The sequence below is a fragment of the Pseudonaja textilis genome, chromosome Z (genome assembly GCF_049901715.1).
Source record: "Pseudonaja textilis isolate UNSWEBS1 chromosome Z, rPseTex1.2, whole genome shotgun sequence".
NCBI lineage: Eukaryota > Metazoa > Chordata > Lepidosauria > Squamata > Elapidae > Pseudonaja > Pseudonaja textilis.
In genome coordinates this window covers 8,940,998-9,194,288 of record NC_142008.1, presented here as the reverse complement: position 1 = coordinate 9,194,288, position 253,291 = coordinate 8,940,998, and the positions used below count along the sequence as shown (strand labels likewise).

The 253,291-nt window shown below is 38.4% G+C and overlaps 2 protein-coding genes, 1 long non-coding RNA gene and 1 pseudogene across 10 annotated transcripts; 2 read left to right on the top strand and 2 right to left on the bottom strand.

The window, feature by feature from the left end:
• The first annotated feature begins 11,623 nt into the window (after nt 1-11,623).
• On the top strand, nt 11,624-75,858 carry LMBR1 (limb development membrane protein 1). 7 transcript variants are annotated; one of them, XM_026718318.2, is made up of 17 exons: nt 11,624-11,941; nt 25,992-26,064; nt 36,527-36,566; nt 43,031-43,170; nt 45,647-45,750; nt 50,786-50,912; nt 51,419-51,487; nt 54,856-54,920; nt 55,352-55,424; nt 57,935-58,015; nt 60,836-60,912; nt 61,148-61,225; nt 62,117-62,190; nt 62,445-62,535; nt 65,320-65,386; nt 67,832-67,993; nt 72,883-75,858. In XM_026718318.2, exons 1-17 carry the CDS (start codon nt 11,879-11,881, stop codon nt 72,966-72,968), a joined length of 1,470 nt encoding a protein of 489 aa, XP_026574103.1. In that variant the 5' UTR covers nt 11,624-11,878; the 3' UTR covers nt 72,969-75,858. The 7 variants fall into 7 exon arrangements, with proteins under 7 accessions (XP_026574103.1, XP_087772989.1, XP_087772986.1 ...); XM_087916863.1 differs by lacking the exon at nt 25,992-26,064; XM_087916860.1 differs by lacking the exon at nt 61,148-61,225.
• A 1,598-nt stretch (nt 75,859-77,456) lies between these two features.
• Nucleotides 77,457-99,778, bottom strand: RNF32 (ring finger protein 32). The gene is made up of 9 exons (XM_026718324.2): nt 99,633-99,778; nt 98,007-98,107; nt 97,177-97,462; nt 93,411-93,553; nt 92,321-92,353; nt 88,159-88,283; nt 86,164-86,272; nt 78,677-78,844; nt 77,457-77,827 (listed from the first exon to the last, which is right to left on the bottom strand). Exons 2-9 carry the CDS (start codon nt 98,028-98,030, stop codon nt 77,588-77,590), a joined length of 1,128 nt encoding a protein of 375 aa, XP_026574109.1. The 5' UTR covers nt 98,031-98,107; nt 99,633-99,778; the 3' UTR covers nt 77,457-77,587.
• Nucleotides 99,779-99,941: 163 nt separating this feature from the next.
• On the top strand, nt 99,942-183,175 carry LOC148123901 (uncharacterized). Of its 2 annotated transcripts, none has more exons than XR_015740402.1 (3): nt 99,942-100,170; nt 143,397-143,530; nt 183,002-183,175. It is a non-coding gene; the product is annotated as an uncharacterized LOC148123901 (long non-coding RNA). The 2 variants fall into 2 exon arrangements; XR_015740403.1 differs by having other exon boundaries at nt 99,945-99,980.
• Nucleotides 114,492-117,599, bottom strand: LOC113447885 (3'-5' RNA nuclease TATDN2-like; annotated as a pseudogene).
• Nucleotides 183,176-253,291: the final 70,116 nt, after the last annotated feature.

Below are 253,291 nucleotides of genomic sequence, written 5' to 3'. Positions count from 1 at the left end.
CCACTGGTTGCACAGTTTAGCTTTCCATAATTATAAAAACTAATAACAAAAACTAACTGGAAAATTATTCAAGCTGAATACTTTCCACAATTGTTCATACTAAACAAATTTCGTATGTCAACATTAAACATGTGTTTCAATACATGCCAAGTTATAAAGTGTTAGTCAAATGTTTCAATTGCTCTGCATGGGAATTTATTTTATTTTTTATTTATTTGATTTGTCAATTGCTTACAAGATAATAAGTATAAGTATATACATAGTTATGAATACATGAAATGGGTACATATAAGAAAAATATAAGAAACAATAGGACAGGGACGGTAGGCACGTTGGTGCGCTTATGCACGCCCCCTACAGACCTCTTAGGAAAGGGGTGAGGTCAATAATAGACAGTCTAAGGTTAAAGTTTTTGGGGTTTGGGGAAGAAACTACACAGTCAGGTAGAGTATTCCAGACATTGACCACTCTGTTGCTGAAGTCGTATTTCCTGCAATCAAGTTTGGTGTGGTTAACCTTGAGTTTGTATCTATTGTGTGCTCTTGTGTTGTTATGGTTGAAGCTGAAGTATTCATTGACAGGTAGGACATTGCAATGTATGATTGTACATACCATACTTAGATCAGACTAAAGACGGCGTAATTCAAGGTTTTCTAGTTCTAGAATTTCAAGTCTGGTGGCATAAGGTATTCTACAATGAGTAGAGAAGTGGAGAACTCTTCTTGTGAAATATTTCTGGACTTTCTCAACTGTGCTAATATCAGATACGTAATGTGGGTTCCAGACTGATGAGCTGTATTTGAGTATTGGTCTAGCAAATGTTTTGTATGCTCTAGTTCAGGCTTGTCCAACCCGCGGCCCAGGGGCCGCATGCGGCCCAGGTCACCTCGTAATGCGGCCCAGTGCCCACCCCAACCTTCGTGCCAGAGCCAGCAAGGAGGAGGAGGAGAGGCAGGTGCGGGGCGGGGCGAGGCGAGCACCAGGCCAAGCAGCAACAGCAAAGGCGGGTGCCGTCAGAGCGCCACCTCCTGCTGTTGCTGCCGCTGCCCCACCACCGCTTCTGCCCCCGCCGCCGCCGCCACTTCTGCTGCCACTGCTTCTGCCCCCCGCCACCGCCGCTTCTGCTGCCGCTTCTGCCCCCGCCGCCGCTTCTGCCCCGCTGCCACTTCTGCCCCGCCACCGCTTCTGCCCCTGTTGCTTCTCCCCCGCTGCCGCTTCTTCCCCAGCCCCGCCGCCGCTTCTGCCTTCCAGTCCTGCCTCATCCAGCAGGGCCATTTGCAGGAGGAGAGGTAGGTGCGAGGCGGGCGAGCTTCCCCGCAAAATTTGGCTGGAAAATAAACCGTGATAAAAAAACCGTGATAAAAAAACATGATAAAAATAAATAATTTTTAATAAATAATAAATAATAAAAACATCTCACTAACTTCATTTCCAAATAAATTTAATATGTTAACTATGTTTTCTATGTTTTTTTTGGATGATCAGGTATCGTTACTGTTATTTTATTTTATGTGTGGCCCAAACCAAATTTTCATCTTCTAATGTGGCCCAGGGAAGGTGAAAGGTTGGACACCCCTGCTCTAGTTAGTAGTGTGATATTACCAGAGAAAAAGCTACGTAGGATTAGGTTAACAACTCTTAATGCCTTTTTGGCTATGTAGTTACAGTGGGCTCTAGTACTTAGATCATTAGAGATGAGTATTCCAAGGTCCTTTACAGAGCTTGGATCATCAACAAGATCTTGACTATTCAGCTTGTATTGTATTTTCTGACTTTTTTTTGCCACTATGTAAGACAGAGCATTTATTTGTTGAGATTTGAAGTTGCCATTTGTTTGACCATTCTGTTACATAGTCAAGATCTTTTTGAAGGGTAGCAGTATTGTCTGTGGTATTGAACAGCTTTACATCATCAGCGAAAAAGAACGTAGTTGCTCTTAATATGATCACAGGGGTCATTTATGTAGAGTATGAAGAGAGTTGGTCCCAGAACAGTGCCTTGGGGGACACCACTGTTGACAGGTACAGAATTTGATAGGACGCTCCCAATTTTGACCATTTGTTGTCTGTTTGACAGGAATGCTTCTATCCAGTTATGCAGTTATCCAGAGATACCATAAGATTTTATTTTTAGGACTAGTTTGTCGTGTACCACTGAATCAAAGGCTTTACAGAAGTCTATGTGGATTGTGTCTATTGCTTTGCCCTGATCAATTTGTGTTGTCCATATGTTTTTGCAGTGTAAGAGTTGAAGATTACATGATAATTTTTTCCTGAAACCAAATTGTTTATTGGAGAGTAGGTTGTTTGTCTCTAAGTGGAGGATAATGGACTGGTTAATAATTGATTCCATGACTTTACAGGTGATGCAGCATAAGGAGATTGGTCTGTAATTCTCAACTAGGCTGGGGTCTCCCTTTTTGAAGATGGGGATGACCGTGGCTTGTGACCATAGTTTTGGCAAGGAGCTGGTCCTGAAAGATTTTTCAAAGATTATGCTTAGAGGTTTGGCTATGGCAGTGGATAGCTTTTTAAAGAAATAGGCACATATTCCATTTCATCTCTATCCAATAGATAGAGATGGTTTTAGATTGTGTAGTGCATTTTCAACATTGTCTTCTGTAAAATTGATATGTATTAGATCATTGTAGTTATCTGTGGTTTGGCTAGGAAATACTGGGCATGATCCATTGCTGTTTACAAATACTGAGCCAAAGAATGTGTTAAAGAGGTTGGCTTTAATGGTTTCGTTGTTGCAGTCTTTACCATTAGGTCCTATCAGGGATAGGATGGACCTTGAGTCTTTTAGTTTGTTGTTTACAAAATTGTAAAAAGCATGGGTGGAATTGGTGCATAGAAGGATTTCCTCTTGTTTAATGTGATAATTGGTGCATTCAGTCTTTATCTGGTGGCATAAATTTTTGTATTGGCTTTTGAAATTGGCAACATGACCAGATTTGTTTTTCCACCAGAGTGATCTCTTTTTGGATTGAAGTTTCCTTATTGTTATGGGTAATCTGTTTTTTTGTTTTGTTTTGGGAGTTGTTGTTGGTACATATAGTTTGATGACTCTTTTGACTTCAAGTAAAAATATGTTGTAATGGTCTTCAACAGTATTGCATCCAGTGAATAGAGATTGCCAATCAAGGGATGAGAGATCGTTGTCTATAACAGTGGTCCCCAACCTTTTTTGTACCAGGGACCAGTTTCACGCAGAAACACTTTTTCAAGGACCGGGTAGGGGCATGAAGTTTCCAATAACAAAAACCTTAATCATTATATTTAATATGTCACCGTATATTACACAGAGTGGGTGTGGGGCTTGTGAATCACCTGTTCGATGAACCCGTAGTTCAGGTACGAATCTTGGTATTTTCTTTTAAATGCAGCTTTCTTTTTGCAGGCAGTCTGTGACCCTTCTGCTGTCTCATCGTCTCGTTCCTTTCCAAAAAACCTCTCTGTTTCTGGCTCATTTTGCGAGGGCTAGCTTGCATTGCTGATGCAGGATAAATACGCACCAAAGTGTCAAGCGCGGAAGTTAGGCGAGGGCGGAAGTGGTTGTCTTTCAAAATAAGACACCTAGAAGCAAAAACATATTTTTATATATATTTTAATCACAATTATTCATTCTTTGCAGCCCGGTACAAAATGATCCACGGACCGGTACCGGTCCAGGGCCCGGTGGTTGGGGACCCCTGGTCTATAAGATCATAGTTGCCTTTTTTGAAGTTATAATTGGGGATTACATCATTGTGATGATTTTTTGTGTGGGTGTATGTTGAGACAAAAGTCAATCATATTGTGGTCACTGCTGGAAAAGGGTTCTTTAGTTTGTATTCCGTAAATTAAATTCACACTATTGCAGAAGATGAGATCGAGGATAGTTCACAGATGATGGTCTCAGAAAGAGCAAGCTCCTGGGTAACTTGGATATTTTTTAGATGTAAGGACTTTTTATAGAAGATAGCAACACCACCTCCTCTACGGATTTCACGATCTGATCGGTAAACATGATAGTCTCTTACTGTGGTAATGGAGTCAGGGAGAGATGTGTTGAGCCATGAATTCACAATGACTACAATTCTTAAGATTACCCTCTTTGCACTTTTAAAAGGTTGTCATTTTAAATTTATAGTTTTTTAGTACAATTGTTATTGATGGGGAACTGATGCATTTCCCATGCAATGGAAATTCAGTGGGGGGAAAAACATGGAAAGGGCCATTTTGCTTCAGGAAATGTACTATAAATCTCATTTTTTATGATATTTGAAGCTCTTACCCTGATGACTTCAGGGTCAATTTCCAAAAGCTTGCGCATCATGGGAAGGATTAAAAAAGAAAAGAAACACAAGATGAATCTCATTTAGAGACTTGGCATTTTAAAATAAATATATTAAAAACACAAATTTAATTTATGTAAAAATTTTAATCCAGCATACTTGGGAAAAGGACATTGTTTTTTTTTTAAAGAAAAGACTGACATAAGAGATTCTAATGTAGTGAAGGCAGATTGTATACAGTATAGTAAAAAAAATAGCCTTTGAATGTTTAGTGTGGGGAGTACAGGGAGTCCTTAGTGGTGGGATTCAAATAATTTAACCACTGGTTCTCTGCCCTAATGACTGGCTGGGTGGTCATGTGACTGGGTGGTCATGGCCTGGTGGTCATGTGACTGGGTGGTTATGGCCTACTCGACATCAGTCACGTCAAGGGCAGCCTCGCCCAGCCCCTCCCCTCCCAGCCACTCTTTGTCACATCTGGCCTCAACGTATCTGTGAGTTCTGTAAAAATGCTCACCCTTTTTCGGCTTTATTATCTGCATCTACATACTATAGATGTACTTTCATGGACCACTGGAGGGAGGAAATGGCTCACATGCTTTGTCTAAGAGTGTGATAAGCAGGTCACAAAACAGGCTTTTGAGGGGCTGCCACAAAGAAGTGGGGGAGCAATGTACTTTCCAAAGCACCAGGAGGCAAACAAGAAGCAATGGAAGGAAACTGAACAAAAAGAGAAGCAACCTAAAACTAAGAAGAAACTTCCTGACAGCGAGAACGATTAACCAGTGGAACTGCTTGTCTCCAGAAGTTCTGGGTGCTCAAACACTGGAAGTTTTTTTTTTAAAAAAGTGTCCATTCAATATTCAACAGCATTGAAAAAAAAAGCGACTTATGACCATGTGGATTGCCATGGTCATGTGACCAAAGTTCAGTTGCTTGGCAACTGGCATGTATTTACGATGTTTGCAGTGTCCCAAGGTCACTTGATCACATTTAGTGACCTGCTGACAAGCAAAGTCAATGGGGAAGCCAGAGTCATTTAACAACTGTGTTACTAATTTGGGTCATAACTCACTTAACAACTGCCTTGCTTAACAATGGAAATTTGGGGCTCAGTTGTGGTTGTAAGGCGAGGACTACCTGCACACATCTCTGGGTGCCAAGCTACACAATCAATTCATATTTTAAGGTTACGACCTTCATCTTGCAGCGTTCGTGGCTGAAACATGGGACCAAATTTTTAGATTTCCTTCTTTTTTTGTCCACCTTTTTTTAACAGCATCACACCATATGACAAAGCTCCAAAGTAATTTTTGAGCCTATAGATTAGACTAAGAAATTAAAAAAAAAACCTTTAACAGTCCCTCCCAATATTTTGGAAGAAAACAATAGTAAATCTTCTATATTGCTGCCAATAAAGTTTTTTGAGTGTACCTGTGTTTGGTTTTGCATTTTTTTCAATGACATGAAGCAATGCACAATTTATTCTATGTGATAGAATATGGTAATGATCTTTTATATAACTTCTGCCCCATAAACAGAAGTAAAATGTCCAAAGAGAAGAGCCTCTTCTACCTGATGTGTTATTTTTTATATTCTATTTAGAGTGGTTTGTTTTAATACAGGTACCGTAGTTCTCAACTTATAACCATTCATTTAGTGACCATTTGAAGTTACAATAGTACTGAAAAAAGTGACTTATGATCACTTTATACACATTATGACCATAGCATCATCTCCATGGTTATGTGATCAAAATTCGGGCACTTAACAGCTGGCATGTATTTATATCAGTTGCACCATCCTGGGGTTATGAGACCACCATTTGTAACCTTCCCAGTTGGCTTCTGACTAGCATTCAACAGGTGAAGGAAGATTCATTTAACAACTGTATGATTTACTTAACAATTGAAGTGATTCTCTTAACAACTGTGGCAAAAATGTCATAAAGTGAGGCATAACTCAGTTAATAATTGTCATGCTTACCAGTGGAAAGGTTGAGTTCCATTGTGGTCGTAAATTGAAAACCTCGTTTAAGCAATAGACGAACATCCTGTGATAATACAATACAGTGAATAAATCAGCAGCCACTATATCAAAGATGCTAAGCTTTTTATTAAGGAGCAAATTCCCCCCTAAAAATAATTGGGAGGGGCCTGATAACTTACAGATAGGCCAAATTAAAATAGAGGCACATTACAATCTTAAAATGAATGTTCATATAGAAAATTCAGAGCGTTATTCGCTAGGTTTTCTTTGCTACAGTAACTTCTGTCATGCCCTGTCAGAATCTGTTTCAGAGGGGGAGGCCAATCAGCTGACAGGGAGTGGGAGTGTGGCTCCATTGGTTGTGGAAGAAACTGGGGAAGGGCAAAGTGCAACTGGGCAGAGCAGGGGAGAGGTAGAGCAAGGCGGAGAGCATTCAGAGGAAGACCCAGGCCCACCCCCTCCTCATCCTAGGGCACGCAAGGAAGAATGGAGAAGGGAGCAACTTGAGTTGCGTGGCTTACTGGGAAGGAAAGGGCCCTGATTTCCTTCATTAGATGCAGCTGGGAACACAGTGTTTAAAAAGGGGAGTTGCGCACAGCAAAGTGTTGAGAGCAAATCATGAATTATCTGGTATTATTGAGGCTTATCTGGGTTCCTGGCATCTTCCCAACTGTGTGTGTTTTGTTGGCCTTTCAAGTCTGCAATTCCTTCTCCTACCCTGTCAAGTTAATTACTGCAGCGTGGTTTGTGTGAATTTTTATTTACAGTTTGTATGTAATTTGTTTTTGGACTGAATTTCCTCCACTTAAAGACTGTTCTTGGGAGAGTTTTTTCTCCAGCCGAAGGTAACCTGGACATTGGGAGCTAAACTGGAGGTACTAAAGGGACATTTCTTGCTTATGTTACTGTGTTGCCTTTGTGCCACGCCCTGGGTCAACACACTTCAATATTTTGAATATATCAAGGTGCAATTATATATTTGTGGTACAATTCAAAACAGTACAATTAAAAATTTTGGTTTGTGTATATTGTTTGGTTGGTTCTGTTTAGTATTTAGATCAGGGACCATCTGGACAATCCAAGGTTGAACACCATACTGAAAAGTCAGGAAAAGGCAGGAATGTATCCTTAAAGGAGTCAGTTTGCTGCAGTGGCTAAAGGTGCTACTAGATAGAAACTGGAACACTGAGTTCTAACCCTTCACTGGTTGACTTTGAAAAGATTAACCCATGGTAATTGGACCAAAGTTTATTATATAATTGGAATAAATCATACTTCTGTCATACTCTCTAACTCTCTGCCTACTCAAAATTTTCATTTGACTGAAAAAGTTACTTGATGAGTAATGAAACATCTCAGTTTTAATAAACTTCGGTCCAGATGCCATGATTTAGATACTTTTGGTCTGGATGATCGAGTCTTCAGTTACATGGTTGACGCTGAACTCAACCCATATCATAAAGTTTTTGTGGTAAAGGAAATAGGTGGACATTGCCTTGAGTTCTTCAAAAAATAAAAATAAATAAACTGAAGATGGCATTTAATTTCGTTGTCCGAGGTGCAATGACAATAAACTAAACTAAAATAGGATACAACAGATAACCGATAATCAGAGTTGGAAGGGACCTTGTAGGTCATCTAGTCCAACCCCCCACCCAAGCGGGAGACCCAACACCATTTCTGACAAATGGCAGTCCAATCTCTTCTTTTTTTCTTCTAAAATAAAGTTTTATTTGGGTTTTCAAACATACAAAATACAAGTAAAACATTTTTGTTGAAAATAGCATGGTCCCGGGTTGAACTTCTTTATACAGACACAAAACTCAATTTCATGCTCCTTTTTGTGTTCTATTCCATATTTTATACTATTCTACATTTTCTATATAGTTTTTCCCCTCTTTTAATTTTCTCAATTTTATTTTGATTATCTCATCTCAATTCAAATCATTATATTCATACTTTTGTCTGTTCTGTTTCAATTTCGTATTATCTTTTCTCATTAAACAAGTTTTCTCCTGTGGTTACTAATTGGAGTATGACACCTTTATATCTTTTAATTACATCCATTCAACTCTTATTTAAACTTCAATATATACCTTAAGGTTATGACCTTCAATATAATACATAATACATAACTTCCAATCAAATTCTGCTTGGTACGTTCTTATAATACACACTATATTCTTTAAAAAAAGGATTATAAATATATGCAATTATAAACCCTCATTCCATTCCAGGTCAGTTCTATCATTAATAATCATTAAAATCTTAGCATCTTTAACATTTCTTTTCAATTAAATATCATACTTCCTTAAAAACACGTATAATCTCCATAATTAATTTTTCGCTTATTTCTCTTCACATATGTTTTGTAAATCATTAAATATTCATTTTGTTACATTTATTTATTGACAAGCATTCCACTGAATTACAATAGCTATTTTATCAAATATTTTAATCATACATTGTTGCATATTTTCTAAAATTATTTCTATTTCTAATATAACAATAGTATCTTATGTACCTTTGCAGAATCCCTTTTTCCATTAAATTTTCACCCATTATCTCTAAATACGCCCTGTTTCTCTATAGTTTGTTTCTGTCCTTTATAACTTCTTTTCCTTTCGTTCTTCCCTCTCATCTTCTCCCTCCCCCTTTTACCCCCTTTCTACCCCCTTGTCTCTCTACTTCTAATTCTCTCTTCTGCATTTCCCTCTTCTGTTGCTTTCTGATTTTATACTTATTTTTCACTCTATTCTTGGGGGGGGGGGGGTTGTTTTTCCCAATCTTAAACTTTCCATTCTCTTTCCCCCTCTTTCCTTCCCCCCCCCACCTAAGATTACTTGTTCATTAAAGACGGCTTCTTCTTTGTTGCAATCTTCTTGTTCTGCAGGCATTTCTTGTTTCTCATAGTTCCAAATCTCCATTTTTAAGAACTGAAATATGAAGCCAAAAGAACCTCTCCCTTCTTCTGTATCTTCTTTGTACTTTTTAAGTTCCATTTTCAGTTCTTCTAAAAGTGGAGCCATTTAAATAGTTTTAAACAGCCACCCGATTGATTTTAGTCATTCAAATACAACAACCAAAAATCCAGAGATCATCAAGTAGTCCCAAGCTGTTTCTTCTTATTTCTTCTTCCATTTTCTCTTCCTGAGGTTTTTGTTGCGATGTTTCAGTTAAAATGTATCTTTTGGAAGTCTTGTTGAGATTTTGCTGTAAATTCTTTTTAATTCCAGGCAGTCTCCTCCCTTCCAGATCCTGCCCTTTTATTCTTTTTCTCTCTTTTCCTGTTTTCAAAAGCTTTTGATTATCCAGAAATCTTTATTATCCCTTTGACCTTTTATTTTCAGCATTAAATGCCTATTGATGTCAAAGTGGATTTTTTTTCCAATTTCTTGCTTAAGTCTATTAACTGTCAGTATAAGAAAAGGAGAAAAAAAACCCAAATCTTTTCCCTTTTCTCTCTCCCTCACAGCTTAAAAATCTTCTTTGGGAACAACGTTATTTTTTTTTAATACTTTCAATTCCAGGATACTTTATTTGTTGCTTTTGCTGTTTGACCTGGTCAACCAAACTTTCTCTTCTTATCTTCCTCCTGCACATTCTTTTCCGGTTGAGTTCTTCTTTGTGGTGGCCATTTCTGACCACCGCTACAACCGCCTTCGGGAAAGGGAGTAATGGCCAGCTGGGGAGGAGAGATGCAGCTCTCCTCAACCCTGCAGGCAGTCTCCCCCTTCTTCACCACCTCTATGGGGTGGCTTAGCCCCAAAACCAGCCGTCTCAGGGCGCTCCAGCGGTTAGCACGGATCGAAACCTCGCAGAGACGAGGCTTCGGTATGTTGCCGAAAAAGCTCAAACCGGAAATCCGGCAGTCCAATCTCTTCTTGAAAGTCTCAAGTGATGGCGCTCCCACAACTTCCGAGGGCAACTTCTGTTCCATTGGTTGATTGTTCTCACTGTCAGAAAGTTTCTCCTGGTTTCCAGGTTAAATCTCTCCTTGTTCAGTTTCCATCCATTATTCCTTGTCTGGCCTACAGGTGCTTTAGAAAATAGCTTGACCCCTTCCTCTCTGTGACAGCCCCTCAGATATTGGAAGACCGCTATCGTGTGTCCCCTGGCCCTTCTTTTTACTAGACTAGCCAGGCCCAGTTTCTGCAACCGTTCGTTGTATGTTTTAGCCTCCAGTCCCCTACAAACATAGTGTTTTGTGTGTATTGTCCACAAAACTGCACCTCATCATTACCAAAGACGACTCCTAGCTGAGGAACAATTTTACAGGCTGTGCATGGTACAAATCAACCTACGCATATTATAATGAGCAATACCACAAATACAGCCAACTCGCAACCACAACTGAGCCCCAAATTAATATTGCCGAGTGAGAAATTGATGGAGTTTTGCTCCACTTTATGATATTTTTTGTCACATTGTTAAACGAATCATTGTCGTTGTTAAATTAAAACACAGTTGTTAAATCCCACTGACATTGCTTGTCAGCAGGTTTCAAAAGATGGTTACATTATATGACCCCGGGACTCGGCAACCCTCATAAATATGAGTCCCTTGTTAAGCATCTGAATTTTGATCATGTGATCATGGTGCCACAGTCATAAGTGTGAAAAATGGCCATGTCACTTTTTTTCAGGACAGCTGAAACTACAAATGGTTACTAAATGAACTGTTGTAAGTCAAGGAGTAAACAATTAACATTAGTTCCCTGTGTCTGGATTTGCACAGCTCCTGGTAAGCAGAGTCCACACGCAACCTGTGCTTTTTTTATGCTGCAGTACTCTATGCTACTTTTGGCATTGTCTACAGTTGTTGCTCTTTGTTGGTCCACTTCAGAGCAGCCTTGACTGAAGAGGCTTATAAATTCACAAATAGATAACAAATGTTGTCTGCTTTTGGCTTATCCCAATCCCCAACTCATAAATTTTATCTTCAATATACCACAAGGCTCTTTAAACTTGACAGCTTTAAGACTTGTGGACTTCAACTCCCAGAATTCCTTCTCCATTCATGTTAGCTCAGGAATTCTGGGAGTTGAAGTATCAGGTATTTTTTCCCTACAGCCAGCAGGGCGGACTTTCCTTCCTACTGGCTCATCCAAAAAAAAGAAAAAAAGAAAGCCAGAATGGACTTTAAGAGAGCGATTTTCGGTGCCCCGCCGAGCACTGAAGCCCCGCCTCTGGTTTATCCCAGCCCCGCCCACAACGAACATCGATTCCTCCCCGCCTTCGAGCGTGCCGAGCCCTCGCACCGCCGACACCACTAACGCTTATCAAGATTTGCGCAGGCGCACTCCCCCCCGTCAGGCCGCTCTTCTTAAGAGGCTGACTGACACGCCCCGCGCGAGGAGAAGGGGGCGGGGTGGGACGTGAGGACCCGTGCTGCTGCTGCTGCTGCTGCCGCCACGGTTGTTGTCGTTGCCGGCGCCGCGAGTGGCGCGTTGCGCCCGAGCTTTCCCCACCCTCCCCGGCCTGAGGAGGGTCCCGAGCGCCAGGCGTTGCCCACCGGCCATGGTCCTTCGCTTGCCGCCTGGGAGGCAGGAGGCGCGGGGGCAGCGGCGGCCATTACTGGAGGAGGCTTCCCGGCGGGGGCTATGACAGGATGGACGCGGACGAAGTGACTATCCGCGAGCAGAACTTCCACAGCCAAGTGCGGGAATACACGGTGCGTAGCCGCCCGGTACGGCGGGCCGCTTTCTGCTTCACGGCTGATGCTGCTCCAGATACCCGTTCCGCCGCTTGTCCCCGGCTGAGGCGGGGGCTGCGGTCCACCTGAAGCCACGGCCTGCTCGCGTGGGGTGGGTGGGCGAGCGGGCGCCTCAGGAGCCCCTTTCTTGCAAATCACACGGGGCTCTTTTTTTTTTTTTTTTGGTTTTGGGTCTTCCCGCCTCTAAAGGCACTTTCTTTCCTTTTCCCCTCCCCGCCCTTTAAGAAAACAGGTTCACCACTTGTGCAAAACGTTTATGGCTTCTTTTTGTTTTTACCCTGGCAGTTAATAATGCAATGTTTTTTCCCCCCTGGTGTGTTGGTTATGAAGGCAAACGCAAAGGAATAGGTATTGTGTACAAAATTGTACGTGGCAATGTTTTTACCTGTAGGTAAAAACAATAAGGTGGGCGAACAATCATTTTAAACTCCATGTGAATCGTTCTAAACTTGATGGTAAAACAAAAACAAAAACGATTTTTGTAATAGAGTTGCCAAGGTCTGGAATGCTCCATCCGATTCAATTGTTTCAGCTACAAATTTTCACAGTTTTAGTCACAAATGGACTTCCGAGGACCTCACTTCTTATTTGATAAGTGCATAAGTGCCCTGAAAACGTGCCTAATATCCCTGTCATTGTTTTTTTTTTTTTGTATTTCTGTTTTTGTTTCTGCTTGACAATAAAATAAATGTGATTACAAGTTGCCACTTCTACCTTCTGCAGGTCAAGAAATTCATTTCCATGCTCTTTTTGAGTCCCAGGAAACGTGGTTTTTGGGGAAGAGAAGCAATCAAAACAATATAGAGTTCAGTAGTTTCACACCTTCGCAATTGAAGCAGGTAGAATTTAGAGTGGAGGATTGCAATCCTCCCAACCCAGTTAGCATCGTACAGCTATTCCTTCGAATTATAACTGCAAGTGAGCGCAACGTTTCTGTTGTGAAGCAAAACAGTTGTTAAGCAGGTTTTGTCCCATTTTATGACTTTTCACAGCACAGTTAAGGAATCATTGGGTGGTGAATAACAGGGTTAAGTGAAACTGGCTTATCCATTGACTATGCTTATCAGAAGATCACAAACGATTACATGACCTCGGTCATAGATACATGCCAGTTGCCAGGCATCCAAATTTTGATAAAGTAAAATGGATGCTGCACAGGTGGTAAGTATGAAAAATGGCCATAAGTCATTTTTTTCAATGCCATTGTAACTTTGAGTGGTCACTAAATGAATGGTTGTAAGTTGAATACTTAATGTATTTCCACTAGATGTAAGACAACAGGCACCATGGGAAATGAATTTCAGTTAATTTTACTATTGATAAACAATTTGGCTCACAAACATAAATGTAATTATACTTTTGCCTCAAGTGACATACTTAGATATGTTTGTTGTACATATCAAATGTGATAGATATAATGGAGTCCTTTGAACTCTTACATCAAAATTATGTGGTGCATGCTATATGTTTGCAGCCTTAAATTACTTATAAAGTAATAAAGGTGGGATAAACATCTTTAAAAAATTGTAAACATGGGAAATCTATATAGTACCAGGAATGGGGAATAAAGATTACCAGATATTATATTGCCGTGTTATGCCAGATTAAAAAATTATATATGTGTAACTGTTTATTTTTATTTTGTTTATCAAATTTAGTGACAGCCCATCGCACCAAGCAACTCTGGATAGTGTACAATGAAAAGCTGAAAATCATATAAAGACCATACTTTTGTAGGGGACAGTTAAAATAGGAGTGTAATAATTAAAATGAAAAAAGCGAAGGAAGGGCTTCTAGGCACCGGCCAACCCAAAGGTAGCCTACTTCTCTGTGAGCCCCAAACAATTAATCAAAGCCAGGTATTCAAACTTCTGAAGGACCTCATTTTTGGAAAGGGCATTCCAAAGGGCAGGACAATTGCAGATAAGACACTCTTCCTGTACCTTGTTAGTTAAAATTTGTTCCTGAAAAGCTTGGCTTGAATTCTGGCTTAATTTAATAGCTGTTTTTTTTTCATCTTGGTGTTAAACTGCTTTATAACATTAAGTCATACTGATTTGATGAATTTCAGACAATCATTTAACTTAATTCTATCGAAGTAATAGTCCACTCATTCTCCTACTGGCACAATGATTAAATGTGACTTTTTGTTTCCATATTATGTATTTCATTAGTTTCATAGCATTATAAGAGCTGTGGTGGCGCAGTGGTTAGAATGCAGTATTGCAGCCTACTTCTGCTGACGACCAACTGCCAGCAGTTTGGCAGTTCAAGTCCCACCGGCTCAAGGTTGACTCAGACTTTCATCCTTCTAAGGTCGCACCCAGATTGCTGAGGGCAATATGCTGATTCTAAACTGCTTAAAGGGCTTTAAAAGCACTGTGAAGCGGTATATAAGTCTAAGTGCTATTGCTATTATATTATCTTTCATATTTCACTTTTTATCCAAAAGAGAAATATAGATGAAATCCACTTTTCTTTTTATTATAGTTATTTGTAAAAGTATATGTTACCTGTAACATTGTACATTAGCTTTTACTAGCTTCCTGAATTTTAATAATCCCATATGTTAATCATTACAAGCAGTTCTCACTTAACAATGGTAATTAGGGATGACAACTCTGTTGCTAAGTAACACAATGATAAAATTCTATGTTGTGACTACACCAACGTACAGTTGCAACAGTTTCAGCTGCTGTCATTAGGTGAATCTTGTATCTGGCAGCATCCTGCGGTCATTTGCTACTTCCTTTTAGCTTCCCCATTGACTTTGCTTGTCAAAATTTTTCAGTGAAGGTCAAATAGGATGATTATGTGATAATGGTATATTGCAACTGTCCAAATTGTGAGCTATTTGCCAAGTGCCCAAAACATAATAATGTGATTGTGGGAGAGTGCACTGTCCACAACTGTGAGGACCTGTCCTAAGTCCCCCTCATTTAGCATCATAACAACTTTGAACGTTTGTTGAGAGTGTTCATTCAATGAGGACTACTTTTATACTACACTCAATGATATGACCATCAATTGCAAATGTGCATAATTTGTCCGATCTTCCTGGTACAATATATGCTGTAAATCAGTCTCTTAATTCCTATGTATATTGAGTTTTTCCTTGTAATGTTATAGTGAATTATTCTGACTGGTTTGTGTTATCCAACTTTGCATTGTTTCACAGTGCATACAGTACATAGTGGATTATATAAGCTTTTAAACAGCTATTTGAGATTTTTCTAATTCATGTTCATGTCTTTTTTGGCCATATCTTATTAAGTCAAAAGGATGAACCTACTGCTTTCTAGTGGACAAGTCAGTATATAGCCTGTATTCAGCTGTAGCTATGCATCTCCCATTAGGTGAAACACCAAGTGAGGAAAAAAGAGGAAGTATGAACAAATAGTACTTTCACTTTTTATTTACCTTAATATATAAAGTCACTGTGATTTTGTATTTAGTAGACTGTGCTACTGCTCCTATTAGGTAGTTCCTTTAAATGTATTCTTTACTTATTACCTGCTATAATCTCCAGAATGATCTGACTCCAACCTAGCTTTTAGGTATTCTTCCAATAGTGTACCCTTTGCTGTTGCACTTGAGTCCACCCTCTTTACTGTTGGTTGGTCTCCTGTTCTCTTTCCTTCTATTTTAGCATTCTAGACTTCTCTGGAGCTGGATAACTTTGTATTATATGTCCTCAAGATGCAAACTTGAACACAATCATTTGTGGCATGAATGGTAACTCTGAATTGATTTTTTTCACTGATCCGCTTGTCAGTTTTCATGATATTTTCAGGGGCCTTCTCCACAACCAAAATCAAAAAGTGTCAATATTGTTTCTATCTTGCGTCTTTAAAATCTAACTTTCACTTTTTTACAGTGTCAGAAGATAAACTTCCTTGCACAATTTTGATCTTTGTAGATTTGGACACACATGAATATCTTTTCCAAGGCCTTTGAGGCTAAAGTGCTAGTCTGCAGTGCATTTCTTGATTGCTGGTTCCTTTACTGTTGGTAAATCAATTCTAAAAGGCAAAAGCTACCTGCCATTTCACTGTCTTCACTGTCAATTTCAAGGCTGGGTTGCTCTACCTGTTATCATTGGTTTGATCTTTTTATTTAATTGCAGTCCAATTTTTTTCCCCCCCCGACTTATTACTAGAGCTTGCAGTTCATTTGCAAGTTATCAGAATAGCATCATCACTACAGCAGAAATTACTATGTGTTTGTTCCTCAGTTTTAAAAACACAGTCATTTTGTTCTAATCTGGCTTCCCTCAATATATTCCGAATAAATTTGGGGAGAGTTAGGCAACCATATTTATAGCTATGTCTCACTTCTTAGCCAAGCTGGAGCCAGTCTGTTTCACCATGATCTGCCCAGACTATGATTTCCTTGTATCTGTATAGATTTTGCATGAGATGTTCCAGGATTCCTATATTGTATGGCTTGATATGGTTGATGCAATCAAAGGCCTTTTCATAATAATAAAACAGACATTCACTTCTTTTGAGTATTCTTTGACTTTCTCAATCATCCATTGTGCTTCTGCAATAATATATTTTGTTCCTTGGCCTTTCCTAAAACCAGCTTTAACATCTGGCATCTTCCTTTCCGCACAGAGCTTTAATTTATGTAAATTGATCTTAGGCATCATTCTATTATCTAGTGAAATTAAGGATATTGCACAGTATTGTTGTTTGCATATTCTGTAGTGTCTTCTTTCTTTGGTGCTAATATATATGGACTGATTTCTTTCAATCTGTTGAGGACTGTTATTCTTCAGATAGTCTGGTATAGTTGGTTTAAAATCTTTATAGATTATTCTGCTGCTTACCATTTTTCTGTGGATATGCCATCAATTCCAATAACTTTCCAATTGGTAATGGAGTGCTGAAATTGACATACCTGCTATAGAGAATTTCAGAATACTCTTTCCATATTTGTTGAATTGTTTTAGAATCGGTTACTATTGGCCTAGTAGTTTCTTATAGCCAAACAATTTGAGGTAGGAATTGAGTTTTTAGATCTTTTGGAAGACTTTTTTTAAATTAAAGTTTGTTTCCAACATCAGTGCTACTATAGATATTGTAATCTTCTCTAACAGCTGTCTGAAATTTGTTAAGTTCCTTCCTGAGATCTTTATTTTTGTTGGCTTTTGTTTCTCTTCTCAGCAATTTCCACTCTTGTTCTGGCATATAAGTTTGTTTTCTGTTTCTTAGTCTTTGGCAAGTTTTTCTACAGATTCATCCTTAACAACTTTGATTTCACTCCACTATTCCTCTAGTCCATTGACCATGAAGTTCCTGAGCAATTCCTGATGCTATAGTCGAAAATCCTTCCTATAGCACAGCTGCCCAATTTTGGAGCCTATTCATTTTAACTGGGCAGATAGTATTTATTTTTATTTGTTTATTTCTACCTTGCCTTTATTAATTTTTTTACAAACAACTCAAGGTGGGGAATCGTATCTCATACTCTTTCCTCTTCTTATTTTCCCCAGAACATCAACCCTGTCAGAGGGTTTGAGCTGAGAGAGAAGGAGTGACTGGCCCAAAGGTGACTGCTGAGTTATAGTGTTATCATGCATTCCCAACATTCTTCCCTCATCCCTCCTATGGTCACTCCCTTCCCCAATCATGAGGTAACATAGGTCAGAAGTCTCCAACCTCAGCAACTTTAAGACTTGTGGACTTCATTCAACTCCCAGAGTTTTTCAGTCAGATCTCTGGGAGTTGAAGTCCACAAGTCTTAAAGTTGCCAAGGTTGGAGACCCCTGACATAGTAGGACTTTCTTAAAATTCTTAAAAGTGAATATAGAAAGAAAAATAGAGACTTTTCTTTTGGGTTTAATGGAGAACAGACTTGGAAAAAAATTTGGAACTCTCACATTATCTATGTTGACGGCAGCAAGTTTACCTTATGTACTTTATGCATAGAAATGGAAGGTCACCTCAATCCCCACAATGGATGAATGGCTGCAAAAACTGATGGCATTAGCAGAGATGGCTAGATTGACTGTTTTGATTAAAGAAAAAAAATGCAAATTCCTTTATTTCTACCTGGAAACTGCTTCTGGACCTTGTGCTTGAGGTGGAAAAAATGAACCATTGATTTTGGGTTTTATCCACTAGATAAATTTGTTATAGAAATGGCTAGTTTTATTGTGTAAAAGTAAAAAGTTGAGTTAGATGTTAATGCCTTATTTTACTGCACCAAAGGAATCTGAAGTCAATGCCTTTTTTTCTTTTCTCCTTACTTTCCCCCACTGTCCATTTCCTTTTTCTCTTCTCTAGCTTCCCTAATATTTACTTTTGTATTCTCTTTGTATGCCATATTATAAAGTAACAAAAAACTATAAAAATAAAAAATGAGATAACATATCAGGACTTGTGGAAGATCAACGTTTTGCCATTTCATAAATCCCATTGCCAGGGTTGATGCAGTTCTGTTGTGCAGACTAGATATCCAAATCAACGTATAAGTTATTAACAACTAGCCATTTTCTTCTAAGACTGAATCTGAACTGAAGAGCGTTTTGTTGTCGTTAATATTTTCTTACTAGAAATATGAAGCATGATAAAATGAAGGAGTTTTGTGATTATTACCCCAGCTTCATACAACTGCATCATTTTCATTCCACAATGATTTGGGAAATTAATTTTATTGTTCATGTGACTTGGTTAAACGCTCTCTTAACTGGAAAGAAATATATAGCACATTTCTTATAATCTTACAACACTTTTATTGTTTTTAAGTTATTGATTGATAACAAGTTTTCCAGCCATGTCCAATCATTTTTTTATTTATATTTCAAGCTTACCTTTCAGGCTAGAAGCCAGGGGTGGTATTCAGCAGGTTCTGACTAGTTCTGGAGAATCGGTAGCGGACATTTGAATAGTTCAGAGAACCGGCAAATCCGACCTCTGACTGGCCCCGCCCCCATCTATTCTCTGCCTCCCATCGAGTCACAGCTGATCGGCTGGGTCTTCTTTGGTTGCCCTGCACAGGAGAATGGAGCTGGAAAGCAGGTTAGTGAGGTGGGGAGGGAATGGGATTTTGCAATATCCTACCCCCAGGAGTGAGGAGGCAATGGGGTTTTTGCAGTAATCTTCCCCCAGGAGTGAGGAGGGAATGGAGATTTTACAGTATCCTTCCCCTGCCACGCCCACCAAGCCACGCCCACAGAACTGGTAGGAAAAATTGTGGAATCTCACCACTGCTAGAAGCACATGAAATATATTTGTAAGGTCTGTGGTTTCATATAGCAAATCTTGTTATTTGTTTATTTGTTTACCCATGTAAAATATTGAAGAGTAGAAATACAGAAGGCAGAATAAAAATATAGAATAAGATAAAACATTTGTTTGATGATTATGAAAAGGGGGTCGATCTGAGGCAGGACAAGAAGCAATGGATGGAAACTAGTCAAGGAGTGAAGCAAACTATAGAACTAAGGAGAAATTTCCTGACAGTGAGAACAATTAATTAGTGGAACAACCTGCCTCCAGAAGTCGTGAATGCTCCAACACTGGAAGTTTTTAAAGAAGAGATTGGACAACCTTTGTCTAAAATAGTTTGGGTTTTCCTATCTGAGCAGGGGGTTGGACTAGAAGACCTCCAAGGTCCCTTCCAACTCTGTTATTCTGTTATTCTTTTAAATGTTAATTCTTTTTGATGGTTTGCTTTGAAGAGTTTTTCTTCTTCTTAAGATAGCCTTGAATTGCCTTGCATTTCCTGCCATTTAGAGATTAAAATATCTTTCAAGTCAAGCTTCATTTCTGGTTATACATAAATATTATCATGTAATATTTGGCAGCAATACACAAGTGATCTGTCACTGTTTATTTTTCTGGAATTGTTTTATTTCTCAATCTAGCCTGTAGTCCTGAGATTTTCTGTGGTCTCCCATCCAAGGCTAATCAGATCCAGCTGTGCATAGTTTTTTAGTGAATAGTCAAAGTCTGCTAATCACTTCCTGTTATATTAATTAATAGGAGCTGAGAATATGTCCGTTTTTATTTCTGAGGACCTTATTTCTAGCAAGACTTTTTTCTGAAAACATTTTTTTCTTCAAATGAAAGCTAAGGAATTTAGAAAACTGAACTTTGGACTTTGGGGGGATTGACTAGTCTATACCTTATTCGATACGTTTTTTTATAGAATGTATGTGAAATCAGTTTCCTCTTCACTATTTACATCACTGTCTTATTATGAGGATTAAATCACACTAAAATAGTTGATTGACTAATTAACTAATTAGCTGATTAACTAACCAGAACAACTAGACAGAAGGACAGTTTTTCCCTGAACGCCATCACTCTGCTAAACAAAGAATTCCCTCAACACACTTTTCTGTTCTGTTCTGTTCTGTTCTATTCTATTCTATTCTATTCTATTCTATTCTATTCTATTCTATTCTATATAATTGCCCTTTTGGCTGCTTCCCCCGCTTTCTCATGCTAAAGGCACATAGGGACATTATGATTAAAATCCTTATTCTACTTTGCAGAATATTTGTCTATTTTTATACAGGATTTAAGAATGTTAAAACGAATAATTTCTTTTTTAATACTCTTAGATCTTATAATATAAATTGTAATGCAGTAGATGGAGACAGGAAATTTTAGGCTTTTGTAATGATGTCATTTGTCTTGATGTACTTATGTTCCCATTAAAAAATTGAAAGGGCACTTTGATATTGCATCTTTTATGTATTCTATAATTAATCTTCAGTCTTACTATTTTATGGCTATGTGTGGCTAATTCTTATCTGTGAGTTTAGTTTATGTGATATTGTACTAATACTGTAGCTTTTAGTTTTTCAATGAAACATAAAAGCAGAAATTCATATGTACATTTTGTTACCAAATACAACTTTTATTACTGTATATCCCCTTCTGTTTTTATATTTATATACATGAAGAGTCAGCTAAATAATTAGTTCATAAGTTATTATAATCATATGTCATCATGTTACTAGATTCAATTTTATGACTTTTGGCAAAAATAGCAAAATGTGATCACATGACCATTGAACGTTGCAACCAGTTGTAAATGTGAGTCAGTTGCTAAGTATCTGAAATGGGATCGTATGACTGCAGAGGTGATATAGCAATTGTAACTTCAAGGATGGGTTGTAAATAACTTTATTTGAGTTGTTGTAACTGGTTGTAAATCTAGAACTACCTCTACAAACATTAAAAAGTAAAAATACAGAATGCAGAATATTGTGAAGGAGAATTTGATGAGATATTTATTTTATTTATTTATTGGAATTTGTCAAACAAAAAGAAAACAAGAATAAGAGAATAAAAATACAATAGGGACGATAGGCTCATTATGCCTCCCCCCCTCTACTGACCACTTAAGGATAAAGTAAGGGCCACGGAAGTCAATTTGTGACTGAAACTGTGAAAACTGAATCATGTAGGACATTCTAGACTTCGACAACTCTATTACATTCTCTCCTTTTCCATTCTTCTTTTCACAATTACTAACCAATACTTAAACATTTATGCTGTGCTTTTAATATTTAATATTAAACATAGGAAATCTTTGTTTATATGTATTTAAATGATTTCACTATTGTTTTTAATTAGTCTGTTAACTCTTCATAGAAATTGTATTTCAATTGTATAAATCTACTTTGCTATGTAATGTTTTCTATAAAGGGGAATCATTCCTGCTTGAATTTAGTCAAACTTCTATTATGAGTATACACTGTCAGTTTTGCCGTGGTGAAATATTCATCAATTTTGGTCTCTCGATCTTGTATCTTCAACAGTTTTACTTTTCTAATATTTTTCCAGATTCATTCTTTTGCTATCAGTGTTGAACATATTTAATACTCGTTTCTCCCCCCCACGACAACAGCTCTGTGAGGTGGGTTGGGCTGAAAGAGAGTGACTGGCCAAAACTCACTAAGCTGTCGTCTTTCATACCTACGGTGGGCCTAGTGCTCTTAGTCTCCTGGTTTCTAGCCTGTTGCCTTAACTACTAGACCAAACTGTCTTTGAAGCTATAATACTTTCCATTTATTCTTTCTAGAATTGTTCTCAATATTTGTGGTTTCAGTTAAAATTTTATTTTCAACATTTTATGAATTTCCTTTTAATATATTTATTTATTTCTTAAATTCATATGGCCACCCATCTCACAGGAAGCTACTCTGGAGAGAGTATAACAGAAAATAAAACATGTCAGAAACAATAGTGTTGAACTAAAAACACGTAAGAGATTAGACCAGCAAAGGAGCCACCTCAAGACCTCTAGGCCTGATGATGTAGCTAGGTCTTGAGGGAGTTCTGGAAAATAAGTAGGAATTGAGAAGTTAACACTTCACAAGGGATAATATTCCATAAAGGGATACCTTGCTAGAAAAGGTCTATTCCTTGGGCTCATTGTGTTTTTACCTGGCAGGTGGGACCCACAGCATGCCTGTCATGCCAGATAAGATGGGATGAGTAGATGTAGTTGGGATAAGGTGATTCTTCAGATAACCTAGTCCTATGCCATGAAGAGTTTTAAAGGTTAAAACCCGCACCTTGAATTGGACTCAGAAGCAAACTGGCAATCAATTGAACTCTTGGGGTGGAGGCGTAACATAGTTTGTTCTAGAACTACACATAGCTGTCCATGCCACTGCATTTTGTACCAGGTGAAGTTTCTGAATATTCTTCAAGGGCTCCCCATATTGAGCACATTACAATAATCCAGTCAGGTAGTGACTAGGGCATGAGTGTGTCTTTGTTTTGAATGACTGCATGTGATAAAATATTCCTTTTTATTGGGGCATTTTCAACATCTATTGGTACATTATTTGCCCATCTTGGTAATAATTGGTGGTTTTACATACCATCTGTAAAATATTTTATATCAAATTTCCATCAGATTATTCCTTTTGAGTGAATTTTTTCCCCATAACTTTTCCCATTATTCCACTATTTTTTTGAAATTTTGCATCCAATTTATCATCTAGTTTTTAATTTGTTCCATCTCTGTTCATGTCTCAATAGCAATTTATAAATGCTTCCCAATAGAAGAACATGATTCTATATAAGAGTTTTATTAATGATAGAGATTATCTTATCTTTCAGCAAAATAGCTCGATAAACTGGAAGACATACTTCATACTTCCCTCATGATTCCAGGAGTAGGGCCAGTGGTGAAGAAACTTAGCTTTATTTCCTATTTGTGTCTAGAATAGGCTTTCTGTTTAGGTAGCCCAAGAACCAGTTATGTGTAATGATGCTAAGGCAGTGGTAGTTGTCAGAACTAGTTTTAGGGGAAAGTTGTAGTCTTTGTTGAGTTCACATGTATCTCCAAATCAATAACTGCAAGGGGCATTGAGTTAAAGAGAATGTGCAGCTTGGCATCCAACTTCCAATTCAAACCTTTAGTTTGAATAATTGTTCCTGAAATTTTGTTGGGTTGAGATTGTCCTTTACTTTCAAAATGGAAGAAACATTTCTTTTGAGTCTTGTTGTTCTGCCTCTTGCACAGCTAGATTCATAGTTGTGCAGATGCAGATAGATAACTCAACAAAGCTTCCATAACAAAGTTCATTTATTGGTACATCAGGTATCTTCATAACTCACATTTATAACGAAGTTCTTTAATGACCAATCCTTTGTATATCTGCCTTGTATGTGAAATATGGTTATCTCCTAACCTATCTCGTAGCGATAGAAGGAAGATGCCATGTGGTAGAGAGTTCAGACAAAGAATAGGAAAACTCAACCCATCAAGGATCAGTTCAGTGACCGATCAGGATTACAGATGTGGCCACGTGAGATGAACTACATTTCCCAGAATACCTTTAACTACATTTACCATGATGCATTCCCTTAAGGGGACAGCTCACAATTCTTAAGCAACTATCCAATTCCCATAGACTGGCTGGGACAGCACACTTGTCAGCTCTCCTTCCTAACAGTAATATATTCCATGGTACAAAACAGGATGCAGATAACATTTTTTTTAACCTCCCCTTTCTTGAATTTAGCAATTTTTTCTTCAAAATAAATAAAGTGTTATGCATTGGACATGCTGCAAACTTTTAAACTCACTTGGTTTAATCACTGTCTACTAGGATGGAACAGAGCAAACAGACATGGAATAAATTAAAATCACTGTCTTGCCCTGGTTTACACAATTTGGTTTACAAACATTAAAGCTGAGAAGCAAATAGCAGAAACTAAGCAAAGTACATTATGGCTTAAGATGCTGTATAAATCCAATTAATATGCAATTTTTTTTTTGCAATTGTAGAATTACTTTTATTATAACTATAGTTATTACATTAAATTACATGCATTACACTATTACGTACTAAAACAATACGATTAATCCTAGTTAAGCCACTTTTATGACAATTTTTAAATGAATTCCCAAGTATAGTTGGGGCTTCTATAGTATTATGTGTATAGTATTAGTGCATGTAATGTTACAGCAAATCCAGCTTTTATTAAAACATTTAAACTGCCTAATATCTGAACCTCTCTGGATGATTTATAATAAAATACATTTAAAAATACAATCTGAATGTAAACATAGAATAAAAGCATATAAAATACAAAATTAAAAAACTATAAACTAGCAATATGGTGGCATTTAATTTGCTAAGAATATCAAATTAAAAATCAATAAAAAGGCAATTATGTACATTTTGAATATATCTCATGCTATTTGTCATCATATCTTCTTTGTTTAGATTCATAGAACCCAGACCTTGTCTGCATGATGGATGAGTCAATCCAACTTATAATATGGATTAATATGAAACAACTGGCTAACATGTTCTTGTCTGCAAAGCATGTAGTAAAGTACATAGAAATGTATATCTAGAGAAACATCTCGTACCTCTTTTAATGGAATTATACAATTCAAATAGAGAGCTAGTTTTTATATATCAGATATTAAGTTATTCATGAAACAATTTGGACTATTTCAGCAGTGAAAGCCAGTGCATTTTAAAATAATTTTTTATCATGTCAAGATGCAGTTGCCTTAGCAAAGCTAGAATATAAAGGATAACTCTTCTGAACCTGATAATCATTCAGTGGTTCTGAAACTGAAACTAATTCTCAGCCAGCATGAAAAGCATTAATGAAAAAAATAATACTTTTAAAGTAATACTATTAAATGTCCATGCAGAAAAAGTAATGCATTTTTACTGGAAGAGCCCACTCACACTCAGAATTGAAACCATTGAAACCTGTCTTTGGTGTTACTTGGTTGTACTGAGATGCGTCTATAACAGATTGTGCTGCTGTATTTCCGATTGCTTGTAACTTCTTTATGTGCACTTCCATGTAAAGTTAATTGGAATAGTTTAAAAGTAAGGTGGTTAAAGTATCAGTGGTTGTGCCTCCTCATCCGTCACAAACGAGGCAAGCGCCAAAGATGACCAGGGGCAGCCCCACACCTGCCTCGCACAGTTGGTAAGAGAGCCGTACATAGGCCCAAGTCCTTTCTGCAGAATGTTAAATCTGTCACTTTAATCAACTGGACAGCAAACAAGATCAGATAAACAAATTCTACTTCATTGTACAGGAAGTCCTCGACTTACAATAGTTCATTAAGCGATCGTTCAAAGTTATAATTACGATTACAAAAGTGATTTATGACCATTTTTCACACTTAAGATCATTGCAGCATCCCAATGACCTTGTGATCAAACTTATTTATGATGGTTACAGTGTCCTGGGGTCATGTGATCACCTATTCTGACTTTCTCACAAGTAAAGTCAATGGGGAAGCCATATTCACTTAATAACCATGTTCTTACCTTAATAGTTACAGTAGTTCACTTGACAACTGTTGCAAGAAAGGTAACGGAGTAAAATTCACTTAACAAATGTCTCACTTAGCAACATAAATTCTGGCTCAATTGTGGTCATAAGTCGAGGACTACCTTTATTTTATAAAGGCATTTTTTTAAAAAAAATTGTTCCATTCTAACAATTTTCAGAAATCGTTGTTTCAACTGTGAAACTTTCTCTTTCAGATCTGTTTTCTCTTGTTTGCGATATTGTATATTGTTTCCTACTTCATTATTAGAAGATACAAGAGGAAAGCAGGTAACGTGTCATATTTGTATATTTTCTATAATTATCATAAGCTTGAAAGTGTTCTGGAAAGGATGCACATCTATTTATGAAATAAATATTTTGCTATAATTGCATGTAACTGAAAACTTCATCAAACAAATTCCATCACCATGTTCTTATCTTTTTCCAATTTATTATAAGCCTTTTTAGTTTATTTACTTTAAAAAAAAAATATTTTTCCTAAAATACATTTGCTGAGAGACCACAGTGGGGAAATGCTGTTGTGTTTATATCTTGCTTGTATGTAGAGTTAGACACTGCCTATTTTTCTTAAGTAATTCATTTGTATGTTTTAACTTGCATAATTTCATTTATATACTTTAGTTTAAGTAATAACTTTAGGCATGGCTTATGAATCCCACCACTGTTCCTGAAACTTCCTATTAACTTACAAATTCCTGTCTGCTATGGGGGACAAATTCTGTATACTTTTTTTTATACCTTTAAGAGAAAAAGTGGAAGCAAAAAAACTTTGTGGGAGATATTCAGTCTTTCCAGCCTTCCCATTTTTCAGCCTATACATGCAGTTTCTACATATGGCCATAATGAAACCTACCTATTACGATTGTATATTGTAACAGTGGTAAATTGGTCACAATCAATTTTATGACTTTTTTGTGGTGTTTGTTAAATGAGCCAATGGTTCGTTATGGGTGTGATTTTCCTGAAAACCAGAAGCACTGGGTTTTGGCAAAATGATCATAAAACACAATCAATCACGTGGCCAGGGAATGCTGCAAATCACCTTAAATGTGGCCATATTGCCAAGGGCCCAAAATTAAATCACGTGACTACAGAGGGGGCTCAAGCATCAAGACTTTAAATCTGGGTTATCCCTTTATGGGTCAGTCATAACTGTCAAAGACTATCTGTATTGGAAAATTGAACTAGGATAGCCATTGCCTATTTAAACTAAAACTTTTTTTGCATATATGCTTACTGTTGAAAAATTGTTTATAACTCTGTTAGCACCCTATTGTGGTTGGGTGGAATCAAATAATTTGTTCCAGTGTTTGAGGAGTTTAAGAAGTCCTTATTGTCAGTTCTATGAGTAAAACAGGAAATTGAAGTAGTATTCCATAGGAATATTAGAACCACACTTAATTGCTATAGGCTGCAGTAATAGAATATTGCACATTTACCTGTGTTTTCTCTTCTCTTCTTGTAAACACCCAGGGAGTTATAGTGAGTCAGTCTTTCTTACTTTCTTCTGCCCTAGACTTAATGCATGCTTCTTCTGGACCTGTAGTTCTCCCATGAGCTGTTCAGAGCATCCAGAAGTGGGAGGTGCTTCAGTCTCTTCTGGAAAGGCTGGGCTTAAAACTCCAGGACACTCCTCCTCCTCCACGGGACACCTCCTCAGCATCCCCCAGTTTTAGCTCAGCCTTCGTGGTAAGAGGTTGTGCACTCCCTGACTGGAAGAGTTTCTGATTCAGCTAGTCAAGATTCAGGTTTGCTCTTAGGTTAATTCGGCTTGCAAATTTCCCCCCCTATTAATCTGGTGATTTCAAGGCTTGTGGCTCTATTAGGTTATCACCCAGATCAGTTGAGAGCAGCTCTTTGTGACTGGTGGAACCTGCCACTTCACAGGCAGTCTGAGACTGCCGCTTCAGGCAATTAGCCTATCTAATTCCCCAATCATCTTATCTTTGCGATCTTGCCGGAACTCTCGCAGCCGCTGCTCAATTCTTACAGGATCATTTGTCTGACATTTTGGAGAGTCAGCAGCAAGTGGCTCGTTAAACTGCTCAGGCATTTAACATCGGAGTTTCTGCCTTCCTGCCTTTTTAAACAGCTGGCTTCAAGTTCGTGCCTAAATATTACAGGCACCATTCCCTGCTGGTTTCCCTTGTTGGGGACCAGGGATCCTGAATATTTCTTGCTTGGAGTGCTTGGGGGATTTCCCTTGCTGGGGACCCTTAGATACTGTTTCCCATATATACAGGCTTACATATAGATATAGGCATGTGTGTGTGTATATATATATATGTGTGTGTGTGTGTGTTTGTATATAGAGATATATATATAGACTTACACTCCTGGAGAAGCGCCCTACTTTCAACCACGGGTAGGCACCACCCCCAAGTACAAATAATAACAACAACAACAACAATAATAATAACAATAATAACAACAATAATAATAACAATAATAATAATACAATGGAAGGTGACAACATCTTCCGCTCCAAGACAAATAAGTCCCGAGATAAGTCAGTGGGCCCCAAAAAGGCCTCTAAGGCGGCAGATAAGAATGCCCATAGATGGCATCAAGCCTTGGAAAGGCAGTTGCAGAAATGGGCCAGAGAAGCGGACAAGATGGCTATGACACAACAATCGGATCAGGGCCCAAGTACATTGTTGGGGCCCTTGGACTTAACCACCCAGCCCAGACAGGCTATTTCTGGACAGCCTCCCATAGGCATATCTCCTCCAATGAGCACTGCCCGGCGAATCCCAGAGGCAACCTTCATCCCTACGGCCGCCGGTTTAAGACAGGAGGAGGGATTATCTGAGACTTCCCATCGAAATGAGGCAATAGATGGAGATGGCCATACAAAGGGGCATTGCGGCTGGAGTTCAGCAATCCATCTGGACCAGACACTTTTTGGCTACTTCGGAAGCGGGATACCTGTCTGCTCGATCCTTTGCGCATATGGGACATCATCAAACTCAGGTATTCCCCAATATCCGTGACATACCAGCCCATGGTCTTTGGGAGGAGGTGGAATTAGATGACCAGGATGTTCCCATGGAGGTGGGGTCGATCCATCAGATGGACTTGGGGTTGTCAAAGGCTGACCCACAAGAATGAGGAATGTCGGATGACGAAGGCCTCATTCCAGACCAACCTACCTTTTCTGGCCTTTTTCGTCTGCACCTCTTTAAATCTTTGCTGTTCAAAGCGAAGGACACTGCTAAACTAGGCACATCAAGCCCTCATGCATTGTCAACAGGGTCTCAGGACGAATCCGAGGATCTAATATTCTCACAACCGGCTAATGAGGCAGAAACTATTCCCGTCCCTTGGATGTTTGCTGAATTAGTACAAAATCAATGGGCATCAGTAGCATCCTACCCAGCCCCAACAGGGTACGATAAACGATATTATAATTTGGCACCAAAGTTTTCAAATTTTCTCAAAACGCCAGAGGTAGATGAGCTCATTGTGGCACTGGCCTCTTCTTCAACCTTTCCCAACGAGGCCAAGAAGCCCTGAGACCGGAGGAAAAGAGAGCAGAGTTGGCACTCCGTAGGGCGCATATTTCTGATGCCTGGGCCATTAGGGCAGCTACAGCGGCATCCTTTTTTACATGGTCCTCCCTACGATGGCTCTTCCACTTGAGGGATATATTGCCGGTGTCAAATGTCAGAGCCCACCAGGACATTGCTAAGATTATTGCAGCGGCAGAATTCTCCGCCGACGCCACATTTAACGCAGTCAAATTATTGTCTAGAGCCATAGCATCTCACGTATCAGCACGGAGACTGCTATGGCTCAGACATTGGCAGGCGGATACCAAGCATAAATGCAAGCTGGCATCAGCCCCAATATCGGAGGATAAATTATTTGGCAGTGTCTTGGAGCCCCTGCTTATTGAGAATAGAAACAAGAAAAAGTGCTTCCCCTCTTTTCGGAGGTCTGAAAACAGAATGCCCCAGTTGTTTCAAAGGGGTTCCTTTCGGACCTACTATCAAGGCCCATACGTTCCCAGATCTCAGAGGACATCTGGCTAAAGACCCAGTTTTAGACAGGATAGGTCGGAATCTTCCAACAGAGGTCAGCGGGGAGGCCAGAACAGAAGAAACCCCAGAGGTACCGGAGGCCAATTTTTCGTCGCCCCAAGTAAGTCCTTGACAGCTGCTCCCATTGGAGGGCGGCTAAAATTGTTTGCTGATCAACGGGACAGCTCCACCTCTGATGCGTGGGTCAGGGACTCTGTTAGGTTTGGTTTGGCTCTAGAGTTTCAATCCTCCCCTCCAAACTTTTTCATTAGGAGCCCTAGGTCCACGAATCCCATTAAGAGAGCATTGATGCAGGAGGCTATCAATCATCTTCTGCATATTCGGGCCATTAGAGAGGTCCCATCTGAACAATGGGGTCAAGGCTGTTACTCTCTATTGTTTGTGGTCCCAAAGAGTTCGGGGGGCAATTCTGGACCTCAAACGTCAGAACAGATCATTGGTTTATCGAAAATTCAAAATGACTACTCTCCAGTCCATTCTGCTCAGCATCAGAGAGAACGATGTCCTCACCTCTATAGATCTGACAGAGACTTATCTACATATCCCAGTTAGACCTGCTCATTACAAATACCTTAGATTTTGCTATTGTGATTGGCACTACAAATATATCGCCCTACCATTCAGTCTGGCTTTGACCCCTAGGACTTTTACCAAGTCCTAGCGGCTTTGGCTTCCTCCCTCAGGATCAAATCTATTCATTTACAATGTTATCTGGATCATATTTTAATTTTGTCATCTTCCAGACATCAAGCAAATTTGGATACCAAGATTACTCTGGAGATCCTTCAAGGTCACGGCTTTTCCATAAATTAGGATAAAAGCCATTTGATCCCTTCAACTAGGTTAGTTCATTTAGGGGCAGTGATAGATACTGTGGAGGGCAAGGTTTTTCTCTCAGGACAGGTTGAATAATATCCAGTCTTTGGCCAGAGAGATCAGAATCTTAAAGAGGGTTTCCCTGGCAGTTCTGTCTCAACTGTTAGGGAAACTGATTTCTTGTATTTCCATTGTGCCTTAGGCTCGATTCCATTCTAGAGATCTGCAAGGTTCCTGCTACCTTTCCAGCGATCTGGAAGAGCCATTTCCAACGTCCGGATAAAGGTACCACACAATGTTCTCCGATCGCTCCGCTGGTGGTTGGAAAACACGATAAACAAGGGGTGTCCTTTCAAGGAACCTTGCAGGGCAATGATCACAACCGACGCCAGCCTGGTAGGATGGGGAGCTCACTTCCAATCCCACACTGCACAGGGAAGTTGGACTATTTCTGAACAATCACAAAGCATCAACCTGTTGGAGCTGCGAGCAGTTCATCTAGCGTTACACAGTTTTCTACCCCTTTTCCAATCATGCCACATTCTGATCTTGACAGACAATATCACAACCAAGGCCCACGTAAACAGATGGGGGGTACCCACTCCAAACTTCTGATGCTGGAGACGGCCAGGTTGTTCAAGTGGGACGAAGCCAATCTGTTGTCGCTCAAGGCAGAGCACATAGCAGGGGCCTTAAACACACAAGCGGACTGGCTAAGCAGGGCCTCTATAGATCAGGCAGAGTGGCGCCTACACCCGTCTCTCTTCCAGGAAGCAGTGTGGAGGTTTGGGCAACCAGTGACCGATCTATTTGCCTCTCCCTGCAACGCCCAATTTCCCTGGTATATTTCAAGGTACCCGACTCGGGGAGGGGAGGCCGTCAACGCTCTGCGATGTCATTGGCCTCCCGGACTTCTATATGTGTTTCCTCCACTCCCTGTAATACCCAGGTTGATCCAGAAGTTACTGGAGGAATGAGCAAAACTGATATTGGTCGCCCCTTACTGGCCCAGGCAAACATGGTTCGCAGACTTACAGGACTTGTCAAGAGAACAACCTTGGAAAACTCCACTGTCGAGGGTTTCCCTCTCGCAAGGGCCGGTACTTCATCCGGACCCACAATGGCTCAGCCTAGCCATATGGAGGTTGAGCGGAACCATTTAAGGACCCAACAGATTTCAGAGGATGTCATTGCCATCATACAAGCATCCAGACGGTCCTCTACAAATTGTATATACGAGGCCATGTGGCCCGCTTTCTGTGTCTGGTGCCGGGGGCCTAAGATCGACCCAACTGCCCCATCAATAGGACAATTATTGGACTTTTTAGAGGAGGGCTTGACCAAAGGCCTATCTCCAAATACTTTACACAGACAAGTGGCGGCCTTAGTCTCGGTGATATCCTGGGGTGACTTTCGTTCCATAGCATATCCGCAGCTTTCTTAAGGGTGCTGCAAACTTACAACCTCCTGTAATTCACCGCTATCCCACTTGGGACCTCAACAAGGTGTTAACTGCACTTACAACTGGCCTGTTCGAGCCTTTAAGAACCGCTAGTCTCAAATTCCTGACATATAAGGTGGTCTTAATTGCGATCACATCAGCAGGGAGGATTTCCGAGTTGGCAGCATTGTCGATGAGAAAGGACCTGTGCGTGTTTCATGCGGACAGGGTGGTTCTCAGATTGGATCCATCGTTCATCCCTAAAGTAAATTCAGCCTTCCACAGAGCGTAGGAGTTGGTGCTTCTAAATTTTTGTCCGAAACCATCTCACAGACTGGAGCATCAATGTGATCGACTGGACGTTCAAAGGGCGTTAAGCATCTATCTAGACGGCACGGCGGCATTTCGAAAATCTGAGGCTCTAATCCTATCCTTCAATCCATCCACTTTAAGGACATAGGGTGTCATCAACGACCATTGGTAGATGGTTGAGAGCCACCATAGCTAAAAGTTACGAATGCCAGTCCACCTCAGTTCCTAAGGGCATTACAGCCCACTCGACAAGGAGTGCGGCAACATCAGCAGCATGGACCACTCGGGCTTCCATAGACGAAATCTGCAGAGCGGCGACTTGGGCTTCACCATCGCCCTTTGTGAGAAATTATAAAATTGATGTCTATGCCTCAGTGGACACTTCATTTGGCAGAAGAGTCCTGCAGAGGGTCCATAGAGTTTAGGAGTGCATTTCGATCCAGACGGAGTCCCTCTCTAAGGACAGGCCAAGCTTTGGTCTGTCCCACTTCTGGATGCTCTGAACAGCTCATGGGAGAAAGGGCGTTGGTACTTACCTGATATGCCCGTTCTCTGTGAGCTGTGAAGAGCATCCAGCCCCACCCATTTCTTTCCGTCTGGTGGGGTTCCATTCCGGTCAGGGATCTTGATTAGGTGATGAGTCCCGGACTTTGGCACTCAGTCTTCGCAAAACTGGGGGACGCTGAGGAGGTGTCCCATGGAGGAGGAGGAGCCTCCCAGAGTTTTAAGCCCAGCCTTTCCAGAAGAGACTGAAGCACCTCCCACTTCTGGATGTTCTTCACAGCTCACAGAGAAAGGGCGTATCAGGTAAGTACCAATGCCCTTTCTAATGTCTTTTGGCTGTATTCTTTGAACTCTTTTCATTAGCTTGCTACATGTACATCTTCTGCTTAAATTATTCAGTTTACCCTTTAAAAAAATCCCTTGATCTCCTAAAATTAAGTTAGTTTTCTCCATGGGGGTGGGGGTGGGGGGAGGAACCTTTTGTCTTGCTGGGTCTCAATGTATGAAGAGCAATTGTTTTGGACCACATGTAAAATATATAAGCTCATTGCACAGTCAGCCAGACGTATAAACTGGATTTGGCATTTTATCCACCTATTGTGTCCTTCTTGATGACCTGGGATAGGCAGAGATGGATGTTTTATGGTATTGGAGGTATCACCACAGGATATATGCAGTCAGCCTTTTGCAACTGACTGATGGTGAATTTATCAATCCTGATGGTGTTCAAGTGGTGCTCCAGTTGTATTTAAATTGCACCCCAAGTGCCTATTACTATTGGTTCTACTTTTGCTTTCTTTTGCCACAGTCTTTCAATTTTTATTTGCAGGTTTTTGTGTTTAATTATCTTCTTCACTTCCTTCTCTTCTCTTCTGCTGTTTTCAGGTACTGCCACATTCACTATCCAGACTTTTTTTTTTTGTCTTTGTTATTGACAAGTTTGGTGTGTTAAGTGACAAATGCCTATCTGTTCGAACTCTAAAGTCTCAGGTACTTCACCTTACTTGTTTTCTATTACTTTTTCTATTTCATGGTCCCACTAATCCTTGCTTGCAGGCAAATGGTATTTCTTTCAGCTATTCCAATGCATCATTGTTGCTACTTTGTCATGTTGTTATTTGTAGTCAGTCTGTACAGTCTTCTTGCATCAACATAACCAGATAGTCCATTTCTTCAACTTCTTTGCAGGGGTGACACTTGCTATCTTATGCTGTCTTCTCAATTATTCTATGCATTTGTTTGTAAGGGTTGTTTTGTGCAATCAGAATTAGCCCCTTTGTCTCTTTTTGTAACTTTCTTGCCCTTAGCCATTGCCAAGTCTTGTTATTATCTACTTTACCTGTTTTTTTTTAATATACTAGCCATGTAATACACTATCTTCCCATGCCTTTTTTCTGTCCTTCATTTGGTCCTTCTTGTAGGCCATTTCCAGTATTCAGTAAGCCTTCCTGGTCTACAAGCATCAGTGCATCTTTTTCACTCTCCAACAGATATTCTTCTGTCACCCCTTCTTCTTCAACCATCTGAACATACTTGCAACATTCCACCTATTTTCCTAGAAGTAGAGTTTGTCAGTGTTGCTCTGGGGATCCAGGACATGATTTATTGTCATTATTTTCCTTCTCTTCCTATCTAGGGCTTTTAGTTCTGCTTGAGTCCAGTCCACTATTCCAGCTGTGTATCTAATGACTGAAATTGCCCAGGTGTTAATTGCCTTGATGGTATTTCCTCCATTGAATTGGAACTTCTTCACTCTCTTGATATATTTACTTTTAATCTTTTCTCTTGGCTTCACTTGTGCTTGATGTTGTCAGCTTGAAAGGTATTTGGGGTGATCATCTTCTTCCAGATTCTTGATATTATTTCCATCTTGATTCCTTCAGTTTTCACTTATTTTTTCTGTGTTTGATGGCAGTTATAGTTCATGTATTGTCCAATGCTGAGCAGAGATTCTATTTCAGATGATGTTTTTCCACGCAGCTTCAGACCATCCCTGTAAGAGGTAGGATAGCCTGGCGGATATTTTTGATATTTGATGGTCATGGCCTGAGTTATTCAGTATTATTGACAGAAAGATAACGTTCCTTTATTTTTTATATATATATTTTATTACAGTCTTGTGAAGCCACGTTTCTAACTATTCATGGTTGCATGCTCTTTGATGCTATGTTGTATGAAAAGAAGGACTATTGCATCTCTCTTACACTTTAGCTGACTGCTTGAGAGTCCCTTGCAGGAATAATCTTTCATTGGAGGTTAAAATGTGCATCTCTAAGAGATTCTTTTTAGATGTTGCAAATTACTTTTCACAGGAAAGACTGATAAGAAATAAGCTGGATTACCAAATTATTACTTTAGGTATTTTATGGTTGTTTGCAATTGGTTATCTTATAGATACAGTATTCATATATTCTAAGGAGTAAATTAGCTTTCTCTTTCTGGTCACTAAAGATAGGATTTTTTTTATTCTATTGAATAATTAGTCTATGAAATGAATACAAGTTGATCAGGAAAGCATCCTAATCAATGATTTCTTTAGATCTGGATCCATGAACAGTCCAGAAATGTTCCTTTTGAACTCTGTAGGACATGGTATAAAAAAAACAATATCCAAGAACCAATTTATAGAATTTAATTTTAACTAATATGTTCTTTGATTTGTTAAATGGAGAGTTTGTGTTATATTTTCTCTGGCCACTGTATGTTCAAAGGAAAATCAAGATTTTTGTGTTATACTGCCACCTAGCTACCAAATTACTTCCAAGTGCTTTATAGTTCATGAATAGTTGTGTGAGTATGATGCTGCTAGTAAAATAATTATTCAAAATAGCCAATGTAATTTATAGCTATGTTACATGAATAAATCAATATATTCTAAAGAATTTAATATTAAATTCTATTCGTGATTATCAAAATGTAATTTTCCTTCTTCATGGTATTAGAGGCATGCTTTATCTTCTAAGTGTCATTGCAGTATATATGCTTTTCTCCCGCGTGGGATATAAGATTTGCAAACCAGAAGTCGGATTTTGAATAGTGACCATTGAATATTGAATATTTCAAATTTATGGATTAAAATCAACAAGAATAAATCAGGATATACTTGAGCATTATCTGTCTATTCTTTCAGTTGGATGTGAATTGCCATTCTCATTTTATTGCATCTAATGTCATTGAATTGCTGCTCTGTGATGATGAACATTTCTAAGTCTTGATAATAGCATCTTTTAATTTACTGTATGATAGAGTATTATGCAATATTATATGATTGACCAAGGACATCTAAATAATTCTCAAGTACTTAAGGTTAAACAGCTTGCAGTTCCATTGCTAAACCTTTTAGCAAAGAACATTTTAATGCAAACATTGGTGGAACATCACGTTAGTGAAGACTGCAGAGTCTTTTAAAAGATGACAGTATCCCCCCTACCCACAGACCCTCATGAATTTGAAATTTGTGAAAGTACAGCCAAATATTAGAATGAAAGATAAGTGCATTTTAAACTTTGATCATGCTACATATTCTCTTTGCCAATTGTTATTAGACAAGAAGTAAAACACTTAACAATGGCCATGGTACCAAATGTAATCTAAAATGTGCATTTTTTTTCAGATGAGCAAGAGGATGAAGATGCTATCGTCAATAGAATTTCGTATGTATATCTTTACTTTCTCTGTAGATTTCAGAACTATGCAAATATAGCAACTCAAGAAAGAATTTCCCTGTTTATGGTTCAGGATGAAAAGCATTGCTGATTGTAGTAGTGCTGAATGTTTACATTGTTTGGAAAGCATTTCTAAGTAAAATATAATACCAGCATCTATTTTGCATAGCTATTCTGCTCACATTTGTCATCATCTCGTTTTAATGACCCGATAATCCCTTGCGATGTGGAGTCTGGGCAACTGAATGGAGTTGAGTGTTTACTGGCCGGATGCCCTTCCTGTTGCCAATGTGGAGTTATATTTAACAAATATATTTTCGTTGTGCCCAGAGAGAGAAATATCTGCTTCTCCCTAGGATCAAACTCACTCACTTCTGATCGTGAAGTGAGAGCTCCACCTCTAGGACACCGCACCATTCTATTTTGCTCACATTTATGTGTGAACAAAATAGGTATATGAGGAGCACATGTGAAGATAGCTTGTTCTTTCCAGATTTAGTTTTATTTAAGACAAATCTGTTGAAAACAATGTGACTTAGGTACAAAAGTTTTAATGAGTGAGTTCTAAATTTGATGCAGACTATCTTCTTAGAAAATCAAAAGGCTTAGAATATGGAATGCACTTCTAAAATTATTAGCCATTTATTGATTTCTGTGTAAAAAAATATTTATCCTTTTAGTGCTTATACATTAATGAAAGTAGATGTTCCAATTAAATTAATAATAGTTAAAAGAAAAATAATTCAGCTATCAAAATAGGACATGAAATAAATTGAAATAAATAAAAAGATATGTACAAAATAGTGAAAGTTCATCAGATGCCAGTCTTGTCTTTTGGAAACATATTCAGCCCTTAGCTGAAAATTCACTTTTGATCCATATTCTCTTTGGTCCATATCCAAGGTTTGATGGATTTTTTGAAATAGAGTGTTGAACTATGCAGGTTCTTTTGGAAATTACATATACATCATTACTAATGTAATACATAGATGATGATGTTTAGGTTTTTTTTAAAGTAAATCAGTAATGTGCAGATTATATTTAGTTATTTGTTTTTAATTATTTTTTAAAACGCTGAGATTGCATTTTTATACAAACGTTTTTTGGTGATTGGATAAAGAATTGTAATTCCTATTTAGAAATAATGACTGGGATTATGTTGCTATACCTGTCAAAATAACCCTCTGGGTTAAGACCTTAGGCCTGCAATTATTTCCCTGTTGTTTGCATAGTGATACCTTCCATCAGAATGTGAGAAACGTGTGGATGGCTATTTAGTTAAATGTAATATGATCATGCATTATCCTATTGGATGATTAATGATCAGCATCTCCTTTTGGAAGATTTGCCTGAACTACATTGCATAAGGTTATGGTTCTGATATATATTTAAATTTGCCAGCTTTTATACACTAACTATAGCAAAAACACTAATTTATATTGATTAAATACCTTTTCTGAAAATGTGTAACTTATTTTGGTAATATACAGAAACAAAAATATAACATGACATCCATATTTGGAGCTCTTTTCTATTTTATCAAAATGAAATTATTGGTCTAATTGCTTTATTCAAACTTCAGGTAGTGAACAAGACATTATAAATCAAAGCTATTAGCAAATTAGTGAAAATAGCTACTTCCTCCTGTGCCATTTCTGACAGCTGTTTGTCATGATCATTACCATTCATCCTGCCAATTATGAGAATTGGCTTTTTTTCCTTTTCATGTGACTAAGCTTTTAAATTTTGTTATTACCCTAAACCCCAAACGCATGTAGAAATTTAAAAAAACCTACTTCTTTTTTATAATCAGTTTTTCATAATGGAATATTTAATAACTGAGATTTTTTATTTTTTGTATTTCATTATTCCTCGATCTGAAACTTTTATGAGATGTCTTGATTGTCACTACCATGTATAAGCTAGGTGACCAATAAATTTAATCAATCAATCAATCAATCAGTTTTTATCATCTGCTCCATTTCAGGTGAGGATGTTATATAGAGCAGCAGTCACCAACCAGTGGGCCGCGAGAAAATTTTGGTGGGCCGCAGAGAAATCTCACCCCCAGAGCACCCCCACAAAGCAATTAATCCAGGCTGTGCAGAAACACAAGGCTGCTCAGCCCACATGGCCTGCAGGAACCCTCCCTGTCCACTCACTCCTTAGCCGTCAAACTTGTCTGTTAAGTTGCTATTTTTCCTTTTTCAGACCATCATTTGTTCTGCTGTGCTGGGACATTTAGATTAGCTAGGAAGCAGGAAATGGTTGGATTTCTTGCTTTCTAGCTAAGCACAGCCGAACCTCCCTTAGGACTGAAGGTTTGCTTGCAAGCAAATTCAGTGCAGACTTCACGGCAAGCAAATTTGAGAGACTGAGCTAGCCGATGGCAGATCGATCGATCACTGAATGATTCTGTGAGCAACTCAATCTGCCTGATTTGCCTGATTTTGGGTAAAAGTTGTTCTTTTTTTATAAAAAAACCAATATTTACATGCATGGTATGTTGTGAGTTAATTTTGTGAGTTTGCTTGCAAGCAAATTTTATGTGACAGACTGAGCTAGCTAATGGCAGATCGATCTATCTCTGAATGAATCTGTGATTCTGTGAGCAACTCAATCTGCCTGCCTGCTTTGCCTGATTTTGGGTAAAAGTTGCTCTTTTTTAATAAAAAAATTCAAAATTCAGAACCAGTTAGTGGTCCCTGGGATCTAAAATTATGAGTTTGGTGGTCCCTGAGGTCCAAAAGGTTGGCGACACCTTATACAGAGTACAGAGATAGTAAGCTAAAGAATTAAAGGTATAAGAAAAGAAGAGATGGTTAAAGCATGCCATCTGCCCAAACTATTCAGTACATCCCTTCATATCTTTCTGTCCTTTCGAACCATCCGTTTTTCCACCACATCGACATACTCCTTCAGATATGGTCTTTTGTCCTTCCAACGTCCCTTTCATCAGCTCTCTTCAACCATAACTTTCTCAGGCTTCCCCTTCCTCTTGACTCATTGATTCTTCTTTTATGTATTTGTTTTGCAATCTGATCCACATTCGTTCTCTCTATTTGACCACACCACTTCAGTGTATTTCTTTCATCCCCGCCCCACATTTTTGTATTCACCTCACATTCAGTCAGCACCTAATAATTTCAACTCTTTATCAACTTTTGTTAACACAGATTTAAGTACTCAACTGCCACTGAATTATTCAGTTGATTTTATGTTTTTCCTGAAAAACACATCTCTCACTTCCATGTAGTAAAAAGAGGCAGGATATAGGCATGGTCCTATATACCAAACCCCCCCAACAAGTATTCATTTTTTGTAACCATCAATGCACTGTCCACTACTTATCTGCCAACCTTTGCACATCTTAACATTTGTCCATCATCCTGCCTTTAAAAAATGTTCTACCAAGATACATTAACTTTTCTATTTGCTCTGGTTTTTGTTTTTAATAAATCAGTGGCAATCCTCAATTCCTCTGATACCCATCAAATGGTAACAGTCAGTTTGATTTTTAGTGGAAAACGTACACCAAACTTTCCAAATTTTGCTTATGATCTTTTTTACCTTTTTGATAATTCTGTGAAACACCACCCCAAGCACACATTAAATCAACCTCTTTGTAATTTTTGCATTTGGTGTTGTGCCTTTCCCATTGTATAGGAAAATAGAACAGTATTCTTTAAATTATCTGGCCCAATATAGTCTTTACATATATATTAAATGTACACAATCATTCCATAAGCAAATCCCATTTAACAGTTTCTATACGTGATCTGAATTACAATCTTATTATTTTTTAACAATGATATCCAGTATTTGGGCAACATGAATGGTAACATGGTGTTTAATTCAGTTCCATTCCATGAGATATCACTATCATTCCCATATAAATTTCTAAAATATTCCTTCAATCATTCCAACTTTAATTTCTTTAAATAAATAAACTGACAAGGAAGGCCCAGGAGCCATCTCTTCCAAAGTTACGGTGATATAGATCAACTTTCTTCCAAGGGGATCAGAGGAATGGCCAAGTATCTATTGATTTGGGAAGGAAATCAACTCAGAAAAAAATCTAGAATTTTAAACATACGCTCTGATTTCTGTATGCCATTTTCTGCCTCGATATGACACCCTCCCTGGGTATAAGAAAGATACACACGTTATTTAACCATTGTGAGCCTTTTGTTGAGTAAGTTCAAAGCTTGAATATGGGACTAAGGTGTTCCCATATTCACAAAGTGCTGTGATTTACATCTGGACCTAGGAAGAAGTATGATTTCTGGATTTGCCCATCCTTAACTTTTAATGGAAGGATATCTATACTAGACTAAACATTACATTGTGGCTACAAATATTTTGCAACCCATGTTAGTTATGATACTAGTGTCCTGCTCCAGTATCAGAGCCAGGCCAAATGAAGCCCTCAGCCAGATATGGAACTCACTAGAATAGGAGTTCCTATTCTACAGTAGAATAGAATCTATTATAGCCAGTATCTCCAGTATCTTATCTGATCAATTATGGTTGAAGCAATTTTCTGTAATTATGGTTGAAGCAGCTGCAATATCTACTGCTCTCTGTCTCAAAATACCAGTCTTTTGGCCTGATGACATTTTTGGGGAATTGGAAGCAAATCTACATTTTCAATATGAATATACATGAGTCCAGAAGCCTTCCCCACCCACAGATTGAGGCACCCAACTTTCAGTGGTAAAAGTATCGGGCACTTCTCAGCTGACAAGAATAGATTTCTAAGAGCATAGATTCTCAGATATCTTTATTATAGAAAAGCCATTTAGCCATTATGGAAGAACCCTCTGGCCACTGCTGTGTATGAAAAGTTTGCAGTCAAAAATCAGTGTTTAAGTTATTCCATCTCTTTCCTTCAGAAGCTTTTCAAAATGAGTAAGTAGAAGAAGTGTCCTCAGACTTCTTTGATCAAACAGCTTTCTGATAGTTGTTAAGGGCTTTTAATTCCTTAAAGAATTGAATCCTTTTTTCTTTTCTTACAAAAGCCTAAGGACTCTTACACATATAAAATGCGCTGCTTGTACAGGTTCTCCTTAAACATTTTTGAACTGTGCATAGCTCTAGAAAATGCACTTGGATGTTTACCCCCTTATATAGAAAACAAACCATTAGATTTTAATCCTGTCAAGTTCTTGAAGCAAAGTCGATAACTGCAAAGCTAGGTACATTCAGTTGTTCGAGTTCCTGCAGTTCTTCTGGTTATCTTCCAGAAGACAGTTACAATTCCTGGAGAATTTGCAGAAACTCTAAAATATCTGAATCGGGAAGAGGGGTTAGAAGTTTCATGTACGTAACTGGGACTTTTCAGTTATCAACTTTGCTCTAAGAGCTTGATAGGATCAAAATATATTGGATTGTTTTCTATTTGGATTATATTAAGGAAAAAAACATCCTAAGCAAATATCAGTTGCTTTACTTAAAATTTGATTTTTAATGAGTTAATTTCTCCCCCAATAAAATCTGTGGCTGATATCAAAAAAGCTTTTATATGCACTGCTTATAGATACGCTTACTGAGAAGTTGCTTTTTTCTTTTTTATCAATTGTTCATCATCATTATCTCTGAGAAACTTGTTTAAATTTTCCTTAAATTCACTGTTGGGCTTCCCATGAATGGCTTAGATTTAAATTTAGAATAACGTTATTGTCACTTTAAATGGACACTTGGCATACTTTAAAATGAAATGTTGTTGCATGCAGCTCTCAAAGGGTTACCACTTCCAATATACACTACGTAAACATGACAAAATAGATAGATAGATAGATAGATAAACAGATGGATGATAGATAGATAATTATGCATATACCCACATACCCACAAATATATGACAGAGAGAAACAACCCAGTAGTTCGGATATGTACATGTCTATGGCAAAAACCCAAATATTGCGAGTTTATCAGATGGATGGCATAGGGAACAAAGCTATTACAGAGTGATGAATAGATATCTGAAAGAGATTAGCATCCATTTGCCTACAAAATAAGCTGTTGCAGTCCTTGACTTTTGAGATAATATGTCTGCTTTTTGGTGGGGGGATTGATAAGCCCAGTTCTGGTCTTCTCCAGTAGAGGGAGTGCTTTCATTAACTCTGGACATATGTTGCTTGCTTGAGCTGGCCTAGTTGGGAAGTACACATTTTAAAATTTTTTTAAACCTGTAGGTGAAATATAGACGACTATATGGTGAATCAGCATCGAGAAATTTACTAGAGTATCGGCCTCATAGGATTTTATTTTTAACATAGGTTCACTTATATTTGCAGAAAAATTTCTTCAATTGATGAAAATTATATGGCATTTATTCCACTTGAAGCATGGTAGCTTATTTATGCTTTTAAATAAAATATTTGCTTAAGTTTCTGTTGGTTTTAAAAGTGTTTGAAAGAAACTAAAAATACTACCTCTTTGTGTTTCAGGCTGTTCCTAAGCACTTTTACTCTTGCAGTTTCAGCAGGCGCTGTGCTCCTCTTACCTTTTTCAATAATTAGCAATGAGATTCTGCTTTCTTTTCCACAAAGTTACTATATCCAGTGGTTGAATGGTTCTCTAATTCATGGTTAGTATGACATCATGTAATATTGCTACTTGAATTTGTAATATGTTATAGCTTGTCATTGCCTTTAAAGGTAGCATATAGGTAGCCCTCAATTTACAACCATCTAAAGTTACAGCGGCACTGAAAAAGCGATTTATGACCAGTCCTCGCATTTATGACCATTGCAGCACCCTCCCCCCCATGATCAAAATTTGGGCACATGGCACCAGAATGCATTTCTGAGAGTTGCAAGGTTATATGATCACCATATAGGGCCTTCTTGCCTGCCTTCCAACATGCAAATCAAGGGGGGAAGTCAGATTTTCTTAACGACAATATGATTCACTTAACAACTGCAACTATTCCCTTAAGAGCTGTGGCAAAAAAGTCATAAAATTTGGGGCAGCTCATTTAACAATCTTTCTTAATTCTAGTACCATTTGTCATTGTAAATTGTGGACTACCTGTATATGCCTCTTATCAGAATTATACAGGTATGGAAGACGGTTGTGGGAATAAAGTGGACTAGAAACATATGGTACTTGGAGGATGTTTAATAAATTAATGATGTGTGGGATCTGATTATTTTAATAGAATTTGGAAGCCAGATAAGGAGATTGTGTGTGAATTTTCTTAATAGGCAGTAATATAATCAACATCTTCAAATACTGGAAGTGAACATTATGTAAAGTTAGAATACAGGGGTACCTTGGTACTCATTGTTAACTGGTTCCTGGAGGCGTGATCAGGACAAAACAAACCATGTGACTTAACACATGACCCTTTGTTTCATCTGGAAAGGGTAGTATGTCAGAGGCAGCTTACACCAACAAATTCTAGCTTGTGTGTCAAGTACCAAACAAATGACAGGTGCCAAATTTTTCATCCATCCAAATGTTTTGAGCCACAAATTTGATGAGTCGAATTCCGAGGTATGATTGCATATGTTTCCCTGGTGGTCTTCAGTCATTATGACATGGATTATTTTTACAATTATTTCTTACTCATATTTCCATGGAAGATATTTTTAAAGGAGTTTCGCAACCAGTATGAAATAATTGATATAGCTATTTTTCTAATCAGAATTTATTTTCAAAATCTTAAGAAATGTTTAAACCTAGTGTTTGTGTGTTTGAATTTGTATTTGTATGAATTTGTAATGATTGTGCCATTTTTATATAATTATTTTGACAAACCCAATATGTATGTTGTTTTAAAGTAAGGACAAAATGGAAAGACCTCACACCAGATAAATGTGTTCAGCTTTAAATCTCAGAATACAAAACAAAGGAAAAAATGGGTGGGGTGGGGGGGTGGTAAGAAGCCCTGAAATTCTAAAAATACATTTGCCAAATATTAATGTTTCTTTTTCTATTTCATATGTGTCCAGCAGATGGAGATAGAATATAGTACAAATTGCTCACAGATACAGAGGCGTGTATATTTTCATTCCTCAAAGGATTGTAGGCAAGCCTGAGGCTTTATCAGAGCTGGTGAAATGCTTAATTTCACTTTTTTTAAATAATAAATACTTTAATGTGATATTGCATCAGACAGAAGCTGGCAATAATTTTGTGCTTATTGATAAAATTTCTGATATACTGTAGTTTTCTCATTAGACAGACGTATATTTTTCTCTTAATACATTCAGCAACCTGTATGTCACCTTGTGTTACACATTCTTTTGATGTTAAAGAATTATCTTCAGAGGATTGTTATGATGGTTCAAAGATAGGTGTGTAAATCTGTGTCTTGTAATAGTAGTAGCAGTATATCAGCAGTATATCTAAAACAGATTATGCATGCAGAATATTCTGTGAAGGATTTTTTTTCATGCAGGTTTTGCCTGAACTGCTTGGGTCATAGTCTTATTTAGAACTTTAAATGAATCAGTTGTGCTACCAGTAGTAACTTTCAAAGAATCAGGCAATGTTTGGTAGCTAATAGAAGGGTTAACATTTGCATTTGGTATTCAGTGTGATACATAATACATAATATGCTTTAAGAATTATTTGGAGGTGGGAGCATGGGAATGTAAAAGGCAGCTGCTTTGCCTTCAATGTGACTCCTTAAAATAGCTGCATTTACTTTTAAAAACCTGAAAAGACTTTTCACTGATTTTGAAACACCTTGAAACACCTCATGAAACATACAGAGCTCTAATATCTACTGTAGAATCTTAAATCTTCAGAGCCGTGAATATATCAGGATAAATTCTGTGATTCTGCTGCTAACATATGAAAGCTAGTAATCACCAAGCATGTCTGGTCAGCATTTGAGAATGCATTTTAATTTGTGGACAAATACTTTGCATGAAAAAAATACAGCTTACAGAACCAGAAACGTTTTCAAGACCATCTAAAATTGCTGTGTTTACATCTTAAAAGATTGCCAAGAGGGGAAAAAGTTTAAAGTATTTTTTTTCTGTGATATGTTTAAAATTCTGCTGTCTTTGAGAAACAATATATTGATATATTTCTTTTCTTGTTTTGTTTAGGTTTATGGAATCTTGCTTCTCTCTTTTCTAATCTTTGTTTGTTCATATTGATGCCCTTTGCTTTCTTCTTCCTGGAGTCGGAAGGCTTTGCTGGCTTAAAAAAGGTGCGTAGCTATTATATATTCAGCGAACGGGATAACAGAAATAGCATGTGATGTGGGCGGATACTTGCTGCTTTCTGAGCTTGGTTGTTTTCTTACAGATGTTTTGTCAGAGTACTAGGTAACATCATCATCATGTCAATATCTATGGAGATTCTCAATCATCCAGGTCATGGTTGTGTCAAAGGTGCTTTTTCAGAAGGCAACTGGACTTTTTGAAGGTTTGCTTCTCATCGAGGAAGCTCTGACTTGGATTGTGTGGAACGGAAGGATTTATATTCCTTGCTGGTCATTTGCATTATTTTAGAAAGTCATTGAGACCACTTGGAGATTTGTCCATGCCTTCAGGGTCACGTGAGTAGTGCAAATGGGCGTGGAGCCTTCTTGGAACTGCTGAAAGAGCAGTGTTGTGGAGCTGCGCTTTCTGCACTATTGAGCACAGGTGCCGGTTGTTGGGGATGAGACTGTGTTGTTTGCATCTCAGCCCGAAGCATCCTGCAGAAAGCACAGCTCCACAACATAGTACTTTCAGCAGTTCCAAGACTCCTCAATAGCTCAACCAAAGAACCTTTTTCACTAATACTGACATGTGTTAACACTGACACCAGAATATCAACTGACACAAACCTCACTCCTAATTGGTATTGATGATGTTACCTAATTTGGGCAATTAAACATCTGCAAGAAAACGAAGTTCAGAGAGCACCCAGGGACCCCCCTCCCCAATTTCAACCCTGAGCTACAAATATTTTCCTTTACTGATACCATGTGATCACTGGCAAAGTTTTATCTAAAAAAGGGCAAGCTGTAAAAATCAATGGTAAAGGTGTTATGTTTGAGCTAAATCTAATAGAATTTGACTTGTACAATAGAGGAAGTCCTCAACGTACGACCACAATTGGGACCAGAATTTCTGTTGCTAAGAAAGACAGTCGGTAAGTGAGGTGCCAAATTTTATGACTTTTTCTTGCCGTGGTTATTAAGTGAGGTACTGCAGTTGTTAAATGAATCCCACAGTTCCTAAGTATATTTGGCTTCTCCCATTGACTTTGCTTGTGGGAAGCTTAAGTGGGAAGATCACATGTAGCTATTATATATATGACCCTGAGATGCTGCAGCCATAAAAAAAACACACCAATATTTGACTATGGGGAATGCTGCATTGTAAATACAAGTACTGGTTGTAAGTCACTTTTTTTAGTGCCATTAAATTGTTGCTAAATGAATGATTGAAAGTCGAGGATTTACCTATAGTTTTTTTTTTAACATATAGTAGTAAAAATGAAGTAAAAATTCCCCATTGTTTACATTAGAGTTATGAACAAATTGCAAATATTTAACTATTTTTAGTATGGTTTCTACTATTGAATAAGTATAATACGATATGATGTAACATTTTGAACGAGAAGTGCAGGTGTAAGCACAGATCATTAAATACAGACAGCACTTAGATTTTCATATACATTAACGTGAATAATAAATTCATAATACATTTGTGACTATTACATGTCACTTTATTCAAAATTCAATCAGACTGAATTTGATCCTATTTTCCTTTTTACAGCATTCATTTAACCTTGTCAATTAGAGTTCCCTGTTCCATTTTGATAATATTTCAGATGGTCTGGTTTATCCTAGTTCACTGCAAATGAACAGTCTGCTGAGGCAGTACTTTGTTTGCCTCTTACCTCTGTTCTCCATGCAAGTAGATAAAATCAATCAAGAAGTCTTACTTTATAATTTCCAAACCAAGATTTCTGATTTGGGTTGCTAAACAGCGTGGTACTCATAAAGCAACAATAAATCTTATCAGTATACATTTATTCTACTGTTTTGGGAATGTTTGACTTTCTGTAGAAGTTTGCAGTTACATTAAGAAATCAAACAATTTGGCAACCAACCTGAAAAAAAAAACTGGGAGAAATCTAACGTGGACTCAAATTCTCTATACTGTTAAAGGATTAATCATAGCAAAAACAGTAGGAGATATGAATGGGAAGTCTTCAGATATGTTTTCTTCCTTATCTATTCTTTATCCTTGCCTATAGAATTGATTTTTATTCCTTTCATGAAAGGGTTTCTCAAAAAGAACATGAGGGCCATGCTGAATATATTTTAAAACACATTTAGTTCAGTATAGCATTCCGATCGCTATTATACTGAAGCCTACAAATAGGACATGAATTGAATGTAATCTTCCTACTCATATTCTCCCAACAACTGGGAGACAGGCAGTTGATAGTGCAGGAAATATAAGGAGACTTTGGTAGTGAATTTAGTTGATGGTAAGGTAGATGCAAATCCTTATATCTGAAGTTGACCCCGGGGATAAGTTGGAGGTACTAATTGGTATTCAGATAATCCTTGACTTATGACCACAATTGAGCCCAAAATCTCCTGGTTTAACTTACATAAAAGTGACTGCACTATATTTATGACCAGATGACTTTAATCCCCTTCTATAGCTAATGTCAGGCCTTCAGTATTAAAGAGACAGAAAAACAAGTAGGAAGTAAAAAGAAATATGTCTCAATGACGCTTCTTTGCATTCCTTCATTAGGGTTGCTTAATGTCTATGGAGATTCTCAGTCATTCAGGTCATGGTTGTCCCAAAAGTGCTTTTTCAGTGGCAACAGGACTTTGTTTTTTCTTCGAAGACGTTTTGCTTCTCATCCAAGAAGCTGCAATTTTTTGCCATTGACAATCCATAAATTGCTGGAAATAAAGGATTAAGGAAATGCTGCTTAGGGTTAGTGGCACATAGATGTTCTTGGTAGAGCATCTGTGAATGAAAGGAAATTAGATATTGGAGAAACAAAAGGAAGAATCCTGCTGGGAGTTTTTCAAGGAAATTTAGCCTGAGTAATATTTTGATCATAATGTTTGTTACAAAAAGATACAGCATTCATTTGTTACAAAATGAAACAGGTGCTGTATGTCAATTGTAACCCTATCACTGCTATCTTTTCTACATTGAATTCTGAAAATATTTTCTGTTTAAAAATGAAACTGGTTGGCCTTATGTTTTAATATGCAAGTGACAGACTGTTGCTGAATATATACATTTATGAATGCATAACAGTGCATAAAATTAGGCTAGCATTTTAACAAACCTGGTGACAACACTACTTCACAATATGCAAAAATACATTTTAAAACCTGCTGTTAACACTGTAAATTGCCTGCTTCATAACTGTGACAATTTTGATCAATACCCATTGCTGGCTTGCTAGAAACACTGTCCTAGAGTGTAAATGATCTCCAAAAATTTCCTATTATTTGAGCCATGGACAGCAAATATATAATGTTTGCTCCTACTGTTAGTTTTCTCAATGTAGGTACTGTGCTTGATTTTAAATTATGGTACAGGTAATCTTTGACTTATAATTCATTTAGTCACTATTCAAAGTTACAATGGCACTGAAAAAAGTGACTTATGACTAGTTTTTACACTTGTGAGCATTTCAGCATTTCCCCAAGGTCACATGATCAAAATTCAGTTGCTTGGCAATTGGTTCATATATATGCCTGTTGCAGTCCCGGAGTCATATGATCTGCTTTTGCGACCTTCTGACAAGTAAGTGGGGAATCCAGATTCATTTAACAAGCTTGTTATTAACTTAACAAATGCAATGATTCATTTAACAACTGTGGCAAGAAATATCATATAATGAGGCATATAATGAAATATCATATAATGAAAACTCATTAAACAAATGTTGCACTTAGCAACATTGAACTGTGATGGCACAGTGGTTAGAATGCAGTACTGCAGTCTACTTCTGCTGATTGCCGGCTGCCAGCAATTTGGCAGTTTGAATGTCGCCAGGCTCAAGGTTGACTAAGCCTTCTATCCTTCTGAGGTCGTTAAAATGGGGAACCAGATTATTGGGGCAATATGCTGACTCTGTAAAACCGCTTAGAGGCAGAGGTGGGATGCTACCGGTTCAGCCCGGTTCTATAGAACCAGTAGCTCTGAAGAGCAGCAGACACCGAACTGGTTCACTGCTACGACCTTTTGTTCATCTGTTTGGCCCACCCGTCTGCCCGGGCTCTTGGCTGTCCTTTATTTCCTGCTTTTTCAACATCAGCTGCTTTGTGCGGCACAGCTGAGGTTGAAAATGGAGGAAAGAAGAGGATTGTAAGCTGTCCAGGAGGCACAGCTGATGTTTTTTTTTGAAAAGCTCTACACCCGCGCGCAAATCACACACTCACCGAACCGGTAGTAACACCAGTTGAATCCCACCCCTGCTCAGAGAGACCTAGAAAGCACTGTGAAGTGGTATGTAAGTCTAAGTGCTATTGCTATTGCTCTAAATTTGGTCTCAATTATGGTCGTAACTTGAGGACCACCTGCACTTAACAGGCAATTTGGAGCCCTTCTGTTAGCATCTTGGCACCGTAAACTTTGGACTGGAAGTTCTAATGTGAGTTGGTTGTCACATATGCTCTATAACAACACATCTCTTCAACTAATTTCAACTCATCTCTTCAGATTTAGGAGCAGTGTTACATTGGCATCATTTATGCACCAGTACTAACGTACAGTGGGAATAGAAGTTGAAGTTATTTGAGTGATATTTTTAAAAATTATTTTCTAGATTTCATAATGGCTTTTTGTTTGACGCTATTATATGGAGAAGATAGTATTGTTGTAAGAAAATTTGTAACTGAATTTGCCATAATGTACATATTAATTTCTCAGAGTGATTTGCTGTGATAGGAAACCAATCTTTATTATTATTATTATTATTTGTTTGAAACTCAAAGCATTGCTTGCTGACATAGCTACCAAATTGAATGTCTTAATGCAAAAAGCCTTTGTGAAACTAATATGATTAACTTTAAAGAAAATAAAGTTAAAATAGTACATTAAGGATTGTAATTTTTTCTATATTTCTATATTTTTTCTATATATTTTTTCTCCAAGGTATTTCAGTTTTAGTTTGGCTCCGCAAAAAGCACATTTTAAGTGAGTGTCAATATATCTATGTTTGTATCTATTTCTTGTTTACTATGTGCATTTTTTTAAAAATAGGGAATCAAAGCACGTATTTTGGAAACCCTTGTTATGCTCATTCTTCTTGCGTTGCTTATTCTTGGAATTGTATGGGTAGCTTCAGCTCTCATTGACAATGATGTTGCAAGTATGGAGTCATTGTATGGTAAGAAAATCTTTTCTATGTTCTGATTTTCTAAAGAAAGGTAATTGAGTAGCCATTAGACAAAACCCTCTGTTTTTGTTATAGGCTAACTTAAATTCTAAGCTTTTAAAATATTTTTATTTCTTCCCATCTTATGTTTCACTTGGGATTGAATTTGAGCTAACCGTTGCGTGGGATAACAGTGACTATTTATTTGTTTCTTAGTATCAGAACTGCAAAATATCATAAATTGAAAAATGCAGGAAATACTAATGAAAAGATTGTAATTGAGGGCAAGAAAAAGTATTTTGGTTTTGGCCGGAAATTGAGACTGAGTCTTCTAGATGATATGTGCTTCTCAGAGAGATTAGTTTTCCGATTTTAAAAAAAATCATTTGAAGTGACAGTGATTGCCTTTAATCAACAATATTTTTATTAACAAGAATGTTGCACAAAAACATTCTTTTTCATACTTTCTTGTATATTGGATGAGATAATGTACTAAATAAAGTATTCTTTAATTTCAGATCTTTGGGAATTCTACCTCCCTTATTTATATTCCTGTATATCTTTGATGGGGTGTTTATTACTTCTGCGTAAGTTTTCCATACATATATATTAGAAATAATATTTAGTAAGGCTTTTTGGCATTCCATGATACTTGCTATTTTGTGAGTATGCTGTATTCAGCCTTAGCATTGTGCAAAGCACTTGCTTTTTAAAGATTAGCACGATGAAAACATATCTCTACAACTTGCTGAAAAAACTCTGTCCTTTGGTAGAATTAACTGGTTTGAAGACATCTCCTAGTTATTTGCATGTCTGCTTGCATGCAGAGCCATTTTGTTGGTGGTTGGGCATACAAATTGGTCAAGATGCAAAAACATGCTTTTGAGGAAGTTCTAAGGATGTGGCTGTTTTAAGATTTCAAAGTGAGACTCTTCGCACAAACTGCCATATTTTTAAGTATTTGGCATGGTCTTGTAAAATGTGGGTTTTCTAAAATGTATTGCTTTAGCTGTCATTGATAAAATAACTTATATTCTTTTAAAATAGTTAACTCATTATTTCCAGGGTTTCAAAAATTCCTTGGAACATAATGGTGTGAAGCAGCTAATAATTCTACTAATTCATAATAATTCATATGATTCATGGTGAGTTTAAACATTCATATGCTTCCTTCAGGACTTGGTACCTAACAATAAATCATAAAATAAATTACAAACACACACACACAATATAGTTGCTTAAAAAAACCTAAATGAACCCATAGATAAATAAGTAATAAATAAATCAAATAAGAATAGGAGGAGTAATACTTAAAATTGCTATTCAACCCGAATGTATGCTAGACCAGTAATAATGAAATCTTAAACAATAAAGAAAGCAAAATAAATCACCTCGGACAAAGCCTATGTAGCCTTGAGCTGAAGGCCTCTAGTAAAGTGGAGCCTAACATTTCACTGGGTCATTGGTTCCAATTTTGAACCACTGTTAATCATTCTTATATATTATAGAAATTATTTGGAATGTTTCTTTGTGCAGTTTAAATCCATTTATTCTGTCATCTGGAACAAGAAAGAATAGATTTTAAACTGTGTAGCAATGTTTCTTAAAATATAACCTCCAAGACCCTCTCCAAGTTCTGCAAAGTTAAAATTATTTGCCATATATCTATCTTCTGTATATATATAAAAGCAAAATACCACTCACGCATCATCACAAAATCTCCAGAACTGTAAAGCCTACAAACTTGACATTTGGCATGTTTACTCCTCTGGTTTCTAGGTGCTCACTGAGAAAGGATTTTTCAAAATGACCATCAGAGCATTAGTATTTCATATATTATTATAAATATGCTCTGATGCTAAGGAGTTCTACTCCCCCTCCCCACCTGAAAAGAAATCTGTTCCAAATGCAAAACACAAATGGAGGAGAGGAGTTTCAGTTTCAGTTTTAGTTTCATAGTACCAAGCAGCTTTAGTACTGAACAGTTGAGCTAAGCCACACCACGGCTCCTTGCTGTCTCCTTCTTGCTCACACAGCAAATATTGTTTCCGTTTCCAAACAGCCTTCAACTCTCACACTGACAGGACACTAGCCAGATTAATACCGATGGATCTGGTAGGCAGAGACAGAATTTTCTTTTTCTTATTTTCCTCCCAAAAAACTAAGCCTGACCACATAGTTTCATAGCGAAGCATGGGTATTGAGCTAGTTGAATATATTTGCAAAAATCTAAAACAATGTCTCTTCTCATTATTACATTTTATTTCTTTAAAAAATAGAGTTTTTTATGAACAATATTCACATTAATATCTATTTAATTTTGATATTTTTACATAATTCAACAGGCTTCTGTGAAAGAATTTTAAAATGGTGAATCTCAATAAATATAATACATATAAATAAAAGCTTTTGGTGGTTCTCCATAGATTTTAAAAGTAGGAAGGAAAAGAAAATATTTAAGAAACACTAGCATAATTTCAGATTTTGGAAAACAGCTTATCCCCTCTCAATCCCCTCTTCTCGAGCCTAATCATTCCCGTCTCTTTCCATATTTTTAATCATGTATATTAAGCATCAGACACCAAAATGTAACATTACAATAGAATGTATAGAAATACAGAAATTCTGACAACACTAAACTACAAAAAGCATGAAATAAGAAATACAGAATATGTATGTATGTATGTATGTATGTATGTATGTATGTATGTATGTATGTATGTATGGCATTCAGCTTTGTTTGGGTATTTTCCCACGTCATTGTAGTTGTGCTTTTAAAGTTGTAGCAACGTTTCGGCAGAATCTCATCTGCCATCATCAGGCTTCTGTATGATGCCAGACAAACACAATACAGAAGCCTGATGATGGCAGATGAGATTCTGCCAAAGCGTTGCTACAACTTTAAAAGCACAACTATAATGATGTGGGAAAATACCTGAACAAAGCTGAATACCATACATGTAAACCTACGAAAACTTAAGAAAACATATGTATGTGTGTGTGTGTGTGTGTGTGTGTGTGTGTGTGTGTGTGTGTATATATATATATATATATATATATATATATATATATATATATATATATATATAAAATACAAATATGGAAATTTTCTCTTGTAAGTTATCAGCTCCAGATGGACCTTACACACTACATCACAATAACAGTAACTTCTTATAATATGCTAGGATGAATAACTAGACATAAGTTTGATTGGTGTAAAGTGCCAACATTTTCAGTACAAGGAAAAGAAGAACACTTTACATATCTCTTGCAAAATGAACACGGAAGAATTATATGTTTGATAGAGTTAACTTGCCCAGGTCCATCATCTGGCAAAAATTGAAGAAAATAAAATTTAAAAACCCTCAAAGGGCAGACTTGACACAGCTAGGTCTTTTTCAGTTTTATATGTTTCTATATATTTCAGAGTTTTCAGGTACGAGTTGTTTAAAATCTCCAAGATTTTTTATATTATATCTTTCAGAGGTACTTTTTCTATTTTTATTTAATTCAAATATTTTTATTCAAATAAAGCTTCAAATACAAATGCAAAACTTTAATTTTATTCTTTCAAACACAGATTTTTTTAAAAGTGCATAAAAATTAACCACATATTATCTCCTCCAGTGGAATACTGATTAATACATTATAACAGTATTTTTGTGAGCCACTTTTTAATTAAAAATCCAGAGAATTGACCTGATATATATCAACTGATCAAACTACTATGTTGCAAACACTGTGTGGCAAATTTAAAATGGATCCTTCCATTTTCAAGAGGATTAAAAATTTCAATAAAGAAATGAAGCTAGTTGTGTATTTAAGATGCTAACTCAACTTCTTCAAGAAGATCTGAAGTATTTGGCTTGTTTTTTTAAAAAAGCTTCTTGATAAGGATATTGTAATTTTGGATAATGAATCAAAGATGATAGATAATATGTGTGTTCGTCTACAGTTTGTACTCCAGTAGGACTTTCCCGTATGTTTACAGTAATGGGACAATTGCTTGTAAAGCCAACAGTAAGTATTGTTAATATTAAATTATTATCTAAAAGATGGTCAGTAGTCCCCAACCTTTTTGGTTCCAACAGTAGCAGTGGACGGGGTGTGGGGCTGGGAAGAGGATGGTTTTGTATGTGCAACCTAGCTCCTGGGCACAAATGAAGCTTTGCATGCTTGCCCACCACTTACTTATGTGGCCCAGTTTAGGCAACATACAAAGTGAAATTGCAGATATTACAGCAAAGTTTTTTTTTTAAATTCCTTCCTGTTTAGTTGGATTGTTTCAGCTTTGAATGAGTATTTTTAAAGATGGAAGCTTGAAACTTTACACAAATGATCTTATATATACACCCAGGTTTTTTTTAAAGACTCTAGTTCTTTTTCTCTCTTATAATAAATTGTATGCAATCTCCAAATATTTTATCTGATATGTTATCTGTATATCATAGATTCTTGAAGACTTGGATGAGCAGATATATATTATTACTCTAGAAGAAGAAGCTATAATGAGAAAGTTAAATGGTAAATATGTTTAATACAGCCTGGCTTTTATATTATTGCATTTAGGTATGATGAGAATTGTGTTCCAACATTAACAGAGGAAGCTAGTTTCAGAAATCCTGAACACCATAAAGTTTGGTATACATTTGAAGCCAGTTTGGCATGCTGATGAAGGTGCCGGCCTAAAAATTAGGAGAATATGAGTTCTAGTCCCACCTTAGCCATGAAAGCCCGCTGGGTGACCTTGCCCCCCCCCTCTACACACACACACACACACACACACACACACACACAAAACTCACCTCACTGTTCTTGTGAGGAAAATACGAGGAAGGTGTCTTGGATTATGTTGGCCATCTCGAGATATTTATAAAGTAAAAAATGTGGGATAAAAAATATTCCAGGTAAATAAATAAATAAATAAATAAGAAAAAATATTTTCAGCATGCGTGTAATGACTGATTGTGGTCCAGGAGCATTGTATTATGTCAGTTCCTTTATAATTAAATATTACAATCAATTATAAACTAATATGAAATGAATAGCAAATTAACATGAAAAAAATTGGTTGTACAAAAATTATAAGTAATGCTAGTTATATGTTAACTTTTACTAGGACTTTTTGCAAGTCTTAGTGGAAAATAAATGTAATATTGAATCATAACCAATTGGGAAAAGATTTACTCTGTAACTTGCTTAAATGCAGTCAAATCATTTGATTTAATTAGCTAAAAACAGAATTCTGCAAATGGTAAAAAATTATTATTTTTTCATGCATTTTGACATTTGATCCCCTGGTAAAATTTAAAATTATTCTGTGGCAACTTTTGGAGGTGCTCTGGAAACCAGAGTCTATGCAGAATGATGCCATAGGGCATAATATCTTTTGTTTATATGTCCTGAGAATTTAAAAAAAAAATAAGATCAAACTGAAAACATATCACAGATGTCAAATCACACTTTGGCAGAAATTCAGATTTTCCTATAAATAAAGGATTGCAGTACCCCCTTGAGAAGAAGGAATGTTGGAAGTAATTTTAATAGTTTTCTAGCCGATAAATTAGAATCCAGTCTCACTCAGTATTGTGTTAATAGGAATCAAACTGCAGAATCTTGAAATACAATTAATTATATGTTTTAAAATTCTCACTTTTTAAACATAGTGTAAGGAATTAGGAAAGTACATACTTTTGAACTTCAAATTTCATATAATTTTATTAGCACAGGAAGTTTGGGGAAGAAAAATGATCCCTGCAGTGGTTAGTCTGCATAAATTGTTTTGTTATTAAAGAAATCGGAGAGAAAATGTGTTTCTTCTGTATTGTATTTCAATACCCACATCATTTGTGCACAAAAAGAATAAAGCTCAAACTTTCTTTATATTAAAAAGGAAAAGTTGCTTTTAGCTATTAGTTTTCCTGAATCCCAGGAGACGGGTGGAGCAGGATCAAAAATTCTTATTTGATCAAAGTTATTAGCTCTGAAGGTATTCTAACCTATGTAAGAAAGATGAAAGGTGTTGTTTTTATTGCACACTAGTAACAGTGTAATTTTGAACTAATTGGAGTTGAACTGCCAATCACCTACAGGGAATGCAAATAGATACTCCTACAATTTCCTTTGAGGTACTGAAATATTATGTTGGGACCGAAGAAAAAACAAAATAATACTGTTAAATTGACCTTAAATGAGCTGCTTTGTGGTTTTCTTGGAGAATCCCTTCTAATTTTTCATGACTAGTCTGAACAAGTTCTGTCTACCAGTTTGATTTATTGGCCAGACAATGCAGTCATTAAACTTTTGAGCTTGTTTGAAATAAAGTTGAGAGCCCATGATGCTTTGAATAGCTTGCATTCAGTAGTTTGCTCCATCTTCCAGAGATGTGATTTGATTGCTCTAAAATGTTGCTTCATTCCTTGGAACTTTACCAGGATTAGTTATATGCTGCTATCATTTTTTGGGGTGTGTGTGTATGTGTGTAAGGGTTATCATTTTTTTTAAAGTTAGGATGAATCTTAAGAATCTGATGCATTTCTCATATAAGTGGTGAATATGTAAATTTAAGGCAGAGGCTCACAGTTGTTAGCATCCAGATATTTGACATATAAAAGAATTAATTTAGTTATGATATTGAAAAGTGATTTTTGTTTAGGTTTGTTTGAGATTTCAAGGAAATCGGGTTTTTTAAAGCAAAATTCAATTAATTACAAAAAACACCGAGCCATACCTTCTGGCAATTTAGAAATGGCTACTAGAGGGTGTGGCCCAGTTCTTTTTTTTCTTTTTTTTAGTTAAATGAATTTTGCTTATTTGTCTCCACACATCAGAACCACTTATTTTATTTAGCCCATAATTTTGTTTCATTTAAGAAATTGTATTGTAATAGGAGTGAAAACTGTCATTAGAGCACAAGATTTATACTTTACAGGGACATTTTCGTTATCTTAATCTATTTTTCTGCTTCCAGTTAGCAAAATGGTTTTGTACTACTGATGGAATATTTTAATAGAGGCATTTTTGTTTTGGCACAGGAGGATTTTCCGCAGTAGAATATAATACAGAACAACTTGAGCAGGAGTTGAATAATGTGAAGAGCATGAAAACAAAATTAGGTAATTGCCTCATATATATTTTTTTTTGGGGGGGGGGGGAGGTTTGGTGACTACTGTGCTTTAGCTTGAAGTAAATATCAGAAAAAAATTCTGCTGTTCTTACAAAAAATACTTAAGCATATATTTGGGGTGTGTGTCTTTTTTAGTGTAATACTTAGATATTCCAGAATGTCAGCCCTTCAGGTGGACCAGATCTGGAAACAGATTCCACAAAAAAACTAGAACTTTGCTATATTAACAAATCTTGCAAAACTGTGTCTCCTCTTCTTATACCTGAGGGAATCAAGTATATTTTTTTCCTCTAATGGCCACTGGATTTCTTTGCCAAAGATGGTCTGGATTCCTTCTCCATTGTTCTTTACACCAGTATATTATTCTTATTTTGAGTACTGTTTCCTTATTTTTTTTAAATTGGAATCATTTCTAACAGTAATAAGGAAAGGTAAAGGAATTCCTGTAGATTTTATTCCGCTAGTCATTTCTGACTATAGAGGGGTGTGCCCATCTCCGTTTGAAGGCCATTGAGCCAGTGCTGTCTGAAGACATGTGGTCAGCATGATGTCATGGAGAGCTGTTACCTTCCCACTGAAGTGATACCTATTTCTCTACTTGCATTTGTATGTTTTTGAGGCTCGAGTGGTGGCACCACCAGCAGGTAGAGGCATGGTGGGATGGTGGAGGCAGGCGATCCCGACACCCCATGTGCGTGCTTGTTTGGCATGACCAAGGGTAAGCCAAGAGAGGATGGGATAGAATGAGCAGCGCGTTGGGATCGCCTCTCCTCCACCTGGGTCTGCTGCATACTTTTTGCCCAGAGAGAGACGAAGCTTTGCTTGCGAAAGGGATGCTTTGAAACGGACCTAATCGCTTCTTTTCAAACCATCCCCTTTGCAAGCACATGAAGCTTTGAGTCTCTGTCATTTCTCTGTCCAGGCGAAAAGTGTTTGGTTGAGTGAAAGAGGAACAAAGGACCAAGCGAAAGCAGTGGGTGCCTTCCCTTCTTTGCCCCCACTTCCCCACCCGGGCTTTGCCTCCCCCCCCACCTCCCTCGAATTCTTGACAGCCATCAGGAGTGGAATGGGGCAGGAAGGAGACCAAAGTAATTGGGAAATGAGGGCAATCCACAGTTGCTCATAGATTGATCAGCTTGAGTGGGAAGGGGTGAGTGAATTGTGGTGTCCTGCCCCACTGCTGGTGAGCCAACACCAGGGAATTCTTGACACTTGCCCAGAATGCTGGGGAGGGGAGTAAAAGGGTGCCACAACGAAGATTTGGGGTGTCGGGCGAGAGGGGCAGATGGGGATAATCCATCCCAGCAGTCACTGGTGTTTTTTTTTAAGGGGATGCTTCAGGAGAGAGAATAACTGCTCAATATACCGGTTGAATGTGTAGAATGTATAAGTGGGGAGTGGAGCTTTTCCTGAGTCTTCTGTCGATGCTGCTGCACAAGCCTCCCACAAGCTTCCCGTGAGTCAGGCAGCCATTGCCTGTCTTCTTTCCCCCCACCTCTGCCTCCACGCTTGGAATTAACAGTATTTGCACTGTGCCAAGGAGGCCGAGGCATGTTGAGCGCTTGGCCCATTGCAGTTGCGGGCAAGCAGACAGTGGGGTGAAAAGGGCAGGGCCAGCAGTAGCTGTGCTCCCACTCCCGTTGGCCCTCGCGCTTGTCACCTCCTGCATTTAAAGAAAAAAAAAAGACCTCCCCCAAAATAAGCCCAATAAAAACCAATAAAAATTTATTTAAAAAATAAAATAAAATAAGCCCAAGTGCTTATTTTTCAAGCCTCAAAGAAAACAAGACCAGGTCTTATTTTGGGGGAAGCACTGGTATTATTAAATACTTATCTCGTGATTTGAGGGGACTCAGTTTTTAGCTGATTTTGCGAGGAAAAATCCTTATGAAAAGATAGATTAAAAAATAAATACCGTTGGGATATTAGATTTGTTTATACTGTCCATGGAGATTCTCAGTCATCTAGGTCATGGTTGTCCCCAGGGTGCTTTTTCAAGAGGCAACTGGACTTTCTGATTTTTCTTTGAAGACGTTTTGCTTTCATCCATTTCATTCCCCAAGATCCAGTCAGAGCTGAAAAAGCTTCTTGGATGAAAAGTGAAAACGTAAAAGAAAAACCAAAAACTCCAGTTGCCTCTTGAAAAAGCACCTTGGAGACTTTCTTCTTATTGCCTTCTGCTATTACTTACCTCCGTTTGTAAATAAGTCAGATTAGAATAAATTCAATTTCTTGCTGAAGTATCCCATTTTTGATTCCAGTCCAGGGGACCAGATCTTTGAAAGCTGTTAAAGTATTCACCTTTTTAAAAAAATGGTGGAACTTTACTAGTGGAACCCTATTCCACTAATAAGAACTTTATTTAGAAAAAGAACCTTACTCCCCTTTGGGGAGCAAATCCTTTCAGAATGATTTAAGCCTTTACTACAGTGTTTTTCAATCTTGGCAACTTTAAGACATGTGATTTTCAACTCCCAGGATTTCCTAACTAGCATGACTGTCTGGGGGATTTTAGGAGTCGAAATTCACACGTCTTAAAATCACCAAGGTTGAGAAACACGGCTTTACTACTTACACTGGGGAGAGGGAAGACTGTAGCATGTAGAGGATCAGGTGCTTGCAGGACAGGATGTTTGAGCTGAAAGTGCATAAGTAGGCTAATTTGCTTTTGAAGTTTTAGTAGTCCATCTCACAGAATGCATGGACTGCTTTTGGTTGTTTGGCTAAGATTATGGCTACAGAGCTTCTAATTTTAAAAGGATTGTATGCAGTTGTCTCAAGCCACCATAACATTTTCTTCTGTTTAAAGAGCGACGGAAAAAGGCTTCGGCCTGGGAAAGGAACCTTGTGTATCCAGCTGTAATGATACTACTGCTAATTGAAACGGTAAGCTCTAATTTCTTTACATTGCTTAAGACCCACCTGGCCTCTTGAAGATAGTAATTTATTCTAGGCACGTGTCTGAATTGAGTCTCATTTTTTAAAAAAGGAATTGCAATTTGTCTCTTTTACGATTTCTGTTAAATCTCAGAAGTGTTCAAGCCAATTGCACCAAAACGGAGCAAAAGGCTTTTGCACAAAACTGCACCCATGCTTGGATTTTTTGCTTCTTCTTTTTCAGGCAATCTCAGTGCTCTTAGTGGCTTGCAATATTCTGTGTCTCTTGGTGGATGAAACCGCAATGCCAAAGGGATCAAGGGTAAAGTCTTTTCCTTTTGCAATATCACTAATGGCAAGTTTGATCACACAATCTAGTTTGCCATACATTTCCCCAAAGAAATTTAGCTTGGGTGAGGAGAAGATACAGATTTGCACCCTGAAAACCTTTAAACGGACATGTGAATACTATTTTGGTGTTGTGGTTAAACTTAGACTGGAAACCAGGAAACTATGAGATCTAATCCATCTTTAGGGACAGAAGTCACTTGGGCCACTCTAAGCCATTCCCTCTCTCTCAGCCCTGGGAAACAGGCAGTGACAAAACATTCTGTCAATCTTTGCAAAGAAGATTGCATGGACTTGCCAGGCCGTTGCCAGTGTCAAGATTGATGAAAATGAACAAACACAACAAAAACAGAATATAATTAGTTACCTGTCTGTGGAGATTCTCAGCCATTCAGGTCATAGTTGTCCCAAAAGTGCTTTTTCAGGAGGCAACTGGACTTTCTGGTTTTTCTTTGAAGATGCTTTGCTTCTCATCCAAGAAGCTTCTTCAGAAAGTCCAGTTGCCTCTTGAAAAAGCACCTTTGGGACTTAATTAGCTACTAAAATCCTGCCAAAAAGCATTTGTGGCAGGATTCTAGTATCTAATTAGGCAACCGCTTTTAAAATTTCTCTAGTTCCCTTACAGGATTTTTAATCATCAAATTATTTGAATTTTTGTATTTGTTTCGAATCGCCCCAAAACAGTATTCTGATGTAGCTCCTAATCCTGAAGTTTGCAGTGATGATTATTGCCTCAATATTAGCTAATAAAAAACATACAAATGATATACAATTGAATTGCCCGAGGTCATTCAGTCTTTAAAAAAATAAGTAAAAGAATGGCATCCTCTGTCTAATACCTTTTTTTTTTTTTAAATTCTTGCAGGGGCCTGGCATAGGAAGTGCCTCTCTGTCCACATTTGGTTTCGTGGGAGCAGCACTTGAGATCATTTTGATTTTGTATCCTTTCTTTCATGAGGCGTGCTTGTCTGTTAACAAGTATTCTGTCTAATTTTCTGGGAGGCTGCTAATTTACTAAGATGCCTGCTTAGTACAGAGAAAACAATAGGCCAGCTATTCCCAGGCACTCAAAGTGGATGTTCTTTCTCTCTTCCCCCTCCTCCTGCATACTTTGCCAGGCTTAAAAGACCTTTAGGACTCTGCAACTTGCATTCTTTAGGAATTCTCTTTTTTTTTTTCTTTAATTCTCACAGCTATCTTATGGTTTCCTCTGTTGTTGGCTTTTATAGCCTACGTATTTTTGGAGATTTTACCCCCAGGAAGGATGACACAACTATGACAAAGGTGGGTGAAAAAGCCTGAGATCCCGTCTTCTTCTCCCTCTTTTCACATTTTATTCTACCAAAGCAAACCTGGTTCTATTAGAGAGTAATTGCATTCTGAACAGCAATTAGTTGTTTAAACGTTGATCAACAAACTTTTTGCTTAGTTGGGGCAGCTCAGAGTCGTTTGGAAAAGGCCTGAAACTGCAGTGTTAGGTAGCCATAGAAAATCTGATGAGTCATTCTCCCACGCCCTTTTTTTTCAGTGTGAGTGTGTGAGACACTCTCTTTTGGTTGCTACAAATAATATCAATAAGATTCCTTTAATTTGAATGAATTAAGTGATTCTATTCAGCAATTCTCAGTCTGAGGCAGCTTTGACTTTCAGGAACTTATACAATTGCAACCAACAGTTGCATACATGTTAAAAAGAGAGATCTTAAAAGTAGCTTTTCATAAATAGGGGGACATTACAAACAAGATGAATAGGAGCCAATTTCTTTTCCTTTTATTTTTTTTTTCTGTTTAAAAAAGGCATTCGAAGTAGCGGGGAGGGTGAGATTTGCTTTAATCTTTCCAGGAATTCTCAGAAATGGGAAAGTAAACAACCGTACAGAAGGCCCTTGATTAAACCAGTTGAGCAGTGCCATTATGCTTGCTTAGCCCTTTTATAATACAGCGTTTTGAACAAGAGAAATGGTAAGCCACATATCCTTCAGATTTTTCAACCTCTTTGTATTTAGAACTCCTCTTGAAGAGAGACCTCAGCATTTTCTGATTCTTCGAAAGAATAATGTTATATCAGCTCCTGTTTGTTTATTATAATTCTTTACATCCTTTAAGGCAACACATTCTTTTACTAACCTCAAGGTTGCACTTTGGAAAACAAGAGTAACTGGCAAATTACTGCCTAGCTATAGCAAGGATCTGCCTCACTTCCTTATTCTCCATCATTATATTAATATAATGTTCCTTGTATAAGCACCTGCACGAACTCAAATTTGGGCCAGGTAAGGGCAGCTGTAGATTAAGTTTTGAAGACTGGAGCCCTAAAGTTCAATCGTTATCTGTGAACATTATTAATTTACACTTGCCTGTTTAGTTTTGAACATGCAAGTGAATGGTTTCTGGAGTGATGTTCGTGTGTTAGACTTCGTGCTTGCAGGCAGGAAGTATCCTGTAGCTTGATTTCAGTGGCTTGCTTGGCGTATTTTAGGTTTTATCCCCTGATTTTCATTTGCTCAGAATTTATTTTGAATCTGCTCAAACATTTTAAAGGCAACCCTTAGATCTTGCACAATAACCAGTAAGCAATTTGAGGAATATATATTAATGTAAGTAGCAAAATTTCAGTTCAATTTCTAAAGGTTTAGAAATTGCCTGTCTGCAGAATGAATGTAGACAGCTTATACTTAAAATAGCAAAATAATTTTTAAAAATCCTGTTAAGTGTTCTGACAACCTACACTACAACCAATCTATCCAGGGCACCACAAATATCCCAAGACCTGGGAGAATATCTAGTTTTTTTTAATCTTTAAAAAAAACACCTTTGAAACTTCATCGGGGTTGGAGCTAAGTGGCTGCTGTCTGAAATAACGTAATTCCAGAAGGCAAGTGCTATGATAGAGAAGGCAAACTTCTTGGATCTTTATAGATCTTGATGTTTAATCAAATGTATCCAGAAGGTGCCTTCTGCCAGCTCTTCTCTCATGGGCAGAAATCATGGAGATGAGGAGATCTCTCAAGCTACCTGACCCTATGCCACATAGGGCTTTAGAGCTGATACCCTGATACTTACTACCAAACTCATGAAGCAGTCATGTCACATGGGTATATCAAGGCATGCCCATCATTTTTTATGTTTCTGCAATCTGCAAGGTCTTTACGGGCAGCTCCATATAGATTGGACATTATAATAATCCAATTGTGAGGTGACTAGGACGTAAGCAACCATCTAAAATGTTTCTCCATTGGGAAATAGATAGAACTGGTGCCCCATATGAAGGTGTGAAAATACTTTCCTGGTCACAACTGGCACTGGCTCTTTCACTGTAAGTCCAATATTATCTCATCTGTTTCATCCCACTGGGGTTGGCTTACCCCACCTGTGATAGCAGAGGAGGCCTGCAGTGGAAACCATCAGCCAGGGAATTCTGGCTGGCAGGGTCCAGGAAAAGGGCCTTCTCTGCTGTTGCACCTGCCCTCTGGAACATCCCCCCCCCCATGTCCACAACAACCCTCTTGACCTTTCATAAGAACCTAAACACCTGGCTCTGCCAGTGGGCTTGGGGCTCCAAAGGAGGGGCTTCATGTTGAAGATGATTGATAGATTAATAACAAATCCCACCTCCCTCGTGCTAACCCCACTCTCTCCTTCCCCATGATTTAGGTATTGTATTTTATATATACATATACATATACATATACATATACATATACATATACATATACATATACATATACATATACATACATACATACATACATACATATATATGTAGTATTTTATTTAGATAATTTTATCTTTTAATATTGTAAGCCACCAAGAGTTACCTTGTAGTAAATTGAGCAGCCAATAAATTTGATAAATAAAATAACATCAAAAGTTATCCTGTTGCGAATTTTTAGAAAAATTGATATACCTAGGTTTACAATATTACTAGTAGAATGCTGCATAAGCCTGAGAATGGTGGGCAGAATGAGAAGTATTACTTTACATGCTCCAGTTAAACATTGCAATTGTTATTTGGCAATTAGGAACTTCATTTGTTTTAACTGAAATAATATCTTTTTTGTCTCAACAGATAATTGGGAATTGTGTATCTATCTTAGTCCTCAGTTCAGCATTGCCAGTTATGTCAAGGACACTGGGTAAGTTTAAAACCAGTCTTTTCACAGAATCTTAAACAAATTTAGATGCCCCTTTTAAAGAAAGTTCAGCTATACTTTTAGAAAACAGAATACTAATAATGAAGAGTGTACTTAATTATGCAATTATGTTGTAGTTTCTAAAAAAAAAGGTTTCAAACTCAGTAATTTAAGTCTATGAATCTGTCACCATGGAATTACAGATATATGGACAGTGAAGTTTTAAGTTTTCTGATCTTGGTCTTGATAAGTCTGTTGAACTAATGGCAAGTTAGTTTGGCCTTGTGGTTAGGGTATTAAAATATGAGTGGATAAGCCTGAATGTTAGTTCTGATTCGTGGAACACGATGCCCAAATCGTTAAGCTGGGTTTGACACCCAAATGCCGTATTACAGGATGAGCTCCTGTTATTCACCCCTGCTCCTGCCAACTTAGTAGTTTAAAAGCAGGCAAATGCGAGTAGATAAACAGGTACCACTTTGGCAGGAAGGTTACTGTGTTCCGTAGTTTCATGTTGGCCACATGATGATGGAAACATCTCTCAGACAACGCAGGCTTCCTCGGCTGAGAATCAGAGAGGAGCACTGCCTCCTTGAGTGGGTCACACAATCCGACAGAGGTGATTTTCAAAACCTTTTAGTTCTCTCTTAGGCATGGAAGTCATTTGTGTATGACTTCAGGCCAGCGGAGAATAAGCATTATTGTTACATCTGAATTATGGGTTGTTATCTTGTTAAATGTTAGCTATATTGCTGTCTCCCTTGAAATCCTACAGATTAATGGAAGTCTTGTTAAGTTTTTAGTAAAATTTGTTTTACATTATTTTTTTGTGCCGAACAAAATATCAACAATAAAGTAGGAAGTAAAAGCAGAAGAAAACAGCAATTGGAAAATAGCAAAGTTTTTGTGCTATAGTTGGAACTAGCAGACAAGAGAAGACAAAAATTTCATTTCTATACCCCCTAATCCACCATAGAGAAAAAACATCTGAGATGGATTTAGTCTACTTCTGGAAAATTCTTTGCTTCTGGAGCTCTCAGCTATTCCTTCTTTACTTCTTCTTTTTAATCATTTTTGCATTCTTCTCTTCATTGTTTTACATCTTTGGCCACTGGATGAAACAGAAGGAAATCTTGCCTTACATTGATGTCCATTTCTCAAATATTACCCTTTTTGCAAGTAAACTTCAAACCCAGGCTGATATCCAATACATTAAAATACTTAGTCTTGTCGCTGATTTCGGTCCAATTTGGACTAACCATTCCAAGAGCGATCAGATTTTTATCTCAAGAGAACCAAGGTCTGGGCTGATTAGTTATCTCCTCACATACCTTAGCAAGCCTCTGTTGGCTTTTGTTGCCAGTTGAATAAAAATTTACATAGCCACAGCTGCAAAGCCTGTACCTTGCTGCTCTGATAGCAGCATAGAAATCACAGTTGCCTTTTTACAAATGCTTATTGGATGTCATGCACATGGTGGTATCTTGGTCCTCAGTCTCTTCCTTGGTGAGGTACTAAAAAGCTTAACATGCTAGCCTCACTTAAGCTTTGTTTTCCAGATGTGTCTTTAAGCAAAATAGTGCCTTCTTCATACGTCTGTTCCCACCCTATTGAGGACTTCCGCGATAAGCGCTGGCTAAAGATATTCTGTGTGTATTGTAGGAAAAGAAACATTGGACTTACTGTGAAATGAGTGCCTGAATATTCCCTGTCTTAGCAAAGAAGAAGATTTTTTGTTTTGTTTTCGGACAGAGAATCATCTCTATAGTGTCTTTCATATCTGCATCTCTTCTCAGTCCTTGAACTAGTGGAAAGGCTGCTCTCTTGCGCCACCTAGGGATTGCAAAAGAAAATTATCGGTCCTGCCTGTCAGAGGAATGTAAAGAGCAATTTCTGACCCTTCCTTCCTTCCTTCCTTCCTTCCTTCCTTCCTTCCTTCCTTCCTTCCTTCCTTCCTTCCTCCCTTCCTTCCTTCCTTCCTTCCTCCCTCCCTCCCTCCCTCCCTCCCTCCCTCCCTCCTTTCTTCTCACTGCCAATTCATTTATAAACCTAGGTAAAGATTCCGCTCTTCTATTCTTGATCAAGTGGGAAAGGCTGGTGAAGTTGAATCTGTATTGTAAATCCATTTCACTTGGTGGCTTATGTAGAGACTTAAAATGCTTGGAAGGTCTTGTATGCAGAATGCCACAGAACTATGCAACTTTCCTAAACTTGTCTCTGAGTTAAAACAGCTTTTGGATATTGGTTCTCCCCCCTAATTTAGTAGGCAATATCTTTGAAGTGCTAAATAGTGTTGAAAAGGAAAATGAGAAAGTATAAATATCTGAAGTTTAAATTTGCTTTATCAAATTTTATGTGAAGAGTTATGTTCAATGTATTAGATTGTTTTAAAATTCCCAAGTATCTGTACAAACTTTATGACAATATTCTCCCCTCACCTTTTATTAGGCATCACCAGGTTTGATCTCCTTGGGGACTTTGGAAGGTTTAACTGGTTAGGAAACTTCTACATAGTATTGTCCTACAATCTTCTTTTTGCTATCATGACAACCCTGTGCCTGGTGAGAAAGTTCACCTCTGCAGTTAGAGAAGAACTCCTCAAAGCATTAGGTAACCCACTTTCTCTTCCTTTTATAATAGTACTTTTTTTTACATTTACACACTTGAAATTGTGCTAGAGGTTAGTGATATGGTTATGCTAGGGAGAATGATCAATTATTATGTGATTTTCTGTTCCCTGTATAAAGCTTCATTTCATAACTGTTTACTGTCTACTTGATAGGGAAATTCATAGCATATGTTGCTCGAGTGTGTGTGTATGCATACCCTTGAACATGCACTGGTATACACACGCACAATTTCTTTCTCTTTACTTTTCAAAAACAAATGATGTTTCTATTAACCTTTATATCCTTCTTTCCATCAGGTAGAAATTGCTCAAAGCAGATAGTAATAAAATACTAAATAATAAAAATACAAGCAAGGCAGATAAACCACATCAATAAAACTAGTAAAGGTAGCAAATTGATTGTAGTATGTACTATTCATAGCCTTAAAATATTGAAAGTCTTGGTTAATTAAGGTTTTAGCCCCACAGTTCTAATGAAATTCGATGTCAGTTTGTTCCACCATTGACTCTGATATTGAGATTGAAGAATAAACTGAAGATAATAAATGTATCCTCAGTCCCATTTACAGTTTTAAGAATCCAGAGTCTTCTGTGAGCAAGTTGGGGGTATTTCTTCACTTTATCTTGGAGACAGGCTGTTCTACAATGCAGGAGCAACTGCACGGAAGGCTCTCTTCCTAGACCCCTCCAATCGGTCATTATCAGTTGAAGCAGATAAGAGTGTCCTCCATCTGACTGATATTTTGTGATTACCAATGTCAGCACTCAGCTTTAGGGTTTCCAGTGTCACGTTTTAGACCAATTGTCAACTCAGAGGATTCTGCCAGCGAGTGGAATGTCACCCTCCCCCCATATCAATCAATCATCATCTAAATACATGCTGCCTGACTCCAAGTGATATCAGGTGCTTCAGCAAAACCATTGTCCTCCCTTGACCATTCAGAACAAAGTTCATGGTCTTGAAACTGGGTCATACCCAAATAACAAGCTAAAAAGGTGGATGTTACAGGCCATCCCAATACTGTCTTCTCAACCTTTAGGCCTGGATCATTACCATATCCTAGCTATTTCTTGCTGTGTCTCTGCATACTGGTTAGCCACACTGATGCCTTATGAGATCTTAGATCATACACTTTTTGTGAGAAATTAATTTAGTCCAAGTATGGTGAAATTTGTAACCAAACTCCTATTCAAAGGAAATCAACTAGTGATACCTCCTTGAATGTGAGTGTTTTGCTGGTAGAATAAATCATATTTGGGACAAAACCCAACTCCAAAAGGATTCCTTAAGGCGTTTGGCATAATATAAAATATGGCCTTTCCTGAGGTCTTGAAACTTCAGTTGGTTCAAAATGGTTTTTAGATAACTTGGTCTTGAAATTGACCAATAGCCAATTTAGCTGTTGCAGTGCAAGGTCTCCGTAACACACTCTCTAGAGCAGGGGTGTCAAACTCAATTTCACTGAGGGCCACATCAGGGCTGTAGTTGACCTCGGGGGGGGGGGGCAGAAGGTAGCGGACTGGGTGGGTGTGGCCAACTGGGTGGGCATGGTCAGCTTGACACCACTCCCCAAGCTGCTGGCATGTTTCCTCTTCACATTGGGTAGACCGGGCTGAAGCAATGCAGGCTGTCCATTTACGTTTTCCAGGATGTCCCGTGGACCGGATCTGACCATATTGCAGGCCAGGACCTTGTGTTTGACACTCCTGCTCTAGAGGCCGCATTCAGATATTTTTAAAAATAGCTAATACAGAACATGCTATAACATACAAACACGCCTGCTATTATGTTTCTTGGTAATATTGACAATATTACACAAAACAGGACCATGAAATAAAAAGTCAGAGAAATAAAAGCTAAGAAAATGTTGGCATTTAAGAGCGTGCTGCATGCATGTCTTTTATTACTTATTCGTCTGATTATATATTTTTCCACATTTTTGAACCATCCATCTCCCCTCAGACAGGGAGTCTGGTTGGTGTACAATAAAGTGTTAAAATATAAAAACAGTATCTAGAAATTTAAAAAATAGAATTTAAAAAGGGCAAATAATGTATAATGTATTCCATATACAATTAATAAATGTATATGGAAGTGAGAACTGCATGTGAAAGAAACTTCAATCAGAATTCAATGTGAATGAGGTATGGGGTGGAAAAAGAAGCGAACAGATGAAGAATGAGGTGGGAAGAGAATGTTAGCAGATTGAACAGAAAAGCAAGTACAGGTAGTCTTCAACTTACAACCATTTGTTTAGAGACCATTCTAATTTACAGCAGCACTGAAAAAAAATGACTTGTGAGCAATTTTCACACTTACGACCATTGCAACATCCACAAAATTCAGGCACTTGGCAACTGGCATGTACGCATGACGGTTGCACTATCCCAGGGTCATGTGATCCCTATTTGTAACTTTTCCATCTGGCTTTCAATCAGCAACGTCAGTGAGGGAAATCAATAACACTTAATGTAAAAATCCCCAAATGTATGTATCTATCTTGCTCAGCAATGGAAACTTCGGATCAATTTGGTATGTAAGTTAAGGACTACCTATAACACAGATATCCTGGGGTGGGGGATTGGTGACATAATGACAACAAGCAATGATTAAATTGGAAAACAAACATAAAAGAATGGGTCAAAACGAAGGCAAAGAAAAATCACAGCTGGAGGTTTTTTGGTGAGATTCTGAAAAAAAAAAGGTGAGAATTTGTCCTTGGAAGTTATTTTATACTACAGTATTATAAAGATATAAAAATGAAGAGGAATAGAAGGAGGAATAACAGGGTCAATATCTCCCTCCCTCCCTCTCCCTCTCTTGACTTTTCTCGATTCTCTCTGTGTAGATAGATAGATCTATATCTATTATATCCATATATCTATCTCTGTCTCTGTCTACATATACATATGCCTACATATGCATACACACACATACATATAAATGCAATGAAAACACAGGAGGAGAAAACAGAAAAATGTAGAGACGTACAGGTAATCCTCGATTTACAACTATTTATTTAATGACTTATTTACAACCGAAAAAAGGGACTTATCTCCGTTTTCCACACTTCCACAATTGCATCATTCCTATGGCCATGGGATTCAAATTCAGATGCTTGGCAATTGGCTCGTATTTATGACAGTTGCAGTGTCCTTTGGTCAAGTGGTCACCTTCCGTGACCTGGCAGGCAAAGTCAATGATGAAGCCAGATTCACTTAATAACTGTGTTACAAATGTAGCAACTGCAGTGATTTACTTAACGTGGCCAAAAAGGTCATAAAATGGGGCAAAACACTTGACAATTATCTCAGCAATGGAAATATTGGGCTCCATTGTGGTCATCAAGTCAACAATTTCTACAGTGAATCTCACCCATGTAAACTAGTTTTAGCTGCATGTCTTTTTATTTTTCTTTTATGTCTAAATTTTCTTTAACCATTTCCCCATCTTTAATAGTTTTTCTACAAAGGTACATTAAGTCATCTACAGTATTTACTGTAGTTTTTTTAAATTCATGTATACAAGTAGTCCTCAACTTACAATCACAATTGAGCCCAAAATTTATGTTGCTAAGTGAGAAATTTTTAAGTGAGTTTTGTCTCTTTTTACGATTTTCCTTGCCACATTTGTTAATTGAATCACTGCAGTTGTTAAATTAGTCACACAGTTGTTAAGTGAACCTGGCTTCCCCATTGCCTTGGCTTATCAGAAGGTTGCAACAGAGGATCACGTGACCCCCGGGACACTGCAACCGTCATAAGTGTGAGTAAGTTGTCAAGCATTTGAATGTAAATCATACGATCCTGCAGATGCTGCAACAGTCATAAGTGAAAAATGGTTGTAAATAATTTTTTTCAGTGTTGTAACTTCGAACAGTTGCTAAGTGAACTGTTGTAAGTCAAGGACTACCTCTATATAACTCGGAGATGGGATTATAGCTTGTTTCACATTCATAGCTGTTCATTACACCATTCTCTCATTTTTTTTGTTATAATAAATCAATGTTTTTAGATTTATATTAATTCCTTTGCCACCTATATATGTGTGTGTGCAAATACTGTAGACCTGGTCTTACTTACTTGAAATAAGCAGATTCTTTCCTAAGCAGATACTCTTCAGTGCCATTCTCTCACCTCATTCCCAACCATCCATTCTGTCCACCTAATAAAACAACCCCTTTTCAGTCCCAGAGGAAAAGGCAGTTTCCAGTTTATTTAGGCAGTTGTAGTTTATTCCAAAGCATATTTCCAGTTCTTCTACCAATACTACTCCTCATCTTATCACCAACCTATGGATTTCATGCACTCTTTACAGCAATCTAGAAAATACCATTTCATACTTTGAGACACATTTTAGCTTCTCATTTATAATTAATAGAGAAACAGAGTTGGAAGGGACTTGGAAATCTTCTAGTCCGTCCCATTTCTTCAGACAGGAAATCCTATACATCTTATACTTCCTTCCCTGCACATATTTTAAATTTAACTTAATTCTGATAATTCATCTTATACTTCCTTGCCTGCATGTATTTATTACCATCAGAGGATTTGAGAAACACACACACACACACACACACACACACACACACACACACACACACACACACTGTCTTCTTTACTCCACCATAGTCAATGGATGGACTTATTGATGTTGATTTCTCTTGACCATCATGCATTTATAGTCAATTGAGGCTTTCACCTAATGCTTTTTAATAAGACGGATAATTAACTACGTTAATCATGCCTGTGCCGTGCGCAGAGATTTTGCTCTTGATAAGGATTGTACTATGTTCAAGCTATTACTTTGGTTTTATAACATGCAGTGCCAGTTAGGAATGAAACATAAACTTTACTCTTTATTTTGTAGGTTTACATAAACTGCATCTCTCGCACAATGCAAGAGACCCCGAGACAACAAAGCCTTCTGTAAATGGGCATCAGAAAACACTGTGAATCACAGTCGGTAGAAAGGAGTATTTCAGCTTCCTGACATTCCTCTCACTTCATTGTACTTGCTTTCTACTGCTCTTACTTGTTTATACCTTGGATCCAGGTCGATGCAGAAGAAATCTGGTTGCATTACTCTTGCTTGGATTGATCTACTTTAAATTTTTCTGTCAACTGGAGATGTCTCTTGAACATTCCTCTTTGAACAGATCTTCATACTGATTTCTGAATCCAAGGAGAAGAATCTTATGCATGTAAATATATTGTTGAATATTAATTTGGGAGATGAGCTTGCTATCTGAAAATGGCAAACCTCTACTCAAGATGTTGACTGTTCCAGTAAGATGCGTTTTGAAAACTTGTGAGAGCACAATAAGGCTCAGGATCAATACATTAATTACCCATCAAATCAGTTTGCACTATGATTGTATCTAAGATAACAGGAGTTCTTAGTTCTAAATGGTAAACTGCCCCATGTTTTTGCTAGGGAAAATTTCCTTTGCAAACCGTGATTATGCAATAACATAATCTCATAACTAAAGTGCTAAATCTGAGCCGGGGAAACAGTAATTGTAGATTTCTGATCATTGTATGCATAATCATGCCTAAAAACGTGATTGTCATACTCAGCTAAACAATACGAACAAAAATGTGTGTAAAATATACATATGTATAAACTCTGAGATTGCACCCAATCTTCACAAAGTTGTCTTTAAATGATGCCCATTCCTATGACTGATAAGTGTATTTTTTTCACTGAACAAGGTATTTTCTTCGTTAGTTCTTCTAGTTGTTCATGCGTGTACATATGTCTACTTTTTTATGAACACAGAATTGAGCTAGCATTTTGCTTAGTTTATAATATGAAAACTTAAGATTCTTGTTCAGGGTTTTAGATATGATATGGTTGACACAGCATGTACTTGGATATTGCTACCATTTTGAGGTTTACAAAATCCTGCGAAGTTATAAAAAGGCAGAAGGAAGTTAAACTGCATTTGTTTACTAATGTACTGTGAGTGGAGGCAGGCAGAGAGATAGTAAAGACCACTCTGATGATTTAGTCCAATGGAGTTGATCCTATTCTCTGTATAATCATTTGATCAAGGATAGGTTATTGGGATTTTGTAAGTTCAAGTATTTCTCTTTGTGGAAAATCTGTTGCTGTTAATCTGTTACTGTTAACTTCTGTAAATATCTGTAAACCCAAAGCCTCAAAATAATTTTAATACATTGCACAATGTCCGGCTATTTACGATGGATTACAATGTTGCTAATTTCATTGGATTCATAAACATGTTTTCTATTAATTCTGTTGATTTACCAGTATGGAGTTCTTGGACATAAAAAAACTTGTTTCTTAACTTTTATACTGTTTCTTCTATTAATGAATTTTGCATTATTTGGAAGGTAAGAATTGTAGCACATATATAATAGGAATAAAATACTCAAAAAAGATTCTCAGAATTTGGAATGAATTGCAGTGGTAGGTTATTCACTATAGTGAATGCTACAGCAAAATTAGCTCACTGAAATTATTTCAAATATTGAACTATCACAAGTTGAAATGATAACAATCACTTTAGATCAGCTTGATTCCTTTTTCATGATAATGTAATTCAAATATGTTTAATATGATGAGCTACTATGATAAATATTTTATCTAAGTAAGCTGAATTCTTAGAAATCTTGGCTTTAGGGCAGTATTCATGAAAAATATACTGAATTTAGTCATGGGTGTGATTTAGGATCTTGTTTCCTTGTGAATTTATCTCTAGATGGGGAACACAGTTGAAACTATGTGAACTTTCAATTTTGAGCAAGTTCGTAGACTAATTTTTAACAACACATAAAGAACAATTGTAATTCTCAATGGAAGAAGCATCTCCTATATGTACACTGATTAAAGGCTTAATCCATTGCAACTCATTTGAGTACAAATCCCTATTCAAATATAAGGACATATGCTGAAAAGGAAATACTGGATTAGTTTATATTATTGATATTTAAATTGAAAGAGATTCCCCTTTAAAAAAGCTTTTACTACTGAGAATGTAATCTACTTGGATGTTTTGTGATCAGTTCAATTTTTCAGCCCATGCATTTGAATATTCTGCCTTTGTCTTAGAAGCACTTCATATCTTAATGTGGTCCTAGTGTCAGCATCACACCTGTTTTCTAGTATAGAAATATTGCATAGAATCTTTTCAAAATGCTATTCATCTTTTATCCCCACACAGATTTATGGCAACGTTATTTTGAAAATGGATGTTAGATAAGTGGCATCAGAAAGATACTAATCTATGAGCTCCTCTGTTTCTTGGCTTTGTCTGTGTGAAATGACCTATTGTAGATTACTTTGGAAATGACATTTTTACTTGCAACTGTTTTAAAAAATACTCAAATATTTTATAAAGTCAGAAAAGATGTTATTTTGCTTCATAATTCATTGAATATAGATAGTGCATTCCTAGTGTTTGACAGTTAAGTAACCTGTACTTCTTGAGATATATATAAAAAAACTTATCTTCGGGTATCAACCTTTGCCTCATTTATTATGAGGCTTAAGCACAAACATGCTTTCCTTAAATGCACTAGGCATCTATCAAAGCAGACGAAAATGTGCAAAGCCAAGTGTTTCAAGTAAGCCTTTGTTTGGCTTTCTCCATGATAGAATTATAGTACAGTGTGGACACATTATGACAGATCTGTTGATATGACTTGAGCACATCTTTGCTTCTTCACCTTTTAAAGCTAAGTTTAAGTGAACATGGGTTAATTCAGAAGTACAGATTAACTGGGACATTTGGTTTAACTGGGTGTAATGTGGTGACCCTTTTTTATTCACACTTCTATACCTTTGCCTGTTTAGTGTTGATTAAAATATTTGACAAGACTTTTCTCTGTGATTTGATTCGAAGGAGTTTTATTTGAAAGCAAGCTTTATAATTGCATATGGGGAGTATAAAGCTTAGAGTGCATTATATTTGCATACTTAATAAAGTGTCCCAATTCACAGATATTCTATTTATATTAAAGCAGTATTTTTCTTTGATCTACAGCATTTGCTAATGTTCTTGAAAGAAACTTGGGTTACTGGTTTTGTAAAATATCGATTTTTTTTTTTGCATAAGTGAGGTTTCTGGATACATTAACAATGTCCCTAAAACCTTACTATTTCTAAAACTCTGTTTAAATTAGAGATAAGTAATAATGTCCAATCACAAGGTCATATGCATATCTCTTTCCTAATTTCCCAAGTTTAATAAATACATTTTTCTACAATCAAACCTGGGCCTCAGGAAACAGTAATCTATCTCCTTTTGCTGACAGAGAAGAATGTGGGGTGGGGAGGAGATGCAAGAGTGTGCGGAGAAGCAGATACCAAAGAGAGAAAAGGGTTCGGGTGGGGTGGGGAAGTAGGCAATCCCATTCAGCTTCAGCTTCATTCACCAGTGGCATGCAGCTTCTAACAGATTATCCTCAAGCCCCTGATCAAAGAAAGCATATTGCCTATCTCAGGCATAAATGGACTGAACAAAACCCATGTGAGAACGGGGGATATTTTGAGACATTTTGTGAGGAGAGTTCTTCAGCTGTACTAATGCAATTCTTGCCTTAGCCCGAACAAGTATCAGGATTATAGAATCTTGCAAGTATTGTCAAAAAAACAACAAAAAACAAAAAACAAAACAACAAAAACAATTGAGCTCCAGGCAAAGCATCTCCACCCAATAAGTTAGTGGTTTTTTCAGTTCATTAATCCTACCCCATCTCTTGAAATATAATCTCACTGTTCTCCCATTAGATAGGTCTACAAGAACTTTTTAAAAAAGCAATTCCTGACATTGTCCAGGAAGAGAATCCTATTTTTCAGTTCCAAAATAAGGGTTTTTTTTTGTCCGTTACCAGCTGTGTTCTTTGACTGTTGCATAGAATTAAGAGAATTAGAATTAACCTCTTCCCACTCCCTAAAACTGCATTAAAATGTACGGCGAGCAGAGTGGACTGTGATACAGTCAAGAACTTTACAGAAAAATCTCACCCCTGGCTCGTAGAGACACATTCTATATCCTTAGCTACAAATACCTAGATGAATATTGGTCACCCAAAAATTATTTCCCATCAGGAAACTAGCCAGAATTACAAAACTTTGCAAAGCAGCATACAATGCATCAATTATTCTTTCGGTTGCCTTTGGCTAAGAGGTATCTACATAATCCTTGTTTTGGTTGACAGAAGCCTAACAAACTGAGAAGGGAATTTTAGATGTTCAGCTTGGCTTAGAATTTTCTGAAGAAATGTTTTGTTGCAGTTGCTTCTCCAAGCTTTTCCAAGGATTTGGAGCTTTTCTCTCTTTCCGACAATCCATTGGCACACATGGGACTGCCTATGCATGTATGCAACCGTTCAGTTGACACAGAAGGGAACTGGAATCCCACCTGAATGGCTGGAATATCTCTAGAGATACTACTTCCTAGGTTTACACACATGTGTATTCATTAGAAAAAAAATAATTTGTATACCCCCCCTCGCTGAAATGCAATTTAAACACGTTTAGATAAATTATTTCTACTAAGGTATCTTACAAATATATTCATAATTTTATGTTAAATGGTTAAATGTTAGCTGATAATTTTCTTCTGATAGCAGGAACGGCATAAAGGACAGATAGGTCTTTCTCGTAAAGAAAACTCTTCAAATGCTTGAAGACAGGTGCTATGGAACACGTGAGAACAGGAGAGCAGTGCTGTCTGACGTGGACGTGACTGATAGCCATCCAGGGAAAGCCCATCCTGAAGTTGAGCTGGCTGCATCAGTGGCATAATGCAAATAGGACAATCGGCAATATCTTGGCGGAATGCCTAAAACAAAAAAGGATGGGAAGGTCAGAGAATACAGTGCGTGTGAAGCACCAAAGCTGCTTCTACGAATTTATTACGTCTTTTATACTTTGGGATGATTGATCCTGATTGCAGTAATTCAAAGGCTTCGTTTGTTCAAAAACTAAAAAATATTTTAAATACAAATACAGGTTTACAGCTTTAATTCTTGGCGATTAAAGTACTAATGCTGAACAACAAAGATAACATAGCAAGTAAGGTAAAATCACATCTATGCTGCTGATGCTAAATTGGGGTATATGGCAAGAATCAACAACTGCTTAAGCAAGCAGAATATCCAGCATTATATACAGTACAAATGGGATTTAATGGAAGGAGTGGTAGACTTGAATCAGAAACAGCATTAGTCTAGCTCTAATTATGTTAGTGACTGTTTGTGGGTCTTCAAACCACAGACTCGTTGTAAGAGCAAAGTGGGCCTATACCGTGCATATATACAGTAAAGTACAGGTAGTCCTTGCTTATCAAAATGCTCATTCACCAATTGCTCAAAGTTAGTATGGTGGTAGCCTTACAATCAGTCCTGGAAATTGTGGCCATAACTATCTGTGTATCACAATTTGGGAGTTTGGCAACTGATGCATGTTTATGTTGGTTGCAGCATCCACGGACACATGATCATGATTTGCAATCTCCACAGCCCCTTTCCAACAAAAAAAGCCAGTGGAGAAGCTATCAAGAAGTTGCAAGTTGTAGTCACACAACACTGTACTTAACAACTACAGCTAGAATCAACATAAGATGATGTGATCACAACACTTTACTTGGTGCTCTCTGAGAGCTTGGTTATTTGCTTACTCAGAAACCAACCTGAAGCTGAATTTTTTCCCATTCAACTTCGTTTATCTCTGGCCCCAACTTTTCCTCTAGTTGCTGAAATACTTCGTGACTTGCAGCTACAGTGGAATCTATTTCACAGAAGAATTCGTCAATACAAGTATCGTAGGATTTCAGTAGTCGTTGGCAAATCTCAGTCAGCTGGAAGATGAAACAAACATTTTTACTATTAATGAGTTAAAAAAGGAGACAGATGGGGTCAGAGAGATGGTATCCAGCAGGTTCTGACCAGTTCTGGAGAACTGGTAGCGGAAATTTTGAGTAGTTCAGAGAACTGGGAAATGCCACCTCTGACTGGCCCCGCCCCCATCTATTCTCTGCCTCCTGATTCCCAGCTGATCGGCTGGGTCTCCTTTGTTTGCCCTGCACAGGAGAATGGAGCTGGAAAGCAGGTTAGTGGGGTGGGGGGGGGAAATAGGATTTTGCAGTATTCTTCCCCTGTTACGCCTGCCACACCATGCCCACCAAGCCATGCCATGCCCACCATGCAGAACCAGTAGTAAAATTTTTTGAATCCTATCACTGGAAGGGGTCCATGTAACATTTTATCAAAATATATAATTTTTCTGGAGTTTAAAGATTTTTGTGGCTCAAGTGAAACACAAACTCTAATAAGAATCCTGTCTCTTTTTGATAGTCACTAGACTGATTGGAAAGAAAATTATTTACTGCATCTGCTGTTAGAGATTGTAAAGCAAGACTGGAAAACTGTACAGTGATTGCTTTCATTTCTGCATCAAACCCAGGAGAACAATGAACCGAGGAGTACAATGAACAAATAACCCTTTTCCAAGTTCTAAATTAAGTATCTAATTAAATTGTATTAATAGCTTAGCAAGTGGAGCTCTGTAACAGATTATAATTCATGCTTTTTTACTCTTAAATATTCCTCTCATCTGCTGGGTAGTGAAGGATACTTTTGGGGTACTTGATATAGGCTGCTTCAATACTAATTTCTCCATTTTATCCCCCCCAAGTATCTTCAGGCCTATTGAACTAGCTCACTATTTCTTTGGCCTGCAGGTGGTCCTCAAATTACCACAATTGACCCCAAAATTTCTATTGCTAAGTGAGATATTTGTTAAGTGAGTTTTTCCCCATTTTACAAGCTTCTTGCAACAGTTGTTAAGTGAATCAGTGTAGCTGTTAAGTTAGTAACATGGATTGTTAGGTTAATCTGGCTTTCTCTCTTTCATTTCTGGTTATTCCATTCCACATTTTTTCCCTAGCTCTTATCAATTTCTCCCTGCAGGTCACATGAAAGCAGAAATTTTGTGAGGTTGTTTCAAAATGCACGTTCTATGGTTTAATCTTAAGCATATTTTCAATATTTGGAAATGTGGTTTTCATGAGTCTCCTACATATTTTCTGTGTTTAGCACAGAAGTACTGAATTGAGATTAAAATAAATAGATTGTGTTAGATTCCTAAATATTTTGCATGAGCACAAAGATAATACTGGTCATACACTGTACCCATCTATTCAGTTGGCTGATTCCTACTCTTTGTCCTATAGGGTCGAATTCTTGGAGTATATGCAAATAAGACCTAAATCCGCACCATGAAAAGAATGCCAACTCTCATTTTTTTTGATCCATCAAATTATTCAAAATTATTACCAAGTATCTCATTTTTAAAAGTATCTCATTTCTAAAATTATTACCAAGTATCCCATTTTTAAAAAAGATCATTTTTAATTACCTTGTTTAAGATCAGTCGTTTCACTTAAATGGTATAGATTACATGTAAACAGCACAGCATGTATTATGCAGCTCTACAGAGGCCATAAATGCTAAGTGCAGCTATAGGCGTCTTCTCGAGAGAAAGAATGTGTAATTTAAATTTAGAGATTAAATAACTTAAAAAGTCGCTGCAAGAGTTCAGCACAATTTGAACAGGAATTTCTTTAATGAGAACATTAAATCAGATTAATTGTATGATCTCTGTAAGATAAATTGCTAGAATTTCTACTATGTGGCTTTGTTTATTTCCATGTAGATAAACTAAAAGTACTGCTGACTAGGTCCACCAGGTTAAGTTAAGGTGCACAAAACTGCCATGTATATGGATGATAATCAGTTTTTATATTTATATATGAATTATGTAAATTTCAATATAAAGGAAAGGATGAAGTATATGGGTTTTCAGATTTAACAGGTTGCCAAGAACAAGTATTCTCAGAGATGCATGCATTAGTCCAACTTCCTCCATATAATTTTTAAAAAATAAAAATATGAAAAATTGATTTTGCATTGAGAGTTGGATCACCCCAGTTATTCTATTTCTTATTTTCTCAATTTTTTTTGCAAGGGATACTAAAAATGGAATCCAGCATGCAAAGTATTTCACTGCAACTGACCTTTGGCCCTTCCTTAATCAGGAAACAAATGTATGCATGCACACATACATACAAATATTCACTCACAGACAACTGCACACTGGAATCTCCTGCAGTAGTTTTTCTACTTGATATTGTGCAGTCGTTGGTACTCTGAGAGTCTGGTTGCTTGTGCAGATGCTTTTATTATTATGCTTTTTATTTTATTTTTTATTACCTTCCGAGGTAACCTCAATGTGCCCATTCAATCCTGAGCTGTGTGCATTCTCTTTTATTGTAAACACGATTGTCCAGTTTCAGCTATAAATTTTAAACCACAAGCCAAATTAACCATATTATGGTTTAGTGCACTATGAGAATTAGGTCATTATGATGCTTTTATCACTCAAGTAAAGCCTTGGTTGGCTTTAATGTGTATTGTACATATTGCATGCACTCAAAAAGGGGGTGCAGCTTCAATGCTTCATCGTGCACACTGTTTTGAAACCAATAATTGTTTCTGTACTGAATATTTTATTAGCATCCCTTTCAAATATCTGCACATTGTATATGTATCAAGAATGAGCTGTACAATGGCCTCAATCTTACACAAAAATATCTCAACCAATTGTTGTGATGGGTAACTTTTTCTTAGTTACCTTAAGCTCTTGATGGAAGTTGCGATATAAATGGAAGATAATGGTCTAGGAGTTTGTTTAGCCATTTGACTTGATTATGTTCTGATCTAGGAAAGATTTATTTAATTTGGACCTTCCATACCAACTTTGGAAGGGGTCCTGAATTTAATATTTTTTCCAAGTTTTGCAACCCCATGTAGTTTGTCTACAGGCCGTCCTTTAAAGTTGTTAAGTAAATTTGCTCCGTTTTATGACCTTTCTTGCCTCTTTTGTTAAGTGAATCACTGCAGTTCTTAAATTACACAGTTGTTAAGTGAATCTGGCTTCCCCATTGACTTTGCTTGTCAGAAAGTCACAAAATGGGATCGCATGACCCTGGACCCTGCAACCACCATAAATGTGAATCAACTGTCAATCATCCAAATGTAAATCATGTGACCCTGGGGATGCTGCAAAGGTCATAAGTGTGAAAAATAGTTCTAAGTCACCTTTTTTCAGTGCCATTGTAACTTTGAACGTTTATTAATTAAACTGTTGTAAGTCAAGGACTACCTCAGTGGTGGGATTCAATTTTTTTTTACTACCGGCTTGGTGCGCATGGCAGTGGAAGATTACTGCAAAATCCTCCCCACACCACTAACCTGCTTCCTAGCTCCATTCTCCTGTGCAGGGCAACATAAAAAACCCCCAGCCAATTAGCTGTGGGATTTGGGAGGCAGAGAATAGATGGACACGGGGCCAGTCAGAAGTGGTATTTTCCGGTTCTCCAAAATACTCAAAATTTCCACTACCAGTTCTCCAGAAATGGTCAGAACCTGCTGAATGCCACCTCTGGACTACCTGTATTTGGTATTATCTGACTCATTTGGATGGCATAGGCTATGCAGCTTACCCCCTTCTAAAGCTATTTCTTCATCAGGGAAACACTCCAGAGTTCTTTAATGACTTTTATTGTTGTTTATCATTTCCAAGCAGTACTGAATTACATGTGTTTTGATCTACTGATACTGTGTCTTGCCTTAGTAATAGGAAGTCTATGTTTAAAGTAGGGGAACTGGCTTTGCCGCATTCTCCTTTTCTTTTTTACTTTTCAGGTGAGATAAAGAAATGAAGACATTTGCAGAAAGCAAAGTTAGAGTAATCCTTAATTTTTTTCTCCTCTGACTTGTTTTTTTTTTTTTTGCTTAAATTCTAGACATGGGCGTGTGTTGTATAGTTAAGAATAAGTACACCATGCTTTTTGTTTTAAAACTTTTTAAGATTCATATGCACATTGTTTTCTACCTGTATCTTCTTCCCCACACCAATGTGAAGGAGAGGCAACAGACATTAAAACCATTTATTTTTTCTTAAAAAAATATCAAGTGTAAAGAGCACTTGCAATTTTAAAAAGGAGAAATTTTACTTTCCATTAAAATGTCTACTCTGAAACAATTCCCTATCCAAATTCTGGGCTTTCCTTTGTCACCTCTGTGCTTTTCAACATAAACCATATGACAGTGGAGGCATTCTAAATATTTTTAGCTGTATGTAAAGCACCATCAGTCACAGGTTTTAGGTGACGCCCAAGAACATGATTAAATAAAGATGCAAACAAAAGCATCAAAATGAACTTTGTCTGCCAAGGGGAGCTGTTTTAAAGCAATCCATCTTGATGTCAGCAAATTGCTTACTAATGTGTTGACTTAAAAGTAAAATGAAAAGCCTGGAATTTACAGCGTATCAATGAATCAGTTGATAAGCTTTTACTAGTTTAATATCCTCTTAGCTTGCTGCCTGGAGCCACATCAAGTTAGCAACAGAATGTTTGCCATCTCGATGTGATAAAGGAAGTCAAATGGCTAAACAAACTCCTGGACCATTATGTTGTTTGATGAGATTTAAATTAAAAACTTTGGGTAAGAGTCACATGGCAAGGAAAGGGTGAGCACTGCATTTTATAAATAATATACCTTGTTTCAAGCAACAATAGTTGCCTTTTTTAGCTGCAGTGAAGATAATGGAATGCATTTGAAAAGATTTAATTATAGCAATAAATTTTTGGGCTCAATTAGATGACATATGCAAGCACTGTTTATAGCTAACAATCAAAGAGGTTTGTTATCTAATCCAGGGAAATTCAGCAGCATTTCATTCTCTGTGGACGTTAGTGTTAAAAATTAGCATGGATTGCTAAGAATAACTTTTCCTATTTCCTTTGATCTAAATTAGCAAGAGTCTAATTGATTTATGTAATAAAGCAATTTAGTGATTCAACTCACAGGATCTAACTTAGGAATGTATCTGTCCTAAAACTTGACCCTTGCTATATATGTTCTTATCAATGAATACTTAAAAAAAACAACTTGGCAACCCTGAGTACTTCGTGTTGTCCTTTAAGAAAATAAACGTATGTTTCAGAAACCTTGGGGGTTTTCTTACAATCTATAAACAAGGTGGACCAATGCATGTTTACTCAAAACTTAATCACAAATTAATGGCTTTTGCTCCCAAGATCAGCTCACACTGGTTTGTAGCTCAGAGGCTTTTAGAATAGCACTGACTGTAACAATTAGGAACAAGTTGTTTTATCTAGAAAACGCTGCTAATGATTTCCCATATTAGGGAGATGATGGTGGCTAAGACTTGGCAGTGGTGTATTTTTAGCAGCAGTTCCATTTTTTTGGAATAGCTTCCCAATGGGTATCTGAGGGGTCTGAGGAAACAGAGCAAAACAGGACTTTTCCAGAGGATGTTTGGGTCAGGATACAATCTTGGTTGGGTTATAAATGAGTTTTGGAATTTAATTAGTATTCTACTCTTATTCATCAGCTTACCTATCTTTTAACTTGGTACGCTAATTGTATATTGGGTTTTGGGTATTTTATCTTGTAAACCGATGAACTTGCAATGGTCTACCAAAGTGACAAATATTAAGGCAAAACTGGTGAGACTGGTGTCTACTAACACGCAAACAGCAATATCTCATCCAGCTGGATTTAGGCTTGACCATCTGTGGAAAAATTAAAGAAATTGGTTCGAAAATGACAAGTCACATGATTAACAGAGATGGTCTTTGAGACTGAGCAAGTGTTTTTTTCTGGAGACATAGTGAGAGGTAATAATAAACCTTATACATCTATCTGGAAGGAAGGCACACTTTGAGCTTTTAAGCTTCCTTCCCAATCTCCCCCTTTTTAGGACTCTTATCGTTTCAGGTTCTCTTCTCACGTGCATTTTGTGCATTTCACTCTTCTTCCAGGAGCTCAAGGAGGCTCCCCCTGCATTTTCCCTTCATTTACAAAGGCCTTGCATAGGAGATTGGACTGTGTGTATGTGTGTGTGTGTGTGTGTGTGTGTGTGTATGCCACAAGTCTTCCAGTGAGTTTCCACTGTAGAAGATAGACTTGAACCTGGATCGCTTTGGTTGCGCTGTATTTTATAACTTGCCATAGTTGTTAAGCAAATAGCTGCGGCTGTTAAATGAATCACATGGTTAAGTGAAACTGGCTTCCTCCATTGATTTTGCTTGCCAGAAGCTGGCTGGGAAGGTCACAAGTGGTGATTACGTGACCCTGAGACACTGCAACTATTAAAAATACATTTTTTGATCCTATGACCATGACAGGTGGTCATCCATACAAAAACTGGTTGTAAGTCACTTTTTCAGTGTGGTGACTTTGAACAGTCAATAAATAAATGGTATAAGTTGAGAACTACTTGTATTTCCTTGGTATTTTCAAGGCTCTAAAAACTTAATAATCTGTTTCCCTAAAAATATGACCTCCCTGAAAGTAAGTCCTAGTTTGATTTTTATACGTGCACACAATCGCAAAATAAGCCCTAATTAAGATCTCACCCACTCCAGAGTGGGCAGGTAAAAATTAAGCTAGGGTGGGGATGAGGGCATGGAGCTGCCCTACTACTTACCTTTGCACAGTTGTAGCCAGGCTCGCACACTGTGACACCTGCCTTGCCAACCCATTTCTTCTGCAGCCGGCAAGGCTTTCCTGAAGGCCTCTGTAGCTGATAACAAAACTCTGGATCAATCCGGAGCTCTGTTATCGGCTGCAGAGGCCTTCAGGAAACCCTTGCCGGTCGCAGAAGAAGTAGCTCCTGAAGGCTTCTGACAGCAAAAAGGAGGCCGGGGGCCGATGTGTGCAAGTGAGGTTAGTCAGTGGATGACATCCCCCGAAAATAAGACCTGCTGCCTTCTGTGGTGGCAAAAAAATATAAGACAGGGTCTTATTTTTGGGGAAATAGGGTAGATCCTGTTGCTTTAGTGTAAGGATGGGGGTGGAGGAAGAAGGAAACAAGCCTTTTTTCTGGAGACACAGTCAACCATGCTTATTCGTGGAACTAACGTTTTAGGGTAGACCACTGCCAAACTGAAACATGGATGCTTAGATGTTTGGATCCACATGTGACCAAAGTCAGACCATTTTGTTCTGAATGCGGATTTGATCAGGGCTGAATTTGCTTGATGTTTAGCATTGTAATATATTTTGAAATGTGAATATTTCCTACCTTTTCTTCAAAGAACTTTTTTCTTAATCTCACATCTTTGGGGGGTACTGTTTTTCTCAGATTTTTGTACCACTTTCTAACAATATGTCCCCTCCAAAAAGCTTGAATTCTGTGGTATGAAAAAGAGTATTTGAATATAATATAATATATATAAAAATATAATATAATACTGAACCTAGAATGTAAACAGTTTCAGAACTAGAAGATTGTTTTTATGGCTGTTTCCAGTTTGGGCAAGCAAGAATGAAGGAGAAAGCTTGTTCTCTTTCAGCAGAATTTGCCTCAAAGAGTAAGTATTCAGTAAATTTGCTCTGCACAATTGGTGCTATATAATTTGGCCACTATCTAGCTGAATACAAATAGTCCTTGACTTACTATCACAATTGAGCTTCAAATTTCCATTGCTAAGCAAGATAGTTAGGTGAGTTTTGCCTCATTTTATGATCTTTCTTGCCACAGTTGTTATGTGAATCATTGCACTTATTAAGTTAGTCACACAGTTGTTAAGTGAATCTGGCTTTCCCATTGACTGCATGTAGAAGAAGGTTGATCATATGACTCTGGGACACTGCCACCATCATAAATACACGCTAGTTGCAAAGCGCCTGAATTTTGACCACATGACCATGGGAATCTGTAATGGTCATAATAAGTCACTTTTCATAAATATGAAAATGGTCAGAATTCACTTTTTTCAGTGTCATAACTTTGAATGGTAACTAAATGAATCACTGTAAGTCAAGGACCATCTGCATATGAGAAACATAGCATGTTTACCTGTTACTAGAATAGATGGTCCAATGCTGATGTACATATTTTATTTCAACAAGTCTTTACACTAATTAAACATATCTACAGTTCGGTATTTCCTAGATACATGAAATCCTACAAACTTGTTAATTACTCTAGCCCGAATCACCTTGAAAAATAAGGTTTTTGTGGATCTCTAGTTTGAAATTCAGGACTGAATTTTTTGTTTAAAATAATGTTAGATTTGAAGTTGCACTGGGCAATCAAATAATATGGAGTTTAGAAAAAAAATCAAGAGGCAAAGGCTCAAAAAAATAAATAAAAATAGAGGAGTCAGTTTAAGGCACCTGAAGATAGAACAAGAAGCAATGGATGGAAACTAATCAAGGAGAGATCTAACCTAGAGATAAGATATTTCCTGTCAGTGAGCACAATTAATCAGTAGAACAAATTGCCTGTAGAAGTTGTGGGTGTTCCAACACTGGAGGTTTTTAAGAAAAGATTGGATAACCATTCGTCTGAAATGGTATAGGGCTGTCTGAGCAGGGGGTTGGACTATAAGACCTCCAAGGTCCCTTCCGACTCTGTGACTTTGTTATTTTGTTAAATAACAGGTGCTGACTTGGCAGAAGGAGGCCTTGCATTTCTTTGTCTAATTGGGAAAAAATGGCTGAAACAATTATACGAGGTCTTCCAAGCTACAATGGAGGGAAAGCAGTGGATTTTAAACATCATATTTCATTCTTTAAAATCATACATTCAAAATGTATGCAGAATGATATAGTGATGGGCTGCTTATTTTGTGGTATCACAGGACCGGGAGCAGTTAAGCAGTAGTAACAGAGCAAAGCTTCATAATCCATGTACAATGTGTAAAATATAGGGGGAAGAAACATAATTTCCAGTGATTAAATAGTTTGAATCCTGGGAAACTTATTCCCTCCCTTATCGTCTCAGTGCTATTAAACCAAAAGCAGGAACCACATAATTTGGAGTAGGTCTAACAAAGCTTTACATATAAAGAGGCCAAAATATTATCTTCATCTCCAGTTCAAACTGAACATTTGCATGAAAGGATTACATTATGATATTCAAATTATTGCATGTGCTGAGTTTTTTTTTAAGCTTTAAAACCTAGCAGTCACTTACATTGCTCCATCACTATACAGGACTTTTGTGTGCATATAAAAAATTCAACAGATTCTTCTTGGGGATTGGGCTTTGTTATTTGCCAGACTTTCTTACCTCGTAGCGCATTTTATTTTAAAAAGGCGGGCTCCATCGTGAATTACTCGTGTTTGATACTGGGTCTTTCTACACATTGGACAGCTCTTTTTAGCTGCAAATCTTTCGAAAGCTTTCAGGCATGCCTGAAAAAAAAAAAAATGGTTCTAGCTGTAAACCTGTTTGAACTTAGTTTGCTTCTCTCCAAGATTTATGGATATGAATGCAAAGGTATGTGTCCAGAGTTTGTAAGTTCAGGAAAGACAATAGCATCATGGAAAGCATCTTGGAGGTCATCTAGTACTATCTCATACACAGTGCACAAAGTGTCACTGGTGGATGATCATCCGGTCATTATTTGAAAAACTCTAGCAAAGAAAAATTCAATATTTCCCCTTGGCAACCTGTTCCACTGGCTGACTCTGTGTGTGTGTGTGTGTGTGTGTGTGTGTGTGTGTGTGTGTGTATACATGTATGGAGAGATGAACTTCACAAACAAGTAATGCAGTAAGTCTGTTCTGAGACTTCATTTCTATGCTAAAAGGAAGATAGCAGGCTTAACATCTTTATCTATCTTTACATGCATAGATACACAGAAGTTAGTTTAACAATTATGAAGCTATTTGGGGATATAATTATTTATTTTAGAAAATTTAGAAAATGTAAATGGCTATCTTATCTTACATATAAACTCTGGACAGATAACAGATATTTATAATAGTAATATAATAGAGCATATAAAAAGAAAACAAAAAAAATCATAATTAAAGCACTCATAATACAATAATCAAGGCACTTTGTAACAAGCTTGGTGTTCAGAGTATTGTAGTGTAAATTCAGCACCAGAAAAGTAAACACAGGTGGCTGAGGTTTCATTTAACTTCTTTATAAACATATAAAGTAATTTTACAATACCAGTTGAAGATTTCTCCAACATGGAACAAACTCAAACAAAAGCAGATATGTTTCAGGTTCAGAGCTTAACAGCAACTCAGGAGCTCAGAAACAGACATCAGTTTCACTTTAGTTCAGCAGGCAAGCAAGACACACAGTAGAGGTGAGAAGCAGTTTCATTTTCAATAGACAGACTCAGAGCTTAAAATAGCTTCAGTGCTGCAGAGCTTAATATAGAGCCATGCCTAGGCTACTTCTAATTTCAGTTTCTAAACTGTCCTCATTGGCTGATTTAGTTGCTATGCCTATTCATTGGCTGACCTTGTTATCATGCTCTATTCCAGTTCATGAGTATACTCTGACACTCAGTTGTAAAAACTATGCTATATGGGGCTCATAAGATGGATCATTTGAGCAAAAGGTCCTCCTGGCCAGAGCTGCCATCAGTTCTTAAAAAGAACTTTTACCACCTCATGGTTTCAAACACATGCTACCTCTCAGGAAGCCTTGATCAATCAGGGAACATTTGAATCCAGAATCCAGATGACAAAGCTCACTAATCTAAGGACCACTCCACTTCTCTGTACTCACAGGTGAAGCTCTTTCCAGATAACCAGGAACATTGTGGCTTAGTCACTTCTACAAGATCTGCCCAGCCACAGCAACTCACAGTAGATCCAAGCAACTTTAGTATAATACAGGGTTCTTCAAACTTGACAGCTTTAAGACTTGTGGACTTCAACTCCCAGAATTCCTCCTCCAGTCATGTTAGCTCAGGAATTCTGGGAGTTGAAGTCCACAAGTCTTAGACTTGCCAAGTTTGAAGACCCTGGTATAATAAATGCCTAGCATTGAATGTCTGAAACAACCTAATGTCCCCTAATGTCCCCTTGATACCATTATATGCATTGTGTGAATAGATCCACACTTAACTTTGCACGCTGTTTATTCTGATTCATTATAAAATTACAGATTTCAGTGCTAAGTCTGGGTACAAAATGTCTAGGGAGATCCTCAGTCATCCAGGTCATGGTTGTCCCAAAGGTACTTTTTCAGGAAGCAACTGGACTTTTTGTTTTTTTCTTTGAAGACATCAGAGGTGAAGAAGCTTCTTGGATGAGAAGTGAAACATTTTCAAGGAAATATAATAAAGTACAGTTACCTCTTGAAAAAGAAACACCTGGTTACAAAAGCTTAGTGGCCATCACTGTAACTGAATCTTTGGGCACATATTTATATTAAGTGATTATTTCTACTTTTGTCCTTTCATATGCAGGCCTGCATTTGAAAGGATAGCTGCCACTCAAAAGACAGACTAACACACTAAATCTAAGACGCAATCTAAAACCATCTCTATCTATTGGACCGGACCAAATATGTGCCTACTTATTAAAAAAACTATCCATGCCATAGCCGAACCTCTAAGCATAATCTTTGAAAAATCTTTCAGGACCAGCTCCTTGCCAAAACTATGGTCACAAGCCACGGTCATCCCCATCTTCAAAAAGGGAGACCCCAGCCTAGTTGAAAATTATAGACCAATCTCTTTATGCTGTGTCACCTGTAAAGTCATGGAATCAATTATTAACCAATCCATAATCCTCCACTTAGAGACAAACAACCTATTCTCTAATAAACAATTTGGCTTCAGAAAAAAACTATCCTGTAATCTGCAACTCCTACACTGCAAAAACATATGGACTACACAACTCGATCAGGGCAAAGCAATAGACGCAATCTACATAGACTTCTGTAAAACCTTTGATTCAGTGGTACACGACAAACTACTCCTAAAACTAAAATCTTATGGTATCTCTGGACACCTACATAACTGGATAGAAGCATTCCTGTCAAACAGACAACAAATGGTCAAAATTGGGAGCATCCTATCAAATTCTGTACCTGTCAACAGTGGTGTCTCCAAAGGCAGTGTTCTAGGACCAACTCTCTTCATACTCTACATAAATGACCTCTGTGATCATATTAAGAGCAACTGCGTTCTCTTCACTGATGATGTAAAGCTATTCAACACTACAGACAATACTGCTACCCTTCAAAAAGACCTCAACTATGTATCATAATGGTCAAATGGCAACTTCAAATCTCAACAAATAAATGCTCTGTCTTATATATTGGCAAAAAAAATCAGAAAATAAAATACAGGCTGAATAGTCAAGACCTTGTTGATGATCCAAACTCTGTCAAGGATCTTGGAGTACTCATCTCCAATGATCTAAGTGCTAGAGCCCACTGTAACTACATAGCCAAAAAGGCATTAAGAGTTGTTAACCTAATCTTACGTAGCTTTTTTTCTGGTAATATTACACTACTAACTACAGCATACAAAACATTTGCTAGACCAATACTTGAATACAGCTCATCAGTCTGGAATCTGCATTATGTATCTGATATTAACACAGTTGAGAAAGTCCAGAAATATTTCACAAGAAGAGTTCTCCATTCCTGTACTCATGCAGAATACCTTATACCACAAGACTTGAAATTCTAGACCTAGAAAACCTAGAACTATGCTGCCTTCGGTCCGATATAAGTATAGTATATAAAATCATACAATGTCCTACCTTCAGCTTCAACCATAACAATACAAGAGCAAAGAATAGATACAAACTCAAGGTTAATTGCACCAAACTTGATTGCAGGAAATACGACTTCAGCAACAGAGTGGTCAGTGTCTGGAATACTCTACCTGACTCTGTGGTTTCTTCCCCAAACCCCCAAAACTTTAACCTCAGACTTTCTACTATTGACCTCACCCCTTTCCTAAGAGGTCTGTAGTGGGCATGCATAAGCGCACCAACATGCCTACCGTCCCTGTCCTATTGTTTCTTTTATTTTTTAAAATTTTTCTTATATGTATCCATGTATTCATAACTGTTTTTACTTATACCTATTATCTTGTAAGCAACTGACAAACCAAATAAAATAAAATAAAATAAAATAAAATAAACATCTCCAACGCTTCTAGGCCTCATCAACATTATCAGCCAAAGAGTTGATTGACATATCAGATATTTTTTGTGATATATGCTTATTTTTAATTTATCTATTGAACCATTTTTCTCTATGAGTTTGTTCCATATGCAATCATACTGTTTAAGATAAAATCTAGTCTCCATGCAATATCCTAAATTTACATTTTTAATTACACAATTAAAAGCAACAACAGGTTTAAAAATTTCACATTATAATTAGTTCCATAATGTACAACTTAGAAGACAGACAGGATACATATTTGCCATTAATTGATAAAGAGGTATGGTTTACTTACTCTGTGAAATACATGAGAACAAGAGAGCAACACCTGTTCAGAAAAAAATAAAATCATTTTGAGATTTCAATTTATTTAAGAATCCCCTAAATTTGAACTGTAATTACCAAATGCACAATAAATAAATCATAGTTTTCATTGCAGAAAGAACATATTAGTATTAATTACATTATCTACGTTTTTATTACATTTTATACTTAAGCACTGCATGATTTTTCCCCCATTGATTTTTAAAGTGCTTTGGGAAAAGACACAAGGTAGCATCCTTAATGCCAAGGGCATAAGGTGAATCATGAGTTCCTGAATATTAGGAATATCTTGAGACAATCTTCTTCCTAGATAGACCTTGAAGTCCTTGTCTAATCTTTAAAAAATGGAAAGAAGGCTGTTGATTATTTGCTTTTTGAAGAAATTATGTCATATTCATGGTCAAGGAAAGTCCAGTTTTCTTTGAACATTAGCAACTCACACAACAAACTACCCTCCCTTCCAACTCCATATAACTAAACACAAGTTAATTTATTTCATTTTTCCTAATGATAATTTTTGCATATGTTTCACCAGATTCCAGGACAATGAGGGGCTTGGGCTTAATCTGAAATTTTGTGGCTTTGATGAAGAAACTAGAAACTGACTGGAAACAGCAGCAGCTGCTTTAACGTCTCGCAGACAGGCGCTACATAGGTGCCCTTATACACCTGAAAACATCTTTTCAAAGTTGAAAATTGCAGCGTTCCCAGTTCCATCAAATATCCAAGAGGTCCCCAACTTACAATTGTAACTGAATTAAGGTTGTAAGTCATGATGGTTGTTAAGTGGGTGAGTGGTGAGGTTACTAAATGAATACTAGGGTGGTTAAGCAAACATGAGGAAACCGATTGCTTACTATGCAATTTCACCAGAAACAGAAGTAAATTCCAACTCTATTAAAAATTTTGTAAATGGCAGACACATGACAGCAGAAGCTATCAAGATGTGGTGAAATGATTGGAGGAGGATTCTTGGCCATCTTGGAATTGGTGGTTAAGCAGCTAGTCATAAGTTGAGTGCTATCGCTATTCCATAATATTAAAGGAGGCAGGTAAAATACCTGTGGCTGAAGGGCAAATTCTTCTTTGCATATAGCACAGGGTTGAACAGAATCTCCTTGCTTTATGGATCGTTGCTTCACATATTCCCAATCGTCTAGAGTTAGTGGCATGGCAGGAAGCTCCACCAATCCAAATTTCTGAGCTGCAGGTAAAGTCCAGCAAATAAAATTGACTCTTTAATTTATTTCAATATAGAATCTTCCATGTTGCAGTGCATATTTAATATTTCTATGGAAACATAAGCATGTTTATGGCTAATAATGTTCTTTGGGGATAAACATTAATCAATACTTTCTAGTTCACATTTAATTATAAATCTAAATGTAATAAGTTCAATGAAAGTAACTTAATAACAATAATGTCATTAACTACAGCTTTTGGGGGATAGTTTATTATGGATAGGATGAAACCTGATGGGAGTGTTCTTAGAGCAATTATTTATTTTTGTAAATAATTGTCAAGAATCTCTCCTGACAGAAAAAGAACTAGACATAACTAAAACATATAAAAATGCAAAGAAATATCCATATTTCATACATGCATAGTATATTAACGTAACCTTCTGTTTCATCGAAGTGAAATCATCTGCATATCTGCTTAGGAAGATATTTCATAGTGTAAAACGGATACTCCCAGGTACGAATGCACAATATGCTGCACAAAATTGGAACTACATTTGCTTAAGCTCCCCCTTGTTCAAGTAAGCAGATGTGCCATATGACAGAGGAATTTGACAGGTATGTCAGATTTTTCTCGGGCAACCAAGACTTCTGGATTCCACACTGGGGTTTCTATCTGAAAGAATGTTTGCAGGGCTGAGTGATAATGAGCAAAACCCAAAACAAACAAACAAAACCTCAACTAAAATTAAACAAGCCACCCTAATATTTTATTCTCTAGATTTCAAACCCTATTTTGTTCCTTATTTTTTTTTTATTTGCCTACTTCAGCACAGAAATTACTTCATAATATGGTATTTTTAAGGCAAATACTAATTTGGTCATTTTAATTTTCCCAGAAACCAAGAGTTTATCTATCTGAATAGATGTGATTTAGATTTAAAATAATCACTCAATAAACAAGTAGATTTATTATAAAAATGGTTAAACAAAGCATTTTTAAAGCACGTACACAATTTTTTCTTAAGATTGAGTAGATTTTAATAGTTCTTAAATGTCCTGCAATGATGTATTCTAACAGGGCAAAGCTGGGAAACTTGTGAATATTTGAATATGGTTGAACTACAACTCCCAGCAGCTCCATCCTGTTCTCTTCAGTGCATATTAAATATTCCAGTTTGTGGATAAAGGCGGACATCATCAAATAACATACCAACGTGCATTAGCACATATATACAGAAACATATCTTCTATATCTGTCTAACTATTTATAGGACTGCAGAGCTGGGCTTTCAAATTGAATGATCTTGAAATAGAAACACTCTGCTTTTTAAAAAAAAAGAATGGATGGGAAGCAAAACAGGTAGAAGGGGTTTATTTATTTATTAAATTTATATGCCACCCAGCTCACTATCAAATAACCCTGAGAGCCTTACAATGTTATAAAAGAAGGGTCTTCAAACTTGGCAAGTTTAAGACTTGTGGACTTCAACTCCCAGAATTGCTGACCCAACATATCTGGAGAAGGAATTGGGAGTTGAAGTCCACAAGTCTTAAAGCTGTCAAGTTTGAAGACCCGTTATAAAACAACAATATAAAACAATTAAATCATTAGAAACATTAAGCATTTAAATTAAAACTTTAAAATTAACAAAACAACAACAACAGGATAACAAGGGACCATTATGTAAATTGGGTAGAGATGGGATTCTAATTTCCTAACCAAGTCCAGAGTGAGATGCCCTCATCAGGGGCCCAAGGCAGGTGGCAGAGACAGATTTTCTGGCCAAGAGGATGGGGAGCAGATAACAGATAATCAGAGTTGGAAGGGACCTTGTAGGTTATCTAATCCAACCCCGTCCAAGCGGGAGACTCTATGCCATTTCTGACTAATGGCAGTCCAATCTCTTCTTGAAAGTCTCAAGTGATGGCGCTCCCACAACTTCCAAGGGCAACTTCTGTTCCATTGGTTGATTGTTCTCACGGTCAGAATATCATCTCAAGGGGCATGTTGTTCCAAAGGGCAGGGGCCATGGCAAAAAAGGCTCATCTCCTGGACCTTGCCAGTCGAAACTCTTTGGTGGACCCAGTGTGCTGCTTCTTTTGGAGTAACTGGCAGGCCAATCACATTGGGATGAGATGGTAGCCTTGAGCATGCCATAAAGTGTTGGCTAACTCAATTCATTTCTTTTTGTGTTTGTTTGCCTTCAAATCAATCTTTACTCCTGTTTTGGGGGGGAATGTTTTGCATAAATGATTTGCCCTTGCTTCTTCTTAAGGCTGAGAGAGGGGTATTGGCCCAAGGGGGAGTGGGGTAGCCTTAAGCAGATGGCTTATGGTAATACATTATCTTCTAGTTTCCATCCCGTGTCTCAATCACGACATCAAACTAGCTCCCAAGAGATCTTTACTAGTGATTTTAAAGGATGAAAACTCTTGTAAACAAAAATTTAAAAAGTGTAAAAGTAGCAGCTCGGTAGTTCTTCCTAGTTATTAGTCAGACCATGTAATGTTATTATCTCATGACAGTATAATAAGTTGCCGCTGCACCTCCTGTTTCCCCAGGCAGGAAGCTTATGCATCCATCTCCTTTATTATTATAATATAATACAGCAAGTCTCTTGTTTCTTGATTTAAAGCTGGGTGTTTAGCTACAGGCATTATTCATGGATTTGCCCCCAAATCATTACAAAAACACAACTTGTAAATTTTTGAGCAAAGGGTAGTTAAAGGTGAAGGGTTTTTTTTAATAAAAGCAAACTATGCTCAATCTAGTAAATTATTTTGTAAAAGCAACAGCTGCCCAAGTACTTCTCCCAATTATAGTAGAAGGCAACTCTAGATGGTGCTAATGTAGTTTCACTGGGTGGTAGGCTCGCTTCTTTCTGTGTGAAGACTTCCCTTCCTAATGGCAAAAATATTTGTGCTGGCACTACAGTAAAATCTTTTGCTATTGATCACAGAGAAAATCAATTGAACATACATATCAAAAGATATCAGGGCAAAGAAAAGATTCATTCCTTAAGTAATTCTCCTTAATTTGGTGGCATTACCTTTTATTTAAGATAGATTCAGTAGATTTTGATAGTTTCAAGGGCTTATTTAATGTAATATATTCCTATAGTTTCTCAGATCTCTCTTTATGTATGCAAAGAGAGAATGTGATTTCAATGACACAGTCAGCAGCAGTCTGCAATGTTAATGATGTTAATGTTATTTTTTTCTAATCACTTAAAATTAGTTAGTGATTCTTCACCCAGTTCACACATGTGTCCTCATCCCAAATAAGTTATACTGAGTTGCTTTTATGTCACAGACAGAAAAGCTCTGAATCCAAAATGTTTAGGCAAAGAAGAAATACAATAACTGCTGTTTTTTCCCTGCTGCTTTTAACGTTCCAAGAAATATCTATTGGCTGCAAATGGAAGCTGAAAAGTAAGAAAACTACTTGTAAGAACAAGCAGCTCTTCAAACAGCTCTTCTTGTATTGTGATGCTATTGTGCTATATGGGAAAAAAGTATCTATTTATTATAATACAAATAATTATTTACTTATTAAATTTATATGCCACCAAAACTTTCCATACCTAAGAGGCATTAAACATTTATTAAAATCAAAGAAGAACAGGCTGAAAAAATAAATTACCTAAAGTCAGAGGCTGAGGATTTGGATCAAGAACATATTCTTTTTCTGGATCTTCATTTTGTGGGTTATTTTGGTTGTTTGGCTGTTTGTTTGTTTGTTTTAATCCAGTATCTATAACTGCTCTGATTTTCTCTTTGTTCACAGGTCTGTATTTATTTTTTTTACTCCATGTTTTTGACTTTAAAGGATCTGCTAATGAAAGATTTTGCAGTTGAAGATCATGTAAAATATGATCTTGTAATGCCACAGCAGTAAGTGCTACAGACTCTGGTTTGTAGGAACTCCCCTAAAATAAAGTTTCATAATTATTTTTATAAATTACTGTTATGTATGAATGATATGTACAGCACATTAAACAACAAAAGAAATTCAGCCTTTAGCCAATGATTTTTTTAGCCTGACAGAACCTTTATGCCCATACAACTCCCATGTTTGAAGTCTTACTAATATACAATTACCACAATATGAAACATAAGATTGATATTTGACACATCCCACTTCAACTTATATAAAGGCAAAAAGAAATCTTTGATTTATCATTTATATTAAATAAAATAGCAGCAGTTTTAAACTTTTAATTACTGAACCCATAATTATTGTGTGCAATAAACTCATTATGAATTATAAAAGTTTGACATGCCTAAACATATTTTGTTTCAGTGTAATTAAAAATAAAACCTAAGGCTACTTCTCCCTTCCAAAGCAACTGCACATTAAAACAATTATAGCAGTAGATAATATTTTATATGCATTAAATCGGCCTATTTATAAAGCTTTTATTTTCAAAGCTCCTTCTTAGCATGTGTTTTACAACGATAAGATCCATACACCTTGAAATATTTCTTTTGCATCATGGAACAGGAGGCAGTGATAATTTCTTTATCTTCAATATACAAAGAGGTCCTGCATGCACTACTAAATTAGTACAATCCTAGAAACAAGCAAACAAAAGAACATTAAATAAAAACATTGAATATTATAAACAGCATGGCAATCAAAATATATGTTTGCCGTTTGCAAATAGCCCTTGACTTACGGCCACAATTGAGACCCAAATTTCTATTGCTAAGCAAGGCAGTTGTTAAGTGACTTTTGTCCCATTTTAAGATCTTTTTTTTTTTTTGCCCCAGTTGTTAAGAGAATCATGTGGCAATTGAATCTAGGCTTCTTCCATTGACTTTGCTTGTTGGAAGCTGGTTGAGGTCACAAATGGTGATCACATGACCCCGGGACAGTACAACTGTTATGAATACATACCAATTGCCAAAGGCTCAAATTTTGATCATATGATCATGGGGATATTGCAATGGTCCTAAATATGAACACCGGTCATATGTCACTTTTTTCAGAGTTGTTGTAAATTCAAATGGTCTCTAAACAAATAGTTGTAAGTTAAAGACAATCTGTTGTCACTTTTATATTCAATCTGATAACAGTCAGCAAAAAGTGGTTGCAAGTTGAGGATCTTAGACTTCGACACATGTTCTTAGTGACTGTAAACTTTTTTGTGAGAGAGTTCCAACTCTGAGTTTATACTTGCTATTGATTTGGGCAAGAAAAAAAGGACAGGTGGTCTTCAACTTACAACAGTTCATTTACAACAGACCATTCAAAGTTACAACATCACTGAAAAGAGTGACTCATGGTAATTTTTTATACTTATGACCATTGCAGCATCCCATAGTTACATGATCAAAATTCAGATAGTTGGCAACTGACTCCCATTTATGATGTGGTAAGAAAGTTTATAAAATGGGGCAAAACTCAGTTAGCCAATGTCTCATTTAGCAACATAAATTTTGGCCTCAATTGTGGTTGTAAGTCGACTATCTGTATAAGGCAGGGGTCTTCAAGCTTGACAGCTTTAAGACTTGTGGACTTCAACTCCCAGAATTCCTCCTCCAGTCATGTTAGCTCAGGAATTCTGGGAGTTGAAGTCCACAAGTCTTAAACTTGCCAAGTTTGAAGACCCTTGGTATAAGGAAATAGGCTTTTCTTTATTAGAGATACTATAGTTTGTCACAGTCGGCCAGATGTTTAGACTGGATTTCACATTTTTTGCCTACCTATTGAGTCCTAGGAACTCAAATATTGGGGATTGCAACTTCAACACCAACCATTGTTAGTGGAGGATTTGAAGAACATGAGGGCATCCCCCTGCCCCCAATTTTTACTGCCTTAGATATGAAAATTCCCCAATCCTACCCCTGAAAGCACCATGTTGAGATACTGGCCTCATCGACACCGATAATGGCACCCTATAATACTCAAATATGCCCACTTTAAGATGTGTGGAGTTCAACTCCCGAAATTTCCCTGCTGAGGAATTCTGGGAGTTGAAGTTCACGTATCCCCAAATGGCCAAGTTTGAATAGGTATATAATAGGGATCTCCCTTGCATTTCTTCCGCTTTCTTAGCGCTCCCGCCCTACTGCCCCCAAAGCACTTGCCGCTACCTCAGGCGCTTCGGGAGCTTATATTATTCTGTAGGCGTCCTTCTCTCCCTTCGGGAGCCAGAAACACTCGGTTCCTTTCGCTGCAGATGGACGCCTTCTTTCCCTCTTGCTGTTGCTGCTGCTGCTGCTGCCCGGCTCGAGCGCTCCCCAGGTTGCTAAGCGACCAGATTCACACCAGCCTGGGAAGGCCGGACGAGTCTCTTCGGAGGTCGCGGGCACGCGCGCGAGCACGCGCAGGCGCTTTGCCTGTCCTCTCACTGCCTCGCGCACTCCCTCCCTGGGGGGCGGGCGGGGAGGGGTCACTTGGGCGGGGCTGCTCCTGGAGGCCTCACGCACGAAGACTGCCAGGTACAGTAGCACCTGAGGGAATCCAGGCAGAATTCTGGTGCCTCTTTGCAGCCACCTAGTGGTCGTCTGGGTGTTTGCAGCCCAGATTTGATAGTTTGCAACTGAGGAGGGATGCTCGGACACCTGATGGGTGAGATTTGCCCCCTAAGGCTGTCTCCCAGTTTTGGTGGCTTTGAGACCTGACATAAAGGTGAGTTTTACCTGAGGTAAAGGTCCCCATTCAGCTGCCAGGTGCTGTTTTCCCAACCTTCACGGTGCTCTAATTAATTCCTATTACCTTAGATTTTGAGCACTCCCTGGCTGCCGCCTAGTTAGTATGATGTCTTTATTTTCCATTTTATTTGATTTTATTGGTTATGTTTAAACTCAAATTGGATTAAAAATTTTATTTTGTTATGTTTATTGTAAACTCCAAACAAGGTGCAGCAATGGGGTAGTATAATTAACAGAAACAAAATTTTTAATAAAAAGCTTTTCCTTTGGATTGAACCTATTTTGAGCCGATATAGAATCAGTTTTAAATATAAGGAACTATAAAATAGCATCTCTCAAATAAAGCTCAAGTCCTGATGACTTCATGGATAGTGCAGATTTTTCCAAACTGCATGGTTTCCACTTAGGTTTTTTTGACTGGCTTTTTACCCAATATATAGCCAAGGACTAACCAGGTCCAACTTTATTTAATCTCTTTATTGAGATTAACCAAGCTCCATTAGGTGCCGTGTCTATGTACTCCTAAGAGGTTGATTTTAAAAAAAAAGGATGAGTGGGCATACTAAGCCATAGTTTATTTATCCATAATTTATTAATTAAATCAGAACTGGCAGGTTTACACAAAACACTAAAGCATCAACCATATTTTACATACAAAACAATTTCTTAAATCATATTTTGCCTGAGCATACAGACATATTCCCCTTTCTTATTAAAGATACCTTTCCTGGGATGCTATCTAGCTGTTTTGGACTGTCGACATAGAATTAGGGGAATTGAAACCTAAACAGTTGGGGGTAAAAAAGCCTTCTGAGACCAGCTAGTCCTAAATAGGATTCACGATTTGCATGCAGAAATCTTTTAATTCCCATTTCAAAAGATGGGACTTGTACAACATTCTGAGAAAGAAAACTTTAATATATCTATTTATTTTATTTATTTATTTTGTCAAGCAATTATAAGATAAAAGGTATAAGTATAAACATGGTTATGGATACATGAAATGGATATATATATAAGAAAAAGAAAAAAAGAAACAATAGAACAGAGACGGTAGGCACATGCGCTTATGCACGCCCCCTACAGACCTCTTAGGAAAGGGGTGAAGTCAATAGTAGACAGTCTAAGGTTAAAGTTTTTGGGGTTTGGGGAAGAAACCACAGAGTCAGGTTTGACTATTATGATACATAGTCGAGGTCTTTTTGAAGGGTAGCAGTATTGTCTGTGGTGTTGAATAGCTTTACATCATCAGTGAAGAGAATGCAGTTGCTCTTTATATGATCACAGAGGTCATTTATCTAGAGTATGAAGAGAGTTGGTCCTAGAATAGTGCCTTGGGGGACATCACTGTTGACAGGTACAGAATTTGATAGGACGCTCCCAATTTTGACCATTTGTTGTCTGTTTGACAGGAATGCTTCTATCCAGTTATGCAGGTGTCCAGAGATACCGTAAGATTTTAGTTTTAGGAGTAGTTTGTCATGTACCACTGAATCAAATGCTTTACAGAAGTCTATGTAGATTGCGTCTATTGCTTTGCCCTGATTGAGTTGTGTAGTCCATATATTTCTGCAGTGTAAGAATTGCAGATTACAGGATAGTTTTTTCTGAAACCAAATTGTTTATTAGAGAGTAGGTTGTTTGTCTCTAAGTGGAGGATTATGGATTGGTTAATAATTGATTCCATGACTTTGCAGGTGACGCAGCATAAGGAGATTGGTCTGTAATTTTCAACTAGGCTGGGGTCTCCCTTTTTGAAGATGGGGATGACAGTGGCTTGTGACCATAGTTTTGGCAAGGAACTGGTCCTGAAAGATTTTTCAAAGGTTATGTTTAGAGGTTCGGCTATGGCATGGATAGCTTTTTGAAGAAGCACATATTCCGTCCGGTCCAACAGATAGATATGATTTTTAGATTGCGTAGTGCTTTTTCAACATTGTCTTCTGTGAAATCGATATGTATCGGATCATTGGAGTCATCTGTGGTTTGACTAGGAAATACTGGGCATGATCCATTGCTGTTTACAAATACTGAGCCAAAGAATGTGTTAAAGTGGTTGGCTTTAATGGTGTCATCGTTGCAATCTTTACCATAAGGTCCTTTTAGGGGTGGGATGGACCTTGAGTCTTTTAGTTTGTTGTTTACAAAATTGTAGAAAGCACGGGTGGAATTGGTGTGTAGAAGGTTTTCCTCTTGTTTAATGTGATAATTGGTGCATTCAGTCTTTATCTGGTGGCATAAATTTTTGTATTGACTTTTGAAGTTGGCAACATGACCAGATTTGTTTTTCCGCCAAAGTGATTTCTTTTTGGATTGACCTTTCTGCGTTTAGGTTTTATCAATGACAATCTTTAATCTGTATTCTACATTTTACACTTATTTCATTTAGTGACTTAAAATATGAGTCCTTAAAATATGAATTTTATAAACCAATAGTCATTTATTTTGTTTTATATTTATTTCAGTATTATATAGAGCAGGGATCTCAAACTCAATTTACCTGGGGGCTGCTGGAGGCAGAGTCTGGGTGAGGCTGGGCTGCACTGCAGACGTCATTTACGCTCAGCTTCTACTTGTCAGCGGCTCCTGGTTTTGCCTTTCCTTTCCCAAGGCAATGCAGGACTGGAGCCGCACAGAGCTGTGCCGGCGGTAGCAACTCCTGACAGCCCCAGCCGAACACCTGAGTGGAGCCTGGGCGGAACTGCTTGTTGCTGCTGCAGGCGCTCCTGCGGGTGCCTGGCTGCCCAAATAAAGAACCGCACCAGCTCAGGGCTACTGTGAGGAGCAGGAGGGGAAGCTGGACCATTGGAGAAGCGGAGCAAAGTCGGAGATTAGTAGCTGCCTCTTTTGGCGCAGAAAGCTTCCCCCATCTAGCTGGCTGGTCTCCTCCTCCTCGGCCCTACAGAACAAACAGGCAGAGAAGGAGGAGAGCAGCTGGCCAGTTGGGGGAGGCTTCTTGTGCTGCGAAAGAGGTGGCTAATGATCTCCGGCTCCACCCTGCTTCTCCAACATCCGGCGCCGCCCTGTTCTATGTGCTGGCTGCTCGGACTTGCCGGGCCTGAATGTCAGCCATGACGAGGAACGGCGGGTGGGACTTCCTTCAGAGGTCCATTCCCCCTGCAGGCCGCACTAATATTATACTTTGATATCACACTGGGGGCCACAGGATATCGTCCTGCGGGCCGCAATTGGCCCGCGGGCCGCGAGTTTGAGACCCCTGATATAGAGGGTTTTTTCCTTGTTTGAGGGTCCCAATATTTTATTCTAGCCTAGTAGCATTTTTGGCTCAATTTTTTAAAAGTATGTAGCCAACATTCCTCTGGCATGTAAAGACAAATTGATTACACATAAGCAACAAAGAATTGAAACTATTCTTTCAAAAGCTTGATAATATGATGATAAACAAGAAGCTTTTTGATGGTGGTTTTGTGTGTGCAAATGCTGTTTACTTAATATACTGTTTATGATCATTCCTGTGTTTTAGTTCTGAAAAACACCCAGGATAATTCAATGGCATAAAGTTACTTATACCGTTATTGATAACTATAGACTGAAATTGAAATATTAGCATTCTTGGAACAGCTGCCTCTTTGCTTACTGAAAATAATTTATGAAACTGATTTTAATATCAACTATGCAACAAGGAAGGAGAGATGGGGATTTTGCTTAGAAAACATAATTAAAATCCAATGGGCAGACATTACATAGCTGTGGGATTCAAATTCTATGCTTAACCATAAGATTGTTTGCTAGATGTAACTTGGTAAGTTGTGTGAACTTAGCTAATTGTTAAACAAACCATGAGTTAATACAGCATGAATCAATGAATTGTGTGTTTTTTTGGTTTTAGATCAAAGCATTTCATTTTAACATCTCTATTACCATTTAGTCAACAATGATACTATAGTAAGATTATATTAATATTATAAATAATATATGATATAGATAAAGACTGTCTATAAACATTTATGCATACAACAAGTATAAAAACTTTGATCTCTGTTTTTTTCTGAGGGTAAAAATTACAAAGATTGTTCTATGAAGAACAAATCATTGTTTCTATGGTATGTTGAAAGTCCATATTTAATTTTCTTAGCAGTTTGCTTCCAGTGTACTCATTGAATTCACATGTAATAATAAGCCAGGATTTGTTTTTGTTGTTGTTTATTGAATAAATCACAATTGTCTGCGTTTATATGTTAACATGCTGAGTCACAAAAAGGCAAACTACGTATTTGTTTAATATGAAATGTGGGCTCATGTGTTCCTTTGCAATTTTGTAATACCACATCTATTATTATTTAACTTCAGGTAGAATGTAGCCAGCCAATCAATCAATTAATCAGTCAATCAATCACTCAGTCTGGTCATCTGTCCTTCCCTCCCTTCAGTGATTTCCATATTGACTGTTTCGAAGTCAATTTATAATATAATGAAAATAAATCCATCCATTTTATTTTCTTATATCTAAAGAAAATAAAACCAACCAACATAAAAAGACAATCAATTACAAAAATAGTCAGATATATTACATCAATTAATTTTATTTATTTGGTAAATGACGCAGGAAAATATTGCCTACACCAAAAATCTGTGGAACAATGGTTCTTCTCTACAGCTTTGTGAAAATCTTTGAGCCAAATCATGTACAGTCAAAGAATGCACAGTAGTGTATTCGCATGGTATATTTTACATGGATTGAATTTCCATGATCAGATTCCCTTATAGTTGAATTTTGGTTTTGCTTTCCAATGCTATGAAACAGCATTGTGGTAGGTCATAATAAATAAATAATATTTTTAAAATATTATTTGTTTGTTATATACGAATATATTACTTTGTAGATAGACTTGTATAATACGGAATTGTAGAGAACATATTAAAACAGAAAATGTTTTAAAGTCAAGATGTCTCATTTAAGGAAACTAAAAATGTATTTTCTGAGTTTTAAAAACCTTAAAACTGATAAGTTGATTTTATTTTTGCCAACCTACTTAAAATATTAAAAAGATTCATTGCTTGATCATGAAATAATTGTGTAGTTTTTAGCATCTTAGCATCTTCAGAGTTAAGGCAGAAAAGAGAGGATTTTTTTGGTTAATTAAAGCAATTTCTTGTTTGCTTTGCTATGTCAAACAAAGCAAGCTATTTGTCACTGTGGTTTGTGTATTTTTTTAAAGAGCTTTCAACTTTGATCTGAAGCAAAGTGCACTGATAGAAAAGATGACAGAAGTAACAAATCCACCATGTCCATTGTCGCTCAGACAAACTCTTTAAGTCAATAAAGGATGAGATTTAGAGGTAGAAAGCCATATGACTTAGGATGAGGCTTGTGCATGCTTGTGAGAAAATGTAGACCTTTGCCTCCTTTCGTTCAGACAAAGGTGTGGGGAAATTTATTAGCCAGGAATTCAGTCCAGTATGTACAATGAAAAGGTGCCTCATTTAGGCCTGGGTTTTGCTTGCTTTTCTAGGCAAACAATCCCATTTAAAAAAGCAGCACTGAGCTGGGCCTGTGGCATGTAACAGCTGTTTTATTCAAAGTGTCAGCCCAATAGATCTCAGGCCATGCTTTGGTGATTCCAGAGTTGACACTAATGTCTTTTAAATACCACATTTTGAGTTATATTCAAATTATAAGTATTTTTTTTTAAAAAATGGTCAAAATAATTTTGCCCAGTATGAGTAATATTGATGTCACTGAATAAATGAAGTGAAGAACAAAAGTTCTTATTTGAAACTGACACCAATACATTGATCCATATTTGGTTTTTCAAGAAGCTTTGTAAACTCCATTGTATACCCTTTAGTGAGATTAACTTTCTTGACTACATGGGTTGAATACAGACATGGCTGCTCAAACGGACAATGGGAAGTACAAAGATCAAATGGCTGTCACTCCAACTGAAAAAAAAATGGTAAGAAAAATCTTCAAACCTGATGGTGGTGGTGTTCATTCAGTCATGTCTGACTCTTGGTGACTATGGACCAGTACTCTCTGTGCCTTACAATTTTGTACTACTTCCTTGAGTTGTTCTATGCTTTGACTCGGAATGGGACAACTCACCGTGACCAACTCACTATGGCCAACTTGCCACTGGACAACTTGCTGTAGAGCAATTAACAATTCAGTTTAATTATTTTAAATAAATTATAAATATTTTAATTTTTATCATTCACATTTCATCCTTTTTCATCCTTCCTTTAATGATTCTATTCCACAATTTCTTTGATATTAGTGTAGCTCTCGTCCCACAGTGAGTTGTCCCGTGACAAGTTGGCCATGGTGAGTTGTCCCATAGCGAGTTGGCTGCAACAAGTTGGCTATTGCAAGTTGTCCATGGCATGTTGTCCATGATGAGTTGTCCCTGGCAAGTTGGCTGCAACAAATTGTCATAGACCACTCTGGTTGGTGTCAGCTTTGTTGGTGTCCAGACACCATGTTCTTTGGAAACCTGGTTTCCTTTTACCACTAACTCTTCCAAGCATAATTATTTTCTCCAGTGAATTCCCCCTTCAGTAAATAACATGGCCAAAATAAATGACACAGTTTTGTGATTTGCCTTCAAGGGACATATCTGGTTTGTTGATGAAGGCCTCACTGGTCACCTTTGCTGTACAATGAATATATAGAAGCCATTTCTAGCATCAGTCAATTTTCTTCCTATCTTGCTTTTCTTAGGTCCAACTTTTACAATCCAAGTATTTACCCTAGAGGATGCTATTCTAAGAGAAGAAGCTTTCTGGTGTCAAACCAATATACTTGATTGTGTAGGTTTGAATCAGAATGAATCTTAACAATGCTATTCTGAAGCAGTCTTATGAAAGAATAACTAGTATTGATACAGTAAACCTTATTTCAGTGCAAAATTATTTGTATTGCTGGCGGTGTTTTCAGGGCCTGTTTCTTGGCTGGTGTTTTTGAAGGATTTTGATAAAAGGGTACTGCTATGAGAGACACTTATATTAGTGGTATCTGGAACTATTTACATTGACTCTCAGAATTCATGAATAAATTAATAAGCCTGAGGACTGGCTTAGTTGGAACATCATTTTTGAGGAAGGAGATCAAATTGGAGGATTATTCCTTCCAATCTTAAGATCACAAATTCAGTGGATCAAATAATTCTAACATTGTATATAATGTCCAAAGTGGGCTACTGAAAAAATAATTTCCCAAATAATTGCTTCTCCATTTGACCACCAGGGCAACGTATGCAAGAGTGCACATTTAGCGAAAGGATCTTTTCCTACTGTTTCTTGCTAAAGATTATATTCTTAATAACTGGCACCAAAAGTTGGAGTTGGTAAATAGAATTTGTTTATTTGAGGGATCTTCTGTTTCCTATAGTATCTGCCTGGGAGGTATCATCTCATTTATTCATGCTGTGTGGGTTTTTTCCTATCTCTATGGCTTTTCTGATTATTCTGTTGTTGAAGTGTTCAGTTTTGGCGATAGTTCTGGTATTTTTATGGTCAGCATGAATAAACGAGATGATATATCCTGCCTACCAGCCATTTGGAAACCTGCACTCATTAACAAACAAGTACCTAACATGAAGAATGACACCAGACCCACACCCATGAGGTCCACACAAGATGCTATGTAGAAAACAGACTCACACCCACACAGAAGATGAGACACGACCACGGACCAGAAGCCGTACCGCAGCTACATCACTACCCGCTTCAAACCCCTCCGACCCTTACATGAAGCGAACGGACGCCCACCATGAAGATGTGGCACGACCATGAACACAAAGCCAAACAACAGGATCACAGCTCACCAGCTCAAATCCCCCAGCAACTAAGATTAATCTGAGCACAACCAAGCCCCCACCTGAATAGAACACACCCCCAGCCAATCAGAACACAGCCAACCCCCAACCAATCAGAACACAGCCAACCCCAACCAATGAGAACACACCCCATCTAATCAGAACACAGCCAAGCCCCCAACCAATCAAGTCACACCCCCACTAGCAGTTAAAAGGAAGAAGCAGCTGCAAGCTCACATTACTCCGAGAAGCACAAAGCCGAAGACACAAGCCTGAAGATGATGAATGAGATTTTGTCATTCATCGCCAAGATACTTCCAATTTTACGTGGGAGAAAACCTGAATAACCAAAGATCCATATACATACATACATAAATGTCTCCGTCATCTTAGCCTAAAATGAATATTTTATACAAAACCACATGGGGCATGTGAAAGTTCATCTATCTGAAACTATGTTTTATTTTTCACACACTCTCATTCAATTCCCATTAATGTTTAAAAAATATGAATTGGCTCTTTGCCTTTGCTATGTGAATGTTTAATTTTATTGAACATTTCCATTATTTTTGCCCCATTAATTTGGTGCCCCAGCCATTTAGAGCTATGTGTTTTGTTCAATTTGTAAATCAATTATACATCAGAATATATTTTCTGCATATTACCAAAGCGTACTTTTATGTCAGCTTCATGAAAGCATCTCAGTTCTGATCGGTAGTGATTACCATTAGGAAATGTTGGATTTGAATTTGGCCTAATATTTCTTTTTCGGTCTTTTTCTTTTATAAATCTTCTTTTACCCACGTTGCCTAATTATTGTATCTGCCTCTTTTATTTGATCTATGACCATAAGTAAATTCGTTCTCCTTTTCTGTAGTAGCACCTGCCCTTTGGAATGAGGTTCCCCAAAATCTGGACAGTTCCAGAGCTGCTATTGTTTAGAAGAGCCGTGGTGAGAGAATGAAACCCTTCACTTCATTCTTTCTGGTCTGTGGCCCTTGCAATAATTTAGATTTACCCTTTATCTTTTATTGATGTTATTGTAATTTCTTAGTTTCATTGTTGTGAAGCTTCCAGAATTATTGAGAGTTGAATGGTATATGAGTTTAAATAATAACAACTTAAAAAGAGCCTGCTAGTTGGTATGAAGTGATCCTCTTTAATTAATTAAAGAGTTTTGTATGTGTATGTTTTTGTGTTTATGAGTATGTGTGTGTATGTATATGCATTTCTCCTTGAAAATTATTAATGCATGAAGCAATGCCAATGACAATAGAATAGAAAAGAATAGAATACTTTATTGTCGTTGCATTTTACAAATACAGTGAAATTTGAAAGCTACTCCAGCACAGTGTCCCTAACACCACATCACAATCACACTACAGAGTATTTAAAAATTAAAATAATAATTAAAAACCGAGTTTAAAACCTATCTAAAACATATAGTAAGTTAGATAGTTTAAAAATGCCACTATATACATAGGCCACTATATACATATGCATTGTGACAATCAAAGTTGTGTGATTGTAATGGGAATACCTCCTGATATATTAAGGCAGGGGGTGTCAAACTCAAGGCCCGGGAGTCAGATCTGGTCTGTGGGATACTTAGATCCAGCCCATGGGGGAGCTCTGGAAATAGTGAAGGACTGGGCTGCGGTGACTCTGCCAGTGAAAATGTGGCCCTCCCAAGCTCCGTTTTTCCTGGCAGAGGGTTGCAGGAGGCTGTCCCAGCTGAAAACTGGAGCCCATTTTCTCTGGCAGAGCACTCGGGCCACAGACCCCCCCCCGACACAAGTGATGTCAAGCTAGCCACACCCACCCTGGCCAGGCCTACCCCGGTCCCTGAGGTCAAACACAACCCTTCAATGGAAGCCTACAATTATGCGACCTTCAATGAAATTGAGTTTGACACCCCTGTATAAGATACCTTGTTTGCTAGGCGTTCGGTTTGTCTGACTACAAATCTTTTCATACTTTGCACACCCTATCTTGTTTTGTAAGGTGGGATAGTGAGTATTCTAATCTACACTGGGGAATATCGACGTGGGGGGAGGTCATAATGGCAGCCACAACCCTACAATTGAAGTCCCATCTATATTTAAGATCGTATACATAAAAACGGCTTGGCTTTGATTACACATCTTGACTTTTTTCACCCCTCTGTAGGTACTCCTGGTGCAGATTAAGGAAAATAATTCCTGACTCCTTGCCAGGAAAGTTATATGAAGCCAGTGCTTTTCTTCACTGAAGGAAAACAATGGGCAGAAATGTCATAAATAGATTATTTGGTTCTAAACATTATTTCTTTGTCAGTTTTGATCTGGGTACATTATATAATTGCATTGAGATGATAGTTTTAAGTCGGCAGGCAATTTACTTCAAAGAGACAGAAGTTAGGACAGCTCTTGCCTGCCCTCCTCTTTTCAAAGATCATTTCCAGAATGGGAGAAAGGAAGTGTTTTGAAGCGGTTAAGTGATTTCTCTCCCTTCACAGACCATTCTTAATTGAGTTTTGGCACATTCTGTACATTTTTAGATCAGCATCAAAGCTAGTGTCCGTCCAGTGATAAGCAGCTTGTTCTCAGGTTTCAAAAAAAAAAAAAGAAGAAAATACACACATATACACACAGATGGCACATATATACACAAATTTATATAAAGCCTTTATTTTCCACATTGTTTCGATGTACGTAAATATGCATGTATGTGTGTGTATATGGATACACAAATATACAGCCTTCATTTTCCACATCCTTTACACACACACACACAAACACATTTTCCATTAAGCTGAAATGTCCCTATTGCTATAAAATAAAAGCAACATAGAGCAAGATATGGCCTCAGGTGCTGAACTGGGAATATATAAATGCTGTGGATTGAATTTACCCTTAAATTTTACCCAGAAGATCACTATGGAGTTAGGATTGGTAACACAGCCAGCCAGATATTTAGACTGAATTTGGCATTTTTCTCCACCTATTGAGTCCTTCCTAAGCCCATGAGAAAGATGCCATTCTCTGTGCCTCTATTTGTTTTATTAATCCTTTGTAAAACTGTAGATTAGGGTTAATCTGGACAATCAACAATATCATTTGTATTGTAATATATTATAAAAGTATTGTGATATTAGTTATTAGCAGTGCTAAGTTGTCCCATTTGTAGGAATGTTTTTTTAATTGTGTCTGTATCAGAAATAACTTCCAGGGAAATGTATTTCAGAAAAACATATTGATTTTTTCTCAGGAGAGAACAATATATGTAAGAGAATGAAAAAGGGCCAATTTTATTATTTTCATTGCATATATAGCCATCGGACATTGGATAAATTGATTCCTTCCATCAATCTGTGAACATTATATATATCTTTATTATGTGTGTATGTGGAACTTCCCTTGAGAAGTGTGTAAAAGTGATATAAATTGATGCAATTGGTGTAAAATCGGGCTGCTAGGCTGTTTACAGTTTCAAAGGACATGTATTACATGAGGGCTGCAAACTCGCTGCCCGTGGGCTGGATGCGTCACATGCTAGCTACGCCCATACCCAGTTTAGCGAAGGGGGAGAAAGTCAGGATACATCACATGATAATGCAGTGACGACGTGAGTTTGGACACTCCTGTGTTATATAATGCCTCCACTCTAAGATCAGCATTTATTACAAATCCAATACAACCATAATGATACTGCATGCATTGTGTCAATAACTGTGCAAAGGACATCATAACACAAATGATGTCACTTGCTAACTCTTGCCCCCTCAGCAGTTTTTCATGCCTCTGCTGTTCTCAATTGCTTAGCAGATGCAATTTAAGAAGTTAGTATGAAGCTATGAAACCAGGGTATTCTTATTTAATGTCTAGTTTCTTTGCTTACAAATCTATCCAGGAATTATACTCAATAGGAGGGGCCTTTTTAAGAACGTGCTCCTATGGTTATAGCCCTGTCCTTTCCAGTATGTGGAAAAAGTCCTTCTTCTGGATTGTTTGCAGGGCTTTTCTCTCTTAATTTATACAAATAAATTAAAGCCCAGCAGTGGCACTGATCCCAACTTGCTTGCAAATAATTTTACCCCTTGAAGGTTTCTTTGAAGAAATCCAAAGGGATTTTAAAAACTGGATATAAGAATGTAAAGCAATATTTGTACTAAAGCAGTTAAGCTGTTTGTAAACAATTACATGTCTTTCCTGGGTCTTTATTTAAACAGGACAAAGAAACGTTTTGTTGTTCTTCCTGGGATTTGAGTTAATTCAAAATGGAGCAACAAGTTAAAAAAAAACTCCCATGTGTTTCCTCTTTAATTAGCTAATAGGTATGTAGGTTAAATCCAAAAAAGATTTGGAAAAATCAGTTTAAAATAAACACCTTAAACTGCTCCTCTCATTTTGTTTGAAAATTGTTTTTTTTTAATCACTCTTTTCTCGCTTGGTTCTTCAATTATTGATTTAAGGGAATTCTAGGTTCAAAATACCCTTTTGCATTAAAAACACTCTTGAAAGCACAATTTCATTTAACTGTGGGCTTGGAAGTCAGCCCTTGCCAGTGAAGTGATGGTGTCATAGCATCCTGGCAAACTTTGCATCAGCATAGCTACAGAATTAATGTGGCCATTTGCTAAAAGAGAAAAGCTAACTTATTCCTTGATTCTAAACTGTGGGCGGAAGTGGGAGTGTGGATTTCCGTAGGATAGAATCTCTTATTTAGATAGAATATGTCCTAGGCACCTCTGTCTTGACTTAAAAAACACTATTTGCAAGTTGTGAAGTTTATCTGGAGAATTGGAAAGAAGACTATTAAACTGCATCTGAACATTTGAGTGAACAGCACACATCATATGTGAAGCTAAAATTGCCATAGAATTCAGCAGTTTTATGCATATAGTTAATGTGACCTAGAAGAGAGTATAGGTAGCCCTGGAATGTAACCACAATAAGCTCAAAATGTCCACTGCTAAGCAAGGGCCTTGTTAAGCGAGTTTTGCTGCATTTACAACCTTTCTTGCCACAATTGTTAAGTGAACCATGTGGTTGTTAAGTGAATCTGGCTTCCCCCATTGACTTTGTCTGAAGCTGGCTGGGAAGGTTACTAATAATAATCACATGATCCTGGGACAGTGCACTGACACTTAATCATGATCACATAATTAAGGGGATGCTGCAGTACAGATGATCCTCAACTTACAACAGTTCATTTATTGACTGTTCAAAGTTATAATGGCATTGAAAAAAAGTGACATGACCATTTTTCACACTTGCAACTGTTGCAGCATCCCCATGCCCACGCACTGACTCATATTTATGACGATTGTACTGTCCTGGGGACATGATTATCTTTTGCCACTTTCTGATAACAAAGTCAAAGGGAAAATCACATTCACTTAACCAGGTTACTAACTTCACAACTGCAATGATTCACTTAATAACTGTGGCAAGAAATGTTGTAAAATGGGGTGAAATTCACTTAACAACAGAAATTTCGGGCTCAATTATGGTCGTAATCCCAGGACCAACTGAAGTTGCGTATGTGTGAAAACTGGTCGTAAGCCACTTTTTGCAATGCTCCTTTAAACAGTCACCAAATGAATTGTTAGTCAAAGACTACCTATAATTTAAAATGGAAACTGATATTGCAGGAAACTGAAAATGGGTACTTATTTTAGGCTTATAGCAATTAATGCAGCTAGGAGCCAGCCTCTTACAAATGACTTGCAAGTGATTCTGGAAGTAATAGAGCAGTGGTTAGAGTGCAGTACTGCAAGCTACTTCTGCTGCCTGCCGGCTGCCTGCAATGTTGCAGATTGAATCTCACCAGGCTCAAGGTTGATTCAGCCTTCCATCCTTCTGAGGTGGGTAAAATGAAGGCCCAGATTGTTGGGGGCAATAGGCTGACTCTGTAAATTGCTTAGAGAGTAAAGCACTATAAAGTGGTATATAAGTCTAAGCGCTATTGCTATTGTTAATAGCTCTATACTGGGAAGATCTCCTTTGGGGTGACTGGCCTGAATATTTCTTTAGATTTTGTTTTAGATTCTTTATATTCTTTCCATTTTTTTAAAAAAATGAAAAGATTGAATGATTCAGTTTCAACCATAATCTGTAAATGAAGTTTATATAAGCTTTATTGAGAAATAAAAATGACAGTTGATAATAAGTTGTTCAAAGTCAAAATAATACATAAAATTATAGAAACATATAATCGTTTACCAAATGAAGAACTCTCCGAAGAGATCGAAATTATAAAATCCAAATGCAAATTAAAACCCAGTCAGATTTTCACAAATAACCTTGACATCCTATTTTATATCTTAACTTTGTTCCATTATTCTGCATGTATATGGGTATTTTTCATTTCAACAGAATGAAGCTAGAGAACATCTGTGACATTTACTAATAGTTTGTAAACAATATTTATGTACTGTACAATATTAGTTTCTCTTTAAAAGCAGTTAATCATTTATTTCTATCTTTGAAAAGAGCAAATCAGTTAACATGTTGAAAAAAAACTGCTCAGAAAAGGACAGACACTTCATTACATTTTTAAGGCTGTTTCTACAAACAGGTTACATGAATAGGTAATGTTTTTACTGCAGCAGTTAAGTGGTGTGCAGCTCAGAAGTACTTAGATTTAGCTTGACAGTTTTAAGAGTACTATCTGTTTACTTTCTTGAAAAATTAAAACATTGACAAGGATTAGCAACTAAACATAAAGCTATTAGAACTGATATTAACAGAGGCACCTTAAAAAGCAGGAACAAGTAACAGAATTGGTGGTATTAAAAAAAGCTATGAAAGGGTATTCAGTATTAGTGTAGAAGTCCAAATCAATAATTACATTACAAAATAAATTTAAAGGGATCTAATCATTTTACAAAAGACTTTCCTCTTTTAGTTTCCCCCCCTTTCTTTTGACCTTCTTACAAGTCATATATTTTGTTGGTGTTTTGCCTTAGAGCAGCTAATGTGGCAGGTAATGACACTTCTTTGAGGCAGGCAATCTCTTTCACTGTGTGCAGAGCTAATCCAGGATGTGAAAACTGGCTGACTCGTTTTGGCACCTGTCGAGGAAGGAAATAAGGTGCATCTGTTTCTACCACTATTCTGTTTAATGGGATTTTTTGAACAGAGTCTCTAACCTCATTTGCTGATGGGTAAGACAGCAATGCAGTGAATCCAACAGTCAGATTTGGAAAATAGTCTAAAAGTGGTTCAACGACACTATAGCGTCCAATGAAACAATGCCTGTGTATTTTATAGTCTTTCGGCACACATTTTTTCATGATTTCTAACAGATCACCATCAGCACCTCTGCAGTGAATGACCAATGGCTTCCTTAAGGAAACAGCTAGATTCAGTTGCCTCTCAAAAACCTCATGCTGCTTTGGGATTTCTGTACGACATTTGTAAGAGTAATCCAGTCCTATTTCACCAAAGGCAATAGATTTGGGGTGTCTCATTGCCTGCATGAGATTTCTTTCATGAAGATCTGTATAATAACAAGCAAAGTGGGGGTGGCAGCCAAATGCCCCCCAAACCATATCTTCCTTTAATAAATCTTCCCATAAGTTGTTTCTTAAAATACAAGGGTCACAAAAGTCAGCTATGCAGCCCAGAAATTCTTTAGGAAAAGTGCTGCTGTGTCTTTTCCTAAATTCAGAAAAAGTTCCTTTGAAGGATGTTTTTGAATATAACATGTCCAAATGGCAGTGTGTGTCAATAAAGCCGCCTTGTAAATATTTGGGCAATCTCATAGGCAAATCCTGGTCAACACAATTATTAGTGAAATAATCTGACTTACATGATGAAGAAAATATGGGAATATATGTTTCTCTTTCCATGTTTTGGGGTCTTTTTTTCTCTTTATAATCCCGTAAAGAACCATATGACCACACTTTCTCTTGCGCACTTTCCACTGAAGGTTTTTTATCTTTTGCTGCTTTCATTGTTCTTTCTAAAGGAATGTCATAGAGATTATTGGAATATGAAATGTTTTCAGTGGATCTTGTAAAAGAATATGTTGGCTTTAGATTGCTTGTTTGGTGTTTTCTATAACAATTCACTTTCTGACTGTAGAAATGAGGAGGATACATCACAAATTCCGTTGTTGATGCTGACATTTCTATCATTTCTGAAAGTCTGTGATTAGAAATGGAATTTTCTTGTGAAAAGGTGACCAGCGGTCCTCTATCTTCCATGTTGGATCTATAATTTTCAGATGAAAACTCTTCGTTGTGCTCCATACCCTTTTGATATGTTTCTGAATCACCTGTAAACACTGGTTCCAGAGAGGATTCAACAACAACCGTCTTCTGGAAGTTCACACACTTTTCTGCAGCATCACTTTGTGTTTTAGATAAAGTGGAGGGAATCCATTTGTCCTTTGCTATGTTTTTTGGCTTTGCGCCAGCACTAAAGCTTTTTGCAAAAGGTTTCTGATGGTTGCTATTCTGCTTGGTCTCTTCACCTTCATATTCTGAAGCTCCAGAGACCCATCTCCAATGGGCTTCTGATTTCCAATATTGTTTTTTACTTTGGCTAGCAAAAGTATTCCAGCCAGAGGCTTTAGGTAACTGTTTAGGACAAACTTGACTATTTTTTTGCTCTCCAATTGGTGAAAAGCTGCTTTTAAGTTTGTGTTTTGGTTGGTAATTTTCTTTCCAAAACACTTTAATCTGTTGAGCATCTATTTTCTTTTTTACTGGGACATTTGAGTCATTTGATCCCTGATAAAGTTCATTTTTATCACTTGATCCTGTATGAACATATTTGGAAGTATTCACTGGCTTGGAAAGTTCTCTCGTGCTATATTTAGCTTTGTGTCCTGTTTCTGTAGCAGCCTTCTTAATGTTGGAAATCTGTTGAGGCTCCAATTCATGTTCAGGTCTTGTTAGTTTATAATCTGACCAACATTGTTGCTTATTGTCTTGCTTGACAGCAATGTTACTTTCCTGTGGTGTAGTTTCCAAACAATGTGAATTGTTTCTAATTTCTCGCCCTCTACTTTTTGATGCTACTGAAAATTCTCCCAGGTTGTTAACTGGTCCAAGTTCCTCTTTTCCAGAAGAGCTTTCTTTATGAATTTCATTTGTAGAAGTTTTTCTTCGGGCTTGCAATTCTCCCCCAAATACACTCAGCAGAGCTTTACGATATATTTTTCGAGCTCCTTCACCCTGATCTTGGTTTTTTATTTTTCTCTGGACACATTCAGCAGACTTTTCTTTTAAGGCACTTTTTCTTTCAGGGACTGGAGAATCGTTTGCGCCTGCCTCTCTACCATCTTCTTGCTTAACCTTCAGCTTCTCAGGGGCCTGAGAGGAAGATGCCATATCTTTAATAGATTTTAATTTCCGAAGCGGGGGGAGGGCTTTATAAGAAAGCTTTTGCTGGGGGCGAGAGGGTCTACTCTTGGCCTTCCTTAGCCCTGCTGCTAATGCATCGTCTTACTTCAAATTCATCAATCGCCGGCAGCGAATGAAGTTCGGGAAAACTACCTGCGCGGGGAGAAGACCCGGAGTCTTCCTATACGCAGCCTCCCTGCCGTCACCGGGACTCGCGGGAAGAAGGCTAGAAGCGGTTCGTGAGGCTTGCAAAGCTGTCCGCTCGGCTTTGCATCTCCTGCTTGGCTGCATCGAAGTTAAATTTTCTTCTCCCAGGCGTCGGAAACGGTCCGGGTCACCTTTAAGCTGCGCCACCCGTTGCCTCGTCCCAGCTGCCCCTTGGCGGCTCGATTCGCCGGATCTGCTTCCGCGCCTTCTTTCCGTCGCCTGCCTTGCCCATCTCCCGCTGTAGCACCTCCAAAGTGCCGGAAAGAAGGCGTTCTTCGATCTGCCCAGTGCTATTTTTGGGGGAGCCCGATCATCCGTCCAGGAAAATTGCTAAGAGTACGCTACAGTAGTCAAGAGTATCCTAGGGCAACAGAAGACTAACAGAGAGCAACTCTCAGTTTGTGTTATAGTCAATCAGAGTCGCCTGATTGGAATCCTCCACCTTGGTGGCTTTGAACATGTCCCTCTAAGCAACATTTATGAAAGTACCTTCAGCACGCTGTCAAAAGTTTCAACAACCATGCTGGCTAAGAACTCTTTTACTCCCCATCTCACTCCTTATAATGCTAAACCAAATACAAGCTTAGATGGAGGAATAGAATAGAGTGGGGTGGAGTGGGGTAGGGTAGGGTAGAGTAGAGTAGAGTAGAGTAGAACAGAATAACAGAGTTGGAGGACCTTGGAGGTCTTCTAGTCCAACCCCCTAAATAGGCAGGAAACCCTACACCACTTCAGACAAATTGTTATCCAATTCATTAACTTTTGATAAATGAAAATGTTTTTGTAGAAGTACTAAGAACCAATTAAAGAAACAATTTCTATAACTACAAGGTATCAAATGTAAACTCTGTTTACGCCACTCCAGCTTGATGCTTTTTCTATCTGTTGCCTGCAAAGGACTAAAAGTAATTCTCTTCTTGCCAGGAAATATAGTTTCCACCAGTTCTTTGGTTTGGTAGCAACCTAATGTGGTCAATCGGAACAAAAAAATTGTTTCTTTTAATTGTGTGAGAATTAATGTTCACAACTGCCAAATCTCTGTATATAAAAAGAGTTCATTTTGGAAAGGAAGAAATATGAGGGAACTTGTAAATGAATTTCAAAATAAAAAATAAAGACAATTCAAATTAAAGCAATTACATGTCAATTGTTTAAGTAAAATAACATATAAAGAGAATGGCATGAAAGAGGCCATCTTTACATCCTGATTAATGTTATTCAATTGTCCTTTTCTCTAGTTGTTTGGAGTGCTACTATTTCTGTGTGGTAGAGTAGAGAGATATTTGTATCTAAAAAAAATGCTGCCCAACTTTCTCTCAGTAACTCCGGGCAGCTTGCAAAGAGAAGAACCTAATATAAAAAAACCATAAAATAAAAATGTTAAAATCACTCTCTTAAGGGGATTGATTGTTGCTTTAGATAATAAAATGAGATCCTCTGGTCATAGGTCTAGCAAGCCAATAACATCATTACTATTGGAGGTATGTCTTTCCCAACAGCCCTATAGTTGAATAATAAAGAATGGTCAGTTCTGATGTAATAGTCTTTAGAGATTCTCAGTCATCCAGGTCATAGTTGTCCCAAAGGTGCTTTTTCAGGAGGCCAGTGGACTTTCTGGTTTTTTTTTTCTTTTGAAGACGTTTCGCTTCTCATCCAAGAAGCTTCTTCAGCTCTGACAGGATAGTGGGGAATGGAAGGATTTATACTCCTTGCAGACAGCTGGTCATTTGCATCCTTCTAGAGGGTCATTGAAGTGCTTGGAGGCTTATCAGTGTCCCCAGAGTCACTTGGTTGCTGGAGTCTGCAATGTTTCCTTTGGAAATCCATTCCTACTCCACACCATTCAAAGGTTGTTCATCCCAAATTGTATAGCTAAAAGTCTGTAGAGATTCTCAGTCATGGTTGTCCCAAAGGTGCTTTTCGAGGAGGCAACTGAACTTTTCTTTTGAAGACGTTTCAGTTCTCATCCAAGAAATTGCAGACTACAGGAACCAGGAGCACTACCCACATGACTCCGAGGACACAAATAAACCTCCAAATGCTTCAAAGGCCCTCTAAAAGGATGCAGATGACCAGCTGTCTGCAAGGAATATAAATTCTTTCATTCCCCAACATCCTGTCAGAGCTGAAGAAGCTTCTTGGATGAGAAGTGAAACATCTTCAAAAGGAAAAAAAAACAAGTAAGTCTAGTTGCCTTCTGATGTAGTGGTGTGGGAGAATGATCTTGAGAGACTGGCCCAAAGAGACTGCCTAGGGAAGGGTCAAATAAGAAACACCATAGTCTGTAGTTGGAGAATGGGTGGAGCAAGGGAATCAGAAGAGACCCTCCCTGATTTATTGGATTATAATTGTATTTTCAGATTTGCAAGGTTCCATTAATATAGCTTTATAATAAAGTAGAAACAGCTCATCTGGTCATGTCTCCTCTCTGGATACCAGTAAGGTTGACATCTAGTGTGAAACAGTATAACACACTTATACAGGAAAGGCTTACTAAGAAACAAAAGATGAGTTCTGATCCTCCCAGCAATGTGGCTATTTATCAACTGTGGCTAATAAGCCATCAATACACTAGCCAGAGTCACTTTCTGTGAGATGGGTGGCCATATAAATTTGAATGAATGAATAGAAAGGAAGTGTGGTAGAGTGGTTAATACATTGGATTTGGAATGGTTCTAGGATCCAGGTTCTAGTCCACCTTCAGTCATGGGAAGTTTATTGGGTGGTAGGGGAACAAGTCACTCTCTTAGCCAAACTTTTTTTGCAAGTTGTTGTGGGAAGAAGTAGAGTAGAGAAAACTGTGTATATCAATAAAAGAAAAAATATCTAGCTCAGAGTTGCACCGTGGAGCCCTTGGTACTGAATGAACTTGATTGTTTATTTGCAGATGTTTCATTACCTCACTAGGTAATATCATTAGTGCATAATACTGCATAATATTACAGGACACTACTGGTGTTATTGTTGATAATGGGTAATGAAACATCTACAACCATATATGTGGTATGTGGGAATGATTTAAGGAGACCAGGGGAATGGTCTCTGTTACAATAGGGAAATGGTCAGATAAGAGGCAGTTTAGCCCAGAAGTAATGTGGGTGTGGCAAATGTCTTAGAACAACACCCTTTCCCAGTTTTTTGGGATCTAAAGGCAATAGAGAAGAAATGTACTTTCAGATTTGCAAGATTCTATTAATATAACCTTAAGTAGAATTAGGACATCTGGGCGATGTGGTTCCCTTCTGAATTGTCTCATAAGGCTGAGAGAATATCAACTTGTTCTCCTGAATAAAAGGTAGGATATAAATCTACTGAACAAACAGATTTTGCCCAGATCCACAATTCCTTCCTTTCACAGAGTGAATTTATATTCCTCAAGTTATGACCACAATGTTGACCAAAATTTCCATGGATAAGCAAGACAATTGTTAAGTAACTTTTTGCCTGATTTTTTTGCCACTGTTAAACAAATCACGCAGTTGTTAAAGTGAATCATATGGCTATTATGAAAATCCGGCTTCCTCCATTGACTTTGCTTGTTGGAAGCCAGCTGGGAAGATTGCAAATGGCGATCATAAGACCCCAGGATGCGGCAGCCATTATAAATACGCGGCCATTGCCAACCACCCAAATTTTGATCACCTGACTGTAAGGATGTTGCAATAGTCTAGTACAAGAATCCATTTTAGGTCACTTTTTTTTCAGTGCGATTGTAACTTCAAACAGTTGCTGGTTGTAAGTTGAGGATTATGGTGTAATGTTCATTTTAGGTTTACTGTATTATCAATATGTAGGTTTCCCTAGGAACATTTGGCAATGGCATTTGGCATTATTTAAAAAATTCTAATCATAATTTAAAAATTTCCCATCCATACTATTTCCTGTCAGTTGAGAAACTCATAAAACGTCTATTTCAATTGTTTGCAAGTGTCAGACCTTGATTAAAAAAAAAAAACTAAATTATGAGATTATAATTCACCATGATTTTAAAAACTGAAAACATTCCTCAGTAATCCATATTTAGGAAGTCCTTCTTTATACCCAAAAATGTAGTAATATAATAATGCAGAAAAGAGAATCTTACTATTCCTCTCCCAGTCTTTTCACATTCTTGATCATTTTTTTTAAAAAAAATCTTTTTGTGAAGGGTTGGCTAATTGAAGATCAAAGATGTTAACACTTGGTGACCTGGCTGTATGCCAGCCAGATAATTATGGTCTGCCACTCTGAATCCCACTGTAGTTTCATTATTAAGATCAATTGTTGTATCCAAATAATTGGAATACCTTTCTATCTGAAGTCTTTTATTATCTTATGTAAGTTTTTTTCTGACATCTACTTTAGCCTTGTTACAAAATATGTTTACGTTTGGATTCATATATACAAGAATAATCAAACACTTGATACCATGTTTGTGGGATTGTACCAATTTCAGAAGCTAGCTGAGTGACAGCAAGATTGATCACCAATAGTAGATTTGCCCATAGTATGCTCCTGTTAAAGAGACAGGTGTTAGAGAATTCAAAGCAGGATCCCGTTAATTCCTATAAAAAGCCCCAGGGCTGATCCTTGTATATCCATTTCAGACAAGTGCCCTAGTAAGTGAATATTGCTTCAATAAGGCTCTGATCTGGACCTCCATTTCACATGTGGATGTTGGGAATCACAGAATTTTGCAATGAATTGGCAGTACAGAAATCCAGCATAAAGAGTAAAATCCAGCATAAAGCAGTGCAACAGAGACAAACTCATAAAACGTCTGGGAAATCTTTTCATTGTGTTCAAAGTATGCATTTATTGCTAGAAGATTAAATAAACAGTCTTCTTAGTTATAAGATGTATGATGCCTTTTATGGCTTCACCACTCCATTTTTAATGTCTATATTAAAAACTATGGTAGACATAAACTGTCAAAAAAGTCAAGATGGTGGCTGTGCTCGCAAGGCTGAAGCTCTGTTCATTTTTATGTGCACTTTAAAAAGGGGAAGGTTTCAGCAATGTAGTACAGCTGCCATCTCCACATTTTTAATCTCCCACGGATGCACTATTTAAGACCCTCTTTAGTATCACTCTACATAATGATATGTGGGGAATGACCATGGGGGGCAGGGGAAAGAAACACAGCCAAGGCAATGGTAAGATAGAAGGCTACTTAGCTCTCATAGGAAAGTGGGCAGGTCACATGGCTCAGAAAGGACCGTCCCTAGTTTCTTGGCATGTAAAGGGGACCTGAGTGAGGGAAGAAATGTACTCTAACAGAATTGGAAGGGACCTTGTGGATCATCTAGTCGAGTGGTCGCCAACCAGTGGGCCTGAGACCACTGGTGGTCCATGCGAAAATTTTGGTGGTCCGCAGAGAAATATCACCCCAAAGCACTCCCCAAAACAATTAATCCAGGCTGCGTGAGAACACAAGGCTGCACTGCCCACATGGCCCGCGGGAGCACAAGGCTTGTGTCGCTTGCATTGTGAACAAAACATAGTGAGGGAGGGGGGAAAGGGCGGAGGGGAGAACTTGCCCCAAGCACCCCACGCACCTGGCCTAGCCACCGGGCTCCTCCTTTCCACTTCTTCTTTTTTTGGCTGCATGCAAGGAAAGCAGCAAAAGTCTTTCTTTCTCTCCCCCAAACTCTGCCAGAAATGAGTCTTTGGGACCCTGCAAAGCATCCTGTTCCAAGAGGCTGCGCCGGCATGACAAGTCTCACAAAGACTCATATCCAGCGGAGTTTGGGGGAGAGAAAGAAAGACTCCTGCTGCTTCTGCTGCTTTCCTTGCATGAAGCCAAAAGTCAGCCAGTCTCTGTCTGTCTCTGTCTCTGTCTCTCTCTCCCTCTCCCTCCTTCCCTCCCTCCCTCCCTCCCTCGGAGAACGGAGCTGGAGACAGTATCCTGCGATCCCAAATAAACGATGATTGATTGGTAGGAAAATGGGGTGGGGAATTTTCCTGCAGACTTTTTTGGGGATTTTCCCAGGATCTTTGGTCCGTGGGATTTAAAATTATGAGTTTGGTGGTCCCTGAGGTCCAAAAGGTTGGTGACCCCTGATCTAGTCAAAACCCCACCCCGCCAAGCAAGAGACCCCGCACCATTTCTGACAGATGTCAGTCCAGTCTCTTCTTGAAAGCTTCCAGTGATGAAGCTCTCACAACTTCTGAAAACAACTTCGGTTCCATTGGTTGATTGTTCTCACTGTCAGAATTTTTTTCCTTATTTCCAGGTTAAGTCTCTCCTTGATCAGTTTCCATACATTATTCCTTGTCTGGCCTTCAGGTGCCTTGGAAAATAGCTTGACCCCTTCCTCTCTGTGGCAGCCCCTCAAATATTGGAAGACTGTTATCCTGTCTCCCCTGGTCCTTCTCCTTACTAGACTAGCCATGCCCGGTTCCTGCAACCGTTCATCGTATGTTTTAGCCTCCAGTCTCCTAATCATCTTGGTTGTTCTTCTCATTTTAGGCTTGCAGGAGTGTAATCTTACAATAAAATAGAATTAGGTCATCTGACTCTATTTCCTGTCTTATAAACTGATATTTTCTTCCTCTCCATACTGTAGATTAAGTGATAAAAGGCAGTGCTATCAGATTCATCATTTGCGGAGACCTTTCGAAAGTGAGATTGAAAGGCAGCTCTACATAAAATCAGATTGAGGGCTAGATTTCCAAGATGGAAACAAGGTGCACTAGCACATCTCCAGGGACTGAGGACAATGCTGAGGCACAAACATGACAGCTGGACAATGTGCCAAGTGAAAAGAATTTCTTTCACAGGAAGAAAGCTGCAAGATCGCCCACTTTAGCTCTGCAGGGAAGCTCCTCACAAGGAAAGCACAACCCACTTTTCCAAAGCACATTCAGATGGAGAAAATGTAGAGACATTCAAAGCAGCAGAGTGTCTAAAACCACCCAGATAAATGTACCTTCAACTTAACAGGAATGATTAAAAAGTACGGAAGCCACTATAAATTAGACTGAGGGATGCTCGTTCTGTTTAAGCAAACAAACTATTTATATGACATAACAAAACCAGCTTGGTGATTTTGGACCAGTCACTCTCTCTCAGCCCAACTCACTTCACAGGGTTGTTTGCAAAAGTAATAAAGGTGGGATACAAATACTGTAAAATAATTAAAAAGCCAAAGGTTTTCCCTGCCAATTGTGTCTGACTGGATCAGGAATTCTGGAAGTTGAAGTCCATCAGTCATAAAGGGGCCATAGTTCCCCAGCCCTGCTTTAATTCATAAGGCTGAATAGTAACATTAAACACGTAAAACTGTTTTAATCTACCCATTAATGAGTCATACTTTGTCTATTTATTTTTTTCTGTCCTATCTAAAATATTGTGGCGTGCTTCTGAGAGATCATGGCAGATCTGTGTTGGGGTATGTGAAAATGTATCTTCCCATAATATGAGCTTACTTTACTTTATTGATTAGCCCTTTGGCCATATCAAAGTGCAAAGTTCCAGACCCAAATTATTACTAAAATCTGATAACAGTTTAAAATTGAATTGGATAAAATACAATTTAACATGAAATGGGCAAAATAGATCTATTGAGAGCTTATGCAATAATTCATGAGTGTTTTTCTTGTTTCTTCTGAATTAATTCTCCTTTCATGCAAATTAATATTTCAAAAATAACTATGTTGAAGGAATTTACCCCACCCTAACATTCTAGGAGTTTGCTCAGTTGAAACAATCTAATTTCTAACATTTTAGATCTTGAGGTTAACACATCCATCTTAAGCAGTCTTGGGAAATGTGTTGAAAAAGGTTATAAAAATTATCAAAATAGAACTAATTTTCAGACAGACAAATGTTTAATCTGTACAAGTCCATAGCTTGTTTGAATGCATGAGAGTAATTTCATGGTTGTTTGGAACCTAGCCAGAGAATGTTGTCAGCTCCTGCCAAATAGCATTTGATTGATTAAAATCTATTATAGTCACTGATGAATCAATTAAAACATATAACTGTAAAATAAATACTTATTGCAGACTTGGTATAAAGAATAAATAACCTGTTGCTTACCGATTAAAAGTCATAACAAAAGCACTATATCAGACAAAGTGCTTTTCTTTAACATTAACACTATTCGTTAATAATATACAGTAGGATATATAAAAGCCCATAGGATCCCAGTGAACCTATGGGCCATGACCTTGGTTTTATAGGCTATTAAAAAACCATCAAATCCTTCCTTGAAATGGCTCACACATCTTCCAGAATAATGTATAATTAAAAGGACCTCTATAATCGTAAAATATTTTATATTTTCTAGATTTGTCAAGTAAAAAAAGTAACTGTCAAAGTATAAACATTTGGATTCTTTTCTACTTTTGAAAAATAAAGCATTATTTGGAAGTTCTTGCCTCGAATGAGGATTATTACTTTGGATACTGTTCTGATTTTCCAGCTGATATACGAAGAACATATTGGCAGCATGGCTGTAATTCTGCTTCTGGTCCTTAAAAAAAGAGAGAAATGAAAATGATTTTTTTGCAAATCTTTGGAATGTATAATATAAAGCATAAATTGTAATTGCACTTCATTTACTAAGTGCTGCATTACCTCATCCTTTAGTTTTAACAATGGATTTTCCATAAATCTTCATATAGTTAAACATGATAAAGTGCTCAACATATCATAGAACATGACAATGCTTATTAGCCCTTGAGAAGTTATTGATTGCTTACCTTGATTAATCTTTTATGGGTCTCCGTAGTATTAATTCCACAGGAGGGGGTGTGAGGCAAGCGAGATGGAGTAGCATTAAACTCCTTCATTCATAACTTTCAGCTTTAGTTACATGAAATTCTCTGACTGATGTCATTAGGCTAATTATAGTATATTCTCTCTCTCTCTCTCTCTCTTAGCAAAAGTAGTTTGCTTTATCAGATAGTATCAGAATTTCTGAGGTTTATTTTCTGCTGAAACTATCAGATTAAAAACTGGTTTGATAAAGTAAAAAACTGAGTTTCTGGGATCAGAACTCACGAATATTTTTATTATCATTCATGGTAGTCTTCTGCTTTATAACAACAATAGTATTTTTCCAGTGCCATTTTGCAAATTTATGAGTGATTAAAAAATCTTCCTGTATTCTTATTTGGGATAGTTAAATCTACTCATTATTTTCTATTACTGTTAATATCCTAGAATTCAAAATTTCAGATCACGTTGCAAAGTGTCTTTGGCATCTTTATTGTGCTCTTCTTTTTGAAGTTTAAATTATTCTCACACAGTGCATTTTTATAATAGTTCCTGTTATATAAAATATTTTAAAAAGGAACACCCTAAATTTCAGATTTTAAGACCATTTTTCTCATTTCTGAACACTTGATAATATTTTAGGTGGAAACAAAGGCAGCCCAATGCATGATATCATCCTGCCTTCTCTCACAAATTTCTCACACATAAGGATATATCAGGAGACCTTTTCTGATTGTTTAATGCTGGGTCATGCCAGGCTATTAAGAAGAGTCTTATTGGATCATCTGTTAGAGGAACTGCCTAGTACATTTTCCCGTTTGCCATAGCGCATCAAAATAATATTTACCATGGCATAACATGCTAGAGGAAATAGAAACCCTAGTTAGGTTGGCCCATTGGAACACCACCCAATAAAACAGAAAATCCATATGAGCCTTTTTGTGTTTTTGAACTTGTAAATTACATGCCAAAAAAGAAAAAAGAAAGAATAGTTTTCTTTCCTAATGGAAAGCAGTCTTATACCAGAATCTTAACTCCAGTGTTGTTCTTTATAAAGCTACAAATAATCTTAAGCAGGAGGAACCAGACAGTTTCTACAATAATCTAGATCAGTGATGATGAATCTTTTCGGCACTGAGTGGCCAAATCAGAACGCTTAACCATGCACAAGCCGGAGACCATCTGGCTGGTGTGCGCAATCCTCTTTTTGGGGGGCTGGCCATTTTTCAGGCCGTCTTCAGGCCAAAGCACCAGAGGGCAGGACAAGAAACAATGGCTGGAAGCCAAGGAGAGAAGCAACCTGGAATTAAGGAGAAACTTCCTAACAATGAGAACAATTTAACCAGTGGAACAGCTTGCCTTCAGAAATGGGCGCTTCATCACTGGAGGTTTTTAGAAGAGACTGGACAGTCACTTCTTTGAAATAATATAGGATCTCCTCCTTGAGCTAGAAGACCTCCAAGGTTCCTTCCAATTCCAATTTCAATTCCAATTCCAATTCCAATTCCACTCCTGTTCTGTTCTATTCTATTCTATTCTATTCTATTCTATTCTATTCTATTCTATTCTATTCTATTCTATTCTATTCTATTCTATTCTATTCTATTCCATTCCATTCCATTCCATTCCATTCCATTCCATTCCATCCCATCCCACCCCACCCTACCCTACTCTACCCTACTCTACTCTATTCCTACAACAATAACTATTTAAGATGGTTAGATCTAAGAATTACCTGGCCAGCTTCCATGCCTAAGGGAGGACTAGAACTCATTGCCTTGTGCTTTCTAATCCAGCATTTTAATAACCTCCCTAAACTAGCTCTCATGCACTAATCAAGTATAAAAAGATATAGGCTTCAAGGTGAATTATCTAGCCGAAAGAAAGGATTTCTCTAGCAGATTGCAATTAATTTACTTTGATCAATTTCCTTTTGAGGACAAAGCCCATTTTTTAAAAAAAACAACGTCCCCATTCAAACACAAAATTAACTTTTTGTCTTCTTATGCCACTTGACTTTTTCTTCTTGTTTGAATATTTTTTTTATTTTTATTCATAAAATTAAGGTATAACGCAAGAGAGAGAGGGAGAGGGAGGGAGGGAAAGAGATTTTGCAAAAGCAAAAAAAGATGGAACAATACAAGTCCCCCCGCTGCCCTTGTGAAAATCACACTTGGAATGTTATATCCAGTTTTGGTCACCGCATGATGTTGAGACTCTAAAAAAGGTGCAGAGAAGAGATGATTACAGTGATAGAGACTAAAATGTATGAAGAACGGTTGCAAGAATTGGGTATGTTTAGTTTAATAAACAAAAAGACTGGGGCGATATAATAGCAGTGTTCTAATATCTTAGGGGTGCCACAAAAAGAGGGGGGGTATTCAACCTATTCTCAAAGCACCTGAAGGCAGGACAAGAAATGAACCAAGTTAAGAAGCAAGTATAAGTATACATTTCCTGACAATTAGAACAATTTATCAATACAAAAGCTTGCCTCCAGAAGCTGTGGGTGCTCCAACACTGGAGGTTTTGAGGAAGAAATTGGACAACCATTCGTCTGAAATAGTATAGGTAGAAGACTACTTGAATAGGGGGTTGGACTAGAAGATCTCCACAGTTCCTTCCAGCTCCGTTATTCTGTTATTTAGAGGGCTTTATCTTTAAGTTGTATATTGTTTATATATTTGATATAATCTTGTAACTCGGTATTCATAACCAGACGTAAACAGTTCCTTTCAAGGACAGAGGAATTAGATGTATTAGAACAATGCAACCACAGGTAATGTTGAGATAATATTTCTCACAATAAAGCAGGATGAAAAAAAGAAAAAAAATTCCACCAAGCATTAAAAAAAAAAATCAAGAGAAAAGCTTTTTATAAGTTAAGGAAATCTGAAATCCGTGTTGGAAAAATCCAATGTAAATGAAATCCAAAGAGGTCACTTTCGACAGAAATCACTGTCCACTTCTAAAAGAGAAAGCAAAAATAATTCAGAACAGCAGAGTGAAACAGTGAAAAAAACATTAACAAATTCATGTTAAAATCCAGTAAAGAGTTACAGTAAATTAGCCTTCAACCAATCACTTAACTTTTGAAATAAAAATAAAGAAAAAGAAAAGAAAATTAAAGCCATGCACTTAAAACCCAGGCATGCTTAAAAAAAAAAAATAACCGAGAGGAAAGATGGAGACCTGACTCTCCAAACAACTCCTACCAGGAATTGCAATCCTTGAGATGTCTCTTCTCAGGAAGGTCCACCATTGTCCAAGGGTTGTCTTGGGTTGTTTTTTGCTGCTGACATTCAGCTCTAGGAAGCCAGTTGCCGAAGAACCCATTTTGGTGGCAAAACCAGCTGTTTGCTAGCAGGAGAAACACACACACACACACACACACACACACACACACACATGTATGTATGTATGTATGTATGTGTATATATATATATATATGTTTTCTTAAGTTTTCGCGGGTACTTACATGTATGGCAGGCTTGGCCTGATGATGGCAGATGAGATTCTGCCGAAACGTTGCTACAACTTTAAAAGCACAACTACAATGATACCCGAACAAAGCCGAATGCACTGGCACGAAGCTGAAAGCACCAGCCTGAGGATGGCGAGTGGGACCTCGCCAAAATGTTGCCAAAATACTCTTAATCTTACACAGGAAAAGACCTGAACACATCTAGACATATATATATATGTGTGTGTGTGTGTGTGTATGTGTATGTGTATGTATATGTATGTATGTGTGTGTGTGTGTATATATATATATATATATATATATATATATGTATGTATGTATGTATATGTATATGTATATGTATATGTATATGTATGTATATATATACTTTAGTTTTGTTCGGGTATTTTCTCACATCATTATAGTTGTGCTTTTAAAGACTGCCTTCAAAACAGACAGAAAAATAGCAGCCATCCTAAGAAACCCCAAAGATAAAATTGACCTGGAAAACCAAGGCATATATGAAGTCCCCTGTGCATCATGCCCTGCCACATACATTGGACAGACCAATAGAAGAATAAGTACCCACCTGGATGAACACAAAAATGCAGTAAAAAAGCTGGAACACACTTCCTCACTAGTCCAACACATGAAAGCAACAGGTCATAGCATCGACTTCAATGGCACCAAAACCCTAGCCACTATAGAAAACCCCAGCTACAGAATTATCAGAGAAGCCATAGAGATTGAAAAAAGACCTGAAAGCATGAATAGAAGAGATGATTCCACCAGACTGTCAATTATTTGGAAGACTGCACTCACAAAGCAAAAAAAATCTCCACACCACAAGCCAGGCAAACACCTGGGCACAAACAGATCCCCCGTGATACCTCCAGCTCAAACACACCCCAACCAGGCACCCAGATGAAACCTAGCTTCCTAATAAATGATAGCCGTCCATTTACTCGGAGCCAAGCCACACTAAAAGCCTCCAATACAGGAAACACAATGTTGCCAGCCAATCAAGAGACAAAAAGAACCAAAAAACGGACAGGAGATATTAGAAACACCAATCAAGCAGAACACAGCAAACTCCAAGACCAATAATCACAGACCAGGACTCCCAACCAATCAGGATGAACAAAAAAAAACCATTTTGGCACAGCAGTAGGCTAGCCCCAAATTTAAAACTGAAACAACTGTGAAAGTCTGACTCACAGACGAACACAATACAGAAGCCTGATGATGGCAGATGAGATTCTGCCAAAATGTTGCTACAACTTTAAAAGTACAACTATAATGATGTGGGAAAATACCCGAACAAAGCTGAATACCATACATACATACATACATACATACATACATACATACATATAGTATAATATTGAAAGGGTTTTTTTTTGTCTTCAGGAACATTTTGAATTTATTTTAAAAAGTACAAAAGGGAACAATTTGTAATCTGGCTTTTATTATTTAAATATTCATAAACAATTATCAAATATGGGACTATTTCAAATTCTAACACAGAATTTTAGTTTAACCATCCATCCTTTCTCCTCTCAATTCAAATATTCTGGTCAGAAATGAACATGTTAAAATTAATTTTCACTTTTTTGCCTTCCTGTAGCTTAAATGTATTATTTATTTTATTATTTATTTATTTATTTTTGTTAATTGCTTACAAGATAATAGGTATAAGTAAAAACATAGTTATGAATACATGGATACATATAAGAAAAATAAAAAAATAAAACAAAAGGACAGGGACGGTAGGCACGTTGGTGCGCTTATGCACACCCCCTAGAGACCTCTTAGGGAAGAGGGGTGAGGTCAATAGTAGACAGTCTAAGGTTAAAGTTTTTGGGGTTTGGGGAAGAAGCCAGAGTCAGGTAGAATATTCTACACATTGACCACTCTGTTGCTGAAGTTGCATTTTCTGCAGTCAAGTTTGGTGTGATTAACCTTGAGTTTGCATCTATTGTTTGCTCTAGTGTTGTTATGGTTGAAGCTGAAGTATTCATTGACAGATAGGACATTGCAATGTAAGATTTTATATACTATACTTAGATCGGACCGAAGGCGGCGTAGTTCTAGGTTTTCTAGGTCTAGAATTTCAAGTCTGGTGGCATAAGGTATTCTGCAATGAGCAGAGGAGTGGAGAACTCTTCTTGTGAAATATTTCTGGACTTTCTCAACTGTGTTAATCAGATATGTAATGTGGGTTCCAGACTGATGAGCTGTGTTCAAGTATTGGTCTAGCAAGTGTTTTGTATGCTCTAGTTAGTAGTGTAATATTACCAGAGAAAAAGCTACGTAAGATTAGGTTAACAACTCTTAACGCCTTTTTGACTATGGAGTTACAGTGGGCTCTAGCACTTAGGTCATTAGAGATGAGTACTCCAAGATCCTTGACAGAGTTTGGATCATCAGCAAGGTCTTGACTATTCAGCTTCTATTTTATTTTCTGATTTTTTTTTTGCCAATATGTAAGACAGAACATTTATTTGTTGAGATTTGAAGTTGCCATTTGTTTGACCATTCTGATACATAGTCAAGGTCTTTTTGAAGGGTAGCAGTATTGTCTGTGGTGTTGAATAGCTTTACATCATCAGCGAAGAGAACACAGTTGCTCTTAATATGATCACAGAGATCATTTATGTAGAGTATGAAAAGAGTTGGTCCTTACAGTCCCCCTTTAGAAAAGAACCCATAACTGTCACCATATTCTGTTGATTTTTATGTTTTCCTGTCTTCTAATGGACAGTAATTGTGAAGAATCCATCATTTAAATGTGACCTCATGAAAAGCATCACTTAGAGAAATGACACTATAAAACTGAAATTGCGAACGTATAAACCAATTGGCCAGCTGATTAGATGTAAAAATGAAAAAAAAAATCAGTGTGCTAATTCCAGTATATATATGTTTATAATTCATCTATGTGGTTTTTAGTATAATCAATTTATGAATGATCATAGGCTCAAGGGCTAAAAAAAACCCCATATTTTTCTCCCTTGGAAACCAGCCCATTGGTTTTCTTTTGTCCAGAGTTCTCCAAATTGTTTTCTTTCAGATTCCAACTGGCAGAATTCTAAACTAAAAAGGCCCTCTAGAGAGAAAAGGTTATTTCAATGGAGATATGCAGAAATTATTACCTGGTCAAAAGGCACTAAAATATTTGTAAAGTTCCGAATAATGACACATCCCTAAGTCATTGAACTATTGAGAAAGAAGAGGAAGTACACAAGAATCAGGCTTGTAAGAGTCCGTTATTATAGTTACTCTCAATAAAATGAATGTAGATTTCTTGTGCAATTTCACTATCTCTGAAAGGACCAAATTGTAGAAGGCATGATTGGTGACTATGTCTATATCTGTAGGAAACAAGTAGGCTAAGTTAGAAGTCAGTGTCATCAGTTTGAAGTCATTTCATTACCACAAGAGATCAAAATCCAGCCTCCCCCCTCCCCCCTCGGGTTCTGTTGATCCTTACCTAGCGCCAATTTAGCTTTGACCATTAGTTGACTCGATTCTTGTGTATAGGTAGCAATAATACATTCTGCTGTGCTTTGATCTCAACAAATGTTACTGATTATTTGTGCCTGACAATAACTGAAACATGTTCCATCAGGTAGGGTCGCTTAGTCGTCCGTCCCCACTCCAAAAAAAAAAACCACAACAAAACTTAGCAACCATTAAATTCGCAGGGATGTAGACTATACGGAGAGGTTGCATAACACCTCAGAAGAAGGAAATGGCAAACCATTTCTATATTGTTCTGCACAGATATATGAAGTCACCAAAAAATGAGCTTGATTCAAGGAATCCTTTATTTTTTTATAGTGAACTAGAGAATTAATTAGGACTGTGGGAATGCATTATTTGCACTTATCACCCATCATAAACCTAAACGTGTATAAAGAGGGAATGGGAATAAATAAAATAAGGTTTAAAAGAGATTGTAAAAATGGACAATTGCTAATCCATGAGTCAATGGAAAAGTTTTACTTTAAGCAGAGCTAATTAAGCAGAGAAAAGAATTCTTACCATGGATTCTAAAAATGATCTGTAGCCCCTAGTAAGTACAAGTATGCCCTTTTGAGGTAGAAGTTTCCAATTCTCCCTGCCTAACAAGATAAAAGATTGTTTGAACTGACGATCATTTGAACCTATACAGACCCTCCCTTTTTTCTTCATTGTTCTCTGTGTTTTGACTGTACTATCAATTGCTGCTATCTCTATGTGGAGCGTTGCCATCTTACATTCAGGGCTGAAAGTAGCCCTAAATATCTGGTTTCTTAAAACTGAGATGAAACAATATTTCTGTACATGTTGTACAAGAAGATAGAGAAGGGACCAAAAAAAATTCAAACACGATGCTGCCGGTGTCTGCCTCCCTTTTTTTGCTGTTTAAGTATGCATCCACACGGCCTATGATATCACAACTCATTAATCAGCAGTAGAAGGTTGGCTTTGGTTGAGATCAGAATGTGGGATCATGCCAATGTTTCTTTTATTTGATGCATCAGGTGACTTTACCAGCACAGTGGACTTGGGGGGGGGGGAGCAATTTTTATAGTACTTAAAAATAGAATTTGATAATTTATCTTGCTACCAAATGTAAACCTTTTACTTGAAGCTTAGTACATGAGGTCCAAGCACCTAAATTTCAGCCATAGGGGTGCCAGTGATTAGTAGTTTAGGATATCTACTTCAGGGAAACTCAAATGAATAAAAGTACATATGTTTGCATTACTGTGCACAATTGCTTTGATTCATCATGTATGCAACTTTGAGCTTCTGAACAAAAAGTAGAATATGGATACTAACAAATAAATTAACATGTAATGTCAATGAATAAGTATAAGGAAAGAAATCATTAACTATCTTTAACTAATTAAAGTAGTTAATTAGGTGCCACACAAAGTGCCTAGGCTCAAAACTAGATAATACTGGGACTGCCAACTTCTATCTGATTCAACCCATTCAAAGAAAACTGGAAGTTGCTAATAGTATCCCATTACAGTGCAATGAGGGCGAAGTTAGAAAGCTATGTTTTCTATGGAAGCACAAAATAGAAAATTAGGGCAATCCAATCCTGATATCAGTTATGAAGCTTTAACTAGTAAACTTAGAGTCTAACTTAGAATGATTGGTTACCATTATTCAGATGTTATTTCTTGATTATCAGTTGGTAATGAATTATTGTTTTTATTTTATATGGTATAATTTTTATTGTGTTTGAAGTGTTTTATTGCAATTAACATGTAAGCCACTGTGTGGTAAGCTGCTATGAATCCTGAAGATTTAGCAATGTACAATTTTACCAATAAAATAGAATATTTATAGCTCAGAGTTGAAGTGAGGGGTCCTTGGTGCTCCCTAAGCTGGCTTGTTTTCATGATGATGTTACCTAGAATAATGAAACATCTTCAAGAAAACAGGCAAGCTCAGAGACCACCAAGGACCCCTCACAAACAATTTTAGTAAATGAATAAATAATGTAAACCTATCTCCTCCTCCACCTCCTCCTCCTCCTCCTTCTTCTTCTTCTTCTTCTTGTCAGTTGCAAAAGACAGCGTTACTTGAAACAGCTTACATTCTGCAGCAATATTTTAACACCATGAAACTACAATGTTTGCCTACTCCAGGTCTTTGAAGAGAACTCGCAAGGTTGCTAAAAATGCCAGATCCAGTTTAAATCTCTGACAGGGTGACCAGTCACAATAAATACTTCATTCGTTTGATTGAGCAATTGAAATAGATGCATTTCCCCCATTTTCTCTTGGAAAACAGCAAATTAGCAGTTCACACATGAATATTAGAAGCCTGAAAAATTAGGTAGATGAAACCATTATATATTGAACAGCTTTCCTTAACCAAGTCACCTGTAGATATGTTGTATTATTTCAGTTTCCAAATGAGAATGTCCATCCCGGCTGGGAATTTTGATAATTGACACAATCTAGGGTATGGTAGAAAGAACTGCCATGGACCACTGGTAATATAGGAGAAGGAATTTCCAGAAGATTAGCCCATGTAGTTTGCGGCAAAAAACAAATGTCACAGTTCAGTCCGGTCAACAGTAAAGCTTTGCACTCAGGATTTTCAATTTCTTATTCTGGAATTAGTCTACTCAATGGTATACCCTCATGTGCAACCCATCTAGAATAGATTATTTATTAATATGGTTATATGGCTATCCATCTCAAGATAATGGCACTCCACAGCATTTACTGAAAGAAAGAGTGAAGCCATCTACAACAGAATATCTGCTATTGCAGAACACACTTATCAAAGGTGTTTGTAGATTTAGACTCTAAGGTTTAAACTCACTCTTTTTCCTCTCATCTTTCCTAATTGATATATGGCTGTTCTCCTCAAGACTATGGAAGACAGTGGGGCTCTCTTAAGAGTTTTTTTGGTGGGGCTATGAGAATTGCTAGTTGCTGTTTTGCCAGCTTTATTCATAACATAAAGTCCACTAGTATTTTCCAAGTGCTCTAGTTAGACAATGTTCTGCAAAGAGGTAGCAATATAGGATTGCCTTTAGGTCTTCTGCAACTACTCTTTAGACCAGGGGTGTCCAACCTTTCACCTTCCCTGGGCCACATTAGAAGATGAAAATTTGGTTTGGGCCGCACATAAAATAAAATAACAGTAACGATACCTGATCATCCAAAAAAACCATAGAAAACATAGTTAACATATTAAATTTATTTGGAAATGAAGTTAGTAAGATGTTTTTATTATTTATTATTAATTATTTATTAAAAATTATTTATTGTTTATCATGGTTTATCACAGTTTATTTTCTGGGCAAATTTTGGGGGGAAGAAAGCTCGCCCGCCTCGTGCCTACCTCTCCTCCTGCAAATGGCCCAGCTAGATGAGGCAGGACTGGAAGGCAGAAGCAGCAGCAGCGGCAGGGGCAGCGGCGGCGGGGGCAGAAGCAGCGGCGGTGGCGGGGGCAGAAGCAGCGGCAGTGGTGGGGGCAGCAGCAGCGGGGGCAGAAGCGGCAGCAGCAGGGGCAGAAGTGGTGGCGGTGGGGGCAGAAGGGGCGGCGGCGGGGGCGGAAGCGGCAGCGGTGGGGGCAGCTGCGGTGGTGGCGGCAACAGGAGGTGGTGCTCTGACGGCACCCGCCTTTTCTGTTGCTGCTTGGCATGGCGCTCGCCTCGCCCCGCCTCGTGCCTGCCTCTCCTCCTCCTCCTCACTGGCTCTGGCACGAAGGTTGGGGTGGGCACTGGGCCGCATTACGAGGAGACCTGGGCCGCATGCGGCCCACGGGCCGAGGGTTGGACAAGCCTGCTTTAGACAATCAAGTCAAGTCAAATCAAATCTGCTTTTTAGTGTTTGATCCCATTAACTAGCCTTACAGCATGTTAGTACAAAACCCAACTTAAGACTTCCGAGGTACTTATTTGGAGCAATTAAGATTTAAATGGATTTTTATTTGGTTGGTTATTTAACTTTCAGTAGCTCAATCTGCATAGATGCAAAGCTTATAGGTTTGGGAATTTTGTTTGCACAGGGTTCCTAGTACTTTGGAGCAGCTTGCTAAATATTGGAGTGATATTGAATGATATGAGATAACTTGGCTCTACCAGTTAAAATTCTGGCAGATAATTAATTTACTAATTGGGATTTTTAAGTCATGTTCAAGGGAAAATCCCTACATACAATCATTAGCAACCAAGAAATTCCTAGTACATTGATTACTGTGACCATACATTCTTATTTGATCTGATACCAATGTTGCTATGTAGTTCAGAAAGGCCTGTAGTTTACATAGTATCATGTTACCAAATGGCCAAATGCCCTTATATTCATATTTAACATTCTCTGCACATAAGAAGCCTTTCCAATGTGATGCTCTCCAGATTTGCCACAGTGAGGGTTAGGGTTAGGAGAGCATGAGGTTTTGGGCCTTAAAGTTAGGGAAGGGATTGGCTATAAATGCTCTGTCAGATCATAGTTTATATTTCTGCATGGCTATTATTTCAGTGGCTTTCAGTCCCAGATTTGGGCTGCAAAAATCTATTAACCACTAGATGGCAGCAAAGTGATACATAAAATTCTTCCTATCATCTAGTGGTCATGTGTATTTTTGCAGCCCAGAAAAAGGGCTCTTGCTTTCTGTTGAAATCAAACCAGTCTGTCTTGATTAAAAAAAAAAAAACATATTTTATTGATGTTGGGAATATTTTCAGTTTGAAATTGATACTTTGTTGTGTCTCCCACTTCATAATAAGTTTTGTATTGCAAAAATCTCTCATAAATAAAATATTGTTTTAGGCTCACATCACAATTATGTGTTTTTGTTTTGTTTCAGAGAGCTTTTTTTTAGGCAGTTTTCTAGTGAATGTAGAATTCATTTGCATGAATGACACAAAAGACTTATCTTGCTAATGAATGTGCTATTATAATTGCTTTGATAGCTGCAGTGCTTGGATAAAATCCCCCAAGATCAGAGAGACTAATCAGCTCTGATTAGCTGATTACTCTGTGGAAGACACACGTGAAAATTATAGGCAGCTGCCTGAAATCTTGGCTTGCTTTATTAGACCCAACCTTTCCCCCCACTTTTCCCCCTCTTCAGTTCTATGTATGAGAAGGGGATACTTACATTTAAGATCCTGCATTATTAGCTTTAATGTTATAGAGATGACATCTTTTTAAAAACTGGCATTTCTGAGAATTGCTTCCTTGCAATAACTAATAATTTTTCTCCTCTCACATTGCAAATTAAAATTTAGGTGCAATGTTAAAGCTATCAGATTTGAATTGCAAAATCCAGTGGCTAATACTGTAGGTGATAGCAAACTTCTATATAAAAAATCCCTCTTTGTGCAGTCTTGTTGGTCATCTGGATCTTTCCACCCTTGTTCTGATAGCCCTAACATTATTAATTCAAATATGCTTCAGCTCCAAGATAAAATCAGGCTTGGTACTGTTTTTATAAAGTTTATGGAAGTCTGGTCCAGATTTGGCACCTTTTGACCTGAAGTTGTCCTTTGAAAACTATTTACAATGTCCGGGTATGTTTGAAGATTGGCACCTGTTAAGGAAGTGATGAGAAGATTGAGAAAACGGTCTTTTGACATAAGCATGTGGTGGGAAATTTCTGCATAATATGAGTCAGAACTTCCATTTAAATTGTACATTGATGGGTATAAGGCGTCACTGTGTTTCTTACAATGCTATAGACATTTGTGTTGAAATATGAAATATTCCTGATGATTGTTAGGATTATTATGATGCAATTCAAGAAACTTGTAGCGATACAAACCACTACACCATTTTAGCAAGCCTCAGACAAATGCATTAGAGATTCTGGCTTTGGAAACTTAGAGATTCTATTTAGTAGAATCTATACTAAACAAATTTCCCCATATATTAAAGAAGTAGTTTGAAAGCTACAGAATATTTAACATAAGAGCAGTAACAAAATTTATTTTGTGCACAACAGGAAAATGCATTTAATATGATTGTGGAATGCTTTGGATTTGATCTGCTTCAGAACACACAAGACTTTGAAAACAGCATCTATCTACAACTCATAAAAGCTGTAAAAAATAGCACAAAATCGTGTGGCTGTTGTAGGAAGGCCTCCAAAGCAGCCTTGCAATTTGGGAAAATAAAGTGACAACCATAAGTTCCAGATACATGTTAGATTCATACATTTGTGTACTCTAAAGTATTCTTTCTGATATTTAAATCCAGTACAATGCTCAAATTTACTATTGAATCAAAAATGCAACTCTCTTGAGCTAGGCAGAACTTGGATTTAAAGACTTCAAGAAGGACTATGAAGTTTTGTCTTCAATTTTTTAAAATAGCATTTTTGGGGATCATTATCCAGATGTGGAGATAGCAATGAGGTTCCTCAGACTCCTTGCTGCTTTAAGGTGTTGTGATGGTGTTGTGTAAATGACCCTATGAGCTCCAAAGTACTGTTTCGTCTTTTGAGTCTGAAGTAGGACAATAGATGAGGCAGTCGGTAAAATAGTTCAGATGGTTATGAGCATACACAAAAATGGTTTTAGATATGCTAATACTCACACATAGATGTTCCTGGGGTATGCTTATTGACTAAATTCGCCTCCCAATAACATGCATTTGAGGGAGAAACAAAGGCGGAGCTTGGTGTGGCAAGTACATGGAGTTATGTAGACAGTACACATAGTGTAGATAAATACTAAAATCACTAGAGGTTGGATCACATATATCAAGTAGAAAGTCCCTAGTAAAATCTTAATGGGCTGAAATATGAAAGAAAAAGCTCTCTATCATGAGGAACAGGAACAGGAAAAAACATTTATCCTTCAGAAGCTCAAGCTAGTACAGGTAGTCCTCAGCTTATGACCACAATTGAGCTCCATGTTTTGGTTGCTAAGTGAGAAGTGAGTTTAGCCCCATTTTATGACTTTTCTTGCCACATTTGTTAAGTGAATCACTGCAGTTATTAAGTGAATCTGGATTCTCCATTGACTTCGCTTGTCAAAAGGTTGCAAAAAGTGATTACATGAGTCTGGGATACTGCAACTGTCATAAATATGAGTGGTAAATCATGTGACCATGGGGATGCTGCAACAGTCATACGTGTGAGAAATGATCATGGTCACTTTTTTCAGGGCTGTTGTAACTTTGAACAGTCACTAAGTGAACTGTTGTAAATTGTGGACCACCTGTATTCAAGAACATTAGAAGCCTCCCAGACATGGCTATTGTAGGCCAAACAAAAAAAGAATTGGAATGGATGCAAAGTATCTGTCTATTGAAGAATGGTGAAACTGAGTAATGGGGTATCTGATACTCAGTGAAGTGTTTCCAATGGCTGTGCGGCTTCATTCAAAATGGCCTCGTACGGTCTTGACCGACTGATGAAATACCAGACAATTAAAGAAGACCATTCAGTTGATGTTAACATAGATTCAAATATAGCCTAGAGATAGCCATCCAGCCATTTGAGAATACTTTGGATTTCTGCATCGAGAATATGGTCTATATTAAGCCTATCCAATCCGCTGCCCATAGGCCACATGTAGTTCTGGACAGCTAGTAATGTGGCCACACAAGATTTATAAAAAATAAATAAATAAAAGAAGTTTGTTACTTACATCTATTTATTTTTATTTTTATTTATTTATTTTGTTGAGCATGTTATTAGATTACAGGTATAAGTATAAACATGATTATTAATACATAAAATGGATACGAATAAAAGATAACATTACGACAGTGATGGCCCCGTACAGACCTCTTACGAATGGGATGAGTCAACAGTAGACAGTCTGAGGTTAAAGTTTTTGGGGTTTGGGGAAGAAACCACAGAATCAGGTAGAGTATTCCAGACATTGACCACTCTGTTACTGAAGTCGTATTTCCTGCAATCGAATTTGGTGCGGTTTACATTGAGTTTGTATCTGTTGTGTGCTCATGTATTGTTGTGGCTGAAGTTGAAGTAGTCATTGACTGGTAGGAAATTGCAATAGATAATTTTATGTACTACGCTTAGGTTGGACTGAAGGTGGCGTAGTTCTAAGCTGTCTAAGCCTAACATTTCAAGTATGGTGGCATAAGGTATTTTGTTGTGGGTAAAGGAATGGAGCGGACTGTTCTCGTGAAATATCTCATGAAACCTCCATTATCTATATAGTGTAGTTTATATGCAACTCAAGGCAATTCACGTAATACAGCCTGGGTTGGTAGGTCAAAAGATTGGACAACCATGGTCTAAATGTATGTTGTGTATCAGTGGTTCCTGAGGATGTTGGCTGTGTATTTCTGGTAAAGAGGAGTAATGGGTATAACAGCTCGTATAATACCATATACAATACAAGTAGAGAATCTACCAGCAAAAAAATTGTCATTTCCTCAACTTGGAATGCTGCTCTCTCAGTCATTCCCCCCTCCCTATGTTTTCTCTGGGTGGGGATTAAGCACTGATTTGGCTAGCTGACTTCAGATTAGGTGACAGTGGACAAAAATTCCAAGGGAATAATTATTTTTCATGTCAAATTAGTGAGTGGATCTTTAAAAAACATGGATCAAGATTGCATTGTAGGGCACCACATGAAAGCCCGCAGGTCTGTTTGACAATGTATTTTGGCCAGTTTAGAAAACTTTCAGCTAACAAGGGGAATTCCAGTCATGTATAGGAAGCATTTTTCAATAACCCACAATTATGTTTGGTCTCGTGTAGAGTTATTTGTTTGACTGCCAACCTGTTTTATGGTGTTTTGCCAACTGTTATGAGATTAGTGAACAATCTCAAATTAAAAAAGGAGGGAAAAAAACTCCTCTCAGATGTTTTATGAGCTCATAGGATGAAAATTCAAAAACAAAGAGCTTTGAAGAACTGAATACTGATTGTTTAATGTAAACAGACACACTGTTTGGTAATGTGATTAGAGCTTCAGTGTCTTTTTGGACACTACAGTGTTACCTAACCATCTTCTTTCTAATCAGTAATCATATCCTTAAGGTTACGGCATGTTACAAATTGTCCTTATAAAAGAAATCCATAGAAAATGCAATACCTAACTCATATTTCAGAAGAAGGCACAGCAGGGTCATCCATTTATCTGTCTGTCAATCCAAACATTTCATCACAATGCAGTATGATGATTAAAAAAGAAAAAAGAGAAGTCGGGTTAAACTATTCAATTAGATACTTAATGCCAGTAAGTGGGATTTCCAGGGACATACTGTATACAAGTTCTCCCAGCCTGATTACCAAAAGTGCTTAACAATTCTTTCCTTCGCTGATTTAAATACATAGCTTTGCAGCCTGCAGGCCTTTATCTAAGCTTTTCTATGGCTACAGGCCCCCTTCTCAGCTTTGCACTGATAATACTTTTAATTAATGCTGATAATGCCAGCTTTCAGGGAAGAACTCAGGCTATCAAAACAATGCAGCCTCTGATTTTCAATTAAGTTGCAATTAAGCAGATGAGTCAAAGAAAAAAGGATTTGGACATGCCTACTCTTTCTATGAACATGTCTATTCTCTCCTTTGACCTCACCTACTTCTTCCTGATCCACCCATACATAATCTCTAATCCATTCCAGGAGACCCATATACACAACTGCTGCATTTATTAGTTACATTATCCATTAGCTGTGTTGTCCATTCTTGAACAGAAAGGCACTTCAGTAAGAACAAGAACTTGTCAATACTGACCTCTTGACTTTTTCAAGGTTAAGATTAGGCGCTATGTAATTTCTCTGTAATTTATCATACGTAGAACTTAATCCATGCTTTGGTGTAATGTCCTTATGCCATTCATTGTTTAATTTATCCATGAATTTAATGACATCAGTGCATTGTGAGGTATGCAAACATTGGTCTTTCCAGATTTAATTAACTATATATAAGAATTTGAGATAATTAACTGGAGAAGCAGGTGCCAAACCATATTTTAGCTCACAGTAGATGTGAAACACAGTACAAGTTATTTTAATGCTCATAGCTTGGACCAAGAATTTATTTCCGGTGTCAAAACTGAGCTTGTCACACAAAAAAAGCTACAAGACTACCATTCCAATCTTATTCTTTGTTGTGGCAGCCTGGGTCAGAAAGGATAGTTAGATCTAGATTTTAGTTCTAGGTTTTATGCTATTTAGATCTGAGAAATGCACTGCTAATTGACCAGATATCTCTGTGATATTTGTCTAAACTGTGACTCTCTGTAATTTGCTATCAATTTCAGAGATTTTCTCTTTGAAAACATGTTCAGTTTGTGGAGCTGAAATCAAGGTGGATAGAAAGAATAGACATTTTAGAAATTCTCCATCAACACCTGTTCTACTCACCTGTTGGATCAAAACTGGCAGTAACTTCAGGGTTGGTTTTTCATTGGAATCAAGAGGAATTTGGGGAAAAGGGGGATCAGTATGTATGAAATATTTATCTCAGTTGTTTGTCTTACAGTGTGTTTTGATAGCAACACAATGGATATTCAGTTGGATTTGGAACAAAGCTTCCTAGATTTGTTTTATCCATGTATGTATGTGCATGTATGCATTTGATTGTGGAAACTGCCTTAGTGTTTACAAATGCTGGCATCTGATGGGGCAGATCAGAAGGAAAATTTAAGCCAAGGTTGGCACTGTGTTGCAATCAGGATTCTTTTCTAGGTGCCGCTGAGGCTGTCAGTCAAGCTATTCAATGTCTTCATTATTCCCTAGCGGCATGTTATGCTCCAGGGAAACACCGACAGGCAAAGTGTTACAACATGCCTTATAACTGCAGCAAGAACATAGTTCTCGACGGGTTCCAGCGCAGGCGTTATGTGTTCTAGAGAGCTCTTCTTTTTCCTGGAACGTTGAACCTAACATGTGACCTTCAGAAACCCTCAATAACAGTAGCAGATATATGCCGTATCAAGTTCTATTTTGAATAGGCAAGGGCGGCTTTTTCTGAAGTTGATGGCAGCTGGATGAGCTGGCAGGAGTAGGTTTTAAGGAGGTGTGTGCTGCATTTCCAATAGAGTCCTTTGAATTCCAGGTGTAGCTTGTTCATTTGATTTTTTTAAAATAATTACATTAGAGATTACAATTATAAAAAATAAAAAAAATACATACAAAAATATCCCAAACAGAAAAAATAGAAAGTATGGAAAAGAAAAAAAACTTCATAAAAAAGCAATTTTTCTTTTCAAGTATAAACAATTTGAGTAACTTACCACGATCTCTTAAAGTACAACAAATGCTCTCTTCTTCTCATATCTCAATATTTAACTTCAGGTAGTCCTCGAATTATAGCCATTCATTTACCAATTGTTTGAAGTCACAATGGCCCTGAAAAAAGTGACTTAAGACCAGTCCTCGCACTTGTGACCTTCACAGCATACCTGTGGTCACATGATTAAAATTCAGGTGCTTGGCAACTGGCATATATTTATGATGATTCTGGGGTCATATAAATCACCATTTGGATCTTCCCAGCCAGCTTCTGACAAGCAAAGTCAACGAAAGAAGCTGCATTTGCTTAACAATAGTGTGATTCACTTAAGGCAGGGGTGTCAAACTGGCGGCCTGCAGTCCAGAGACATTGTACACAGGCCACACCCACCCCAGCTCCACCAAAGGGGAAAAATGTCACAATACATTGTGTGACGGCAACATGGCACCATGAGTTTGACACCCATTATTTAAGAACTGCAGTCATGCTTAACAACTATGACAACAATTTAAATTATTTTGCTTAGCAATGGAAATTCTGATCCCAATTGTGATCATAAGTCAAAAACAACCTATATAAAAAAAATCCAAAAACTTCACCATTCATTTCTTATCAGCAAAATCAATTATATCTATTACAACCTTGATCAAATAGTCCAATTCTAAATTCCTTCCGTGCACTTGGTTTTTAATCCAATAATAAAATCAAATAACGTCCTAGAACTTTGTCCCAAATGAGTTTTTTCAAGAGGCAACTGGACTTTCTTATTTTTCTTTGAAGACATTTTGCTTCTTATCCAAGAAGCTTCTTCAGCTCTGACTAGATGGTGGGGAATGGATGGATTTATATTCCTTACAGATAGCTGGTCATTTGCATTCTTTTAGAGAATCATTGAGGCCACCTGGAGGTTTATTTGTGTCCTCAGGGTCACCTGAGTAATGCATTTGGGTGTGGAGCCTTCCTGGAACTGCTGAAAGGACTGTTGTAGACTGGAGCTAGATGATATTGCACCACTCCTCCCTTGGACTTAGATAGCCGCTTTGACCCCACTTTCAAACTAGAGGTCCTCTCTATCCAAAATGTGGACTTTGCTATCTTCAAAAGAGAGCCTTTGTCTTTTAAATGCAGATGGACTGCTGAATCTTGTCTTGATGAAACCCATAAAAGCCACACATTTGTGAAGTGATTGTTTTGTACCCCAGTGTACAGATGTGCAAAAATGTTTCACTGCATTGTACTGCGTATACTACGTTGCTCAGTTTGTGTCTGGGTATTTTATCCTTGGGGATGGACAAGCTTCTGCTTTAGTGTATTCTTGGGTTTAAAGTGTGCACATTTTTGACAGAGAGGATCGCTGGTTTGAAACAGTGGTCAAAAAGGCCATCTGTGTAAAAATTGAACAGCCATCTCTCAACAGAGCATCCTTAGTGCCTTCAAAAGTACAGGCAGTTTTTAGTTAAAAGATTTCCTAAGGAGTCTTTCCATTTAAAAAGGCACAGTTTAGTAGCAACTGCCAGATTTGGTAAAGTATGCAATTTCTTACCTTTGGGAGAAAACATATGTGCAAGCTAGTGTGTATGTGTGTGGTTGTGTGTGTGTAAGGACCAAGACACCATATTCTTTACCTTTGTTACTTCCTCTTCCTGGTATCCCTTCATTAACTATAACTTCTCCTAAAGAATTCACAGGTCAGAGAAGCAGTAGAACGATGGAACCATGTAATGGACAGGGATGGTATTTGCTGTCTCCTTCTCCTTCTCCTTCTCCTTCTTCTTCTTCCTCCTCCTCCTCCTCCTCACATTTCAATTATTGATGAAGAGAATTGATGTAGAGGAGAGGAATGGAAATCTCCTGAAATCACCTGAAAAGGGGCAGAGTTGGCTGACATAGCAATAGCACTTAGACTTATATACTGTGTCACACTGCTTTACAACCCTCTCTAAGTGGTTTACAGGGTCAGCCTATTGCCCCAACAATCTGGGTCCTCATTTTACCCACCTTGGAAGGATGGAAGGCTGAGTCAACTTCGAATTGGTCAGGATTGAACTGCCGAACTGCTGGCAGCCGGAAGTAGTGTGCAGAACTGCATTCTAACTACTGTGCCACCACAGCTCTTAGTTGTGAATTCTGAAAAGAGCATTCCACTTTGCAGCATAATCACAATTACGTCACCTTCTGAGCTTTAAGAATAAAGTGAACATACAAGGGTTGTTTCCCACAATTAATTGTACAATTACATGATTCGTTATCACAAGTTTCTAGCACAGATGCAAAAAATCTCTTCTGTCGTGATTTCAGCCCAATACAGCTGACCACTGCAAACTCCTATCCGCTTTCCATATTTAACATGGGTAACAGGGTATTTGCATCAAGTCAAAATTTGGCCTAATGAATTAAATTGTCAGTGGTTTACATACCACAAACGCAAGTTCTTGCAAAGATGGGGAGAATGAAATCAACTACCGTTAACCTGCTCAGCAGGTTTAATGTTCCCAACATTTTGGATGACAGCCATGGGAACATGTGCGTGAAACTGAAGAGAAAATAATTGTTACTAACTGATGCTGAACAGCATCTTTATCATAGATTTGTGTATTAAAAAACAGAGCTAATTGTGAAAGCTGGAATGATTGTACTGTATTAAATGTTCAATCTTAACAATACAAAGCAATCCCCTTTCCCATTTTTTTCTTCTGTTTCCAAGGCATGTGAAGAATATAGTCACTTTTTGGGAAATAAATCATTTAGCGCTCTCTTACTAAAATAACATAAAAAGGAGACCCTACAGAGTTCACTCCATTAGTCATTGCCGACTATGGGGGCAGTGCTCATCTCCATTTCAAGGCCATTGAGCCAGGGCTATCTAAAGACATTTCCATGGTCATGTGGCCAGCATGATATCACAGAACACTGTTACCTTCCTACCATAATGGTACCTATTTATCTACTCACATTGCATGCTTTCAAATTTCTAGGTTAGCAGGAGCTGGGGTGAGGACAGGTGCTCACTCTGTCATATGGCGTTCAGTTTTGAATCCGGGTTGCCGGCTTTCCAGTCGACAAGCCCAGCATCTTACTTGCAGAACCATCATGCTGCCATCCCATAACACATTTATAGTTTTAAATATATCATCTTATATTATATACCGTATTTCCCTGATCTGATGCCCTCCGGGTGAATTAGGATTATAATACTTATGGTGTCTTCTTCCATTTTATCTTGAAACTTAAATTCTTTTTTCCTGATGATTGAAATTAGTTTCAATCTTAGCTATGGATTGGATCAGTATTATGAGCCTTACCAATGAAAATGCAGTGTGGATATTATATGTTTCTGTTGATTTGGAGAGTTGAATAAAAGCCTTGGCCACTGCTTTTTAACCTCATTCATCAAAAATGAAGAAAGGATGACAAAAGAGCAAGATTGAAGGGTACTAAGCAACTGAATTTCCAAGATCCTAATCATTTTGGCCATCAGGAAAGTTTACTTCTCTCTGGATACTGAGTCAGTGTTTGCCCACTATGGCAGAAATGTTTTGTATTTCATACATGACATCTCCCCACATACCAAATAATTCCTTCAGATTTGGACACAAGAAGTTTGGCTAAGGAAAGGAAGATCAAAGAACTGAAAGGCAAATTTCTGTTCTTAAAGAGATTTTGGCTGTGTTCATAAGGCAGTTATGCATATTCAATTAGCCACGGTTTCTTCAATCCAATTCTGGATTGGATTGGATAATGTGCTAAATTACAAACCACACAAGCTTGATTTCCTAATCTAAAATGTGTCTGTATAGTGCATTGCAAAAACTACATCAGATGTTAAACAGCACAGAAGAAATACTGCAAGACTATCTGGAAGAATAAGATGGAGCTTGACAATAAAGTTGTGACAGTTCGATTTCTTCAACAAACTGAAGATTGTCATTTTATTTTCGCTGAAAGAAACAGCTAGTAGGAAATAGAAAAAAGACATATACTCAGGTGACTAGGGGAACATCCTGGAGAGAAGCCTCTTGTCTTTTGGCTGTATGTGTTCCATATATGTAACGGGAGAAAGGGCTGTTTTTTTAAATTTAGTGTGCAATTGTGTATTATCTGTTTTTCTTTTATGTATTTTCAAGTAGGCAGATTTTTTTTTTAATTCTGTACATTTTGCTGGCAATGATTCAGTTTGGGATCAAGAGCTTCTTTTTCCATCCACTAAAGCATTACATCCACTTAAGTAATGCTTGTACTTCTTAATGAAATTCTTAGTCTAGCATTTGTTCTTCCCAATGTCATCTTTGCCATAAAATCTTTGCTTTGGGACCTTGGAGAGAGATATTTCCTATATTCAGTTTTGGGCAGGGCCATTCTTATTTGGTTCCCTCTTAAGAATCTTGGGGATGGTAGTTTGCAGAGATGATGAGACTCTTGACATTCGTAATTTCTCTTAATTGTTTGTGCATGGCGTTTGTATCTACATATTGAACTTTGCATTTATATGTTGAACTGAATTTCATTACAACCACTATTTTTGGACCTCTGGTGGATTCTTCATATATTTGAATTGCAAAATGAGGATTGGAGTTGAGCAAGATGGCACTACAAAATTTATTGTGATAAATATAACTTCATTTTTTTCCCCTGTCTGTCCATGTACAAATTTATCACGCCTTAGGTCTTTCCATTGCAAGCACATCACAAAAGATGCATGAACATTCCTTGCTAAGATAAAAATGAGTATTTTTTTGTGGCTGTGGGACATGTTTAATTTATTTTTGTGGAGGTAGAGGCCACAACAGACGTGTAATGTACATGTTAGCTGGGCCAAAATGTTCTATTTCTTTTCTCAGAAAGTTATTTCTTAAATTGGCAAAGCTTGTTCTGAGGCTTATTTAGAACTTCGTTTGTTATTTAAATCTTGTTTTCTTATTAAATTCCCAGCTGAAAATAGAGGAAAATGGCAGGGCTGATTTTAGGCAACTGCTCTGTTGAATTATGGAGAGGCCTTTGAAAAAAATGGGTGCTGATTGCAGCCAGGGAACTGTAGTCCCAAAGGTGCTTTTTTAGGAGGCAACTGAACTATTCTATCAGAGCTGAAGAAGCTTCTTGGATGAGAAGCGAAACATCTTCACAAGAAAAAACAGGAAAGTCCAGTTGCCTCTTGAAAAAGCACCTTTGGAACAACCATGATCTGGATGACTGAGAATCGCTACGGACTTTCAGGGAACTGTAGGTTTTATACCCCTGACATACAATGTAGAGATTTCATTTCTAGCCAAATTATTTTTTAATTATCATTAAGATTCAATTATTACAAAATTTTAAGACAACCAGAAAGTTGAGGAGCTCCCCCCCCCAGCTTCTTTCTTCTGTTTCCTTCCTCTGTTTGGGACCCCCTCCTTTCCAAGTGATTCCATTACTCTCCCCAGCAAAGACAGGAGGTGGTTCTGAATTTGGTGAGGGAATGACAGCCGAACTCTGCTCGCTGTCTTCAGCAAGCATCCACCTGCTCTGCTGGTGCCTTTTAAACTCAAGTTCAGCTTACTCACCTCCTCTACGTTTTCCTTTGTTTAATTGCAGGTGATGATTCAAAAGAAGTCTTCACCTGTTTTACGGGGCTTTCATCTTCTCTCAGACAAAAGCAGGTTTGGGCTTGGTGCTTGATCTGCGGCATCGTTAGGTCCTTTGGTATTAAAGGGGTTGAGATGACCCCTGGGCTTTTAAGACTTTAGGGCTGAATTGATGTGCATGTATAAAATCCAAGCTTTGTTGTTTGGCACCGTTTTCTAGCATTTGTTATTCTTTCTTTCTTTTTTGTTCTTCTTCTTAAGTTGGAAAATGATGAGGACTATAATATACATTACATTCTCCTACAGTTTGTTGTTATTCATGCAGTCACGTGGTAAAGCGCAGACATCGGATTGATTTATTTAGAATTTATGCTTTGGTGTGTCGCTTCGGGCCTAGAAGTCTGTGTGCGTGAGCTCAGATGCCCTTAACATTTGGCATATCTATTCTGTGAATCAATATCATTTTATATAAATAAATATGGGAGCTTTTCCTTTGTGTGGAATGTCTCTGGTTCTTTCCTGTTTAAGGAAACTTGGGTAGGAAACACTGGACAATCCTGAGACTCCAGGGCAGGTTTTCTTAATCTGAGCATTCACAATTACTGAGAATTCTGTATTAGAATCCACATATCTGGAGGCTATCCATGTCTGGAAAAGCTATTGTAAAAAAGATCATTGTCTAGAGTAGGTAGGAGGACCAATGAATGAATGGACTGATTGGTTGACACCAGCATGGAACCAGAGGATGAATCGCAGAAGTTAAAACTACTGCACCCGAGCTGTAAAAATCCATATGATCACTAGATGGCAGAAGAGTTTGTTTTTCAATAGCTTTCTATTGTGGGCTGGATTTTTGCAGCCCCATCTGTAATGGTAATGAAAATAAATGTGTAATTTGGTAGTAGGGGCCAGGCCTCCCTCCCTTCTTCCCTCTCTCCTCCCTTCTTTCTCCCCCTCCCCTCCCTCCCTCCCTCCCTCCCTCTCAGTTTACAAATAAAAACCATAAAGCGGTATAAAAAACATATTTTTTAAAAAAAATCTGAGTTAAAAGCAGAACAAAAAACACAGTTAAAATTTGAAAGGTTAAAAAGCTAAGGAGATGGAGGGAGTGCCCTCAGCCTATCAATCACCCCCAGGGTCACATATCAGTTTTTATTAAAACTATATCAGTTTGGAAGGCTTCCAAATATGTAAGTATTACTCTCACTTTAAACTGTTATGCTCCATTTCTGTTCGCAGTATCAAGAACTACTATTTTAATTGTCAGTACACTGTAATCTCTATGGAACAGTGTAGAAGTAAATAGAATCTTCTGGCACCTTCAGGATAGACATTCTGTGGCTTTCAAGATGCTGTTAGATTTTAACTGTCAGCAACCTCTGGAGAAGGGTAGTAAAATCTGCATTTCACATGCTTTCCCCATTCTAGAGAAAAAAAACAATCAAGGAAAAAAAAAACAAAGTGAACCCAAAGGTGCTTATAATACTTTTCAAGCTATTGATATAAATATCACTCTATCATCAGGGAGTCTGAATTTTACAATCTCTATGTTTTACAAACTGTCTTATTTCTTTAGGGCTCATGTGAGGTTTATCACATTCAACAAACACTTGCATTATGCTTGAAATGATTCCACCTGGAACAGTCCACATTGATATCTTCTAACTGCAGGTAAGGGTCACTTGCTTAATATGACATATTTGATTTTGGTTTCCTTTAATAATGAAAAATCAACAGATAGCTATCCTTTGACAGGTTTATGAAAATGCTTGACAAATTATGCCTGCTGTTTGCCAGATATATAAATAAAACCTTTAGCTTGCTGGCTGGGGAAAAAGAATGGCAGGAGAGTCAGCGAATCCTAGAATTGGAGAGGTTATTTAGGACAATCAGTCTAATATCCTGACCAGTACATCCCAATTAAACCATCCCAGAGACAGTTGTCTACTAGCCTTCTCTTGAATATATACAACGAGGAGAGTCCACCACTTCTTAGTCATTTATTAGGTCCTCAACACCAATAAGACCAGAGAGCTTATAGTGGACTATAGAAGGAACAGATCAGACATCCAGCCCTTGCTTATCACTGGAGACCGAGTGGAGCAAGTGGCCAGTTTTAAGTTTCTGGATATAAAAGAGGAGTTGACCTGGGGCACTCACATTGCAGCACTGGTCAAAAGGGCCCAGCAGAGATTATACTACCTGAGACTTCTCAGAAAACAACAACTACATGAAAAACTGCTGGTGACCTTCTATTGCTGCATCATAAAGAGTATCTTAACTTAATACATCTCTGTATGGTTTGCCAATTGCACAGTGGCAGATAGGAAAGCACTCCAGAGGGTTAATGTCATTGCCCAGAGGATCATTAGTTGCTCTCTCTCCTCTTTGGAAGAGCTTTATAACTCCCGCTGCCTTATGAAAGTTCAAAACATTCTCAAAGATCCATTGCATCCTGGGCACCCTTTTTTTTTAACTATTACCATCTGGCAGACAGTACAGGTATAATGAAAACAAGGACAAATAGGATGAAAAACAGTTTCTATCCCAGGGCAGTAACTCTACTGAATTCTACTGTATAGTGCAATATTAATGCAATTCAATGTATAGAATACAACGGATGTGAGTTTGTGTTTATTTTCATAGTCATAATGTACGCTGAAGATGGCATTTAATTTTGTTGTCTAAGGTACAATGTCAATAAAGTGAACTAAAACTAAACTAGCAGAGCAATGCTTTGGATCAACATGATGATCTCTAACATAAAGTGGATATGTAGAAAATTAGTCTAAATATTTACTGTGACTGTCTGGAGACGGATCTGAAGGAGCACTTCTGTTTTCTAGGAAGTAGTTAATCTGGTTTCAATGAAATAGCTAATGCAGATTATCATTTTTTTTCATGTTATGTTGTAACTTTGACTACTGTTTTCTGTAGTTTATGCACTGGTTTTAAAATAATAGAATGTGTACCAGTAGTAGAACTCGGAAGTAGTCTACCACAATAGTGGTAGTCCTTGACTTACAACATTCACTTAGTGACCATTCACGGTTACAGGCATTTTTTTATTATAAGTCCTTGACTTATGACCATAATTGAGCCCCAAGTTTCCATTGCTAACTAAGGCAGTTGTTAAGGGAGTTGTGCCGCATTTTAAGAAATTTTATGACCTTAGCAAAATGGCACTGATAAAGTTACTTATCACCATTTTTCACACATAAGACTGTTGCAGCATCCCCACAGTCACGTAATCAAAATTCAAATGCTTGGCACCTGGCATGTACTTTAGATGGTTGTAATGTCTCTGAAGTATGTCATCTTACCTGTTGTGACTTTCTGACAAGCAAAGTCAGTGAGGAAACCATTTTCACTTGAAGAACCGTGTTACTAACATAAGAACTGCAGTGATTCAGTTAGCAACTGTGGTAAGAAAGGTCATAAAATAGGGCACAACTCACTTAACAACTGCCCTGGTTAGCAATACCATTTTGGGCTCAATTGTGGTCGTGAGTCAAGGACTACCTGAATAATAACAAAATGCCTGTATACATAACCATTGTCTTTTTGGGGATGTCAGACCTCATGACACTTTGAAAGAGTGATTGTAGGACTTAAGGAACAAACAAACAAAAATGAGAACCACTATTTATAATGCAAGGGGTGCAATGCCTCTGTGGTTAAAGATGCTAAACTTGTCAGATGGAAAGCTGATAGCCTGGGTTCGAGACCTGAGCACCGTGCGATAGGTTGGGCTCCTGTTACTTGCCCCTGCTCCTGCCCACCTAGCAGTTTGAAAGCAAATGCGAGTAGATAAATAGGTACCACTTTGTTGGGAATGTAACAGCTTTCCACAGAATGGCACAATTCATCATGGTGTCAGGGTTCCAGAAAAACACATCTCCAATCCCTTAGTAATTCAGAAGTCCAAAACCAAACCCCTGCACCCATCAGTCCATCACATGGTCCAATCACCATCCACTCCAGCTAGAGACATCCCTTTAATCACTCCTCCTCCAGGTGCAGGAATAACATGACCTTGAGCAAAGAGAAGAATGCTCTCTTTTTGAGAGCAAGACTCAAATTCCTACCCAGTGAGACTAGCTAGGGTAGCCATATCTGGAGAATACTTTGAACCAATAAACTGATTTCAAAACTGCATCTTGTTAAAGTTCTTCTCAGGCTACTCAAAGCAGGAAAACTTTCCCAATACATTATTGTAGCTTACCCTCCACCTGAGCTGGTCAGAGACATACACCTAATACCTGCAGAACATAGAAATGAATTTGAGAAAACTCCAGCAAGTTACCAAAAGTTCTTAGGGAGATCTTTGAATAGGAAAGCAACTAATACCATGACCTTTATAGTGATAAGGACAGATATTTTTAAATTCATGAACTGGATACATCTATTGTGCTCAGCCATAATGAGTTTCTGGTTTATTGTGTAGCAGTACAGGTAAATTATGGATTATGCAATTATGGATTATTCTGCAAAGTGTGATTGAAATAATTTAGTGTTAAAGTGCAATTCAGTCCTTGATTTCAATGGCAATTTTGAGCAGAAAGTTCTGGAAATCTTGTTGCTGATGTAAGTTAAGTCCCACAAATAAACAAATTAGCAAGTTAAACTGTCATGCAAAGTTGGAGATTTTAAAAAGTAATGTATATTATTTTTGTGGAGGTTGGCTTTTTCAGGATATATTGATAGCCTGATTCTTATAGCCATCCTACCATGAACTATCAATATACTTCAATATTCAAAATAAAATAGGAATATTCCTTCCAAACTTATAAATAAATACAAATTTTCAAAAATTTGTTTGACTATCAAGAAATATTTAATTAAAAGTATCTATTAAAATCTTGCTGATCATACTACAAGATTAAAAAATATACCAGCGAACTAAAGAACTTTGAAAAATTAATCAATACTTTGGAAAATAATTATGATGAGCCACATAAAAATTATACAAATCTGACCATCTTTCTTACAATTAATATTGAAACACAGACCTAAGAAATCCTGGTTTTAAAAGTAAGAAACATTCAGCTTATGCCCATACATTTTGTTTATGTATAAAATGTTCGGTATTTTTTTCTTTTCCCTTGATAAACAGTATGTCAAGGGTAAGAATTATTTCAATCTGTATCTGCCATAATGAGAGCACTCCAAATTAATCAAGAATAATAGACATGGATTAACATGAGGTTTTGAGAAAGTCCTCATGAATATGGACTTTAAGAAGGAATCATTCTCTTAGCATGCTTTAATCATGTCAATTGTGCTACATGAATGCTTAAATCAGGTTTAATGGATTGTGGAGTTTCTGCCTCTGAATTAGTTTACACGTTTCTTTTCCTTTGCAATTACATATCAGATTCCTGAAACCCTCCTTCTGCAAATGCTCTTCTGCAACCTCTGGCTACATTGAATAACAGCCCAAACTTTAAGAAAAATGGTTTTACGTGCAGTTACAGAAACTCACTCTCTCTTACCTCTATTTTATTTAGAAAACTTAGTACTCAAGCACCAAGTAAAATAGCTGCTCCCTATTAAAAAAATCTCCCTATTATTTAAAATGCAAAGGAAACCATGTTTTCAATTACATCTGGTCAGTCCTGTGACTTTTTTTTTTTTAATGTAAAAAGGAGTCAACATATTAACAGGCTTAAAAAGCTAATTGATGCTGTTTTCTTAGTTATCACTTAGTAGGATCTTGGTCCTGAAGATAAGCAGGATATATAAGCCAGCAAGAGGAGCACAAATTGTATTTTACCATTTCTAGGGATACTTTAATTGTTTTCATTTTTTTAAAAAAAGTTATGTGTTGCATTACCTTAATAAATATACTAAAGCAGACCAGCCAAACTCAGTTAGCTAACCATGTAGTTACTGCCCAAGGCTCCATAACAAGCAAAAATAACCCTCAATACAGTCTGAAACTCATCAGAATGAAAGGACAATCATGGACAAAACTCAGAACGTCCTAGAAGATTTAAAATGCAGGCATTTCAAAATATATTTTGAAACTCTACACCATTGCATGAATATGCACAGACTCCTACCACAAGTCAACAAGTTAATCAGCCAACATTGTAATAATAGCCTTAGTATTTACCCAGTCTCAACAACATTAACAATAGCTCTGTGTCAAATCTTGCTATACATAAATATGCATACACCTTTGTGCTACCTGTCTGCGAAATAAAGCAGAGTACAGGTGTGACCCACCCAAATGAACTTTAACTTCCCCATAGCAAAGACTGTTTAGAAACAGCAGTTACTCAACAACTAGATTGGCACACATACAGCTGCAAACAAGCTTTTTCTTCCTGGCCACATGAGCTTAACGGTTGTTTTCTTCCCCAAACTGTTTTCTCTTATCACTCCATCCAGTCAAAATCAACAGCACTAAAGAATGATGTGTGGTTCTTAGAATAGTTGGAACCTCCAAGTTGCTCAAAATGGACACATTTTGTGTTGATCTTGCTTTTATTCAGAACTTGGAACCTGCAAAAATGGTTGTGTCAGGCACAAATATCCATAAACAACTCTTTCATAGCCTCCTTATATTGTTCAGGGGGATTACTAAAAATGTATGCAACAATACAAGATTTACTTACTTCTTGGTGGAAGCAGAAAAAGGAGTATTCCACACGGACAGAGCATCCATTTGCTCACAAGAGGCTCCAGAATAATAAAGTTAGTGGCATTTCCAGTGAAGACATAGGAGCATAATGCTTTATAGACTGAGGACTGCCCCTGAAAAACAATGCAGGGGCCATATTACAAATCTAAATTTGGACTAAATCTATATCTGATTTTGTTTAAACTTCCTTAAACTGGAAGAAGTTACATTAATTTAATTTTAAAATTACCTACTCCCTGCCTTCAATGTTCAGGTGCTTATGAAAGAGAGGAGCCAAGATGATGACACGCTATCAGCCTCTGAAATAGCTTCCCAGCTTGCATCAGGTCTTACCACTTCTGGTTTAACTTATGCCCCCAAGATGCCACCCAAGCACTAGAAAAGAATCTGGGCCAGCCCTAGCAACTTTACTGGAATCCAAAACTCTAACAAGCTAGAAGAACAGATGAGGATCGGCTCTTACCTCCCCATTGCAGAGACAACTAATAATGTGAATAATGAATCCATGGCCCCTTTCACTCCAATGCCTGCAATAATACAGGACCCATCCATAAGGCAGAGTACTTACTCAACTTGCCAACAATTCTACCCAAATCATCTTATCCAGAACAGAGAGATAACCTGCTGGAGGAAGCTTCAGGTACCCCCTGTAACAACTATATCACTAAACCTTTCCAGGAGTTTGCCTTCTTGTGCAGGTACTTGTGATAGGGAAGTGGTTTTTTCCCCTTCCCCTTCTTCCCCTTCCTCCTCCCCCTCCTCCTCCTCCTCCTCTTCCTCCTCCTCCTCCTCCTCCTCCTCCTCCTCCTCCTCCTCCTCCTCCGCTTCTTATTTTACAATGCATGTTAGTTACAAAAAAAGTCTAATACCTGCAAATATATATAAAAATATTCTTGTTGGCAAGGAAGCCTGCTATATCATCGTTGTGAAGTGATGTCACTGTTCCTCCAATATCCTTACGCTTGATTGCCGATGAATTAATGGATTAAAAAAAACTGCACTGCGTGTTGCTTCTTCTCACGCCAGATGGTGCTATGTTGCTGGTTGAGTTTTACAATGTAATTTTGCCAGGCTGATTATTTAAAATGAGTCTCTGTGAAATTCATATTGCCTTTTTTTATTTCTCCCAGTAGCATTGTATCAGAAAGAAATAAGATTTGAGAGTCTTCTGTCACCCTCTCCCTCTGTTCCTCCCACAGATGTTCATTCATAACATATTGTCTTCCTCAAAATAATGGCTGATTTTTTCAAAGAGTAGATGATGTTATTCCTTTCTCTGATTATAAACTTCAGAAGGATCTGAAACTATCATTCAATTTATTTCCGTAATCCTTGCAAAGAAACCCACATATATTGTACATGTTGTACTTGTGAACAATGCCACAAAAGGTTTTTAAAGTTCTGTCTTCTATCAGAAAAAAATATCCTCTCTTTTTCTCTTGGGATCTGAAAATTATAAGAATGCCTGTCAGAAAACAGGAACCACCTCAGAGATTCAAGATTGCCTGATCTTGATTCAAGGGCAATGCTATTTGATTTGAGCCATTTGAGATTCAAGGTTGGTTTACACAAAAAACTTTATCCATAATAAAGACTTTCAAAGTGCCCATTCTACCTCAATTTTTAGCAGACTGGAATGAATAGCAGGGATCATTGGCCCAATAAGAATCACGTGAAGATTCAGGTGGACATCTTCATAAGTTTACCTAATACATTTCTCTTGTAGGATAGAGACAGCAGACACAAGGAAGATAGTTTAGCGGTGTAGTGTATTCAAATATAGACTTCTAAGACTACATTCCTATTGGTTAGTTAATGCAACAAAACGATTGGTTAATAATGAGAGTTTTGGATTGGCCGCCTAAGCGGTGGGAAGTTTAAATAAATGCCATTGGTTGCGAGCCGCCACTATAGAAAGGGCTGTCACAGCTCAACTTCAGTTGAAGTTACTGGTTACTAATAAAGAGCTGAATTCAACTCTGGTATTTGAATCTGCTTTGTCCTGGCGATAGAACACTGGCGACGAAGGTGGGATCGAAGGGACAAAGACCGTAAGCACGTGGCAATGATAGCTGAAGGACCAACGAGATGGCCGGCAACAATTCGCCACCCGCACCATTCAACCCAGCCAAAGAAGACTGGGAGTCATACATTGACAGATTCCTGATGTTTTTAGAAAGCAATGAACTGCAAGAAATCACCGACCAGAGAAAGAGAGCTGTATTCCTAACGCATTGCGGCCCGACTATCTTCAAAATGGCCAAGGCATTAGCAAGACCAAATGATGTTAAACAGATGGCCTGGCCAGACCTAAATCGGATGCTGAGAAACCATTACGCGCCGGCTGTATCCAATCTCATTAAAAGACATGAGTTCTACAAGCGCGACCAACTAGAAGGTGAGAGTATTGGAGACTTCATAGGAGCATTAAGAGACATTGGAGGGGCATGCGAGTTCCTCAACATGGATGAAGCCATGAGGGATCACATAGTCCTTGGACTAAGAGACGCAACCTTACAGAGCAAACTACTAAACCGACCCAACATCACCGCGAACGAAGCCATTGCTGAAGCAACTGCCGCTGAAGCCGCAAAGAAATCTGCAGCAAAAATGAAGCAGATGAATACAACGAACAGTCCGTGCCTGAATAAAGAAAAGAAAGCAGAGGGAGCCCAAAAGCACGCTGCCACAACCTCTCACCATGAGGACATCGAATCATCAACCGATTCTGAAGATGAAGATGAGGAGGTAAACAGGCTCTATTCAGAAAGGAACTGGAGAGAGAGACGAGGCAGAAAACCTGAGTTTCAGTGTGCGGGTTGTAGCGGAAACCACCCGAGGTCTGAGTGTCGATTCTTGGATGCCACATGCTGGCATTGTGAAAAATGGGGGCACATTGCGAGGGTCTGCTGAAACAAAAAGAGCTATAGTCCAAAGGGACATGGCAGTACCCCCAGAAAGAAAGGTCAACGGGAAGTCGCTGGAGCCGAGATGGTAGAAATCAACGGCTTGGCCAAAAGGAAGAAACACATCAGACAATCACTATTGGGATGGCCAGAACAACAAACACTAAGAAGGTTTGAATCAACGTCCTGATAGAAGGCAAACCATGTGAAATGGAAGTAGACTCCAGTTCGTATTTATCAATGGTATCATGGAACACAATAAAAAGCTTTATACCAGACATAAAACGTAGAGAACTTGAAGAGCAAAGCCTGATCATCAAGGACTACCAGGGTAACAAGATACCAGTAGTGGGACTGGGACATTTCAAGGTGAATGTTAAAAAACACACAGAGATTCTTCCATTAACCATCGTTGACAGAGATCGCCCCAGCCTGCTCGGGTTAGAATGGTTCGAACCGCTTGGAATCAAAGTGACAGGGATCAACAGCGTCACCATGACGGACTGCGAGAAAGACAGACTGGGAAAATTCCATGACCTTTTCGACGGGACTTTAGGCAAGTACCGTGGGACCCCTATATCATTTAGCTTAAACCCGAACGTAGCTACGATCAGGCTTAAAGCCAGATGGGTACCGTTTGCACTAAGACCAAAAATTGACGAGCAACTAAACAAGTTCATCACTCAGGGGGTGCTAGATGGGAAACCCCAATTGTGACTCCTATAAAACCTGATAGGTCCGTGCGCATCTGTGGTGACTATAAGGCCACCCTGAACCATGCATTGCAACAGAGCACATATCCCATTCCGGTAGTCCAACACCTGTTGCATTCATTGGGAAGAGGAAGGATTTTTCCGAAGCTCGACCTTGCTCAGGCATATCAACAATTACCCATTGATCCTGAGACAGCAGAGGTGCAAACCATCGTAACGCATAGAGGAGCTTTTAAATGTAATAGATTACAATTCGGTGTAAGCGTGGCCCCTGGCATTTTCCAGAGCCTAATGGAACGCCTCCTTCAAGGACTAAAAGGGGTGGTACCCTACTTCGATGATGTACTAATATCAGCCAAAAATAAAAAACAACTAAAAGACCGTTTAAGGGCAGTTTTGGCAAAATTTAGAGAAGCAGGACTCAAAGTTAAAAAAGAAAAATGCCAACTTTCCACAAACCAGGTTGAGTTCCTGGGATACCTTATTGATGAAGCAGGAATCCACCCCACAAAAAAATAAAAATAAAATACAAGCGATAAAGGAAGCTCCTAGACCCAAAACCAAAATGGACTTACAAGCATTTTTGGGACTCATAAATTTTTATCATGTCTTTCTGCCACAGAAGGCAACAGTAGCGGAACCACTGCATAGACTCCTCGATAAAAAAGCAAATTGGAAATGGGGCCACCAAGAGGAAACAGCATTCCAAAAAATTAAAGACTTAATCACATCAAAATCTGTATGGATCCAATACAGTGACACACTACCTCTAACTGTCACCTGCAATGCTTCACCTTTCGGCATAGGCACAATACTCAGCCACACACTACCAGATGGCAGAGAAGCACTGATCGCCTTTTACTCCAAAACGCTGTCCAAGACCAAAAGAAACTACAGCCAATTGGACAGAGAAGCCTTGGCAGCCATCTCGGGGGTGAAACGCTTCCCCAAATACCTATACGGTAGGACATTTTCTTTGATTACTGACCACAAACCGCTATTGGGAATCCTAGCCAGAGACAGGGCCACCCCCAATATCCTGTCCCCAAGAATGACTAGATGGTCAGAATTTCTTGCAGCCTACAATTACAAACTCATTTATTGCCCAGGGAAAACCATATCCCACGCAGACGCATTAAGCTGCTCACCACTACCAGGTCATGATGACCATCCAGCTCCCACCACACAGACCCTACAAATTGAAACAATCCCAAATTGGCCCATCACCGCATCGGACATCGCAAGGGAAATGGCTAAAGATGCACTGATGGCCCAAATATTGAATTGGGTGGGATGGGGTTGGCCGGAAAACATAAAAACCGAGACTTTTAAACCTTTTTAAAACCGGCAAACTGAATTATCAATTGAAAAAGGGTGCATTTTGTGGTGAGACCGGGTGGTTGTCCCTCAAAAATTACAAGAAGACGTGCTAAACATGTTACATGAAGGACACCCGGGCATGGTAAAGATGAAGTCCCTGGCCAGAAGCTACGTTTGGTGGCCAGGAATAGATAAAGACATTGAAACCTGGGTTAAAACATGTAACAAATGCCAATCATCCAGACCCCCCTCTTCTGCACTGGTTCTTGACTGGGAGACACCCAGAGGCCCCTGGTCAAGAATCCATATGGACTTCGCCGGCCCCACAAAAGGATATACTTACCTAATCATCGTGGATGCCTATTCTAACTGGTTGGAAGTAGTCATCATGAATTCAACAACAACAGAAGCCGTCACCAAACAACTTAAAAAACTTTTCGCCACCCACGGTCTACCAGATGTAGTAGTATTGGACAATGGGCCACAGTTTACAGCCTTGGCTTTTGAACAATTCCTAGCAGAACAGGGAATACGACATGCTTTGACAGCACCAGCTCATCCGGTGGTGAACGGAAGAGCAGAACGCATGGTTCGTTACACGAAAGAAGCATTGGAAAAGCTTGATGGAAATGACATGCAAGAAAAAATCAACACCATGCTCACCATCCAACATATAACACCATGCACGACAACAAACAAGAGCCTGAACTGTTGATGGGAAGAAAGTTGCGTTCTTACTTGGATAGCCTGCACCCCACTTACAACCCCGAAAAGCCACCTGACTCTTCCAGTAAGTACCGCTCTTTCTTACCAGGCGACTTAGTATACGCAAAAAATCTTACCGGAGAACCATTGTGGTTACCGGCAACAATCACACAAATCACTGGCCCTCGTTCATACAGACTAGAAACAACTGACGGCAGATCATGGAAACGACACATCGATCAACTGCGGTTGTGACACATCGAACAAGACACAGACGTTCCCAAGCACCTCCAGATGCTAATAAAAAATCCAGAGGGGAGGGGACCCTTAAATAATAAAGAAAATGAAAACCGTCCAGTTACAAACCACCAACCGGAAACAGAGAACCAAGAAAAAAATAAAAGTCACTTACAATTAGAAGACTTCAAGAAAAAAGAACTGAAGGAATCCCAGGAAAGAAGCAGCCAAGCCGACTGTACCTGCCCGCACACAATGCAGGGAGAACATGCCGCACATCCAACCAACCCAGGGCGCAGCGAGAGCCCAATCAGCCCAACAAGGCAAGGCAGGAGCAGCATGGCTGAGGCACCCTTCCAGGAGGTTCCAAGGAGAAGAATGGGAAGGACAACAAGCCTGTCCGAACTGGTGGAGACCAACATGGGGATTGAATTGTGCAGGTCGACTAGGACTCTCAAAAGCCCCACCTACCTGCGCGATTACATCACGTAATGTTGGATCGAACCAAGAGGGGAGGGGTGTAGTGTATTCAAATATAGACTTCTAAGACTACATTCCTATTGGTTAGTTAATGCAACGAAATGATTGGTTAATAATGAGAGCTTTGGATTGGCCGCCTAAGCGGCGGGAAGTTTAAATAAATGCCATTGGTTGCGAGCCACGAGCAGCCGCTATAAAAAGGGCTGCCACGGCTCGACTTCAGTTGAAGTTACTGGTTACTAATAAAGAGCTGAATTCAACTCCGGTCTTCGAGTCTGCTTTGTCCTGGCGATAGAACAAGCAACTTCCAAATTCTCTACTAAAAGTTTCATGGAAAAATGTGCTGAATCAATACATAAAGTGTCCTCCTCCAATTTAAGTATATAAGCTATCAAGGTGATATTTTAAAAATAAACGTTTCCCTTTTCATTTAATTTTATAGGATGCCAGGAGCACTCCCAGAACTAGCTTAGCCCCATGTGGAATGGCCTTATTTAATTGGAATTGATCATGTGATGATTGAGCTTGCTGGCAAGTCTTTATGGCCACAGAAGCAGATGAGAAACAGGGAGCGAGATACAGTAAAGCCACAAAGACAGAGAGTGGCCTGGAGAAAGTGGCATTTGTAGCTTCATCACTCTATTGTTATTTTTAGAACAATAAACATTTGGGCCAGTGTCCCAAAGATGCTTTTTCAAGAGGCAACTGGACTTTCTGCTTTTTCTTTGAAGATGTTTCGCTTCAATCTAAGAAGTTTCTTCAGCTTTCTGGGCCAGTACTGGTAAGCATTAACTGGGCACCCATTCACTCTCTGTAAAGAGTCAAAATGAATTGAGGAGCTTTTAAAAGTAAGATCAGCCTTGAGCCCATGTTTAGCATGGCAAGAGTTGAATTTAATTCTCAAATGTTTAGGTAGGCCAGCACAGGAGTGTAACATTCCATTAGCCCAAGAAAGAGAAAATTTATGGCTTGTGGCCAACCTTATTAAAGAAGTGAGAAGGTAAATGAAACCCAAAGGAATGTTAGTCTCACCACTCTAGGAAGTTCTGATAGGCAGAGAGTTTATTGAGAATGAATCTCATGAGTTGGATGCTCATGTCAATGTCAGAGATTCTGGTACGTTCTTGGGACTTATACAATCACTGTTGTATTTTAATAGAGGTGTTAGCACCAACATGAAGAGTCCACACAACATCTGTAACCAAGAATCCAGTAACCCAAAGCTGGATAATTAAAATACCCAGAATGGATTGTGTGATTTTGCACTTTTATGAATATTCTCTAGAAGAAATGCATGAGATAGAAATATAAGATTAGCAAACTTCTTTGCTCTAGATCATCTGAACGGAAAACTGAAATTGTAATACTCTGTTCTCAGTATCCAATATATGACAAAGCAGAACCTAACACCTAGAGCAGAACATTAACTGAGCTGATTGAAACATGAAGTAATTGCACCTAATGATTCTTTCCGAATATACGACCTGTCTCCAGTAAAAATATCAGGAACATCAGAAGACATTGAAGCTCTGACATATCTCTGATGGTTCATTGATTTAGTTATTCAGTTATAATTCTTGTACATCACCGTACTTCACAAAGACTCTTAGCAACTAATAAAATATTTATAGGATGTCCTCCATAATAAACTTACCTAACTACATCAAATTAAAACCCATTAAAATAAAAGAATATTTTCAGTCATAAAAAGTTTATCACAACAGACACTGTATCATCCAGTCAAGCCCCCAAAACTCTTCAGAAATGTTCCATCTTTAACAGCTTGTAAAGCTGGCTGTTTTTTCAAACCTGGTAACTTTTAAGATATGTGGAATTACAACTTATCGACTGAGGAACTGTGGGAGTTCAAGTCCATACATTTTAAAAGTGACCAAGTAATATACTTTCCAGGGAGAGACTATTCCACAATGGAGAAACCACGCCACTTGGTCTTGTCTTCCTTCATCTTGTGTTAGTGGGGAATCATCAAACAAATATATATATATATATAAACAAATATATATATATAAACATCTATATCTATATCTATCTTAAGTTTTCACGGGTACTTACATGTATGGTATTCAGGTTTGTTCGGTATTTCCCCATGTCATTATAGTTGTGCTTTTAAAGTTGTAGCAACGTTTCGGCAGAATCTCATCTGCCATCATCAGGCTTCCACCAGAAACGTTGCTACAACTTTAAAAGCACAACTATAATGACATGGGAAAATACCCGAACGAACCTGAATACTATATATGTGTGTGTGTGTGTGTGTGTGTGTGCGCGCGCGCGCGTGTGTGTCTGGTTATTCGGGTTTTCTCCCGCGTAAAATTGGAAGTATCTAGGCAACGTTTCGATGAAGTCGAAAGGGAACCAATGAGAACACACCCCCACCCAATCAGAACAAGCCAAGCCCCACCCAATCAAGTCTCACCCCCATTAGCAGTTAAAAGGAAGAAGCAGCTGCAAGTTCACATTACTCCGAGAAGCACAAAGCTGAAGACACAAGCCTGAAGATGATGAGTGAGATTTTGTCGAAACATCACCTGGATACTTCCAATTTTACGCGGGAGAAAACCCAAATAACCAAAGATCCACATACAAATACCCGCGAAAACCCCAGAAAACAAATATATATATATAATGTATCTATCTATCTATCTATCTATCTATCTATCTATCTATCTATCTATCTATCTATCTATCTATCCATCCATCTATCCATCTATCCATCTATCTATGTATCTGCAAATTTATGATGCCTCAAACATCAAGCCTGAATACTTAATTCTGGATCTGCATTCCATATCCGGGGTGGGTTGCTGAGGTTTGCAGGGGTTTGGGAGAGCCCCTAGCTAAGATTCTGTGCATTTCAGAGAACCCCCAAATGCCACTCCTGGCTGGCCCTGCCCATCCTGCCTTGCCCCTCCCAGAAGTCCCCATGTGACCTGTTTTGGATGCAGGTAAGTGCACGGTGTGCGTGGAGGTTCTGGGAGGGCGAAAAACAGGCCTCCTGGAAGTTTGGGAAGGCCGGGAATTGGAGTCCGGGGAGGCCATTTTTGCCCTCCTGGAGGCTCAAGGAAAGCCTTTGGAGCCCAGGGAGGGCAAAAAAGCCCTCCGCAGTGCAAGAGGCTGACTAGGCCCCTGGGTGGGTGTGGGCATGCCCACCCAGCAACCGGGCAGAGAATCCTTTGCTAAAATTTTTGAAGCCCACCCTTGTCCATATCTAATATGCTACATCTTTTGAAATGAAAAGATACAGCATATTGGGTACAGAAATTAGATACATGCATTTTATTTATTGATTTATGTAAAATGTTCCACTTTAAAATTCCACATTTTAGTGCCGATCAAACACATTGTAAGAAATGTTTCTTTGTGTTGAACATTATGTATTGAGGGGTCCTTGGTGCTCTCTGAATCTGCTTGTTTTCTTGCAGATGTTTCATTGTCTTAAATAGATAACACCATCAGTGCTACTGCTAATATATTATGCATTAAGTTCCTCCACTAGTTACATTTTGATGAAGATATTTATGGTGGTAGCTTGGTGGTTATACCAGGAAGTCCTTGATTTATGATCATAATGTTCTGAGTGTGATGGTTGTAAAGTAGATTGTTCATGTGTCCAACCTAATTTTACTATCTTTTTTGTGGCAGTTATTAGACCAATATCGTAATCATTAAGTAAACCAATCGTTTGCTATGAAAGTAAGTATTAATTTTTGGCAAAAATGTAAAATGTGGCTAATTTGGTTGTCCTACAAAAGACCATTCATGTGGGCTGATTGCTGAGCGCTTGAAATGCGGCCGCAGAATAGAATAGAATAGAATAGAATAGAATAGAATAGAATAGAATAGAATAGAATACTTTATTGGACGCACAAGGAATTGGTCTTGGTGTAAATACTTTCAGTATACATAAAGAAAAGGTACATTGATTAAGAATCAAGAATCATAACGTACAACACTTAATGATTGACTAGGGTAGACTCAACAATCAAACCATACTAGGAAACAGTCAATATAAATCATAAGGATACAAGCGACAAAGTTACAGTCCTACAATTACAAGTGGGAGGGGATGGGTGATAAGGAGTGATGAGAAGATTAACAGTAATAGTAGTGCAGACTTTGTAAATAGTTGGACAATGTTGAGGGAATTATTTGTTTAGCAGAGTGATGGCTTTTGGGAAAAAGCTGTCCTTGTGTCTAGTTGTTCTGGTGTGCAGTGCTCTATAGTGTTGTTTTGAGGGAAGGAGTTGAAACAGTTTATGTCTGAGATGTGAGGGGTCTGTAAATATTTTCACAGCCCTCTTTTTGACTCGTGCAGTATACAGGTCCTCAACTGAAGGCAGGTGGGTAGTAATTGTTTTTTCTGCAGTCCTAATTATCCTCTGAAGTCTGTGTCTGTCCTGTTGGGTTGCAGAACCAAACCAGACAGTTATAGAGGTGCAGATGATAGACTCAATAATTCCTCTGTATCAGCAGCTCCTTGGGCAGTTTGAGCTTTCTGAGTTGGCGCAGAAAGAACATTCTTTGTTGTGCTTTTTTGATGATGTTTTCGATGTTAGATATCCATTTTAGGTCATGTGATATAGTAGGACCTAGAAATTTGAAGGTCTCTACTGTTGATATTGTGTTGTCTAGTACTGTAAGAGGTGGTAGTATGGGAGGGTTTCTTTGAAAGTCTACCACCATTTCTACGGTTTTGGATGTGTTCAGTTCCAGATTGTTCCGGTTACACCACGAGGCAAGTTGTATAACCTCCTGTCTGTATGCAGATTCATTGTTGTCTCGAATGAGACCAATCACTGTTGTGTCATCAGCAAACTTCAGTATTTTAACAGATGGATCGTTTGAGATGCAGTCATTGATATATAGGGAGAAGAGAAGTGGAGATAGAAAAAAATCAAGAAAACAATTAAGTCATTCTTGGCTCTTGTTTCCTAAATAAAATTACAATAAGATGAGTTTTCTTACTTTGGCATTTCGTATGGCTTCATATGTTATTTTGTGACCAGACTTGATTTTTATTCTGTGAGAAGTTTGTAGTGATACCCAGGTCTTTTCTCAGTGATGACAATTTACATCTCTTTTATCTGACAGTGCCATTTAAATGTATATTATTTTTGGTAATCTTGTACAGACAGGAAAGCAGTTCCCTAAAAATATAATAGTAAATAAATCTGTTGTTTGTCTCTCTCCAGTCTTTGGAACATATTGCATCTTTTTTATGTAATGTGATTTTTTTTTCATAAAATAAATATCATTTTCAACTCAAGCAGGTGATAAAATCTAGAAAATTATTTATTTTGCATGACTCTGGTTTTTGGTTAACTTCTTCCTGCCCTTTGTCCATAGGAATTTTCTTGGTTAAATTGGAGATTGTTGCACCTATGATACATAAATATTTAAGTCGAACAACTAATTAAGCTGGTCTTTAAATAATTGTTAGGACAATAAAACATAGTCGCAATGAAATTATGCCTTGGGTAGAGGGAAATATTTACCTGGACAAGTATGGTTTACTTCCCAGTAAAAGAAAGTAGCTAGTGTTATAACTAGATGATGAATTTTAGTAATATTTCTTACTGTCAAGAGAACTGTGCTGTCCCATCCAGTCTATGGGAATTGGATAGTTACTTAGGAAATGAGCTGTCCCCTTAAGTGAATGCATCATGGTAAATGTAGTTAAAGGTACCCTGGGAAATGTAGTTCATGTCACGTGGCCATATCTGTAATCCTGATTGGTCACTAATTTGACCCTTGATGAGTTGGGGGAGTTTTCCCCACTTTTGTCTGAACTCCCTAACTCATGGCAGCTGCTTTCTATTGCTACGAGATGGGTTAGGAGATAACCATCTACAAGGCAGATATGCAAAGGATTGGTCATTAAAGGAAAACTTCATCACAAATGTGGGTTATGAGGATACCTGATGAACCAATAAATGTACTTTGTTATGGTCATCTTGTTGAGTTTATCTATCTGCATCTGCACAGCTTAAAAATCCACTACTGTGCAGAATACAGAAAAAGAACATTTGTTGCTTATTCAGAGAATCTTGGCAGCTTTGATTCTTCTTCATTCATGATTCCAGTTCCAGAGATACCAAGAAAATTGAAGGTTTATGTTAAGACATTTCTAAAACATCCTTAATTCCATTCACTGGAAGTCAGCCAAGCCCCAACTTTTAAGACTATGACTTTTAAGTCTTGTAGGATGACAAATTGGTTTCAGTTAATTTTTTTTTTTAATAGCCATGATAAATGATCATTTGGTAGAGTTATGTGTATAAGATTTTTTTATTTCTTCAAGTCTTATCTTATTTAGGGACCATTCATCTCTATCATTTTTGTGTCCTTTCCCCAAACAGATGCTCTCCCAGTTTACTCGATGGAACATATGAGAATTATACTAGTCCAATACATTTTGTTTGTTTGTTTGTCTGCTTACTTTAGATCCTACATTTTTTATTTTCTTTATAAACAAAGAAGCAAGCATACCTAGTACTACTTACTCCTCCTATTTTCCACACGACAATAACAATAACAACCCAGTGAGGTAATTTGGGCTGAGAGGGAGTGATTGGCTCAAAGTCATCCAGTTGGCTTTCATGACAAAAGCAGGACCCAGACTTACTGTCTCCTGGTGATTGGCTCAAAGTCATCCAGCTGGTTTTCATGCCTAAGGCAAGACTAGAACTCATGGACTTCTGGTTTCAAGCTTATTGCTGTAATCACTAGATCAAACTGGGCACTCAGTTGGGAAATCTGTTTTATTACAATAGGCATCATTTTTCTATTATCTTAACTTGTGTCTGGCACAAGGAATAAGGACCATTTGAAAGGTTGCAGCGTAGACAATTTATTGAAGCCTGTATCCAAGAATTTAGTCAACTAATAATGGTCAGCACTAAATTGGCACTAGATAAGTGTCAATAAATTTCATGGGAGGGCTTGGCTCTCTTGTGATAATTAATAGTGCATTTAATTCTTTCCCCCAGATTTCCCTGATTCTACATCTTGGACAGAATAGCTATTAAACTCTATTAATTACTTTAATACCTCAATTTAATAATTGGGACAGGGAACGGGAACTCACCCCATTGCATAATGCTCAGAACTCGAACCCAGACTATCAGGTCTCCAGTTGAAAAGCTCAGCATCTTTCCGACCAACCAAATTAGCAATCCTCATTGAATGAAAATAATCAGTCATAGTGGTTCAATGCACATTCATTCTCTACCGTCCCTAACTATCTTCAGAGATAACCCCAATTGAAATAGTGCCAATCAGTGGGCAATTTATCAGTGGATAATTGATCATGGCAAATTCAGAGGAAGAACAATAGAGAGCTATCTTCATAGAGATGCAAGCTCCAGTTGCTGCAAGTATTTCAAGGGGATGATTAGGGGGCAGGGTTTTTCAAGGATTTCAAGAGAAATCAGCAGCAGCACAAGGCAGCATGCAGCCCCCTGCCACGAGTGGCAGCACTGGCGTGATGAGCCATATGGCATTTGGCTGCGAGTGGCTGCAGAAGTCAGGCAGCAGTGAGACAGATGTAGGGGTGTGGGAGGCCTGGCTGTAGTGGTCCTAAGGTAAGTGGGTAAGACTTGCCCTGAAAATAAGACCTGGTGCAATAAGACCAGGTCTTATTTTTGGGGAAACACGGCATATATATATATTCTTTGACTTATAACTGGTTGCTTTGTGACTAAAGTTACGATGGCTTCCCACAAAAAGTACTTATGACTTTGTTCCAACATTATTATATCTGCCCTGTCCCCAAGATTATATGAACTCATTTGGGGTATTCAGCCTCCATCTGCAGCATCCTGTGGTTATCTGACCACAATTTAATTTTTTTTGCCCAAAACAGCTTTTTCCCCTGATTTTTGGAAAAAAATTTTCCATAATGAATAATGGGTTCACTTAATGACTGCTATGTTTGCTTAATGACCACTGCGAAAGAAAGTCATAAATCCAGTTGACCATGTGATGACCTGCTTTATGACTGGCGCAACTTACAACCGTGGTTGTTAGGCTCTATTATGGTTATAAGTAGAGACTACATACACTATAAATTGGTTTCACTATTTTCTTTGCTAAAATATGCAAGTTTTTTTTCATAGTAAAAGCAGACAAGCAATCCCTCCTAAATTGTTCAGGATAATTAATGCATCTGTGAAAATCTTTGCTGAAATTAGGAAGCAATTGATTTCAATATAATTATTCAGAATTGCAGTAGAAGAAAGCATGTAAGCATTTTTGGACAGAGGGCAGGTGATTCACCATTACTCTTCTAACTGTCAAAGGTTGTTTGTAAGTGAGGTCATAAGATGTTGACTGTATGGTTGAATGGCTTGTTTGAAGAAAAATGTACGATCTTTGAATGAAGATATTAGTGGTGTGACAAAAAAGGTAAGATAAAATACTTATTTCACTAGGGTGTTTATCTGTAGTCATGTACCAACAAGTTAAGTGTCTGAAGCGGCTGTAAGGAATGAGGGATTTTGCTTGTGGATATTTGTTCCAAAAACACATATAACAAAGAATAATTCATTTTTGCATTAGTTCATCTGTTTCTGTAAAAGAACTCAAAACACCTTCTAATAATAGCCAGATGAAATCCTGAAACATTAATTTGGAAGAATCTCCCACTGAGTCAGGGGGAATAATTTTTGAGTAGATGTGCTTAGGATTGTGTTTAGCTAAACAGTGCTAAACAGTGTTTAGCAACTGTCTTCTTTGCAAAGATCTTATTATCTTCTGATTGCATTCATATACAGTATAAATAAGTGTAAATTATTCATGAAAATATTGTGTACGCAGTATTGTGAATTATGGGTAGAATTTGAAATTAAAATTTTCAGTGAAATGAATAACTAATTTCATGATCCCCAAACTTTGTCTTTTGACTGAGAGACCATAAAAAAAAATAAAGATTTTTATGCGGGGTGGGTACATTGCATCACTGACCACTAGCCCTCCTGGATTCATGGAGCATAGAAACTTATCTCCTTTGAGTACTTGCTAGGGAATTCTGGGACTTGAGGACCACATAGATTTTAGTTGATGAGGTGGAGAACACATCTCGAGTGAGGAAGGCAGTTCCTTATTTTTCTGCTTATTGTTGAATTCCAGGAATCAGTGGAGAAAACATCCTTTAGGATGTCTATGGAGATTCTCAATCATCCAGGTTGTTCTAAAGGTGCTTTTTTCAAGAAGCAACTGGACTTTCTGCTTTGTCTTTGAAGATGTTTTGCTTCTTCAGCTGGAAAAAGCACCTTTGGGACATCCTTTAGGATTCTCATCTTCTGTGTCTTAATGTAAGCGCACTCACCTTCAAGATAGGTTGAAGCAATGAATGAGGTTGGATTTGTTTGTCATGCTCTGTTTCAGACTGTTAGCATTCTAAAAGCAACAAGCTTCATTTGAAGATAGGCCACTATCTGATTTTCAACCAATTAAACAGAAAGCTAAAGCATTTTAAGTAAAAGGAGTGCGGTGAGAAATTTGGGGCATCCATGACATCTGATAGGGTGGGGATATTACCCAGTGATGACAGCTCAGATTTAAAAGAAAATTCTATGGTGTATAAAGAATGTTATTCTCAACTCAAACATCCAGCTGCATATTTCAAGAGGATCTCAATCTCTCTCTTCCCCTCCCTTCGAAACATACGCAAGCTTTCAATTATATATACCCTCCTATAGTCAGTCCAACTCTCAAAGCCAAGGGAAGCTTATTGTGGTAATCAGCTATTTATTTACTGAATAAATTACTTGAAAGGTAAGATAAATTGAAATGCCAGGTGTTGGCTTTCCCTTCTGTTTCCAACTTGGCCACCTTTATTAGAAGCTAATCTCAATGTCACGCTGCTGTTGGATGAAAATTTCCTCTAGGCATTAAAAGATGAATTTGAGATCTTTGTAGAAATGTGTTTGGAGATTATTAAGGTGATGCAGAGAATATCCCATCTTCTCCTTCACAGCTGCTGGCAAGTTGCTTTTGTCTACTCATCTTCCCACCCATATTCTTGATTCTTTGATTTCTTCCAAACATGTTGTACATCTAGTTAGGTCTCCATGGATGTATGCAGCCCCTTCTATACTGAGTGAGCTAAGAGGACTTTGTGGGAAGTGTGAAGGGGTTTGGTTGGTTGATTGTTAATCAAAGGAACAAGAAGGGAGAAAGATCACCTCTTGTGCCTTGTTTGTCAAGAACCACACTGCAAAGTATATCTGTATAGGTAGTCCTCAATTTAATAACTATTTGTTTAACGATAGTTCAAAGTTACATTATTTGCTGGAGGAAGAGATGATAGCAATAGCAATAGCACTTAGTCTTATTTATCACTTTACAGCCCTCTCTTTACAGCCCTAGAGCCCTCTCTCTAGGCAGTTTACAGAGTCATCCTCTTGCCCCCAACAATCTGGGTCCTCATTTTACCCACCTCAGAAGGTTGGAAGGCTGAATCAACCTTGAGCCTGGTGGGATTTGAACTGCCAAATTGCAGGCAGCCGGCAGTCTGCAGGGATAACCTGCAGTTCTGTACTCTTAAGCATTGCACCACTGTGGCTTATATGATGATTTAAGGACCATGAGCAATAACTCTGGCTACTTGCAATCTCCTGAGAAATAAAATAATCACTGATTTAATAGTCTCATTTGTGAGATGCTTAACCCAAATTCCTGATTTAGAGGTTGCAAACCAAGTTATGCATACATAGCCTCTACAGGTGAGAACCATTATATAAAGTAACTGGTAATTCTATCTCTTCATTTAATTTTGTGTATACATGCAAAACAACCATTAATAATTCCCAAAGGCTTTATAGACTTCAATCAGTATTTCCCATTGGTATTTTAATATTTGTTGTAGTAACGACATTTTCTTCTAAAGTCAGGGTTAGGACGACTCCCTTTTTTTCTTACTAAAATAGTCTTTAATCACTTCTTTTGACGTAAAATTGGCCAGAAGTATAAAAAAATAAAATATTTCCAGAGGTGCTGTCAGGAGGCTCAGCTTCTCACATAGACATTTTAACTGGAAATATTGGGGAACTGCTCACCAGAAGTTCTATGTGGTTCTCCATCAATTGTATACAGCTTCCTAAGGCCAGAAGTGCAGAGATGGGGAAAAAAGATGAAAGCAGAAGAAGCTTCATCAATCAAATGTTTGTGGGTCTCCAGCAATATAGGCAAGAGACTTTTGTATTATCCCCATCTGATCCTTTTAACTATTGATGGTGGCAATTAAATCAGAGACGTTATGTGTTAAGCATGGGCAGTGTTTAGTGACTGAGTCAGTAATCTTTTCTGTACTTGTAGACTGGCTGGGCCATAATCTATGGCAATGGTCTTCAAACTTGGCAAGTTTAAGACTTGTGACTTCAACTCCCAGAATTCCTGAGCTAACATGACTGGAGGAGGACTTCTGGGAGTTGAAGTCCACAAGTCTTAAAGCTGTCAAGTTCGAAGACCCCTGGTCTATGGGGTAAAGTCCTGATTTTATCCCACAAGGTTTTTTTTAGGGAAGGGCATGGGAGATACTGCTGATTTATACAGAACACACATACCGTACCTCAGTAATTTAGATCTTTGTTCTGTCTTTTTGTCTTAGGTGTTTCAAGACTATCCTGCACCCTAGATATTGTGTGATTTATTTACTCTTCAAAGTGGTGTGAAATTACATTCATTTATCTGCAGTGGTTCCAAATGTCATTGGAGCTGCCAAAAAAAAGAGAGAAGTAAATAGAAAAGATGGTGGGTTGCCTATGTCGTCAGGGATTACCATTCTTGTTCTCAAATATCTGCTCAGTCACTGAGCTGTATTTCTTTATTGGCATACAGAGAGCTGTTGGTAATAACAGAGGGAACTTAAAATTGCACAGAAGCCTAAAATAATATTTCCTGGTATGTAAAGACAATAAATTCTCTGTTTCCTTGGAATCGTATTATCCCACAAAGTACATTTCTGTGGCACCAAATGTGTACGATGTAAACATTTAAGACCAAGCACTGTACCCTAGGTAGTTCCTTCTCATTATCATCACATTAGTAATCTCACAAATTCAGTCTTACTACATGTTTATGGAACAAAAATCTAGTAAGCAATTACTTCATGTAGGCTGTGGCTATGAAAAAGTACCCTAGATTGCAATTTTTTAAAAAATGGGACTCTGATTATATTAGAATACTGCATTGTCAATTAGATTGCCAATAATAAAAGGGGATGCAAGGGTAGGGATAATTTGCCCGCTTATTATGGGAAGTGGCATACCTCTGCTAGAGCAGCTTAATGCAGGAGAACTTCAACAACCTCTGATGATTGCAAAGGGTTCTTTGCAATTTAATTGAGCTTATTTGATGCATTTCACTGGTGGAATCCTTGGATCCCCAGGAAGACACATCGTTGCTTTGCTTCTTTCATTTAAATAAACTCTGCGTGAATTAATTTCCATTCTCAACTGCAAATCCAATTTCACCTAAACAACATTTGCAGGGATACTTAACAATCAGCTGTTACAATGAAATTAAATTGAGCAATTATGAGGGCATTACAGCAGGGTAACCTTCTCCATCCCAATAAATTCCAGTTGTTACGGAAATTCTAGGACTTGTAGCAGGGGTGGGATTCAAATTTTTTAACAACTGGTTCTGTAGGCGTGGCTTGGTGGTCATGTGACTGGCTGGGTGTGGCCAACTCAATATCACTCACATAGAGGCACGCATCTCATCGCCCGGCCTCTCGTGACTGTGGGGATGCTGCAACAGTCGTAAATGTGAAAAATGGGCATAAGTTACTTTTTCTGGTGCCACTGTAACTTTGAATGGTCACTCCATACAAGCAAAGTACCAGCAAAGGAGGGAAAAATTCTCCAGAGAAGTTCCTGAAATAGGAAGTCTAGTCCTGCCAAGAATGTAATAAGGGTCAATGGAGAGGCAATTTCTGTAAGCAACACCAGAATGTTTCCTTCCTTACAGGATTAGGCCAGTAATTTCTTCTAACAACCGGTTCTCCAAACTGCATAGAATATTAACAACCGGTTCTAACGAATAGGTGCGAACCTGTAGAATCCCACCCCTGACTTGTAGTCTTTCCACATCTGCACAGCACCAGGTTGGAGGAGCCTGGAACAGAGGCTTGCTCTCTCTTTCTCTTTGGGTTGAAGGACACAGGAAAGACATCCAGTCTAGATGTTTATGACATCAAAATAAAGTCTCTGCAAAGCATTAAAAACAATGCACTTCCACATCAGTAAAGCAAAATGGGGAAGCAGCTGAGAAGCAGTCTTCTGAAGTTTTGCAAAAGGCCCCAAATCTTGAATTCTTCATTTCTGGTAATGTATTTTACAAACATTTTTTGGGAGTCCTTTGAACACACCTAGTAAAATGACCTTCAAATTTTAAGAAGGTGGAATCAAAATGAGCAGGGGTGGGATTCAAATTTCTTAACAACTGGTTTGGTGGGTGTGGCCTAATTTGTGGGTGTGGCTTCATGGTCATGTGATTGGCTGGGCATGGCTAGGTGGTCATGTGACGGTTGGGTGTGGTTAGGTGGCCATGTGACTGGCAAATGAAATATAAGTGGTTCTCACTTAATGGCCAGTTGCTTAGCAAGTGTTCTACTTTATGGCTGACCTCCCCAGAGGTACTTGACCTGTTTTTGGAGTTTTGACAGCCATGCACACACACACACACACACACACACACAAATACACACACTTATGACCAGTTACAACATCCCACACAGTGATGTGACTGAGGTTTTCTATCTTTTTTGCCAGTTTCCAACAATTCCTTCTGGTTTCTGGTTAAAAATGCCCATTGAGGAAAAGGGACTTTTTAAACAACCAGTGTTTGCTTAATGACCACAGAGTTCATTTAACGACCATAGTGTTTGCCTAACCCAGGATTTGCAACCTTAAACACTCAAAGAGCCATTTTTCTGTTTTCTTTTAAAAATATCTCCCTCCCCCTCTCTCTTTGTCTCTTTCTTTCTCCCCCTCTCTCTCTTTTTCTTTTTCCCTCTCCCTCTTTCTCATCTCTCTGTTTCTCATTTCTTTCTCTCATCTCTCTCTCTCCCTCTCTCTCTGTCTCTTGTCTCTCTCTCTTTCCCTCCTTCCCTCCCTTCCTCCCTCTCCCTGTCCCTGGGGGGGGAAGGAACATCTGAACTGCTGCTGGGTGGTGGGAATCTGACGAACCAATACTGAAGACCAGATGGCTGGCAGGGAGTGGGGCAATCCCTCAGTCTCCCCCCAAAATAACGCTTTTGGTGAGGAGGAAGAGAAGCGCATTGGTGGGTGTCAAGAGAGGTGGTGAGCACTTCATGGCTCCTGAGAGGGGTCGAGCCTCCCTGCTCCCAACATCTTCACATGAGGGCATTGTTGGCAGCTGCTTTCTGCTTCTCTGCAGCCACGCTAACAGCATTCAACCTGGCTGCTTCCCTCCTCCTTCTCAGCCTCATACGTACAGAGCAAACACTCACACATCTCACGATGCTGGTGGGACGTGCCCACATGCTGACCCCTTGCAGAAGATCCTCCTGGTGCCATGTGTGCATGCTCTACCCAAGGAGGAGGAGAAGAATTATTCTTCCTCTCTTCCCTTCATAGCAGAGCTGCTCGGAAGGCAGCTCGTATGGCCTAGTTGCCCCTTTATTGTCCCCCCTCACACCTCACTGCGTTGAAGTACCTTAAAACAGGGGTCCCCAACCACCGGGCTGCGGACCGGTTCCGGTCCGTGGAACATTTTCTACCGGGCCGCCGGTTTGCTGGGCGCCGCCATCTTGTTTGACGAGAAAGTGCTTCCGGGTGAGCTTTTCTGGTTGGAAAGTGGCGTTTGGGTCCTGAAGGAATCCTCGTGCCTTCGTTTCATCAAAGGGGGGGGGCTTTGAACAAAACTAAGGCGCGAGGATTCTTTCAGCACCCAAGGCAAGGCGAGCTGAGCGACCATGCCGAAGCCGTCCCAAAGCGAAGCCCATCGACAAAGGTACAAAGGAGGAGTTGAAGGTGGCGGGGAGAAGCGGGGGACGGCTGGCTGGCCGGTCGCTTGGCTCACCTTGCCTTGTCATGCGTGCTGATGCCAGTACCGGGCCGCGGATCATTTTGTGATGCCGGTACTGGGCTGTGGCACAAAAAAGGTTGGGGGCCACTGCCTTAAAAGGACAGGCTGCAGCGGCTGCTTTCATGCTGTGAAGGGAGGAAGAAAAGTTTGGCAACTCTTCCTCCTTCTTGGGCATACACACATGCATACTTGTATGTGCACGGCACCAGAGGGACTCACCCATGCACAGAAGGCCCCAGCCGCACATGTCCATGCTTTGCCTGAATGCCTGAGAACGAGGAGAAGACTTGGCAAGTTTTTCTTCCTCCCTCTCTCTCTTCTGACACTCTAGCCAGGCAGGTGAGCAGTGTCATGTGGGGCAAATGTCCTCCCAGCCAGCGCAGCTATGGGGGTCCAACTTCATACAAATGCAAGCTTGCAGACACCCCAGGATTCCTGGCTTTGGCTGCAACAACTGCAGGCAGCCTTCCCCACGACACACTTCCTCCTCCTGCTACCCCATGCAAGGTAGAAGGCCCGACAGAAAACACCTGGCCCAAAGACACAGCCCTCCATGACGGAGCCCTTCCCAGGGAACAAAGCAAGAACTTACCGATCCATCCCAAAGCGGAGCTTCAGAGTGGCGGCGGTGCACTCTTGGAGGAGCTGCCTTTGGGGCTCCGGGAAATCGTCTTGTGCAGCACAGCAAAATTTACTTTAGCAACCAGGAGTTGCTGCTTTGGGTTCTGCAAGTTCCCCTCCCTTTGGGAAACGGCTCTGGGTGGCAGAGAGAAACAGGGTTCAACTTAGCTGCTTCTCTGCCGCCCAGAGCCATTTCCTGATGGGGACTTGCAAGACCCAAAGCTAAATTTCACTGTGCCGGGAAAGAGACTCTCGCTCTCCCAGCTAGACCAGCAGGGGAGAGAAGGAGCTGCTGAACCCAGCCAGAGCCGACACAGAGCTGCACCGTGTGTTCTCCAGCGAAGGCAAGTGGGGGGGGTGGAAAGGTGACCTGCAGTGACAGGTAGGTGACCTAGACTTGCTTGCAGAGCCTCCACTCACCGATCATGAAGGCAGGGAGCAAAGGCTGGCGTGGCAGGTAGGCAAAAGCAGGCTGCAGGCAGCTGTATTGTGCATGCACGATAAGGACTGACTGGGCGGGCAGGGGAGGGTGGAGATGGGCGGGGCCAGCCAGTGGTGCGATTTGCCAGTTCTCCAAATTGCGCAGAAACATAACCGGTTCTATAGAACCGGTCCGAACCGGTAGAATCCCACCCCGAAAGTGAGCCCTTTCTATTCATGTTTCAGAATCAGTTGGGAACATATGTGTTCCCACAGTGTCTATTGTTCTTAGCAACTCACCAGATCAATTTCTATCTCAGCTACTTCGAAATTCTGCAAAACCTGTGGGTCATCTGTTATCCAACTGGCAGGAACTCTCGCTTTCTCTGAGCCCCTGGGATACAACCGATGTTTATGCTTCTATCTTTATCAGTTCCCTTTCAATTGCTTACCAATTGTGTGGTTATGCAGTCAGACAAATACACACACACTTCCTCATTTTGCTTTAAGATAAATTCATCTGAGATGTTTCAATTTCTGCAGATCCTCCCTACTATCCCAAAACATGTCCCAAGAATAGATGATCTTTCTATTTTCTGTTTTTTTTTTCCTGCAAGAATCCAGTCAGATATTATATTTTCATTTTCTTTTCAGAGGGATTGCTTTTAGATGGGGAAGCTGTTAGCGGTTCCTTCCCCCCCCCCACTTCCTTTTCATGGAGGGAGGGAAAAAGATGAGACGATTTTTGTTGCTCAGCCAAATAGTTGTCAGCATCCTTTTCAGTGCATCTGTTTTGTTCTTAAGATGCCCTTCTATCTCCTTCCTCCAGGAACTAAAGCAACATAAATCAAAGTTATAATGAAATGTGGAATTATCAGCATGCTATCCTTTCACCCCTGTAATTAACAATAGGCTTTAAAATCCAATAGAAGAATAAAGACTCAGCAACTTAACAGATATTTCTTTATCAACGGTCCTTGACTTACGACTATAATGGAGCCTGTCTACTATGGTTGTAAGTTGTGATGGTCATAAAATGGGTCATCCACATGACCTATCTAATTTACAACCTTTCGTGGGGAGGGGAATCATTAAGTAAATCAGTTGTTTGCTATGGGCTGCTTTTACTGAAATGGAAAATGTCGGGTTTTGGCAAAACCATTGTAAACTGTGGTCATGTGATCTACTGGATTCTGCAAACAACCATAAATGTGGGCTGGTTGCCAAGCATCCAACATGCAGTCACATGACCATGGGGAGTGGCCATCAGAACTTCAGATGCATCCTACGTACCCCTGGGAGATCCATTGGAACTTGACTGGACTTAAGTTGAGGATAATTATCTGTATAATAAACACTCAGTTTTTTTTGGAGGGGGGGGGTGACTTCCAATGTATTCTATATATACATGCACATAGAGGGGGTCATAGAGTATTAGCTATTTATTTTATTTCTTTTTTATATGAAGTGGGGAGAGTGGATGGATTTTGTTGATTAAGGAGGGACTTCAGTTGAATGCCATTTTAGCATGCTTCCATTGGTCAGCTAGAAGGAAATACTGATTGACATGTGGTGTTTCCTGTTAGTTTTTGGTATTTCCAGGTCTGCAGCAGCACAGTCATAGAGTTGCCTTCAAAAGTTTGGAAGAATGGAGAAGTGGAAATAATTCATGGTAGAAATATTCAAGGTGGGATTGCGAGCTAGAATATGATTTGTAACATGTTAAATGGGTGGCGCAATAGCTCAGTATTTAAGACTAGAAAGCTGGCAGCTCAGGTTTAAGACCTAACTGCCAAACAAAGGGCTGACCTCCTGTCTTTACCTGCTCCTGCTAACCCAGCAGTTGGACAGCATGCAAATGTGAGTAGATGAATAGGTACAACTTCAGTGGGAAAGTAGCAGTGCTCCATGATGTCATGCTGGCATGGGTTGGCAGTGGGTCAATGGCTTTGAAATGAAGATGAGCAATGTCCCCTCTAGTTGGCAACAAGTAGCAGAGTAAAATCCGTAGGGACTCCTACCATGTCAAATTCTAACTTCAAAATCATTAGATTGGGAAAAAAAACTTGTTAATATTTATGATCTATGTAATACAGTAGTACTTGACACCATTCGTTTAGTGACCATTTCAGAGGCTGATATGTGGTTGGCTAGTTCAATGTGTTGAAAACATTGAACTAACCAACCATATAAACCTGTGAATCCTGGCTTAGTCATAATTACATGCCAGTTGCAAGCATCCACATTTTGATACATGATTGTAGGGATGCTGCAATGGTTGTAAGTGTGAGAAATGGTCATAAGTCACCTTTTTTCAATTATGTTCTATCCAGTCACAATGAATGGTTGTAAATCAAGAACTACCAGTATCTTCTTTTGGGCTTTTGGTGATTTTCAGAGAGAAGCCCAGAATCTTAAATTAAGTTTCACTGCTTTTATTTCAATAACAAAGCAAGCATTACAAGAGAGCAAGCATGGATATTTGTTAATTGCCTGCATGCAGAAATAGGTTGCATATTATTCAGTATAAAAATCTTTAGCCTCATGTGAGCAAGATAATTTAAAAAAACAGAAGATTGACCGAAGTGGAAAGACAGTGAGAAGGAGAATCTGGTTTCAATGGTTTGTTGGTGATGGTCCATCAGAAATTCAACCATGCCACAGATGCTTTTGATATTTTTGTGGATTTTTGTGGTCAACCCACCTAGTCCCTATTAGTCCTTCTAGGTTAACCAGACAGGAAATATGACCAGATGGCTAATTTTACTTTACTGTAAGGCTACATTAACAGAATCTTGCAAGTCTGAAAGTCCAAATCTCACACTTTCACTTTTAACAATCTGATCCTTTAGGGCAGGTCCGTTCTACATTTCTTTCACTGACTATTAAGTCACTGGTGACTCCTGCCTCACTTGTGTGATTATTTCCTCAGCAACATTTCTTCCCTTTATTCCTCAAGGTCATCCCCATGTGCTATTACAATTTTTGATTAGTCCAGTGGAAGTTTCTGCTTCATGGTCCTAATTCTACATCCAAGAGGGTTGAAATCCTAATCTTGTTCCTCATCAATATGGCTCATCTTCTCTGGTCCATCTGCTAGATTCTGTGGTTTATATTGCTTTCTCATTATTCCCATATTAGTCAGGTTAATTTAAAATATAAACAAGTTAAATAACCGCTACTATATTATTTGGGTAATTTCACTATGGCTCTAATTAGAAAAGCAGAAGGACAAGGAGAACTAGAAGTTTGATCCAGGCTTTAGTTAAGACATAGGCTTGCGGGGTACAATTATGTAAGCTGTTTACTTGTTTATCTAATTAGCGCCATGGGTGAAATTACCTAAGAATCTCTTTAGGCCAAAGAGTACCAATGTGTAACAACAGGATAACAGGATCCAAAAGAGGCCAATGACGGTCTTTCTGATCACTCGACAACCCTATATAAATCTAGTGCAAATCCATAATAATTGCCTGCCCCTTGATAATAGGGTACAAGCCTCCACAGAGCCATTTTGTTAGCTGGAGGGGTGGTAATGGATGGAAATTCCCAGAAATGAGCAATCATAACTTTTAAGCTTGAGAATCCTATGGCGGTTCCCTTCTCTAAAAAATGAAAGAAAGAGAAGGAAGATGAAGAAGTAGTCCAGGAATGCATAAGGTGCAAGATCTGTGGGATTATTCTAAACTGGTGAACACCCCGGGCATTCTGGAAAGGTTTTCTTACCTTCAGTGCATTTCAGAGGTTTATACATGGGTGAAAATGAGTCCTGCCCCACTGCCTTCTTGCTTGGGGAATGCAAGGCGGGTAATTAAGAAGTCATAAGGCACAGGTGTGCCAGGTGAAGTTTGGTAGCTCGCTTTTGATCTCAATTGAGATGCTCTGGGGATTTAACTTCTTAAACACAAGAGGAATAAATAAATAATAAGGACTTTTTTTTTCAGGCTGGAGGAATTTCTTCTCAAGGCTGGAGCATGCAGTTAGAAACATCTCGGATGTCACAGCTCGGATGCAGAAGATCATGGGAGACAACCATTTGCAGCCAGATGTTCTCCAAACATATTCAACCATAGCTTCAAAGGCCATGTTGTCTGAGGATGTCATGATCCAAACATCTGGAAGGTTCCCTGTTGGCATAGTAGTTTATAGCTTGGTCCATGTGTGTCCAATCTGTTGGCTTGCCTGGCTAATATTGAGTGAAGGAGAATTGTCAGGCCACATATAAAATATATAATATAGTTATAGATCAGGGGTGTCAAACTCAAGGCGTGCGGGCCAAATCCGGCCTGTGGGGTGCTTAGATCTGGCCCACAGGGCTGCCCTGGAAACAGTGAAGGACTGTCCTGTGGAGCCTCTGCCAGTGAAAACTGACCTTGGGAGGTTGCAACTGTCTCCTGCAACCCCCTGCCAGTGAAAACGGAGCTCGGGAGGGCTATTTTTGCTGGCAGAGGTTTGCAGGAGGCCATTGCAGCCTCCTGCTCAGTTTTTGCTGGCAGAGCACTCGGACCACCACAGGTGCCCCTGATGTTGAGCTGGCCATGCCCACCTGGTCCCCATGGCCAAACACAACCCTGATGCGGCCTCAGTGAAATCAACTTTGACACCTAGCTTGTTATAGATAAATCACATAATAAAGTTAAAAGTTTACATATCTAGCTCCCTGGAGAATTATATAATGACAGGAAAGGTGGAAGGAAAGAGAAGAAGAGCATAGAGGAATTCCATTATAATGGTGATAAGTGCATTATTGGAAGACCTGAAGGACCAACTTATGGATAGATCATCATGGAGAAAATCTATCTCTGTGGAGGCTAAGAGTCAATATTGACTTGATGGCATGTAATCATTCTATGTGAAGTCCTAGCTCTCTGCAGAACTCTCTGACGCTGGGAAAGATTGGAAGGAAATAGTTCCACTATTGGTGGAAGCAAAGAATCAAGTTGGGACAAATTATTATGAAGAATATAACACACATAAAATTTGATTAGAATTTTCAGCCTTTACTTCCTGTAAAACTCTTCTAGCTTTACTTTCCAATCCTGAACTGTTTGGTGGTATTCCAACTCGTTCATGACCCTTTCTTGATGCCATTATGTCCAATTTTCCTTCCTAAAACATTTGTACAATTCCCTGATCAAAGCCATTGTATATTTGGTTAAAGTATGGATAAAATCTATCAGGCTCAAACTTTTTATGAGAAATATTGCCACATATTTACATATTTACAGTTTACACTTTTACACATTCGGTTTGTGCTTGACACCAAATTTTTAATAATATTACACATAAAAAATAAAATTGAAATGTTTTATCATCATTATAAAAATCTGCTCCTTGATTCTTAATTTAATTCATTTTCATGATGTCTCTATGTTCTTTCAAGAGCATATATGGTGGAAAGGTATCAAAAAAGTAAATAAGATGAATCATTTTTTAAAAAGATTTTATTGGTTTTCTATTGTTTACATATTGTTAGTGCTTAATAAACGTTGTGTTGTCTGGGTTATTTAATTTGCTTAACAATATAGATTACATTCTTAATCTCCACCTCTTGTTTCCAACCACTGGTAAAATAAAGTCCATGTTTGATAATATTCTGTGTCTTTCTGTTTAATCTGCAGTTTAATCTTTCAGTTTAATCTGCACAATCTAGATAAAATAAAAAAGATGGATTCAGGACTTCCGGTTTGGGTCTCTTCGGCGACAGACTGAAATCCGCAATCATGTGCGGCTTTGATCTATGCTCGCTGCTGGAGCGCCCTGATCCTTTAGATTCAGGGCTGAAGCCACCCCATAGAGGTGGTGAAGAGGGGGGAGATTGCTAGCCAAGTGGAGGGGAGCTGCATCTCTCCTCCTTGGCTGGTCTAAATTCCCTTCCCCGAAGGCGGTTGCAGCGGTGGTCAGAAATGGCCACCTCAAAGAAGAACCCGACTGGATAAGATTGTGCAGGAGGAAGACAAAGAGGAAAGCAGGACAGACGGGGCTAAACAATAGAGAACATCTAAGCAAGGTACCCTGAATCTAAAAGTACCTAGAGGGATACTTCTGAAAGAAGATCTTTAAGTGGCAAAGGAGAGAGAAAAGGAGCTAAAAACCCCCCTTTTACCTTTATATTGACAATTACAAATGGTATGGAAAGAAATTTATATTAATCTATTTTGACACTAATAGGCAACCTTAAACTGAAATCTGTCAAAAGGAGAATAAAAAATTTTTCTTGGTCATTTTAAAGCCCTAAAAAGGAGAAGAGTGGAGGCAAAAGGGTGGGACTTGGAATAATGGAAAAATGGAGTGCCACCTGGAAAAATAAAGAGGATTAACAGTGAAACTTTGAAAAGACTCCCGAGGATACATTGTAACTGAAATCTTATTAAAAGATATAGTAACCCACGGAAAGGAAAAGTAAAGGAAAGAAACAAGAAGGAACAGTCTGCGATCATTTGGTGATTTTTTAAAAAAAGTTTTTGGCATTGGTTTTTTTCTTCCTTTTTCTGTTTTTACTTAAAGTCAATCGGGTGGTTGTTCAAAAGTGTTTAAAATCGCATCACTCCTGGAGGAATTGAAGATGAGTCTTAAAAAACAGAAAGAAGATGCAGAAAGGGGAGGAAGACCCTTTGGCTTCGTATTTGAATTTTTTGAAATGGAGATCCTGAACTATGAAAAGGAAAAGGAAAAGCTTCAAGAGCAAGAAGAAGTGTGGGACAAAGAAGAAGCCATTTTCAGTGATCAAATAATGCAAAGTGTGGTAATAAGGGGGAAAAGAGGGAAAGGAGTTAAAAGTTTGAGATCAAAGGGAACAGCCAAAAAGAAAAATAGTCTGAAAAAGAAGTATAACAGCAAGGAGAAGCAGAAAAGAAAACTACAGAAGGGAAAATTAGAGAGAGAAGGGCATTAAAAAATGGATGAGAAAAAGGGGGGAAAGATAGAAAGGGAAAGAATTTATGAGGGACAAAAACAGGAAATAAAAATGGGAAACGTACTAGGATTAAAGATATTTGCTCAGCTAGAAAACACAGAGACAATGGTAATGTTAAAAGTGAGGATTCTGCAAAGGTACAAAAGATAGTGTTGTAATGAGTTAGAAGTGAAATAAGTAATCTATGAAATAAAACTATTGTTATGTAATGGTATGTTTATTTATAATTAATGCAATAATCAAGAAGAGAGGCAAACATTGCAATTGTTTCTAAATATTGATAAAATATTGAAAAGAAATGTGAAAGATTTATAAGGAAATTTATACCAGTTATTAGAATGAATTTGAATAATTATTTTGCTTATTAATAGTAAATAATTTATAAGATAAAACTGACTATCCAATAGTATGCTTATTAACAGTTAAGTAATAATGAAGAAGGGAGGGAAACAATCGTTCTCAAAGATTGATAGATATTGAAAAGAAATGTGAAAGGTTCATACCAGTACTAGAATGATTTTGAATAACTATTTTGTTTACTAATGTTTATATATATATATATGTTGTTTTTAGAATTTTTCTTTTTACATTTTCAAGGGGAATTACCAAACAGAGTCTGAATGATGAGATCTACATGATATAAAATAGATATAAGAAATTTGAATGTTATAATTTTAGAATGCACAAATTCAATGTTTAATGAGATTTCATATGATAATAACAATAAGATTTAAAGGTGTTGCACTTCGATTGGCAATCATAGGGGGAATTTTGCTTCTTAAGAATGTTGGAAGAGAACATATGAAATTGTAAACAAGACAGATGAAGGTCTAAGTACAATGAATAAAAAGATATAGAAATTTAGGTAAAAGAAATAGAATTGAATAAGAAGAAAATGAGATAACCATAAAAGACAATTAAGAGAAGTAAAGGGAGAAATAGTGAGAAGTTGGAAAAAGACTAATAAGATATGAAGTTGAATACATAAGATGAATATGCATATGAAATTGTGCCTCTATGGAAATGTGATAACCCGGAATGATGCTGTACTCAAATGAGATGTTTTATTTGTTTTATTAAAACTCAGTAAAACTTTATTTAAAAAAAAGATGGATTCAATCATAGCTAACATCCTGATGTTTTGACAGTCCCAACACTTTGTCTTCCTTCTCTGATTAATTAGTTGCCTTATTGTTAAAGTTTAGTCTGGAGGTCCCTCTTTGCTAAATGGAACTTATATTTTTGTTTGCAAATTATTTTGTAATTTGCAGAATACAATGTTCACAAACAGCCATAGCCTGAATGTTATTGGCACTTCTATAATTGAGGGAATGGTACAGTTCTAGTAGATTAAGAACTGCATTGATTAAACATCCCTCATGGCCTTATTAGCTCATGAATTTTAAAATAAGCATTCATAATTAAGACAGCGATAAATTCTTATCTCTGATTTGTTTCTCAAATATGCCAGTAAAAAATTTAAGATAACTTCCATAAATGACTGTCCACTTTTACTTTCAAGTAAAACTTTTTGCAAATCTGTTAAAACACTTCTACATTACTGTATACTTTACTGTCTTAACAACAACAACTCTCCACCTACTCTTTCTCCTCCCTCTCCCTCTCCCTGTCCTGTCTTCTCCAGCATTGAGATACAAGGAGCCAAATGTAAACCAGATTTTCTGTATTTAAGATCTCTGAGCTGTTTTTTCTGATATATTCAGAATATATATTCAAATTAGTGCACCGTGACTTAAGGGTCTAGAACTTAGAGAAAGTTCTAGTTTCTAGTTTTTTTCTGACATAGTTTTTTTATTCTAAAAAATAATCTATCTTTTTATTCATAGGACAATCTTCCTTTGATTCTTCATCAAAAAACATTTGAAGGAGGAAAGACATAAAGCTGACTTCTCTATCAGAAGTCATTTCAAGGAACTGGTATGCATATATTAACCATCGTTGCTAACGAAATCTGCAGTGCTGTATAAACACTCCAGCCAATTTTCAGATGGTAATTGCTTTGCCACTTACTCTCAAAATAGTAAAAAGCCTCACCCACGTTCTGGACTGAAGCTGAACCTTTAATGAGCAATTTTTAAAAAGTGTGATAGTGTGCCTGATTTAAATATATATTGTATAAAGTATAGTAAACCGGAATCCAGACAGATTTTGTTCATTTTCAGCAAGTTTTACCTGGTGTATTTTGTCAACCTTACCCAAAATAAAGTCCTGTAGATTCAATTGCCGGACTCCTCCGGAGAGCTCCCAAAATGCTCCAGTTAACTGGGCACTATGATTCATAAATGGCACTTGTATATTAAAAGACTTTTTGCTGTCCTGCAGTGTCTATTGATGGACTGCATTTTTATTTTGCTTTAAAAAGCCATGTAGGAGAATATACTTCCAAATTATATCTTTTTGTTGTAGCGTAGCAATAGCAGTTTCATTAATTGGGTAAAAAAATTCCATAGATTGTCATTGAACACTAACCAGGAAAAGAAGAACTTATCAACAAACCTTTCTGCAAATGTCTTTGTCTTTGTTAACCTCTGTTACCCTATTTCAATGTTTACTAGAGATGGATAACATATAGGTAGTCCTCAACTTATGACTACAATTGGGACCAAAATTTTTTTGCTAAGCAAGTCAGCTACTTTTTTTGCCATGGTTTTGCCAATGAATCACAGCGATTAGGTGAATTGTGTGGTTTTAAACGAATCTGGCTTTCCCCATTGATTTTGCTTGTTGGAAACTGCCTGGGAAGGTCACGAATGGTGATGCCATGACCCTGGGATACTACAACTCTTGTAAATACATGCCAATTTCCACACACCAAGTTTTTGCCAAGCACTCGAATTTTGATCCCATGATCACAGGGATGTTGCAACAGAAGTAAGTGCTGTTGTAACTTCAAAAGGTCAGTAAACAAATGGTTGTAAGTCAAGGACTACCTGTATATTCTCTAGATCAGGAGGGGGCAATTGATTTTCCCAAGGGATCCATGAGAAACTGGGACTTTTGTGGAGATCTGAACAATAAGGCTGTAAAAGTGTAGAGGCACACATGTATGGACATAAATAAATTGAAAACCAAAATAGCAGTCACTTCAACATTGTATTGCATGCGTGGCATACAATTATTTGTATTTAATTTCTAATTTCCAATTGCCCTCATGTAGGCTGGACAATGACAGCCAAAGGGCTGGATGTGGCCTCAGGGGGCGTAAAATGCCCAGGTCTGCTCTAGAAATTGGATTCTAGTTACCAACTGTTTGGCAGGCAGAATTCCAGATTAGAGTTCTTTTCTCTTCTTACACTTGCATATAAGAGAATACTTTTATATATACTTTCCCTTATTTAGCTCATTTTTATTATTCCAAAATTGGAATAGCAAGGTGGATTTATCTTTCATAGCATAACCACAAAAGTCTACAATATACATAAAGCTGGAAAATAGCAATTTTGTTTTAGTCAATTTGGGGCATTTCTTTATCACAGTGAGCCAAATTTACATCTTATATTCCTATGTTTTCCTTCTGCCTTTCTAAATAATACCTGGTATTTGTGACAAAGCATTTCCTGGCTAACTCTGTCTATTGTTTTTCCTACACGTGAAAGTGGGTGGCTACAAGAAAACTGAAGTTTGGGATTCGGATGAGATGATGCATATTTAAAAATGCATTTTACGCAAAACCAATTAAAACTACAAGGAATTGAAATAGGATGGTGGCCTTACTTTCAGGTCCAAACACATAAAAAAGATAAGGCTCAATTTGGTTTCTGTACAACACAGCAAGAATTAGATAAAATATTACAAGGGGTTGGAAAAAAATGACTAATAAAATATATAATTACCTATTGGTTTACAAAATGGAAGAGGAAACTTTTAAAGAAAATATGATAACTTGGGATAAAAGTTTGGGCCACAACATTGATTTGGAACAATGGGAATGTATTTGGCCAGTAAATTATAAGCTAACATTGTTGGTCTCCTACAAAGAGAACTTATATAAAATGTTTATTGTTGGCACCTCCCCATAGGAAGGATAGCTAAAATGTTCCCAAATATGACAGCCAAATGCTGGAGATGCAAACATAGTCAGGGAACATATTTTCACCTGTGGTGGACGTGTCCTCAAGCACAGAGATACTGGCTTAAAATTAAACACTGGTTAGAGGAACTAACAGAACAGAGAATCAAACTCAAACCAGAAATCTTCCTGTTAGGCATGTTAGAGCCAAGTCTGAATAAAAAACACTAATATCTAATGCTTCATATTATAACTGCTGCTAGAATTTCCTTCACCCAAAATTGGAAACAGGCTGTGACCCCCTCAGAAACCGTAATAATTAATAAGATATATGAATGTGCCGAGATGGAATATTGACGAAGCTATTGAAAAATAACGAAGAAGGAGAATACTATAAGATATGGGATATTTGGTAAGAATGGATAAAGAAAAGACGTAAAGGTGTCAAATGATTTTATATGAGGAATCATAAAATAATAAGGTCTATGTGTAAATAAATGTATATATGTATAAATGTATATATACCGTATTTACCGGACTATAAGCCGCTACTTTTTTCCCATGCTTTGAACCCTGCGGCTTGTACAACAATGCAACTTATGTTTAGATTTTTCTTCACTAACTGCCATCAGGGGGCGCAAAATGTGACAGATGCAAGAGGTCAATGCAAAGAAGAAGACGCTACCGGTAGTTTTTGGCGCACTCAACGCAAGCAGCATGACACGCACGAACACAAAATATTTTTCATACCCTCATCATGGAAAGTACACGAAGAAAAGCATATGATGCAGCTTTTATGTTGAAAGCAATCGATCTGTCTGTCCAGGAAGGAAATAGACTTGCTGCACATTGGCGTTAATGAATCAATGGTGAGATGTTGGAGATGGCAGCATGAAGAACTGATTCAATGCTAAAGAACAACAAAGGCTTTCAGAGGTCATAAAAGCAGATGGCCTAAACTTCAAAAATGTTCTTGAGGACTGGGTGAACACACAGAGAGCAGAGGGCCGAGGTGTATCCACCGTGTAGATCCGTCTGAAAGCTAAATCACCAGGGAAATGGGTATTGAAGATTTTAAAGGTGGACCGTCATGGTGTTGTAGATTTATGAGACGAAAAGATCTGTCCATCAGGGCACGGACGACTGTCTGTCAGCTACTCCCTTCCGACTACAAGGAAAAAGTTGCAAACTTCCACAAATTTATTGAAACAAAACTAGCCGAGAATTCCATCGGACCAGACAACATCATAAATATGGATGAAGTACCTTTAACGTTTGACCTGCCTCTAACTAGAACTGTTAACAAGACAGGAGCATCATCCATTATGGTGAAAACAACTGGCCATGAGAGAACGCATTTCACGTGTGTTTTGAGCTGCATCGCATCCGGACAGAAGCTTCCACCGATTGTGATTTTTAAGCAGATGACTATGCCAAAAGAAAAACTCCCGAAAGGCATAGTCGTTAAAGTTAACAAAAATGGGTGGATGATAGAAAGCTTAATGACTGAATGGCTGACGGAGTGCTACAGTAAGTGCCGGGGAGGATTTTTTTCACTGGAAAAAATCATTGCTTGTTTTGGACAGTATGAGGGCCCATATAACAGGTTCTGTGAAAGCAGCCATCAAGAGAACAAACTCAATTCCAGCTGTGATTCCTGGAGGTACAACGAAGTTTTTGCAGCCACTCAACATCAGTGTGAATCATGCGTTTAAAACGGCACTCTGTGGTGAGTGGGAGGCTTGGATGGCCACTGGCGAGAAATCATTCACAAAAACTGGCCGCATGCGAAGAGCATTCTTTTCTGAGGTCTGCCAGTGGATCCTAACAGCGTGGAGCAGTGTGAAAGAATCCACAGTCACCAAGGGCTTTCAAAAGGCTGGACTGCTGTGTGGAAAGAACAGTGCACCTTCATCAGTAACTGTGCCTCAAGATGAAAGTGACATTGAGAGTGACACCGACAAAGAGACTGAAAAGGTGTGTGACGGAGATGTTCTGAGGCTCTTCAATTCCGACACTGAAGAACGACTTCAGTGGTTTCAGTGCACAGGAGGAGGATGAATAAAAACATTAATGACTTTTCTGTTTTGTTCGATCAGCCATTTTACTGCCATGTTACAGGCACCATTTGGAAACAATTAAGGTATGTAAATAAACATTTATAAAATCTTTCTGTGTAAATATCTCATTTCACAACGTATATATCTGCGGCTTATAGTCTGGTGCGGCTAATATATGTAAAAATATTTTTTTCTTTTAAAATTTAGTGGGTGCAGCTTATATTCCGACGCGCTCTATAGTCCGGAAAATACGGTATATATAAAATGCTTAGAATGATGAAGAATGAAGATTAAATATAGAGATGCAACTATAGTATCGTTGCAAAATGTGGAAATTTGTTTTTACTTGTTGAAACATTGAATAAATTTTTTAAAAAGCATTTTAACAATATTTTTAGAGGTCTGCACAAATTTTGAAGTCAATGTTTGTGCAGATTTCTAAAAAAACAACCTGATAGGCATATTTTGTAATGTGCATCAGCTAGATCAAAAAAGATCTTGCATTATGTGAGCCTAATCTGATATAATCACATTTGAATTTTGGAAAAATGTCCTAATAAATATTCATATTATTGATTGATTATGTGTCATCATGTTTTGACTCCTAGTGACCACTTAGATATTCATATCTCTATTTCTATCTCCTCTCTCTCCCCCTCCCTCTCTCCCTCCCTCCGTCCCCCCCTCTTCTTCTACACCCACACCCACACACCCACCCACAGACAGACATTTACAAACATAGTATATGGATAATAAATACTCATGTTTTATTTAAAAACAGAGTATTCACAGATAAAACATTGTTATTCATTCTACAAGATAATATCCAAATATATTTTTATGCAACCTTTGCATAAAAAATAACTGATTATTTGCCAGTCCTTTAAAAAAACATATTGAATAAACTTTATACCAGTGTCTACAATGCACAGAAAGCATGTTTTCAGCAGACAATGGATAAATGGTTGAAAGTGTAATCTTATTACATAATAATTTGCTTTTTATTTATTTTTTTGCTTTCTTTATTCCTTTCAGGAATTGCAAGATCTATTTTATAAGTGTCTGTGAATGAATGAAAGACCAAAATACATGGCTGTGGGATTACAAAGGATTCTGTGTATTGGTTTTGAAGGTCAAGGGTGTACATTTAGATCAGGGGTGTCAAACTCGATTTCACTGAGGGCTGCATTAGGATTGTGTTTGACAGAAGGCCCACTGGGCCCATGGCGGGGGTGACGGGGGGTGGGCATGGCCAGGGGTGGGCATGGCCATGGTGAGCGTAACATGGGACTCTGTGTGGGGGGCACCTCTGGTGGCCAAGTTCTAATGCAGGACTTCCCTGAGACCCTTCCTCACTCTCATTATACCCTCCCTTCCTTCCTTCCTTCCTTCCTTCCTTCCTTCCTTCCTTCCTTCCTTCCTTCCTTCCTTCCTTCCTTCCTTCCTTCTTTCTCCTTTCTTCTGCCTCCCCCTCTTTCCTTATTTTTTCTTCCTTGCTCTCTTCCCATCTTCCCTTCTTTTTCTTTGTCTTTCCTCTTTCCCTTTCTTCTTTCCTGTCCCTTCTTGCATGCTCAAATGCAAAATTGCATTTCTCTTTTTGTTTTGTTTTTAGTTTGTTTTGATAGGCCCCTGCCAGCAAAAATGGATCCTGCCACCCGCTGTGTCTCATTTTCACTGGCAGAAGGCTGCAGGAGGCCGACACAAAAATGGGGCATGGAGGCCCGTGCACATACCCCTGAGCTCCATTTTTGCTGACAGAGGCACCGCGGGCTGGTCCTTTGCTGTTTCCAGGCTGGCCCTATGGGCCAGATCTGTGCACCTCATAGACCCAATCCGGCCCACAGGCCTTGAGTTTGACACTCCTAATTTAGATAAAGCACCTCCCTGTGAACATGTTGGCAAAGGGGAACTCTTCTCCTGAAGACCGATTTTATTTCAGCGATATGTCAAACGGCATAAGGTAGCAGTGCATTGATGGCCAATTGCAACAGGACATGATGACATCACCAGGTTTCTGAGAATTCTCACTAACCTCCCTAGAATAGGAGAACATGACAAAATGGAACTGAAAGTAGTTTTGCAAAGGAAATTTTAGTTGGTTGTGTATATTGCAAACTATTGGCGTAATTTTATTTTTGGTACAAAATTTGATCCCTAGACCTCCCATAAGAGTGGAGCAATCTAAATCAATCCAGGACAAAACTATAATTCCTAGGATTCCATGGGGGAGGGTTGTGAGCCATTCTTGACCATCAAGGGTGCTTGTCAATGATGAGTTTGAGGTGATCCTTTAGTGATGTATTTTTTTATTAGTTTAACCTAGATTAAAAAAAGAGTATTAAATTATTCAAGTAATAAAATAAAGCACAAAAGCAACAATGGATTTCTGACTGATACGTTTTTTGCTGTCCTGTTATTTCCTATTTTGCTGATGATTGCTCTTTAGGGACGCAATGCTCAGTGGCTAAGATGCTGAGCTTGTCGATCAGAAAGGTCTGCAGTTCAGTGGTTCAAATCCCTAGCGCTGCGTAACGGAGTGAGCTCCCGTTACTTGTCCCAGCTTCTGCCAACCTAGCAGTTCGAAAGCATGTAAAATTTCCTAGTCGAACCACAGACAACTATAATGATCTATTAATACATATCGATTGTACAGTAGACAACGTTGAAAAAGCACAACGCAATCTAAAACCATCTCTATCTATTGGACTGAACGGAATATGTGCCTACTCCTTAAAAAAGCTATCCACTGCCATAGCCGAACCTCTAAGCATAACCTTTGAAAAATCTTTCAGAACCAGTTCCTTGCCAAATTATGATCACAAGCCACGGTCATCCCCATCTTCAAAAAGGGAGACCCCAGCCTAGTTGAAAATTACAGACCAATCTCTTTATGCTGTGTCACCTGTAAAGTCATGGAATCAATTATTAACCAATCCATTATCCTCCACTTAGAGACAAACAACCTACTCCCTAATAAACAATTTGGTTTCAGAAAAAAACTATCCTGCAATCTACAACTCTTACACTGCAGAAACATATGGACTACACAACTCGATCAGGGCAAAGCAATAGATGCAATCTACATAGACTTCTGTAAAGCCTTTGATTCAGTGGTACACAGCAAACTACTACTAAAACTAAAATCTTATGGTATCTCTGGACACCTACATAACTGGATAGAAGCATTCCTGTCAAACAGACAACAAATGGTCAAAATTGGGAGTGTCCTATCAAATTCTGTACCTGTCAATAGTGGTGTCCCCCAAGGCAGTGTTCTAGGACCAACTCTCTTCATACTCCACATAAATGACCTCTGTGATCATATTAAGAGCAACTACGTTCTTTTCGCTGATGATGTAAAGCTGTTCAATACCACAGACAATACTTCTACCCTTTAAAAAGACCTCGACTATGTATCAGAATGGTCAAACAAATGGCAACTTCAAATCTCAACAAATAAATGCTCTGTCTTACATAATGGCAAAAAAAATCAGAAAACAAAATACAAGCTGAATAGTCAAGACCTTTGTTGATGATCCAAACTCTGTCAAGGATCTTGGAGTACTCATCTCTAATGATCTAAGTGCTAAAGCCCACTGTAACTACATAGCCAAAAAGGCATTAAGAGTTGTTAACCTAAACTTATGTAGCTTTTTCTCTGGTAATATTACACTACTAACTAGAGCATACAAAACACTTGCTAGACCAATACTCGAATACAGCTCATCAGTCTGGAACCCACATTATATATCTGATATTAATACAGTTGAGAAAGTCCAGAAATATATCACAAGAAGAGTTCTCCACTCCTCTACTTGTTGCAGAATACCTTATGCCACCAGACTTGAAATTCTAGACCTAGAAAACCTAGAACTACGCCGCCTTCGGTCCATACCTGTCAATGAATACTTCAGTTTCAACCATAACAATACAAGAGCACACAATAGATACAAACTCAAGGTAAACCGCACCAAACTTGATTGCAGGAAATACGACTTCAGCAACAGAGTGGTCAATGTTTGGAATACTCTACCTGACTCTGTGGTTTCTTCCCCAGACCCCCAAAACTTTAACCATACTATTGACTACTATTGACCTCACCCCTTTCCTAAGAGGTCTGTAGGGGGCGTGCATAAGCGCACCAACGTGCCTACCGTCCCTGTCCTATTGTTTCTTTTATTTTCTTATTTTTCTTATATGTATCCATGTATCCATAACTATGTTTTTACTTATACCTATTATCTTGTAAGCAATTGACAAACCAAATAAAATAAATAAATAAATAAAAATGCAGGCAAAAAAATAGGGGCCATCTTTGGTGGGAAGTTAACCGTGCTCCATGTGCCTTCAGCATCATGTGGTTTAATCATGTTTAATCATCAGGTTTAATCATGCCAGCCATATGACCACAGAGATGTCTTTGGACAGCACTGGCTCTTCGGCTTTGAAATGCCCCCTTGGGAACTACTAGCACGTAGGTGCAGAGGAACCGTTACCTTTAGCTTCTCTTTCTTTCCCCTTCCTTCTCTAAAGGTCGTCCTTGACGTACAATCATTCCTTTAGTGAACGCTCAATATTACAATGACACTGAAAAAAATGATGACTTGCATTTGCAGCATCATATGGTCATGTGATCCAAATTGAGGTGTTTGGCAACCAGCCTGTATTTACGACGGTTGCAGCATCCCAGGGTCATGTGATTGCTATTTTTCTACCTTCCTAGCTGGCTTCCAACAATCAAGGTCAATGAGAGAACCCGGATTCACTTAATAATTGCACAATGCACTTAAGCAACTATAGTGAATCTCTTAACAGCAGTTGCAAAATAGTTTAAAATTTAGTGTGATTCATTTGCTTAGCAATAAAAAATTTGGCCCCAGTTATGTTCGTAAGTCAAGGATTACCTGTATTTTAACACAGGAAGTATTTTTCATTGCTGCTGAATAATTTCCTCGCTCATCTGGGAATGGCAACAGTAGGTTTGGTTCCAGATACCATGCTATATTCTTCTGAACATTCTATAATGCTCATCACTGTGCCAATGGTAGAATTATAGTTATGTAGCAAAACCCTGAATGGCTATATCACAATCAGATACGCTATGAATGTTGCATATAATAAATACATATACCAGGTTGGTACTATGACCCCTCTATAAGAGAAGAACAGACTTAAGAATAGGTACTCCAGACTGTCCTGAGAACAACGACCTGATTCGAACTGTCATATTATTATTTTTTCTTTAAGATACAATGCATTTGTAAAAGGAAAAGATACCCATTTAAAAGAAAAAAGAAAGCTATGACATGTCAGTTTTTAAGAGTAAAAAGTCATATTGCTCCTAAATGGCTTTTTCTTCTTGTTCCCAACGTGATTTTAGGGAAATCTAGTAACTGCAAATGCCGCATTGCTTTTCCAAAATCTGTAATAATTAATTCACAACATTTTTTTTTACTATTCCTGCAATGGTAGTTCTTTCTGTTGCCAAAGCCACCTCAAAATGCAGAGGTGATATTTTCCTATCTCAGTGATAACAAAATCAAATGAGCTTGACACAGTTACAAATAACTCAGTCAGACATAACATTAATTAAAGCAATTTGTCCACTTCCAAGGGTGAAAAATCAAGAGTGTCAAATCCTCCTTGTCAAGAGAAAAGCAAACATCTGAAACCCACATTCCACAATTTTTGACGGTTACAATCAAGGCCAATTTCAACTAGTAAAAAGACCCAAAGTTTATGTTTACATTACATACTCCTTGTCTCAGATCTTGATAAAAGGTGAAAATAGTTATTTAGCATATCAGGTGCAAAATGATGCCTCCTGCACAGAACCCTGGAGAGTCATGTCAAGAAGAAGCTTTTTGAAAAGAGAGAAAGAGATGAAAAGCTTGAAATTTTTTATATCGCCTAAAACCTGTTGTTTAGTCCTTGCTGTGCTTGGATAGCGATAGGCTCATCTCATAAAGTCAAGAATTAGTAAAAATATATAGCTTTTTAAAGGAGCAAAATAAATCTGCTCAGTGGGCAATATTAAAGCTATATAAAAAATTAAATACCAACTGCAAGGAAAGCTTTGTTTTTACCTGTTTGCCTGGTTCCCTGTTTTTCCACCTGTTCAAATGAAAGATTCTTGGAATATCACTATATGCAAATCTGATTGATGATGAACAAATATGCCCTTTCATCTCTTGGTTGCTTTGATGTCATGACACTGAAAGCTTTTAGCACCACCACAACCTACCAGACATATGAATCTTATCTGATTTATAAACAGATAAGATGGTTAAACAGATTGCATCTAAAAATGTTTCATAAAATTCAGTTATGAAAAGGAAAAAAATATGGGGGAAAGGAGACCAGACCACAAGAATGATGAGGTCAAAGAATATTTCAGACGTTTGATAGAACATTGCCTGCAGGCCTATAGGTGCTTGTGAGTTTATATAACTGTTGAAATACTATTAGCTTGTGCTCTTTGGTTAGTGTGATATACCCTGACCTGGGCACTTCCAGATAAAGTCCTTGACTTGTGACTGCAATTGAGCCCAAATTTTTTATTGCTGAGCAAGACAATTGTTAACTGAGTTTCTGCCCATTTTATAATCTTTTTTTGCTACATTTGTTAAATGAATAGCTGCATCATACGATGGTTAGCAAATCTGGAGCCCCCCACTGAATTTGCTTGTTGGAAACAAGCTGGGAAGGTCACAAATGGTGAACATTGTGATTCTGGGAGACTGCAACTGTCGTAAGGTCATGCCAGTTGCCAAGTGCTTAAATTTTGATCATGTAACTACAGAGACATTACAATAGTCGTATGTGTGAAAAAGTCATAATTCACTTTTTTTAAGGGCCATTGTAACTCTGAACAACTGCTAAATGAATGATTGTAAGTCAAGGACTACCTACATGTGTATTTTGCATCCCCAAATTCTCAGCCGTGGCTTTTCTGATGGGAAAATCTGGATTTGAAGTCCGTACCTCTGGGAAATTGCTCTTTTTGGAAACATTGGATTAGGCCAGAAACATTCTCATTCTGGTCCCACCTGGTACCCTTTTTGTTCTCTTTGAGAGATTTCTTCACCTAAGTAGGTGACTTTGCAAATCTCATAATTCATCCTAGGAACTGAGAAGATTAAGGCTGAATATTTACAAGCTTGCTGAAACCTCTTCACTGTACTTCAAAACGGATGTGTCATCTGCATTTGCTTTAAAACTTCCATGTTTGCTAAGAAGTAGACAGGATCAGGCCCAAAATCTCTAACCCCAGGACTTAGAGAAATAGTTAAATGCATAATATATAAAAAGGAACAAACAGATACGGTGAGATATTGAATGAAAAGGGTGAACTTAAATCTATGCAAGTGTTGGAAGAACAAGGTATAAAAATGAACTGGTTTTCATATTTGCAAATACAATCTAGATTTGACAAAGATGTTAAAATGGAAGGTATTTATGATAAGTTGACTGATTTAGATAAAATTTTGATGGGTACTGATGAAAAGGTAATTAAAAAACTTTATGGACACTTACTAGAATTTCAATTGGAGGAGGAACAAGTTAAAGAAACGATTGCTTGGGGGAAAATTTTTGGATATGGGATTGATGTAGAAAAATGGCAAAAATATTGGACTCATAACTATAAAATGACAATGTCAACTGCATATAAAGAAAATTTGTATAAGATATTTTACAGGTGGCATCTACTCCCGACGAGACTTGTGAGAATGTTTAAGAATAAATCGGATAAATGCTGGAAATGTCATCAGATACCTGATTCATATTACCATATGTGGTGGACATGCTTGGGCTCAAAAAAAATATTGGACTAAAATCCACACATGGTTGGAAAAAATGATAAAACAACACACAGACTTTAAACCAGAGATCTTTTTCTTGCGAATTATATCGGAACTTTACAATAAAGAGTTGAAATATTTGATTGTAAACATTTTAACAGCAGCTAGGATTGTATTTGCTAAGAATTGGAAAAATGATAAAATAGCTATGCAGGAGGAAGTTATTAAGAAAATTATGGACTATGCTGAAATGAGTAAACTGACATTTGAAATTAGAGAACAAGAAGATAAACAATTTTATATGATATGGGATTTGTTTTATCAATGGTTGGACAAAAAGACATGGTAATGTAATATACTAGATAATTTTGTGATAGAAATTTAATAGATATAAAACATAATATAGATATATATAAAACCATTGGTTGAAAGTATAACATAAATTTTAAGATAAAATTTAGAATATTTCATATAAAATGATGGAATAAATAGTCATGGATGATTAGTAACTGATAAATATGTAAGTATACGTTAGTTTGACAATGTGAAAATTGATATAAACTGTGAGTAATGACTATAAAAAGATAGCACAAAAGATTTGTAACTGACTGACACACTGTATGTATATAAAATGGAAGATGGTTTTATGTTTTTATGTTTTGTATGTGTATGTTTTAAAAAAAATAAAAATTCTTTAAAAAAAAAAAGAGAGAGAGAAATAGTTAAATGCAGACCTTTGTCTTTAGGGCAGCATTGAAAGAACAATCCCAACGTTTCCTTTTTACTATTTTTATGACCACAAATGCTGCCACTAATGCATCCTTTTTTTTTATCTGCCCAGGTCAAATGCTTATCACTGCAGACACCCTAGTTAATATTCAACCCAAAATTAATAGATTAGATAAGTATTACATGCTTTTAGTGCCAATTAATTTAGTGACATGGATTTGCTGCTTTTCTCTCTCCCTCTCTCCCAGCTTTTATCAAGATGGCTTTGTAGCGCTGGGGCTGTGTCAGCTCAGCCTCTTCCAGAAGGCCTTTGTGCTACAATTACCAACCATTGGATTGGGTTGACACAAGTAATCCCCTTTGGATCCCCCCAGCCATGTGATGTCAGTAAGAGGTCCTTCAAACAGGGCTATTAAAAAACACATTAAACATGCTCCTCATTGTACGGTTTATGTGAGCTTATGCTAGAATAACAACGGTGCTGTGGCATTTGTTTGAAAATGAAAGGATTATACAGCCTTTTGTAAAACGAGGAATTTAGTATTTTGGGAGGGGCGGGAGAATGGTGACTTATTTTCTGTTTATGTACCTAAGAAGCCTTTGATAAGTCAGCTTCTGTCACTAGTTCTTAGTCCACTTGTAATTTCTTGTATCAACCAAGTTGAAATGCATACTGCTCCCAATCGTTTGTGTCAAGCAATGAACAACGTAGGCGGCGGTACTTATTGAGAGATTACAGCAAAAAGAGGGACAAGAGACTTGGAATCTATAAGTAATTCATCTTTAAAGAGCATTTGGGAATCAGTCTGTATCCCTTAATTGTCATATAGATGATCTCAGCTTTCAGTTTATGTCAGAAACAAATTGAGAGAGCGAGAAAAAAAAGCAAGACCAGCAGTGGCAGCTCCTTATATGTTTTTTCCCTCCCTAAACTAAATAACTCAATCAACAGTCCAGTAATATGAAAGAAATAGAGATTCCCAAGAAATCAGGCGTTGATTTCTTTTTAAGTTCTCCTTTAGAAGGATGCTAAATACTTTGGGATTTTATTTAAGCAGAATTGGAGGATTTGGACAGATCAAAGTAGCACTGGGACAAAACAGATTCTGCCTTATCCTGGCTCCCTTCAGAAGCAGCCTTCAGTTTAGAGAAAGCTGCCTTAAGAATTGACATAAATTCCTGTATATACTGCTGTCTATTACAATATCACAGTACAGGTAGTCCTCACTTAGCAACAACTCGGACTTGTGATAACACTGAATGAGTGGTATTCATGATGGGTCCTTGTAGTTGTAGCCATTGTAATGTCTCCAGGGTCACATGATGGTCATATGGGCACTTGGTTCTTCACTTGCAATTATGATGTTGCAGCATCCTGTGGTCACCATTTGTGATCTTCACTGCCAGCTTCCAACAAACAATGTCAGTGAAAAAGCCAGTAGACAATTGCAAATGATAAGTGCATGACATCGTGCTTAATGATGGCACAGGATTCGCTTAATGAGGGTAACTAAATATGCCAGAACTGCTGTCACTTAAGCCTCATGGTTACATGACAGTGCTTTACAACTGTGTTGTAATTTCTGGCCCCAATGGCTGTTGTTAACCAAGGACTGCCTTTATGAGAGCAGCTCCTTCCACCATTGCCATGACAGCCTACCAGTTAGAAGTTAATGGTCGGTAACTGCAGGCATCCAAAACAGAGATAGCAAGACACCATCAACAAAGATATGCAAGCCACGGGCTTGCACCCTAGAGATGCAGCTGATCATGCAAATAATAATATTATTTTATAGATTATTTTATTATTGGCGTTCAATCATAAAAAGTGGACCCTGCATCTGTGGGGATATGCTAGGAGGAGGAGGAGGAGGAGGAAGAAGAAGAGGAAGAAGAAGAAGAAGAAGAAGAAGAAGAAGAAGAAGAAGAAGAAGAAGAAGAAGAAGAAGAAGAAGAAGAAGAAGAAGAAGAAGAAGAAGAAGAAGAAGAAAATAATAATAATAATAATAGTATAGGGTCAGGACTAGATGACCTACAAGATCCCTTCCAACTTTGTTATTCTATTCTAAAAGAAGATCAGAGAGGGCTGGGGTAAAAATATGCTGGCACTATTGTTATGTTTTTATCCCACCTTTCTTGGGCTGAGAAAGAGTTACTGTTCCCAAATCACCCATCTGGCTTTCATTCCTAATGGAGGACTGAAATTCACAATCCTCTAGTTTCTAAACCACACCTTAAGCACTATACCAAACTGAAAATCTAATCCTAATCTAATCTAATCTAATCCACAGTATTTATCAAAACAACAGATATACCAAAACAGTAATTACTATAGTACATATCTACAGTATATTACTATAGATGCATGATTAAAATCATATGGTATAGGATACCATTTTTACAGCAATTGTGGTTACTTTTGTTAGCTGCCCGGCTTGCAAAAATTGCTATTGATATATTTTAGCTCTTCTGCCTATTTCATTCAAAGACTGACCATAAAGGTATCATCATAGTTAAATAAATATGTATCAGATATCAGACTCCTGTGCTGAAATGAATGTATTTGGTATGTGCAATGATAACTGTAATAAACTGGATGTTTTGATAGGGATGATATTTGTTCAAATTTCAGTGATGTCTATAACACACATCGATTATTGCACAAAGTACTCTGAATATATTAGCTAACCTACACTCACCTATTAGGTAACCAAGTATTTTTACCAAGATACACAAATATGCAAAACTTTTAATTAGATATACTGTTTTTATTGTCCTATTATTATTTTTCCTCTTCCCTAATAACTAATTGCTATATTGTCCCAAAGGTGCTTTTGCAAAAGGCAACTGGACTCTCTTTGTTTTTCCTTGAAGACATTTCATTTCTCATCCAAGAAGCTTCTTCAGTTCCTGAAGAACAACAAAATTGAAGAACTTTCTTGGATGAGAAGTAAAATATCTTCAAAAAAAAAAAGAAAGAAAGTCCAGTTGCCTTTTGTAAAAGCACCTTTGGGACAACCATGAGGGTCTCCATAGATAATTGCTTATTAAATTATTTCTCCTTTTATTGTACTCTTTTATTGTAAAAGCTGGCAATAAAGCTATTTGATTAGGTTTGATCTAGCTTGCTTTTCCTCATTTTTGTGGCTTGGAATATGATTAACAATCCATATAATCTTAAAATAATTAATTAACTTGTCTTCCTGTTCACTTTTTATCCTTTAGCTTCTTACCTTTTCATCTTTTGGTTATAAATTACTGCTGATTATTGATAAATATCACAATGGTGAAATCTAAAAGTCACCCTCAAAGAATGTGATAAATGAATAGTAACTGTATCATAGCAATGACTATTACAGTTCTAATTTACATGAGATTTGCATAGAACATCACCTTGCGAAAATATGTTGGTTAAAGTTTTGTGTAGTCGATATTGCTTAATTGCTGCCTTCTGAGAAGTGCAGGTCAGTTGTTTCAAAACTTCAGTGAGTGAGAAGTCTGAGAGAGTAGCACAAGATTTATGCTTACAAGATTTCATGATCCTGATTTGTAAAAGTCTGATCTTCTGGCATTGCATCCAACCTATGTAAGTTGTCCTTATTCCAAATGTTGACACATTTGTGAAATGAGCCAGCTGTGTGATGTTGTTAACCTTTAAGAAGAACAAAAAGAAAAAGAAAAAGAAAAGAAAAGCACCTGCAGTTAACCTTCTTTGTAAATCTTGGCATGTCAACTTGCTGTTATTTTTTTTTTTTTTTGTCTTAGCACCTGACAATATTGCAAAATCTTCCTGAAACCACAATGACCACATGGATTCTACTCATGGTGCTCCCTGATTTTGTCTCAAATCTTTGAAGGTTTGATCAGGATGGGTTGCTTTTACCGGGAACAAGCTAAGATACTTGAAGAGGTTTTCAACTACAACTCAACAGTTTCCGGTGCATTTAAATCTACTGAAGGCAATGAAAAAGCATTTATCTGGTATAGAATAGAATAGGAATAGAACAGAATATAGAGCAGAATAGGAACAGAATAGAATATAAAACAGAACAGAATAGAATATAGAATAGAATAGAATAGGAATAGAATAGGAATAGAATAGGAATAGAATAGGAATAGGAATAGAATCAGTGGTAGGATTCAAATTTTTTTCCTACCAGTTCTTATGGGCATGGCTTGGTGGGCATGGTGTGGCTTGATGGGCGTGGCAGGAGAAGAATACTGTAAAATCCCCATTCCCTCCCCACCCCACTAACCTGCTTTCCAGCTCCATTCTCCTGTGCAGGGCAACCAAAGAAGACCCAGCCGATCAGCTGGAACTCGAGAGGCTGAGAATAGATCAGGGTGGGGCCAGTCAGAGGTGGGATTTGCCGGTTGTCTGAACTACTCAAAATTTCCACTACCGGTTCTCCAAAACTGGTCAGAACCTGCTAAATACCCCCTCTGAATAGAATAGAATATAGAATAGGACAGGACAGAGATAGAAGGACGTTGGTGGCCTTCTAGTCCAGGGGTGTTGACAAGGCCTGCGGGCCGGATCTGGTCCACAGGGTGCTTAGAACTACCCTTGGGGCCAGCCTGGAAACACCAAAGGACTGGCCCATGGTGCCTCTGCCAACGAAAACAGACCTGTGGGGGGGCTGTGTACTTTCTCCCGTGCCCCATTTTTGGCTGTGACGGCCTCCTGCAGCCCTCTGCCTGCAAAAATGGACCTTGGGGGTGCCACACATGGCCCTCTGTTGTCCATTTTCACTGGCAGAGAGCTGTAGGAGGTCGTCCAGGCTGAAAATGGGGTGCAGGGGCCACATGTGGGCAAACCCCATTTTGTTTTTGCTGGTAGAAGGATAGCAAATCAAACTAAAAACAAAAGGAGAAATGGTTCCCCCTTTACATTTGGGCATACAAGAAGGGCAGTGGTGGAGTTTAAAATATTTTACTACCGATTCTGTGGGTGTGGCTTGGTGGGTGTCGTGTGGCTTGGTGGGTATGGCAGGGGAAGGATATTGCAAAATCCCCATTCCATCCCCACCCCACTAACCTGCTTTCCAGCTCCGTTTTTCTGTGCAGGGCCACAAAAGAAGATCCAGCCAATCAGCTGGGACTCGGGAGGCAGAGAATAGATGGGGGAGGGGCCAGTCAGAGGTGGGATTTGCCGGTTCTCTGAACCACTCAAAATTTCTGCTAACGATTCTCCAGAACTGATCAGAACCTGCTGAATACCTACCTAGGAAAGGAGAAAGAGAAAGAGGAAAGACAAGGAAAAATATAGAGCGGAAGAGAGCAAAGAAGAAAAAATTAGGGGAGAGTGGAAGGAAGAAGAAAGGAGAATGAAGAGGGGAGGGAAAAAAAGAAAAAGAAGGAAGGAAGGGGATTACAATGAGAGTGAGGGAGGGCCTGAGGTAAATCGTGCCTTAGCACTTGGCCACTACAGGTGGCCCCCACATGAGTGACATCATTCTGGCCACACCCATTATGGCCCTGGCTCCCCCAGCCACACACACACACACACATACTGGCCCTCTGGGTCAAACACAACCCTGATATGATCCTCGATGAAATTGAGTTTGACATCCTTGTTCTAGTCCACCCCCCTGCTTAATCAGGAGACCCTATACCATTTCAGACAAGTGGCTGTCCAATCTCTTCTTAAAAACCTCCAGTGATGGAGCACTCATGATTTCTGGAGGCAAGCTGTTCCACTGGTTAATTCTCTTCACTGTTAGAAAATTTCTCCTTAAGCCCAAGCTTCTCTCCTTGATTAATTTCCATCCATTATTTCTTGTCTAGCCCTCTGGGGCTTTGGAAAACAAGTTGACACCCGCTTCTCTTTGTGGCAGGCCCTTAAATGTACTGAAGTACTGCTATCATGTCACCCCTGATCCTTCTTTTCTCTAGACTATCCAAACCCAAATCCTGCAACCGTTCTTCATATGTTTTAGACTCCTGGCCTTTAATGATCTTAGTTGCTCTTCTTGACACAGTTTCCAAAGTCCAATGTGGACTTATGCGAATTCTGGAAGTTCCAAGGATTCAGAATTAGACAAGCCAATTTCAGATTTCAAAAAACTTTTCAAATCATTCACCACCTGTTTAATTCTCAAATATGCACTTCAAATTTTTGATTTTGAATTGTAACCTGCAACACCTGATCTCTGATTTTGATGCTAACATCAGCATTTGTTGACTTTATAAGGGTGTTTCGTCTTTTTTTTTTCATGAAAGATAAGGCTATTTCCTATTGGTCTTAAGTGAGAAAAGTATTGACCGAATAAATTGAATACTTAGGTTCCAGATAATAAATTGTTAAATTTCAACTAGTGCTGCCAATTGCTGTCAGATGTCAACTGTCACATTTAACAGAGTGACAAAAACGGTATTCGATAGAGGTCAGTGCTGGAGTGAATATCAACTCTACAGACAATGAATATTTCAAGAATAAATGCTCTCAAAATTCTTGAAATGGAAATTAGAAAATTCTTCACTTGGGTAAGGATTAAAATTCATTTGAAGTACAATTTATGTCTTCAGACCAGCTAATTATTATTCTAAAAATTGCTACCATATAAGAAGCAAAGTGCTAGAATTAAACAAACAAACAATTGGCATTCATGTCAATCAGCAGTGGTCTGAATGGTCAATCAGACCACTCCTAATATTTCTGGAGGGATGGAAGGTCACCAAGTGGGCAGGTTCACATCAGACTTATGAATAAAATTATTTTTTTATTTTAAACTGGGAATTTTAGTCCTTACACTATAACTTCCATCTGTTCCCTGCTTCTGCAGATATTCATATGTTCAGTTTTCACTGTCATAGCCAGAAGGAAGATGAAGCCAACTAAGTCAAACTGTATAAACATTTGGGAAAAACTTACAGAATGGATCTGTTTATATTGGCCTTCCCCATCTTATTACTTTCTAGATGTACTGAACTGCATCTCCTTGGCCCTGATCCCACAGTCTGCTTAAGGAGGTATAATAGATTATAGATTGATTGCCAAAATAGATTGATTGGCCCAGCCAATCAACCCACAAAGTTCAGAGATTTAGTCTTGGCAGACCCAACCTTCTCAGTGATAGGAAAGCATCACTTAGGTTCTCTGCTTTATTTATTTATTTAATTTATAGACCAGCCATCTCACAAATGAGCAACTCTGGGCAGCTTACAACAGCGTAAAAGGAAGTATAAATAAACTTTAAAGTATTCAAAAAAATAATAATAGGAAATTGGGTAAAGTAGGAACCAGGAGACAAATAGAATAGGGATAGGGTATTCCTTTTAATCCACTGACCAGCTCCATTGGAGAATGTTCTTATCAGGACTCCAAGCCAGTTGCCATAGTCAGGGTTTGAGGCCCTTCTTCAATGTCCAAGAAGATGGGGGAAGATCTCACCTCCAATGTCATGGTGTTCCAGGAACTGGGAGGCATGACAGAAATGGGTCTTTTTCTCCTGGACTCTACTGACCAACGGAATCTGCAGCGAGACTCTTCTGCCGGAACAAGTTGGGTGAGCAGGTTCAGCAGAATTCTATCTCTGGTGTGCTGTTCCATTTCCAAGTTACTTTGGGATCAAATGTAAATTTCCAAGCTCTTCCTTCAATTCTGATGTGCTGTTTATGTCACCAGGAGATTCTAACTGCAGGAACTGAAATGTTAGCTGCCCAAAGATCTTCTGGAACTGGGGGGTGGGGGTGGGGGTGTCAAATCAAATCAGATTAAATCAAATTAGATCAATCATTAATCGGGAGATGTTTGCCATGAAATATGTGAACTGAAAAACAAAACAAAACAAGTTGACATTTAGTTGGAGACCTGAGAATTGCATGAGTGTATTACAGATGGGAGGCCCTTGTTACCCATTCATGTACCTTTCCACTTTTTAGATATAATCATAGTTTTCTCTGAGTTCAAAGTGTAGTTGCACAGCATTCAACACAGCTGTTCCAACTGAGTTGTGGGCTTTGGGCCAGAGGTTTGTATAAAACACCTTTAGAACATGCCTATCCCTTAGAACATTTCTCCGTGTTCACTGTTTTAAATTCTCACCAAACCTGTTCTTTTCTTTTGAACCATAAATAGTTATGGCACATCAACCTTGAGGCAGTTGGGTCTGCCTTTGAAAACCAATGCTAAGGACATTTAAGGCCTTATTTTCAGTTTGCAGGAGTTCATATAAGAAATGCCACTGAAATACATTCTCCTTTTATTTTTCAAAGTGACGGTTGAATCTAATATGCATTAAGATAAAGCCATAATGAATACATGTTGTTCATTAATATATTAGTTGTCATTCTTGTAGTTTCTTTTGCACTTTTCTGTCCATTTTTTAAAATTAAACTAAAAGGAAAAAAAACCTTAAAAACTTAAAAATAAACTCATCTAAGGAAAGAAGATTAGTCAGAAAGTTCTGTTGTTTTTTTCTGTACAAATGCAGTGTAAAGGTCGTGATCCACACTCTAATAACACTCTTCTATTTTGGGCCCCAATTTAACAATGCAGCCACTATGGTGGGAATTAAGATTTGATCAAGAATAACCAAAACAGCTTTGTTGGCTTTGCAATCAAATTTGGTTTAATGATCCACAGCTGATAGAGAATGGGGCCCTTACCATATTTTGCATTGTACAAAGTTTGCTACTGAAAAGAAGTTTGTTGTTAAAAGCAATTTTCACTACTTGTAAAGCCTGAATTAGAGGCACCAAGCACTAACCCAAGAGATTATAAGTTCTAGTTCTGCATTAGGCACAAAGCTAACTGGGTGACCTTGGACAAGTCATTGGTTCTCAGCCCATGGAAGAAGGTAACAGCAAACTCCTTCCAAAAGTATTATCAAGAACACCGCAGAGACTTGTCCAGACAGTTACTAAGACTGGCTCAGATGCACACAACGTGCCTGTCTGTGTGCAAAAATATGCATCTGTTCACATGTATGTGCACACATAAGTACATTCTCACCATCTGCAATGAATAGGAAAGGACTGTAAACCTGGTGTTAGGCCTATAATGTATGTGTGGAATGTAATTGGTGGGTATCCATCACACCAGAAAGAGCTCAACTTAATTTCTTTTTAAGATCCCATTTTTTTGGCCCTCTTTCTTAACATCAATGTTTTCTTTGCTTTGTTTTAGGGAGTTTGTAATTGTCCTACATTGAACTAATGATTTATTCTCTCAGCGTTTCAAAAATCTTCTCCATTTTTCATGAGTAGAAGCAAGACCTCTGTCAACAAAATGAATAACTAGCTAACAGAAAGCTGTTTAAATGACATCAATTTCCCCACTTTCTTATTTGCTAAGACATTACATTTTCTTAGCATTAAGAAAACAATCATACTATTTTAATGCATTTTAAAGTATGGTGCTTCTTTTAAAATGTGATCAGTGTGTCATTTTAAGGAAGTGAAGTTGATGAGTAGTTATATTGCAGTTTTGATTTGTCTTTTTTACTTTATTTTTTGATGGATTGCAGATTTTTTTTTATGTTGAGCATGGAAGGAAGCTTAAAACCCGTTAGGTTAAGCCATAAATGGATATATTTTATATTGCCTTATTGGAAGAGGAACTGTAGCAAAATTGAGAGAATATGGTAAAAATTTAGCCAATACCTGATCAGTGGGCCATGGACAAAAATAGTCTTCATGGAACTAAAACACTAAAGATGGTATCTTAAACAAATCTCAGCCAAAACACACATTGTAGAGGAAGACATAGAGAGAATGAACTCTACTAATGGAGGCTCAGAAAACTTTCTCCCATATTTTAAAGGAAATAAGCAGTTATTTTGTTAACTGGCCTTAGAATTGAGTCCCAAAGCTACCTTAATGTAGAAAAGAGACACAGAAGCTGGAAGCATTACACCATTGTTTGCTAGATGTGAAATTTAGACTATCTGGTGTTTTTTTTTCTCTTCCTCCTCTTTATAGCTTATTTTCTCTAAAAGTAAGGGGGTGAAGGAACAAGGAAAGATTGCATGGTCACAGCAGCTAAAAGACACGCCATAAATTGTCACATTCTCTTGCATGGTCCAAAAAAAGATCAAGCTCTTCCACAGATGGATTGTCATGGAGAAATTCCATGATTGCTAGGAGCTGAAGATGACTTGGTGTCACAAAAACGATCAAAAATCCTAATTAGAAAAATTCATAGATTTCTACCTCTATTTCTATGGCAATGACTTTGTGAAAGAATAGACGAGGCATTGTGGGAAGAGAAATACCAGCACAGTCATAGGAACAGGGAAAGCGTCAGAAAGAAAATAATCATGCTTTGATTCTATCTGGTATAAAAGGAGGCAATGGAAAAAATTAGAAGGTGTTCAAGATTCTGTTATTGTACCTCATAGTAACAGATTCCTGGAATCCTTGCAGTGTTTGTTTCATGACCAGGCCTATCTCAACGAGCTTACAGAAATAAACTGTGGACTATCAAAGCTGTAAATCAGGGGTGTCCAACCTTTCACCTTCCCTGGGCCACATTAGAAGATGAAAATTTGGTTTGGGCCGCACATAAAATAAAATAACAGTAACGATACCTGATCATCCAAAAAAACCATAGAAAACATAGTTAACATATTACATTTATTTGAAAATGAAGAGTGAGATGTTTTTATTATTTATTATTAATTATTTATTAAAAATTATTTATTTTTTATCATGGTGTTTTTATCACAGTTTTTTTATCACAGTTTATTTTCCGGCCAAATTTTGCGGGCGGGGAGGTGGGAGAAAGCTCGCCTGCCTCTCCTCCTGCAAATAGCCCGGCTGGATGAGGCAGGACTGGAAGGCAGAAGCAGCAGCAGCAGCAGCGGGGGCAGAAGCAGCGGCGGGGGAAGGCTTCTGCCCCCGCCATCCCCACTGCTTCTGCCCCCGCCACCACTGCTGCTTCTGCCGCCGCCGTTTCTGCCCCGTCACCACCCCCGCCGCTGCTTCTGCCGCCGCGCGCTTCTTCCCCGCCACCGCTGCTGCTTCTGCCGCTGCCTTTTCTGCCACCACCCCGCCGCGCCGCTTCTGCCGCCGCCGCCACTTCTTCCCCCGCCACCACTGCTGCTTCTGCCGCCGCCGCCTTCTTCCCGCCACACGCTGCTACTTCTGCCGCCGCCGTTTCTGCCCCCCCACCCCCGCTGCTTCTTCCACTGCCACCCGCTGCTTCTTCCCCACCGCGGGGCAGCGGCGGCGGGGGCAGAAGCAGCAGCGGTGGCGGGAGAAGAAGCGGTGGCGGCGGGGCAGAAGCGGCGAGGTATGAGGAAGAAGCGGCGGCGGGGGCAGCAGCAGTGGTGGGGCAGAAGCAGCAGCAGTGGCAGGGCAGAAGGCGGGGGTGGCGGCAGGGGCAGAAGTGGCAGGGTGGTGGCGGGGCCAGAAGCGGCAGGGGTGGCAGCGGGGCAGAAGCGGGGGCAGCAGCGGCGGCGGGGGCAGAAGCAGCAGCGGTGGCAGGGGCAGAAGCGGTGGCGGTAACAGCAGGAGGTGGCGCTCTGACGGCGCCCGCCTTTTCTCTTGCTGCTTGGCCTGGCGCTCGCCTCGACCCGCCTCGCGCCTGCCTCTCCTCCTCCTTCTCGCTGGCTGTGGCACGATGGTTGGGGTGGGCACTGGGCCGCATTACGAGGCGACCTGGGCAGCATGCGGCCCGTGGGCCGCGGGTTGGACAAGCCTGCTGTTAATGTTGCTCATGAGACTAATAGGATTGTACTTGATTGTATCTGTGTAATAGTATGTGGGGATGACCTTGGGAGACAGGAGGAAGAGCTGCAGACAGGGCAATGGGCATGTAACAGATAGAAGCCATGGTGGTGCAATGGTTAGAATGCAGTATAGGAGGCAAACTTTGCCCACTGCCAGGAGTTCGAATCTCACCAGTTCAAAGTTGACTCAGCCTCCTATCCTTCTGAGGTCAGTAAAATGAGAAGCTAGATTGTTGGGTACAATATGCTGACCTTGTAAACTGCTTAGAGACGGTTGTAAAGCGCTATGAAGCTGTATATAAATCTAAATGCTGAGTGCTATATCTCAGCCCACAGGAGGAGAAAAAAATGTAAAAATCATTTCAGAAGGGACTTTTCCTAGTTTTCTCCTAGTCTTGCAAAATTCTATAAAAGTAACCTTATAATAAAACTAAAACTAGTACTCAACATTGGGCTTCTTGCCTGGACTAGCTCAAAGGAGTAACAAGCCAGTTTGGTGTAGTGATTAAGGTACCAGGTTAGAAACCAGGAGAATGTGAGTTCTAGTCTGACCTTAGGCATTTAACTGCTCAGTCCCTCTTTTTCAGTCCAAATAACTCCAGAGTTATTGTTGTAGGCAAAATGGGAGGAGGAAAGAGTATTGGGTATGTTTGCCACCTTATTTATAAAAAAATAATAAAAGTAGGATTTTTAAAAATCTAACTAGCAAGCATCTCTCTGTTAATGGAATAAGCCTTACTATCAGACCCTTCAAATTTGCTGTAAAAAGTTGAGGGATCTTCCAGTACAGATTAGACTAAGAAAAACCTTATTGTCACTTTAAATGTATATTAATTGGCATACAGTAAAATGAAATTTAACAGATAACAGATAATCAGAGTTGGAAGGGTCCTTGTAGGTCATCTAGTCCAATCCCCCGCCCAAGCAGGAGACCCTACACCATTTCTGACAAATGGCAGTCCAATCTCTTCTTGAAAGTCTCAAGTGATGGCGCTCCCACAACTTCCAAGGGCAACTTCCGTTCCATTGGTTGATTGTTCTCACTGTCAGAAAGTTTCTCCTGATTTCCAGGTATACATACATCTCTCAAAGCATCTCCACCTCCAATATACACTATATAAACATGAAAAAAATATAAATAAATAAGTATGCATATACCCACATATATTATATGATGCATAAAAACAACACAGTTTAATCCAGTACATGGCGAGAAAAACGAATCTTGTGTGTTTACTAGAGGGATGGCATAGGGAACAAAGCTGTTACGGAATCTGATAGTCCTGCTATAGATACTTCAAACCTCCTTCCAGAGGGGAGCAATAGAAGCAGTTCATGAAGTAGGTGTGTGGGGTCTCTAACAATGCTTTCAACTCTAAGCACACAGCTCTTATAAGCAGCCTCCTGAACGACGGGAAGCAAGCTTCCTATAATCTTCTTGGCTGTCCTCACCACTCTGAGGCATTGCAGCCACCTAATCAAACAGGAATACAATTTGTTAAAACACTCTCAATTGTGTCTCTGTAAAAAGTGGCCAGGATAGAAGGATAAAGATTGTGGAAGAACAGCACAGTGATGCTAAGGAGAAGAAATTAGGTTGTGCTACCCAAACCATGCCCCTGTAACGTTAGGCTGTGGTCCATACTATGTAGCTATGTTTCAGTTTAGTACAGTTGAAAAGACTGAAATCTTTGCAACATATGGGAATAAATACTCAGTGCAGATAGTCCCATGGAAGCAGGGAGGATTTTACGTGCTAAAGGCAAGATGCACTTCCTTTTAGAGATACACATGGCAGATTTTGGAGCTCCGTCTTAGTCAAGTTTATATGGTAAACAAGACAATCCCATGTTATTTCATCATGCCAATGATAGCCTCTCTAGCTCTGAAGAGGTGAAAAGATTCTCCCACTTATACAATCAGCTGTTAGAGCTGGCCCTTCTAAAGCAAATATTATTGTCCATTGTACAATGCAACTCAGGTACATCAATATGCACAAATGCATCCCTGAATCAAAATAAAAGGTTAAATGAAGTACATCGACATGTTTTGACATGGCCCACATGTTTCATGTGGAAGCATATTCCAAAAGCTTTAAGGAAGTATTGACATGAAAAGAGATATTATTTTATTCCTACTGATACTGATGGGTTATCATGCTATAATTACAATTTTTTTTCACACCTTAGCTGTAAATTATTAATATTAAATATTTTATGGAGATATACATTCATTTATTGAATCTGCTGCTTTTTAAATTGTTGCTTAAAACTCTTGTGCTCTGCAATTTTAAGATCTTGATGTGAAAATGTTCAGTAGAGTCATTCTTTGTGGGTAGATTTCACTCATTTTGTATCATACAATATAAAACATTACATTTAGTACAATAAAGTATAATTAGCTAGGTTTGCACAAAACACCAAGATTTCTCTGATAGTTTCCAAGACACATTCACTGGTTTCATTGAACTTGATAAACCCAAAGTAAACAATTATATATTGTATGAAACGAGCACAGATATATGCAGTGCCTTGATAACATTCTGAGAAACATTATTTTATTAACAGTTGGTGCATCTGTTATAATCTATGACATTTGTGTCCTGCCTTTAGCATAATCTCTGGCTTACTGGATTCGTGCATACTTCTAAGGCTGGTTTTTAGCATGATGAACATACCACACTGACTGTTTTTTTAAACACCTGTTGAATTTTAAACCATTGCTTACAAACCACAGTGGCTGGGTTCATCAGAAAACCCAACAGTGGCATAGCATAATATATGGAATCAATAAATTCCCATTGCTTGCTATCTGCTCCTTCTGAGTAGAAATGCCAAAAATTGAACCTAATCAGCCAATGATGATTCTTCATGTACGACTATCGTTTGATCTTTCTAGAATGCTTAGATATGTTCAGTTGGAGCAGAGGTAATTCATATACTCTTATTCTTCCTATTTTCTACTCTGGGAGTTGAGCAGCCATTGGAAAGAAAATATCTAATGTGCAGCTGTGGGAAGGGACTGATGTGAGCTGCACTATTTGAGCCTCACAGTAATTTACCTGATGGGTGAGCTATTATCTACAGGTGATCTTGACTTATGACTATAATTGGGGCCTGACTATTGTGGTTGTTAGTTATGATGGTCATAAAGTGGGTGATCTGATTTTATGGCATTTTTTGCCACAATTGTTGAGTAAATCACTATGGTTGTTAATTTAATCACTGTGGTTGTTAAGTTAATCACTTAGTTTCTTCCACTGACTTTGCTTGTCAGAAGGCAACTGAGAAGGTTACAAAAATGGCAATCACATGTCCTGGGATACTTCAACCATTGTAGCAATTTTACTCCATGCCAATTTCCAAGCAGCTGAATTTTAATCGTATGATCAAGTGGATGCAACAATGGCTCTGAGTGTGAGAACTGACTGTAAGATATTTTTTTTTTCAGTGCCCTTGTAATTCATTACATTCAGTGCTAGAGAAATGGTTGTGCCAGGGTATATTCATGAACTGGAATAGAGCATTGTAACAAGGTTAGCCAATGAATAGGCATAGCAACTAAACAGCCAATGAGGACAGTTTGGAAACTGAAACTAGAAGTAGCCTAGGCTGGAAACTGAAACTAGAAATAGCTTAGGCGAGGCTCTATATTAAGCTTTGCAACTCTGCAGCTATATTCAGCTCTGAGTCTGTCTGTCTGTTGAAAATGAAAGTGCTTCTCTCCTCTGCTTTCCTGCTGAACTAAAGTGAAACTGATCTCTGTTTTCAGTGCTACCGAAGTTACTTGCAACATGTTTTTGTCTGAGTTTGTTCCATGTTGGAGAAATCTACAACTGGTTTGTAAAATCTACTTATTATGTTTATAAAGACGTTAAATGGAGCATCAGCCACCTGTGTTTATTTTTCTGGCACTGAATTAACGCTGCAAAACTCTGAATAGGTTGTGAGCCAAGGATTGCTGGTAACTCTCAAAAACCAAACCTGTTTGAATCCTTTCAGAGGGCTTCAATCATTTTTAAGAATATAAAGGGTTCCTGAGACAAAAATATTTTTGAAATATTGCACTTGTACATTCGTTACAAGTAGTTTTTGACTTATAACCATTCGTTTAGTGAGTGTTTGAAGTTGCAACAACACTGAGAAACAGTGCCTTATGACTGTATTTCTCACTTAATGACCGTTGCAGCATCTCCATGGTCACATGATCAAAATTCACATGCTTGGCAACTGGCATGTGTTTATGATGGCTGCAGGGTCCAGGATCATGTGATAATCTTTTGTGGCATTTTGACAAAGCAGAGTCAATGGAGAAGCCAGATTTACTTAACAGCCATGTTATTCACTTAATGACTGGATTGATTCATTTAACAACTCTGGCAAGAATAGTCATAAAATGGGGGCAAAACTCACCTAAGAACATGGAAATGCTGAGCTCCATTATGGGTATGAGGCGAAAAATACCTGTGTTATATCCTATACACAACGAAAGTAAACTCTGACTTTTAAAAAGCTAGAAGAAAAAAACCTCTTATCCATCTTGAATTTCCCTCTGGATAAAAGGCAGAGACAGTAATATTAAACCTACCTGCACCCCAAATTCTAAAAGGATATGTTTGGCCTCACTTGAAATTCCTAAAAATGCTGTTTGTGAATAATAGAATTCTTTATTGCCCAAGAGGGTTTTGACACACACAGAATTTATCTCCAGGGAATAAGCTCTCTCATAAGCAACAAGTGATAAATCATGATCATCATAATAAAATACAATTATCATAATCATAAAATATAAAACAGTGATAGTCATAGGCGACTAACAGAGGTGATATTCAGCAGGTTCTGACCAGTTCTGGAGAACTGGTAGCGGAAATTTTGAATAGTTCGGAGAACTGCCAAATCCCACCTCTGACTGGCCCCACCCCCATCTATTCTCTGCCTCCCATCGAGTCCCAGCTGATCGGCTGGGTCTTCTTTGGTTGCTCTGCACAGGAGAACAGAACTGGGAAGCAGGTTAGTGGGGTGGGGAGGGAATGGGGATTTTGCAGTATCCTTCCTCTGCCACGCCCACCAAGCCATGTCCACAGAACCAGTAGTGATTTTTTTTTAATCCCACCACTGGATACTAAATAATGAATCAACACAAATCAAAATAGGATAGCTGTTAAGTATGGTCGGTGGGTCCCATAGAGACACGAGGCTCTGGTAGTGAACAACAGCTCTTTATTAAAGAGGCAGATTCTGAGACAAAAGAACCCTAGCCACGGCAGCCCTTTATATAGAGCTGGCCGCGGCTAGGCAGCCTATGACAGTCTTTTAAGCTTGCTGCGCTTGGTTTCATCCAATCGCGGCAAGCCCTTTGCGAACCAATCAGGGATGTTAATATCGACCAATCAAGGCCCGGGTCTTCCGGACCAATGGGAATGCAGGTCTATGACCCTGCTAGTGTGGAACAATAGCAACAGCACTTAGACTTATATACCACCTTACAGTGCTTTACAGCTCTCTCTAAGCGGTTTACAGAGTCAGCCTATTGCCCCCAACAATTTGGGTCCTCATTTTACCGCCCTTGGAAGGATGGAAGGCTGAATCAACCTTGAGCCTGGTGGGATTCGATCTGCGAAATTGCAGTAGGAAGAGCTTGCAGTACTACACTCTAACCACTGTGCCACCGAGGCTCCTTTAGGATACCAAATGAAAGCAAATAACATAAATCACGAGATACAAACAACACAGTTATAGTTACAAGAAGCTAAGGAAATAGGCAATAGGAAAGATAAGAAGGATCTAAGGGTATAAGATGGTGTTGTGGGAATTAGTTGTTTCACAGAGTGATGGCATGGGGGAAAAAAACTGTCCTTGTGTCTAATTGTTCTGGTGTACAGTGCTCTATAGCGTTATTTTGAAGATAGAAGTTGAAACAGTTTATGTCCAGGATGTGAAGGGTCTGTAGATATTTTCATTGCCCTCTTTCTGGCTCATGCAGTATACAGGTCCTCAGTGGAAGGCAGGCTGGTTGCAGTTATTTTTTTTGCAGTCCTAATTATCTAAGTCTTTTGAATACTTTTGAAATCGCCTGCATTTTTACTATAAGGAGGAAGACATCTTGAAAGAGACCAACAGTAACCTGAAGAAGTGAACGGTTTCCAAGAAGAGACTGTTTCAGTTCTTAATTTTGCCTTTTGAAAATAATATAAGAAAGGAATTTTTGCCTAGGTGCAAGATACACACGCATTTTTCTATCAGCTGTGGCACGTTTAAACTCTCTGCATATTTCATCAGATACTCTGCTTATTTCAGTACTTTAAAAAAGATTTAATCAAAAGCTACAAGTTTAGACTTGTCTGGACTTTACTTTTGTTTGGAGTTGGCAATGCTCTGAATTTGACTATGGTTAATAATTTTAATTGCTTACCTGTTCGAAGCAGGCACATTCATTTTTTTTAACTGTTTATGAAAAAGAAATCCTCTGTAAGGAAATTTAAGATGGTTCAAATTCACTGAATCATTTGATTAATGGGTTAATATACACCCAATCCCTTTATCTTTCATACTATTTTATTCTGAGATCATTAAAAAAAAATCATTTGGAAATTGAATGTTGTCTCCTGTTATTTTGTGAAGTTTGCAGCACAATCCCTGATCAATCAGAGGGCTCCTTGGTAAGGTAGGAGGATAGGATGAAATCAAACTACTCAGATTGACACTGCCTGTGAATTTTTATGACAAAAGTTCATGTTCACCATGACAAATGTTCATGAACCTTTTCCTAATCTAAAACTTTCTGTTATTTAGTTGGGCATTATTTTGCTATTATTTAGTTGGGCATTATTTGAAGTCAACCAAATGCCCAACTAAATGAAGATGTGTGGTTCTTGGTGGTCTCTGGGCTTGGTTGTTTTCTGGAAGACATTTCATTATTCAACTAAGTAAATGATGATGTTACCTGGTTTGGTAGTGAAACATCTGCAAGAAAACAACCAACCAAAGACCCCAATAGTTCTACCCTGGGCCTCAAATATTCTGCTTGAATCAAGAGGATTTAACAAATATGCCTATTTGAAAGAAAATCTGCATCTGGCATGGAAACGTTCTGGACCATAATTAATATTTCAAAGAGTTTTTGGAATTCATAGACAAGATGAATTTCAGATATTTAACTTCATAAAACGTGTTCTGGGATATAGTCCAGAAGTTACCTACAGAAGATCTGGCTTTTTGGTTACAGTGCTTTAAGCAAAGGAGACTAAAATAATAAGTCTGAAGACTTTTATACAATTCTATCTCAATAACAGAAAAATAAACAAATACAATACAATTTATGGAACCAGGTAAGAATATAGTGTGAATGTGTTTGGAAAATATGGCATTAATTTCACCTTATCGATCACCCTTGCTATCCTGATATTGAATAAACAGAGCACAAAAAAATGGAACTATTTCTTTATTCATTCAGCTCTGTAGCTTCTGAAACTATACTTCTGAAACTTTGCAGTTTTCTTTATCTTGGAAACCCCACCCCCCTCAAAAGAAGAGAGTAAGAAAGAAAAGGAAGTGAAGTACTTAGCTTCATAATTAAAAAAACTTTGCTTGTTAAAGAGCTACTGTGCTGTCTTTTTAACATGTTTCAGTTGTCTTAGCTGGACTATTTTTAATCAGTATGTAATTTTCATAGTTACCTTGCTAGTTATGTCAATCAAAAAATTTAAAAAGCCCAGCTTATTTTATGTCTGCTGATTTCCTATGTTAGTTAATGGAAGATTCACACTTCCAAAGCAGATTTTGATCCAGAGATGGTCATAAGTCCAAAGAGGAAGAAGGATACTGAATCTCTATCACATCCAGCTATTTAGTCATCTTCATTGTAAGTTAATTACTTAATTGGGTTCTGAATTAAATCATATTGAAGATATGACCATCTAAATTCTGTTCAGTAGACTCCATTAGATCAAGATCACCTTCACCAACGTGGTCTCCTCCAAATATTTGGGACTTCATGTTGCCAAACTCATGTTGGATATGAATTATGAGGACCATAGTCTGAGAATATCTAGAGATACCAATCAAATTTCCAGCTAGAAAAGCTACTAATTGAGCACAGGTTGTCCTTAACTTACAATCATTCATTTAATAACCATTTAAAGTTACAACGGCATTGAAAAAAGTGACTTATGACAAGTTTTCACACTTATGACAGATTCCCATGGTCTTGTGATCAAAATTCAGAAGCTTGTCAACTGACTCATATTTATGACAATTGTGTTGTCCCAGGGGTCATGTGATTTTCATTTGTAACCTTCCCAGCTGGCTTCCAGCAAGCAAAGTCAATGGTGGAAGTCGGATGCACTTAATGATTTGCTTAACAATTTCAGTGATTCGCTTAACAACTGAGGCAAAAAATGGGGGAAAAGCTCACAATGGAAATTTTAGGCTCAATTCTTGTTGCAAGCTGAGGACTACCTGTAGCTTAAAATCCATTTCTGCATTCTAAATTGTCCACTTTAAACATAGTGGCTCAAATAAACCATTTGCACTGAGATATAATTCTAATTATCTGTTTTTTTTACAATGTTCCAGAGATATGATCCATGTAAGTGATGATAACACAAATTTATCTGAAGCAATTTTTATTCACAAGGAACTGGGCGGAGTTGATTGAAGCAGATTTCCTTGTCTGGAAATCTCTGTAAGCCATATTTATTTTATTTCGTTGGTTCATTCCATCCTTTGTTTCTTTTTGTTGTCATTGTTCAAATCCTGCCCATCACTGTATTAAGGGAAATGTGTACCAATTGCAAAATCCAAGTTTTTCCTGATGATTGCCTATATATAACTCATCATATGGCTTTGATGTGGTCTATCTGCATTGAGAATGGGTGGCTTTCTGCTTATTTTGGATTGGCTAATCACATTGTGGTTTCTTTACCATTGTTTATTAATTCTTGTTGCAATAGACATACTAACATTTCATGGATGTAATTTACAAAGAATGTTAGTTCTCTTGTGAAATATTCCAAAGCCCATTTTTCCTGTATTATCTTTCTTATTTAAAATAACAAGTTTCCACACTCAAGGTAAGACAACTAATAATTTGCTCCATAGAAGATCCCTAAAAGAATAAAGGAACTATTGTTCTATTTATTGAGATATTATTTATTTGTTCACTACATTTTAATATTATGACGTACTCTAAAACAATCACAAATGGTTTACATATAAATAAGATCAGAAGTTCTTTAAAATTATACCAACCACTGAAGTGGGTTTTTTTTAATTGTAATGTGAAGAATAATTACTGTGCAACAATCTCAGGTGAGATTCAGATCAAAGACAGAATGCTTCAAAAGGATAATCTAACTAACCACTGCCTATCCTAAATCATTGGGGAACAGAAGGGTTCATACTAGGTTGAACAATTGATAGAATTGACAGATTTCACTTGGAAATGATGGTCCTAGAGATACCAGCAAATCTCGCTAGATAATACTATATAAATCAAAACCTCAACGATCTACTGGTAAAACCTGCAGTATTTGGACAATTGGTGATACACTTTTGTAAAAGTGACTCTTAGCTGTTCGGCCGAAGTCCAGAAAGAAAGGGAAATAAAACTCCACTGCAAGTTGAAAAGTCTTTATTCGTCCATATATTGTTCCGGGTTTGGGTAACAACAAGCATCAAAAGTGATAGTAAAGTCAGCTCTGGCGCACCTCACAGCCAGAGCTGTATTTATCCACCAGATAATAACGTAATGGGTTTATCCACTATCCAGAGACCACTACCGCTTAATTTCCAGTCACTATGTATCCCTCGATACCATGCATTCTTCTGTTACTTATCCACCCTCCTTTACCATCCCCTTGCCACAGCACACTTTCCATATTCCAGCAACTCCCCTGTGCCCTTCCAGTGTATATTCACCCGCCAAGGTCATTGTTTTAATGGTCAGCATGTTCATTGATCTGCCAATAGCCACCCGCAACTTGTGACATAATCGGGGCTTGTCGTCCATCTCCATCAGCAATTCTGACCCGGTGTCAGCCAGCCACCTGGCAGGTGCTTCCTACCATGAGAGAATACTCGGACACAGCAGAACACTCGGTGTCACGGCTCCAGCATGCCATGGGGACATGACAGGTGGCCCCCTCTACCAGGAATCCGCCTGAAACACATTAAAAACATTAGTGTTAGTGACATCCATGATAGTTAATCTACCTACAATGTGGGCCCAGGTTTGTCGGGTTATGTATTATAGAAACAATGCACTAAACGATCTTCATATACATCCAATGCCTTCACCCAGGATGCCTCTGACACCAGATATCCTTTCCAGCACACTAAATATTGGACATTATTCCTTCTTTTACGGGAGTCTAGAATTCTATCTATTTTGATCTGATTCGTATTTGGTTGGTGGTTTCGGATTTCTTTTTCAGGCGCTTCATTTTGAGTGTCAATGGGTTTCAATAAACTGATCGAAACACTGGGTGTATACGCCCTAACATAGATGGTAACTTTAACTCAACCATGACAGAATTAATGATTCTTGTAATTGAGAATGGGCCCAAATATTTGGGTCCTAATTTCTTACTGTTCAATTTCAACAATATATTTTGTTGAAAGGTATACTCTATCCCCAACCTGAAATGGTTTATGGTCTTGTCGCTTCTTATCAGCATATGTTTTATAATCCATTGCTGTTTTATCCAGGGCTTTTCTGACATGTACCCAACTAGCCTCTATCTGTTGTACCCATTCTTGGACACTGATTGGGTCATTGGGGTGACAAGTAAAATCCGGTAATGGGCTAAATTCCAGGCCATTTACCACATAAAATGGACTGTATCCTGTACTACTGTGTACTGCATTATTACACGCAATTTCTGCAAACGGTAACATTCCTGTTGTTGATAGGACACATATGATCTTAAGTATCTTTCTATCATAGCATTTGCTTTCTCTGCTGCGCCATTCGTGCTTGGATGATAAGCCAAACTTAATCCCTGGGATGACCCCAACAAGCGGAGGAATGCTCTCCAGAATTGTGCAGTGAACTGTACTCCTCTATCAGAAATTACTCATCGAGGGGTTCCATGTAATCTGTAAACCTGTTGTATAAATATATTGGCTAGGGTCTTAGCTGATGGTAAACCCTTGCAAGGTACAAAATGTGCCTGTTTTGAGAATAAGTTGATCATAGTTCATATAACTATATGATCGTTACTGTTTGGTAATTCCACAATAAAATCCATGGCAATATCTTGCCATGGCTGTTGTGGTTTGGATACTGTTTGTAACAACCCTAATGGCTTACCCAGTTTTGATATCGCCCAGACATGACATTTTTTTCCATATTGCTCTATGTTGGACCTCATCTTTGGCCACCAAAATTGCTGTCGAGCTAAATGCAAGGATTTTAAAAACCCAAAATGCCCGGCCTGTTTGTCATCGTGACACTTTTCCAAAATATAATTCTTACACTTCTCCAGTACATAAATCTTGTTTCCTTTCCATGCCAAATTATCTCTATAGGAAATCGAGTTAGCATTACTACTAATCCATTTATCTGTGCGAGTGGCATCTCGTAACATATCCTTCTTTACATCCTTTAATTGTATGGCTTGTCCCATGTTTTGGGGTATGGTATTTGATATCAGAGGCTGAACAATCACATCTTGGGTCATGTTGTATTGAGGTAAATGAGACAGGGCATCCGCCATGATATTTTGGCCCCCTGGTACACAGCGCAGATGAAAATTAAATCACTTGAAATACATAGCCCATATAACCTGTTTGGGAGATAAATGGCAGGGCTTTTGTAAAGCTTCCAAATTCTTGTGATCTGTCCAAACTTCAAAAACTTCTTTGTGCCTTCTAACAGATGTCTCCAGGTATGTAATGCCCACTTCACCGCAAATGCTTCCTTTTCCCAAATTGCCCATCTTCTCTCTGTTCAGGTAAATTTACGGGAAGTATAAGCACAGGGTTGGAACATTCTTGTTCATTTAATTGTAAAAGGATGGCGCTGACAGCTATGTTGCTGGCGTCTGCTTGAACAACATATTGTTTCATGGGATCAGGATGTGTGGGAATCGGTGCCTGAGAAAATAAGGCTTTCAGATTGTCAAATGCTTGTTGACACTTTGTGGACCACTCAATTTTTTGACCGGGTGTTGGCTTTGTTTTCTGATTCTTTGTTTTTAGTAGTTCTGTTAATGGTAATGCAATCTAGTGAATTATGGCATAAACTGCCTGTAAAATTTCGCAAAGCCAAGCAAACTCTGCAATTGTTTGCATGTTTGTGGGATTTCCCATCCCAAGACAGCAGTTACTTTGCTGGGATCCATTTCCAACCCATCATTGGAAATTCTATATCCAAGATAATCCAATTTATTACAGTGAAACTCACACTTTGATAATTTCACATATAATTTGGCAACTAATAAATTCTTACTAACTGTACATGTTCTTCCAAAGTGTGCATGTAAATTAGGATGTCATCTAAATACACGAGTACTCCCCAATATAAATGTTCATGCAGCACCTCATTGATTAGCTGCATGAATACCCTGCAACCCAAAAGGCATCACCTTGAAATGGAAACTACCCAGGGGACAGTTGAAGATAGTTTTCCAATCGTCTCCTTGTTTGATACGTACTCTGTAATTTGCTTCAGGCAGATTTAACTTTGTGAAGACTTTTCGGTGGCTAATGTGGCCAATAATTTGCTAATTAATGGTAGAGGATACATGTTTTCCACACATACAGTGTTAAGCCCTCTAAAATCCACACACAAGCTCACAGTTCCATCCTTTTTCTCCCTAAACAACACCGGGGCTGGTATATGTGATCTTCCAGGTTGTATGAAGCTGCGAGCTAGGTTTTTATCCAAATAATCCCTCATCTCCTCCATTTCCTTGAGAGTCATAGCATACATATGGGGCTTAGGTAGCTTCACTCCTGGGATTAATTCTATAGCACAGTCTGTTTTGCAGTGCGGAGGTAAGATCTCGCATTCCTCTTCACTGAATATCTTTGCTAAATCCTGATACTCAATCGGATAGAGGGGATTTGGATGTTCACCTGTGGTGGTTGCTAACTCTTTCTGTGTATTCGGTATGGATTCCCCTGGACCTGACTGAGGGGGTTCTGGTCCTACTACCAGCTGCAAATGACAGCAACCACCTTCCCATCATATAGTGGGTTCCCATTTATCCAACCATATCAGTCCTAATATCAGTGCCTCACGGATATGTGGGACAATAATAAAACGTAGATGTTCCCAATGAATTTCAATTTCTAGTTTAACAGGAGTAGTCATCACCATGGCTGGGGATCCACCAAGCAGGGACCCATCCACCTGCTCGAAATTCATTGGTGTAGGCCAGTGGTTCCCAAACTTTTTCAGTCCACCACCCCTTAGTGCTACAAACTCATCCACAATGCCCCCTGTCCAGGGGCAGGATTCAAATTTATGTGGGCATGGCCTAATTTGAGGGTGTGGTTTGCTGGTCATGTGATTGGGTGGGTGTGGCTTGCTAGTCACATGACTGGTGGTGTGGCTTGCTGGTCAGGCGACTGGGTGAGTATGGTTTGGTGACTGGCAAACCAAATACAAGTGGTCCTCACTTAATGGCCGGTTGTTTAGCAAGTGTTCTAATTTATGACTGGCCTCCCCAGAACTACTTGACCTGTTTTTGGAGTTTTGACAGCCATGCACACACATCTACACATTCTCCCTTCCAACCCTGCTGGAGCTGGTCATTGGACTAGAATCAACAAAACATCTCTGATTAGATTCTAGTATTGAATAAAATCTAATCAGAGATGCTTTGCCAATTCTTGTTGATTTGTTTTATTTGTATTTCTTTATTTTATGTTGCTGAATTGCCTTGACATGTGTGTCCCTTCTTGTGCACAACCCAGAAGCTTTTGTGATTCTTTGCAGCAAAAATTACTGACTTCTGGCTTTGCTCTACTTTTCAAACGTGCCGGCATTGCCGTGTTCTAGATGCTGGCCCCACAGGTCCACCCCATTGAGCTCGCTGCACTGGAGGGACCTGCCCAAGGAAGTCTGAGTGGAGCGGTGCACCAAATCAGTGGGGTGATCCTGGGAGAGGGAAAGAAAGAGGGAAAAGAGAGAAGGAAGAAAAGAAAGAGAAAAGGGAAAGAAAGAAAAAGGGACAAAGAAGGGTGTGTGTGGAGGGATGGAGGGGGGAGGGGGAGAGAGAGAGGGAGAGAGAGAGAGAGAGAGAAAGAGAGAGACCTGATGCATCAGATTCAAATGAGGCCTAGTTTGGAGGCTCTTTTCCACATTGAAACATCTCTGCCAGCACATTGAAACATCTTTGGCTTCTATTAATTAAAGGTTTTGTGGACGAAACATGGCCAATACTATCAGGAAGCTCTCACATTTTGTTGAGGCTTTAAACAGGATCCATTGGACCAGATCTCCACCCTAAAAAATTACTTTTCCCTGATGTATTACTGTGCCAATTCTGAAGAAGGCAAAACCAAAATGTATTGGTAAATTACAAGGAGAACACACACGCACACACTCTTTTCTAACCCTGCTGGAGCAGGTGATTGGACTAGAATAGATATCTCATTATCTTTCTCCTCCCTCCCTCCTTCTTTATTTCTTTTTCTTTCTGTCCCTTCCTTCCATCCCCCTCTCTTTGTCCCTTTTTCTTTATTTCTTTTTCTTTCTGTCCCATCCATCCCCCTCTTTCTTTGTCCCTTTTTCTTTATTTCTTTTTCTTTCTGTCCCTTCCATCTCCCTTCTTTCTTTGTCCCTTTTTCTTTCTTCCCCTTTTCTCTTTCTCTTCTTCCTTCTCTCTCTCTTTCCTCTCTCTTTCCCTCTCTCAGGCTCACCCCATTGACTTTGTGCACCACTCCATTCAGACTTGCTTGGGCAGGTGCCTCCGGTGAAAGGGGCTCAATGGGGTGGAACACGGCAGCAAGTGGATGTTTGAAAAGGAGAGCAAAGCCGAAGTGGCTTTGCTCTGCTTTCCCAATGCTGTGTTCGGGGTGGTGGGGTGGCGCCCTGAACATGGCAGTGGGATGTTTGAAAAGGCTTTGCTCTCCTATTCCCTACGCGGCATTCAGGGCGCTGCCCTGTCACCCCAAACACAGCAGCGGCGGGATATTTGAAAAGGAGAGCAAAGCCACTCCTTTCTCAATGCTGCGTTCAGGGTACCACCCCACTGCCCTGAACACAGCAGTAGGATGTTTGAAAAGGAGAACAAAGCCACTGTGGCTTTGCTCTCCTTTCCCAACGCTGCGTTCTGGGCAATGCCCCGCTGCCCCAAACACGGCAGTGGGATATTTGAAAAGGCTTTGCTCTCCTATTCCCAACACTGCGTTCAGGGTCCTGCCCTGCCACCCCGAACATGGCAGTGGGATATTTGAAAAAGAAAGCAAAGCCACTCTGGCTTTGAGCATGCAAGTCAATGGGATGATCCTGTGGGCCTTGCCTTGATCACGGCAGCAGCGGGATTTTTTCTTACCCCTGAATTGTGCCCTGCCGCTCACCTCCAGCACCCCATGCCACCTCTTAGTGCCCGCCTGCTGGCCCCCTTGCCTCTCAGCATCCCCCTAAGGCATCCCCCCCCAGGGGACAGTACCGCCCACTTTGGGAACCACTGGTGTAGGCAATGGTTCCACCCGTAAGTTTAATTCATCCACCACTTGTTGGCTAATAAGACACCTAGTACAGCCCGTGTTTATCAGCACCCCATATCTACCTCTCAGTCCCATGGTCATGCTTTCCAATATCACTGGTATCACAAAAGGATGTACTGGAGCACTCACCATAGTATCGTCGTGGCTTTCCTCACCACTATCATATAACCCTGAAATAACCCTGGGTTGATTCCATTCCTCTAATTGATGTTGTCTTGATGGTGATACTTCTCCCTTTGTTTTCAGAGTCAGTCCTTGCGATTTTTCAGCACCAATTCCCTGTTTACTAAAGCTGAATTTTGTCACTGCTCCGACAGGTGCCTTTGCTGTTTGTTTCATGTACTCATTGGCAAGTTCAGGGCATTCCGATGCCTTATGTCCTATTAGGTTACATCTGAAACACCTAATAGCTGGTCGGCCCCTGTCACCCAGTGGACCATCTCCTTGCCTTCTCTGGCCTCCCATAATCCCAAGATCAGCTTTAGGTACTTTTTGGATTGGTTCGGGCTTGGTTTTGAATTCCTTCAATCTGACATCCAATTCAACCACAGTTCTGTACCATTCTGTCAATCATTGAGGGACTCCTCTATATAAACAAGCCTGTCTTAAACTACGATCCAAACCGGCACAGAATTCCTGGATCAACAAATGCTCAGGCCAGGACCTTAACTTCTCAGCCAAACACTGGAATTCCTGTACATACTCAGTTGCCAGTCTCCCATCTTGCTTCAATGCCATGATAGCTCCCTCAGTCTGGTGAACGTGAAACCTGTCATCAAAATGGTTGCGGAGTGAGTCCAAAAAAAGATTTACAGCTACCAATTCTCTGGCCCGTTCATTGTGTAGTTCTGTGATCCAGTCTGCTGCATCCCCAGTTAAAACCCCCGTGATGGTTACCACTATGGACCATTGTGATGGATAGCAAGAGGCATATAATTCTAGGTGATTGACCACTTGGCTTAGGAACAGTGCTATACAGTCTGGGTTACCATCAAATGTAGTTTGCAGTGGTGGTGGTCCCCACACCATGTGTTGTGGCCACTGGCTGGACATTCCCTGCTGAGCCAGGAACCCTCCTGTTGTATACGGCGAGATGGTCAATCCCCTCTAACAAAGCTTGATGACATATGCTTGTCCTGGGTTCTGGTGGCCTGACTACATCAGCTAATGAGGCATCAAACCCAGATGTAAAGTCACTTCCAGTCCTTTTACTATTACAGTCTCTTCCTTCTCTAGGGATAGAACTGAAATAGGAAGTATCATCACTCCGAGCTCCTAACCCCTCCCATCTACTCTTTGGGCTGGGATCCTGTATACTTAGATCTCCGTACTTCATGCGCAATAGTTCTATAGCACTAGCTCCCAAACTGGAGGTGGAGGTACTCCAGGCGTCTTCTTCAGTTATTCTCCTTTCCCTCCACTTCTCAAATACTCCGGCATTGAGAGGTGCAAAGGCAGGGTTTTTTCCACAAACACCTTGTCCCCCAGGCTCATCCTGGAACTCCCAATCACTCCTCCTTTTGTCCCTTGTCATTTTCTGTGCCTCCCCCTCTACGTCTCTGCATAGTTTAGGTCTAGTAACTCTTTGCACAGCCTTATCCTTGAGAATATCACCAGTATCACCAGTAGATGGCGGTTCTCTACTCATAAGCCTGTCTGTAGACTAACGCACTCCGCTGTCCTCTGGAGACATCTCTTCTTCATCCACCTCAGATGCGAATGGCAAATCCGAATCCACATTTGTGCCTTCCACCATCACTCCTCAATGCAGCCACACCGAACTACCAATGGAGGGAAGGAGGGTTGGCAGGAGCACAAAAGGATTTGATAGAGAGCTGACTTTCTCTCAGCTGTTCAGCCAAAGTCCAGAAAGAAAGGGAAATAAAGCTCCACGGCAAGTTGAAAAGTCTTTATTCATCCATATATTGTTCCGGGTTCGGGTAACAACAAGCATCAAAAGTGATAATAAAGTCAGCTTTGGCACACCTCACAGCCAGAGCTGTATTTATCAACCAGATAATAACATAATGGGTTTATCCACCATCTGGTGACTGCTACCGCTTAATTTCTGGTCACTATGTAACCCTCGATACCGTGCATTTCTTCTGTTACTTATCCACCGTCCTTTACCATCCCCTTGCCACAGCACACTTTCCATATTCCACCAACTCCCCTGTGCCTTCCCGGTGTATATTCACCCCCTGAGGTCATTGTTTTAATGGTCAGCAAGTTTATCGCTCTCCCGATAGCCACCCGCAACTTGTGATAGTTTAGCGTCAGACATCATCGGGGCTTGTAGTTCATCTCCATCGGCAATTCCGACCCGATGTCAGCCGGCTGGCAGGTGCTTCCTACCGCGAGAGAATACTCAGACGGAACACTCGGTGTCATGGCTCCAGCATACCATGGGGATGTGACAGTGACTTTTGTTTACTGAATCAGACTCAGCAAATATTCTGTACTATTTTTTTTTTAAATATATGCCATCTACACCTGTAGCTTTACATTCTTAGAACATTTGTAACTTCCTTTTCATCTTTTTGTTCCTTGAAAATGAACATTTACATTATTATTTTTCAATCCCACTCTTTGAGAAATCAGAATAATTCCTATACAAATCTCTAAAATGCTACTTCTAGTATTCCCCCACTATAGTTTCCTCCTCCTCCTCCTCCTCCTCCTCCTCCTCCTCCTCCTCCTCCTCCTCCTCCTCCTCCTCCTCCTCCTCCTCTTCTTTCTTTCTTTCTTTCTTTCTTTCTTTCTTTCTTTCTTTCTTTCTTTCTTTCTTTCTTTCTTTCTTTCTTTCTTTCTTTCTTTCTTTCTTTCTTTCTTTCTCCCCAGCATATCCCCACAGGTGCAGGGTCCACTTTTTATTATTATTGAATGCCACTTTGCACGATCAGCTGCATCTCTAGGGTGCAAGCCCATGGCTTGCATATCTTTGTTGATGGTATCTTGCTATCTCTGTTTTGGATGCCTGCAGAGTCACCGACCATTAACTTCTAATTGGTAGGCAGTCATGGCAATGGTGGAAGGTGCTGCTCTCATAAAGGCAGTCCTTGGTTAACAACAGCCATTGGGGCCAGAAATTACAACACAGTTGTAAAGCTCTGCCATGTAACCATGAGACTTAAGTGACAGCAGCTCTGGCACATTTAGTTACCATCATTAAGCGAATCCTGTGCCATCATTAAGCACAATGTCATGCACTTATCATTTGCAATTGTCTACTGGCTTTTTCACTGACATTGTTTGTTGGAAGCTGGCAGTGAAGATCACAAATGGTGACCACAGGATGCTGCAACATCATAATTGCAAGTGAAGAACCAAGTGCCCATATGACCATCATGTGACCCTGGAGACATTACAATGGCTACAACTACAAGGAACCCATCATGAATACCACTCATTCAGTGTTATCACAAGTCCAAGTTGTTGCTAAGTGAGGACTACCTGTACTGTGATATTGTAATAGACAGCAATATATACAGGACTTTATGTCAATTCTTAAGGCAGCTTTCTCTAAACTGAAGGCTGCTTCTGAAGGGAGCCAGGATAAGGCAGAATCTGTTTTGTCGCAGTGCTACTTTGATCTGTCCAAATCCTCCAATTCTGCTTAAATAAAATCCCAAAGTATTTAGCATCCTTCTAAAGGAGAACTTAAAAAAAAAATCTTCTTCCTCCAATCTATTCTATAAAAATCATACCTTCATTCTGAGTTCCTCCTTCCTCTTAGTTTCACAGACATACAACATAAATATTAATTTATTTATTTATTTATCATTTATTTCTCTTATATACCAATCCACAATTTTCCATATGGCATGGTCATCACTAGATACTGACTTCCAAAACTGTGTTTGAACAGGAGAGAGGATAAGAATGTTAAGGAGCCTCTGTGGTGCAGTGGTTAGAGTGTGGTACTGCAAGCTACTTCTGCTGACTGCCAGCTGCCTGAAATTGGCATTTCAAATCCCACCAGGCTCAAGGTTGACTCAGCCTTCCATCCTTCTGAGGTGGGTAAAATGAGGACCCAAATTGTTGGGGGCAATAGGCTGACTCTGCAAACCACTTAGAGGGGGCTGTAAAGCACTATAAAGCAGTATATAAGTCTAAGTGCTATGCTGGCCAAAGCCATGTATACAAACCCCGCCTGTTCTTTATCTGCTTGGTATATGTTTGTAGAAAAACATTTGCACCTTGATCATCTGATCCTGGCCTTCATCTTGATTTTTTTATCATCCCTCCACAATTGCCCTGATCAGGGCCTTTGCTTAATGCTTTTCAGTAGGTGTGGGCTTCAAAATTTTTAGCAATGGGTTCTCGGTCTGGTTGCTGGGTGGGAGTGGTCATGGTGGGCGTGGCTTAATCAGCCTCCTGCACCATGGTGGGATGTTTTTGCCCTCCTGGGTTCCAGAGGCTTGCCTCGAGCCTCCGGGAGGGTGAAACAGCCTCCCTGGGCTCTGGGGGCTCTTTGGAAGCCAGAAACAGGCTTGTTTCTGGCCTTTCCAAACCTCTGTGTGTGCCCTGCACTTATCTGCATCTAAACAGGCTGTGTGGGGGTAGGGTGAATGGGGCCATCTAGGAATGGGATTCGGGGGCTCTCTGAACTGCACAGAATCTTAGTTAGGGAACCCCTGAACCCTTGCAAATCTCCAGCAGCCCATCCCTGCTTTTTAGCTGTAGAGAAGATATAGACTGGTTATCAGACTTAGTTCCTTATGCAGCATTCCTCTTTATTGTAAGGACAGAAGTGGTCTGTTCTGGTCCATTCTGACATTATGCCACAAGTTTTATCCAAATATTCTTGCATATCTCTAATCCATATCTCTAAACCTTTTAAGTCCAATTGTGCCCACTTCTCTAAGCTCAGAGGTATATGCAGTATAATAACCTGCACTCATACACTTATGCAAATTTAGTATTTTCATAATATTTAGAATTTAAAGAATATTTATATTAATATTTAATTTAGTATTTAAATTTTATAAGCCATCTAGAGTCCCTTCAATAATAAGATAAATGAAACTAAATAAAATGAATAGGATTTTTGCCCTAATAATATCTACCTGTTGAAAACAATTCCCAGTACATCTCTGGCTAACTGACTATCTGAAAAAAAATGGACCTAAATCACCTGGAACTTTAGGAAAAAAATGGGCTTTAATTTATTACAAGGCTCAAGGGATTAAGGTGAAAAAAATACATCCTTTTAGAACCAACTGGAACAACTGCTTCATATTATTTCTTAAGAGATCTAGCAGAGAAATGCACAGAGAGGAATGGTGTAAATATAGCAAAGCTAGGCTGCAAAATTTCAAATGATCACTAGATGGCAATGAAGAATTACTGAGGACTCCAATAGTTTGTTGCCATCTAGTGACTATCTGGAGATCTGCAGACTATAAGTATGGTGTCCCCAGAAAGCTCATTGCTGTAGTTGGAGCAATGCTACAGCACTGCACAACAATTCTGCATGTATTTCCCCTGAAGTTTCCTTTTTGATTGACATTCATCTCTTCAAATTCCTATGTAGCATGCCTTTGAAAACTGCAAATAATTCAACATAGGTTGTTTTTGTTTGTATGGAGTTGATATTTGTCTTTCAGACTCCTTACTACTGAAAAGACCCTAAAGTCAAATTTCCTTAGAAACAATCAATGTACTTTAACCCTTGATTGAAGTCCTTTTTTAAAAAAAAAGAAAGAAAAAGTAGAAGATCAACTAAATGAATCCTGGATTTAGAGGGCAAACAAATTAGCAGGAATTATTGTGAAGTTTTGTTTATAATCCTTGGTTCCTGGGAGCCAGGAAATTTTACCACATTGCTATTCCATGTTGAGACATTAAAGGGCGGTTTTTGAATTCTAACAGGGGAATGTGAAAAGCAAGGGTGTGGAGGCAAGTTGACCAAACAGATTGTGACTCTTCCTATTGAGCTTTTAAACCCCTGGACTAGCAGAGGAGAAATCTTGTAAGAAGAGCAAACGAAGGTCCTGTAAACCAAACCTTCTTAACAGATGTACAATTCACTTTGCCCAAGTAGGTATTTGGTCTGCTGTGGCAGGCGAGGAATAGATTTTTTCCTTTAGCCCTTGTTTGCTTAAGAGAGGCTTAAAGCTTATGCAAAAATTGGCACCTAAGTATAAAATAGTTTGCTGTGCTGCAAAATCTGGCCTTGTCATGATCAAAGACAGCTTTGAGGAGTTTAGAATCTTTGTTTATAATCAAGCTGCTATTGGACCATTGGTTACCATTCTATCGTTAAAGGAAAAACAGACTTAAATGAACATGGCTGGATCTTGGTGAATGGTGCCACTTCCAGATGTCTATAGGGATCCTCAGTGATCCAGCTCATGATTATTCCAAAAATACTTTTCCCCCTACCCCCAAGAGGCAACTGAACTTTCTGTTTTTCTTTGAAGACATTTTGCTTCACATTCAAGAAGCTTCTTTAGCTCTGACTGGATGGATGGTGGGGAATGGAAGGATTTATGCTCCTTGCAGACAGCTGGACATTTGCGACCCGCTAAAAGAATGCAAATGTCCAGCTGTCTACAAGAAGTATCAATGGGGAGGTTCTTAGGTAGCAGGGTCTGAACATCAAGATGGCAGTGCCAACCACATGGTCAAAGTTTGCTTTATTGTGATACACATACAAAGGTGGCATTAGGAGGGAACCAACCTAGAACTAAGGAGAATTTTCTTGACAATTCCAATTAATGACTTGTTTTCAGAAGTTGTGGGTGATCCAACACTGGAAGTTTTTAAGTAAAGATTGGGTAACCCCTTGTCTGGAATGGCATAGGGTTTCCTGCTTGAGTAATGGCTGAACTATGAGACCCCCAAGGTCCCTTCCAACGCTGTTATTCTGCTATTTTGTTATTTTGGCAGAACTTTGATTGCATGGTTGAGGCAATCACCATGGCTTGTTTGACTCAGGTTTCACACCTACCCAACCTGAATGTGGAATACAAAAGAGCCCAGCCCAGCCTAGTAAGTGGGGATTTAACCTTGAGTTCTCTCAACTTTGGAAACTTGAAGATGTGCTGGCTGAGGAATTCTGGGAATTGAAGTCCACACTTCTGAGAGTGCCTAAAGTTGGGGAACACTTAAAGAGATGGACCAGGCCACCAGCCAAACCAACATCATACACAGCACAATAGTATCAGTGATTAGAAGAATAGGGCATTTCTCAGTTCATAAAAATAAAACTCAGCAGAAAGCCAAGCTGAATGAAGTTTTTTTTAACATGCAATCAGAACCAAAAGGCTTAGTTTGAGAGTTGTTAGTGGACAAGCAGGATACAAACAAAATACAAGCATATGGAAACATAGGATCCTGGAGGACTTCTTTCTCCATTAAACCGAGAATTTAGTGATGATCATGAACCACATCCATTTATTCCTTTTAGCTTTACTTCTACTTCATGTAGGTAAAGTATGGCTATTTTTTTTTTGCAACTGGGAGCACAGAAGAAAAGGCCAAAATCTCATATTCTTCCCATTTCACCTCAAAAAAAAAAGAAAAAGAAAAGAATTTTTAAAATTAAAATAAAAAGTTCATTAAAATTTATTATAAAATAAAAATACAAAAGGAAATAATAGTTGAAAAGCTAAAAGAAAAAAAGAGAAGGGCGCAAAGAGAAAAAAAGTAATGAATTCCATTTTTTTTTACTGCAGTAGAATAAAAAAAGATAGAATTATAACCTCAATTTTGTGCTTTACATTTTCCAACATTTCAAGCCATTTCTATAACAATAAAACCATTCCAATTATCATCATCTAAAATTAAAGTTTCATTTTTCCCCCCCAGGATCAAGGAAAAAGTCCAGAAGTGGTTTCCATATAGAAACAAAACCAATTAAATCTTCTCTTAATTAAAATGATCAATTTTGACATCTCTGCCAACTTCATCACTTCTACCATCTATTCTTCCATTGTAGGAACCATTTCACCTGCAAATATTCAGAAGTTGAAACTGGTACACACTAACAGCAAAGAGATGCTTCTGCAGTGCTTCTACTACCTTGGTCCAAAATTCCTGCCTAGAAAGAAATTTTGCAAAAAAATCCACTGGATTTATCACTGGACATCTTTGATATTTGTGTTAATGTGTTCTGATACTGTTGGGAAAGGCAGCTTAGAGCTCTCAGTGAGAGACATGAAGGAGACCTTGAGGAGATGACAAAAAAAGGTCAAAATGATTTCATTGCATGTGGGCTTTGATTGCAGGGCTCTGACCACATCTTTGACCCACTAACGTTACACACACAGTGACTTGAGTAATCCAGACCATGGTTAACTTGAAATAGAAATCAATGAGGAGTAAGGCTGGCTAAGTATCAAAGACAGAAGTGAAAGACATAGGCTTCCTGTAATGCTAAGCTTAGGCTGGGCTTTAGGACTACGATGGTTCTTTTCTTGCAAAGAAACCAAGATTACTGATGTTCATGAACATTACTGACAAAATAAATAGCATTTGCTAGACCAATACTTGAATACAGCTCATCAGTCTGGAACCCGCATTACCTATCTGATATTAACACAGTTGAGAAAGTCCAGAAATATTTCACAAGAGTTCTCCACTCCGCTACTCATTGCAGAGTACCTTATGCCACCAGACTTGAAATTCTAGACCTGGAAAATCTAGAACTACACCACTTTCAGTCTGATCTTAGTATATAAAATTATACATTGCAATTTCCTACCTGTCAATGAACACTTCAGCTTCAACCATAACAACACAAGAGCACACAATAGATACAAACTCAAGGAAAACCGCACCAAAATTGATTGCAGGAAATACGAAACTTGGTAACAAAATAATAAAACCCCAGGAAGAGAAAGTGGAAAAAAGAAGCAAGTAGAAACAGCCTTGGATTATTTGGTGATTTTTGTTTTTTGCATCTAGATGACTAAAATTAACCGGGTGGTTGTTTAAAAGTCTTTAAAATGGTATCACTCTTAGAAGAACTGAAAATGGAACTTAAAAAATGGAAAGAAGATGCACAAGAAGTGAGAGGTTCTTTTGGCCTTATATTTCAATTCTTAGAAATGGAGATTTGGAACTATGAGAAGCAACAAGAAACTCTTGCAGAACAAGAAGATTGGGACAAAGAAGAAGCCATCTTTAATTATCAAATAATTTTAAGTGGGGGGAAAAAGAAAAGGGGGGAAAGAGAGTGAAAGGTTTAAGACTAGAAAAAACAACCAAAAAGAAGAACAATTTGAAAGATAAGTATAATATTAGAAAGCAACAGAAGAGGGATTACAGATCAGAGAGTTAGAAGTAGAGAGACGAGGGGTAAAATGGGGAGGGAGAAGAAGAGGGGGAAGAAGGCAAGGAAAAGAAGTTATAAAAAACAGAAACAAGAAATGGAGAAACAGAGAAAAGATATAAGGATTGTAACCATAAGCTTGTTTAGAGATAATGGGTGAAAATTTAATTGTAAAGGGGATTCTGCAAAGGTACATAAGATAGCATTGTTATATTACAAATAGAAATAATTTTAGAAAATATGATGATGGATAAAATATTTACTGTAATGTAGTGGGATGTTTGTTAATAAATAAATGAATTAAAATGATTGAGAGAATTAAAAGGGAACATTTCTAATTATTAGTAATGATTTATAAAAATATAAGTGAGAAATATGGAAAAAAAAGAATTAACTATGGAAAGTTTATAAGTGTTCCCAAGGAAGTATGATATTTAATTGAAAAGAAATGTTAAAGATGTTAAGATTTTGATGCATATTAATTATAGAATTAAATTGGAATGGAATGTGTGTTTTATTTACATATATATATACAATGTTTTCTTTTTAAGAATATAGTCTCTATTTTAAGCATGTACCAAGCAGAACTCGATTTGAAGTTATGTATTATATTGAATGCTATAATCTTAAAGGTATACATTGAAGCTTATATAAGAGTTTGAATGGATAAAATTAAAGGATATAAAGGTGTCATACTCTAATTGGTAACTACAGGGAAAAAAATGCTTAATAAGAAAAGATAATGTGAAATTGAAACAGGACAGACGAAAGTATAAATATAATGATTTGAATTGAGATGAGATAATTAAAACAAAGTTGAGAAAATTAAAATGGTAATAAGATATGGAATAGAATATAAAAATGAGCACGAAATTGAGTTTTGTGTCTGTATGAAGAAGTGATAACCTGGGACCATGCTATTTTCAAAAAAGATGTTTTGTTTGTATTTTGTTTTTGTGAAAACCCAAATAATTTTTTTTTTAAAGAATTCATGAATTCTCTCCCCATCTCCTTGTAAGGTTTAAGAAAGAAAAGAGACTATGAAACTGAAATGATATTAATCTAAAACAAACGGCCTCTTTCAGATTCATGGAAGCAAATTCACTACGGTTCACACGAGTATCTATCTGCTCACAGAACCTCAATAAATAATGAATTACGGTTATGAATGGCAAGGCCCGGTTTGCTGAATTCAAGACATTTTATTTGTGGCTATCAGCTCACTTTCCTTCACTTGTCATTTGGAGGCCGATCTGCCTTAGAAAGTAGCTGAGATGCAAGCAGGAGCTATTTTTCTTCCTGTCTGCTTTAGAAAAAAAAAAAAAAAACGTTCTCTTTGGCTTAAGCAGACATTCATTCTCCCTAATGCTTTTTAAAGAAAGCAGAGCCTTAAAGATCAAAGATATTCAGCCAACACCTGTGCTAACAGTATTTTCAATTGCTATTGAGCATTCCTTGTAAAGCTGTTTTTAAAATGCAGGTGCTTTTTTGGTCTAATATATGGAATTCAAATGAATCCATAAAGGATGCAAACTGCGCATCTTCGACATATCTTTCGACTCTGCTTACATAAAAGTGGAGTCTATTTAATCATAAATCCAGTACAAAGGATAGGGAGGGGGAAAATCAAAGATTTTTCCACCGGTCTTTGTTGGTTGATGTTATATTTGTTCGGAAACATTTTAAACTAGGAATAGCCAGCTGGTGTCCTATGATTTGGATGTAGCCTGTGATGAATTTCTTTCTGAACCCAGGTGGTTTTACACATTTTTAATTGAAGGGTGGCACAAGATTTTCTATAGCTTTGCTTGTATAGAAAATACTTTAACTGTGGTGAAAGAAAATTTAAAAAATAATAATAAAAGAAGCTGTCGACTTCTTTGAGGATAAGGGGAATAGCTTACAATAGAGTACTGTGTCTTAACCAAATTATGCATGTGGATGATGCATCTTCTCTTTTACTTTTACATCAAATCTCTTGAACATTTAAGCAGGACTAGTACAGTTGGACTGCAAAACTCTTGAAGATCTCTAGGGGGAAGTGAAGATAAACAGAACCCCCCCCCAACTGTGCTGCCCTCTAGTGGCCATACATATTTACAAAGTCCAAACATAATGGCTATACTGTGATTTAACAAACACTGGAGAGATTCAGTTATTACTACAATTTGCTCTTTTCCTTATGGCTTTTCTTGATGTGATAAAAATGACTGGTGCCCTATACTCACACGAGTGTGAGAAACCTGTATTATTAAATTACAACTCCCAGAAGCCTCAGTCAACATGGCCAACAGACAGGGATAAAGAGAGTTGTAGTTCACCAGTAACTGGACAGGCTTTCTATTTCTGGAATAAAAGAAGGAGATTCTTTCATTAAATTCTGAACCTGATCTTTTGTGTTCTAAATTTTAATCCTACTTTACAAAATCCCAATAGTGGCCAAGGTTCCTGCTCTGAGTAGGAAGGGACCTTGTAGGTCATCTAGTCCAACCCCCCCCCCAAGTGGGAGACCCTACACCATTTCTGACAAATGGCAGTCCAATCTCTTCTTGAAAGTCTCAAGATTATCAATCTTGATGCCAACCAAAACCAAGCATTTCATAGTGAGTGGCATACCATGTACACTAATCAAACGGGTGGCAAGAAAGTAGGGGCAGGCAGGCACAACACAGGTTATGTAGACAGTAAACACAGTGTCAGACATAAAGATCTCAAGTGCCTATATACAAATGCACAAAGTCTGGGGAACAAACAGGGTGAACTCGAACTACAAATACATGAAGGTAAATATGATGTAGTTTGAACAACAGAAACTTGGTGGGATGAAACCCATGACTGGAACATGCTGGTAGAAGGATACAAACTATTAAAAAAAAACCAGACCCCATAAAAGAGGAGGTGGAGTTGCACTGTATGTAAGGATCACTATATTGCTACAGAAATGCATGAAACTAAAGATGAAAACCTCTTAAAATGCATATGGGTCAATATAAAAGAAAAAAAGAATGACATGGCCATAGGTGTATATTATAGGCCACCCAATCAAGCAGAAAAAATAGATGTCCTTTTTCCCAGCCAACTAACAAACATATGCAGGAAACACACATCAATAGTAATGGGAGACTTCAATTATCCTGATATCAATTGGAAAACTAATTCTGCACCAAGTGAGAAATCAAATAACTTCCTAACCAACCTCGCTGACAACTTTGTTGTCCAAAAGGTAGAGGGTGAAACTAGAGGGACAGCCATACTGGACTTAATTCTTACAAACAAAGAAGAAGTGATAGAGGGAGTTGAAACTGCAGGAACCTTGGGTGAGAGTGACCATGTCATACTAGAATTCAACATAACACAAACACTTGCAACAGAACATAATGACATCAGGGTCTTGGATTTTAAAAGAGGTGATTTTAATAAACTCAGAGAGAACTTGGGAAAGATTCCATGGATGAAAATCCTAAAGGGGAAAACAACTCAAGAATCTTGGGAAACTCTAAAAAGTATGATCATATTTAGATTTTTGGTCTTAATATTTTTTGCTGTACACTCCTCCAAATTGTTCCTTCCAATCCTTTTCTTTGCTTTCCATATAATTGATTGTTTGATTGTGTGCCACCAAGTTGCTGTTGACCCTTAGTGACCTCATGGCTAGATTTTCTCCATGATGACCTGTCCTTAGCCTGGTTTTCCAATCATGTTCTCATTGCCATCGTGACTGGGTCAATCCACTTTGTTGTGCTTCATCCTCTTCTCTTCTCTATTATTCCATATTATTGCCTTACAATTTGTCTGCGACAATGTTTTTGCTCTTTTTTGTTTTCATTGGGACAGGCTTTTTAACTTTTACGATCTCCTAAGCACTAGTTTGCTCGAATTTGGGTTACCCTTCTTAGATTATGGAATTTATTTCCCCTGAGCTCTCCATCTTTGAATAGGCAAATTGTACTATCCTGCTGTTTTCCATTTCTCCTTTGCTAGTGCTTGGATTCAATTTTTTTTACTACCGGTTCTGTGGGCATGGCTTGGTGGGCATGGCAGGGGAAGGATACCGTAAAATCTCCATTCCTTCCCCCACTCCTGAGGGAAGGTTACTGCACAATCCCATTCCCTTCCCACCCCACTAACCTGCTTTCCAGCTCCATTCTCCTGTGCAGGGCAACAAAAGAAGACCCAGCCGATCAGCTGGGACTCGGGAGGAAGAGAATAGATGAGGGAGGGGCCAGTCAGAGGTGGGATTTGCCGGTTCTCCAAACTACTCAAAATTTCCGCTACCGGTTCTCCAGAACTGGTCAGAACCTGCTGAATACCACCTCTGTCCTGTGTTGAAAAAAAATAAATCCAGCTGTGGTTTTTATGAATTCCCATGCACCTTGGGTTCTTTTCCCATTATTTTCTATTGATATAGAATCACACTCTTCATTGCTCCAAGTTTATTAAAATCTTTCCCTACCTCTCAAAGGTACATGGTTGAGTATATCCAGTTTTAATACCCCCAACTTTCCCCCAGTGTCACATTTCTACTTCAAATGCAAATCCCTATTTACTGTCATTGTCAACCATAGTTGCTTTTTTATATTATATTTTTATTCTTTGCCAATATAAAAAACTATCATAATTATCTATTGTTTTAATATGGCATATACATCAATATAATATTTTTTCAAATAAAAATTTCCCCTACTTTTTGAAGGAGAACATCAACATTGGCAGAGATTCTATTTCAGCATATTTTGGGATAATTGAATTTCCTATTGATGTCCTTCATACCTCTATGAGGTGCTACAATTCTCTTCTCTTCTCTTCTCTTCTCTTCTCTTCTCTTCTCTTCTCTTCTCTTCTCTTCTCTTCTCTTCTCTTCTCTCCTCTCCTCTCCTCTCCTCTCCTCTCCTCTCCTCTCCTCTCTTCCACCTACATTTTATCCTTTGTTAGGTAGACAATACTAGATTCCAACAGCATTTTCATTTGTTTGTCCACATTTTAAAAATCCAAATATAATACCATTCAGCTGGATTTCTGAGCAAAACTGAATATTTTTAAAATATATCACATCAGTCAAACATCTCAGGAAAAAAATTCCATATCTGTATTTGGCTTGGAGAGATTCATAAAGATGAATATTGATACAGTTCAACCCTGAGCTACAAATATTCTATCAGTAACACAATATGATCCAGCAACCCATCTCCAGCCAATACTCCAGATTCCATAGTTTCATAAGTTTCTATACCATCTTCAAGAATCATTTTATTAAAAAAAATGTACTAATTTAAAGGTTAACCAGGGCTGCCCTAAGAGACCTAGTCTTCAAGACATTTAAGACTTTGCATGTTAACTTAAGCTGAAAAATGAACAAATCAGCAAGGGACAATCAACGATCATACCAAGTAGAAAATTCATGAATTTATTTTAAACAATAAGGTCAGAAATCAATGACATAACCTACCTTGGACCCCAGAAACCTTTGCCTTTTAAAAATCAACTATGGGCAACCTGATTCAAGACTCACACAATTCATTAAGACCATATATAAATAATTGTCTAAGCGAGATGGAATTCTGTGGTTGTTGGATACCCAAAATGAGGTATTTGTCCTTTTGTCAATTTGTCCTTTTTGTGAGACTTAGTTTCATCTGATACAATCTCAGGAAACACATATGGTTGACTTGACCTTCCCCAACAGTTTGAATGAATACAGGAAACAATCTGTGCTTCACTGAAAAAGAAATTATATTATCCATATGAGTGTATTCCTGTTGAGACCAATTTAATACAGGGCTATAAGTATTAGTTATATCATTAATTGTGTTGAATTAATGTAACACATGAACAGGAATTGCCTTTGAAAGCTCTTCAAAATTGCAGGAGGTTTAGAAAGCAATCCCAAGAAGTCTATGGATACCAGTAGATCAGGATTTTGATCTAAAGTTGCCAACTTGTCAACTTTAAGACACGTGGAATTCTGCGAGTTGAAATCTCCACATCTTAAAGTTATCAAGTTTGAGAAACTTTACAATGGACTGTACTATGGACACTGATCCACTTGAAAAGACTATACTGGCTACTTGTTTGTTTCTCGGCATGACTTAAAGAGTTGGTACAGGTATAACTCAACATACAACCATTTGTTCTGTGACCATTTGAAGTGATAACCTCTGCTGCAGCCTCCCCATGGTCACATAATCAAAATTTAGTCACCCTAACCCTGGGGTCATGTGATCACCATCTTCCCAGCCGACTTCTCAGAAGCAAACTCCATTGGAGAAGCCAGTTTCATTTAACAACTGTGTTACTAACTGAACAACTTTAGGGATTCACTTAAAGACTGTAGCAAAAAAGATTGTAAAATGGGGCAACAGTCACATAACAACTGTTTTGTTTAGCTATAGTTCAATGATGGCATAAGACGCGGACTTCCTGTAATTACCTTTAAAATCTTAAAACCTTTAGGTCTTAGGGACTGCATTAAAAGGTGCCTTGCCTCTCTCTGTTAGATATTTGTTTTTTCTAGCTTTGACTTTAAAAGAAAGAATAAAAAAAAACTTACATTGAACTGAAATGGTTTAAAATTATCCTGAGTGATGTGTAGGAGAAAGTCAAAGTGAAATATAAATAAATTTATAGATATGGATATAGAGTTGTGGAAAACATACCAATAGAGGGCAGAAGCAGCATTTGACAATACGTATCACTTTCTCCCCATCTTGGCAATTCACATCTTTTGTTTCTGTCTTTCAAAAAAGGAGCTTGTCTTGTATAAGAGCTGTATAAGATGTGCCAAATTGCAAATATGACTAAACCCCAATCGACTCATCAGTTATCTTTCAAGATTCATTTAAAATCTGACTAGCTCAATGCTTATTATCATCAGAATGGATTGTCAGCATTTATTTTCAAGGTTACTGCTCTGCTGTTGCTGTTTTATGGAATCCAGGTATTTTGAAGGAACGGAGAGAAGACTGGATAAGTATATCTGAGGGATCCTTGGTGCTCTCGGAGCTTCCTTGTTTTCTAGCAGATGTTTCATTACACAAATTAGGTAACATCATCTATGCCTAAGTGTATCTTTTTTGCATTCTTGTCATATAAGTGTGATAGCTCAGGGACACAGTGGCTCAGTGGCTAAGACGCTAAGCTTGTCAATCAGAAAGGTCGGCCGTTCAAATCCCTAGCACTGTGTGATGGAGTGACCTCCGATAACTTATCCCAGTTTCTGCCAATCGAGCAGTTTGAAAGCAAGTAAAAATGCAAGTAGAAAAATAGGGACCACTTTGGTGGAAAGTAACAGCACTCTGTGCGCCTTCAGCATTTAGTCATGCTGGCCACATGACCATGGAGACGTATTCGAGCAGTGCTGCTCTTCAGCTTTGAAACGGAGATGAGCACCGCCCTCTAGAGCTGGAAACAACTAGCATGTATGTGCAAGGGGAACCTTTACCTTAGGTAACATCATCTGTGTCTAAGTGTATCTTTTTTTGCATTCTGTGTTTTGATGTAACATGAAGATTATATCAAAAAAAGGAAAGCAACATGGATCATACAATACAATAGTCATGGGGATTACAAAAGAACATCAGAGGAAATATCTGGCTCACTTGTGCAAATATATCCATAGATATTAACTCACAATATTTGAGGCATGGCATAATTTAAGTGTAGACAAGTAAATTTCCAAATTAATGCATAATCTTTTATTCCGTGATAGTTGCTTCTTCAACCACTGACTGGGCTGCAGCTCTTCCTTTCCCCAAAAGGATTATATCTCAACTGATATTTGGAATTTTATTTGAGGTTTGTGCACATCACTTTTCCCAGGATGAATCCCAGGTCTTAAACACACTCACCTGCCAGTCTGACATGATTGATACAGCTGTAATGGCTGGATCACATAGGTGAGATATTTCTAACAACAGGGCTAGTATGTACACATAACATGTAACCAGAGGGGGTATTCAGCAGGTTCTGACCAGTTCTGGAGAACTGGTAGCGGAAATTTTGAGTAGTTCGGAGAACCAGCAAATCCCACCTCTGACTGTACCCACCCCATCTATTCCCTGCCCCCCATTGAGTCCCAGCTGACTGGCTGGGTCTTCTTTGGTTGCCCTGCACAGGAGAACGGAGCTTGAAAGTAGGTTACTGGGGTGGGGAGGGAATGGGATTTTGCAATATCCTTCCCCCAGGAGTGGGGAGGGAATGGAGATTTTCCAGTATCCTTCCCCTGCCACGCCCACCAAGCCACATCAGGCCACACCCACAGAACCAGTAGTAAAATATTTCAGTAGTGGGATTCAAATTTTTTTACTGCTGGTTCTGTGGGCGTGGCTTGGTGGGTGTGGCAGAGGAAGGATACTGTAAAATCTCCAGTGGTATTTGTCGGTTCTCCGAACTCCTCAAAATTTCCGCTACCGGTTCTCCAGAACTGGTGAGAACCTGCTGAATACCCCCTCTGCCACTACTGCATGTAACCATAATTTAGGCTGATATTCTCTTCACGTGATATGCTTAGTATTATCTGTGGAACAGAGTGCTATGAAACAAGGTATTTAAAAATGGCTTATCACAATGGATGTCCATATAAGGATCTGGCCAAAAGGAAATATATGCATGAAGACGTATTATCATGCCATTAGAGCAATTAAAGGGCAAGTGGTCCTCAACTTAGCACCACAATTGAATCCAACATTTCTGTTGCTAAGGGAGGCAGTTGCTAAGTGAATTTAGCCCCATTTTGCAACCTTTCTTGCCACCATTGCTAAGTGAATCGCTGCAGTTGTTAAGTTAGTGGGTTAGGTTAAGTGAACCTGGCTTCCTTATTGACTTTGCTTGTCACAAGGTTGCAAAAGAGGATCACATGACCCCAGGGCAGTGCAAGCATCATAAATGTGAATCAGTTACCAAGCATCTGAATTTTGTTCACATGACCATGGAGGATGCTGCAATGGTTGTAAGTGTGAAAAATGGTCATCAGTCACTTTTTTTCAGTGCTGTTGTAACTTCAAATGGTCACTAAATGAATGGTTGGTTGTAAACCGAAGACCCTGACGTGATTGCCCAAGGGCACCATTTATTCAGTGGCATCACAACGCCATTTTGGTGTAATTGTGGCCTGCTGCACATGCTGATGCTTAGCTCTGTGTATGAATCCTGCTTCTGTTTAAGTTTCTACCTGTGATGGGAGGAATTTCAATGTGTATTGCATAATCCCAGTTTATAAACCTTCAAAAATCCAATTCTGAAGGGTTTTTTTTTGAAGAACACCTGCCCTCACAGATGGTATAGTTTAATTCAACATTCAAGTCTGGGAATGTGTTGTGGGAATTGGGGTCTCTTTCACTGAAGTGAAGAAAGAAGTCCATGAATGGTGTGGATTCAAAGCACAATCTGCATTGAGCCTCAATGGCGCAGTGGTTAGAGTGCAGTACTGCAAGCTACTCCTACTGCAATTTGGCAGATTGAATCGCTCCAGGCTCAAGGTTGACTCAGCCTTCCCTCCTTCCGAGGTGGGTAAAATGAGGAGCCAGATTGTTGGGGGCAACAGGTTGTCTCTGTAAACTGCTTAGAGAGGGCTGTAAAGCACCGTGAAGCGGTATATAAGTCTAAGCGCTACTGCTAAGTACTATTGCTATTGACTGACCTGAATGGAGTACCATCATTGGTAAATAATAGATTATTTCTATTTGATTTTCCCCTTTTGGCAACATCCTATCATTTTTTTTCTGGATCTATTTCCTGGAAAGTTGCAGCATTTTTCTTTTGTCAACGAAGGGCAAGGGATTGGCTTCCTTCACTCTAAAACAAGGAAATGTTGTTGTTTCAAAGATGATTTCTTAAGTTCCTTCAACCACTGCAAATATTCCATGTCTTCTGTAGAAGTTGTCTTGGGACCACAATTGGGACCAGAATTTCAAGGCAGTTGTTAAGTGAATTGCACCCAATTTTACAACCTAATTTGTGATGATTTTTAAGTGAATGGCTGCAGCTTTTAAGTGACGTTTGCTTGTTAGAAGGCAGCTTAGCAAGTGACAAACGGTGATCACATGATACCAGCAATCATTCTAAATATATGTCAACTGGAAGTTTCACTCTTTGTCTGATGTTTGGACAATACATGGCCCTGGCCAATCATGCAGTCTTAGAAGGCAAAGAATAGAAATGATTTCAGAGATTTTCCAATCCAACCTCCTGGCCAGTGGAGAGTCCTCTCGTGCAGTATGCTTGATGGATACCATCTAGCCTCTGCTTCAGTACCTTCAGCGATGAAAGAATCTAGCACTCATTCCATTACTGAACAACTCTTTTCTGAATTCCAGCCAAAATTGATTTCCTTATAGTTTAAAGCCATTTTTCCCTGCTCTGTCTTCTGGAACAACTTTGAACAATTCTACCTTGTCTTTTACATGACAGCTTTTCAGATACTTGAAGACAACGATCTTGTTTCTTGCAAGCTTCTCTTCTCAATTCTCCAGGCTAAATGATCTCTTGGTTTTTTATTTTTTTGCAAAAAGAGATTAAGAACTACAACTTCTTTGGCAAGCATCTTTCTTTGTTAATGTTCTCTCTCTCTCTCTCTTTCTCTCTCTCTCCCCCTCTCTCTCCCTCTCCCCCTCTCTCTCCCTCTCCTTCTCTCTCTCCCCTCCCTATCTCCCCTCCCCCACCTCTCTCTTTGTGTTTGAGTCAACCCTGATTTCTGGCAATCGGAGAACCAGACCCTTCAGAAGTAGTTTGCCATTGCATTCTTCCTAGGGCTAAAGAGAGTCACGTGTCCAACTTCTCCCAGGTGAATTCACGTGTCCTCATCTCCAGCCCAGTGTCTGTAACCACTGCACCCAACTGGTTTTCTTTTAGAGACCATTAATCTTCTGTTTAAATGGTTGCCTGAGGATTTTTCTATTATATTCCACTTATCAGTAGAAGAGAATATTTGTAGTACAGAGTTGAACTGTGAGGTTCTCGGTGCTCTCTGAGCTTGGTTGTTTTCTTGCAGATGTTTCACTACCAAAACATTTTAGTACTGACACGCCTGCAAGAAGAAGCTCAAAGAGTACCAAGGAGACCACTTGTCCTGTTTAAACTATGGTCTGGGCTTTAAGAAAACCATCATAATAATGTCTATGGAGATCCTCAAACATCCGGGCCATGCTTGTCCCAAAGATGCTTTTTCAAGAGGCAACTGGACTTTCTTGCTTTTTTTCTTTGAAAGAAGGAAAGTCAGAACTGAAGAAGCTTCTTAGATGAGAAGCAAAACTTTTTCAAGGGAAAAAAGACCACTTGCCTTTTGAAAAAGCACCCCTGGGACACCATAATAATGGAAATCATCAAGCTCTTCCATGAATACCTGGACAACAGAATAAACTGATAACCAATCCCTTAAGGATTAATAGATAGAGTGATAGACAGAGTTAAAGTTTGATATAAAGATTTAGAAAACCAATTATAAAACTGGCATGTCTGCACATTAATTAGCATGTAAAATCGTTCATAAGTAACCAGCCTCCTTAAAAGCTCACATCACAATAGATTTTAGCTTCTTTTCCCCACTTTATTTGCTAGACAAAATGATTCGTAAGGTTGTTAACATTGCAGCTGTATGTAGATGTGTTAGATATATGTGTGGGTGTAGGGGACAAGTAAGTCAACAGTGTTTAAGGTAAGTAATCCCTTAATCAATTTTAACATAAACTTCTGATGCTGAATGAGTGATGATAGCATAATACCTTTACTAATTCCCATTTAAAGTAGCAAAGGCATTAAAAGACTCCTGTTATGAAAACTGCCTGAAGGACACAAATTATTTGTTTTATAGTCCTGTAAAATCTACCACAACACAGTCATATGCTACTTAATGTAGACATGCAAGCTATGCATAAATAGAGTCATCCTTATTTGCTTGCAGATAACATTTTTCTGGCTGAAAACTTTGTCGGGAAGGCATTACTCATGAGTTGTTGTTGGTCTCTGAAAGTATTTTATCTAGTTCGATGCATCATAGATTATTATTCCCAAAACCTACATTCATTAATGCCAAAATATGTAGTATAAGTAAAAAATAAAGGCAAGGGTGAAAAATGGAAATAGAAATTATGTAAGAATCATGACCAATGATTTTCATAAACAAGGCATTCCACAGAGTGACATATTCCAGGGTCTTCATGAAACTTCATCAGAACAATTTAACAAATGCTTAGCTTGATTAATGGCACAGTGACAGTCCTCTTCCCAATAAAGAACAGGTATTGTAGCCTGTTGTCAGTAAGTAAGTGGATTCAGGTTACGCATGATAGCAGTTAAACAAAAGCATTTATCCTAATGGAGAGTCTGGACAATACCAGATCATGCAAGTAATCTGCAGAATTATATCGGAAGATGGTTATTTGGGATGTTATTCTTGGAGACTGAGATTGTGGTATAGAATTAATTTTCCTTTGAATAGTATGTGCACACTCCAAAATATATAAAGATTTTAGGCTGACATCAGTCATAGCATAGAACAATTCAAAGAAGTAATGCAAGATTGGAAGATGTGGACAGACCTGGCCCATATAATCCTCAAGAGTTGGACATGACTGAATGGATAACAACTTCTCCTCCTCCTCCTCCTCTTTCTTCTTCCTCTTTCCTCTTTATCTTCATCTTCATCTATCATGTATTTAATGCATTCTTTGAAAAACTAAAAATTACAGTTTAGAAGAACTTCTAGAATTCTGTTTGATTGCTCACAGCACTATTATTGTGTTGTACCTTAACTCTACCTTGACTCTTGATGAATGTTTCTTTTCTTTTATGTACACTGAGAGCATTTGCACAAGAGACAAATTCCTTGTGTGTCCAATCACACTTGGCCAATAAAGAATTCTATTCTATTCTGTTCTGTTCTGTTCTGTTCTAGTTTTTATTCTGTATTGTATTGTATTCTGTTGTATTCTATTCTGTTCTGTTCAAACCTTTCATGGATTTCATAGGCCTCAGGTTTTGAATACATCATTTGCTTCCCATAATTAAGCTCTTCCTTCCTTCCTTCCTTCCTTCCTTCCTTCCTTCCTTCCTTCCTTCCTTCCTTCCTTCCTTCCTTCCTTCCTTCCTTCCTTCCTTCTACCTGGCTCAATATTGTGAGAGAGATTGTGAGAGAGATTTACATGTCTTAGAGGATCACTGTATGAGTATAAGCCAACAGTCTGTTGCAGCTGCCAAGAAACCAATGTATTGCTGGGTTTCATCAACAGGATAGCATCATGTAACCATGATTTGCAATGTACTTTGCCATTTTCAGAAAATGTCAAAAATTGCCCATTGGTCATGACAGATTCTCTTAATGATCATGCAGTTTGCTTAATGACCATGGTGACTTGCTTAGCAATAAAAACAGTCATAAAATCAAATCATATCACGTGGTGATCTATTCAACAATTGCAATAATTTATGACCAAAATTCCAGGGTTATTTGTAGGCATAAATTGAGGGCTACTTCAGTAACATAATCTTGCAAGTCTGAATCTGCTTCTCCTTTCCTTACTTTAACTTGGTGTGAATTAGGGAGCTGCTAATCAATAATCCATTTATTTTTAAATAACTCTCCCCTTTCTTTCAGATTTCTACAGAAAGGCACATTTCTTGGTGTTTCAGCTCTACTTTTAATGGTCAAGTTTTAGTTCCAGTCTCAGTGCAGTAAGTTCAGTAGTTCATCATTTGAGCTTTTGATTAACCAAAAACTTAGATAGCTTGAAGAAAGCATAATCTCCTAAGTGGAAAGTGGTAATTGGAAAAAAATGGCGGTGTTAGTAGCTTCCAGTTAAATCTATGGTAGATATAGATATATAGAACTAGAGAGAAATTTCTTGACAGTTAGAACAATTAATCAGTGGAACGACTTGCCTCCAACACTACAAGTTGTAAGTGCTCCACACTGCAAGTTTTTAAGAAGAGATTGAATAACCCTTTGTCTGAAATGGTATAGGGTTTCCTGCCAAAGCAGGGGGTTGGACTAGAAGACCTCCAAGGTCTCTTCCAACTCTCATATTCTGTTCTGTTCCAATCCTTTAAGGTGAACTGAAGGCCAGATGCTGGTCATAATTTATTAAATGAAGTTGTGTAGGCTTGCCCTACGTGCAGATCAGCCTGAATGTACTTCTGCTGGGCCTAGCTCATAGGCAGAAACATAGCCCATCACTTTATCCTTTGGTCTCTGAAGCCACAATGTAGGTTTGAGGTAAGCTTAGGACTTTTTCCATTGATCTCTTTTATTCCACCTCCATAAAAGAAATTGTGAAGGCATTGTGATTGATTTTTTTGGGGGGGGTGTGTGTTTCCCCATCCCAAATAGGTAGTCATTAAGGAATCGAGACAGGGAAGGTAGCAAAATACGACTCAAACACACTTCTCTCTTTTAATTAGGCATTTAGCAGGACAATGTTTGAAAGCAATTAATGGAGAAAAACATTTTTAGTCCTGTTTTATGCCCTGAACCTCCCAACAACAACAACAGAAGAAAATGGAGTGATTATGTACATTCCAAGAAGCTGTTTGTTCTTTTCAGTTTTTTTTCCCATGTCTCCATTTTATTCATGGCATTCAGGACTCCAGAATTGCAGCCATGCCAATTATCTCTCTTGTGTAGAAAAGCCAGTATAGGCTTATTTCGTGCCGGTGTTCCCCTCCTTCACTTTCTGCCTGTTCTGCATGCTTCCTCAATGCTTCTTATTCTGTGGAAAAAGAGAGGGGAGGGCATCAGAAGATCTTTAACAAATATGTGGAGAGCTCGGAGTGGTATTTGGGTACCTGTGAAGAGGGCCCTTGAAGCAGCTTAAGGCATAATGGAATATGGCAGCGAGCAATGCTTTATTTTGTCCACATGGTTTATTTCACACGCACCCGGGCGACGAGTGAATGGAGGATTAACCCACGTTTTCACCTTGGTGAAAGGGATGATTTGAGGCAAACAAATAGGACAACGCTCTGGAATATGAAATTGAAGATTCTCCCATCCCCTTTTGCATGGTCTTAAGTCGCTTCCAAGCTTAATTAGGGATCGAATGGGATTGCTTGGGGCACGTAAGCGACATCTGCAGAGAGGTTGTGTGACACATGATGATGTTAAATCTTTTAACTTTACATGTAGCATCTACATCTACTTGGTGCATGAATCAGCAGAATTGTGTACACACACACACACACACACACACACACGTTTATATGGCTGCACGTTCACTCTTAGTGACTCTGGGTGGCTGCAAACAATAAAAAACCGCAATATAAAAAGAATAAAACAAAAACTTACTGAGAGTTGAAAAATGTGAAGATTTATTTATCTGCTCGCTCTCTGTCTCTGTCTCTCTATCTCTCTTTTTCTCCTTCTCACTCACTCTCTTTCTTATCTATCTATCTATCTATCTATCTATCTATCTATCTATCTATCTATCTATCATCTACTTATCTACCTACCTATCTCTGTGTAGTGCCTTCAAGTCAGTTTTTGACCTGGAAAAGTCCTGACAGTTTTCTTGGCAAGATTTTGAAAGTGGTTACCCTTACCTCCTTTCTAGGGGCCGAGAAAGAATGACTGGCCTAAACTTATCCATCTGACTTTGTGCCTAAGGTAGAACTGGAACTGACACAGCCAGACCCCAGTTTATAAGCAGTACGTCAAACTGATTGTCTACTCTGCTCTAATATTCTCGATGTTTCATAATAACATAATGAAATAAGCCATGTTAAATAAACATTGCATAAACATACAACCATAAGACCAAAGTTACAGTCATCCATCCTAGGCATAAATCACTGTATCCTCTCTGAAATAACTTCCTTAATTTCTAGAGCACTAAAACTATGGAGGTAAATCTCATTTCCAGAAACTTTTTCAATGTACAGCTGCTGAAAGGCAGCTCCTACATGCATCTACATAGTTGAAACATAGATATAATTAGAAATAGAGATATTTCAGTTTTGCTCCCTCTTTCTTAACACTGAGTGTGTAGTTGGAAGTTCATTGAAGATGGTGATGTTATCCATTCAGTCATGTGAACAAGGAGAGATTTAACCTGGAAATAAGGAGAAACTTTCTGACAG

Coding starts and splice junctions, on each gene's coding strand:
- LMBR1 (XM_026718318.2), top strand. CDS start 11,879: ATGGACGCGGACGAAGTGACTATCCGCGAGCAGAACTTCCACAGCCAA. Junction 50,913..51,418: donor AAGTATGGAGTCATTGTATG/GTAAGAAAATCT, acceptor CTTTAATTTCAG/ATCTTTGGGAATTCTACCTC. Junction 60,913..61,147: donor TACTACTGCTAATTGAAACG/GTAAGCTCTAAT, acceptor CTTCTTTTTCAG/GCAATCTCAGTGCTCTTAGT.
- RNF32 (XM_026718324.2), bottom strand. CDS start 98,030: ATGATGCAAAAGAAATATTTCAAG. Junction 92,354..93,410: donor AATTTGCCCTTCAGCCACAG/GTATTTTACCTG, acceptor TTTTCTGAACAG/GTGTTGCTCTCTTGTTCTCA. Junction 77,828..78,676: donor GGGAAAAAATTCAGCTTCAG/GTTGGTTTCTGA, acceptor TTTTTGTTTTAG/GCATTCCGCCAAGATATTGC.